This window comes from Schistocerca piceifrons, chromosome 9 (assembly GCF_021461385.2).
Source record: "Schistocerca piceifrons isolate TAMUIC-IGC-003096 chromosome 9, iqSchPice1.1, whole genome shotgun sequence".
Taxonomy (NCBI): Eukaryota; Metazoa; Arthropoda; class Insecta; order Orthoptera; family Acrididae; genus Schistocerca; species Schistocerca piceifrons.
In genome coordinates this window covers 166662612-166903195 of record NC_060146.1, presented here as the reverse complement: position 1 = coordinate 166903195, position 240584 = coordinate 166662612, and the positions used below count along the sequence as shown (strand labels likewise).

At 40.7% G+C, this 240584-nt stretch overlaps 1 protein-coding gene across 1 annotated transcript; it reads right to left on the bottom strand.

Moving 5' to 3' along the window:
* Positions 1-24608: 24608 nt before the first annotated feature.
* On the bottom strand, positions 24609-166937 carry LOC124716978 (nuclear RNA export factor 1-like). The gene is made up of 14 exons (XM_047243582.1): positions 166723-166937; positions 146706-146868; positions 146458-146602; positions 118016-118102; positions 100080-100184; positions 95600-95738; positions 86482-86672; positions 74049-74158; positions 70372-70408; positions 67600-67841; positions 54060-54231; positions 47442-47612; positions 44319-44518; positions 24609-25257 (listed from the first exon to the last, which is right to left on the bottom strand). The coding sequence occupies exons 1-14, from the start codon at positions 166796-166798 to the stop codon at positions 25158-25160; spliced, it is 1938 nt and encodes a 645-aa protein (XP_047099538.1). The 5' UTR covers positions 166799-166937; the 3' UTR covers positions 24609-25157.
* Between the last annotated feature and the right edge of the window lie 73647 nt (positions 166938-240584).

The following is a 240584-nucleotide window of genomic DNA, read 5'->3' as shown; positions in this document are numbered from 1 at the left end:
AATGTTAGCTATCTCACTTGCCATTGGGGACAGCTCGGCTCGAAACGAGACCAGCCAATAGCATTTCAAGGTAGCTAGAGCCAATTTCAGATGAACCTGCCGTGGACATTTGTATCTTTGGAGTTTACATCACATCTACAATAACAGAGACTCCATACGCTCCAACTTTTGAGATAGTTATTGTTTTTCTTATTTATAACTGAAATCAAGCATTAATTTTAACAATAAAAAGTCTTGTCATATTGTCTTTACACATGTAGAGATACAGATAATGTAGTTACTGCAAAATTCCTCATATTAGTATGACAGTTACCGTTTTTACATGCAGCTAGGTGAAAAGTGTTTACAGCTATTTTCATGAGTAACAAAATTACGCATCATCAGTGAATACCTGTTTTTCTTGCACCAACAGTCTTTTAGTTGTACAATTACTCAGAAGAAGACAAAATATCTGTTTGGCAACAGCTTTTTGATGATTTCTCAACCATACTAGTCAAAAGTTTTGTTACGTTTTTATTTTTATTTGGCCCAAACTCTTTGCCTTTACATATGTCTGCTTGTGTGTGTGTGTGTGTGTGTGTGTGTGTGTGTCAACATACCAACACTTTTGTTTGGTAAGTTACATCATCACAAAGAGTTGTCATTCAGAAATTCTTTTAATTTGTTTTCAAACGTTGGTTGGCTATCTGTCAGACTTTTAATGCTATTTGGCAAATGACCAAAGATTTTCGTGGCAGCATAATTCACCCGTTTCTCTGCCAAAGTCAGAATAGTGAAGATCTTCCTTTCTTCTAATGTTGTAGCTATGCACTATTCTGTTATTTGTGAACTGAGCCAGGTTATCCTGTATAGTCCAGCAGGAGAAACTCAGACTTAATGTCATACACCAGAATTTTGGTAGTCTTAAAAATAAGCACAATCATCTGAATATTATTACATGTCTTGCTAAGCCTGATATTTTAGTCATAACTGAACACTGGTACACTAAGACCTAATTAACATTGGTCAACCACTCTCCATGAAATTTTGTTCTGCCTTTAGTAGGAAAAAAAATAAGTCTGGGGGTGGCATAGCAATCTTCACTGTTAAAGCAAGTAATTTCAATGTTATTGAAACATTCTGCATAGGAGGAGTCACAGAATTTGCTGCAATAAATCTAAAACGTGGTAGAGAAAATATAGCAATTATCGGTGTGTATAAGCCACCTGGGGCATCTATGGATACATTTTCCAAAAATCTATCTGACTTGCTGATGTATATAAACAGTACATTTTCTGGGTTAAAAGGCCGTGTAAATACTATAATAACAGGGGATATAAATATAGACTTATTAACCAATGGTGTCAATACCCAAAAGCTACACCTCTTTCTCAACGGATTCAATCTGACACCACTTATCCATGAGCCAACTAGAGAGATTGTAAACAGCAAAACATGTCTGGATAATATAACAACAAACACGACCCATGTTTCATACAGTACACCTGTTCTAAAACTAGCCATCTCTGATTGCCGTGCAGTACAGCTTCAGTTGGAGGTAAATGAGATGCTCTTTGTCACTAAAAAGAAACTATATGTAAGCAAAAGAATTATGTATAATGATAACATCAATAGACTAAACTGCATGTTAGCACACAAACCATCATTTGGGAGTGATAGGTATTCCTATGATAGCTTTGCTGCTGACTTCTACTATTGTTTTGATGCCACATGCCCAGTTGTAGCCACAAAAGTTAAACAAACTAAAAATATAAACAAAAGTACCTGGATAAATAATGATGTCATTGAAGCAAGGGAAAAATTAAAATTGTTCTGTAGTGCAATGTTGAATAATAGACAAAATCTCAAGCTAAAGGAGGCCTTTAGAACTTACCAAGAATCCTATAAAGATATATTAATACAGACCAGGAGCAGCTAAATTGCAAACAAGCTTCAGGCTTCACACAGTGTTATTGCTGGTATCTAGGGAGTGATAAACAGTTTTAGAACTGGCAAAGACAAATGCTGTGTGGACTTTAATATTGATCACAATGGGATGGTAGTAAAAGATCAACTTGAAATTGCTAATATATTCAATGAATATCTTTCTCCAGTAGGGGAAGCTATCAGTGAGAAACATAATAACCTGCAGTATAATTTTAAAGACAATTCATCTGAGCATAGCAAAAATCTAGCCCCCACAAATTGCAAGACAAAGCCTTAGACAGAGTGACATCCACAAAATTGCTGGGGATTCATGTGGATGAAAACTTAAATTTTAATGACCACATAATAAAACTTGCACAGAAACTTAATTCAGCCTGTTTTGCCCTCAGAATTATTGCAAAAATTTGTACCTCAGAGGATGCCAGAATGGCATATTTCGGCTATTTTCAATCTCTTGTCACATACAGAATAATATTTTGGGGTTCCACAACAGGGCACCTAAAATAAATTTTTTTTGTTGCAGAAGAGGGCCATCCAAATAATAACTCACAGTCATCCACAGACACACTGCAAACCCATATTCAAAAAGCTTAGAATACTTACTATACCATCATTATACATACACAAACGTGTATTGTATGTCAGGACCCACATTGCAGATTTTCAGACAAATGCCGACTTTAATAACTACAATACCCGTAATAGCGCAGCACTCCATACTCAGCGAACAAAAAGAACGAATACACAAAGGCATGTGAGCCATATCAGTGCAAAACTGTACAATGCACTGCCTGTCAACATCAGGCAGCTAGAAGATGATAACAAATTTAAAACAGAATTTAAAAAATTTCTAGTAGAACAATGTCTTTATTCTGTAAATGACTATGTAGGTCAATAAATTTTTTCTGATGATATTTATAAAGGCAAAATGGAAAATACTCTATCTGTGCCTAATCATTCATTACCTAATCATTCATTACATTTACATACTTAAAGGACAGCTGTTGTGTGATGTAAATATATACTTAAGCAGTGTTGTGTATATAAGGACTTGCCATTTAGGGAGGACAATACTAAAGCCTTATTAAAAACAGACTATGCATTTCAAATAACAAGCAGGGATGTATATAGGCTATATTAATTTCATTATATTATTATTAACTTCATTGTATTATTTTGTTTTGTACTTTTTTACGTATATATTGTTTGTGTCCCATTTCTTTGAAATGGCTTACATGTACCCTTGACAACATCCATACAATATTTATTGTTAACGGATGGATAAATATAATAAATAAACATCAAGAGCTCTAAAATCTTCCAGCTCTGCAGGTCATGATGGCCTCAGTATTAATGTATTAAAAGTGTGCAGACAAAGTGTCTCTGTACCTCTGTCTGTAGCAGTAAATAATAAAATAGAGTCATGCAACTACCCAGACAGACTAAAAATAGCTAAGGTAACACCAATCTTTAAAAAAAAGAGACAAACTCAAAATTCAAAACTGCAGACAAATCTCAATACTTTCAGTCTTTTCCAAAACAGTTGAAAAGTCATTTACAGCAGAATTATAAACTTTCTCCAAATGCACAATCTAATGTTTGAAAAACAAAACTGATTCTTAAAATGTAAATCAACCAGTACAGCAGCTGCTCAATTAATTGAAGAGATAATAAGTGACATCAAGAAAAGCAACATGTTGCAGGTATATACCTTGAGCTTGGGAAAGCTTTCGACTGTGTGAATGCCGCAATACTATTAGAAAAGCTATGGAACATTGGCATCAGAGGCACTACTCATAACCTAATAAAATCTTACATGAGTAACCAAAAACAGTTTGTACTGCTTAAAACTGAAAGTGTTGTTCACAAATCCAAAATCACTAATGTAAAATATGGAGTACTCCATGGCTCAGTATTGGGTCGTCTTCCATTTTTGATTTATGTAAATGACATCAGATATTGCACCCAGAGTTCCAAAATAATTCTGCATGTGGATTATACATCCATTTTATGTAGAAAGGTATCATTTAATGAACTAGAGACCCACTGTAATAATGTGACAAATGAAATTGTACAGTACTTTAATGAAAGCCACTTAAATGTAAGCAGTAGTAAAACATGTCTCATGGAGTTTAACAGCAGTAGTTTTAATGATGAAATTAAACTATACATAGGCAATGAATTAGTAAAAATAGTGTTAAGTGTAAAATTCCTTGGTTTAACAATTCAAAGCAATCTAAAGTGGAACACACATGTTGATATTCTAGCATGTAAGTTGTCTAAGAATATATTTGCAATTAATATGATTAGCAAGTGCTGCAAAGACACTCTTATCCTAAAGACTGCATACCATGCTGTGAATAGAAATATGGGGAGCAACAACCAAAGCAAATCTAAGTAACCTATTCCTACTTCAGAAAAGGGCTACGAGAATCATCTGTGGAGCAAAATATAAGGAATAATGCTGTGGCTTATTTCCAAAAACTAGTGTATTAACCATAGTACACATGCACATTTTAAAAGCCACATTAATTGTTAAAAGACTGCAGCCCAACATTTGTTCCAATTTGTATCAGTACAATACCATAAATATAGAAAAATTTTACATCAGCAGCCACAGAGTGTGGCTGCTGATGTCTTGATTGTCTGCTGCTTTCACGATTCATCCCTCAAAGCTACCCATTCTTCTTCTATTGTATTTCTTTCCCCCATTCCTGTCAATTGTTCCCTTATGCTCTCCCTGAAACTCTGTACAACCTCTGGTTCTTTCAGTTTATCCAGGTCCCATCTCCTTAAATGCCCACCTTTGAAGAAACTGCAAAGTTTTAATCTACAGTTCATAACCAATAGATTGTGGCCAGAGTCCACATCTGCCCCTGGAAATGTCTTACAATTTAAAACCTGGTTCCTAAATCTCTCTCTTACCATTATATAATCTATCTGAAACCTTCTAGTATCTTCAGGGTTCTTCCATGTATACAATCTTCTTTCATGATTCTTGAAACAAGTATTAGCTATGATTAAGTTATGCTCTGTGCAAAATTCTACCAAGTGGCTTCCTCTTTCATTTCTTAGCCCTAATCCATATTCACCTACTACGTTTCCTACTCTTCCTTTTCCTACTGTTGAATTCCAGTCACCCATGACTATTAAATTTTCGTCTCTCTTCACTACCTGAATAATTTCTTTAATCTCATCATACATTTCATCAATTTCTTCATCATCTGCAGAGCTAGTTGGCATATAAACTTGTACTACTGTAGTAGGCGTGGGCTTCGTCTCTATCATGGCCACAATAATGCGTTCACTATGCTGTTTGTAGTAGCTTACCCGCACTCCTATTTTTTTTATTCATTATTAAACCTACTCCTGCATTACCCCTATTGTATTCACCTGACCAAAAGTCTTATTCCTCCTGCCACCGAACTTCACTAATTCCCACTATATCTAACTTTAACCTATCCATTTCCCTTTTTAAATTTTCTAACCTACCTGCCCAATTAAGGGATCTGACATTCCACGCTCCGATCTGTAGAACGCCAGTTTTCTTTCTCCTGATAACAACGTCCTCTTGAGTAGTCCCTGCCCGGAGATCCGAATGGGGGACTATTTTACCTCCGGAATATTTTACCCATGAGGATGCCATCATTATTTAATCATACAGTAAAGCTGCATGCCCTAGGGAAAAATTATGGCTGTAGTTTCCCCTTGCTATCAGCCGTTCACAGTACAACAGCAAGGCCGTTTTGGTTAGCGTTACAAGGCCAGATCAGTCAATCATCCAGACTGTTGCCCCTGCAACTACTGAAAAAGCTGCTCCCTGTCTTCAGGAACCGCACGTTTGTCTGGCCTCTCAACAGATACCCCTCCGTTGTGGTTGCACCTACAGTACTGCTATCTGTATCGTTGAGGCACGCGAGCCTCCCCACGAACGGCAAGGTCCATGGTTCATGGGGGGGGGGGGGGGGGGGAGGTTATTAGCCATACAGTGGTCATTTTCAAAATTCAGGACCTATTTACGTGGACATAAGGTAGTAGTGTACTCTGATCATAAATCCTCAAGCTATACACAGGAATGCAAGCTCTATCATGATAGGCTTACAAGATGGGCATTGTATTTACAACAATTCAACTTTGAAATTAAGTATATTAAAGGCACTGACAACATAGTTGCAGATGCTCTATCAAGGCTACCAATAGGAGTGGAAACAGAAATGAGGTGTATTAAAGGGGTCACAGATGAAAACGTTGTTAGATCATTGTGTGATAAAATCAGGAGGAGCCAGAACCATGATGCAAATTGGAAATTAGTAAAGAGCTGTTTAGGGAAAAAGAACTATGAAAAATTAGAGAAGTACTATAAGGTTTTTAAGGGTACCCGATTTAATACAACTGATGAAGACTTGGACAATTGGAAACTATGCTGGCCTGAGGAGGAAGCTGAGAGGTTAATTAGGTATACTCATGAGAGCTATGGTCATTGTGGCATACAGAAGTGTATGCAGAAATTACAAGAAAACGTAAACTTCTACAATATGGCCAAGAAAGTTAGAAAAGAATAGCCAACTTATGATAAGTGCCAACGAGTCAAAGTAAGTAACAGAAAATATCAAGGTGAAATGCAAAACATTATTCCTGCACAACCTCTAGATTTAGTCGCTGTATTTCTATGGGCTTCTTCCAAGGAGTATGAGTGGCCACTGCTACATTTTTGTCATGGTGGATGCATTTTCTAAACTAATCAAGTTGTATCCTGTCAGAAAAGCCACAGGTAAAGAGATAGTTACAAAAGTTGAAAAAGACTATTTCTTAAACGCTGGGAAACCAAAAGCAATCTTGTCGGATAACGGTTCTTGGTTTTTGTCAAAAGTTTGGAAAGCCTTTGTTAATAAATCGGGAATCAAACTTGTTCAAATATCTGTATATAATCCGTCGTCAAACCCAGCTGATACGTATATGCACGAGATTGGTCGTTTATGTTGTACATATTGCAGTCAGAAACATCCTACATGGTATGACCATGTACGAGACTTTGAAGATGTTATGAACAGCTTGCAGCACACTTCCACAGGATTTTCACCTTATGAAATTATGTTTCATCTAAAACCAGACAACATTATCACTGAACTCGTAGAATTTCCACCATGCACAATGATGACTATGCGTGAACGTGAAGCCATAGTCAAAGAAACCATGGTAAAACAGGGGGAAATTAGAAAAAGACAACATGATGGCAAGATCAAAGCAACCAAGTTTAAAGTAGGAGATAATGTTTTGGTAAAATCACATGAGAAATCAAAAATTCTAACTTCTGAAATAAAGAAATTCTTTGATATATACATGGGTCCATTCGAGATTGCAGAGCATCCACACCCTAATGCATACCGGTTGGTGTATCCTAAATCCAGGAAAGTTCTTGGGCTAAGGACTATTGTTTCATTGAAATTGTATAAACAAAAGGGGTAAGATTATTCTGAGAAAGTTAAAAGGTGACTCAACAAAAGTTTTTCACTGGAAATTATGAAATTTTATGTATAAAAATTGTCTGATTTTGATACAGTTTTGTGCCCTTGAAAATGTTTATTATGTTTAATATGTATTCACTGTATGAAGTGTTTGCAATGAATTTTCTCTGTGATGCGCTTGCCATGTTAGTTCTTGATATTTCTGTATGTTTATGCAATTTGATTGATATTTGATAATTTGTGTAATTTTAGCTTGTGTAACTTTCTCACACTACACTTGTTGAGACAGCATTTAAAATGCAAGCCACTAATCAGCACTAAATCTGTCTTGCAACAATTAAGTTTTTTTAATTTTTTTAATCTTAAAGGCAGAGTCCTAATTGTTGTTATTGTTGTTGTGGTCTTCAGTCCTGACACTGGGAGTCCTAATTACTACACACTTAAGTGCTTGAAATGTCCAACTCTACTAGGAGACAATCATTTTTAGTAAACCACATGAATTACTGTATATTTCTTTCTCAACCACTGAAAAAGCATAGGCAGTAATATTTTTTAATTTTGATAGATACATACCATTCCAAAACTTTCATCCATGATTCTACCTTTGCACTTTTACTGTGAATATGAACCCTTGTAACAAACTGCCTGTAACTTTACTTTTGAAAACAATTTAATTTTTTTATCCTTGGAGTAATGTCTTTGTGATAAGACATTTTACACCCAATATGTTAATGCATTTGTATTACATGTTTATAGAATTTATTATTATTATTATTATTATTATAGGATTTTTTTTGGACCAGTTCATACTTTTGTAGTATTACTCAGACAGATTCTGTAAACTTCTCCCACTAGAGAAACATTACCAGAAGGATAATTATGTATCCTAACCATGTACTTACATATAAACATTATGTATGTGATTTTTTGATAACATGGCATTATAGTCAATGAAGTGATACAGACAGCTAAGCTTTGGAAACAGACGTGCTGCAGGACAAGCAGAAATCAGACCTATTAATGGAAGTCACCTATGTGCAGATGGACAATGTGGGACATTACTGTGAGTAGTGTGAAAAGTGGGCAACAAAAGAAAATAAAACAAACCAGTAGTTAAAAGTTACAATCTTTCAATGGCTTAATGTGAAGTGCTACAGCATTATGGACTCTTCTGAGTGAAAATTGTAAATCTTCTTTTGTATTTCATTTACCTTGATATCAACAATTGTATGTTTTCCTTTACTTTGTATAACAATTTCAGTGTTAGAATAATTCAGAGGAAACAGTACTATTAAAAATTTTAATGTATTTAAAATCATATTCTTGGCAGTTCCAATATTCTGGTGTCAGAATTTTGTTCACATTTTCATACTTACTTACAAAATCCTTGGGGGGGGCTACTGTAATGGAACTGACAAATAGACATCATTTTGTTGTATTATACACTAAAGTCACATTAAAAAAAGCTTTTGCTTAATATAATACTAAGTTAGGTGTTGCGATCAATAATCGATATTGGAATTGTATGTTCTTTGTAGCTTATGACCGTGATCTTTGGTCTACAATGGGTTTACGGCCGATTCAGTGTTGGCCGTGGTTGAGTGTAGTTGTTTATCTAGTTTTTGTTACAAATAAACCATGGAATATTGCGTCATGATTTTGATAGTCCAGTGATAATTAAAATACTCACACCTTTTCTTGAACCCAGAGCAGCAAAGGAATCATCGCCTACACAACAAGAAGCCACATGGACAACGCAGACTCAGCAGCATCAACAAAGGAGACATCATGGCCAGCTCTACTAAAGTACTATACAGCCATTAGCCACACCGTAGCGGTGTCCTTATGGAGATAATTTTTTCGGCACAATAGAGAGGGATCATAACAATGCATGAGACAAGTCGACGAAGGATCTCCCCTTGCACCCACTGTCTGCTGCCGTGAAAAACCCTGAAAAACACAGTATCATGTGGCGCAAAGTGATACTTGCAGCATTCCTTTGGCGCCAGATGCAGAGGAGGGTGGAGCAGTGTTGGATGGCAGAGGCTGTGAGGCATTTCCACCAGCGATTGTCCATCTCATGGATGGGAATGATAGGAGGTGAGAAACAGTTGCAATGTTCGATCCCTAGTGTGTGAGGTGCGAAGTTTGGCCATGTGCTGCTGGAATGTTCTGGAAAAACATTACACTTCTCCGTTGGACTGTGGATGGAACAGTGCACTAGTTAGATGCTGTATGCCACAGAATGTTTCAAATTCATTTGATGTGAACTGAGGACCATTGTCTGACACTATGACTTCAGGCAAACCTTCGAGGAAAAAAAATAGAGGAAAATGCCTGAATGGTTCTACATGACATTCTAGAGTTCATTGGCACAGCAAAAGGAAACTTGCTATTAGAGCCTACCACAATCAAGCAACGAGTGTCACAAAAAGGTCACGTGAAGTCTATGTGCACACATTGCCATGGTGATTGCAACTTAGGCCAAGTAGAGAATTTTTGTGGCAGAACAGATTGATTTTCCGCACATGTGTGACAACATCTGTTCTTTTTGGCTATCCATACCCTGCCAAATACAATGTCGACATGCTAATTGTTTCGTATGAACAATCCTCCAATGTCCTTGGTGAAGTAACAGCAACACATCTTTTTGCAAAGCTTTGGGGATCAACGTACATGACTGTCCACTGTCATTTTGTCTTGTGTCCACTTGTGTCACAAGAACCACACCTTGCTGTATAGTGAGGCTATGCCGACATTCAAAGTATCGGCGCACTTCAGAGTTCTTTATGCTATGCAATGAGTGAGGCCAAGATGTGCGAATATACACTCCTGGAAATTGAAATAAGAACACCGTGAATTCATTGTCCCAGGAAGGGGAAACGTTATTGACACATTCCTGGGGTCAGATACATCACATGATCACACTGACAGAACCACAGGCACATGGACACAGGCAACAGAGCATGCACAATGTCGGCACTAGTACAGTGTATATCCACCTTTCGCAGCAATGCAGGCTGCTATTCTCCCATGGAGACGATCGTAGAGATGCTGGATGTAGTCCTGTGGAACGGCTTGCCATGCCATTTCCACCCGGCGCCTCAGTTGGACCAGCGTTCGTGTTGGATGTGCAGACCGTGTGAGACGACGCTTCATCCAGTCCCAAACATGCTCAATGGGGGACAGATCCGGAGATCTTGCTGGCCAGGGTAGTTGACTTACACCTTCTAGAGCACGTTGGGTGGCACGGGATACATGCGGACGTGCATTGTCCTGTTGGAGCAGCAAGTTCCCTTGCCGGTCTAGGAATGGTAGAACGATGGGTTCGATGACAGTTTGGATGTACCGTGCACTATTCAGTGTCCCCTCGACGATCACCAGTGGTGTACGGCCAGTGTAGGAGATCGTTCCCCACACCATGATGCCGGGTGTTGGCCCTGTGTGCCTCGGTCGTATGCAGTCCTGATTGTGGCGCTCACCTGCACGGCGCCAAACACGCATACGACCATCATTGGCACCAAGGCAGAAGCGACTCTCATCGCTGAAGACGACACGTCTCCATTCGTCCCTCCATTCCCGCCTGTCGCGACACCACTGGAGGCGGGCTGCACGATGTTGGGGCGTGAGCGGAAGACGGCCTAACGGTGTGCGGGACCGTAGCCCAGCTTCATGGAGACGGTTGCGAATGGTCCTCGCCGATACCCCAGGAGCAACAGTGTCCCTAATTTGCTGGGAAGTGGCGGTGCGGTCCCCTACGGCACTGCGTAGGATCCTACGGTCTTGGCGTGCATCCGTGCGTCGCTGCGGTCCGGTCCCAGGTCGACGGGCACGTGCACCTTCCGCCGACTACTGGCGACAACATCGATGTGCTGTGGAGACCTCACGCCCCACGTGTTGAGCAATTCGGCGGTACGTCCACCCGGCCTCCCGCATGCCCACTATACGCCATCGCTCAAAGTCCGTCAACTGCACATACGGTTCACGTCCACGCTGTCGCGGCATGCTACCAGCGTTAAAGACTGCGATGGAGCTCCGTATGCCACGGCAAACTGGCTGACACTGACGGCGGCGGTGCACAAATGCTGCGCAGCTAGCGCCATTCGACGGCCAACACCGCGGTTCCTGGTGTGTCCGCTGTGCCGTGCGTGTGATCATTGCTTGTACAGCCCTCTAGCAGTGTCCGGAGCAAGTATGGTGGGTCTGACACACCGGTGTCAATGTGTTCTTTTTTCCATTTCCAGGAGTGTAGTTTAGTAAAATGTTCAAATCTGAATCAGCTTCTGTGGCCTATTCAATTTACCTATAGTTCAGAGGAAAGGATTGAAGCAATTCAGAATCCTGAGCATCAACGTGACTACAAGATGCAGCAGAAGCATCAAAATCTGTATCAGGGCCAATCAGAAAATGGTGAAAGTGTGTCTGCATTACCATGTTGAGCTGTCAGATGATACACAGTCTTGTATTGGCACTGAGACAACAACAAAGCCCATCTTTGCAATTTTTGGGCAGTTTGTACAGAAACTGGCTTCATCAGATGAAACAAGGACTGCAATGGCTTTTGATCCGTTACTAAGTAGAATTTCTGCCATACAAATAGTAGTGAAATTTGGTCACACCATACACCATAGCCAATGCTTCTTTCTCTATTTGTGAATAGTTACACTGCTTTGAACAACACTTTTGATGCAAAAGCAATAGGTCTGTCTTTATCACCAAACCTATGCAAAGCACTGCACTGATTCCGTAAGAGGAAGCATCAATTTGCAACACAACCGTTTTGTCAGGATCAAAGTGAGCAAAGCATCTATCACTGAGAAATGCATCTGTAAGTTTTTCAAAGGTTTCATAGCTCTCGTATGTCCAAACAAAGGGGATGCTCTTGCGATGCAATGTAGATGGGATTTGTGCAGCATTTGATATGAACAGAATATAATAGTTCAGTTGTCCTAAGACTGACTGCAATTGCATCACATTGCGAGGAGCTGCAGGTCCCACATGGCTAACAAATGTGACTGAAGAGGATGTACACCTTGACTGTTTAAGACATGACCAAGATACTGAAAGTAACTAGCATTGGTGCTTCTATCCAAGTGCCTAATCTTGAAGCTGCTATTGAACTGGGCCACCACCCGTCAGAAGCCAACAGCCTTGCGGCAGTGGCAACACCAGTTCCCGTCAGATCACCGAAGTTAAGTGCTGTCGGTCTAGGCTAGACCTTGGATGGGTGACCATCCGGTTTGCCGAGCGCTGTTGGCAAGTGGGGTGCTCTCAGCCCTTGTGAGGCAAACTGAGGAGCTACTTGATTGAGAAGTAGTATCTCCAGTCTCATAAACTGACATATGGCTGGGAGAGCAGTGTGCTGACCACATGCCCCTCATATCCACATCCACTGATGCCTGTGGGCTTAGGATGACACGGCGGCAGGTCAGTACCGTTGGGCCTTACAAGGTTTGTTCGGTAGTAGTCACCAGTCAGAAGCAGTGCTTATGTCCTCTTCACATAGGGACCACTGCTGTCGCATTGTTGTCCTGGAGAGGGGTTGATCACCATACGATTGACTGATGTCTTCTCACAGCCATCTATCATTCCTGACTGGCGTGCCGGCACTTGACTTTGGATGCCTTGAGAGTGGCTCAAAATGGTGTATTCTGTGAAGTTTCATCACAGGTTAGAAGTCTATTAATAAATACATCAATACCCTGGTGACTTCACTGCTTTACATGATATTCTCATTGATTGCTACTGCTGGACAAACACTTGAAGGTATGTCAACACTATGCCTCTTTTGTTATGTGCAGTCGCAGATGCATGGGAATGAAAGGGCATGCACAAAAATTTGATGAAAGAATGGATGTACACATGGGCATTCTCAAATGCACATGTTGCTTCATTGCACAAGCAGTCTGCTATGAATTCCCTTATTTGTTTGGGAGCTTGTGCTGTGTTTATTGTAGTGAAAAGGCAACAGAAGAAGAAAACACAAAAGCAACTGTAGGTAAAGCAGTATATAAACAACAGAGGTCGAGAAATATAAAGTGATGACACTGTTTTGCCACAAATTTCAGGAGGAGGTCACAATGAGATTTTAGATTTTGTGCTTGGGAAACTGTAGTGATAAGGCTGGCAATAAAATTTTGTTAGCTAGTAACTGGTGACTTATATACTCATTTGAATTATTTATTCCCCCCCCCCCCCCCCCCCCCCCCAAAACAAAGCATTTCAATTCTATAAAATTTGTAACTTATAATGTGGAATAATTGTAATTTATTATTTGATTGTTTTATACCTCTTTTCACTGTAGGAAATGCCTAACCTTGTAATTATTAGCATATTTTGTTTACAATTTGTATCTATTAGCATCTATAAGTACTGTTCTCATGTATAATTATGACTTGTTCAGTATCCATGCAATTCTCTTGCATACTGGATCAAAGGAACATGAATAAACAAATAAAAACGTGATTTACTTTCAATGGGTCATTTGTATTTAATCATGAAATATGATGTGTAGATTAATATTCTCGGACTCGACAAATTTCGGAATTTCATGTATGCCAGAACCCACTAGAATGGAGGTTGTGTTTTTAAGTTCTGTGTTTTTTGCATCATCAATGCGTTTCTTTTCTATTTTTAGTAGTTTGTAGAGGAGCTACACGTACTCCATCAGTTCTTTTGTTCAGATGACAGGCGTCTCAGTTGTCGTGTTCTTAAGTTGCCATAACTTGAGTATTTGTCCACAGTATTCATACAGACTTTTCATAAATTTTTGGCTTATTCTTCACAGTTTTCATATTTCAAAACTTATTGTATCTTATTTGTTACAGAATTGTGCTCAGAACTTTTTATATAATACATGATGCTCAGGCCAATACATCTCAGATTTTGTTCAAATAATCTTCAGAACTGGCATCCCATACAACTTTTTTGTTTGTCTGTAATCATCTATAAACTTTGGAGTGCTTCTGCCAGAGTCAACAGACATTATTGCACATAAACCACTTCACAGCATAACCTCAACACGAAACTATCCACACTGAATGACTGCTACAGCAGGGTGGGCTTTATATAGCCGCATTGTCATAATGTCTCAAAATGTCAAGGCAACACGAAGCAGAGGGTTCCAGGCGCTTTTGCTCCAGTACTATTGATGTTGCTACGGCCGCAGCACTGACCTGCCGGCACCAGACTTTACCCGACAAATTCTAAGTGTGCCCGCAGCACTGTAACACTATCATGATTCACACCACTCGTTTTCAATTAACCTGCTTAGTACTGTAATAATTATTTGTTTTAACTCATTACTGAATGTATTTTAAAAGGTAACTATCACCAAACAAGGGAAATAATAAATTCCAAAATAATTTTGTGATTTTACAAAGCATAATGTAACTAATAATTTTCTTAAATTATTGGGGGCTCTGACCCCCCCGCCCCACCAAACAAATTTTTGAGGGGGCTCGCTCGGGCCTCAGGGAGTCTGCACCTGTGTCTGTAAGTGATAATCCAGCTCTGGCTTTCATAGGTTAAGACAGGAGCTACCATCACTTCACTTCATAGAATTCCACGTTGGTCTTTTGTACTTTATGGCCTGATGTTCTACTAATGGTACCACAGACATTATGGAATTTGAGTATTTCGTACTCAGTGTCAGAGTCTAAGTCAAAACTTATATCACAACCCAAGTAAGAGTTTTGGGAAACCTGTTCTAAAACAGAATCATCTAAAATTATTTTTGGTTTGACTGGATATTTTCCTCAGAATGTCGTCATTTTTGTTTTAGTGCCAGAAACATTTAATTTGTATTCCTTGCACATTTCAATCAGTTGATATATGGAGGTAATCTTCATGCCTTTGAACAAAAACGATATTCCGCAGACAGACTTGTATTCATGTACTCATCAATCACTATCTTAAGTCCTTTGTTTAATTTACATTTCCCTTTATGAAGAATGAAGCTGATCTAAATGTCAAAAGAACAGTCCACACCCTTGTCTCATGCCTTGGTTAATGACTATTTCTTCTAGCTGATTCTTACCTGTTTACTACAAGGTAGTTCCTGTTGTATTTTGGGAGATCACAACAGTAATTCATAGACTAGGAAGCAGGAGACAGACCAGGGCAGCTGAGCATACTACAGAATATCAACAGACAGCGCCGTGATTGTATAATCAAACAAATTTACTTATCTTTCGAGAAGAAGCTATATAGAAGACAGAAAACATTTTCAACTTCTGAATAAAGTCCTGTCAATTCAACAGCAAACTAATTTCTAACTGTGCTTGCAGACCTAACTAACTATGATGTTGACTGCTGCTGTCCCATGGAGCTGAGCGGTCAAACTGGGGAGACGGTCTGCGCTGAAGAACTGGCTCCTGAGTGGTGCTGTTGGTGTCCTTTATGACATTGCTGGAGAAGGCAGTAGTGCCATGTTGACACCACCCCTTGGGTCCGCAGATACTGGTGTTTGAACTGATGGACTTTTGATAGCCAGCACGCAAATGGTGTCTTACAATGATACCACTGTTCCTTTTCAATGAGTACATATTTTCAACCATAAATCCAGCCGGGGAATATATGCAACAGCCTGCATGAATATTAGAAACTGGTGTGTGTGTGTGTGTATGTGTGTGCGCGCCCACACACACACACACACACACACACACACACACACACACACACAAAGTGGTGGCAGAACACCCATATAAAAGACTTGTGATTGGCGAGCTTTCGGGTCTAGTGACTCCTTCAGACAGAAGGGTTGAAGAGGAAGGAAGAAGGGTGAAAGAAAAGGACTGGAGAGGTCAAGGAAAAGGGGTGGATTTTGGGAAAGTCACCCAGAACCGAAGGTCAGGGGAGACTTACCGTACGGGTTGAGAAGGAAAGAATGATTTTCAACTCTCCAATTAAATAATTGATTGTGTGTCAGTGGATATTCTGTTTCTTCTTATTTTGTGTTCACCAACTATGGATCATAATATTCAACTGTTGTGTCTGGAGTTGGTTTTGATGTTCACCAGCAGCTGTGCATCCTCTGGCTGTGTTGTTCCTTCCTCCCCATTGTCCAGAGATGTTTTGTCCTAGAACCTCAATTCCTCAAGTATTCTCTTGAGAGATTTCTGGCATCTTTCAATGACTTTCATCAACCACTGTGACTGGGTCTTCCTCTTTTGCCAATATGTGAGAAACTGACTAGTCAATCTGCTGGAATACAACTTGTAGATGTGTCCATACAAGGCTAGATGTCTCTCCAGAGACCTTTGGAGAAAAGAGAAACACTTGCATGAATATCAACAGCTCAGATGGAAACCCAGTTCTAAGCAAAGAAGTGAAAGCAGAGAGGTGGAAGGAGTATATAGAGGGTCTATACAAGGGCGATGTTCTTGAGGACAATATTATGGAAATGGAATAGGAGGTAGACGAAGATGAGATGGGAGATAGGATACTGCGTGAAGAGTTTGACAGAGCACTGAAAGACCTAAGTTGAAACAAGGCCCCGGGAGTAGACAACATTCCATTAGAACTTGGGAGAGCAAGGCCTAACAAAACTCTACCATCTGGTGAGCAAGATGTACGAGACAGGCGAAATTCCCTCAGACTTCAAGAAGAATATAGTAATTCCAATCCCAAAGAAAGCAGGTGTGAAAATTACCGAACTATCGGTTTAATAAGTCACAGCTGCTAAATACTAACGAGAGTTCTTTACAGACGAATGGAAAAACTGGTAGAAGCTGACCTAGGGGAAAGATCAGTTTGGATTCCGTAGAAATGTTGGAACACATGAGGCAATACTGACCCTACGACTTAACTTAGAAGAAAGATTAAGGAAAGACAAACCTATGTTTCTAGCATTTGTAGACTGAGAGAAAGATTTTGACAATGTTGACTGGAATAGTCTTTCAAATTCTGAAGGCGACAGGGGTAAAATAAAGGGAGTGAAAGGCTATTTACAATTTGTACAGAAACCAGATGGCAGTTATAAGAGTCGAGGGACATGAAAGGGAAGCAGCGGTTGGGAAGGGAGTGAGACAGGGTTGTAGCCTGTCCCCGATGTTATTCAATCTGTATATTGAGCAAGCAGTAAAGGAAACAAAAGAAAAGTTCGGAGTAGGCATTAAAATCCATGGAGAAGAAATAAAAACTTTGAGGTTTCCCGATGACATTGTAATTCTGTCAGAGACAGCAAAGGACTTGGAAGAGCAGTTGAACGGAATGGACAGTGTCTTGAAAGGAGGGTATAAGATGAACATCAACAAAAGCAAAACAAGGATAATGGAATGTAGTCGAAGTAAATCGGGTGATGCTGAGGGAATTAGATTAGGAAATGAGACACAAAGTAGTAAAGGAGTTTTGCTATTTGGGGAGCAAAATAACTGATGATGGTCGAAGTAGAGAGGATATAAAATGTAGACTGGCAATGGCAAGGAAAGCGTTTCTGAAGAAGAGAAATTTGTTAACATCAAGTATAGATTTAAGTGTCAGGAAGTCATTTCTGAAAGTATTCGTATGGAGTGTAGCCATGTATGGAAGTGAAACAGAGAATAGAAGCTTTTGAAATGTGGTGCTACCGAAGAATGCTGAAGATTAGATGGGTAGATCACATAACTAATGAGGAGGTATTGAATAGAATTGGGGAGAAGAGGAGCTTGTGGCACAACTTGACTAGAAGAAGGGATCAGTTGGTAGGACATGTTCTGAGGCATCAAGGGCTCACCAATTTAGTACTGGAGGGCAGCGTGGAGGGTAAAAATTGTAGAGGAAGACCAAGAGATGAATGCACTAAGCAGATTCAGAAGGATGTAGGCTGCAGTAGGCACTGGGAGATGATGAAGCTTGCACAGGATAGAGAACCATGGAGAGCTGCATCAAACCAGTCTCAGGACTGAAGACCACCACATCAACAACAACACAGAAGTTTATACGTCCGACCCCAAAATGTGACACTGTGACACTCAGCAGGGTGGCTGATGGGAGCGACTGTAAATGCATTAACACATTTTCCATTTACAGTTGCTCCCGTGAGCCAATGGCACTAAGTGTCAACTTTGTTTGCAAAAAGGTAATTAATGATATATAAAATCAATGCATGCTGCTGCAAAAATCCTTCAACCATACAGAATTCGTTTAAGGTCCCATGTTTCTTGGAGTATCACTTGCTGCCACACTTTGTTCAAACCGCATTACAACCCTTTCACAACAGAAATCATTTCACGCAGTTTCTCAAGCTTCTCAGGAGATATTTATGCTACCAGATTGAACATGCAGAAAAACACGAGATCTGACTTTCTTTGAAATGCTATTTTTACTATGTTAACAACTGCACTGAAGTTGCTACAAGACACGTTTGGAAAGAGATTTGTTTACACAATAATAAAATTATCAACAGGCGTAACAACAGCCTCCTTTTCCCCCAGCATGTGATGTGTTGATATTTTGTCTTCAATATCAAGATTACAATGTTTCAAAGACTTCAGCATCGTTACTGAAATGTTGTTAGTCTAAATGTGGGAAAACTTAGGTTACTGCGGATGAGTAGCAGAAACAAAACTGTAGTGTTCCGATACAGCATTAGTGGTGTACTGCTTGACACAGTCATGTTGTTTAAATATCTAGGCATAACGGTGCAAAGCGATATGAAATGGAACGAGTTTGTGATGACTGCAGTAGGGAAGGCAAATGGTGCAAAGCGATATGAAATGGAACGAGTTTGTGATGACTGCAGTAGGGAAGGCAAATGGTAGACATCAGTTTATTGGGAGAATTTTAGGAAAGTGTGATTCATCTGTAAAGAAGACCACATATAGGACACTTGTGCAACCTATTCTTGACTGCTGCTCGAGTGTTTGGGATCCGTATCAGATCAGATTCAAGGACATCAAAACAACTCAAAGGGGGGGCTGCTAGATTTGTTACCGGTAGTTTCCAACAACACGTAACTGTTACAGAGAAGCTTCGGGAACTCAAATGAGAAGCCCTGGAGGTAAGGCAACACTGTTTTCAAGGAACACCAAGAGAAAATTTAGAGAACTGGCATTTGAAGCTGACTGCTGCATCATTCTACTGTCTGCCACCAACACACATTGCATGTAAGGACCATGAAGATCTGAGAAATTAGGAATCACGTGGAGGCATATAGATAGTCATTTTTCCCTCACTCTATTTGCTGGTGGAACAGGAAAGGAAATGACTAGTAGTGGTACAGGGTACCGTCTGCCACACACTGCATGGTGGCTTGCAGAATATCTATGTAGATGTAGAAGTACAAGTAGATGTTTAAACTCACACATCAAAATTTTGTAAATATCAATGTTCATCTCTGTTTAGATGTAAAACCTGTGTTGGCACAGTCTTCAGACAGTATTCATTCACGCATTTTGTTCCATAATTTCCATCGTACAGACCCTTTATGTATGTGGAATGAGTAGTCATAAAAATGTGAACAGTTATGTTCGAGTTTGACTGCCTCCATCTCTCTATGACCCTCCACTGCAGTTCAACAGGCAAATGGTGCTTTGGCTTCATTCTGGTTACTCCAAAGTTGTGTTGTTTATGAAAGCCAAGTATTTAATACTTTCCCCAAAACACTGTTATTCAAGTAGCTCAGAGTCATGAGATTCAATTATTTTAGTTTTTGATTACCCTGGAAGTATGGCTGCAGTGTAAACATTTACACTAGGTAAATGTATACTAATTTCATGATTAAAATAGCAATATCACTAATAAAATATTGAAATAAAGCATTCATTTCTAAACATCAATAGGGATGACAATACAGTAATGACTAGAAGATGAAGAATTGAAAACATGTAGTGATTCGAGTGAAGGAACAGCTCAGTTCAGAAAGGAATCTAATATAAAAAGGTTACAGTGTAACAGTTTAGAATCAAATTTTACAGTAGTAATACTGAACAGCTGACATGTCAATGATCAGAGGTAACACTTCACATTAAAAACACAATCACTTAAAGACAAGGATGCGAACGTATGATGTATATTTTCATTTCCAGCTTACATAGTTCTCTCTGGGTAATGCAGCTACAGTAAGGAAATCTAACAGTACTAGTATTGGACATGGCGAGTTGCTGCACACCTTGGCAAAGGCACAGCAACATACTTTGTATACTTACACACACTTTCCAGTGCATTATTTCTTAACGGTATTCATTTCTAATAGTAAACATCTGTTTTGTGTGAACTAGGCTTTACGAAATTGTAAAAATTTGCACATAGACTCTGCCTATCTGTCTAAGAGTTCCGAGTGTGATTTTGCATTATGATTTTCAGTGCAGTTTTATTTGATTTGGCAAACATTGAGAATTACTATAAACTAGAAGAGAAATTAAAAACAAAACTGAAGATTCACATTAAGCTGTGAGACAAGTACAAGTACCAGATATGTGCGTTCTTATAGCTCAGAAACTTCTGTTCTATGATAAATATCAGTTGGGGTACATCTTTCGCTAACAATAAGAGCAAATATTTCATATCGGTAAATGAAGAAGCAGCAGCTTTTTTTTTTTATCTTTTTAAGTAGCAGATCTCGTTTGTGTGTTACACTTGCATTGAGTAAGCACAAATAATTTGTAGCAATTTAATAATAATTAATTATTACTGTAGTTTCTAATAGTTACTCCACTTTGTTAAGGTATACCTTCATTTGTTTCACACGCCTGAAGGATCTTCATGGTGGAAACTATGAAATATAATGAATGAGTACATCAACAATGCAGGATAAATGAGATAGATGTAACCTGGAGTAGGACGGATGGTGGATGTTAAGGGTTGGGGTTGATTCGGAGGGAGGAAACCAAACTGCGAGGTCATCGGTCTCATCAGATTAGGGAAGGAAGTCGGCCGTGCCCTTTCAAAGGAACCATCCTGGCATTTGCCTGAAGCAATTTAGGGAAATCACAGAAAACCAAAAACAGGATGGTCGGATGCGGGAATGAATAGTCGTCCTCCCTAAAGTGAGTCCAGTGTGCTAACCACTGCGCCACCTCGCTCAGTGGATGTTAAGAAAATTACATATTACAAGCAATGTAAAGAAAAAAATGGAATATGAAAGAAAAGAAAAAGATGAGTAAAATACATTTTTGAATGGAATAGACAAGCCAATACATACAAGGACACTAGATACAGAATATGATTGCTTGCTGTTCCCACTGACTTGGTCTCCACGTACATCACTTTCTTTGATATTCTCAGTTTTCTTCCATAGCCAACTGATGTCCAGTTTTTAATGCTTTTTCCTGTAATTTCTTTTAAATTACATGTAACTGCATATAATTTTAGTACTCAATGTACACCACTGCCTCCTTTCCATCTGATGATCATTATTTTCTCAACCTTCTTGCACTTTTCTGTGTACAGGGTGTGATTTCTTTCACGTTTTAATCCTCAACATCAACCCACAAATAATCTGAAACTCACCGTCAGTGCATCTTGATTCAAAACTAGTGCTTAATACTCCAATATTACTTCCAACTTCTTCCCTGCACCTAGTAACCATATTTGTATGCGACACTGCAGCTCATTACAAGACTCACACCAGTGTTCACCTAATGTTTCCCTGGGAACCACTTAAAACCAATATCAGGGGACAGAGGCAATGATTTGGCACTGATCCTCCAGAATTTGACTACAGTGACTTGACCACTGCATCATTTCATTCACTAGATTGTACAGAGAGATGAACAATTCAATGAAATGCTTTTACACAATAAGGCAAACAAAATTTTATAAAATAAATTTTTATTTTCACAATGACATAGGTGATTAGTATTTATTCATTTATATATCATAATTATATATGTCTCTGCATATTCAGAAATAATAAACCACACAATGAAAGTGCCCACCTCAACAACATTTTTACAATTAAAATATCATCGTCACACCACCCAGAAAGTCAGGAAGTTTTAACATTTCTGTATGCCACTTTACTATACAAGCAATGCTGCATTCATTTCCTATCAAATTATTTTATTAACAGATTTCACTAATTGTGACAGCTGCAGATCACATGAATAACAATTATTGTATTTATACTCTGGAAAAATGACACTAAAATTTGGAAATGAGTTATTCATTATGGAAGGAAAAGGAAAAAAAACTAACTAAAACAACAAATGTTATTCAACTGATCCACAACTGACAAATCATGTTAACACTAAGCATTCAGGTACAAGCACTCATATGTAGCCCAGTGAAATCCAACGCTTGAAACAATGTTTTAGTCACATACAAAATTCTAATAAATCTTGGAACATTTAAATAAAGTCAAAATACTGGAATTTTTCTTTGTATGTGCATACAGAAGTTTATTTCAGAAACATGAATCATGCCTAAAACATTTCTTTCACTGTGCTACATATGACTGGACAGTGCCAGGAACTATAATCAGAAGAACACTATATTCTCTTCCTATTTCCCCATTTCTGTTGTGCATTACACAATTCACATACCACAAACACACTCTACAATATTAGGCTAGATTCAGCGAGTATGGTGACAGTTGCAGTTTGCTATAAACATAGCACATTCTACATCACAAAAATATAATTACAAAATAGAGTGGCAGTGAAACAGAATGGAGGGAGAAAGCTAAGAATAGCCGACTTTCAACAAACTCAGGTAACCCACTCTGGGTATTGTTACATATTTATTTTGAGAATGTAACTTGAAGCTCAAAAAGCAAATTAATTTTTGTTCCAGACATTAAACACAGAAGGTTAACCCTACAGTGTATACAGGAACAAGAGCATTACTTTTTGGACTTCCAGCTACATTTCATTTGTTAAGATAAGAATGTTTAATATGAAAAAATGCAAAAGTGGAACAGAAATCTGTATGGCTAATCAATAACCTCATAGTGATAGAACAGGATCAATTTTTTTTTTTAAAAATTAAGTTCTCTGCTGGACACCAGTCAGTCTATAAACAGAAACCAAATTCAGCATTTTTTGCTTCTATTCTTTTTTAATGTATAATGTACTGTTCATTTCCTCTTCCAGTTTCTCCTTTTCTTCTCCTCCTCCTCCACTATCACTGTAGCCATCACCACCTCTCCCACCTTTCCTTTCATTGTCACTTGAATATCATGTCCTTTACGATGCTGCCAGTCACCAATAACAACTACTTGTAGTGTGATAAGACACTGCACCACTCATCAATAACATAATGGCTGCGTGAATATTCTGCTGAGGAAGGTTTCTCTTCCTACAATCACAGCCACCGATGATGAAACTCTTTAAAAGTGGAGCAAGCAGAAGGTAGAATCCGTCGACATAGGAGAGATTTTAATGGGATGTGGTCCACATTCCACACCCCTGTCACTATAAGGCACTGAAGTCCAAAAGTAGAGATGTACAGTTTCTGAAGGTCAAAGTGGGAGTAATTTACACAACACTACTCCATTTATGCACATATTGCCCAAGTTGAAATATCTCGAAAAATCCTGCTCTCTACACATGATACAGCGAATTTTTTTAATTCGCGGTACGATTGAAGATAGGGGGAAGGGAGGACACAAAAGCAAGAAATTATTACCATGCAGATTTCTGTTCCCAAGCTATTAAAGATAACACACACTAAGCTACACTTTAAACACATGATGGGTTTTCACCAATATTACATAATTACCCACAGTCAGGAGGGACTTAAGCCATTCCTTAAAACTATATCTTCAGTAATTTGAATCCAAGATTGCCTGCATTAACCACTTTAGAAATAGATGAACAAAGAGGTTTTTAAGATATATGTTGGTACACTCTACAATAGAACGGTTCAAACACTGTAAGATTACATATTAATAGTGTTAAGGAATGGTCTAAATCCCCCTAATCTGTTATTTTTGAGATTTTCATATAATTTGGAAGGGTGGTGACAAAGATTTTTTTGGGAGTGGGGTAGAAAGACAGGTGTCAGAAAGAGATTTTTTTGGAAGTGGGATGTAGAGAGAGAGAGAGAGAGAGAGAGAGAGAGAGAGAGAGAGAGAGAGAGAGAGAGGGGGGGGGATTTAAAATAAAATTTACATGAACAGTTTTCCAACAAACTTTCATTCCAGGAAACCAAAATGGAGAAACTTATTGTAAGTAATTCACCTTATTAAAATGAACTCATAAGAATCATCCACCAAAAATTGTGATCATCATCTAACAACGTGGTATTATGAACATGGTTGATTTTTACAAACACTGATGCACTTTGCAGCAGTGTTTGCGCATAAAAGCAAGTATCAGATATGGAAATGATGCAGCTTTTTTTTTTTTATGAATTTGCTTACAACTACAGCATTTCAAGACATACATAACTTAACAACTATGGTATGTATATGTACAACACATACTTAGTATGTAAAAATATATTCAAATATGTAAAAAAATCATATTTCTGTTCTGAAACATTATGTGGCATAACTGAAAAATTTTTTGTTGTCATTGCTATTCCAGAATGTTTTCCTTAATATCTTACAAGAATGAGAAATTTATAAAGATGTCGTGATTTACAGAATCATGCAACAGCACAGTGATTGGCATCTGAAGCAAATCACATTACAAAAATAGTGAAACGGACATTGTTACATCTTTCTCACACTTATAAAAAATTTCAATACGGCCTTAGTAAAGGCTTCACCAAAATTCACTCTAGGATGAACACCAGAGCTTCATAATGAAGAAAATTCACTGCTGTCACAACCACAACAGGCAACATGCGAGTGGAATGTTGACATTCTCAAACTGTTATTAAGACTGAATATCAAAATGGCTATTTCACAAATGCCTCGGCAGGAACTAAGCCTTTACTACTGAGCTCTGTGAAGGCATTCAGTGCTGTTTGAGGGTCCCAATTTGTGTCATCCAGGCATCTGCAAAATATGGCATACAATTAAGTTTCGAAACAACAAAACAATAATCTCAGCAAAATGTGCTAATTTATCAGTAATCTGAAACTGACGCTACTCTTTTACCAAACAATACAGAGAAAGAAGGAGCTAAATTACAAGCTGCAGCAATTAAAAAGCATTTTCCTTTGTTTATTTTTTGGGGAAGGGGAGATTTATTTGGGATTATAGTTAATTTTAACTTCTTCAGAATCCATTCTCTTGGGTTTACATTTCTAACAATTACAGTTCACTCTTCAGTTTTTTTGAGTCGACAGTGAATTAGCCTTTTATGAAATTTAAGGAAAATAATCTCCAGGGGAATGTATTTAATTCAATTGTTAACAAAATATTTAGTGATAACAGATGTCACATCACACGTGCAGTGTTTGAATGGCACAAACAGTTTATTACGATCAGGGTGGAGCTGAACATTAGAAACATTTTGGTTGACCTAAGACAGCAATAAGTGATGGAATACTTTCTGAAATTTGTTGGAGACTGCAATACCTATCTGGATGACTCCATACATGATGGACATTCCACCTGACAACACAATAAATTTTGCACAAAAGGCTAAACACAATGAAACTATGCACAAACAAAAACTGAGCCAACAAACTTCACTTCGGAGCAAAGAATATAACAGGAAAAACATCTAGTTTTTCCATCTTTCAAAATGACATGGCAGAGCTGCTGCAAAAGTGTCTCGAAGAAAATGCAGGAAACTTCCATGAAATACTGCAGCTGGGATGGAGATTACATTGAGGTTTTTCACTTTTATTTATGGCCACAATAACAACCGACAAGCTTTTAACAATCTGGGAAGAAAAAAAAAAAAAAAAAAAAAAAAAAAAAAATAATCGCCATTTACCTGACAAAAGTAACAATAAAAACTAAAAACAACAAAAAAGAACAATTAAGTTGCTTCCAAAGGCAATGCGGATTCAAAATCAGTGCTGTAATCATGATAATGTAAGTGAATTGTTAATGAGGATTGCTGTATACTGAGGTCCCAATAGAGCTTTGGAAACTGAAAGGAAAAATCATCACACTTGTGGAAGAACAAATCTTGAATTCAAAACAATGAAACCACCCACAATGCCTTACCTCTGAAGCAATTTATAATGAACAAGTATAACTGAGTTTGAGTACCAGTTTGTATTAACAAACCAATTTTAATAAATTCCTGCAACTAATAAATGTTTCACTCAGTCCTGACGAAATTGCTGTATGAACAGTTTTCTTTAAATTAATTGTTAACAAACTCCTAACAAACTCCACTTTTCTGTTGGTACGAAGTTCTAAATATGGAAAGCTGGGTCCAAGTGAATACTATGCTAAACATTTCTTGCATGGCAAGAATGAAAAAGCAAAAGATGCCACCCACATCTGGATGCACCATAGGATGTATTGCGCACAATCTGATATCAATTGAAATCTAATAATGCAAACACAACATGTTTTCTTTATTGTTTCAATCATAAAATGACTGTGAAAATCTGTGATGAGAAACAATGGTTTCGTTTTTGATACCTAAAGTTTTGCTCCTGCCAATCACGATTTTTATTTAACATGTCTCATTCAGAATGCGAAATTGCGATTTCAAGTGTGTCTTCCATTATACGACAAAAAGTTCAACCTAATTCACAAATGGGGATTATTTCTTGAAATGAAATGTGGACAAGTTAAATTAAACAAAACTATGACTGGCATATATAGGGTAAAAATGAAATAATTTTCTGTTGTTCACAAACATACTGGATGGGGTAGCTGGTATTTTTGTCAGTAAATATACTACGCAACAGGAAAAGAATTATTTGCAATGTTAATAATGGTCTTAATTTTAAACTCCCCATCAAGGAAAGCACATACAATTTTATCGAAAAACCTTCCTGAATAATGAAACAATGTTGTTCTGCGTTGAATATGAAAAATAGTTCAGATATTTCCATCTTCTTAAAATGGAATGAAAACAGAAGACAAAGAAATCATGCTTGCGATCAGGAATGAAGATGACGCACATTAAACATCTGACTACGTAACACAAAAAATTATCTTAAAAGTGGAGAAAGTTATGCAGTGGAATAGTGGAAGAACAATATTTTGCTACAGCTGATGCAAGGATATTGATACACAAACATTTTCAGTTTAAATGACATTAGGGTCTTAAGCCGCCCCCCCCCCCCCCCCCCCCCCCATGAACCATGGACCTTGCAGTTGGTGGAGAGGCTAGCATGCCTCAGTGATTCAGATAGCTGTACCGTAGTTGCAACCACAACAGAGGGTTATCTGTTGAGAGGCCAGACAAACATGTGGCTCCTGAAGAGGGGCAGCAGCCTTTTCAGCAATTGCAGGGCCAACAGTCTGGATGATTGGACTGATCTGGCCTTGTACATCAATCAAAAAGGCCTTGCTCTGCTGGTACGGCTGAAACCAAAGGGAAACTACGGCCATAATTTTTCCTGAGGGCATGCAGCTTTACTGTATGGTTTGATGGCATTGTCTTGGGTAAAATATTGCAGAGGTAAAATAGTCTCCCCCCCCCCCCCCCTCCCACCACATTCGCATCTCCAGGCAGGGACTACCCAGGAGGACGTCATTATCAGGAGAAACAAAACTGGTGTTCTATGGATCAGAGTGTGGACTGTCAAATCCCTTCCATCATCATGCAGGTAGACTAGGAAATTTAAAACGGGAAATGGATATGTTAAAGTTAGATATAGTGGGAATTAATGAAGTTTAGTGGCAAGAGGAACAAGACTTCTGGTCAGGTAAACACAGGGTTATAAATACAAAATCAAATAACAGTAATGCAGGAGTAGGTTTAACAATGAATAAAAAATAGGAATGTGGATAGGCTACTACAAACAGCATAGTGAGCACATTATTGTAGCAAAAATAGACATGAAGCTCACACCTACCACAGTAGTACAAGTTTACATGCCAACCGGCTCTGCAGATGATGAAGAGATTGAAGAAATGTCTGATGTTATAAAAGAAATTATTCAGATAGTTAAGGGAGGCGAAAACTTAATAGTCATCAGGGACTGGAATTCGACTGAAGGAAAATGGAAAGTAGTAGGTGAATGTGGACTGGGAATAAGGAATGAAAGAGGAAGCTGCCTTGTAGAATTTTGCACAGAGAATAACTTAATCATAGCTAACACTTGGTTTAAGAGTCATGAATGAAGGTTGTATATGTAGAAGAGGCCTGGAGACACTGGAAGGTTTCAGACAGATTATATAATGGTAAGACAGAGATTTAGGAACCACATTTTAAATTGTAAGACATTTCAAGGGGTAGATGTGGACTCTGACCACAGTTCATTGGTTATGAACAGTAGATCAAAACTGAAGAAACTGCACGAAGGTAGGAATTTAAGGAGACGGGACCTGGATAAACTGATAGAACAAGAGGTTGCAGAGCGTTTCAGAGAGAGCATTAGGGAACAGTTGACGAGAACAGGGGAGAGAAATACGGTAGAAGAAGAATGGGTAGCTTTGAGAGGTGAAATAGTGAAGGCAGCAGAGTATCAAGTAGATAAAAAGATGAGTGCTAGTAGAAATCCTTGGATAACAGAAGAGATATCGAATTTAGTTGATGAAAGAAGATAATATAAAAATGCAGTAAATGAAGCAGGCAAAAACGAATACAAACATCTTAAAAATGAGATTGACACGAAGTGCAAAATGGCTAAGCAGTCATCGCTAGAGGACAAATGTAAGGACGTAAAGCATATTTCATAAGGGGGTAAGCTACTTCTACAGGAAAATTAAAGAGATCTATGGAGAAAAGAGAACCACTTGTATCAATATCAAGAGCTTAGATGGAAATCCAGTCCTAAGCAAAGAAGGGACAGCAGAAAGGTGGAAGGAGTACGTAGAGGGTCTACACAAGGGCGATGTACTGGAGGACAATATTATGGAAATAGAAGAGGATGTAGATGAAGATGAAATAGGAATATGATACTGCGTGCAGAGTTTGACAGAGCACTGAAAGACCTAAGTCGAATCAAGGTCCCGGGAGTAGCCAACACTCCATCAGAACCACTGGTAGCCTTGGGAGACCCAGCCATGGCAAAACTCTACCATCTGGTGAGCAAGATGTATGGGACAGGTGAAATACCCTCATACTTCAAGAAGAATATAAGAATTCCAATCCCAAAGAAAGCAGGTGTTGACAGGTGTGAAAATTATCAAACTATCAGTCATGGTTGCAAAATACCAACGAATTCTATACAAACAAATGAAAAAACTGGTAGAAACTGGCCTTGGGGAAGATCAGTTTGGATTCTGTAGAAATGTTAAAACACGTGGGGCAATATTGACCCTACGACTTACTTTAGAAGGCCAGGCAAACTTACGTTTCTAGCATTTTTAAACTTAGAAAAAGCTTTTGACATGTTGACTGCAATACTCTTTCAAATTCTGAAGGTGGCAGGTGTAAAATACAGGGAGAGAAGGGCTATTTACAATTTGTACAGAAACCAGACAGCAATTATACGAGTGGAAGGGCATGAAAGGGAAGCAGTGACTGAGAAGGGAGTGTGACAGGGTTGTGGCCTATCCCCAATGTTATTCAATCTGTATATTGAGCAAGCAGTAAAGGAAACAAAAGAAAAATTTGGAGTAGGAATTGAAATTTATGGAGAAGAAAAAAAAAAAAAACTTTGAGGTTCGCCGATAACATTGTAATTCTGCCAGAGACAGCAAAGGACCTGGAAGAGCAGTTGGGTGGAATGGACAGAGTCTTGCAAGGAGGGTATTACATGAACATCAACAAAAGCAAAACGAGGATGGTGGGAATCAGGTGGTGCCGAGAGATTAGATTAGGAAACGAGACACTTCTAGTAATAAATGAATTTTGCTATTTGGAGAGCAAAATAAATGACGATGGTCAAAGTAGACTGGCTATGGCAAGTAAAGAATTTCTCAAGAGGAGGAATTTGTTAACATCAAGTGTAGATTTAAGTGTCAGGACGTCTTTTCTGAAAGTATTTGTGTGGAGTGTAGCCATGTACGGAAGTGAAACATGGATGATAAAAAGTTTAGACAAGAAGAGAATACCGTATTTACTCGAATCTAAGCTGCACTCGAAGCTACGCCGCACCTGAAAAATGAGACTCGAAATCAAGGAAAAAAAAATTTTCCCAAATCTAAGCCGCACTTGAAATTTGAGACTCGAAATTCAAGGGGAGGGAAAAGTTTTAGGCCGCACCTGCAAATGGAAACAAAGTTGGTCCATTGTAATATGAGACACAATTTAGGTCGAATGAATGACGATACAGCTACAGTAGTTTGGTTCGAGTCGTAAGTTTAGCAGTTAAGCTTTACCAAGTAGCCATTGCTACGCGTCAGGTGCTCCGTCCATATTTATACGGGTACCCTTCCTTTTTCACGTACTTCGTCTGGTTTGAATCGATTAAGCAATCGATCTGATAAGTGTAGTTTTCTTTGTTATAGGTGTTTACGTCACTCTAAGCTGAAAATGCATTACTGTACTGTGTCATGCATTGTTTGGCGCATTCTGATAGTGCGTATTTATGGCCTGTCGCCACTCGCGGCATGGCTTGCTTTTGTGCACGCTACTGCCGCTTAAAAAAAAAAAAAAAATGAGGAATCGTCTCATTAGCAAAACAATGGCAAGAGACTGCTATTTTTTGTTACTTACACCGCTGCTTTCTTTGATAATGATCAGCAAGAACCAAATAATAGACTGCGTATGATAGAAGATGTTCTGAACGAGAGTGTAGTGAAAATTTTTCTCCATTTGTAAATCTTTGCAGGCGTCTCTTTCGTACATTACATTCTGCACGGAAATTAGTCATCTTAGATTTAAAAATCTAGTCAGTTGCCGTGCTTCATTTCTGACTGTATCACTATTAGGCATAAGAATAATACGAATATAAACATGACGATACGTATACTCTTTCCGCATTTACTGTTGTCTCACTCTAGTTTCGTAGTTTATTAGGCAGACAGGATTTAAATGAGATAGCAGCAAACATGAAAGAATACATGGCAAAATGTTTATATTCGTATTATTCTTATGGTGAAGAGAATTCTGCATGTGATTCACAATTCATCAAGTTCCTATTAGCAACCATCTCTTCTCACAGGTAGGAAAAAATTCAGAATGTAGTGTTGGCCGTATTGACAAACATCCCAAACAGTCTTGCCAGTCGGATTTTCGTAGTACATCGAAATGCTGCTGCATTCGAAGATGAAGAATACGGAATTTGTATTTACTTCGTTGGATAATGTATGAAAATGCTGTGGTCGAAACTCAGGGCGGAGAAAAAAAGCTCGCCTTCCACCTTTTTTTAAATTTATTTACTGATGCAGAGGTTTTGGCGCCTACAAAGCATACCTGTGTAGTGCTACATATATTCGACGGCAGAAGTTAGTTGTGGCTGCACCTTCCAACATTTTTCAGAACTTCCGCTTGCTTTGCACTCGATTCTAAGCCGCAGGCGGTTGTTTGGATTACAAAAATCAGGAAAAAAGTGCGGCTTAGATTCGAGTAAATACGGTAGAAGCATGGTGCTACAGAAGAATGCTGAAGAGTAGATGGGTAAATCACATAACTAATGCGGAGGTACTGAATAGAATTGGGTAGAAGAGGAATTTGGAGTACAACTTGACTAGAAGAAGGGAACAGTTGGTGGGACATGTTCCGAGGCATCAAGGGATCACCAATTTAGTACTGGAGGGAAGTGTGGAGGGTAAAAATCGTAGAGGGAGACCAAGAGATGAATACATGAAGCAGATTCAGAAGGATGTAGGTTGCAGTAGTTATTCAGAGATGAAGAAACTTGCACAGGATAGAGTAGTGTGGAGAGCAGCATCAAACTAGTATCTGTACTTCAGACAAGAAGAAGAAGGAAGAAGAAGAAGAACAACAACAACACTAACTTTAATAGCAATGTCTGTGTGGTGGCAGAAAGACTGTTTTTATTATATCTAGATGTAATATCACATATTAGCAACGTTAATATTGTTTTTTTTTCCTGCTTTCATAACTGCAGAAGTCATCTGCATCTCTGGACCTGGGTGTAATTCAACCTCTGAAAGCAAAATACGAAAACTGTTTAGCAGAGCTGAAATTCATTCCACGAGTGAAACACAGTTATGAAAATGGATATTATACAGTATTATCAGTCGCAGTAGATGTTTTTCCCCCAATATCCATCACAGTTATGTTGGAACTTCCAAGAAGAAGAATGGGAAGTCATTACAGACGTTTTACATAGTGAGACACTTCACTTCACGATTGTTTCTCAAGGCAGCTTGCCTTTCGTACCTTAGAGGGATATACGTTAAATGCGTAATTCTCTTGTGAAGGAACAAGACAGAAGAAATTATGATGTAGGTTGTAGCAATTAAGATGACGATAATGACGATGAAATGAGGATTCAGCTGGAAGGACTTTTCTGTTGTTGTCCAAGGACTTTATATTGCAAGGAGCTAGTTTTGCTCAGTTCAGTTAATTCTTGCAGCATCAACCATGTGGCAACACCCAGCACTACATTATACTGGAAGACAGGAGGACACTAATTTTTTTATAATTTTACATAAAACAAAGAAATTATTTTAGAAATTTTCTTTAAGTTCCCTTATGTTCACCCAGTATTATTTGTCAAATAATAAAGAAATCCAAATAAAATAATGTCTACCTGCATTTCGAAAAACCTTTAGCAAACCTCATCTCCCAATCCCCTACACTTCAAGAAGCAAGAGAGAAAATTAAATCACTTAAAAATAACAGAGCACCAAGAGAGACTGACATAACTACAGAAATGTTAAAAACAGGAGGAGATGACATCACAGGAAGAATTCATGCACTCTTAACAGAAATCAAGGAAAACTGAAATGAGTCCAATTAACTAGAAGAAAGTTATTATACATCCATTGCATAAAATGGTTATAGAGGAGACCCCAACAACTCCAGAGGCCTATTTATTCTGTCAGCTATTTGTAAGGGTCTACCAAACACTCTCTTAAATAGAGTTGAACAGCAAACAGTTGATCAGTGAGTATCAAGCAGGATTATGGAAAAGTAGAGCATCTTAATGCAATATTAAGGATATGTTTAATACCAACACATATGTCACTTGTGTTGACTTTAAAAAGGCGTAACCATTTTGGACACTTTCGAAGAGCTCAGAGTAAGCAGGAAGACTCAACATCTCAAGTGAAGTTTCTTGGTAAAATATCTCACCCTTTGGAATTAAGTACAGGAGTTCAACAAGGGGGTGGTTTCGCCCCTATTTCATTTAACATACTATTAGACAAAGCCATCGGAGTATGGGAGTATAAATATTGGGAAGTGGGAACAGAGATTCAATGTGAAGTGCCTACCTTTTGCTGACGATCTAGCTATCTTCACTAAGATCAGCGAGGAAACCAACTACACCACAGAGAAGTTACACGAGATATCATATTATATTTAGGAGACATTGATGCTAAGACTCATTTGATGGAAAATTTACATCAAAAGATTCCCAATACAAACAAAATATAGGACAGATTCATGTGTGTCATGTTTAAATATCTTTGATAAATCATAGAACCATCTCTACTAATATAGTAAAGCCAGATTAGAAAGAGCCACTAATCCCCAGAAAACAAACAGAATAACATGGAATCATTACAATAAACAAGAGATATCCTGTAACGCACAATTTCAGCATTACAAGACTTATCTTGTCTGAAGCACTGTATGCCTCAGAAACTACATCTCTAGCAGACCATTCAAAAATTTATGAAACTCCGAAGGAAGAGAGAGAAATTCTAAGGAAAATTTATGGTCTCACTATATATAAAGAGTGTATGCAGTAAAAGAAAAACTTACAATTTATATGCAGCAATGGGCAAGTGCGCTCATGCAGTGCATGGATGTCTAAATTCTATGCTCACGTCTGCAAAATATGGGGAAAAATGAACACTACTCAGTATAATAATTTCAAAAAAGATAAAAATCATGTGGTCAGAAGAAGTTAAGCAAGACTTGGAAGAAATAAATGCCATCAGAGAACACAAAGCCTTTGGAACCCTAACAGCAAATCAATTATTCAGAGATATCTCTCTCTCTCTCTCTCTCTCTCTCTCTCTCTCTCTCGACAACAATACTGGATAACAATAGAGAGAAATGTAAGAAACAACACAATGAATTTGTGAAGACATTTTAGGAGAAGAAATAGAAGCTGTCTGACCAAATTAAGATGTTCGAGTGTGCACTTTAATCAGGCATACTGAAGAAAGACTAATGTCTTCTATATTTTAATACATTCTTTAAAGCATGATAACAACTGATGATTTTTCATATAAAAAGAGTGCAAATCTCTTGAGTTCATTCTAAGCAACATTCCAATTCACAGCAGATAACAGCTTGTGATTTAATTAATAGTTAATAAGTTTTGAAATTAAATTCTGGTCAGGTGAACTCCTATTTAAGGACAAACATCAGGCAAAAAAAAAGAGAGAGAGAGAGAGAGAGAGAGAGAAGATATTCAAGTTTCCAGAAATTAGTAAAAAGAGGGGTCTACTGTAATATGTATTGCCAAAAAAATGATCCAAAACACTATTTTCAACAACAGATGACTTGTTAGCAACACTGTAGAGATACATAAGACAAGTACAGTGAAGATAAAATAAAATGTATTAAGTCTGTAATGAACCATGCCTCTCATGATAGTCTCCCTAGGTACTTGGCACCTACTGCACAAAGATTAATTAATATCATGAATGTATGAAGACACAGTGGGTGTTCTAGAATGATTTTTACAAATTTGATCTCATGAGGGGGGGAGAGGCAAGGAGAGAGGGGGGGAGGGAGTGAGAGAGGGGGGGAGGGAGTGAGAGGAGGAGGGGGGAGGGAGTGAGAGGGAGGGGGGGAGGGAGTGAGAGGGAGGGGGGGGGGGGAGGGAGTGAGAGGGAGGGGGGGGGGGAGTGAGGGAAGGAGGAAGCGGGGCTGGTGGAGGGTAGCTAGTGGCTTGAAGGAAGACAAATGGTTGGTTGGCTTGGAATGTGGGGAGGGAGGGGTGGCAGGTGCACAATGAAGGTGGTGTGAATGGAAGGGGTAATAGGATAGAGGTAGGGGAAATTGTAGGGTGGAAGGTGTCAGGGTAGTAGGTTAATGTAAATTGAGGCCAAGAGTGTTACAGGAGCAAAGCATGCATTGCAAGATAACTCTCGTCTGTGTAGTTCAAAAAAGCTGGTGATGGAGGGAAAGATCCAGATGGCCCGTTTCGTGAAGCAGCCACTTAAATTGAGCACATTGTGCTCAGCTGCATGTTGTACCACTGGGTGGTTAACTTTCTTCTTGGCCACAGTGGCAGTGGCCATTCATTCTTATGGACATGACAAGGAAAAAAAAAATTCCTGGATTTCCCGGTCAAAAATATACTTTCTCGTGAGTGAAAACACATTTCTTCCGTGTTAAGTGACAGTATATTTTCTCTTGGAACTGCAAAACTTATCAATCCTTTGAATGGTTATGGTTTTATACACGGGCGTAGAATTTTCCGGCACTTTACAAAACCAAACTCAGGGGAAAAAAAGACATGTTTTGGAAATATCTTTGATGTGCAGCAACATGTACACTGCATATTTTTGTATTACGAAAGTATACATTGGAATTCCACTAAATACCGCATGTTACTTTCCGAATAATTGAAATCGAGATTGCGATGCAGTTTTGTAAGCCAGTCATAGCTCATGTCACGTGATCCCAACAGCTGATGAGAGCGGATATTCAGAGCATAGGACATGTGGTGCAGTCAGCCAACAGCAACATCACTGTTAAGTAGCACAAACACACAGACAGGGAAAGTTTATAGTTTAAATTAATTTACATAGAGCTGCTACAAGAAAAGCAAAGCTTTCACATATAATATTTGTCTCTGAAGATAATAAGCTGCAAGAGAGTTTAAGCTTTCGCATATAATGTTGAGCTTTTTCGTGCGTGTTACACTTTTAAGACATATCACACAAATGTGACAGTAAAATTTTTAATAATGACAGAACTTTCTGATCTTCAGGGTTCAAATTCTTCTAAATGACTCGTCATCAAAGAAATGATTTTTAAATGAGAGTCAAACGCTCTGCGATTTAAGAAATTCATGGTACATTCTCGCACATAGTTCACCTTACTTTGAAAGTAATGCTTCTCAAACCACCATTTGCAATATTTTCCTGCGACCCGTTGGAAATAGGTTCGTTTCAGCAACTGCCAGAGAGTGTAGATAACAGGCGACACCACGCTTCTACATCTACATCTACATTTATACTCCGCAAGCCATGCAACGGTGTGTGAAAGAGGGCACTTCACGTGCCACTGTGATTACCTCCCTTTCCTGTTCCAGTCGCGTATGGTTTGCGGGAAGAACGACTGCCGGAAAGCCTCTGGGCGCGCTCAAATCTCTCTAATTTTACATTCATGATCTCCTCGGGAGGTGTAAGTAGGGGGAAGCAATATATTCAATACCTCATCCAGAAACGCACCCTCTCGAAACCTGGACAGCAAGCTACACAGTGATGCAAAGTGCCTCTCTTGCAGAGTCTGCCACTTGAGTTTGCTAAAAATCTCCGTAACGCAATTACGCTCACCAAACAACCCTGTGACATAACGCTTGCACAGCTACCATGACGTAGGAAGCCCGTATGTACATACGTGTAAAACATGAAAAGATCATACATTATGTCATAAAAGAAACAAGACATCAGAGGGTACTCCAAGAGCATCGGAATTTCGTGAACCATACTAAAATGTGCACATTTAAAGTGCATACTTAAAATGCACATTCATATGTCCAGAGTCCCTATGAAGTAGACCTCGACCTGATATTAAGCTTTTCAGTGTCGTTTTCGGGATGTAAATTTTCTTGGAGCACCAGTACAGTATTCTATCATGTTTGGTTCTTTATTATGGCACAATGCCATACGTGCTTGAAGATGAAAACGTGTTGAAATGCAGCGAATAGTTGAAACTGGCCAGTACTGTAAAATTAAACATTTCGTTTCAAATACATTGACAGCCTCTGCGGAAAAGGTTAATAAAAGTCAAATCTTTAACAAACAGACAAAAATAACTTCACTGTTCTGCAAGGTGATTGATGATTGACTGTCAGAAAGGTGGAAATAAAATAAAATAAAATCTGAAACTAATAACATATTTTAGCCTTCCGTAATTATGTGAATGTATTTTAATTCACTTTATAGTTCCCGGCCACAGACATCCATTTTGTTTTCATTTGACGTGAGAGTAAACAAAGGGGAAACAGCAAAATCACTAAATGTAAACATGGGTCATGTGGAGACTACCCACTGTAACACAAGACTGCTCTGCCCATTAGCCCCAGGTCTACGATATTTGCTAACCGGGTCAATAATAAAAAAATTGAATTTTCAAAAATATGTTCATCTTGTAGCCCACATCTATCTGAAACGTAAAACATATGTGTTTGAGGAAATGCAAGACATGCTATTTGGTCTTAAGTGTGCCGAAGTGCAGTGCCACACCTCTTCATACAGCATTCTTCTATCGCACATCACTGTATTTTGCTGTGTGGAATTATAACGTGTATATTTTGTAATGGATGTCATCAAACTATATTCAGGACAGTGGAAACTGAAATGTCCTGTGATGCCTCTCCCGCTCCCAGTCGGCCGCTTTGACAGCCTGCCCCTCTTTGAAAAAAAATCTTGCAATTAATAGGGGATGGGATTATTTGTAACTGGGAGAACATAACTCTTCAGAAAATTTGCTCTCTTTATTGCCTATTAGCTAATAACTTGCTGTTTTGTGTGACATAAAATTAAATATAGGATACATAAAACCAATAAAGACAAGAAAAAAGTACACATTTCTTCAATCCTTAGCTCCTAGCATTTCTTTCTCTCTAATCTTGCTACAGCTTTACATGGCGCGCTTTCCTTTCTGCGAAAGGATCTATTACCTCATCAAAGTTCGTCAAACGTTTTAATATATGAAAAATCAAAATGTCCTTATCTAATACTGAAAAAAGCTGTTACTACAAATAATATCCAAGACTGGTGTGGTTTCTCGACCTTATTACGTCTATTTTGTCACTGTCTGCCGTTCTAATATTGCAGCAACTTTGTAACACACACCAAGTAAATGAGACTGCTTTGGCACACATGGTCATTTTTATAACACGACAGAATACAATTCACGAAGTACCAATATCAAATGCCTATTAAGCCTACTACAAGCAAAACGCTTTATGTTAGGAAATAGTTTCACATTCATTCATATGCACCAGTTTCTCAAGCATGAGATCGAAAAGTAGTATTACGAAATTTTTATATTAATTTGGAATCGTCTTATTCTTCCATAACTTGTGTGAAGTCCTCATTTCTTCCCTTCCTCGTTCTCACAAACAATCTTGTCATCACCAATTCTGTAACTATTCCTGCCATTGTCAAGATTTGTTCGCCAATTAACTCCACTAACCCTTCCAAAAATCACAGGTTTTTAACTTCACTAAACCTGCCAGAATCGCAGGTTTTGTTATCCCGTGATTATACTCCTGTTAGGTGTTATTACACGTTCGTACAACACGTTTTCCGCGTTACTTCCAGAATACAACTTCAAAAATGTTCAAAAATGTTCAAAACTAACAGGGGATGAGTTTCAAAACCATATGAATAATCGATATGACCAAAGTGCCCTGGATGCTAGGCGCTTTGTGAAACAAAGTTTTGGAAAGCTTTAATGAAAAAAAGAGAGAAGTTATGAAAGACCTTTGATTTGCAGCAACATACGCTGCATATTTTCGTATTGCGAAAGCATAAATTCGAATTGCACCAAACACAGCGCGTTAGTTTCTGGAGCGTTTGAAACCGAGATTGCGATGTCCTCTTGTAAGCCTATCACAGAGTGTCTCATGGCACGTGATCTCATCAGCCGATGACAGCAGATATTCAGAGCATAAGACACGTGTTATAGTCAGCCAATAGCAAGGTCACTGGTTACGTAGCGGCGAACACACAAAGAGGAAAAGTTAACGGTTTATATTAATATACATAGGATAGCTACAAGCAAAGCTAAACTTTCACATGTAATATTGATCTTTTTTTGCATGTGTTTGTGCTTTAAGATGCATCACACAAATGTGCCAGTAAATTTAAAATTATGACATAATGTCTGGGCTCGAAATTCTTGTAAGTGGCTGGTCATCAAACTGATCAATTTTAAATGCTCTGTGATTTAGGAATCCATCCCACTTTCTCACACAACATAATTCATCTTGCGTAAAAAGGAAATTTACTTTGAAAGTAACGCTTTTCGAACCACCGTTCGCAATACTATCTGGAGACTGTTAGAAATAGGTTCGATTTACCGGTTACCAGAGTGCACCAGAAAACAGGCATTATTGCGCGTGAGCAGCTGCAGTGGTGTAGGAAGCCCACATGTAAATACGTATAAAGCACTAAGAGAGCTTACATTACACCATAAAAGAAACAGGGCATCAGAGGATACTCCCAAGAGCATCGGAATTTCGTAAACCATGCCTAAAATGCATAATTCGGCTTGAAGTGCACATTGGTTTTTTCCAGATTCACAATGAAGTAGGTCCCATCTGATATTAAGTTTTTCAGTGTGGTTTTTTGGATGTAAATTTTCTTGGAGTACCAGTCCTCTACAATCTCATTTTTGTTTCTTTATTATGGCATAATGCGACACATGGCAGAAGATGATAACGTGTACTTGAAATCCAGCGAATAGTTGGAACTAACCAATACTGTGGAATGAAACACTTCATTCAAATGAAATGATTGCCTCAGGTGAAAGATTAATAAAGCCAAATTTCTTTAGCAAACTTGCAAAAATAACTTCATTGTTCTGCAAGGTGATTAATGCTTGACTGCTAATAACTTGGAAATAAAATAAAATCAGGAAACTGAAACTAAAAATATAATTTTGTCCTCCATAATTATGTGAATGTATTTTAATTCACCTTGATAGAAATCCATTTTGTTTTCATTTGACATTAGAGCTGTAAACGAAGAGAAGCAGAGAAATCACTTAATGTAAACATGGGTCACGTGGAGACTAATCCCCTCCACACTACAACTCTGACAACTCTATGCATGAGCGAATCTGGCAGCTAGGGCACGCAAGAAAAGATTTTTTCGTTAGAATCTGGGCTGATTGCTGCTAATACCTATACAGCTAACAGCCACACTTTTAGGTAGCGGGAAGCAGAGAAGGTACTGCTCATACGCAGGTCAACTGCGCATGCGCATCAGCTCGCTGGCGACTGGTCAAACGAACCTAATGTGAACAGTTGTGACGTCATGCTTATAGCAAGCAGGTTTATTGTTACGAAAATTACATAGTCTTCGGCTACGGCCTTTGACATAGTTTTGCTATTTGCAAACGAATGTGCGCTTGCACGGTGTTATGTTGTTGTAAATTGCACATTTCCTTTGCCACTAAAGTTTTATTTTTTTTCTCTTGTTTATATTTTATTGCTGTCGTATCATTCTCCAGTAGCAGGATATAGTAACATTCTTTGCTAGAGAATCAATTCTTACCAGTCAAAATTACAAAATTTAACTGAAAGCTAAAACAATGAAAAATTCCCGGGTTTTTCCCAGAATTGTATACACCCTGTGTAACTTCACGCTCATTGGGAGGCAATTTGTTGTTATGAAGCATTGCATAGTCTTCCTGAAGCCTTTGACACATTTTTGCTGTTGGCAGACACTTGCATGAGCACTGTGTGTGTCGTCGTATATGGAGCATTTCCTTTACAATTTAAGTTAGTTTCATTTTTTTTTCTTGTTTATGTCTTATTGTTGAAGTATTATTCTGCAGTAGTGGGACACAGTAATATCCTTTGTTAGAGTTTCGGTTCTTACTGTGGATGGTGTCTCTTACCAGTCACAATTACAAAAATTTAGAGAAAACTTTCACATATAATATTGTTCTCTAAGGCCAATACGCTGCAAGAGAAGCTAAGCTTTCACATATAATGTTGGTCTTTTATGCACGTATTACATTTTAAGATATATCATTGTTAAAGACATACCATTTTCACTGTGTGGAATTGAAACGTGTACATTTTGTAATGGATGCCATCAAACTATATTCAGGACAGTAGAAACTGAAATGTCCTATGGTGCCTCTCCTGCTTCGAGGTCAGCCCGTTTGACATCCTGCCCCCCCCCCCCCCCCCCCCCCTTTTTTTTTTTTTTAAGAAAAGAGAAGAACTTCAGAAAATTTGCACTCTCTTTTCCCTATTAGCTAACAACTTGCTGCTTTGTGTGACATAAAATTAAGTATAGGATACATAAAACCAGTAAAGAGAAGAGACAAGCAACACAGTACACATTTCTTGAATCCTTAGCTCCTAGAATTTTTTTCTCTCTAATCTTGCTACAGCTTTACATGGCATGCTTTCCTTTCTGCAAAAGGATCTGTTACCTCATCAAAGTTCGTCAAACGTTTTGCTAAATGAAAAATCGGAATGTCGTTGTCTAACACTGAAAAAGCTGTAATTACAAATAGGCCCAAGACTGGTGTGGTTTCTCGACCTGATTACCTGTATTTTGTCACTGTCTGCGAGATAAAACAAAATAAGCCTTTATAATACTGCAGCAATTTTAACACATGCCAAATAAATGAGACTGTTTTGGCAGAAATGGTCAATTTTATAAACGGCGGAATATAATTCACAAAGTACCAATATCAAATGCCTATTAGGCCTACTACAAGCAAAAAGCTTTGCGTTAGGAAATAGTTTTACACTTAATTCATATGTTCCAGTTTCTCAAGCATGAGAACGAAAAGTAGTAGTGCCAAATTTTGATATAAATTTGGAATCGTCATATTCTTCCATAATTTAAGTGATGTCACCGTTTCTTCTCCTTCCTCGTTCTAACAAATAATGTTGTCATCACTAATTCTGTATCTTTTCCTGCCAATGTCGAAGCTTATTTGCCGATTAACTTCGCTAACTCTGCCAGAATCACCAGTTTATTTATCCCACGATTATTCTCCAGTTAGGCATTGTACGTGTTCGTACAACGCGTTTTCTGCGCTACTTCCAGAATAGACCTTAAAGACTACAACTGGCCCTTGCTAGTATAGCGATCTGGCCAAAAATTTTCTGTCAAAACTTCATTTTCTTGGATACACCGAGAAGATAATACGTAATCTTTCTTACCTGTTATTTCTGATAGTCGTTTATTTGCACTCTGGCAGTCTGAATCTATGGATTTCGCTGGTTATCTTAACAACGCTCATCATTCGCAAACACAATCAACCACATAATCAGACAGTGGTTGGCTTTCTTCGTTCGGCTATACTCTACTCAGCTCGTATAGCCCCTTTTGTCTGCAGGATGTGACAAGGATTCCACTGACAGAGACATCACGTACACTATGCACGCATTCACAAACAACTTACGATTCACTCAGAAATAAACCTACAACATGTTCAACGATGTTCAAAAACCGACAGACACACGTTTCAAAGTCATACGAATAATCTATAGACCAACATGCGCTGGATGTTAGGCGCTTTGTGAAACAAGGTTTTTTCCTCAAGAATATGAATTTGCGACTTGGGACCTATGGAATGGTACATTAGCTTATTTGTTTGAGTTGTAAGTATTTGTCATGTAGTGTTGTTTATCTGATATGTTCTACATCCGGAGGACCTCCTCACTATGGATCAATTGGAATGAAAGTAGATCTAATCTCATCTCATACAGAGAGTCATCAATAAATGTAAAAGTAACTTCATGTGTGCCCTAGGCAAGTGTGTTGAGACCTGGTTGTTGATACTGTGACCTGGCAGACAATATGAGTAGAAACCTTTAGACACTTTGTAGACGATGAAGTTATCTATAATGTAGTACTACTGTATGAGAAAATCTGCACAAGTATCCCTTCAAATGCTGATAAAGTTTCAAAGTTATGTAAAGACTGGCAACTTGTTTAAATATACAGAAATGTAAAACTGCATACAAAACAGAAATAATAATAATAATAATAATAGTAATAATAATAATAATAATAATAATAAAAGAGGTACTCAATGACTACAATACCAATGAGTTAACTGGAAGCAGTTGAGTCTCGGGATGTAACAGTTTGCACAGATATGAAATGGAATACCTGCCCAAATAGACATGCCCCTGGGAAAGTGCAGTTAGGTCTTTTTTGCAGACTGCTTACAAATCACTTGTGTACACTGTCTTAGAGAACACTCATGGGTGTGGAACCCAAATCAAACAGGAGTAAGAGGGGACAGTGAACTTCTACAAAGGTCACAGGGTTTCTTTCATTTATAGGTGTGTGTGTGTGTGTGTGTGTGTGTGTGTGTGTGTGTGTGTGTGTGTGTGTGTGTGGCCACTTTGAAAAGTGGCAAAAGCCTACTTAAAAAGTTTTGAGGAGGAGTATTAAGTGAAGAATCTACAGATATTCTTCATACCCCTAAGCATTGCTCCCACAGGGAGTGTGGAAAAAAAAGATTAGCCAAGTATGGTGTTCCTTCCTACATACCCTATGACTGGAACAAAAACACGTCCTAGTATGTGGTATCATGTTAAATACTCTCTGCCACGCACTTCACAGGGGTTTATGTAACTGTAGAACCATTACTTTTAAACACAGAAAAAAATATTGATAGCATATTTGGAATTAAGATGCACAAGATACCATGTGCACAAGTTTCAAAGTGAGGGGTCAGATAATCCAACATACAGTTTTGGTCTCTGAGAACTTTAGCAGGTTAATGTTTTCACAACGACAAAGGGATGTAAACTAAGTTGCATACTTGTCCCAATTCCAAGTTACGGACTTCTGAGACCTTCATATACAAGTTGATCCCAATGTATAACAAGTGACTCAGTTCCAGCAGTGAGTTTGTTGAGAAGTAGAGTGGCTGCTGTATCTGATCTGATGAATATTTTTAGGCAATTCTGGTAATTTTGTTAACAGTCCTAAGAAACCTTACTGTCTCAACACTCCTCGTACCAAAAATTAAGCCCCACATTTATACTCACTTTTTTGACCAGAGAAGGTTCATGCCCGTTTGCTGAGCCAGAGCTTCAACAATCTGCTGTTTGACGGCTTCATCTGCCATCGCTATAGGTGATACTGCAGTAGCGATGGCAGCAGAGGGTGGCGTGGCAGCAACAAGCTGAGATGGGCCAGCTGGAGATGTAATTGGTGTCTCAACAGGTTTCGGAGGCTGGAATGCAACCTACAAAAAAACAACTAATATTGCAGTTCTGTAGAAACTAGAGATGAGTAAGTGTTCAACAGGTCACATTCACAATAAACAATATGAGATAGAAAGTGCACATTGTATAAAAGTTGCACAGATATGAAGGTCATTTATAGGTTTGTAAACAACTGCTTATTTCTATTCAATAATTCCCCTTCAGTAGGGAACAAGGATTTCAGAAAGAAAGTTTTAATCTGTATTAAAACGCTCTTTGTCAGATTTCATTTACATGGATGGAGTGTTCAACAGTTTAATAGCTGTATTTCAACTCTTTCTGTGCCAAAGTTACATTCATTACAGGATCAAACAATGGATAATGGAGCACAGAATAAAGACAATAATATGAAAAGGATAGACTGCTACATACCATTCGAAGTGCGACAATAAAGTAATGAGACTTATTTTCTTTGCAAGATGTGGCAACCCTGCAGGCTTGCTTAGGCACAATATCTTTGACCTTGGTCTACAGACTGCTTCTAGTCCAAGCGGCACATTGGTACAACTGCTCAGTCAGAGCTGTACTGTAATAAGTTAACAGGTGTTGTGTCTCTCGTCACGGAAATGGGAACCGCATAATATTGCGCAACGATACGCCATTTCTTTTTGCGTTAAAATGGGTGAAAGCGCGATGACAACTTATGGTAAGTTTCAGAAGGCTTTTGGAGAGGAGATTATGTCAAGAGCTCAAAGGGATCATCCAGACCAAAAAAAGCTCGCATGTCGAAGTCAAAAGTGAAATGCATGCTTGTGTGCTTCTTTGATTCTAAGGGAATTGTTCACAAAGAGTGGATGCCTCCTGGACAAACAGTTAACCAATATTACTACAAAGAAATTTTAGAAAGACTTCATAAAAAAGTTCTTCGTGTCCGTGCCAACATTGCTGATAACTGGATTCTGCATCACGATAATGCGCCATCCCGTACTGCTCTATCAGTACAGCAATTTTTAACCTCAAAACAAAGTTCAGTACTACCACCGCCACCTTATTCACCAGATATCACTCCGCGCAACCTTTTTATATTTACAAGAATCAAAACGGCGATCAAGGGACATCATTTTCAAACACCGCAAGATGTCCAAAAAGCTGTGACGAGGGTCTTGGAGGATATTACAGAAGATGAGTTACAGAAATGTTACCATCAATGGCAGAAGCGCTGGAAAAAGTGTGTGCAATCAGAAGGGAACTACTTTGAAGGAGACAACACTGAACTTGACTGAAATGGTAAGCAACAATTTTTCACATCAGCCTCATTACTTTATTGTCGCACCTCGTATATTGGGGACGTTGAGTCACAGATAGGCACAACAAAAAGACAGTCAGACAAGCAAGCTTTTGGTCAAAGGCCTCCTCCTGAATTAGACAAAAAACACACACACACACACACACACACACACACACACACACACACACACACTGTCACTGGCTGCCAAAGCTGGACTGAGAATAACAATGCATGATGGGAGAAACAATCTGGGTGGTGGAAGGGCTAAGGAGGTAGCTACGACAGGCAGGAGGACAGATAGCATGGGTAGGGGTGAAGTGCAGTAAAATGCTGCTTTTGGGAGAATACAAGGTGGAGAGAGGGTAGGGCAGCTAGGTGCAATAGGGAGGTTACACAGAAGGCAGGGGGAAGTGCGGGTGGTTGTGTTTATGGACTTTAGGAAACAGGTAGAAGGTAGGAGTGCGGGGAGTGGTAGGGGTGAGGAGGGAGATGGACTCCAGGGAGAGGTTCTGGGATGAGCTTAAGGATCTGAGGAGACACTGGTGATCCTGTTGGTTTTCTGGAATGGCACCACTGTTGCAGTGTTTGTAGGTGGGATGAATCTGACAACTGGTGGATCCTTCTGCCAGGTATGCCTTGCAGTTGCTTCTTTCTCTAAGCTGGTTGCAGGTTGTAATCTGAACAGCTTAGAGAAAGAAGAGATGACAATTTCTGCAGAACATGCCCATCATTTTGCAGGACAATGCTTGGATGTGTACAATGCAAGTTGTGATCGATTTGTTCAATTGACTGGCCTGGGAAGTGCTGTACCAACCACCGCAATGCCCAGACTTAATTCTTTGTGACATCCACTTGAATTCTAAACTGAAGGAAGCGCTTAGGGACATTAACTCTGAAACTTGTACCCAAAAGACACACTGTTGGCGAATGAAGGGCAGTAAAACTTTGAACATGTATTTCTTTTAATGGGCAGTTGCCACTATTAAAATTGCAACCCTCACAGAAAGTGACTGTCTAATGATGTGTGCAACAAGAACTACAGGAATTCAACATTTAATATGATGGTTGGTGATTTTTAATGTGAGTGTGTCTTTTTGTGTCATTCACATTGGAGTAACAACAAAACAGCTGTTACATAAGTAGGGCCTATTCCCAATGGTGTCACAATGTACGGCGTAGCTGCACTGCACTTTACGACCAGTCTCTGAGTGGTATTTTGTTTACAGTACGACTGATCTTACAATTGACAAAGAATAACAAGAGAGGTAACATGTCTAAACGTTTCATTGCTGCTTAAGTATTTTCATATTTACTATAGTTTAATTAAAATAGCCTTGTGACTGATGTTTCCAAGAGTCTAGGGTAGTGTTAGGGCCCACCCACCAGCTAATTGTAGTTCTTTTTTGAGAGCCACATGCTCCCCTATCTGTTTTACATGTACATACAGAACCTTGTCAACGTGGCCGGTTGTACACTGGAAACATTGCTTCCAACACAGCGCTCACAAAATTATTTTATTTCAGTCAGTGCCTCCTCATTTGGTGAGTAGCAAGCTATCCTCATATGGAAACTATATTCAACCTGGACTTTCTATCACCACATTTTGTTCGTTTTTATATTTTGGAGACTTTTAGTTCCTTGTGTGAAGTCTATAAAAGATGCAGAGCAGAACTTACCTTCAGCTGGTCTGCTGTGGGATTTGTGATAAGAAGCTCATCATTGGTGATGCACATGCCAACTCCATGAGGTACTATGACCATTACGCGGCTAAATGAGCGAATGGGGAATGGTTTTGAACCACCTGGCTCCCGGAACATACCACTGACAGCCACGACCATTAGCTGTGGCTAAAAATGAAGGACAAGATGTTAACATTCAATAATAAATATGTCAATAATTGATCTGCAAATGAAAAGACACACAGAAGAAAAATGTAAAACAACAACTGCAACATAGCAAAACACTTCTGAGGAAGGTACTACTGAAAGTGCTGTAAGAGAGACATCTAAATTAGTTTCCACAATGGTACCACGCAAGTGCCTACCCACGAGCATAGTTTGCGTTACGATTTCAATCAGCAAGCCAGGAGTGTATGCTCCCAGACATCCGGTGAACAATTTTAAGTTCAAACACAGAGTACATCACATCATTAATGCATGGGCCGATAGTAGGTTTTAAACTTTGCTTAAAAACACAAGAAGAGGTACAGCTACAGCCTGGGGGGGGGGGGGGCGTGGGGAGAGATCGCGGAGGGGGGGGGGGGACGTGGGGAGAGATCGGGGAGGGGGGGGGGCGTGGGGAGAGATCGGGGAGGGGGGGGGGCGTGGGGAGAGATCGGGGAGGGGGGGGGGCGTGGGGAGAGATCGGGGAGGGGGGGGGGCGTGGGGAGAGATCGGGGAGGGGGGGGGGCGTGGGGAGAGATCGGGGAGGGGGGGGCGTGGGGAGAGATCGGGGAGGGGGGGGGCGTGGGGAGAGATCGGGGAGGGGGGGGCGTGGGGAGAGATCGGGGGGGGGGGGGCGTGGGGAGAGATCGGGGGGGGGGCGGGCGTGGGGAGAGATCGGGGGGGGGGGGCGGGCGTGGGGAGAGATCGGGGGGGGGGGGGCGGGCGTGGGGAGAGATCGGGGGGGGGGGGGCGGGCGTGGCGAGAGATCGGGGGGGGGCGGGCGTGGGGAGAGATCGGGGGGGGGGGCGGGCGTGGGGAGAGATCGGGGAGGGGGGGGGCGTGGGGAGAGATCGGGGAGGGGGGGGCGTGGGGAGAGATCGGGGAGGGGGGGCGTGGGGAGAGATCGGGGAGGGGGGGGCGTGGGGAGAGATCGGGGGGGGGGGCGGGCGTGGGGAGAGATCGGGGGGGGGCGGGCGTGGGGAGAGATCGGGGGGGGGGGGGCGGGCGTGGGGAGAGATCGGGGGGGGGGGGCGTGGGGAGAGATCGGGGGGGGGGGGGGCGTGGGGAGAGATCGGGGGGGGGCGGGCGTGGGGAGAGATCGGGGGGGGGGCGGGCGTGGGGAGAGATCGGGGGGGGGGCGGGCGTGGGGAGAGATCGGGGGGGGGGGCGGGCGTGGGGAGAGATCGGGGGGGCGTGGGGAGAGATCGGGGGGGGCGTGGGGAGAGATCGGGGGGGGCGTGGGGAGAGATCGGGGGGGCGTGGGGAGAGATCGGGGGGGCGTGGGGAGAGATCGGGGGGGCGTGGGGAGAGATCGGGGGGGCGTGGGGAGAGATCGGGGGGGCGTGGGGAGAGATCGGGGGGGCGTGGGGAGAGATCGGGGGGGCGTGGGGAGAGATCGGGGGGGCGTGGGGAGAGATCGGGGGGGCGTGGGGAGAGATCGGGGGGGCGTGGGGAGAGATCGGGGGGCGTGGGGAGAGATCGGGGGGCGTGGGGAGAGATCGGGGGGGCGTGGGGAGAGATCGGGGGGGGCGTGGGGAGAGATCGGGGGGGGCGTGGGGAGAGATCGGGGGGGGCGTGGGGAGAGATCGGGGGGGGCGTGGGGAGAGATCGGGGGGGGCGTGGGGAGAGATCGGGGGGGCGTGGGGAGAGATCGGGGGGGCGTGGGGAGAGATCGGGGGGGCGTGGGGAGAGATCGGGGGGGGGGGCGTGGGGAGAGATCGGGGGGGGGGGCGTGGGGAGTGATCGGGGGGGGGGCGTGGGGAGTGATCGGGGGGGGGGCGTGGGGAGAGATCGGGGGGGGGCGTGGGGAGAGATCGGGGGGGGCGTGGGGAGAGATCGGGGGGGGCGTGGGGAGAGATCGGGGGGGGGCGTGGGGAGAGATCGGGGGGGGGCGTGGGGAGAGATCGGGGGGGGCGTGGGGAGAGATCGGGGGGGCGTGGGGAGAGATCGGGGGGGCGTGGGGAGAGATCGGGGGGGCGTGGGGAGTTTTGAATCTGGGTACTACCGCAAGTCTTTGAAGACAAACTGCATCCTCCTGTCAGCCAACACACATCTACAAAGTTGTATTGTACTGATAGCCATTTCAGCTTATCTCTCAGAGTATTTCATGTTGTTGCCAAGCATTTATACCAGCTAGGGGCTAACTATTCACAAAACTTCCCAACTTCATGCTCTCATTTCTTTATTATCCTTACTTAAAGAATACGGAAAAGATTCCTACTGACAATAAGAATTATTTGATTCATAATCCCAGAATACAAATGATCAAATAATTTCTGTGAGTGGGGATGTCAGCAATTATTTCTTGCTACCCCTTTATATGAGGGTTGACTGAAAAGCAATGCCTCCACCTTCATAACTCTTCAACAGTTGCCAGCATTGGTATGTGGCAGGTACCAGCTTGTTATGTTGCCTCTTCTCTACAGCTCCAGTTGGTGGGAAGCCTTAGCATTGGGCGGTTGTGTTGCTACAGCGTGAAGTATGGAACCCTGCAAAGACGGTCGGTCAGTGCGATTTAAGCAACATGCAGTCATTGAATTCTTGACAGCAGAAGGTGTCACCCCAAAGGAGATTCGTCACAGAATGAAAGCACTTTATGGTGATTGTGTTGATGCGAGTACTGTGCATCGTTGGGAGATTAAGATTAAAGGTGTTGAGGCGGAAACATCTAACATGCGTGACAAACAAAGAGTTGGATATCCTGTGACAGCAACAACGGAGTTTCACAAGCAAAATGTTGACAGATCTATTCCGGACGATCATTGTATCATTGAGAGAGAAATGCAAGCACAATCGGCATTTCACAAGAACATGCTTTGCTTGGCTATCTGAAGATCTGTGCATCATGCATACCCCGGATGCTGACTCCTTAAATGAAAGCGCACATACTTGAAATTTAGCAGGAATTCATCTCGCGTTACAAGACTGAAGGTGGCACATTTCTCTATTCAATTGTGACAGGAGACAAAATATAGTTGTGGAAACAGTGTTGACTTCTTCCACGACGGCTTCAGAAACGTTGTTCATCGATGGCAGAAATGCATCCCATCGGCTGGTGACTTTCATAGATGGCAGAAATGCATCCAATCGGCTGGTGACTAAGTGGAAAAGTGAATATTGGTAATTAAAGATCACATTCTAAGGAATATTTCTGCATTTGATTTATTAAAATATTCCCATTCAAACCCAATTAACAAAGGTTGAGGCGTTAATTTTCATTCAACCCTCGTACACATGCCATTGGATTTGTCACCCTCATTCAGAATCTCAGACAAGGAACAGGAGTTCAAGATGTATCATGGTCGTATGTGTAACAGATTATTTAAACAACTTATTTTTTGTCACAAATAGCAGCAAGTAAGAAATATATTGAGGAGAGAGTGCAAAAATTCCATTATATTTCTGCCAACTGCAGAAAGACTTTGGACATTATTGTTGCTTATTTCTCGAAAATGGTGGAACAATACTTTCGTATCAGCTTGTCACAGTGCCAATTCCATTTCAACTTTTACCTATATGTAGTTCAAGAAACTTCACACACAGTGTGGCATTTAATATGCGACAATTTCATTTGTAATTACATTACATTGTTTGTGAATAGTTGTTCTGTTCACTGCATGTGAGTGAATTATTGCTTAACTACGATTTTCTCGTGAGTCATGTCTGGCGTAGTTCGAGATAGGAGTGTTGTTGTTGCTGTTGTTGTTGTGGTGCAAGCTTCTTCATCTCCCAGTACCTACTGCAACCTACACCCTTCTGAATCTGCTTAGAATTTTTACCCTCCGCGCTGCCCTCCAATACTAAATTGGTGATCCCTTGATGCCTCAGAAAATGTCCTACCAACCGATCCCTTCTTCTAGTCAAGTTGTGCCACAAACTCCTCTTCTCCCCAGTTCTAGTCAGTACCTCCTCATTAGTTATTTGATCTACCAATCTAATCTTCAGCATTCTTCTGTAGCACCATATTTCGAAAGCTTCTATTCTCTTCTTGCCCAAACTATTTATCGTCCATGTTTCACTTCCATACATGGATACACCCCTACAAATATTTACAGAAACGACTTCCTGACATTTAAATCTATATTCTATGTTAACAAATTTCTCTTCTTCAGAAACACTTTCCTTGCCATTGCCGATCTACATTTTATATCCTCTCTACTTCGACCATCATCAGTTATTTTGCTCCCCAAATAGTAAAACTACTTTACTGCTTTAAGTGTCTCAATTCCTATTCTAATTCCCACAGCATCACCAGACTTAATTCGACTACTTTCCATTATCCTCGTTTTGCTTTTGTTGATGTTCATCTTACATACTCCTTTCGAGACACTTTCCATTCCCTTCAACTGCACTTCCAAGTCCTTTGCTGTCTCTGACAGAATTACAATGTCATCAGCAAACCTCAACGTTTTTATTTCTTCTCCGTGAACTTTAATACCTACTCAAAATTTTTCTTTTGTTTCCTTTACTGCTTGCTCAATATACAGATTGAATAACATTGGCGATAGGCTACAACCCTGTTCACTCCCTTCCCAACCACTGCTTCCCTTTCATGCCCCTCGACTCTTATAACTGCCATCTGGTTTCTGTACAAATTGTAAATAGCCTTTCACTCCCTATATTTTACCCCTGCCACCTTCAGAATTTGAAAGAGAGTATTCCAGTCAACACTGTCAAAAGCTTTCTCTAAGTCTACAAATGCTAGAAACGTGGGTTTGCCTTTCCTTAATCTATCTTCTAAGATAAGTCATAGGGTCAGTATTGCCTCACGTATTCCAATATTTCAGCGGAATCCAAACTGATCTTCCCCGAGGTCGGCTTCTACCAGTTTTTCCACTTGTCTGTAAAGAACTCTCTTTAGTATTTTGCAGCTGTGACTTATTAAACTGATAGTTCGGTAATTTTCCATCTGTCAACACCGGCTTTCTTTGGGATTGGAATTATTATATTCTTATTGAAGTCTGAGGGTATTTCGTCTGTCTCATACACCTTGCTTACCAGATGGTAGAGTTTTGCCATGGCTGGCTCTCCCAAGGTTGTCAGTAGTTCTAATGGAATGTTGTCTACCCCTATGAATAAGTTATGCTCTGCGCAAAATTCTACCAGGCAGCTTCCTCTTTCATTTCTTACCCCCAATCCATGTTCATCTACTACGTTTCCTTCTCTCCCTTTTCCTACTGCCGAATTCCAGTCACCCAAGACTATTAAATTTTTGTCTCCCTTCACCATCTGAATAATTTCTTTTATCTCATCATACATTTCATCAATCTCTTTGTCATCTGCAGAGCTACTTGGCATGTAAACTTGTACTACTGTAGCAGGTGTGGGCTTCGTGTCTATCTTGGCCACAATAATGCGTTCACTATGCTGTTGGTAGCAGCTTACCCGCACACCCATTTTTTATTCATTATTGAACATACTCCTGCATTACCCCTATTTGATTTTGTATTTATAACCCTGTATTCACCTGACCAAAAGTCTTGTTCCTCCTGCCACCGAACTTCACTAATTCCCACTATATCTAACTTTAACCTATCCATTTCCCTTTTTAAATTCTCTAACCTACCTGCCCAATTAAGGGATCTGGCATTCCACGTCCCGATCCGTAGAACGGCAGTTTTCTTTCTCCTGATAACGACGTCCTCTTGAGTCGTCCCCGCCCGGAGATCCGAATGGTGACTATTTTACCTCCGCAATATTTTACCCAAGAGGATGGCATCATTTAACCATACAGTAAAGCTGCATGCCCTTGGGAAAAATTACGGCTGTAGTGTCCCCTTGCTTTCAGCCGTTCCCAATACCAGCACAGCAAGGCAGTTTTGGTTAGTGTTACAAGACCAGATCAGTCAATCATCCGGACTGTTGCCCCTGCAACTACTGAAAAGGCTGCTGCCCCTCTTCAGGAACCACACATTAGGATAGTATCCATTACAATTTTTGTGTAACCCTTTGAATGAGATTTTTCTAGTAGATATTTACGAAGATCAAAACTGGCAAACAGTGAACTGAGATGTTCCTTTTGTCTCTAATCCTGAACTTAACCCCATGTAGGGGAATACCACAATGCAATAAAATTTACTTTCCACTAGAAGGTTCTTGCAGAACTGAGGTCTTGAAAAGGGCACAGGAAAACATCACGCAGATAATTTTTCATAGTCAGGCCTGCCAAAATATCATACTTCAATTTGTATTTGAAGTATTTGTTACCAAACACCTGTGACAAAGCAGTTAAGAAGCTATTTTCACACAGGTTATAACTACAGAACAACTTTCTTCACCATTTGCAACTCCAATGAAGGTTCATACAAAGTACTCAACTAGTGTGTATTACCTGCTGATTAAATCTGCTTCTCTATGCTTTGATCTAGAGAAATTTGATGATACAGAAACAAGAATGTGAAAGAAACTTACTGAGAAAATTAGAAGGTCAAATGTGAAGGACTGCGGGTCATGTTCTGTTCGAGGAAGATCCGCCAGAGCAGTGACCACCACATGACGTCCGCGTCGCAGCAATTTTCGCCGGCGGTCTGTTTCTGTTACACGCATCAGGTTGCGATTGTTTCCAAGGTACACATTCAACCGGCTGAAATAAATCACAGTAATAGTTAAATTGCCACATGACAGACATGTTTCATCCTTTAATTGTGTGTGTGTGTGTGTGTGTGTGTGTGTGTGTGGGGGGGGGGGGGGGGGGGGGGGGGGGAACACGTCAAGTCTCTTTCTTGGCAGAAAATAGCCCACAGCTATAGGTGGAGGTGGAGGAGGAGATTAGTGTTTAATGTCCCGTCGACAACGAGGTAATTGGAGACAGCTATAGGTACATAAAATGCTGTGCTCTGACCTGTCTTCTCTGAATCGTATGTATCTACTACAAAAAAAAGAATAAAATAGTGCTCTCAATACTATGAGGGTAAGTCAATTATTATCTGCAGTTTAATTATATTTTTGTTTACTTTGGTAGTACTGTTGTTCTACATCGATGACGCATGCTTTGTTTATTTGCTGTTATATCTTTGCAATTTTCAAGCTGCTAAGTTAGTTTCGTCATCACTGCCGTGCTGTTAAGCATGGCTGCTCTGCTGCCTATTTGCACCAAAGAAGAGCAACGTTCAGCGATCCATTTTTTGTGGTTGGAAGGCATTTCAGGGCTGAAATTCATCAAAGACTTTCAGTACAGTACGGGAACAGTGTTTTGCCACAACGGAGTGTCTATGAATGGATTGAAAAATTCCGAAATGGTCATAAGTGTTACGCACGATGAAGGAACCAGATGACCGTTTATTGCCACAAATGAAGAAGCCATTGAGTGTTCACGTGAAATGATTCTCTTAGACGATTAACTACTGACGAAGTGGCTCATCGTCTGCAAATTAGTCACGGTTCTGCCTACGAAATTATCCACAACAGACTTCGATTTCGTGAAGTTTGTGCAAGATGGGTCACAAAACAACTCTCACAGTTGCACGAACAAACGCGCTTGGACATCTGTAAAAAACATTTGTATCGGTATGGTAATGAAAGGGACAACTTCTTAGACAGGATCACTACTGGTGACGTAACATGGATCCATCATTACGAGCCGGAGAGTAAATGGCAGAGTATGGAATGGAAACATCCAAATTCGCCATACAAGAACAAGTTCAAGATCCAACCGTCCGCAGGAAAACCGATCCTTCTGGTTTTTTGGGATGCACAAAATCCAGTAATGGAGCAGTATGGGGAAAGGGGCACAACAATAAACAGTGTACGTTACAGTGATATGCTTACTGCCAGGCTAAAGCCTGCAATTCGAAGCAAACACCAAGGATTGCTGTCAAAAGGTGTTGTGTTGTTGCACGACAATGTGTGTTTGCGTACTGCTTCCCACACTGCTGTAACACTTCAGAAACTCAAATCTGAAGTACTGGATCATCCTCCATATAGTCCCAATCTTGCCCCTTCTATCACTTGTTTGGTCCACTCAAACAGGCATTAAGGGGGCCGTCTATTTGCCTCCAGCGAAGCAGTGAAAGAAGTGGTGTATTCCTGGATCGCAGCTCAACAGAGAACCTTCTTTTATGAGGGCATCAGAAAGCTTGTACAATAATGGACCAAGTGCGTTGAAACGCAAGGAGACTATGTTGAAAAATGTTGTTCTTTTAAGTTTCCTATTCGATTACAATAAAATTTTATAACTACTCTGCGGATAATAATTGACTTATCCTCGTAATTCCAACAAAAAGAAACATGGTGTCCACTGAAGGAGTCCCTGATTTTCAAATTAAATATCTCTAAAATTAAGACTGATAGAAGAGTGCAACAAACGGTTTGTTTACTGTAGAGGCTGTAAGAATTTAACACAGAAGTTTCTAAATAGTGCAAAAAGCTGCTAACACATGGTACTATAATTGCTATACATATGCCTATAAATAGTGCACCACATTGAAACGTGAAAGGAGGTTAGCACACCAAAGGAAGAGCTAGAAATCATTTATGTCATTGAGCAAAGTATTTTTCTGGTACTGGAATACCACAGGTTAGAACACAGAATTACGGCAACAAGGCACAGTTTTCAAACACGATTTAATGTCCCAAAAGGACCCAATGCAAAAGTTATTTGCCAAATTCCAACGGACAGGCAGCTTGGCTGGTGTTATGGTGGGGAATGCTGACCCCAAGGAAATTGTAATAACAAGGGCTGTTCAAAAAGTATCCAACCTTATTTGTTATTATTTAAGCCAAGAATATAATGAGCGTGTGCGCACTCTACCTTTGTAGGTACATGTAGTGGATAAATCTGACTCTTTCCCATGACTGTGGATCCAACCAGTTGCTGACTAGCTGCTGACAAGTGAACACATGTAAGTTGTAGTCATTGGATTTTGTGTTGTGGGCAAAGTGACAGAAAAAGTGGGATAACATTACTGCATTCAATTTGTTTTAAGCTTGGCTGTTCTCAAGTTGAAATAATCCACAAGATTCGACAAGTGTTTGGGGAAGAAGCAGTGGATACCACACAGAGAAAAAGAGTGTTACAACTGCTTAAAAGAAGGTTGCTCATCAGTGAAGAATGAAGCACATTCAGGTAGGCCCCCCATGATCCACAAATGAGGTGGTTATTGAACACATAAGTACACTGGTGGTGCAGGGTAGACAAATCAAAGTCAGCGAACTTGCAGGTAAGGTTAAAATTGGTATTGGATTCATTCATTCCATTTTAATGGAACATCTGGACCTCAGAAAATTTGTGCCAAAGTTCCTAACAACTGAGGTACTCCAATGGTGTGGTACATCAAGATTACAGCTCAGAAGATACTCTTGTCAATAAGGATTACTACCATGAGGATTTGCGTTGCCTTTTTGAAGCAATGACACACAAACGGCACCTCCACCACGATAAGTCATCCACTCATCATTCTCAATCAGTTCAGTTTTGACTGAACGCAACAAAGCTGTAGTTTGTCAGCCCCTCTATTCAGCTGACAGACACTGAGTGACTTCTGGCTGCTCCCTAAACTGAAGAGAGAGATGAAGTGACCAGATTTCAGAATTCAACAGAGAAGTTGCACACCACACCATATCAGAAGATATTTTCCAGTGAAGCTTCCAGAAGTGGCAGCAGCACTGGGAGAGATGTGTAGAAGCCGAAAGAGACTACCTTGAAGGTGACTAGTGTCAATTTTATCTGAATAAAGAATGATTTTACAGATAAAAGTCAGATACTTTATTAACAGCTCATGTACTCCTGAAAACGTTGCCACAGTTTCTGGAATTATTTGACAAAAGCCAAGGAAATCTGTCCAAAGAATTGCAGCAGAAACTGGCTTTAAGTGTTCCAGTGTGTGCGAAAGACTGGGACTCAACTTACACATTTCCATTCAAAATCCAAAGCCACCAGGTCTTACGTGTAAGATAAAAGGGTTGACTTTGCAAACCAGATTCTCACAATGATTAATGACGAAGGATTTGACGTTGTCTGCATCTGGTTCATAGATGAAGCACACTTCCACCTTAATGGAATTGTGAATAAACAAAATTTGCGATTTTGAAGTTCCGTAAATTCCCATTTGTGTGACGAGTGATCTCTATATTTTCTCAAAGTTACTGTTTGGGCTGCAGTAAACTATCATTAGTGAATGTTACATCACAATTTTGGAACAACTGGGCTACACAGCTAGCGTTAGAGGATCAAGCAGAAAACTAGAGCGTTAGAGGATCAAGCAGGAAACGAGAGCTTCATGCAAAATGGAGCCAGGCAACATTGCATCGAATAAGTGTTTTGCTTTCTTGATGAATATTTCAGGAATAGCATCATTGTGTTGGATTATTGCAAATTTGTTGGCACAAGGATCCATTAGCATCCATATTTGCCGTATCTGACTCCTTGTACCTACTTTGTGTGTGCTACATTGAAAGACACTGTCTACTGGAACCGCACCATCACGCTGGACGAGTTCAAATCAGATCTGTGTGGCACCTGAATTCATTTCCGTTGAGGCACTATAAAATGTGAGAGCGGATTTCATTGTTCCTTTGTGCCACCTCCACACTGTGAGTGGAGGACATTTCGAAAAGATTGTCATGTGATTGCGAAGACCGCTTGCTGAGGACATGCGTTATGTACGCTGATACTGTACCAGCTGCACAGCATACAGTGCCACCTGTTAGCAGTTTTTCGAACCATCTCGAAACTTCTGTATAAAATTCTTACAACTTACACAACAACCACAGCTTTTGTTATGCTTGTCGATTGATCGTAGTTTCTGAGATATTTATTTTGAAATCAGTGATCCCTTCACTGGACACACTGTACAAGAATCTCAAGATTACATTAAATTTTCTGTGCCCTGTATTGTGATGTAACTTAGTTCAAATCAATATTGTCTAGTTTAAAGCAACAGTCTTTTGACTGCCGCCACCAGCAACACATCAATGGAAGCCTGAGGCTGTTAGTTCCCTTTGCATTGCCACTTCCACTGTGCAAACCACTGTCCCTGCCAGTTTTCAGTTGGTCTTTGCAGTAGGGAATACATTTAATGTTCAGTTTCACATGCCTTACCAGTGTGATAAAAGTGGTTGAAAGAGGGGGCATGGGAGACACTGTACAGATCTCTGTCATAGCCAAAATTCAGATTTTTGTTTGACAAAGAAACCTTACTGACCTATCCTCTTCAGTTTTCTTAATATTCATATGATTTGAAGATTATTGCCAAGACATTAATTCCCTAAAGCAGTATGACAATTCTTAAATCCAAAATACTGCTGTTGAAGATTAGAAAAATTTCCAGCACTGCCAAGTACAAAACATTTAAGATCAATTAACAGATACCAGTAGCTAAGCGTGGAAGTCCGCTAATCATAAAGCAAATGCAAATGGTTCAAATCTCACTAGAAGCAATTTTTTCACTCTTATTTAAATTCCATATTTATTAACAAATACTGAATAATACTTGAATAAAAATAACATCTCATTACTTTGAATTACTAGTTGTAGAAAAATAAAGTTTGATATGGACATGTAATCTGCCACTGTTAAATGAAAAATCATTATATCCATCAATAACACTGATCAATCTTCATAAATAGAGGAGTCTTCTATTTGATGCCTTGCATATTGGCACCAAACTGTAATATAATGCAAACACTGGCATTTTCATGTAATTAGTAACCAGAAATAAAAAAAATATTTTTATTATAAAATATGATTCAACATTTGTTATTTAATATACATATACTAGGAAGTTTCAAACCAGCAACTTCAATACAGTAAAACCCCGATTTAACAAATCCACTTTTCATGAATATTTGTCAGTCCCAGAGAAACTCCCGTAAGAGTGTTATTTTTCCTCTTTTAATGACCCCACTTTAAGAAAAAGTTCACTTTTAAGGAATAAATGTTAAACATTCTGCAAATTAAAATCCATTTTTTATACTATCCCTAATAGGTCCGAGTGAGTTTCTGATTTCTTTCAGTTTCAGACAGGCAGTACTTTATGTTGTGTGACAGTAGTATATCGTACTTCATTGTTTCAGTCAACACATATCTTGATCGAATTCCATTGCACTGATACTGGAAAAAGCATTGAATGAATGCAAAATCAACTTTCACTCTGCTTGCCTTGTGACTCCCATCACATGATTGGACGTCACAGTCTCTGAGTCACGTAGGGCAAGCTGTTAAGTGTTCCTTATTATTCAGGGTGTATACACGGACAAGAAAAATAAATTTTCAGAATTCTCCAGATTTTCCAGTTAAAAATGCAGATTTTCTGGGTGAAAGTACCCTTTTCCCCGAGTGAAGTGGCAACAACTTTCCCCTCACAGTTGTAAAACTTATCAATAATACTTTGAACGCTGAAGGTTTTATACAGCAGCATAGAACTTCCCGGCACTTTACAAAATGAAACCCAGCAAAAAAACAATGGGTTTTGGAAAGATCTCCGATGCGTCCAACATCTACACTGCATATTTTCGCACAATGGAGGTGTTAACAGGAGTTCCACAAATACAGCACAGTTGCTTCTGAAGGGCCAAAGACAAGATTGCAATGCACTTTTGACAGCCAATCACTACTCAAGTCATGTGATCTCGCCAGCCAATGACAGCGATACTCAGAGCACAGGACACGTGATGTAGTCAGCCAATAGCAACATCATTGTTAAGCAGTGTGAACGCTCAAATACGGAAGGTAATGGTTTAAACTAATATAAATACAGTACAGCTACAAGAGACACTAAGCTTTCACATATAATATCGGTCATCAAAAATTATTTGCTGTTTTTTCTGTGGATGTGGTTAGAAAGGCTCCTACAAACATAGCTTAAATCACAGCAGCTAAATATTTCTGACAAGCACGACTATAAATTTCATTGCCGAGCACCGAACATTTTGTGGGTTACCTGGCTGAATACATGTTCTGTTGTGCACTTTGACTCTTCCATAGAAAAGCCAACTGCAGGTGTAATTCCTCAAGAACTCACTTCACACTTTATGCCTTTGTTATTGCGTGATTTGTAATCTACGAAAGAACTAAAATAAATGTGAAAAATTAACCTTGAAATGTGGTCCTTTTTGGCATGTGTTACCCTTTAAGATATATCAAACACAAATGGCCCAGTAAAATATTAAATAATGGCGTAAATGGCTGGTCTTTTAAGCCTGAAAATTTTGTAAGTGGCTGGTCCTCAATATTAAATTTTGAATGAGGTCTAACACACTGTGACTTAAGAAATTCATCACATGTAACACAATTCATCTTGTGTAAAAGGAAATTTACTTTGACAGTAACAATACTCAAACTACCATTTGCAATATTTTCCTGTGACCTGTTAAAAATGTAAACAGTTGTGACATTATGCTCATCGAAATGAGGCCCAAGAGAAAGGTGCAAGGAAAGAAGTTTGTTGTTACAAAGTATTGCATAGTCTTTGACACATATTGCTGTTGGCAGATGCTTTTATTTTGTTTTGTTGTTATAAATGGTGTATTCTCTCTTTCTGTTACTAAAGTTTATTTTGGTGTTATTCTGTCGTTTATGTTTTATTGCTCTGGTATTATTATGCAATTATAGGCTCAAATAAAATTCTTTGTTAGAGTTTTTCTTACCAGTCAAAAATTACAAAAATTTAACTGAAAACTAGAATATTGAAAAATGCCTGGAAGACTAGTCTATGAGATTCTCAGGTTCTCCCCAGATTTCCCAGGGCATATACACCTTGTTATTGTCGGCTATCAGTTTCAATTTTGTGGTGTTTGTAACGGTACTTTGACTATCGCGCCTCTGCCAGAGCAAAGATGTGATTTACGATTGCGCATGCAGAACAGCGCTGCGCCAGCGACAGATTTTCATAAGTAATTTTGATCCTTTTTACTTTTGCGTAGGTGCTTGTTTTAACAACTAGTTCATTACTCTCTTGTTATCTTGTCTTCATATGTTTAAAACATGTATTTTTTGGCACTGATGTTAAAGAATGATTTTAAGTGGAAATTAAAACTATATTATGAAACGACCACATGGCGTCTTCAAGTTATTTCAGCAGTAATTCGCAATGGTTATCGCCAAATTTGTAAATGAATCCAGACAGTGAGAACTTCCAGAAATTTTCGTCAGACAGAGAACAAGAGGACCAGTGAACAACGAAAAAAGGACAACTTACAAGAAAATCAAGAAGTATTCCAAATGCTGCCACGAAGACTATATTATAATAGATACTACATTTCTGACAGAATTATAAGGTAAATTACAACTTATTTCTGATGCTATTTCCTTACAGTCACTTTTTGTAGTGTTGCCGACCCGGTCTGCCATTCACGGTCAAATTACAGCACTATCTCAATCAGTAATACGAAGTCCGCCTTATCTGTAACTTATTCCATCAAAATTCAAACCCCAATAAGATTTTCTATTTTGTATTTTCACGGCAGAACCCCGAGAGAAAGAAACACTACAAGTTATGGAGCATAAATGAAGCAGATGTTGACTATCATCCAACACATCAAAGACAATTTCAACATAAAACTTACAGACATGGTGCAGAAGTATGATTTATCACTGTCTTAATGTCAAAGTTAGCAGTTGCTCTGGAAGCAAAAGGAAAAACATTTGCATGTCAACATTCAATGGTGTATAAGAGATTCAAACAAATGTGAAGTGACAGGATTCCTACAAGAGAAAACATACTACAAGAGAAGGCTCGAGAAATTGCATGAATATCGGTGTTGAAAATACTGAATGGCTCTCGTTTTTGAGTGTATGTGGATAGAGTGAGGCTGTGGAATAGACAATGGAAACCACTGGAAGAACATTACATTACAACAATTAATATTGTGTTATAAGACTAGAAACAAAGCAAATAACACTGGCATCATTTATAACTTAATTCCTGTGAAAATATGTTCTGGTATGGGAAAAAAAAGAAGGTAAAGTAAAAATGACTGCGCTATCGTGTGTAAACACTGACAGAAGTGAGAAGTTGCCCCCACTGACAATAGGGAAATTTAAAACTATCAGGTGTTTTAAAAACATAAAAACACTACCTTGTACTTAAGAGTACAATAGCAATGCCTAAATGATATCGGAAATCTTTAAAGACTTCTTTGGAGTTTGGACAGCAGGAAGGAAAATAGTTCTTATTACTGACCAATCCCGAGGATACATGATGTAACTGTTGTGTTTCTTCCACCAAACTGCACAAGTCATCTGCGGCCTCTGGTGGCTTAATACACTTTAAAATAAATACATTTCTTGAGAAGAATGGACTGAAGAGTCAACGTTCCACAGGCTATGCATGTTTTGTTGCTGCCTAGAACTGTGTAAAACAACAAAACGTGCTGAATTGTTTTGCAAAGACTGGCTGTGATACATCAGTTGCTGTCAAACATGGCATTGCCCCCAAAAGAAGAATGGAGCAGAATCACAGGTGTTCCTGAAAATGTGACATTCTAGGACCAAACACTTGAGATGACAACGTGATGTGTGAAATGCTTGTGAAGGAACACTTAATTAGGAGGTGGTGGCGACTATATGACGATAGAGAAGAAAAATTAAGAAGAAGAAGAAGAGGAGGAGGAGGAGGCCACTGCACAGTTTTGCAGTTGCTGTGCAAGGACTTTATATCATCACGAACTACTTTTCCTCTTTTAATGTAGGCAACAACTTCTGTCATTACAGTATGCTGGAAGGCAAAAAACAAACTCTTCTTGAAGATGTTATGTGAAAAGTGAGTCTGCAAAAAACCCATTATAAAAAAATAAAGAGAAAAAAAGAAAAAGAACCAGTTTGAGGAAAAAAATATTTTGGTCCACAGAGATTTGTTAAAATGAGGTTTTGTTGTATTAAGGTGAGTAGGAACGCACTATCCTGACAATGTTAAATTTATTGACTTGGCTTCCCTGTATTTCAGGAACCACTGTAGCCATTGACATGAAACTTTTATAGGACATTAAACTGTATGTTCTAAGTCTACTGAACTAGAATAATTGCATTTCAGCCAATGCTTTCAGAAATACAATTTTTTAATTACATGGTTAAAATTTTGTGTACATTTTTTGTACGTTATCCTTAATAATTTTATATATACGTAACATTGTGTTCTTCTTTTAGTTCAGTAGACTCAGGATGTGTTTGTTATTGCTCCCTGAAAATCTGAATATTCTACTTGAAGTGGTTTCTGCAATTTAGGGAAAAATGCAACAGAAAGTGTAAATTTCAAGAACGGCTTCTAAAGTTTCAAAAGACTGTAACTCACTTAATATGTGCTTAATTTCTTATTTTTAGACACTCAGATGCACCCTGCGCCATATTGTATATCATCCTCTTGATTTTTTCCAAGTTTTTTCTTCTTTTCTTCTTTCTGGGCTCCTTAGTGGTCAACTGTGCTCCACACACTGCTTCATCAATTCGAACCTTGTCCATCTGTTCAAGTTCTCTGATGCAGTATGCTCCAGGATTAATTCCCATATGCTGTAGCACTTCCTACTTACCAATATTGCCATCATTAAAAGCAATAATGGCATCATCACTGACACCCCACTTTAGTGTCTTCATTCCAAGAAAACCATTTTTTGGTAAGCGAGTCCATATAAGATTACTGAACGAATCTTTGGGATTCTGAGTCTGACCATGCAGTCACTTCTTCAGTAATTCAGGATTTGCCAGGTCTCTGTAAATAGTCGAATTAAGTCAGGTGATGCTGAGGGAATTAGATTAGGAAATGAGAAACTTAAAGTAGTAAAGGAGTTTTGCTATTTGGGGAGCAAAATAACTGATGGTGGTCGAAGTAGAGAGGATATAGAACGTAGACTGGCAATGGCAAGGAAAGTGTTTCTGAAGAAGAGAAATTTGTTAACATCAAGTTTAGATTTAAGTGGCAAGAAGTCGTTTCAGAAAGTATTTGTATGGGGTGTAGCCATGTATGGAAGTGAAACATGGACGATAAACAGTTTGGACAAGAAGAGAATAGAAGCTTTCGAAATGTGGCGCTAGAGAAGAATGCTGAAGATTAGATGGATAGATCACATAACTAATGAGGAGGTATTGAATAGTAATTCGGGAGAAGAGGAGTTTGTGGCACAACTTGACAAGAAGAAGGGACCGGTCGGTAGGACATATCCTGAGGCATCAGGGGATCACAAATTTAGCATTGGAGGGCAGCAGGGAGGGTAAAAATCATAGAGGGAGACCAAGAGATGAATACACTAAGCTGATTCAGAAGGATGTAGGTTGCAGTAAGTACTAGGAGATGAAGAAGCTTGCACAGGATAGAGTAGCATGGAGAGCTGCATCAAACCAGTCTCAGGACTGAAGACCACAACAACAACAACAACAACAACAACTGTAAATAGGTTTTATTATATCCGTGACTGCTGCTGAAATGGAATGTTTCAGGCTGTATGAACTGTTTGGAGTACTGGGCATTGTGGTAATTGCACCGCGAATCAGGTCCAAGAGGGCAAAGGTGGTGTACTGGTTTTTCAGCAGTTGACAGTCTGTGAAAGACGGTAGCCTATACTGCCTGCTTCATTTTCAACAAATCCTCAGTATTATTTCTAATTGCTATCCCAAAATACTGCTGTAGTTCATCAATCAGTTAGTCAGTCAGACTGCCTCTTATGGTTTTACCATCAGAAAGTTTCTTGTCTCTCAAACTTTGTTTCAAATTCCTGAACCTGGTGTCCATCCTCTTCTGGACATGACCAACATATTCCAGATTTATGACAATCTTCTCAACATAAGGCTGAGTGGCTGCTACACTGTTATATGCTTTTGAGTCTTCATCACTTAAGAACTTAGTTAACACACTCCCCTTTCGTTCACAGATTGACTAAAATTTTTAATAGCTGCAGAGGCCTCCATACCACCACTTGTTCCTTCATAATTTCTGTCACAGATATGCCCCCCTTCATTCCCTGATTTACACTTATAACAATGTTCGGTTAAAATCTGGAAATCTATTACCTTTCCAGTATCCACACTGGTCACCATAGCAACAGAATTCTTACAACTGTATTCACACTTCTGCCAATTGCCATCAAAAGCTACTGTTATGTCAGTCATACCATCATTTTATTTCAGCAGCTTCGTTTGCAGCACCCTTCCCTTCATGGACTCACATGCAACAGATTCCACAGCAGCTCCAATAAATCCTGCATACGTGTTGATTTTACAAGGTGGGCGTGGCATATTAATCATGGCATACATTGTTTCTGCTGCAGTGTGTCCTTTGCCAATTGCTCTCAATCCATAAAACAACCTAACATTTACTTCAAAATAATTATCTTTACACTTATCTGAATTCCAAAATGAAGGAGTATATTTACAACTGGAACAATTAAGTTTCCTGGCTGGTCCATTTTATATCTCACCGTCTTCATGTAAACTTACTGGCGATCCACACATTTTACAACACACACACACACACACACACACACACACACACACACACACACACATTCACCTATCACCAGAATCTATCAGAATATACCCTAATGTACCATCGAGATCACTTTCGTTTTGAGAAAATAGTGTATCACAATGTTTTATTTTAATCGTCAAAGCACCAATGCCCTTATTCGAAAATATATTACCATGAAACCCACGTTTCTTAAAAACGCTTCATTTTGGCATCATACTTTACTTTTTGAGAGATTTACCAATCTATCTGACCCTTTTCCTCAGAAAAACATTAGGACTTCGACATACAATGCGTGTTTATACTATGAAACGATACGCTACTGTTTTTGACAGTGCTACCGAAATACAAACACATAATTTAACCTTTATAATATATCAATCCACGGCCTTCTATATAAAAAATTACGTTTTATTAGATCTTTAAGTAATGCACGAAAAAATTTTAACATTTTCAAATGCTGTACATTATATTTAAAAAAATAAAATGAAATATTTCCCATGTGACTTTATAATTTTATTTGGAAAATTGCAAATTTTATAATGAGATAAAAATTCGAAAACATGAAAATTTTTTTTTAAGTTCTGACTCCCCTTAAACAATGGAAACTCCAGGTAGGAATATCAACAATGCACGAAAAGATAGATTGCTACTTGCCATAAAGACGTCATGTTAAGTTGCAAACAGGCACAATTAATAGAAACTTAAAGAAAGCTTTTGGCCAAAGCCTTCAGCATCAAAAGAGGAATACATACCACTCATACACAGAAGCAAGAACATCTTGAGCACATATGACTGCTAACTCTGGCAGGTGCGTGCATGAAGTCCACTTGCTTGTGTGTATGAATGTTATGTGTTTCTCTTTTGCTGATGAAGGCTGTGACCAAAAGCTTTGTGTAACATTCTTTTAACGGTGCCTGTCTGAGGCTTTACTGTATTATGAGACAATCACATTACACACTCAGCTGGCCCCAACTACGTTAATAAATTACAAATGTTTTGTACTTGACAGCACACTGAAGTCTTCTAATCATAAAAGCAGTTTTTTTTTTTAGTTTATTTGAGAATTGCGTTTTACTGCTTTAGGAAACTGCTGTCTGGGCACTGACCTCCAATTACTGTAATATGAAGAAAATCAGAGGCCCATTCCTTTATGAGATATACACTTGAAAAGTGATTTTCTATCATTGTAAAGAGCAATGTGCTGTGGTGGCTTCCTGCAGACAGTACTCCTCATGATGCAGTTGCAGCTTTTGACCTTATACATCTGGTGCCAACCAGCTTAAATCAGACAACAGATCAGTGTGCCTCTATGGTGGCTCACAGCCAACAAAAACGCTTACAACACACTTTGTAAGGGTATCAAGCCTCGGAAAGCTTTCAGATTGTGTTATAATTTCATATTACAGGTGAGATTGTACAATTGTATAAACAATAACTGTGTAAACTAGGAAGTAATAATAGGTATGATTAAATTCAGCAGAGATTCAAACAAACTGCATTAGACATGGAATAAATGTGTCATTTTATTATAAGACACCGATTTTTTCTTTTTACCATACCTATGGCTGGTACTCTGTCCTGGTGGATACACAGCTGACAATGAGAAGAGTGCCTCCTCATGGTAAGCATCAGCCAATGGCAGGCGAGATTCTGAGTCGTATACACCGTAATACTGCTCTAAGAACGCCTGCACGAGTGTACGACCTTGTTCAGAGCATGCAAAATGTGCTTTTGCAAGGGGAATCTTGGCCTCTTCATCCTGAACGTCAAAGAGAATCGGTGGCGGTAGCTCCGTCCCGTCCTGTATAAAAAGAGTACGTATAGACATTTTCCAACTAATTCACAACTTGAGTGGGACTAATGTTGAATGTTACCCATACTTCTAACTGTCAACTAATTACAGCACACAAAACATTTCTTAAAAATCTCTAGCACAAAAAATTGGAATAATATGACAAAAAAGCATGTCACTCAGTACTTAAGGTTCACAATGAAAATGAGCAAGAAAATTACAAAGTCCCTTTTTACAGAAAAAAGACAAAGATGCAGTTTTCTTAGGAGATCACAATTTCTTTGTGTGAGCCTGATATCTTTTACTCTGTAGTACATCTCTTTAAACAATTTTTGACAATTTTGAAAACTGTCCAACCTCTCACTATTAACACAACACTAAATTCTGACCGCTCTATTTTGGCCAGTGACTATTTTTTCTCCAGTACAAGTGATAATGTCACACAACGGCATATGGCAAGTGTGTTCCTTGAACTTTCATTTTCCATTTACAGAATCTCTTGTACTAGTACTAAAATGTTTCTGCAGTTTAATATAAGCAGCCTACAAAAATGAAACATCTGCTGTATGTAGTATTTATTATCCCTTTGTACGACACGTAATGAAAATTTTGAGCCTTTCTGAAATAACGAATAGGTAATACACACATCCACTGAGAACACAGTCCGAATGCCACGTTACAGAATCACAGTGTGTAGTTTCCGAGAATTAATTTTTACACGAGGGATGTTGCAACAATGCATATTCTATACTCTGGGATGCAGTAGGAAATTTCAATAGTACCAGTACATTGCAACAGAATGATAAAATAAGTGATGGGTAACTTCAAGGTTGGTGTAATCCTTTTAATCTGAGGCCACTATTAAGAGGACTTGCATTTCAATGCCACTATTAATTAATTCAAGCCATCTCATTTCATTCAGTTTTACATGGCTGAATGCACTCTGTTCCATACCATGCCACCTCACTCACACCTAACTTTGGACCTCCACTTCAGCAACTCCAGTTGCTAACTGATCTCACATGTGACCACATAAGAACGATACAAAGGATTAAACATGTCCGCACACAGAATCTGAATTCCCAAATAACTTTCATGCAAATAACAAATTCCATGTTACTGGACTAGGTATACACAAGCATTTATTCTTTTCGTTGAAAAGAGAAAAGGAAAATGTTTAACCATAAGAAATGTTTCTTCAAATTCTACAATGGTGCAGTATCTGCATGTACCTTGTTTTTGAAAACTAAAATCGTTAAAGCTATAAACAATGTAAGACTGATCATTTTGTGCTTCAAAGCCTACTTATGTTAATGTTAGTAATAACCACCACAGCTGTATTTAGGCATGTTTATCATGTCACAACGAGTTTTGCTCAAAAATCGTTAAGTGACCTGCAGTAGAAAAGAAAAAAAAAATTATGCTAAAACCTACAGTAATATACACAATTAATTACACGCAACTCACACATAAACATTCTGCTTAGCATCCTCGATAACTGTAAGTAACTCAAATGTCATCAGTGCAATTAAAGTCATTATATTCACATGAGACAATTACGACATCCCATATCAATATAGCATAATCGGTGCTGAGCAGGATGTTTACATCTTTCAACGACTAGCAGCCCAGTCTGGACTGTCCAGTGGTCACAGAACATTATGTTCCCTGCACTAACTGTGCACCCATACCGGCCAGTTGGCGGGATGTAGGTATGGCGGCCGTGTTTCAAAATGTGTCAAACACTTCGTAAGGCAATTAGACTTATCTAGGAATGAAAACAGCAATATTCTGTGAAAACTAGTTATGAAGATTGTTGGTGAATTATATATGCATATAATTTCCTGCATGTATGTTTCTATGGCTTTCAGCCAAATCTTTATTTGGAAGAACAGTGAAACGGTGACAATTTGGGTAATATTTTCAAGTGGTGTAGTGCAACAACAAGTGGTCAAAATATAGTATGTAGTACACACTTTCACACGCATAGTATAATTTATCAAATTACCAGCTCCAGAATTCAAATATCCACTTTCAGGTTTGCATCAAGACAAAATTTATGATTTCTAGCATTAAGCTGCAAGTTCCACAAGGAATGTACTTATTTAACTGAACTGGTAGAACGCTTACAATTAGCAGTGAAGCAGTCACTCCGTCACAGTGGTTTTACAAAATGTAAACCGGTATCCACATTTATACGAATAGTAGTCACAACATAAAAATGTAGGGTTAAAATAGCACAGAAGATAATGTGAGGTGATCTTAATAAAGCAATCAGCAATAAAGTGCTGGTGCTTCGCATCTTGCATCAGCTTCAGCATGCAAAGTTGTTTTTTTACTGTGCACATGTTTAAGGGGAGTTGGACCCATTGCAATGCTATGGGTATTATAATTTTAAATATAGGCTTATAGCATAAACTCCTTGCAATCCTCAGACACTTTCAATACATATTAAAGTATGAAATGAATATTAAAATTGTTTGAGGCAGGAGGAGACAGACACTCTTCCATTACATTTTTTCCATATAGGACTACTCACCAGTTTTAACACTTTTGGAAACCTCTTCCTGACTTCACTGTTGAGGGGAAAAAAAATTGTAGATCTTTCATCTGAACAAGGGATCATCAAATGTGAGGACTGAAACAATGCTAAATAATGCATTAATTTTAATCCACACATACATACAAACATAATGCACTGCCATTCAACTTTATATTATGAAGGTCCTTTACAATAAACTGTTGCCAAAAAATAGGATTCAATGATTTACACACCAACAGCAACTGAATCACTTACTTCTGTATTGTAATGCTATAATATTATAGAAGATGCAAAGTTCTTTTCCCCTTCCAAGGTATGGAACAGTCTAAAGGAAATAAACAAGAAATCTCACTGGGAGTTAAAATGCTGTAGATTTTCAGTGATTCATGCACACTGAAAGGAGAAACATTATAAAAACAATGTATTTCCATATTCTGGACAAGCAGTCACCAGTCAAATGTCAGTTTTACTCCACAAAGCAGACCGTTACAAGAAGCTGGTGCATAAGCAACATCAGTTCCAAGACATTATCATAAGTGTTGACTTTCATCAACTAACCATTATTTTGCAGTTTCAAATGCAGTATTTTTGTATGCGCATGTAAATACTTGATCAGATTTAACAAACAGAACTGAGGGGACATTCTCACATCTTATTGAAGCACCTTGCTGGCCAGGATACACTTGCAGAAAGGAAGCAAATTGTGATTATTTTTAGAATTTGTGCACATTTTAATACAGTATCTGATACAGGAAGTTAGTTCTGTTGAAAAGTTTTTGTAACAATGCTGGGATGGTATTATACCATACTGTAGAAGTAGAGATATAAACCACAATACATGTATCTGTGAGCTGTGTGAAAGTGGTGGCCTGTGTGTATAACTATGAACAGAACTGACATTGCCACACTGTATGTTGTCACAATGTCCCATATTCATTTTTACATTTTAATGCCTTTTTTTCCAATGTCAGCCACAGTCAACATTGGAACAAAAATGCACAAAGCTTGAGTAAGGTTTACTCTTTGTACAAAAGTGTAATTGTTTCACTACTTCTGTGTAATGTAAGTGACAGTGCCGAGGACAGCAATGTGCACGACACAACAAGCAGTGGAGCCACCGAGAACAATAAAACTGAAGGGCATGGCACTAGGAGTGATCCACTGCGTTTGTGACAGGCTGTGAGCTCCAGATAATACCACATCTGGCTATCAATGAATCATAAAGCTGGCCAATTAAAGAGAACAGCCTATTCTTATACAGCACTGTCTGACAGTATTGTGGAAGGAGGAAAACACTGTTCTGTTGCTCAATTGATAAAATGGGTGTTGTCTCTTGTCTGCTGCTAGAATGGATGCATGTTCAGGAAAGAGCCTAATTTTGCAAGTACTGCAATCAAGTATAGTGATATTTTTTTATGGAAATAAGTTCATGTACTACTAGTCTTGAATTTTGAAAAAAGAATGCAACTTGCAATAACCTTTTTGCCAGCTGTTTCAATATTCTCACCCGACAATATTTGGCATGTAACAAATCTACATTGTGTTATCTACAATGACTGCCAAGATAACTAGAATGCAAACTAAATAATAACCAGTACCAAGATACTTTGAGTTTATACCTATTAACTCTGAAGGTAATTGGTGGTAACAGTGTTTTGCTGCATGCTTACATCCATTTATCATGGTAAAACCACTAAGCTTGGACGTCACAGCATGTTGGGTTGTCTTTGTGTAAATAGCAGCTGGAACTCAATAGTGTGACATTCTTAAAAGTAATTGCTGCCTGAATGCATGTTACATGACACCACATCACAAAACTAACTGGCTTTTTAACACTGTGGATAGCATATTTCTATAATTATGACATACAACACAGGTCTTCTTTACTACAACCCAACCCCCCCTTTTTAAGACAGAATTTTAACTTTTTGAATGACCTTCATAATAAAAAGTGTGAAAGTACTAATAATGAAAATGAAATAAATAGGCTCAACATCATAAAGCATTTGCCTCTGCTGAACAGCTACTCTTCACTTTTAGTTCATATATATATATATATATATATATATATATAAAAATGTTAAAATATCTATTTGTACACATTCAAGCATGCAGCTGTCAACAGAGACAGTTAACAACAAACTGGCTGCAGCACAAAAGTATATATGTGATCATTTCAAGTAAAAGTAATCCTTTGTTTGATGCGAATCAAGCAGACTTCTTGGTCTTACCAGCACCAACCCGATGATGAGTGTGATGATCGTGCATGCATCTGGGAACCAATTACTGTTAAAACAGAAAACCACTTTCCAAAGAAAATGCTAGACCAGGACAAATATTAAATAAACATAAACAACATCATCAAAAAGAAATGTTTGCCCTCGTATTCTCATACACAAAATATTGTTCCATGTTATTAAATCAGTGGTAATGAGCATCAATCCCATGGCAGAAAAATAAATATTGTAATCATATCATTAATAGTAAGATTAAAAATCTACTCATCTTGCCACATAAAAAAGTCTGATAGTATTAAGTGGACAGATAAAAAAAATCTACTCATGAAGCGGCAGCAGAAGAACACATACATAAAAACGAAGTTTTACTTATGCAAGCTTTCAAAGCCAGTGGCTCCTTCTAGCAGAAGGATTGAAGAGGAAGGAAGAGGGGTGAAGGCAACGGACTGGAGATGTTTAGGGAAAGGGTAAGGGTTCAGGAAAGTCACCTAGTACCCCTGGTCAGGGGAGACTTACCGAACATGAGGAGAAGGAAAGAGTGATTGTTGGGAACTGATGGTGTAGTCCCCAACAGTTGGTCTTTTCTTCTCATCCCATATGGTAAGTCTCCCTTGACCCGGGGTTCTGGGTGACTTTTCCAAACTCTAACCCTTTCCCTAAACATCAACAGTCCTTTTCCTTACCACTCTTCCTTCCCCTTCAACCCTTCTGCCAGAAGAAGGAGCCACTGGCTCTAAAAGCTGGCATAATAAAATCTCTTTTCTTGTACATGTTCTGCTGCCGCTCGGTGACTAGATTTTTTTTATCCACCCAATTACATTATATTGTCAAAAATTGATTCCTTTTTTCTGATAATATTAACATTTATTCATTTTTCAATCACTCTTCTGTCCAGCAACCCTGTAACAGTTCACATGATACATCCTATGTGTTATACTGGCAACCCACTAATCGTATCATTTTCATGCAGCTGTTGAAATACTAACTTCAGTGATAATTAATATTTTATTAAAGAAGAAGTGCACACAATGCCCAATTAGCTTAACTGCAGATAACGTGACATTTATCCACTATAAACTCCACAATCCCCATCAACATTACATCACCTTTTTGCTACAACACAACAATTTTCCATCAGTACCTCTTATGATAGTAGCATCATGTACCCCACCAACACAAATCACTGCATAAAAATTATCATTCTTTGTTATACACGCCTAAACATGGACATCCTCAATTCCTTTCTTTTCTTGTGCTTAGAGGTTCACAAGAAATCTCCCACAGAAACTGAACTACATATTAATACCCATGCAGTGCAGTAATCAAGGACATCAGGATTACATCCATACATTAACGACCATCCCTCTACATGTGTTACGCATCAGCCCCTCGGGCAGATGTATTTCTTGTGCACCTACCGCGTCACCAGTGTCATACCTTACATAGGAACTTCTATCCTCATAGCGTCGACACACAGGATTACCCTCAAGGACTAGTTCCACTAGGCGCAATCCCTTAAGTGCATCCAGCTCAATGATATTACGGATCTGGAAAAATAGAAATACAATAAAAATGTGAAATTGAAGTGACTGTTTCAAAGAAACTACAAAAGTTGCATACAAATTTGTATCGTACCTCAAATCCAACTAAAATACTTGAATATAATTCCATTACTTAATCCATCATTCAAATCCGACTTAAATAGTGAAATTCTTATCTTCTACAGCCATTGCAAGTTCAAGTACACAGAGTAACGTGAAGTTATAGAATATGGGTCAATTAAATTCAGAAATTTTCTTGTAAACATTACAGGCACGAAATTTTTTGTACCCTCATTGAAACTGTGTGCCAGACCGAGGCTTGAACTAGAGACCTTTGCCCTTCACAGCCAAGTGCTCTACCGACTGAGCTATACTTTCACCAGTACCTCATCTCATACCTTATGAACTTCACAGTTCTCCTGCGAAACTTGCAAAATTAGCACTCTTGGATGAAATGATATTGCGCAGACATGGCTTAGCCACAGCCTGGGATATGTTTCCAGACTGAAATTTTTATTCTGCAGCAGTCTGGCACACAGTTTCAATTTGTCAGGAAGTTTCGTATCAGCGCACACACACACACACACTCTACTGCAGAGTGAAAATTTCATTCTGTTTACTATGCTAATGATTTCACAACTAACTCATTATCTGTAAGTGATACAGTCAAGAAGGGAAACAGAGTAACCTTCAAAGTAATATAGTTAACCAATATGGGGAAGTTATAGCTACAGCGACAAATGAAGGGGAATTTTCAAGTTAAATACTGCTGAAGACATAGGTGAAGTTGTAAACCATTTTAATACTCTACAAATGATTTTTTATGGCATAGAAGACTTGGCCCGAAGTCTAAGAAAGATATTTTTGTAGGCTACTGTGAGGCTTAGGCCGGTATTACACTATCAAATTTCTTTGTCCAATATCTTTGTCAAAGATATTTGATGGTGTAATAGGAACTTTGTCAAATGTCATCCAATATTTGATCAAATCTAGGGCCTCGCTGTAGATTTGATCAAAGAAATCGCTTGTCTTCTGTTCACTGCAATGTGACATGTTACCACATGGAGCGCTAGCATCGCTGCAGCGTTCTGTCGTCTGTAGTGTTTTTATAAACATTGCCGGTAAATACAATTGGTGTGTGCCCGACAACTACAAAATTAATAGAGATGTATGAAACTGATGAGGCACTTTACAACGTGAGGCACCCTGAATACAGAAATAGATTAAGAAGATTGGAGATGAGACCTGAGCTGAGCTGACCTGACCTAACCTAACCTAACCCAACCCTCTCCGGCAGCAAGGAATTGGGAGTGTTAACAGTAAGCCTGTCTTCTGAAGATGTAGCAGTTCTTAAGTGAATATTGTGCTTTGTGATATGAGGATACACTTCACTGAGCACATACAGAAGTGTATGCTCATCCATTCTTAAGTAATTGATGTACGACTTGATGTCTTCCACTGTTAGCTCACGTAACAAGTTTTGTTGAATGCTTTTATCGTGTCGTCGTAAAACCCACGGCTTCACCCAGATTAGATTAGTTTTTCGTTCCACAGATCCATGCTGAGGAGATCCTCGCGGATGTGGAACATGTCAATTTTTTTAAAGCTGAAATAACAATACTAATAGTATGAATAAATACAATACATCATTTGTTTCTATTAAAAATTTTGTCACTGGAGTAGGAGGAGTTGGCCACTAGTAAGTCTTTCAGGCTCCTTTTAAACTGATCTTTATTTGTAACTAAATTTTTTATGTTTGCTGGCAAATTATTGAAGATGAGTGTTCCTCAGTAGTGGGTCCCTTTTTGAACTAAAGTAAGTGCGTTAAAGTCCTTGTGCAGATCATTTTTGTTCCTGGTATTGTATGTATGAACCGAGTTGTTTGTTCGAAAAAGATATATTATTTACGACAAATTTCATTAAGGAGTAAATATACTGAGAGGTAGTAGTTAGTATGCCCAGTTCTTTGAAGAGGTTTCAGCAGGACGTCCACGAATTTACTCCACAAATAATACGTATTACACGCTTCTGGACTCTGAAAACTTTTGTTTTACTTGAAGATTTACCCCAAAATATTATACCATATGACATTATGGAATGAAAGTATGCAAGCTTTTTCATTCTTATGTTGCCTATGTCTGCTAACACTTAAATTGCAAATACAGATCTGTTAAGGCGTTTCTGCAGTTCTGTGGTGTGCTCCTCCCAACTGAATTTATTAACAAGTTGTAATCCCAGGAATTTAAAACTGTCAACCTCGTATGTATGGTTCCATTTTTTCCCCCACTTCTTTTCCGCATGTGCACACAATGCAACTGGGGTACATGCAACTGCTGCGGTTAATAAAAAGTTGTTGTCAGCCATCTTGAACTTTGATGAAAAATTTGATGACAGTGTAATACCCCTTCTAGCGCTACGTCAAAGATCTTTGTCAAATATATTTGACGGAATGTTTGATCACATCTTTGACAAAGAAATTTGATAGTGTAACACCGCCCTTACCAATTCATGAATCGTACAAATATGAAGATACTGAATGGTAAATATGTATTTCTAGAGAATAATGAAAATGGAATAAAAGAGGACCATCAAGACAAAACAACCACTTCATTACCATTGTCAAGTTCAAGAAACACTAATTCTGGAAACAAAACAGACAACGAAGAAGAGGAAAAAGAGGATGGCAACAAACAACACGCACATATATTCTATGAAGATGGAGTTCTAGACGATGGAGAAGAGGAAGAAAGCATTTCAAGACGTTCTTTTGGTGCACCTAAACCTAAAGAATATCCTGATTATGGAATGTATATAGTCCAACCTTTTAATGATGAACCAACAATGGTTGGAGAGTCTACGATTGGTCTGAATTTCCAACTATGGAAAGCAGCCATGGAAAGAGAATTGGAGTCATTTTATCAAAAATGAAACTTTTGAATGGCTCGAAATATCAGAAAGAAGAAAACCGTTACAATCACGATGGATGTTTAACATAAAAAAATCCTGTGGGTGTAGCAGAAAAATCTAAAGCATGACTTCTAGTCAATAGATGTTCACGAGAAGAAGGGTTAGACTACAGAGAAACATTTTTGCTAGAGGTAAAATATGGATCACTTTGATACTTTTTAGTCATGGCAATAACAAAAATATTTACTAATTCACCAAATGGATGGGAAGACAGCTTCCTCAAATGGGGAATTAGATGATGAAATCTACATGATCCCTCCAGCAGAAGCTGGAAAAAAAAATCATTTAGAAAACGGAAGATTCGGCAATTGAAGATAAGTATTTATGGATTAAAACAAGTTGGCCCTTGCTGCAACACAGATGTCTGCGCAAAACCTTGCTAAAGATGGGTAAGAAGCAATCTAAGACATATTGTGGTCTCTATTATAGATGAAATGAAGAGGTCACAATGGCTATATGAGCGGAAGATTCCTACAATCTAACTTAAGATGAAGAACATATGGAACAATTTCAAGGGACAATTAAAAACCAAATTTAACATGCATGATTTGGGAGGGATAAAACAATACTTTGATAATCCCCCCTACACACACACACCTGCAGTCTCATGAAATAGACGTCACACTACGAGCAGCAGCACCAGTGTATGATACAAGTGGCGACTGGATGAGGGTGGAGGAGACTGGGACGAGGAGGGGGAAGGATGGTAGGGTAGGGGATGGTGGACCGTATAGTGCTCCAGGTTAGACGGAGGGCAGGTGAGAGGTGAGGAGGGACAGGAATGGGCGGTGGGAGGATCAGAAAAGGAGACAAGTAGAAAGACTGGGTGCAATGGTGGAATGTGGGCCGTGTAGTGCTGGAAAGGGAACAGGGAAAGGGCTGGGAGGGTGAGGACAATGACTAACGAAGTTTGAGGGCAGGAGGGTTATGGGAATGTAGGATATTTTGCAGGGAAAGTTCCCAGCTGCGCAATTCGGAGAAGCTGGTGTTGGTGGCAAGGATCCATATGGCACAAGCTATGAAGCAGTTACTGAAATGAAGGATGTCACGTTTGGCAGTGTGCTCAGCAACAAGGTGGTCCACTTGTTTTTTGGACACAGTTTGGCAGTGGCCAGTCATGCTGACAGACGGCTTGTTCGTTGTCATGCCCACATAGAATGCAGCACAGTGGTTGCAGCTTAGCTTGTAGATCACATGACTGGTTTCACAGGTATCCCTCCCATTGATAGGATAGGTGATGTTTGTGACCGGACTGGAGTAGGTGGTGGTGGGATGATGTATGGGACAGGTCTGGCATTTATGTCCAATCACAGGGGTATGAGCCATCAGGTAAGGGTTTGGGAGCAGGGGTTGTGTAGGGATGGACAAGTATATTGTGTAGGTTCGGTGGACAGCGGAATACCACTGTGGGAGGGGTGGGAAGGATAGTTAGCAGGACATTTCTCATTTCATGGCATGATGAGAGGTAGTGAAACCATGGCGGAGAATGTAATTCAGTTGCACCAGTTCTGGGTGGTACTGAGTTACAAGGGGAATGCTCCTCTGTGACCGGATGGTGGGACTTTCGGAGGTGTTGGAGACTGGAAAGATAAGGCACGGGAGATTTTTTTTGTACAAGGTTGGGAGGATAATTACAGTCCGTGAAAGCTTCAGTGAGACCCTCAGTATATTTTGAGAGGGACTGCTCATCACTGCAGATGCGCCGACCATGGGTAACAAGGCTGTATGGAAGCGACTTCGTGGCATGGAACGGGTGGCAGCTGTCAAAGTGGAGGTATTGCTGGTGTTAGTAGGTTTGATATGGATGGAGGTGTTTATGTAGCCATCTAGGAAGGTGGTTTGTTGAGTTGGGTAGGACCAGATCAAGCAAATGGGAGAGAAGTAGTTGTGGTTCTGGAGAAATGTGGATAGGGTGTCCTCATCCTCGATTCAGATTGCAAAGATGTCATTAATGTATCTGGACCAAGTGAGGGGTTTAGGATTTTGGGTGTTTAGGTAGCATTCTTCTAGATGGTCCATGAATAGGTTGGCATAGGATGGTGCCACGCAGGAGTCCTTGGCTGTCCCTTGGATTTGCCCACTGACGGCTGGCGGAGTCCTTCTGCCATGTAATTCCTGAGGTTCAAAACTACAGTGGTGGAGCCTTTGTTGGCAGGTAGGATTATAAGGTCACGATCAGTTTTTAAATGGTGGACTGCAGTTCTTTCTGCAGATGTAAGGTTGGTTTGAGATGGTGGACTGCAGTTCTTTCTGCAGATGTAAGGTTGGTTTGCATGTTGAGGGGTTTTGGGACTGATGGTGAGGCATGGTCCAAGGATAAGAAATTCTGGAAAGTTAACAGGGGGTGATTTGGGAGTAGTGGTGGTGGATCACGGTTGGATGGAGCAGTGAACTGAGTTAGGCAGGGTTCAACACTGGTATTTGGTTGAATCTGATCTGCAGGTTTGGTGGTGAAAAGGTGTTTCTACTGTAGGGACCAGGAGAAGGAGAGAAGATCTTTAAGAAGTCCTGGCTGACTTAATTTGGGAGGGGAACAAAATTTGAGGCCTTTGGAAAGGGCTGATGTTTCTCTGAGGCTAGGGCTTCTGGAGGAAAGGTTGATGACTGTGTTACTGGACCGTTTAGGTTATGGATTCTGTGTGGTTGTGGGAGCGAGTTTTGGGTGGTGGAATAAGTGGAGTAGGTCTGCGAGACAGGGTTTGTAAGCTATGAGGGGGCGCACGGGAGGTTTGGAGGTTGTTGTTGAGGTGGTGGGCAGTGGTACTCCAACGCAGGAGTAGGAAATGAGCAAGGTGGAGAGCTTTTTGAGGCAGCGTTGTGCATGTTGCTCTAGTTCCTGGAGGGCAAGATTCTCAATGTGTGTTATGGGTTATAGAAATTTGGGATTGCGTAGCACGAGAATTTTGCGGATGGAGAGAAAGTACCACGAGGAGTTTTGGGGTTGGTTGATATGGTTTTGCCGGACTATGTTGGTGAGGGCTAAGGACTGGCGGAATCTCAACAGGTGGAGGTCATTGTGCAGCAGCCAAAGATGGGAAATTTGCTGGTAAGGCCATTTGGGGGGGGGGGATTTCATGAGAGACTGGGTTCTAGCTACGGATAAGGAAACTTTTCTGTATTGATGCAGGTGGAAGGAGTACAGATCCATGGCGGTGGGAAAAATGTGAAAAATTATGTGAATAATGTGGTCACTCCCATCATGCATCGGTGCTGCTACTCGCAGTGTGGCCTCAGTTGCCTGAGATGACAGAGAGAGAGAGAGAGAGAGAGAGAGAGAGAGAGAGAGAGAGAGAGAGAGAGAGAGAGAGAGAGAGAATCTATTTTTGATGAACACCTTACTGGCTGAAAGCTTTATTTGTGACAATCTTTCTGTTGTGCCTATCTGCAACTCAGCCTCTCCGCTATATGGTGAGTGGCAACTTCCCCTATCATAATATTGTTACATTCCATCCTGGATTTTCCATTTTTTGATACTTGGATGTGAAGATTTTTAAAAATACGAAGACAGACGAGTTATTACAGACCAATCACCATACACGAAGAAAATTTTGAAAACGTTTGGCATGAGTGACTGTAAACCCATTTCTACTCTGATGGAACCAGTAGCCAAGTTAACGACCAATGCAGAAGATTTACAGTTCAATGAAAATGTACCATATTTAACCTAACCTAACCTAACAGAGGCAGTATGAGCATTTTGTATTTGTCACAAAGATCAAGGCCTGATATTGCTTTCGCCACAAATGCTATAACCAGATTCTGCAAAAGCCAGAGAGAGAGAAATGCTCGAAAGCCATTAAAAGACTATTTAGATATCTAAATGGACAGACTGACTATAAATTAAGATATTGTAAAAAGGGAAATAAAAAAAACTAACGGGCTATAGTGATGCAAATGGTGAAGGGAGTTGGACAGCAGGTCTTCCACTACTGGATGTTGTTTCAGATTAATGGTAGGACTTACGTCCTGGTCTCATAAAAGGTAGCTTTGAGCTCTCTAGAAGCCGAGTATGTGGCTGTCACATGCAATTCAAGAACCGTTGTGGGTCAGAACTCTAAAAAAGTGATATAGAGCCTAATTAATATCTGTATGGAACCCACTAAGATATTCTTTGACAACAAGGAAGCTATACACTTCAATAAAAATTATGTTACTAGTGCCAGAATCAAACACGTAGACATAAAGCATCATTTTGTTTAGATTAGATTCAGGTTTTGCCTAGTAAGGCGACGCAGGGCTTCCGCGTAGTTCCCCTACACTCTGTAAAGAAGTATGGGACTCATCATCATCATCATCATCATCATCATCATCATCATCATCAAGGTTTTGTTCCACAAACCCAAAAAATGAGATGATTCTTGTGGGTGTGGAACATGTCAGAAAGTATAACATAAAAACATTAAACATTTCAATGATATAATAGAGGGAAACATTCCACGTGGGAAAAATATATCTAAAAAGAAAGATGATGAAACTTACCAAACAAAAGCGCTGGCAGGTCGATAGACACACAAACAAACACAAACATACACACAAAATTCTAGCTTTCGCAACCAATGGTTGCCTCGTCAGGAAAGAGGGAAGGAGAAGGAAAGACAAAAGGATATGGGTTTTAAGGGAGAGGGTAAGGAGTCATTCCAATCCCGGGAGCGGAAAGACTTACCTTAGGGGGAAAAAAGGACAGGTATACACTCGCACACACACACACACATCCATCCACACTTACACAGACACAAGCAGACATTTGTAAAATGTCTGCTTGTGTCTGTGTAAGTGTGGATGGATATGTGTGTGTGTGCGAGTGTATACCTGTCCTTTTTTCCCCCCTAAGGTTAGTCTTTCCGCTCCCGGGATTGGAATGACTCCTTACCCTCTCCCTTAAAACCCATATCCTTTTGTCTTTCCTTCTCCTTCCCTCTTTCCTGACGAGGCAACCATTGGTTGCGAAAGCTAGAATTTTGTGTGTATGTTTGTGTGTCTATCGACCTGCCAGCGCTTTTGTTTGGTAAGTTTCATCATCTTTCTTTTTATATATATATATATATATATATATATATATATATATATATATATATATATATATATATATATATATATAGTCAGGAGATTATCGAAACAGGTTAATAAAACGTGGTAACTGGAACAGCTATTATTTACAGAATTAACACGCTGTCAGAATGAAACATTGTTATGCACTATTAATAAATTTATCATACGCAAAATACCTAATCTTGACTGTTGTGACCAAGTGCTGTCAAAACTGAAATATAACACTTATTTTTACTTAAGCTAGTTTAACAGTCTCAGTTAAGATATTCATCTATGGAGTGGGAGGAGTTGCCTATCAAAAAGTCTTTCAAACTCTGTTTAAACCGTGCTTTATCTGAAATCAAGTTTTTAATAGTTGCTGGAAATTTACTGAAAATGTGTGTTCCTGAATACTGGACCCCCTTTTGGACCAAGGTAAGTGATTTTAGGTCTTTATGTAGATTGTTCTTATTCCTAGTGTTGATACTATGTATTGAGCTACTGGTTGGAAATAGAGATGCATTTCTTGCAACAAATTTCATTAAGAAATAAATATACTGAGAAGCAGTGGTTACAATACAGAGTTCCTTGAACAGGTTTCTACATGATGTTCTTGAATTTACACCACAAACGATTTTTATCACACGCTTTTGCACCCTAAAAACTTTTACTCAGTTCGATGAGTTACCCCAGAATATGATCCCATATGACATAATACAATGAAAGTAAGCAAAGTACGCAAGTTTTTTTTTAATTTATTTTTTATTTGTCTCTCCTACATCTGACATCATTCTCATGGCAAATACAGACTTGTTTAGGTGTTTAAGCAATTCTGTGGTCTGCCCTTCCCAACTGAATTTATTATCGAGTTGTAATCCCAGAAATTTAACACTGTCAATCTCTTCGATCTGCATTTCTTCATATGTTATACACATACTGGAAGGAAATCTCTTACTGGTTCTGAACTGCATATAATGGGTCTTTTCAAAGTTTAATGACAGTGAATTAGCTTTAAACCACTCATTAATGTCTGTGAAAATTTGGTTATCAGCTATTTCTAAGTCTGTACTTGACTTGTTACTTACTGCAATGTTTGCATCATTTGCAAAATGTTTGTATATTTGCAAACAAAACAATCTTAACATCTGGCAATGTAACAGATGAGAGGTCATTAATGTACACAAGAAAAAGCAATGGATCCAAGATGGAACCTTGAGGAACACCACATGTAATTAATCCCCAGTCAGATGAAGACTGACTGCTTACTGCGCAGGTATTTTGCAACGACACCCTTTGTTTCCTGTTAGATAAGACTCAAACCATTTCACAGAATTGCTGGTGACACCATAATATCCTAATTCACTGAAGAGAATGCTGTGGTTCACAGTCAAAGGGTTTCGACAGGTCACAGAAAATGCCAGTAGCCTCAAATTTATTATCTAATGAACTAAGTACATTCTCACTGTAAGTGTAAATAGCTTTCTCTATATCAAAACACTTAAGAAATCCGAACTGTTGCTTGGACAATATATTATTTGCAGTAAGATGTTTAAGGAGACATTTGAACACAACCTTTTCAAATATTTTGGAGAAATCCCGCAAAAGTGAAATTGGTCGATAGTTTGATGGTATCTCTATCACTGTTCTTGTAAAGAGGCTTAACTTCAGCATATTCTGCTGATAAGAGATTGATTTCACAAATAATGTAGGATAGAATTCAACTCACATAAGCACTCTTTGATTAACTTTGTTGATATGTTATCATACCCACCGAAATACTTAGATTTTTAAGGATTTTATGATGGACGCTACTTCTTTGGGAGACGCGAGTGTCATTTCCATTTTACTGAAGGTATTTTTAAAGAGTGGTCTCAGATACTCCATTGCACTGTTCACTGAACGTGATAACCCCAAGCTGTCAGTAACAGAAATAAAGTACTTGTTTAAGAGGTTTGCAACACTACATACAGTTGTTACCAATGTCTCACTTCTTTATGGGCTATCTGTTCCTCTACCTTTATGGCCCCACCTGTTTCTGTCTTCACTATATCCCATACAGTTTTTATTTTGTTGCCTGATGTAATTATCTTTTTCTCATAATCAATCTGCTTCGATTTCTGGATTACTTAGTTCAATATTTTGCTGTATTCTTTGTAATACATTATAATTCTAACATCAGAGTTGTTCCTAGATAGTAGATACAGACTCCTTTTTGTCCAACAGGATATCTTTGTTCCTTGTGTGATTTGAGTTACCTTTAGGGGAAATTTTTTTTTGAAAGTGGAGGTGACTTTATTAATGACTGCTTCGTATTTGTAAGGAATCACACAGAGCAAGGGATAGTGAATTCAACTATTTATGGACAGAACAGATGTTGGCTGATCTACTAACCAAATCCTTGAACATGAAGAAATTTTGGAAGCCAGTGAGACAATATGGTTTGGCTTATGAAAGTGACATCTGAAGTACCTCTTCCATGAGGATGTTGGGACCATAAGAACAATATATTTTTATGTGAAAGTGTGTGCTGCATTGTGTACTGCACGGATTGTAACAGGCATTTATGACTGTGCTTTGTATACTTTGTAGCATTACCTTAATGACATATTGTAATGCACTGTTATACATAATTATGGATGTTAGAACATGCCTTATTCTTGTATTTTTCATATTCAGAATTAATTATTTCATTCTGCCAGTTCCAACAAAAAAGGACTTTCGTTTCAGAAATGAGACCACTTGCTACCTGTGAAATGGAAAGACATTATGGACATATTTCTTTTGACACCAAAACACAAAATCACCGCATCTGATGTCAATATCTGAATAAAATTAGGGATGACATAAGATGAAACCTGCTTTTATTTTGGATTACAATAGAAACAAGGCTGGTGTGGAGTTCAGAGACCAGCTAACGAGCTGATAGTCTTTCAAGAGGAAGCAAATAAAATGGCAAAAAGAAAGCTTTTGTTCACATTTTCATGATGATGATGATGATAAAATCTTATGTAAAAATCAGGTTACTATCAAACATATCTTCAAATTGCTTAGTGACCTGGCAGCGACATTGATAAACAAAGGATGCCTGGTTGAAATCTATTCCCACTCAAAAAATTTTATATGTAAACAAAATCCAAAATCGTTTAAAATTTTTCATTCAACGGCAAAAGTAACTATGTAATTTTCAATCAAAATCCAAATTTTCAGACAACTTCTAATTCTGCCTCCTGTTAGGGAAAAAAGGTGGGGTATGGGGTGGGGGGAAGGCAAAAAATTCTGTTATTGTGAAAACAGTTTCATTTCGATATACAAAATGGTTGCTTGTGTAAATCTGTGTTTCATTTTAGTATTTCATAGAAAAAAGACCCTTCTTTCAAATACAATGAAATGATGTAAGTTCTGCGTAGTAGAATTCACAACATAAAATGCAGGAAAACTATGAAAAAGCCGGTTGAATTACACCCTAACTGCCCACTCCTTGAACTGTCAAATCAGATGTTGCTGAGGGAATCAGGCTACAAAGTCAGATACTAAAAGCAGAAGACCAGTTTAGCTATTTGGGCAGTAAAATAAATGATAATGGCTGAAGTAGAGGGAATACAAAATGCAAACTAGCAACAGCAAGGAGAGTATTTCTGAAAAAGAAGAAATAATTAACATCTACTAACATCAATTTAAATGTTATGAAGTCCTTCCTGAAGGCACTTGTCTGGAGTGTGGCCTTGTAAAGTGAAATGAGGATGATAAACAATTCAGACAAGCAGAAAACCGAATCTTTTGAAATGTGAACCTACAGAAGAATACTGAAGATCAGATGGGTACATCAAATAACCAATGAGGTGGTTGTGAATTGAATTCTGAATAAAAGAAATTTATGCCACAACTTGCATAAAATAAGGAGTGGCTAATAGGATACATCCGGGGCCATCAAGAAATTGTCAATGTGGTAAGGTGTGGGAGAAAAAAATTGAAATGGATGTAGGTTGCAGTTGTTATGGAGAATGAAGTTTGTAAAGGACAGACCAGCGTGGAGAGCTGCATCAAACTATTCTTTGGACATGAAGAAACAACTCAAATTGGGAAAGGCAGGGAAGGAAATTGGCTTTGTTCTTTTCGAAAGAATTGTCTATCTTTTGTTTTGAGAAATTTAGGGAACCCACAGAAAACATAAATGGCAATGGTCACACAAGGAACTGAAGCCAATTCTCCTGAATAATAATCCTGTGACTTAAGCACAGTGCCATCTTACTCTATGGACACAGGTAGAAAGGTTGGCATCATCATGTGTCTTGGTTAACACATGTAAAATAAAACAAAGGGTGTAATTCACACACCTTGTTGTTCCCAATGTGTAGCACAGTCAAAGATGGCAAGCGGCGTGCCACAACTCCCAAAAGGTCGATTCCACCCAGCCTGTTGTCAGACAAGTTCAGGGCTGCCAGTTCAGAAATGTTCTCGGCAACTAGATCCAGCATAGCAGATAATACAGCAGGCCGTTGGATAGGGAGTGCGTGTTCCATCATATCTGGAAAAAAAAAAAAAAAAGAAAAAAAAGAGAAAAACTCAATATGACATAAAAAAAAGAGTTTCACGACTCTTCAATCTAAAATAAATGGGAATTTGCACCAATACATATATAAGTAATTCACCAATGATTAACAAGAAACATTATTACGCGAAATGGAAACCACATGAAGAGATGTAGTGTTATTTTGAAACAATATTAAAGTTATTATATCTCACTCATTTTCATTTTTGTCAGAGACGGGGCATGGTTTTATTGCGTCTTATTCCCTTTGTGGGTAGTTGTGATGAATACACTGCTTATGTAATTGAGTTACAAAGCATTAGAATGGAATATTATTTCTTGACACATCAAAAAATTTATCCTTTTTCCCAATTTAGCTGAACTTAGAAGTGATGAGGCAATTCAAAAACTAGGAAGATTTAACTTCCCCTTACACAAACAAAAACTGAATCAGTAAAAATTTGGAATTTTTGCATCTGTAAATGTTTTGTTGAAACAAAGTCACCACCTTGATCTCAATACTTATCTGCATCTACATACTCCGCAAGCCATCATACTGCACATGGTGGAGTGTTCCTTGTATTACTAGTAGTCATATCCTTTTCAGTTTCGCTTGCAAACACAGCAAAGGAAAAATGACTGTACATAAGCCTCCACATGAGCCATAATTTCCCTTACCTTCGTGGTCCTTACATGAAATGTACATTGGTTACAATCTCAAAAAAATTAAAATAAAAAAAATAAAGAATGGACAATTACACAGTAGCCCCCACCCCCAACTGGCTGGGTAAGTTGCTTCAAAAGTCAGAGGAGGGCAAACAGGACCAAGTCTAGTAAAGCGTTGCGGTATTCAATTGACGCAAGTATTCCCCTATGCCATGGATAATATCTTTTCCCGTCTCGTGTATAACTTATTTTATAATATTTTGAACAATTTACAAAACTTCACAAATCGAGCAAGTCAATAACACTTTCGTCCACCTCTGGCCCTTATGCAAACAGTTACATGGCTTGGCACTAAATGACAGAGTAGTTGTGTTGTTGTTGTTGTTGTTGTGGTCTTCAGTCCTGAGACTGGTTTGATGCAGCTCTCCATGCTACTCTATCCTGTGCAAGCTTCTTCATCTCCCAGTACCTACTGCAACCTACATCCTTCTGAATCTGCTTAGTGTATTCATCTCTTGGTCTCCCCCTATGATTTTTACCCTCCACGCTGCCCTCCAATACTAAATTGGTGATCCCTTGATTCCTCAGAACATGTCCTACCAACCGATCCCTTCTTTTGGTCAAGTTGTTCCACAAACTTCTCTTCTCCCTAATCCTATTCAATACTTCCTCATTAGTTATGTGATCTACCCATCTAATCTTCAGCATTCTTCTGTAGCACCACATTTCAAAAGCTTCTATTCTTTTCTTGTCCAAACTATTTACCGTCCATGTTTCACTTCCATACATGGCTACACTCCATACAAATACTTTCAGAAATAACTTCCTGACACTTAAATCTATACTCGATGTTAACAACTTTCTCTTCTTCAGAAACGCTTTCCTTGCCATTGCCAGTCTACATTTTATATCCTCTCTACTTCGTCCATCATCAGTTATTTTGCTCCCCAAATAGCAAAACTCCTTTACTACTTTAAGTGTCTCATTTCCTAATCTAATACCCTCAGCATCACCCGACTTCATTCGACTACATTCCATTATCCTCGTTTTGCTTTTGTTGATGTTCATCTTATATCCTCCCTTCAAGACACCATCCATTCCATTCAACTGCTCTTCCAAGTCCTTTGCTGTCTCTGACAGAATTACAATGTCATCGGCGAACCTCAAAGTTTTTATTTCTTCTCCATGGATTTTAATACCTACTCCAAATTTTTCTTTTGTTTCCTTTACTGCTTGCTCAATATAGAGATTGAATAACATCGGGGAGAGGCTACAACCCTGTCTTACTCCCTTCCCAACCACTGCTTCCCTTTCATGTCCCTCAACTCTTATAACTGCCATCTGGTTTCTGTACAAGTTGTAAATAGTCTTTCGCTCCCTGTATTTTACTCCTGCCACCTTTAGAATTTGAAAGAGAGTATTCCAGTCAACACTGTCAAAAGCTTTCTCTAAGTCTACAAATGCTAGAAACGTAGGTTTGCCTTTCCTTAATCTTTCTTCTAAGATAAGTCGTAAGGTCAGTATTGCCTCACGTGTTCCAGTATTTCTACGGAATCCAAACTGATCTTCCCCGAGGTCCGCTTCTACTAGTTTTTCCATTCGTTTGTAAAGAATTCGTGTTAGTATTTTGCAGCTGTGACTTATTAAACTGATAGTTCGATAATTTTCACATCTGTCAACACCTGCTTTCTTTGGTATTGGAATTATTATATTCTTCTTGGAGTCTGAGGGTATTTCGCCTGTTTCATACATCTTGCTCACCAGATGGTAGAGTTTTGTCAGGACTGGCTCTCCCAAGGCCGTCACTAGTTCCAATGGAATGTTGTCTACTCCGGGGGCCTTGTTTCGACTCAGGTCCTTCAGTGCTCTGCCAAACTCTTAACGCAGTATCGTATCCCCCATTTCATCTTCATCTACACCCTCTTCCATTTCCATAATATTGTCCTGAAGTGCATCGCCCTTGTATAGACCCTCTATATACTCCTTTCACCTTTCTGCTTTCCCTTCTTTGCTTAGAACCAGGTTTCTATCTGAGTTCTTTATATTCATGCAAGTGGTTCTCTTATCTCCAAAGGTCTCTTTAATTTTCCAGTAGGCAGTATCTATCTTACCCCTAGTGAGATAAGCCTCTACATCCTTACATTTGTCCTCTAGCCATCCCTGCTTAGCCATTTTGCACTTCCTGTCGATATCATTTTTAAGACGTTTGTATTCCTTTTTGCCTGCTTCATTTACTGCATTTTTATATTTTCTCCTTTCATCAATTAAATTCAATATTTCTTCTGTTACCCAAGGATTTCTACTAACCCTCTTCTTTTTACCTACTTGATCGTCTGCTGCCTTCACTACTTCATCCCTCAGAGCTACCCATTCTTCTTCTACTGTATTTCTTTCCCCCATTCCTTTCAATTGTTCCCTTATGCTCTCCCTGAAACTCTGTACAACCTCTGGTTCTTTCAGTTTATCCAGGTCCCATCTCCTTAAATTCCCACCTTTTTGCAGTTTCTTCAGTTTTAATCTGCAGGTCATAACCAATAGATTGTGGTCAGAGTCCACATCTGCCCCTGGAAATGTCTTACAATTTAAAACCTGGTTCCTAAATCTCTGTCTTACCATTATATAATCTATCTAATACCTTTTAGTATCTCCAGGGTTCTTCCATGTATACAACCTTCTATCATGATTCTTAAACCAAGTGTTAGCTATGATTAAGTTGTGCTCTGTGCAAAATTTATCAGGCGGCTTCCTCTTTCATTTCTTAGCCCCAATCCATATTCACCTACTACATTTCCTTCTCTCCCTTTTCCTACACTCGAATTCCAGTCACCCATGACTATTAAATTTTCGTCTCCCTTCACTATCTGAATAATTTCTTTTGTCTCGTCATACATTTCATCAATTTCATCATCATCTGCAGAGCTAGTTGGCATATAAACTTGTACTACTGTAGTAGGCGTGGGCTTCGTATCTATCTTGGCCACAATAATGCGTTCACTATGTTGTTTGTAGTAGCTTACCCACACTCCTATTTTTTTATTCATTATTAAACCTACTCCTGCATTACTCCTATTTAATTTTGTATTTATAACCCTGTATTCACCTGATCAAAAGTCTTGTTCCTCCTGCCACCGAACTTCACTAATTCCCACAATATCTAACTTTAACCTATCCATTTCCCTTTTTAAATTTTCTAACCTACCTGCCCGATTAAGGGATCTGACATTCCACGCTCCGATCAGTAGAACACCAGTTTTCTTTCTCCTGATAACGACGTCCTCTTGAGTAGTCCCCGCCCGGAGATCCGAATGGGGGACTATTTTACCTCCGGAATATTTTACCCAAGAGGTCGCCATCATCATTTAATCATACAGTAAAGCTGCATGCCCTCGGGAAAAATTACGGCCGTAGTTTCCCCTTTCTTTCAGCCGTTCGCAGTACCAGCACAGCAAGGCTGTTTTGGTTATTGTTACAAGGCCAGATCAGTCAATCATCCAGATTGTTGCCCTTGCAACTACTGAAAAGGCTGCTGCCCCTCTTCAGGAACCACACGTTTGTCTGTTTCTCTCAACAGATACCCCTCCGTTGTGGTTGTACCTACGGTACGGCTATCTGTATCGCTGAGGCACGCAAGCCTCCCCACCAACGGCAAGGCCCATGGTTCATGGGGGGGGATGACAGTTGTCCTGAGGGAAATCATACCAAATTCTGTCCCATTACCATGTTAAACTGACAAGCCCTGATCTGATTGGAGAGTTGTGCCACTAATGATCCAAACCACCTCAATTGGGGAGAGAGACAATGACATTGCTGCTGGCCAAGGTAGGGTTTGGCAAGCACAAAGACAAGCAGTAGTAACTCTCACTGTGTGCGGGCAGGCATTATCTTACTGAAATATAAGCCCAGGATGGCTTGCCATGAAAGGCAACAAACCAGAGCACAGAATACCGCCAACTTACTGCCGTGCTGTAAAGGTACCGTGGATAACAACCAAAGAGGTCCTGCTATGAAACGAAATGACCCCAGACCATCGCTACTGGTTGTCGGCCCAGATCACGTAAGAAACAGATTGCCCCATCACCTGGTCTAGGAGGCAACCCCTTTCAGGGAACGGCCACCAGGCGGCAACAGCGTCACACCCTTACTTGTGGAATCAACCACTAGATGGCACTCCGTTCTGTGAAAAATGTGGCAACATCGGCCGAACGCGTGCAGCTTTCCACTATTTGGCGTCTGAAATACAGCTGTTTCTGACATACCAGTGGCAGTGGATCGAGTCGTCATGCCGAGGGCCTGCGATTATATCAACTGTGGAAGGAGTAGACGAACAAATCCTGAATTGAAATTGTTCAGATTTCCCGTCAAAGATAAAGAAAGGTTAAGCGAGTGGATTTTAAATTCAGGTAAATCAATAAATTAGGAGTAAGAACTAATAAAGAGCCCTAAGCATTGGATCCTATCTAAATTTTGTCAATCTTATATTCTGATATAACGTGGCAGCCCTTCCTGTACAAGAATCATATCATATAATTTTTAAATGAAATTTTTGCTGCGATTTGGACTTTTTTAAACTGTGTATTCACTTCACTATTGTAATTTTGGGTGTAGAGGCATTTTTGTATGCAATATGAAAACTGAAACCAATATAAGATATGGATAACAAAATGCAAAGCATAGTGTGGTAACATTTGGTAAACAATTTAAGAAGCATTACCTTACAAGACCTTTCCCTTGGTACTTGAAAATGGCTCTAGAGCTGAAATCACAACAGTGAAATAAATGAATAATAGCCGTCATCTAACTGCTAGGTCATCGGTCCCTCTAAATCCTGGTATATATTAGAGCGAACGAAATGAAGGAGTGTAAAACCTCGTTTACACTGCTGCCCATGAGTATTCATAGATAATTCGCCAATGTTCACTGCCATTCGTTTATATCTGTGAACAAGCGTTTATACTGGAATGAAGAGAGGAGAATAGAAGAGAACGAGCTTAGCATGCAAACTATAGACGCTGCCTATTTTAATTTTTTTTATCTGTGCGCTAATAATCCTCACACAGCTTTCACTCGAAAACAACACTGCTTATAGTAACAGATCTGCACGAGTGTGGATATCCCCAGTAATAACTGTGTTGCAGATAAAAGCGTACGTCTGTTGCGAATATTTGTGGGTTATCTTTAAACTGTACAAAGAAAATTTTTAACATAATTATGGTTTGCCGTCTGTGGCTCTTCAAAGTTGACACCGCCTAAAAACAGCTCGAAAAACACGCATTCACTTGTATATTACCGCGTTTGCAGCCCCCTTTCAACAACAATCCATAATTCATCGTTTTGTGCCACTCTTATATCATTTATGATAAGTTACATGCAAAGTAAAAGAATTTAAATTTGAAATGACTGTCATTGAAATATGTCCAGCCTTAATTCGCATCATAATCGAGTGCGGATTTTGAAAACTTTCTAGTGTTAACTTGCACGTGGAGATCTTTTTTTCCACCATAATCCATATCAGAAGAGCTGTATAACAAAGAGGAAATAGACGGTGAGTGTAAAACCTATGCGACTGCAATACAGTCTGCATTTAAACAGTAACTCACGAGAAATATTTGTGTGTTACTTTTCATTTATTTCATTTCGCATATGATTGTGAGAAGTATCCCTACAGTAGAAATAAACTTGGTTTGTAGAATTACAGGAGCTAATTTACATTCTTCGATTGAAAACTGGGGAAAAACCACAGCCGATCATGGTCTACAGTCAGCTGTGTGACGAATGCATTTTGCGCGCAATGCTCTAGCCGAACACAAATCAGCGTCATTCACGTCACCGAAGATACAGCGTTGCCAATTCCACGACATGGACAGGTCAGTTAGCATTGTAGCGTCACCTGCGACATCTGTTGACCGACGGGAAAACTATTTTTACGGTTGCCTGTTCCACCGTAAGGACGGTCGATCTGTTTCTTACGTGATCTGGGTTGTCGGTCTGTATGGCTAGAGATGACTGGGTTGGTATACCAATGCTGTCCGGGGCATTTCTCGACACATCTTGGCTAGAATCTCATTGACTGGAGCAGAATTGTCTTCACAAACAAGTTCCACTTTGAACTGTGCCCCGACGGTCAGTGAAGATGTGTCTGGTGACGCCCCAGACAGTGGCAGGATACTGATCTGACTGTTGCCTGCCGTACAGCGTGACAATCAGGAGTAATGGTCTGGGGTGCCATTTCTTTTCATAACAGGACCCCTTTGGTTGACATCTGTGGCACCCTTTAAGCAAAGCCCTAAGTTGACAATATTCTGCACCCCGTTTTGTTGTCCTTCACGGCAAGCCATCCAGGGCTTCCATTTCAGCAAGATAACACCTGCCCACCTGCACAAGGCGGGAGTTTCTACTGCACGTGTTCGTACTTGCCAAAACCTACCGTGACCAGCAAAGTCACCATATCTCTGTCCAACTGACAAAGTTTGGGTCATTATGGGTAGGGCTCTCCAACCAGCTTGGGATTTTAACAATCTAACATGCCAGTGGGACAGAATTTGTCACGATACCTCTCAGGAAAACATCCGACAACTCTTGACAGAGTTTCTATGCTAAGCAGAATAACTGCTTGCAAAAGTGTCAGGGTAGATCAATGCATTACTGATTTGATCAATTTGTGAATCTCTTTCTCTTGAATAAATAGTCCCACTTTTCAATTTTTGTTTGTACATGTACATCACATCTATCAATTTCCATTCCATTCAGATAAATCCTTTGTGGTGCATCATTTTTCTTGTCACAGAGTGTACTTGCATGTTGATCAAACCTGCTGGTAACAAATTCAGCACACAATTTCTGATCACAGACTAATGTGCAATTACAGTTTCATGTGAAAGATAGTGCCTTTGTGACACGCACTTAGTTGGCCATTTCTTTTGCACATCATTTGATACATTATCAGTGGCTCAGTGGTGAAGTTCCAGATTACGGATCTCAACGTTTCAGGTGTGATCCCTTGACTCCTAGGGTTTTTACCTGTCACTTACCACTTCTTTTACCCCTGGCATTGTTTGATGATGTGAAAAATGCTTTGTTGCTCTGTGGGTCAGAGTGACTTTACACCTGTACTATTTTAGTAATTTTCAATGTTATTTTGTTTTTATCCTCAATTGTCATTTCCATACCTGTGGAAACTCATGGTGCAATGAGATAAATTGTAATAAAACACTTTTGCTAAACACGTGCAGTGAAACATCGATGTCAAATACAACCACACACTGTCAAATGTTTGACGAAACTAGTAAAGTTTGCCACAGTGATAATTTACAGAGGCCTCAAATTATGAAAGCTAGGTAGCGTACTTCTTACTTTCATATGTGCCTACTGTTAGCAACAGACATCTCTCTTCCTGGTCCAACAAGTCTGTTTCGTAATTTATAAAATATTACATTGTAACACACAGAATGTCTTCAGTAGGCGCTCTGTCATTTTCACTTATAATACGGAATTTACAACACACGTACCAGCACATGTGTGTCAGCTTTCAATCACTGTGCTCATGCAACACCTGAAATTCTGAACATTCATTTATATTCTCTGTAATTCTTAACAACATAACGCTAGGCTTGCAATAGTTATAGCTGTTTGTTATCATTTTACTCATTTTTAATTTCCATTTATAATGAGTAGCTGGCTGCAAATGGTCTGCGGCAAATAAGTATTGCATTTGACACAAGACCATTAATGGAGTCTAAGAGAAGATAAAGTAAGTTCAATACAGCACCAAACTTTGTCACTTTTAACTGTATCCACATACTATGGACAAATACAAGTATAATCACTTTTCACACATGTATTTTGTATATCTTTTTACCACCATCCACCCTGCCCCAAAAGTTAAAGGCAACTTCCTCTTCCCCTTCCATTCATATCAAATTTTTTATGGATTATTCATTGTTCTGTACATCTTCTCTCTCCTGTGGCTGAATTTACAGTCTTTCTTACGTCCAAATTATACCTGACAATGATTATACTGATATGGCAAAATGATGGCTAGTCACTACCAATCACTTTAATCCTCCCTGTTACATGACTACACATGACCCCAAAATTCAAGCAGTTACTGTAGTGTCTCTATATACCATAACCTGAAAGTGTGTCTTTAGCACCTCAGTTCTGGTTTCATTTCTCTCTACATTTTCAGAAATGAATGTCTGAAATAGAAAATGAGTTGTTGAGTACTTCACACAACTGTACATTCATTTCAAAGTTATTACCTGGATCATCACGGAGTTTCGATAGGTCCAGAGCTTTGGTAATTGGGTTGAACCGCTTTGCCATGACTTGCTTTAGAAGGTCCTTAACACCGTCTGTTAGCTGAATGTTGGGCACTGCTGGTCTTACAATCACATTTAGCTGAAACAGTGCAACAAAAATTATGGGCAAGTTTCACCAACATCAAACAAATATACCAGCAAACAACTTAACAATAAAATGCAATGATGGATGAAAGAAAAAGGTGAAAATCTAACTTGCTTATACCTGCAGATGTTGTCTCTTTTTCTACTTTTAATTCCCCAAAATTCTTTTCCAAATGCCAAATAAATTTATTTTACTGTTACCTTGACTAAAGATAAGATACATAAAAGCCCATTAATCTGGCATCTGACAATCCAGCACGTTCAATAACCTGGTATCACTCCATACATACTAAATATTTTGGATGTGTTCCACAGAAGTGTGGAGGGTGATAATTGTAGAGGGAGACCAAGAGATGAACATACTAAGCAGATTCAGAAGGATGTAAGTTGCAGTAATTATGGATGTAGGTTGCAGCAGTTATTCGGAGATGAAGAGGCTTGCACAGGATAGAATAGCATGGAGAGGTGCATGAAACCAGTCTCTAGATTGAAGACGATGACCACCCCCCCCCCCCCCCCCCCACAGCAGCAGCAACTTTTCACAGTACTGTTTCCGCCTCGCAACAGCACCTTCCTTGTTTCCGATAAAGTTGTCATGGTCATCATCTACCACCCATGTACAAGGATTAAATTCACCAGTGATGCTGTTGAAGTTTTTGAGAGATCACATTATTTACAGTGATTATGATGATGATCCACCTCATCACAGATACCCAACAATGGAAAATCCAAGGCCAATTTTAGCATTGAAGTATCCATGAATTATTGCTTGTTCTTTGTTAAAGATCTTACTAAGGACTTGTTCCAGTTGTTCATAGAACTCCTCTATCTCCTTATCTGATGCTGCAGCAGTAGGGGCTCAGGTCTGAACGATGTTGAAATTACACTCAATTTGATAGAGATGATCCTGTCACTAATGGTTTATAACTGAGAAGACAGATGTTCACACTTCTAGGAACAACATCACTTCCACTCTGGCCACTACTCCCAGAAAAACACGCAGTGTTCTCTCCTTTGGGTAATGAAGGGGCCACTCCACACCAGCGAGTCTCACTAAGCCCAGAAGTATCCAGATCATTCACACTAATTCTCTTTATACTATAGAAATTTTCCCATCTTAAGTACAACACGCACATTCTAACTGCACAGCAACCTTTGTTACAATGTGGAGGGTAGTTTATTGGTCTAATGACTTCTTTGAAATATACTCCCCCCACCCCAGATCCTACTAGGGGACGTCAGACACCAGATAATTTAGAACTGAGCCATGCACGAGATTCTCATGGGAAAATTTCAGTGGTGGTTTCCCACTGCCTTCCACCAACCTTCAAAACCAGTCTGCTCACCAACTCACCTTCCTGCTCGGGTCATTTACCCAGCCTTCCACTGAAAGGCTCAACTTAACAGGGGCACTGCATGTTAGTAGAAAGTTGGAGAATTGAGGTGACAGAGGTTTAGAGAACTCATTTGACGAGTTCTTGTAATCGCTTAGCACTCCCATTTAGTTGGAAAACTAGTAGAACTGATGCCTCCACAGCTGAACAGTTAGTGTCACTGCCTCAGGTCTTGAATGACCCACATTCAATTCCCATACTACATCCTCAGATTTTTTTCTGAGATAGTGAGATCCGGAATCGGTCCACTCAGGCTTGTGAAGCAAAGTGCAGAGCTGCTCAAACAGAGAAGCAGCAGTATCACAAGGATTCGTCTACTGACAGTAACAGCTGGAAGGATTGAGGAGATGGCAATCATATACTGCCTCGCATGCAGCAGCCAGCCAGTTGGAACATGCCTGAGGCCAAACATGTTTTTATGTTTATGTAAAAAAACTTTTTTACATCCTCGACTTGAAATTACAAACAACTTTAATTTTATTTCTTATTTATTTCAAAGGTAATGAGAACAGATTACACAAACATTATTACAGAAGAACCATGTGAGGTTTGCTAAACTGAAATTCCGTACAAAGGAAAATAAGACATGTTAGAAGCTCATCAATATCTCACCCTTGGAAATGTATACGACAAGGAGGCTCTCACATTTGGTGTTGCAAACACTGAACAAAAACCTCCACCGATTTTTACATGAGTGGGGGATCTGAAAAGTGCCATGTATGCTGGACTGATCGCTTAGATACAGGTCTCATAATAGTGTGTCCACACAGCCTGGGATGCTAGCTCTTCCAATCTCAACATTGCACATATAGTGACTTTCTGTTACTGGTTTCACTTTTCTTCCCTGCAGCTTCACACACTGCTTTCTCAAACGTTCTCAGCTCATTTTGCCATTCTTATTTGTGTAGAACAACATCTCGTAGCACTGCTGATAAAGGGATCATCTTGGTTGTAACATATTTCTGATCTCATGACATCCCACTTTCTTTTTCCACATTGTCAAAATAGCACTGATCATGTAATGGTTAATGAGACCTGCATATCAGAGATTTAAACAAATGTTCATACAGGAAAAGTAATTCATACTTCAGTCACACTGTTATTTCAAAGATTGCTAGTCTAGCAAATTGAGAAATGAAATTGGATCTAACATATCTACAAAAATTCTTGAAAGAGATGAACATAAGCCCGTGGCCACATGTTCCCTTGGAATTTGCTAACCTTTTCACATTCATCGCTATTACAAATGTAATTACCAGGAACCTTAAACTGTAGCATCTATTTTTGGCAAAATTTTTGTTGAAATTCATATGTAAATTTTTTCTGTTGGTAAATGTTTGGAAGTAAAAATTTAAAATGCGGCTTAAGGCAAAGCCTTAGCCCTTTGAAATTGACTGTTTGTTATTTATTTATTTACTGAAAGAAATAAAGGAAAGAAATGTAGTCAACTGGGGAGCTTTCTGAGTGGATTGTTTGCTTTTGTAAAAGCTTAAACAGTTCTTTTCCAAAATGGTCTAGTTTGTTTTCATTTCTTTTCCTTGGCACTATTAAAGCCTTAAATAAGTGATTTTCCCACCTCTGAACAGAGTGTTTCTCTGATCTAAAGTATTACTAGAAATTATTTTTTCTTTTCCCATCCAACAAAAAAATTACAAAATCTGCACAATACTGATTTTTACCATTCATCGCCATTCACAGGAGTGCTATTCATATCTGGAATTGCTACATATGCAACAGACAAGGTACATAAGGGGCCGGGGGGTGGGTTATGAAAATAGTTCTGTTTGTACGTCATGTGACTGCCCTTTTTTTGTGAGGAGGGGGGGTCAAAATATGTTGACTGCTTTCATCAGCTGGTCGTTACAGTGTAGATAGTGGACACTATAAAGTGTCAGTCGACCACCAACGAGAAACGAACTAGAACTCTGACCACCAGTACTGCAGGTCATCCCATCACTCTGACCGGGGCTCTCCATATGAATGCCACTCTTCCAGAGTGACAACTGCACAGCACTGTAACCCTTGCTCCAAGTCCCTGGGCCCAAATTCAACAGGCATATCCTCCTCAGCACATGTGAAGAGGTTGCAGTCTTGCATCAACAGCGCGTACCCTACACTGTAGGGGGCTACGACGTGAGGGAACTTTACGAACACCATACAACTAGCTACCACGTTAGGCTTTAGGGAGTCTAATTCACCCACTCACACAAGAGGAGCTTATGACAGAACAGCACCGTTTAAATGAGTAACTTCAGTGTCCAAGAGAAAAGCTGTATTGTCAACATGGAAGCTGTCCTAAATACCAAGTCACAGAAAAGGAGCAGAATAGTATTGCTGCACAGGAAAGGAAGGAGTACTGCAATGGCTCAGGATCTCACACTCGTCATGCACATACCCCCAAAGGAATTGTGACACTCTGGGGAGAGGTTACTCAAGAGGGCCCGACTTACAGAAAAAGGAAGTACTACTGCATGGCCTCGGGGTCCCACGTTAACTAATTACATACTCATGAAAGAACTGAGTGTCCCTGAAGGCTGCAGGCAAGAATTGACCAGCCATTCTGTCTTTGTAATTCAATTATCTCAAATGAATTTTCCTACTGAGCTATTTTATTCGATAATGTCACATTCTGCTCAATTCTTGTCTGCTGCATGTTAAATATGAGTGCATCTGCAGTTTCCTTATGATTCCAATCACAAAGATACCACAGACTGTACTCCAGAGTAGATACCTAAAAATGATGAGCTCGTAGCTACACACGAAGATGAACTGGAGAAGATAAGAATAAAATACAGATTTCGTTCTAATGCATGGGAATGTTTACTTACGCATTCACATGTTCATCCCTTTCATAATTTCTTATCAATCAGTTGAAAAACTAAAGTGATAAAGCAAAATAAAATAAAATACTGCATTATAGATGGACGTCAAAAAGGTCTTACCTTGAACCCATCAGTCAGTGTAATCCGCCTGTCTGCATTGAGTAACTCATTTGCAGCATCATAATCATCGACATAAAAATACGATTCATTTCCACTGATCTTGTACTGGAATACAAACGGGAAAAAAATGATGAAAACCTCAAAGAAGATTTGTTACTATCTCAGAACATACTTAGAAATTAACATAAAAACTACATGTTCAAACCCTCCGAAACACAGCATGTTTGTACTTGTTAAGCGACTATCTTTGAGCACAGAACTCACACCCAGTTCATGTTGCCTATCCAACAGCTTCCACGGACAACAAAAATTTGATTTTCGATGTTTCATATCAATAGTGATCAAATTTAACAAACTAAAATGGTGAAATCATCTACTCAATAACAGGTATAATGTTATGTGAAAGGTTCAACACACTAAGACATATACATCAGCTATAGACTGCATATATTGTCTTTAGAATGTGTACTTATTGCATGGATATACTGAGACTATATCCATCTGGTATTTGAGAATGAGAGCACTTAGCCCAGTCAACAAAGACCGAAATGGACAATTAAGGGAAAAACCACATGGTCAAACTTTGCACAACACCCTGAACAACATACTAAAAATCCTGACTTGTGGGGTGTGCCTGTTGGGGTACGGGTAGATTTATAGGTCACTTTTTACATATTTCTTAAACAACTCAAAAATTGCAGCTTCTACTAAAAGTTTCCATGTTCCAGGGATGGAAAAAAAAAAATCAAAGATTTTTAAAAATATTGTTCTAACAGCATAACATTTATGTTTCTCTTTAAAAGAAGTGGGTTAAAAACAAATATTAAATGAGTGTACCGCATCTAAGTGCAGCAGGCTGTAACAAGGTATAAATTGCATTCTGGGGAAGGGGACGGGAGGTAAAGAGCAAGGGGAGGTAAGTCACTGGATTGTGCACTTCCCTCCTTTATAGAACTGTAAACTGAAGTTCGGGAGTACAATCCCCCCCCTCTAACTATCACACTATGTCACAAGAAGCAACTACATAGTGTTTCACAATGTTATACGGGCCCTCCGCAGTGTGCCTTACAAATCACTGACGACGTAGTGTGCAGATGTGCCCAGAGAAAAGTTTATTTTCCACAAAGTGTGTTAATGCTACATGGCTAGCAAATATGCGTTACTAGTGATATTAACACAAGTAATGCATATGGACAAAATATACATAAATCCCTGCACCCTATCCTACACAGGTGGAGTGGACATTTATTCTTAGTCAGCCTGTATGGAAGCTGCAGTTTTCTTTAAGGAAAGTTAACTATCCCCATCATGAGCATTTCCTGATTTTCAGTCTACAGACAGGCTATCTTGCCAGCATTTCCTGTAAAGTTCTCTTGCATAAATAGACAAAATAACTTCACTGAGCACAAGTTTATAAATTGAAGTTACCATTTTATTGAATGACTACTTATTTGCAATTGTTAAGTGAGCTTTCATATAAAATAAGTTCCTTTGTGTTTTATTTGTACGTGTAATGTTCTCAGCAACCTATGTAGTGTTGTTCGGAAAGGGAATGGATTGACAAATGTGTCACTTTGCTGCTGTCTATCACTGACAGTGTATTGTACAGAATTAATAAATGACCAGAAAGTTTCTACACTTTTCTCACTATTAGCTGTGTTGCTGGTAGACCGCATAAATCTCTTCCATTGGAGAACTGCTCACACTTGTAAAGCTGGATGCACTGACATGAGCCACTCACTATCCATCCACAGTACATCTTCCAAGGTGTGTGTGAATATGTCTGAGGGAATGGGACTGATCATGTTAAGGTCTAGAACAGCAATCTACTGTAATGCTTTGCTTGACTTTTATTGAAATATCGGTAGTTACACTACACCTAGGTAACCTATTCTGTTGCAGAGGTTGACAATTTAAGCCTCTGGGCCTCTTCATATGTTGGGAGAGATGAGGCTGGGGTGAAGCCTGAGGTGATGCAATTGATAACCCTCATTCTGTGAAAATTATTCCACATCGACACTGACGAACATATAGTAACAGCATGTCACACTTCAAAAAGGCTCTTCGGTGTGGTAGACGGACGACAGCTCAAACTGTTGATCATTTTTACATAATAGCTCACTTAACAACTGAAAAAATTGCACTATATAAACACGAGCTCAGAGCATTTATTTTGTCTACTCACAGAACTGAACATGAGATGCTGGGGAGGTATAGTCTGTCTAAACTGTAAAGCAAGCAGTGCTCATGTGGGTGGTGGAAGTGGGGAGGGGGGGGGGGGGGGTTGCCTTTCCTGGAAGAACACTACAGCTGCATACAGGATGCCTAAAAGTTACTCTAGCAGTGCATAACAGTAAATAGAGATTTACATAGATTCTATCAAGATGCGTTAGTGTTGTTAGTAACACATATCACTCCATGTGCTGCTCTGTGTAAAATAAACACTCCTTGGGCATGTCTGTGCACTGCGTCACCAGTGATGCACGAGGCCTGCTGTGGAGGACCTGCATAACTTTGTGCAACAACCTATAGTTGCTTCTTGTGATGTACTGGGGTAAATAGACGATGGAATCGCCTGTTTGACGTTCAGTTAGCAGACCTATGAAAGAGGGAAGTGCGCAAACACAATCCAGTGAGCTACCTCCACTCGCACTTCTGCCCCACCCATCTCCCCCTTCCACTCTGTTACAGGCCCAAAACACAATTTATCCCTTGATACAGCTCTATTGCACCTAGATGTGGTACATACATTTAATACTTGTTTTTAACCCACTTCTTTATAAGATAAACATTAATTTTATACCATTAGAACAATATTTTTAATAAATTGAGATTTTCCATCCCCTGAATCTGGAAAAAATGAATAGGACCTTTTTTGCAGAAAATTTCACGTTAACTTAATTTTGACCTGAAAACATTTTCACGAGAAGGAATGGTTTCAAGTTATTTGAGAAAAATACTGTGACTTTTGAAACCATCCCCTCCCCAACCCTAAAGCCCCACCAGTCATGATTTTTAAGATGTTGTTCAGGACACTTCTCTTAGTACTCTGCAAAAATTTGTAAGTACACAATTTTTTCCACTGATTTTTCCATTGGTGACTGGACTAACACAGTGACTTCCAACAAACTTTAAACATAATTTATAACCTTTTCTGAACTTTCATGCTTACATGGTTAATATCAAACATTTAACACACTGAAGGTATTTTATACATTGGTCTTTGGCATTTATGGCGAAATATAAAAATTCAATGTTAAGTTGCAATTTTATATTCACATTGCAATTTTAATGTAACTGACATTAATAGTATAAATTGTTCCTCTAAAAACATTTTCTTTAATGAAATACTGTAAGTTAACACTTCAAGAAATCTATGTGCACTTAAAAATTTTACATTGCTAATAATTTTTTATTTTTGGCTTGGTCTGACAACCTTCATTGCCCTCTTTTTAATGAACACCTCGTCATCTTTGAAACTTGTGTAATTCAAGAAATATGTTAATGCAGAATTATTATCACTGTAAGAATTTCAAAATGATCAATTATCAAAAGTAATCTCTCTGAAAACCTAATGTTGCTGTTCTTGTACCCCAACATACAGCGGGTCTCCACAGCACAGCGACTCTCAGACGCTGTGAGTCACTGGCAAGAAAGTCACTACAGCCATCAACAAGATATGAGACTGGTGTCTCACGTGTACGGCAGTGGCATTCACCCCAATATAAGCACGGCCAGTGGGAGCCTTGGCACCTGTTGCATGTTGTACGAAGCTTCTCACCAACTGTCATACTGTTATGCCTACAATGGCTCCGATCTGTTTTTGGATTGTCTAGTTTTTGGTATCAGTATACACTCAGTGCGCAGCCAACGACGACTCTTGCTGTGTTACAGTTTTGTATTGGAGTGGACAGAAATGTTATCTTTGAGTCCCTATTGTTCTATTATTAGAAAGTGTATACTTTTAAAGGAATAATGTATTATTAGTGAAATATTTTAAATGAAATACTTCAGTGTCTACAAATTTCTTGGCAGGCTTTGCTAGAACGCACGGGTGCACAGAATTCCATTCCAGAAAATATAACTTGATATTCGTACCATTTTAAGGGCATGCAGACAAATAAAATAACTTCATTCATTTTGTAGAATCCTTAAGCATGTTGTTAAACAAAAGGCGTGTCTGAAAAGTCCGCTGAACAATCTCAGAAAATAAAGTGAACAAGAGTTACAAACAAAATACCTTTACTTGCTTTCAAATTAATCACCATTACCTGCAACACACTTCTAACATCAATTGTAAAGCTGTTGGAAATTGTCAGCAAACACTTCTTGGAGAAGTGCTCAAACTACCTTGGCCATGCATTGTTGGATAACTAATGTCTGTATGCTCAACTTTCTTGCTCAACACAAGGTGACTGTTGTTAACACCCACCTTAGTCCCCAAATTTAGTACCAGCAGGCTTCTTTCTGGTTCCCTGCCTTAGGCTGAAAGGATTACACTTAACAAAAACTGCACGGAAGTACGGTGCTTCAAGCGATTCCATATGCAGAATTTGCTGCAGCTTCACAACTGAAGTCAGACGTGTGTTGTCACTAATGGTGATTAACGTAACTACATAGGCTTTTGTGGCCAGAGTCAGTTGACATAATAGTTTTCTGGGTATGATACTGTGTCATACTGTAGGAAACTATTACTGATTAATGTTTCAGATATGGTTACAGTGGCCTCCTCCTAGGTCTACCAGGAGATCCAGAAGAAGGCCACTGTAACTGTGGACGAAACACTGGTTTCCACCAGTAATAGTTTTTTTACGATATGGTACCATTATACAGAAAAATTTGATGCCAACTAATGGTGATTACTTTGAAGGCAAGTAAAAGTATTTTGTTTGCAGTTCTTGTTCCCTTTATTTTCTGATACCATTCACTGACAATTTTAAATGCAAAATGTAGATGCAATGAACAATGCTTGACAGTTTTGACTGAGCACTCACTGAGTAATTTACACAAAGTCCAGATTCAGCATTTCACAAGTAAAGTTCCATGAAAATCAATGTTCTGTACTGTGTCATTTGCACAGGTTCACATCAAGCATTCTTTGATTGTAGTTCTTGCAATACATCCACTTGTTTCCTTAAGTTAAATAATTCTCCTATGTCTCTGTGCATTACTGACATTGACTCACAAGTCGCCGAAGTAGCGTCAACTAATAAGAGCTTGCAATATGGCAGCCGAACTCCCCCGAAGGGGGCCCCCTGGCCAACAATGCCGTATGATAATTTCATTTACTGACCTAGTTTGTGACAAATATAGATTGTATTATCTACACGTTGGTCACTATTAACATGATCAGTAGCAAAACATGCACCACTTTACAATTAACTCTGATAGTGTTGGCTTGCAGTATTCAAAAAATTATGAACATTGCAGTAACCTACAGGACATTAATTCAAGGCGACATATGAGAGCAAAAGATCAGTAATGTTACACCCTGAACACAAACCAAAATGCTGGACTTTTTAACAATAATATGGAATTGTAGCCAACAAAAACTGCGAAATGACTCAAATTTTTGGAGCTATCCTCTGAGATTTAAGGGAAGAGAAACTACAAGGAAGATTTGCAGAATGGTGGTGGTGTAATACAATGGCAAAAACCTTATGAAACAATGATTAAATGGTTCATACATAGCAGTTAGGAATGGATGTTTAACAATATGTTGAACCAATAGTCTGGAATCCCTCGAAGTGAATGAAGTATTGTTAGAGAAAGTAAAGATAGCAGGACAAAACATTTATTGTACCTGAAACGTCATCAGATTACGTAGTAGTCTTAAGATACAACAATTACAGCAGAGATACTCTCACACACTGTGACTGCTTCTCCTGGCTTGCTCAGTTGATAATTTACTATGTAGCAAAGCCTTTGTTTACAGAATAACTTTTGCTGCAACTAGTCACAATTTTATTTTTATTCATCTTTTTCATGGCTTGTTTCATTTTCAAGTGTGTTTCTCATCTACTACACCATTCATGCAAAGATAAAAAATTAGAAAATTGTGACCATTAACTGAAAGTTACATTATAAACAAAGCTGTTTCTTTCACAATTACGTGCTCTCACCATCCACTAATAACGTATAAAATCAAATATATACGTAACAAATTCAACTGCGTAGCTTGTGTATACAGTTTAGTTTCCTAGTATTTTACCCCCCCCCCCCCCCCACTCCATTTTTCCTTCAACAGCCCAACTGATGAAATACAAGGAATGGTCACCAGGAACTGGATCACCATTTCGGAACTATCTGTACAGTCAACATTTCTTGTGATCCACTGCAGTCCTAAAAAACTGTAAATAATTTCAAAATGGAACCATAGGTGGCTTGCAATCGAATTGCGTTCTTATGAAACATCGTCTAAGTTATGCAACAGGATTCATGATTTTCTGTCAGAGAGGTCATAGTTCATAATATCTGATGGAAAGTCACTGAGTACAACAGAACTGATTCCTGTTATTCTCCGAGGTAATGTTATAGATACCCTGCTGTTCCTTACCCATATAAATGATTTATGAGACAATCTGAGTTACCATCTTACGTTGTTTGCAGATGATGCTGTCATTTACCATCTAGTAAAGTCATCAGAAGATAAAAACAAATTGCAAAAAGATTTAGATAAGATATCTGTATGGCGCAAAAATAGGCAATTGACCCTAAATAATGGAAAGTGTGACACCACCCACATGAGTGCTAAAAGGTATTTGTTAAACTTCAGTTACAGAATAAATCTATCAAATCTAAAGGCCATAAATTCAACTAAATACCTATGAATTACAAACACGAAAAACTTAAATTGGAAAGAACGCATAAAAATTTTGTGGGAAAGGTGAACCGAAGACTATATTCTATTAGCAGAACACTTAGAAGATGCAACAGATTTACTAAAAAAAAACTGGGTGCACTATGATTGTACATCCCCTATTGGAGTACTGCTGTGCAGTGTGAAATCCTTACCAGATAGGATTAATGGAGTACATCAAGAAAGTTCAAAGAAGGGCAGCACATTTTGTAATATCAAGAAATTCAGGAGATAGTGTCATGGACATGATACAGGGTTCAGGATAGATGCCAAAGGTGTTTCTCGTTGCAGCAGGATCTTCCCACAAAATTTCAATCATCAATCTTCTCCTGCAAATGCTAAAATATTTTGTTGATGCAAACCTACACAGGGGGAAGTGATAATCATAAAACGGAAATCAGAGCACACACGGAAAGAAACAGGTGTTCACTTTATCCACACACTGTTTGAGAGTGGATTAACAGAATTATTGTGAACATAGTTTGGTACATCCTATACCAGGCACTTACGTGTGATTTGCAGAGTAACCACGTATATGTAGCAGTTAAATTTTTTTGCTGGTGTGCTGAAGGTTGTGGATTCAAATACCATCTGGTGCCAGCTACTGTATTTTTTGTTTCAATCTTTATCAAAGTGACTGTGTTTTCACTTTTATTCAATTACTTAGTTTATGTATAAATTTTTTTTCATTTGGAATCTTTAACCATGTTATTTTAATTATTTTATGTACCTGTTTCAATTTAATTTCTTCCTTTTCATTGTTTTACATTTTTATCTATGTAAATGCAATCATTATTTCTATTACTCATTTTCTTACATTTCATTTTTTTTTTATAAAGCCTTCTTTCATTTAAACCTTCATCAGTGCAATTTTGTCCGTGGTGCAAAAATAATTTATGTCTTATATGTTTGTATGATGATTACACTAAAAATGTACATCTTTTAACACAAAATTAAACTTCTGATGCCACTGTGCAGCCATAATAATGCATTATTTCATCTTTTGTTTTTTAACCAATAGATCAGTATTTTTAAACCTTACAATAAATAAAAACACTGGGACAAAGATCCCGAATAGTGGGACGGGGGGAGGGATAGAAAATTTTAAAACTAATAGGAAGAAAAGGAGGAATAGCTGGAAGACAAAATTGGAAGCAAATAAAAATGTTAATATGATGATTAAAATGAAGGTAAACAATTACAAATGAAAGAAGTTATACTTAATCCCAGTGCCACTCTGAAAACCAGCCACTTGCAAGAATCTCATCAGGCCTAGAAAACTGGCCATTTATGCCATTAATTAAAGTGTTGCTGGCACATACATAATTGATAATCTTCAACAGTAGTAGTAGTAGTAGTTGGTGTTGTTGTCTTCAGTCCTGAGACTGGTTTGATGCAGCTCTCCATGCTACTCTATCCTGTGCAAGCTGCTTTATCTCCCTGGACCTACTGCAACCTACATCCTTCTGAATCTGCTTAGTGTATTCATCTCTTGGTCTCCCTCTACGATTTTTACCCTCCACACTGTCCTCCAATACTAAATTGGTGATCCCTTGATGCCTCTGAACATGTCCTACCAACCGGTCTCTTCTTCTTGTCAAGTTGAGCCACAAACTCCTCTTCTCCCCAATTCTATTCAATACCTCCTCATTAGTTATGTGATCTACCCATCTAATCTTCAGCATTCTTCTGTAGCACCACATTTCGAAAGCTTCTATTCTCTTCTTGTCCAAATTATTTATTGTCCATGTTTCACTTCCATACATGGCTACACTCCATACACTTTCAGAAACGACATCCTCACACTTAAATCTATACTCAATGTTAACAAATTTCTCTTCTTCAGAAACGCTTTCCTTGCCATTGCCAGTCTACATTTTATATCCTCTCTACTTCGACCATCATCAGTTATTTTGCTCCCCAAGTAGCAAAATTACTTTACTGCTTTAAGTGTCGCATTTCCTAATCTAATTCCCTCAGCATCACCTGACTTAATTCGACTACATTCCATTATCCTCATTTTGCTTTTGATGATGTTCATCTTATACCCTCCTTTCAAGACACTATCCATTCCGTTCAACTGCTCTTCCAAGTCCTTTGCTGTCTCTGACAGAAATACAATGTCATTGGCGAACCTCAATGTTTTTATTTCTTCTCCATGGACTTTAATACCTACGCCGAATTTTTCTTTTGTTTCCTTTACTGCTTGCTCAATATACAGATTGAATAGCATCGGGGAGAGGCTACAACCCTGTCCCACTCCCTTCCCAACCATTGCTTCCCTTTCATGTCCCTCGACTCTTATAACTGCCATCTGGTTTCTGTACAAATTGTAAATAGCCTTTCGCTCCCTGTATTTTACCCCTGCCACCTTTAGAATTTGAAAGAGAGTATTCCAGTCAACATTGTCAAAAGCTTTCTCCAAGTCCACAAATGCTAGAAATGTAGGTTTGCTTTTCCTTAATCTATTTTCTAAGATAAGTCGTAGGGTCAGTATTGCCTCACGTGTTCCAATATTTCTGCGGAATCCAAACTTATCTTCCCCGAGGTCAGCTTCTACCAGTTTTTCCATTCGGCTGTAAAGAATTAGCGTTAGTATTTTGCAGCTGTGAGTTATTAAACTGACAGATCGGTAATTTCCACATCTGTCAACACCTGCTTTCTTTGGGATTGGAATTATATTCTTCTTGAGGTCTGAGGGTACTTCGCCTGTCTCATACATCCTACTCACCAGATGGTAGAGTTTTGTCAGGACTGGCTCTCCCAAGGCCGTCAGTAGTTCCAATGGAATGTTGTCTACTCCCGGGGCCTTGTTTCGACTCAGGTCTTTCAGTGCTCTGTCAAACTCTTCATGCAGTATTGTATCTCCCCTTTCATCTTCATCTACATCCTCTTTCATTTCCATAATATTGTCCTGAAGTACATCGCCCTTGTATAGACCCTCTATATACTCCTTCCACCTTTCTGCTTTCCCTTCTTTGCTTAGAACTGGGTTTCCATTTGAGCTCTTGATATTCATACAAGTGGCTCTCTTTTCTCCAAAGGTCTCTTTAATTTTCCTGTAGGCAGTATCTATCTTACCCCTAGAGATAAGCCTCTACATCCTTACATTTGTCCTCTAGCCATCCCTGCTTAGCCATTTTGCACTTCCTGTCGATCTCATTTTTGAGACGATTGTATTCCCTTTTGCCTGCTTCATGTACTGCATTTTTATATTTTCTCCTTTCATCATTAAATTCAATATTTCTTCTGTTACCCAAGGATTTCTACTAGCCCTCGTCTTTTTACCGACTTGATCCTCTGCTGCCTTCACTACTTCATCCCTCAGATCTACCCATTCTCCTTCTACTGTATTTCTTTCCCTCATTCCTGTCAATTGTTCCCTTATGCTCTCCCTGATACTCTGTACAACCTCTGGATTAGTCAGTTTATCCAGGTCCCATATCCTTAAATTCCCACCTTTTTGCAGTTTCTTCAGTTTTAATAGATTGTGGTCAGAGTCCACATCTGCCCCTGGAAATGTCTTACAATTTAAAACCTGGTTCCTAAATCTCTGTCTTACCATTATATAATCTGATACCTTCTAGTATCTCCTGGATTCTTCCATGTATACAACCCTCTTATGGTTCTTGTTAGCTATGATTAAGTTATGCTCTGTGCAAAATTCTACCAGACGGCTTCCTGTTTCATTCCTTAACCCTATTCCATGTTCACGTACTACGTTTCCTTCTCTTCCTTTCCCTACTGTCGAGTTCCAGTCACCCATGACAAATTTTCGCCTCCCTTCACTATCTGAATAATTTCTTTTGTCTCGTCATACATTTCATCAATTTCTTCATCATCTGCAGAGCTACTTGGCATATAAACTTGTACTACTGTAGTAGGCATAGGCTTCGTGTTTATCTTGGCCACAATAATGCGTTCACTATGCTGTTGGTAGTAGCTTACCCGCACTCCTATTTTTTTATTCATTATTAAACCTACTCCTGCATTACCCCTATTTGATTTTGTATTTATAACCCTGTATTCACCTGACCCAAAAGTCTTGTTCCTCCGGCCACCGAACTTCACTAATTCCCACTATATCTAACTTTAACCTATCCATTTCCTTTTTTAAATTTTCTAACCTACCTGCCCGATTAAGGGATCTGACATTCCACGCTCCAATCCGTAGAACGGCAGTTTTCTTTCTCCTGATAACGACGTCCTCCTGGGTAGTCCCCGCCCGGAGATCCGAATGGGGGACTATTTTTCCTCTGGAATATTTTACCCAAGAGGACGCCATCATCATTTAACCATACAGCAAAGCTGCATGCCCTCGGGAAAAATACAGTAGTACATACTAAAAAAAAAGACCAAGTGTCAAGATTTATTTCAGTTCTTTGATAGACTTCAAATTTTAAAAGGAATGCAGTCATTTGATAAAGATGTAAAAAAAGTAGTTTGCATCCAAAGGGGTCTGAACTCTCAATCTCCAGCACACCAGCCAAATAACTGCACTGCTATGCTATAGTGCTGTTTTGAAGTCAGTGATCTTTTTTTCAAAGGTCTCGTTTATCACAAGAAATCCTGAAATTCCTTTTTGCTGATTACTTAAACGTGGCTCATCAGACTGAATGGCTGCAGGATGATATATTTGGGACCCTAATCTACACCGTATAGGTCGTTTGAAAATGCTGATCCCAATCTTAGGGACCTACATTGTTGTAAGAAGCTAAAACAGATCGTACTATTTGTGTGACCCAAAGCCGAGAAATACTACACAGAAACATTTCTGCAAAAACTTAAATATAGACGACGTTTAAGTAGGGAGGAGGAAATAAGAGAATAAAAGAAAAGATAGGACAAGGATAAACAGGACAGACAAAAGGTACAGCAAAATATGAGCACAAGGAGAACATGAACAAGAAAAAGATAAAAAATGAGGTATTATGTAGCAGTTTCCACTATAAGAGTTACAGCTACAAGAAAATGTAAGATTTACTGAAGAAATACAATGACCAGCCACCTTTTTACGTATGCCACTATGTGTTGCTGGCTTTTGTCCGCCTTCAATTTGAGTGATATATATTTAAACCTTCAATTAACACATCATTTAGAACACTGACTTTCTTGCATGCTGCAGCTTCCCTGTGCAAAACAACAATTTTGTTTATCTACTATACTTCAAGAGTAAATTTACAAGGAATAATATGTTATAAATATTTTTGCATGTCAAACTTCTACAAGGCAGCAAAGAGAGCGAAGCTACCTCGTTTACATTACTGCTGTGTTGACACTAGGTGGGAGCGAAGAATGACATTTCACCACCAAGAGAGGAAAACACAACACTGACGCTTCTGGCGAGCCAGACACTGAACCTCCGCAGAAATGTAGTAGGGCAGAGGAGCTGGACAGGATCACATCACCTTTGTAACATGATGAAAGAAACACTACTGATAACACAACCACATGTACCGAGAGCTTTTATGAACCAGTTCTATTATACAACAAACTTGTCAAGCAAGCACAGCAGTGTGATAACTGCTGATACCTCTGGAATGGTAAGACCTATGCTGTCATGACAGGTGACAGAAGGTAAACATTTTGGCTCTTTAGGCAGTCAGGTGGACCACAGCGCACATTATGTTCACACTCATTTCCCTGCTTACAGTAAAGTGATGGGAGAGACGGCAACCTCTCCGTAATCACCAGTCGCAGAGTTCAACAGCACAGCCTGCTGCTGTTGCAGATGGGTGGAACCAGGGTTCTTCCCTATCGTTCTGGGTCAGAACACCTGCATTGTTGATACTTTGACAGACTGAACGGGGCCTACCTGAATGACAGGCCAAGATCGTTGCACTACACAGCAACAGTCATCACATCATAGTGAGACAGCTGTAGAAGAATGACAGTGAGTGGGAGAGGACAGAGCACATCCAAAATCAGCATGTCCAATACATGCACCACATTCAGTCACTGCCGTGGCATGGTCAGTGCTGGAGTCAACACAGTCAGCAAACCACCACTGCAACTGCCGGCCAGGACCAGTGAGTGCGGCATCAGATACCTTGAGCTGCACAAACAGCAAGTCAAGACACTGACTGTAACTTACAGAAATGAATAAAAACTTACAGAAATGAATAACTAATTCTGAATCTTCTTTCACAGTACCTACTGGCGACAACAGGTCGCCACCATCCTTCCAAGAGAAACTGGCAAAGAGCAACTTGGGTTAGTGCCTCCTGACACAGAACCATCTCTACTTCTGCACAATTTGCGAAGTGTAGTAGATAAATGAAATTGTTATATCTTACTGGGCAGCTGTAGCACCCAAATCACTGTCAATGTTTGAAACAATGTGCTAATTTAGGATGTATATGTTGACAAGAGAAAAAAAATACCAGATTTTTTCTGGTTAAAAATACACTTTTCCCCAGTTAAAAACACATTTTTCCTGGATGAAAATACAATGTACCACAGTTGAAAGCACAAATTTTTTTGTGTTGAGTAAAAGTATAATTTCCCTCAGAGCTATAAAACTTATTTATCCTATGAACAATAAAGGTTTTACACACACGTGTAGAACTTCCTGGCACTTTCAGAAATGAAAAACAGCAAAAAAACACATTTTGGAGGAAAGCTCCCAATGTGTGGCAACATGTACATTGCACATTTTCGTATTATCAGAGCATAAATACAAATTCCACCAAATGCAGCGTGGTAGCTTCCAAAATTATGAAATCAAGATTGCACTGTGCAATGTGCTTTTGTCAGCCAATCACAGCTCATGTCACAGGATCTCACCAGCCAATGACAGCAGATATTTAGAGCATAAGACAGATGATGTAATCAGCCAATAGCAAAATGAGTGTTAATAGTTTGAACACACAAGTAGTAAAAGTTGATGGTTTAATTTAACATAGATACAGTATAGCTACAAGAAAAGCTAAGCTTTCACATATACTATTGGTCATCTTTTTTTTGTCTCCCCCACCCCCCTCTCCCAAGGGTGAGGTTAGGCAGTCTCCTAGAGTACAGCTTAAATCATAGCCGCTGAATATTTCTGACAAGCACAATTATAAATTTCACTGCTGTGCACCGAACATTTTGTGGATTCCCTGACTGATTATGTTTCATCAAGCTCTGACTTTTCCCCAGGAAAACCAATCCTGTGTAAAATCGCTCACGAACCCCCTCACACTATTTTTGAAAGATAATTATACTTTTTGCCATCATTATTGCATAATTTGTAATCTATAAAAAAACTAAAATACACAAGAAAAACTTATCTTGAAGTTTGGTATTTTTTTAGTGTGTATTATCCCTAAAGACTTATCAAACACAAACGTGCCAGTAAAATTTGAAATAATGGCATAAATTGCTTGTCTTCTAGGCCAGAAATTATTCAAAGTGGCTGGTCCTTAATATGTCACATTTTGAATGAGAGATAACGCAGCACGATTTATGAAATTCCCTGTACATTCTCACACGTAAAAGGAAGTTTACTTTTAAAGTAATACTTCTCAAACCTCCATTTGCAACTTTTCTCACGACCTGTTAGAAATATGAACAGTTGTGATGTCACGCTGAATGAAAGCAGTTTGTGTGCACTGTATTGTTGATGTAAATGGCGCATTTATGCTGCTGAAGTTTTATTTTGGCTTTCTTCTCTTGTTTATGTTTGATTGCTACAGTGTTATTCAGCAGTAGTGACTTCAAGTAAATTTTTTTGTTAGAGTAACAAAACAATGAATAATTCCAAGTTTTTCCCAGATAATAATGCATAAAAAGTGTGATTATTTCTTAAAGTAATATAATCCACAGCTATGGAGCTCAATAACAAGTAAAATAGATAAATTAATAGAAATATATGCGATGATTTTAAAGAGAAGAGATAACATAATGCAGGAGGGACACAGAGCTAAGAACACAAAGCTACATCCATACTGTTGCACAGGATGTTCTGCCATAGTGAACTGCCCACTGTCCTTACATAACATTGTGCTGGCCTCACTAACTCTTGCACATAGGTTCTCAGTGAACATAACACAAAAGCCAATGATATACAGGGAAAATCTGATAAACAATGTGAAATATCTAACAGATGGCTATGCCACTGACTTGATAAGTTTTGGCAGATGACCATGGAATAATCGTGTCACTGAAAGGCATTTTGAGAAAGAAAGCACTGATAACAAGAGAAGGGTTTTGACAATGTTGCCTAAATTAGTTTAATTTTATGGACTACCCAGAAACAGCTTAATAAAATTAGGACCTTGACACACAAGTCCTAACCAAGGGAAGGAAAGTTGGAAGGAAAATTAATGTTTAACATCCTGTTGACATTGAAGCCATGGAGCATAATCTTGGCTCCAGGAAGGACGCGAAGAAAATTGGCCATTTCTTTTTTCAAAGCAAGCATGCTGGCATATTTCTGGAGTCATTTACGGAAATTATGGAAAACCTCAATCTCAGTAGTCTCCCAAATGCAAGTCCAGTGCACCAACCACTGTTGGCACCTCACTCAGTTTCACATTTTGAGATAGGATTTACTTGACTGCAAATACGAATTTTTCAGGTCCCTCACTACTGAGTATAAAATTTACAAAAGTAATTTCTTAGGTTTAAAACCACGTAATAGTTTGGAAAAAATGCCCTGTAATAATGATGGTGTGTTTATATTTAATATCTATAAGACACTAACTAGAACTGAAGGATCATCAAGCTTCATCCTGCCACCCGCTTTTACATATTTGCACCCCCTCACTCAGAAAAAAAGCTATAATCTCTCACTGTGCAAACATGGTGTTTTACAGATAAATTAAAGTATCTTATATATTAAGACCATGTGGTTGAGAAATTCTCAAATACATTAAGCAGTAAAGTAGTAGCTTTCCCAAAATCATAATGGTAGTCAGAAAACATATCAATCCCCAGAATTTTTATAACAGTGGACTCACCAGTGTTATTCTACACACTTTTTTTGTCTCCAACTTACAGTATCAAAGGACAGTGTTTATCTTTCTTGTCATGAAACTCACCCCAGACTCCAAACATTTAGATATTTTGGGTTATTTCTAAACCACTTATCAACTAACCACTTTAAATTTCAGCAAATGTATGTTGAGACTGTGCTATTAAACTTGTGCACTATGTAATCATTACTCAAGCAACACAAAAAAAATAAACAGAAAAATTAGGCTTTTGATTTTATCAACATTCCTATTTTACTTTCTTACTGAACTATTACAGTTAAGTCACCAAGTTGCAAAGCACTGAAATGATGACCAATGACAAACAAGCCCCCTGTTCCTCTTTGTCCCCTCACTTTTGTTTTGTAATCTGCTCTCCACATCTGTGGAAAAATGTCAGTCTAATATCCACTGCCAACAGACACATTGGGGTGGGGTGGGGGGGAACAGAACTGTGTTTCTTCCCCATGGTGGAAAGGGGGATGTTTACAAGAGTAAGTTCATTCAAACCCCAGGATGAGAGAGAGGCAGGGACGAAAGGAGTGGAAGAGATGACGTTTGAAGAGCCAGAGCACATTCTTTTGTAACCTTCCCCAGCCTTTATCTCTTTCCTCCTTCGGAAAGGAACTAACAGTTCCAAAAGCTAGGAACAGAGTTTTAACTTTTGAATAAGTCTATTTGCAGTACTAAAATTTTTTGCTTGTGATGAGCCGTTTTCTCTCAAATTTTTTAGTTTTCTTGAGGGAATTATGCTTTCAATACAACTGGTCTAATAAGGACAGACTAAGCTCAACTACTTAGTGATGACTTTTCGATACAATGTAAAAATCTCACTGCATACATTTTTTTACGCTGTCATCTAGAATACAGAAAAGTTCACTTCTAAATGAATGAATATGTGGAGTCAGGAGAACACACATACCAATGGTATCATGTATGCAAGCTTACAGAGCCACCTCCTGGCACAAAGAATGGTTGAAGGGGAAGGAAGGAGGGTGAAAGAAAAGGAGCAGATGCAACTTATTTTAAATCTTACACAGAAATGGCTATTATCTACAATTCAAAGAAAATAGCTTTGCAACTGAAAGATCACACTGCCACAGGGCAGTGTCGCCAGTGTGCAACAAGACAGACTCAATGATGCTCTGCAAAACTCACAATGCAAATAGCAAGTAGCAATTGAGAAACAATTGTTGTCAGTCGGCAGATGGACATTACCATTTGACCTACTGAAAGATCAATTACAACGTTGTTTTAATCCAAGTGTAACATAAGGCACCACCATACAGTGGAAATCAGTGTTAGTGCACACACTTATTGGTAGGGTCAGGAAAATCTTTTTGATGTTATGGCCAAATTTAGAGCTATTTTTGTCAGTTTTGGTGTTCTTTTTTGACAGCTTATTTTTTTAGCACTATCTGTTCTTTATTTCTTTTTCTCATTTCATGGTTTTGTTGAAAGTGAAACTATAACTACCAATTATAATATATTTACTGACATCACACATAATTGCTTTTCAAAACAGATACACTTTAAGTTGGCCCCTGAGCAGACGACACTGGTAGTGGAAACTTTTAATCATCTTGCAGTGCACTGCCTGTTGGCTGAAGCTCCACCTCCTCCTCCTACTCCCAGGGCAGCCAGCCTACAGCTTATAAAAGATACGAGCATGTAACGGATTAATGCTTCACAGAAGGGATAGGAAAGTAAGCATCACTTAATGTTTGAGTAATTGAGTTAATAAAAGCACAAGTACAGCCTCTTCACTCTTTTTTATAATTAATATTAACAATCACTGCGCACACACACTGATCAATACTGTGTTAAAAATGGCTACTACTGGTACGTTGCTATTACCAGCTAAGGTTAGAAATGAGCGTAAACATTCTGGAGTGGCATGAAGTCAGCCGCCTTTGCCAATCAGAGATGGGCCAACTTAAAGTGTATGGCCTGTAGTAATTCATTCATGAATTAGTAAATAATTTTTTAACTATACTACATAGAGCATGTATATTAGACAATCTGTAACTCCATTAACTTACTCAGGTTTTTAACGTATGTGACATTTATTCATTACACCCTTTCGTGTCACCAAGCACAATTTTAAAATACATCACACTTACCGACAGGGGACTGAACACGAGAGGAGCAACATAATTTGCTAGTGTCTTCAGGATGTACTCCTTTGAGTATTTACCTCCATGTGGTAGCTGAAATTAGAATATTTTTCTTGTTACTAATCAACTGTAGAACAGGTAGCTAAATTTCAAAACAAACAAAGAAACCTTACAATCTCACACAACAGGGGAGGATATTGCTTAAGCCTTAACAACAAATTCGAAACTAATGCCTCTTAAATATTCAAAACTTAACTATGTAAAAACTTCCAAGAACCTTATATAATGTGATTACAACATCTTATAAAGCATTCAAATCCAAGTTAAAAGGTTTCCCTGCTCCACATGCCTCCTCCTCTGTACAGGATTTCCCCCAAAAAGTTGAGAACTGTTCTTTATAATGTGTTCTTTATTCATATACATTCACATTTCAAGATTTTAAACATGGCTGCAGCAGCAACTGTTAAAATTCTTCACAATAAAGGATGGCAGCCAAAAACATTCTATCCTGCAACTGTTTTTGGCTGCCATCCTTTATTGTGAAAACATTCACATTTTATCCTTTATTAATTCTTTTGTTCATAAATTTTATAATTAGCACCGACTCGTTCCGCAACCGATTGGCCGTGGCTCACATGGTCCCACAGAACCTGAGGTAGGTAAATAAATACACAGATACAATGTGGACAACAGTATCATTGAGAAAACGCTTACATCACGAGTATGAAAGAATTTAGAGGACAAAAGGTAAAAATAAAGGAAACACACAGCCATTAAGTATTTTCACAGGAGCCACACAGCATTGACAAAGCGTTTCAGAATTAATGTTTAATTTGTGCAACAATCTTTCGCTGCATAAAGCAAGATACAAATGCCAATTAAAGTGAAGGTTACAGATATTCTGAGTATCATACACCTGACAAAGTATAACAAAAGGCAGCAAGGTATAATTAACACTGGATACAGGCAGTGGAATGAGTAATAATAATCACCCACAAGTTACCCCTACACGACAACCTGTTAACATGCTGTCTAAATGAGTTTGTTATAGCCACCTAAAATTCTAAAAGCTTTACATGGTTCAGGTTTCATAGATGATACAGTGATGATCTGGAGCCACAATCAAGAAGCACTACTTCCATTTACTCACAATCTTACCATCTTCACTTGTATCCATTTTACCTGTTCACATCTCCTTTATTAATTCCAGTTCCATAGGTGCCGACACGTGTGAATATTACCAACCCATCTGTTTGGTAAGTCATAATTTCAAATTAGTGACAACTATTTACAGAAGGATGAAACAGCTGGTAGACACAAATTTTGAGGAAGATCGGTTTGGATTCCAGAGAAATGTGGAAACACTTGTGGTAATACTAATTTACAACTACGAGGTCAGCTTGGTCAAAGGCAAACCTACATTTATAGCATTTCTAGGTTTAGAGAAATGCTTTTGTCAATGTTAACTTGACTGCATTCTTGAATTTTAAAGGTAATTGGAGAAAATACGAGGACTGAAATATTATGTAAAACTTCTATAGAAACCGACAGCAGTTACAAAGAATTAAAGGACAGGAAAGGGAAGCTACAGTTGAAAGGAATGGATAGCGTCTCGAAAAGACATTATAACAAGAACATCAATAAAAGTTAAACATGAGTAATGGAATTTAGTCGACTTACATCAGGCAGTGCCGAGAGAATCAAATCACGAAATGAGACACAAAGTTGTAAATGGCATTTGTTACTTGGGCAACAAAACAAGCAATTATGGCTGAAGTGGAGATACGCAAACTGGCAATAGTGGGGAAAAAAGCATTCACGAACGAAGAATTTGTTTTACATCCATTACGAATTTTAGTGTTAGTACATCCTTTTTGAAGGTATTTTTCTAGTGAAGTGAAACACACACATCAAGCAGTTCAGACATGAAGAGAATAACAGCTCCGAAATGTGGTACTACAGAATAATGCTGAAGATCACACGGGTAAATTGATTAACTAATGACGAGGTTCTGAGTAAAATCACGGAAAAGCAAAATTTATGGCACAACTTAACTAATGAAAGGATTACGATACTGCAGTGCCTGCGTTGTTCTGACAACAGTGTACTGCGGCGACCACAACCGTTACGAAACACATTACATGAATTCACAATTGCGAATAATGACTACTGTCAGCTGTAGAATGGAATGACGACAATCAAAATTTGTGCCAGACCAGGATGAAAGGATTGGTTGACAAAGACACATTCTGTGGTGCGAAGGAACAGTCAGTTTGATAATGGAGGGAAGCATGGGGGTTAAAATCTGTTCTGGGAGACAAATGGACGCATAAAGTAAGCAGGTGGAAACGGATGTAAGTTGCAATAGTTATTTGGAGACGACGAAGGTCGGACAGGATAAAGTGGTGCGGAGAGCTGCATCAAACCCATATTGGAACTGAAGAGGACAACGACGATGCTTATCCCGATTTGATCATCTTTATGACAACTCCATAAAAACCCTGATCAACTTCTCATTTGCTCAGTCCTATTTAAATGTCTACGAACCAACATATCATCTGATCGTGAGCAAAATAAAGAGTTATATGGGGTATCAAACAAAATTTATGATTGTGCTGAGGATTTCTCGGTAGAAAGGAAGCAGTAAGTTATGAACACAGAGTCATTCACAGAAGTAGAAGTAACTTCAGGTGTGCCCTAAGGAAGTGCATTGAGACCCTTGCTGTTAATGATTTATATTAATGACCTGGCAAACAATAGTAGCCTCAGAAATTTTGCAGATGATGCATTAAGCAACAGTGAAGTACTGCATTTCACATCTTCACAAAGTAACACACACAGGTATTTAAATGAGTTGCTGGTTCCTGTTTGTGACTCATTGATATTGTAGCCATAGAGTCTGAATATTTAAAGCATGCTGCCAACCTTTGGGCCACCTTGAACTCTTACCAAGTTCTGACTGAATATTTGTGGAGTTCTTTTACAGATCATATTTCACGGCACGTAACTGTATCATCTGCAAAACGTCTGAGGCTACTATTAACATTGTCTGTAAATGTCCCAATAAATTTCCTTCAGGCAAGCTGAAATTACTTCTGTATCTGTCTATGGCACATCATCAAAGATAACATGTTCTGTCTCCTTACCAATAAATCCTTAATCCAGTCGCAGATTTTATACCCAATACAACTGCACATTTGTTAGTAAAAATTGGTGTTGTACTGAGTCAAATGCTTTTGAAAAGCAAGAAACAATGTGTGTGTGGTTGCCTTCAACCACCAATTTCGGGGCGCCACATGAAAAAGTGTGAGGCAGGTTTTTCACAAATGATTATTTCAGAAGCAGTGCTGGTTGGCATAGAGAAGGTCATTCTATCCAATATACCAAACTGCATTTGAGCTCTGAATATGATCTAATATTGCCAATGAAACTAAATAGTATCTACAATATATTATGGTTAGAAGAAGCCAAAAATTCAGGACAGGCTCTGATAGGGATTCATGGGCTCTGAAGCTTTGTTCAATTTTAGATAAGTCAGCTGTTTCCAAACACCACCAACACTAACTTGTTTACCAATTCTTCGAAGTAGAGTGAGAATAAAACTGGAGCAGTAGTCTTTAATCTTCCTTTGTACACAAACATTGAAACCCCAAATTCACCATTTTTGGTTTTGCTCCAGTTTCTGTCTTACATGGATTATCTGGACACTGATTTCAATGCCACTGATGACCTTTAGACATGACCAGAATTTCTTAGGGTTTTGTGACAGACTTTACGATAAGATGCTGCTACTGTAGTCCATGAAAGCTTCGTGCATTGCCATCTTGGCGAGTCAATGCATTTCATTCAGCTCCTCTCAACGCATAGACGTATGCTTTGATGTACACCTATTATTCACTGTTTGAAAGTGGAAATCAAAGTAAAAAAATAGTGAGAAGGGGCACAAGCATATTATCTATCTAATGAGGTGTAATTTTTGTTGTACAGAATAGGACAATAAACAACAATATTTGTCAAAGCTTTAATTTCACTAATGTATAGGTTTGCTTGAAAATATGTTATGTAGAGGACAGCTGCAGAACAATATTTCCATTGTTTCTCTGTATGCCCCCACTTTATTTATTTGGGTAATCTACAATACACAATGCGAGTCCCAGACTAGCTAACACTACATTTGTATTATACGACCAATATTGTTGTTTGACCAAAAAGTAGTTTGTATTTGTTTGTTTGTTTGTTCAGTCGTTCATGTCCACAGATTCCATCAACATGTAGTATTGTTGCGAATGTTCAACAAGTGAAGATAAACATTAACTGAAGACATGGAAATGTGAACATGGAAATCTGACATCCCAGAAACACAGGTCTAATACATCCACCCAGAATTGGTAGGACCAATCCCAGTCACATGTAACTGCTTGTCATACATATCTCTGATCGACAGATACACCAGGTGACCAGAAGTATTCTAACTGGAAACAAACTGTTGAGAATGTGGTGGGCAGATTCACCTGCAGTTGGGTTTCACATTTTAGCTGTCCCCAGCAAGTGACCTCCGACCAATATCAGTAATGAGAGGCAGAAATATTTCTTAAAATGGCACAGACTGTGTTACCTCACACAGTCACAAATGGTGTGCTTACATGATTCCTCAAAGGCTGCTATAATGTGCCATATGAAAGATTTGTAATTTTACACACTCCCAGAAGTGCTGTTGGGAATGCACATTGCATTAATAGAAGACCTCCAGACCTCTTCAGTGGAGATGCTGTATGGTGAACCTCTGTGTATGCCAGGCGAGTTTTTACAAACAAATGCACAACCTAAGCCAAGCCACGGAGGGGTACGAGCGTAAGCGGAGAAAAGAGGCAGTAAAGGGAAGTGCTGCAGCTCAGAAAAGAGCGACTGAATGCGGGCAGACATGGCAAGCCCACATCGTGGCAGCTGCCACAGGAGAAGGTTGATCTCCATGTCAGGATAAAGGAGACCATAATTAGGGTGCTTTGGGGTGCAGTAAATGCAGAGCGCGTAAGATGTAAGCTGTTGTTGGCGCAAAACTTGCAGCGGTGGAATCCACAAGACTGGACCAATGCTTTGTACAATCGCAGGAGAACAGAGCGGTCTGCACCCCAGGTGGTATTGCACAGACATCTAAGAACACTGAGATGTAACCAGCACGTCCTCTTCAGCTGGCAAAGATGAGAGAGCCATGTCAACCGGGCATCTCGAGGGACTGGCCATTGAGGAACAGGTCCAGATAGGGATAGACTGTACGGCGACGGCAGAAATGCATGACACACGACTCTGCCACCGAAAACTGAAAGCCATGGGAGAGAGCCCAAGATTGCACCCGGTAGATTGCCCCTGTAGACTGCGTTCTGCACCGCCCATGACAGAGAAAGCGACGTAGATACAAAAATCGTCAACATAGAAAGAGCAGCCACCACCAGTCTATTAATGGCGATGAGAAAGAGAGGGATGCTCAGCACAGAACCCCATTTTCTTGCTGATGGGAAGTGCTGTATGAGGATCCAGAAAGAGCGACAAGAAAGAAAGTTACAGACAAAAATGGGCAGAGTGCCACAAAGGCCCCATTTGTCAAGGGCGGTGAGGATGTGGTGGCGCCAGGTGGTGTCGTAGGCTTTACGCAGGACAAAGAAGACTGCAATGAGGTGTTGCCGATGGGCAAAAGCTGACCAGATAGCAGACTCCTGGTGGACAAAATTATCCACCGTAGAGCGGCCACAGCGAAAACCACCTTCAGTCAATGACAAAAGGTCGCAGGATTGAAGGATCCAAAACAGCTGCCAACTCACCAGGTGTTCAAGGAGCTAGCAGAGACTGTTGTGCTGGGACAAAGGGCGAGGGTGCTGGCGAATTCCCACTCGCTAAATGGGGCAGTATGGGAGAGGATGCAATCTGAGGAAGAAGGGATGGCTGAAACAGCTGCAGAAAAAATGGTGGCAGTCAAAATCTGTGTAGACTCATCAATACTAGTGTGTGGTAGTACAGGGGGGATGGTAGCAGAGGAGGAGAGGCAACCCAATCAGCTTTAGAGAGGGCCCATCTGGGAGGGTGATAGAGTGAGATATTCTGAGGTAAGGTCAAAACAATTGGGTAATGATCACTGTCAAATAAGTCATCGTGGACACCCCACTGAATGGAGGGAAGAAGGCCGGGACTGCACCCCACTGAATGGAGGGAAGAAGGCCGGGGCTGCTGTGTGCCACACTAAAGTGTGTGGGAGCACCTGTGTTTAGGAGACAGAGGTCAAGCCCTGCCAGAACAGCTTCAACTGTCCTGCCCAGGGTAGTAGATGTGTGACTACCCCAAAGAGGGTTGTGGGCATTAAGTCCCCTAGAAGCAGGAAGGGAGTTGTTGAAAAAGGGTTGTCAGGGCAAGGGATGTGGGCGGCCTGTCAGGTGGGAGACAGAGGTTACAGATTGTGATTGGAGTGGCCAGATGGACCCTGAGAGCAACTGCTTCCGGAGTGGTATGGAGGGGAACCCATTTACTAACAATGTCCTTGCAGACCTAGGTGCAAACACCACCAGAAGCCCACAAGGGGCCAATTCGGCTTCAGTTGAACCCATGAAGTGGGTGAGTAAGAATTGACAAAATGGGTCTCCTGGAGAGCAATGCATGCTGCAGAGTAGGAGGAAAGAAGGGCCTGCAACTGTGGGAGGTGACGCAAATAGCCATTACAATTCCACTGGAGGATTCTCAAGCTGGAGTCCAAATGGGAAGCCAACTGACCGGAGCCGAGTCGCCATCCATCACCAATAAGGATGGGGTAATGTCCATGTAGGTGAGGTCAGACTCTGTTGTTTCTTTGGCTGGAGGGTGCCGGAGGGGTCTTGCCATTGTTCTTGTGTTTCTGCTTCTTCTCTTGTGAAGGAAGAGAAGGGCATACTGCAGCGAGGTTGGGCACGAAATTACACCTGACAACCTTGGTGTCCACTGGTCGCGGATCGAGCAGCCGATGTGGAGCTGCAGATCGCCTTTCAGGAGGGTGTTGGGTAGAGGAGTCCCGAGAGGGAGCTCCAGTACTGGCAGCTGCTGAAGAAGGGGAGCACTTCTCCAGTGGAGGAGGGGGAGCAGCACCCAAAGGGGTGGGTATGGGTACTGATGGGTAGGGGGGAGGGAGGGGAAGGGGGAGAGTGAGGGTGATGCGGAAGGTGTGGGGTGAACGGGGCGGGGCTGGGAAGAGGAGGAGTAGGAGGGGGAATGGACGTAACTGAAGCAAAAGTAGAAGTTATAAGCACGGGATGGAGCCAGTCATACTTTTGACAAGCCTCGATGTATTAAGTTGATCTGAGGTCTTGTACTCTTGAATCCATCGTTCTTTCATATACACTGGGCATGCTGGTGAGTGTGAAGGATGCTGCGCATTACAATTTATGCACTCTGGCGGGGGAGCACACCACTCCCCTCATGGAGGGGGCGCCCACAGTCACCGCAGAGGGGATCATTGGTGCAGCGGGAAGACGTGTCCAAACCGTAAGCATTTAAAGCATCTCATTGGTGGTGGAATGTAAGGTTTCACATTACACCAATACACCATCACCTTTACCTTCTCTGGGTAGGTATCCCTCTCGAAGGCCAGAACAAAGGTGCCTGTATCGGTGAGATTGTTTTTAAGGCCTTGCTGTACACGGCAGACAGATCAGACTCCTTGCCACTAGAGGTTTGCACAGAGCTCTTCGGCAGTTTGGAGAAGAAGATCCCGGTGGAAAATGATGCCATGTACCAAGTTCAAAGATTGGTGGGGTGCGACGGAGACTGGGATGTCACTGAGATGGTCACAAGAACGTAGGGCTTCAGACTGGGCAGCAGAGGATGACTTTATGAGCAAACAACCAAACCGCATTTTACTCATGAATTCCACTTCACCATACTTATCTTCAATAGTCTCCACGAAAAACAAAGGCTTGGTCATGGCAACACTTTTGCCATCTGTCCTGGTACAAACCAGATACAGAGGGAAAGGTTTCAACCCAAGCCGGTGAGCTTGACCCTCTTCCCAGGGTGTGGCCAGGGAGAGGAAGGCCGAAGTATCAGAAGAAGGAGTGTCATGACTTCTATCACTCTCAGAGACAACCACAGAATGGCCAGGATGTTGAAGCTTTTGTCGTTTAATGTGCAAGGCATCCGCCCTCGTACCACCCACTCAGACAAGGGGCTCACCCCGCGGGCGCCACCCAGCCACAGCAAGGGCCATCTGGCACAGCAGCCGTTGCCGGAAGTTCTGACGCCCCAAAGTGATGAGCATCGACTCCTTGGCACACACGAGGCATTAACAGCTCAGGTACTAGCAGTGTGATCCCTGTGTTGTCAGGGGGTTCAGCCAAGTGGGTACTTGACAGCCCCACCACAGACTGGCTATCGTGCTGGTGACCTAGCAGAAAGGGGGCCAAGGGTGCAATGGGAAAAGGGAGGGGAGGGAGAGAGGAGCCACTCTGGCGGGGGAGCACACCACTCCCCTCATGGAGGGGGCGCCCACAGTCACCGCAGAGGGGATCATTGGTGCAGCGGGAAGACGTGTCCAAACCGTAAGCATTTAAAGCATCTCATTGGTGGTGGAATGTAAGGTTTCACATTACACCAATACACCATCACCTTTACCTTCTCTGGGTAGGTATCCCTCTCGAAGGCCAGAACAAAGGTGCCTGTATCGGTGAGATTGTTTTTAAGGCCTTGCTGTACACGGCAGACAGATCAGACTCCTTGCCACTAGAGGTTTGCACAGAGCTCTTCGGCAGTTTGGAGAAGAAGATCCCGGTGGAAAATGATGCCATGTACCAAGTTCAAAGATTGGTGGGGTGCGACGGAGACTGGGATGTCACTGAGATGGTCACAAGAACGTAGGGCTTCAGACTGGGCAGCAGAGGATGACTTTATGAGCAAACAACCAAACCGCATTTTACTCATGAATTCCACTTCACCATACTTATCTTCAATAGTCTCCACGAAAAACAAAGGCTTGGTCATGGCAACACTTTTGCCATCTGTCCTGGTACAAACCAGATACAGAGGGAAAGGTTTCAACCCAAGCCGGTGAGCTTGACCCTCTTCCCAGGGTGTGGCCAGGGAGAGGAAGGCCGAAGTATCAGAAGAAGGAGTGTCATGACTTCTATCACTCTCAGAGACAACCACAGAATGGCCAGGATGTTGAAGCTTTTGTCGTTTAATGTGCAAGGCATCCGCCCTCGTACCACCCACTCAGACAAGGGGCTCACCCCGCGGGCGCCACCCAGCCACAGCAAGGGCCATCTGGCACAGCAGCCGTTGCCGGAAGTTCTGACGCCCCAAAGTGATGAGCATCGACTCCTTGGCACACACGAGGCATTAACAGCTCAGGTACTAGCAGTGTGATCCCTGTGTTGTCAGGGGGTTCAGCCAAGTGGGTACTTGACAGCCCCACCACAGACTGGCTATCGTGCTGGTGACCTAGCAGAAAGGGGGCCAAGGGTGCAATGGGAAAAGGGAGGGGAGGGAGAGAGGAGCCATCACCATGGAAACTAGGTTGGGAGTTCATCCCCAAATGACTCACACTAAGTGGAAAATGTTGGAAATGGTGGTCAAACACGAAGGGGACCAAAAATGCCGAAAGGAGATGGAAACAGCAAACTAAACAATAGCACATACCGAAACAAAGCCAGCAGGATAGCCAGGTCGATATAAAGAAGTCCACCAAGAGGGAAAGGAGGGTGCAGGGAGAAAGAAGTAAGGACAGGGAAGGAGAACAGGGACTTGTAATGCAGTCTGGAAAAGGGAAGGAGACTGCAATAGCTCGGGGCCCCGTGCAGGCCACGTATGTAGCCACAAAAGGGACTGTGGCCCCCCTGATGGAATGGAAAGTGTGGTTCCATTTCGGTCCAGCAGAGATTTTATACCTCAAAATAGACAACTATTTTTTCCTTTATTCGTGGGGGTGTGGTGTACCAACATCAGCACCTATTAGTTCCCAACATTGTGAACAACTGACACCAGAAAGACCGAACTCTGCAGCAATCAAGGTGTGAGCATCAGAGTGAAGTAATGGAAAGGAAATGGGATTGGAAAGAGAGGGGAAGGAAATAATGACTTCTAACCGCACAGGACACTATGGCTATACACCAATGAGAACTAGCCAAACACGCTTTCCTTCAGACCCAAACTCCCAGTTTCCTGCTAGCCACACCACAACAAAGCGCATCAAATAAACCCCCTACGCATAGACATCTGATTCTTATAAGAGTTCGGATGTTGGTTGTGTACCCGCAATGAAATTTCTTCATCCAACAGTCGTCATAGAATTACAGATAAGAAAGGCGCTGCACAAACAGCTTGCCACCAAGGTGATAAGGAAGAGTGTGCCCAACACTGGGGGCATGAAGACACGGCACTACTGTAGACAAGGAACCATCGTCCTGCGAGAAATCCGCCACTACCAAAAGAGAACCGAGCTGCTCATCAGGAAGCTTTCCTTCCAGCACCTAGTGCGGGATACCCATATGGCCAGGGACCCAAAGGAAGTCAATGAAACAAGCAGCACGGTGAATATCAGCGAGATGGTCATGGATGGCAGAGACCAAGGGATGGCGCGAAAAACACCAGTCAATAGCAAGAAGGCCACTCATCCAGTCCGTACATAACAAAACGCGGTTGTGTTGGGATTGTTTAATAAAGGTAAGGGCCAGGGAAATTGCCATCAATTCCGCAGTAAACACCCCACATGTAGGTGGCAGCAGATGACTTTCCGTTCCAACAGAGGACGTGAAGACATACCCAACATGATCAGCAGATTTAGAGCCATCAGTGTAAAAAACAACAGCATCCCGAAACTCCCATAAAATTTGGCAGAAAAAGGAACGGAACACCACCGGGGGGATGGAATCTTTCGGACCGCGGCGGAGATCCATCCGAATTCGAGGCCCAGGAACTAACCAAGGAGGGGTGGAGGGGAAGGAGCGAGAAAGACAGGACAAAGAAGGAAGCTGAAAATCACGGCAAAGAGACGCAAGGCGCAGCCCAACCGGTAAACCCGCCCGAGGGCGGGAGTCGGGTGGGTGGCGTCCATGGTCTGGGAACAGGATAGAATAGGAAGGATGAGTGGGAGAGGAACGGATAGTGAGGGCATAAGACACCAGAAGCTGGGACCGCCGAACAGAAAGGGGGGGGGGGGGGGGGGGGATCCCAGCTTCAACCAGGAGACTATCAACAGGGCTAGTAGGGAAGGCACCGGTGGCCAAATGGATACCACGATGGTGGACTGGATCCAGCACGTGCAGTGTGGAAGGAGTAGCTGAACCATAAACTTGACAACCATAGTCCAAGCCAGACAGAACTAGAGCACGATAAAGACGGAGGAGGAGGGAACGGTCCGTACCCCAAGAGGAGTGGGCAAGGAAGCGAAGGACATTGAGTTTACGGAAACATCCTACCTTCAGGATTCTGATATGGGGCAGCCAAGTGAGCTTTTTGTCGAAAAGAAGACCCAGGAAACGAAACTGTGGGACCACAGGCAATCGTTGTGCAGCGAGATAGAGCTCCAGATCAGGGTGGATCGTAGTACGGCGGCAGAAGTGGACCACTCGCGATTTTAAAGGAGAGAATTGAAACCTGTGTGAGAGGGTCCATGCAGAGGCACGCCGTATAGACATCTGGAGCTGCCGTTCTGCAGATGCCATTGAGGAGGAACTAATCCAAATGCAGAAATCATCCACATACAGGGCAGGGGCGACCAAGGGACCGATTGAGGCCACAAGTCCATCGATAGCAATGAGGAAAAGAAGGACACTCAAGACAGAACCCTGTGGGATGCCCGTCTCCTGGGTCCATGGAGAACTAAAAGCAGTACCAACTCAAACTCTGAATGACCGATGGATCAGGAACTGGCGGATAAAAATCGGGAGTGGGCCCCGAAGACCCCACTGATGAAGGGTTAGTAAGATGTGATGGTGCCAGGCCGTGTCATAGGCCTTGCGAAGGTCAAAAAACACTGCAACCAAATGGCGGTGCTGGGAAAAAGCTTGCCGAACAGCGGATTCCAAGCGAAGTAAATGATCGATTGGAGATCGTCCCTCTCGAAAGCCACACTGGTAAGGGGACAATAGGTCCAGAGATTCGAGGAGCCGATGGGCTACCATCCGTTCAAGTAACTTACAAACAACATTGCTCAAACTAATTGGCCGATAGCTGTCAACAGATAGGGGGTTCTTACCAGGCTTAAGGACAGGAACCACAATGCTATCCCTCCACTGAGAAGGGAAGTCACCCTGGAGCCAGATATGGTTAAACACCTGAAGATGATGATGCCGTTGTGGAGCACTGAGATGTTGAAGCAGTTGGTTATGAATGGTATCTGGGCCAGGGGCAGTATCATGAGAAGAAGATAGAGCAGAAAGAAATTCCCATTCAGTAAAAGGTTCATTGTAAGATTCCGACTCACAAGTGGTGAAACATAATGTGGGAGCTTCAGTCCGCTGTTTTTGATGAAGGAAAGCAGCTGGATAGGAGGCTGACGCTGATGCCACTGTAAAATGGGTCGCAAGATGTTCTGCAAGAACTAATGGGTCCGTACAAACGCCATCTGGGAGGTGAAGGCCTGGAAGGGTGGACTGCCGATGGCAACCTTGGAGAGAGCGAAGTGTAGCCCATACCCGTGACAGAGGGACAGTAGAACCAAGGGAAGAAACGAATCGTTCCCAACATATCCGCTTGCTCTGTCTGATTAAATAACAGGCTTTAGCGCGAAGGCGTTTAAAGGTAGTAAGGCTGGCTATGGATGGGTGCCTCTTAAAGTGTTGCAAAGCTCGACGGCGATCACGGATGGCAATGGCAATGGCCGTACTCCACCACAGGACTTTCCGACGACGAAATGATCCAGATGAGTGCGGGACAGCAAGGCTAGCAGCGCGAACAATCGCGTCAGACACGTCACGTAGGACGTCATCAATACAACCTGACAAAGAGGGAGAAAACACGACCTGTGCAGTGTATAGAGGCCACTCGCCGCGTTGGAAAGACCAACGAGGCAACCTGTCCATCGGGGAGCGGGAAGGGAGCGTGATAATCAATGGGAAATGGTCACTATCACAAAGGTCGTCGTGTGGCGACCAGTGTAATGAAGGGAGGAGAGAGGGAGAAGAAAGAGAAAGATCAATGGCAGAAAAGGTACCATGACCGGCACTGAAATGAGTAGGGGAGCCATCATTAAGAAGGCACAGGTCGTGGTCTGCAATAAATTGGTCTATAAGAAGACCTCGTCTAGATGGATAGGCACTGCCCCACAAGGGATGATGAGCATTAAAATCCCCAAGGAGGAGGAAGGGAGGAGGAAGTTGCTGAAGAAGGGCGGTTACGGCAGCAGGTGTAATAGTCCTGTCAGGAGGGAGATAAAGATTGCAAACTGTGACTGCAGAGTCTAGGTGGACCCTAACAGCAACCGCTTCCAATGTAGTTTGAAGAGGAATCCACGTGCTAGCAATGTCTGTACGGACCAACGTACAAACGCCACCAGAAGCCTGAAGGGGTCCGACCCGATTTCGACAGAAAACACGGAACCCCCGGAGTGTCGGTGAGTGAGCATAAGTAAAATGAGATTCCTGGAGAACCACACAAGTTGCAGAGTAGAACGAAAGAAGGCATTTCAATTCCGGAAGGTGACGATAGTATCCATTACAATTCCATTGGAGAACCACAGAACGATGGTTTAAATGGGGGCTGAACACGCTAAATCCAGTCATACTGCCGCGTCCCCACCCATCACCGACAAGGAGGGGGCAACATCCATGAACGACAGGTCAGAATCCAGTTGTGAAGTCGGCGGAGGGACCTCCCGTGACACCAGAGGCTCTTTGTCCCGGGACTTATGTTTGTTCTTCTTTTCAGGCTGAGATCGAGGAGGGCTGTGTGGCATAAAGGAGCCAGCTGCAGCAAGATCAGGAACAGAAAGAGACCGGGCGACCTGGGGACCGAGAGACCTCGGCTCTCGTGGTCGTCGCGCGGCAGCAGACCTTTGGCCTGGAAGGTGCCGGGAAGGGGCATCCTGGGAGAGGCGCCCTTGACCGGCAGACGCCGAAGGAGTGGGACACATCTCCGGCTGGGGAGGGGGAGCAGTGCCCATAGGAGAAGGTGTGGGAGTCGCAGGAGAGGGGTCCGGGATGGGGGTAAGGAAGAGGGAGGAAGGGGTGAAGATGTAACCAAGGCGTAACTAGATGTCATGGACACAGGGTGCAATCATGCATATTTCTTACGGGCCTCTGTGTAGGTTAAACAATTGAGGGGCTTATACTCTTGTATCTTTTTTCCTTCTTATATACTGGGCAATCTGGTGAACGTGGAGAATGACTACCATGACAATTTACACATACAGGAGGGGGAACACAGGGACTCCCCTCATGGAGTGGATGTCCAGTCACCACAGAGAGGGGCCTGGGAACAGCGGGAAGACATGTGGCCAAAACGCAAGCACTTAAAACACCTCATAGGAGGTGGGATGTACGGCTTCACATCACAGCGATAGACCATAATCTTAACTTTCTCAGGGAGGGTATCCCCTTCAAACGCCAGGATAAAGGCACCAGTATCAATACGATTGTCTTTAGGACCCTTCTGAACACGCCGAACAAAGTGAACACCCCGCCGTCCGAGATTGTCCCGAAGTTCCTCATCAGTTTGAAGGACGAGGTCCCTGTGAAGAATCACACCTTGTACCATATTTAGAGACTGGTGGGGGGTAATGGACACAGGAATTGTGCCAAGATGGGTACAGGCACGAAGGGCCGCAGATTGGACAGCTGAAGTAGTTTTTATCAGCAACGAGCCCAACCGCATCTTGCTCAGGGAGTCCACTTTGCCAAACTTGTCTTCAATGTGTTCCACAAAGAATAAAGGTTTGACACTGGTGAAAGTATCTCCATCAGTCCTGGTGCAAACTAGATAACGGGGGAAAGGTTTTGCCCCTAGACGACGGGCCTGACCCTCTTCCCAGGGGGTAGCCATGGAAGGGAAGGCCGAAGGGGCAAGAGAAGCAGCACTTGAGGAAATCAGTTCCACGCAGAGAGACAGCCGCAGAAGAACGGCTAGAGTTCTGGACCCGTATGCGTTTCATTTACATAGCGTCCGCCCTGATACCACCCACTCCGATCAGGGGCACTCCTCACGGGCGCCACCCAGCCACAGCAAGGGCCGTCTGGCACGGCAACCATTGCCGGGAGTTCCGATGCTCCAGCATGACGAGCAACCACTCCAAGGCATGCATGAGGAGGTCACAGCTCAGGTATCAGAAGTGTGATCCCTGTGTGTTCAGGGGGCTCAACCAAAAGGGTACATAGCGACCCCACCACATGGGCTGGCTACCGTGCTGGCTATGCACCCTAGTATAAGACAACGACGTGAAAGAAAAGGTGGAATGTACTAGGAGGGCGCACGTCGGAAACACTACGTAAGGTGCTCTTCCCCAAATGGCTCACACTACGGAGGAGAAATTTTGTAATGGAGGTCAAACCCCAGAGGGGGACCAAGGAATGCCAAAAGGAGGAGATGATTATGCAAAAAAGCCGAATTGGAAAACCAACAGAACCAAGAGGATAGCGGGGCCAACATAAGCAGGGACACCAAGAGAGGGAGAGGAGAGGGCAAGGGGGAAAGGAGCAAGGAGGGGAAAGGATGGGAAGGGAAAGGAAATGCAGCCCTGGAGAGAAAGAAGGCTGCAATGGCTCGGGGCCCCGCACTCGCCACACACGTATCCACAAAAGAGTTGTGGACCCCCTGGGGGTTCGCCGGGAAGGGCGTGAGGAGGTCGTCCAAGCTGTCGGGATCAGTTTGATGGCCCTAAGCTTATTTTCATGGAGAGAGGACCAAGCCTCATACCACAATGATGAAACACACCGACAAAGAACCCCACTAACATCAGTTGATGGGACACAAAAGGAAGCTGTCCGAGGCAGGAGGACAGCAGCCATGGCCGCAGCATCAGCAGCTTCATTCCCAGGCACACCAACGTGGCCAGGAATCCACATAAAAAGGACACCAGCACCGGTATCAGCTAGCGACTGAAGGGACTGTCGAATTCGTTGCACGAGAGGGTGGTCCAAATATGGGTCACGGAGACTCTGAATGGTGCTCAAAGAATCAGAGCAGATGGCATAGGGTGAATGACGGTGGCGGCGGATATACTGAACAGCCTGATAGAGAGTAAAAAGCTCAGTTGTAAAGCTTGAACACTGGTCAAGGAGCCGGTATTGAAAGGTATCATCCCCAACGACAAAGGCACATCCGACGCCAGCTGTTGTCTTGGAGCCAACTGTGTAAATAAAGATGTTATTAGCAAGCCTCGAACAAAGTTTGACAAACCTCTAGCAGTGTATCGAATCCGCAGTCCTCTCCTTTGGGAGTGAGCTGAGTTCAAGGTGAACGCGAACCTGAGCCTGGAACCAAGGGTGCGTCGGGCTCTCAGCCACTCGAAAAGTCATAGGGAGGGTAAAATCAAGCTGCTGCAGCAGGCGACGAAAGCGAACTCCAGGAGGTAACAGGGCAGAGACATACAGCCCATATTGGCAGTCGAGAGTCAACAAAGAAGGAGAAATATGACGGGTGGTCGGGCATTGACATCAGTCGGCAGGCGTACCGACAAAGCAACATATCGCGCCGGTAGTTTAGCGGTAATTCGGCAGCTTCGGCATACTGACTCTCAACAGGGCTGGTGTAGGATGCTCCAGTCACCAGATGTGACCCCTGATGGTGGATAGAGTTTAGACGGCATAAGATGGACGGCCTCCCCATGAACCATGGACCTTACCGTTGGTGGTGAGGCTTGCGTGCCTCAATGGTACAGACAGCCGTACCGTAGGTGCAACCACAACGGAGGGGTATCTGTTGAGAGGCCAGACAAATGTGTGGTTCCTGAAGAGGGGCAGCAGCCTTTTCAGTAGTTTCAGTGGCAACAGTCAGGATGATTGACTGATCTGGCCTTGTAACGCTAACCAAAACGGCCTTGTTGTGCTGATACTGCGAACGGCTGACAGCACGGGGAAACTGTAATTTTTCCCGAGGGCATGAAGCATTACTGTATGATTAAATGATGATGGCATCCTCTTGGGTAAAATATTCCGGAGGTAAAATCCCCCATTCGGATCTCCGGGCAGAGACTACTCAGGAGGACGTCATTATCAGGAGAAAGAAAACCGGCATTCTACGGATCGGGGCATGGAATGTCAGATCCCTTAATCGGGCAGGTAGGTTAGAAAATTTAAAAAGAGAAATGGATAGATTAAAGTTAGATATAGTGGGAATTAGTGAAGTTCGGTGGCCGGAGGAACAAGACTTTTGGTCAGGTGAATACAGGGTTATAAATACAAAATTAAATAGGAGTAATGCAGGAGTAGGTTTAATAATGAATAAAAAAATAGGAGTGTGGGTAAGCTACTACAAACAGCATAGTGAACGCATTATTGTGGCCAAGATAGATACGAAGCCCACGCCTACTACAGTAGTACAAGTTTATATGCCAACTAGCTCTGCAGATGATGAAGAAATTGATGAAATGTATGACGAGACAAAAGAAATTATTCAGATAGTGAAGGGAGAGGAAAATTTAAGTCATGGCTGACTGGAACTCGACAGTAGGAAAAGGAAGAGAAGGAAACATAGTAGGTGAATATGGAATGGGGTTAAGGAATGAAGCAGGAAGCCGTCTGGTAGAATTTTGCACAGAACATAACTTAATAGTAGCTAACACTTGGTTCAAGAATAATGAAAGAAGGTTGTTTTAGATTGTATGCATGGAAGAACCCAGGAGATACAAGAAGGTTTCAGAAACATTGTATAATAGTAACACAGAGATTTAGGAACCAGGTTTTAAATTGTAAGACATTTCCAGGGGCAGATGTGGACTCTGACCACAATCTATTGGTTATGAACTGTAGATTAAAACTGAAGAAATTGCAAAAAGGTGGGAATTAAGGAGATTGAACCTGGATAAACTGAAAGAACCACATGTTGTACTGAGTTTCAGGAAGAGCATAAGCGAACAATTGACAGGAATGGGGAAAGAAATACAGTAGAAGACGAATGGGTAGCTTTGAGGGATGAAGTAGTGAAGGCAGCAGAGGATCAAGTAGGTAAAAAGACGAGGGCTAGTAGAAATCCTTGGATAACAGAAGAGATACTGAATTTAATTTTGAAAGGAGAAAATACAAAAATGCAGTAAATGAAGCATGCAAAAAGGAATACAAACGTCTCAAAAATGAGATCGACAGGAAGTGCAAAATAGCTAAGCAGGGATGGCTAGAGGACAAATGTAAGGATGTAGAGGGTTATCTCACTAGGGGTACGACAGATACTCCCTACGGGAAAATTAAAGAGACCTTTGGAGAAAAGAGAACCACTTGCATGAATATCAAGAACTCAGATAGAAACCTGGTTCTAAGCAAAGAAGGGAAAGCAGAAAGGTGGAAAGAGTATATAGAGCGTCTATACAGGGGCGATGTTCTTGAGGACAATATTAAGGAAATGGAAGAGGATGTAGATGAAGATGAAATGGGAGATATGATACTGCGTGAAGAGTTTGACAGAGCACTGACAGACCTAAGTCGAAACAAGGCAGCGGGAGTAGACATCATTCCATTAGAACTACTGACAGCCTTGGAAGAGCCAGTCCTGACAAAACTCTACCACCTGGTGAGCAAGATGTACGAGACAGGCGAAATTCCCTCAGACTTCAAGAATAATGTAAGAATTCCAATCCCAAAGAAAGCAGGTGTTGACAGATGTGAAAATTACCGAACTATCAGTTTAATAAGACACAGCTGCAAAATACTAATACGAATTCTTTACAGACAAATGGAAAAACTGGTAGAAGCCGACCTCGGGGAAGATCACTTTGGATTCTGTAGAAATGTTGGAACACATGAGGCAATGCTGACCCTACACGACTTATCTTAGAAGACAGATAAGGAAAGGCAAACCTACACTTCTAGCATTTGTAGACTTAGATAAAGCTTTTGACAATGTTGAGTGGAATATTCTCTTTCAAATACTGAAGGTGGCAGGGGTAAAATACAGGGAGCGAAAAGGTATTTACAATTTGTACAGAAACCAGATGCAGTTATAAGAGTTGAGGGACATGAAAGGGAAGCAGTGGTTGGGAAGGGAGTGAGACAGGGTTGTAGCCTGTCCCTGATGTTATTCAATCTGTATATTGAGCAAGGAATAAAGGAAACAAAAGAGAAGTTCGGAGTAGGCATTAAAATCCATGGAGAAGAAATAAAAACTTTAGAGGTTCGCCAATGACATCGTAATTCTGTCAGAGACAGCAAAGGACTTGGAAGAGCAGTTGAAAGGAATGGATAGTGTCTTGAAAGGAGGACATAAGGTGAACATCGACAAAAGCAAAATGAGCATAATGGAATGTAGTCGAATGAAGTCGGGTGATGCTGAGGGAACTAGATTAGGAAATGAGACACTTAAAATAGTAAACGAGTTTTGCTATTTGGGGAGCAAAATCACTGATGATGGTCGAAGTAGAGATGATATAAAATGTACATTGGCAATGACAAGGAAAGTGTTTCTGAAGAAGAGAAATTTGTTAACATCGAGTATTGATTTAAGTGTCAGGAATTCGTTTCTGAAAGTATTTGTATGGAGTGTAGCCATGTATGGAAGTGAAACATGGACGATAAATAGTTTGGACAAGAAGAGAATAGAAGCTTTCGAAATGTGGTGCTACAGAAGAATGCTGAAGATTAGATGGGTAGATCACATAACTAATGAGGAGGTATTGAATAGAACTGGGGAGGAGTTTGTGGCGCAACTTGACTAGAAGAAGGGATCGCTTGATAGGACACGTTCTGAGGCATCAAGGGATCACCAATTTGGTACTGGAGGGCAGCGTAGAGGGTAAAAATCGTAGAGGGAGACCAAGAGATGAATACGCTAAGCAGATTCAGAAGGATGTAGGCTGCAGTAGGTACTGGGAGATGAAGAAGCTTGCACAGGGTAGAGCCGCATGGAGAGCTGCATCAAACCAGTCTCAGGACTGAAGACCACAACAACAACAACAACAACAACAACAACAAGATGGACGGCCGGGCAGAAGAGTAGACAAAGCTCCCATAATCCAGCTTTGATCGGACAATGGACCAATATATGTGAAGCAGGACCATTCAATCTGCTCCCCATGACGTACCGCTGAGAACACGGACATTTAGGGAACAGGTACAACGAGCAGCCAAGTAAGACATGTGGAGACCAGCAAAGTTCGCTGTCAAATGTAAGACCTACAAATTTTGTTGTCTCCACGAATGGGAGAGCAACGGGACCGAGATGTAAGGATGGTGGAAGTTCATACAGACCATTTTCTCACCAGAAAAACAGAAACCGTTAGCGACACTCCAGGAATATAGACAGTCTATACAACGCTGAAGACAGCACTCCAGGAGACATGTTCTCTGAGCGCTGCAGTAGATCGTAAAGTCATCCACGAAAAGAGAAACTGGAACATCAGCTGGAAGGCAATCCATTATTGGATTGATAGCTACGGCAAAAAGGGCCACGCTCAAAACAGACCCCTGGGGCACCCCATTCTCCTGGCGAAAGGCATCTGACAAAACAGAACCCACACGTACCCTGCACATGCTATCCATTAAAAATGCATTAATAAAAAGAGGGAGGTGACCGCGAAGGCCCCAAGTGTGCATGGTGAAGAGAATGCCCGCCCTCCAACAGGTGTCTTAAGCCTTCTCCAAATCGAAGAACACAGCCACTGTCTGGCGCTTACACAAAAAGTTCTTCATAATGAAGATCGACAAGGTAACTAGGTGGTCAACAGCAGAGCGGCGCCTACGAAAGCCACATTGGACATTGGTAAGGAGGCGTCGAGATTCAAGGCGCCAAACCAATTGAGAATTTACCATGCACTCCATCACCTTGCAGACGCAGCTGGTAAGGGAAATGGGGCGATAACTGGAAGGAAGGTGTTTGTCCTTTCCTTGTTTGGGTATGGGAACAATTTCTTCACGCAAGCATGTGGGGACATGACGTTCAGTCCTGATGCAATTATAGGTGCGAATAAGAAAGCCTTTACCTGCAGAAGAAAGGTTCTTCAGCAACCGAATATGGATACCATCAGGCCCCGGAGCAGAGGATCGGGACCGGGCAAGTGCACTTTCGAGTTCGCGCACGGTGAAGGTGGCATTGTTTCTTTCATGATTCAAAGATTGGAAAGAAGGTGGCCATGCCTCCTCCGCTTGTTTTCAGGGGAGGAAGGCAGGGTGGTAATGGGCAGAGCTTGAAACCTCCGCTAAAAAGTGGCTGAAGGCATTTGAGACATCCTGAAGATCCACAAGGACTTCATTCGCTGCAGTCAGGCCAGAAATCTGGGAGTGGACCTTGATGCCAGATAGCCGGCGCAGGCCACCCCAGACAACCGAAGAAGGAGTAAAACTGTTGAATGAGGTGGTGAAAGCCACCCAGCAAGCCTTTTTGCTTTCTTTGATTACACGACGACATTGTGCATGGAGTCGTTTGTAACTGATACAGTTCACCATCGTAGGGTGGCGTTGGAAGGTGCGTAAAGCACGTCGCCGAGCACGAATAGCGTCGCTGCATGCTGTAGTCCACCAGAGGACTGGGACTCGACGTGGAGAAGATGAAGTACTAGGGATGGATTATTCAGCAGCAGTGAGAATAACGTCCATGAGGTATGCAACATGACTATCGCAGCTGGAGAAGTTTCGATCATGGAAGCTCGCCAGGGAGGTGAAAAGCCCCCAGTTGGCTTTGGAGATGTTCCAGCTACTGGAACGTGGAGAAGGGGTTCGATGCAGGAGATGGATTACGCAGGGGAAATGGTCGCTCGAGTATGTGTCAGACAGAGCATACCACTCGAACCGACGTGCAAGTTGGACAGTGGATATTGAGAGGTCCAAGTGGGAATAGGTGTGCATTGCGTCCAAAAGGAAGGTAGGTGCACCAGTATTTAAGCAGACTAGATTGAGGTGGTTGAAAAGGTCTGCCAAGAGGGAGCCTCTCAAGCACGATGCTGGAGAGCCCCAAAGGGGATGGTGGGCATTAAAGTCTCCAATCAACAAAAGTGGTGTAGGAAGCTGAGCAATCAGTTTTATCATGTCTGCCCTAGTAAAGGCAGCCAATGATGGAGTGTAAACAGCACAAACGGAAAATGTGAAAGTGGGGAGAGTAATTCAGAAGGCAACTGCCTGCAGATCTGTATGCAATGTGATTGGATCGTAGTAGACGTCATCCCGAACCAGCAACATGACCCCTCCATGAGCCGGAAGACCTGCCACAGGGGGTACGTCAAAATGCACGGAGGTATAGTGTGCCAGGTCAATACAATCGCATGGGCATAACTTCGTTTCTTGGAGACCTATGACAAGCGGGCAGTGCATTCGAAGGAGCAATTTTAGTTCCCTCTCGGTTGGACCGAATGCCGCAAATATTCCATTGAAGAAGTGCCATTATGAAAACAAAAAGAAAAAGAAGAAACAAGAAAGGGTCACCTCGATGGCCGCTGAGGGCCTGGCTTCGAGGGAGCACTGCTGCTGCAATCGATAGGTGGTGGGTCATGGTCCATCAACTCGACAGTTGCGTCTGCCACCTTCCTGAGCTTGTCAGGAGGGGCAGCTTCCTCCGCCGGTGTAATGGCAGATGATCGGCTACCAGCGGTGCGGCCTGGCGAAACTAAACATGGCCGGGGACGCCAACTGCTAGGTGGCGCAGGAGAGGAAACGTGCCTCGGCGAAGATGGAGAACTCTCTTTTTCTATGAGCCATCTTTGAAGAATTACATTTTGTCGAAAGAACAGTTGATGGCTGTGAAGTTTGTGTACGCAAGAAATCTTCGCATGTCTGTTCTTTTTTGAAGACCTGAGCATCTGATTTACAGGTCCTCGTCTTAGCAGTAGCAGATGATGGTGTTTGAGCCTTAGGATTGGTGGGAGGAAGAGGAGACGTTGATCGGGCGATCTTAGCACTGGCCGATCTGACGACCGAATCATTAAATGTCAGATCGCATGTCTGTGTAGCTACCTCCTTGGTAGGCCAAGGAGAGGTGAGAACGGTACTGTATTTGCCTGCCGGAAACACAGCGGGCTATCTGCTATTGAAAAACTTGTGAGCAACTGAGGTCGACACCTTCTCTTTCACTCGAATTCCCTGTATATTTTTCTCATCTTTGTAGATGGAGCAGTCGCGAGAGGAGGCAGCATGGTCGCCCATACAGTTGATGCAATGAGGGGACGGAGGTGGACAGTCACCCTCATGGGCGTCCCTGCCACAGGTAACACATTTAGCCGCACTTGAACAAGACCACCATGTATGGTTAAACCGCTGACATTGGTAACACCTTGTAAGGCTGGGTACATACGGCCAAACAGAAATGATCTCATAACCCGCTTTACTTCGTGAAGGCAATTGCACGTTGTCAAATGTCAGGAATATGGTTCGGGCTGTATGAGGTCCTTGTCGAAGCTTTTCATGACCCGATGGACGGCCGTCACTCCCTGACCAGAGAGGAAAGACAGAATCTCCTCATCAGTAGTCTGTCGAGTGACCTGGTATACACCACGCCATGCGACGAATTCAAGGTGCGGTGGGCCTCCACCCGTACAGGAAATGTGTGTAAGAGAGTGGCTCGAAGTAATTTTCGGGCCTGGAAGGCGCCCTCTGTCTCCAACAGCAAGGTACAGTTACGCAACCAAGTATAAGATTTCACTGGTCCTGCAATCGCATCTACACCCTTCTGAATGACGAAAGGGTTGACTGTTGAGAAATCGTGACCGTCAGATCTTGTGACAACAAGAAACTTGGTGCTGGTGGTAGAATTTTTGGAACAGGAATTTCATCTAGGTTTCTTTTTTCGGCAGAAGACAGCGAGGAAGAAGAAGAAGAAGAAGAAGAAGAAGAAGAAGGAGAGAAATTCATTGCAGATGAATCCCCCATGACTGCCAGCATCTCCGATGGCACGCTCCTTCCTTGTGGGGGCCCTCTCAGAGCGCACTCCCACCTTAGGTGATTGGTCACATCTCTCGAGAAACGGACGGAGGGACCAATCGGCACGTGTGGAAGGTAACAGCTCAGGCAATCACCCCTCCCTGGGGCTGGCCTTTACTAGGGGGTACATGCGTGCCTTACCTTGTCTACCCAGGGTGGGGAATTACGCGTTACCCCGTCACAGGCTACACGTGCGAACGCGTGGGTCGGCCTTCAGACACACACAGGGAGGAAAGGAGAGGAAAGAGAGAGAGAGGGATAGAAGAAAGAATCTCAAATGCCGAAGCGGAGAATAAGACACGGAAAATAAGACAAGGAGAATAGGGCAAGGAGAATGAGGCAGAGATTGAATTAAGGGCATGAAAGCAAGGAGAGAAGAGTGAACGTAGGGAAAGACCAATAGAGGAAGAAAGCGTGAGGATGGAGAAAAACAAAGGAAACAGGATCCTGGAGTTTTCAAATGTCCGTCTCTGGACGAAGGCTTGATACATTGCTTCCAAGAAGGGGGAGTGTGAAGGGGAGGTAAGGGGGGAGGGGGTAGGATTGGGGACGAGGAGGAATGGGGAAGGGGGGTAAGGCAGCCCAGAAAGGAAGGAGAACTGCACTACCTCAGGGCCCCGTGCTCGCCACGCACATACCCACAAAAGAGTTGTGGACCTCCTGGGGGGGTCTGAACCTAAGGTTTAATAGGCATGCATCACTGCGGTGCGGTGGGCGGGAAAATAAAACTTTTAGTCTGATGGAATGCGTGTCTAGATGGCTGAAGCAGTTACGGCAACTGTTTTCGAAAAGCGGAGCATCCACGTTTGAGTCCCAGACTGGCACAAATTTTCAACTCTTGCTGTTGCACAAACACAATGCCCTGTGTGGTAGGAAGCCATTATTTCCTTCTTATCCCTTTCCCACTAAGTTTCCATTGCATTCCTTTCACACCAATTATTCACTTATTGCCTCATAGTCAATGAAGTTTCAAGCCTTGGCTCTAGATAATTTGTAGGAGAGCTACTAAGTTACGTTTTTAATTTTTTTCTGTATTGGAAGGGATTCCCAAAAACTTGTACTCTGTTACACTGGAGCTTATTGAATATCTCAGCACTGGAAAATATAACTTTATTCTGAACCATAAACAAGGAGATGAAGTTGACACAAAATTATTTGTGTGTCTTTTATTTTGACTACAAGAACTGCAGTCCGACAAACTAAAATGAACACCATTAGGGAGTAAATGGATTGGGGAGTGGATAAGAGTTCTGCGATCTTCAGAAGGTCTCCTGCAAACTGAACTCTTCTACATTACACAGGACTGTTACTGCTGTCTCCTGCTAAGTAAACAATTGATTCAAATTAGAGCCACTGTCCAAGAAGATAATTCCACGAGACAATGGAGCAGAATTATGCAAGACAAGCCAACACACTTGTTTTGGGTCAACACAATGAGGGCTCCTTCTAAGGGCAAATCACAACAAATTCATCTTCTCGAATAGTTTATTAATGTACTGACTTATTTTAACTAGCTAGCCAACTGGATAGCAAGGAATTTTAAACACTATTTTTCAAGTATTGTATGACCATTAATACCTATTTCTGGTGCTGGCAAATATGTTGTTATTTATTTCAAATAATAATGTAATATGAGCATGCAGATATTAACAGCACCATATATAGGTTAACATATATGCTTACTCCATTTTTTCATACTTGCAGGATCTGAAAAACATATCGCTGTCACACATAACTATGAAACAACATGAGTATGAAACAGCACCATATATAGGTTAATATATATGCTTACTCCATTTTTTCATACTTGCAGGATCTGAAAAACTTCATATCGCTGTCACACATAACTATGAAACAACACGAGTATGAAACAACACGAGTATGAAACAACACGAGTATGAAACAACACGAGTATGAAACAACACGAGTATGAAACAACACGAGTATGAAACAACACGAGTATGAAACAACACGAGTATGAAACAACACGAGTATGAAACAACACGAGTATGAAACAACACGAGTATGAAACAACACGAGTATGAAACAACACGAGTATGAAACAACACGAGTATGAAACAACACGAGTATGAAACAACACGAGTATGAAACAACACGAGTATGAAACAACACGAGTATGAAACAACACGAGTATGAAACAACACGAGTATGAAACAACACGAGTATGAAACAACACGAGTATGAAACAACACGAGTATGAAACAACATGAGTATGAAACAACATGAGTTATCAGTGACAGAATCCCCCGTAGCATTTTCATCTTCAAATTACAATATTGCGTGTTCAGTTCTCACTGAAAGGAACAGCATCAGGGAGTATACGTGGACAAGGAAAAAAAATTCCCGGATTTCCCAGTTAAAAATACCCTTTCCCCAGGTGAAAATACCGTTTTCCCGTGTTAAGTGACCGTTTACTTTTTCTCGGAAATGTAAAACTTATCAACCATTGAATCGTTATGGTTTTATTCAACAGTGTAGAATTTCCCGGCACTTTACTAAACGAAACGTAGGGGAAAGAAACACATTTTCGAAAGATTTGTGATGTGTAGTAACATGTAGGCTGCATATTTTCGTATGACAAAAGTATAAATTCGAATTCCACGAAACATCACATGTTACTTTCCGAAGCATTGAAATCTAGATTAGGATGTGCAGCCAGTCATAGCTCATGTCACGTGATCTCGCCAGCCGATGATGGATATTCAGAGCATAGGACACATGATGTAGTCAGCCAATAGCAACATCATTGTTCAGTAGCGTGACCATACAAATAGGAAAAGTTACTGGTTTAAATTAATATACATGATGTTAGAAGAAAAGCAAAGCTTTCACATATAATATTGGTCTCTAAGATTAATAAGCTGCAAGAAAATACAAGTTTTCACATATAATGTTTATCTTTTTTTACGCGCGTTACACACAAACATGCCAGCAAAATTTTTAATAACGACATAAATGTCTGATTATCTGGGCTTGAAATTCTTCACGACGTGTTGATTTTTAAAAGAGAGTCAAACGCTCTGCGATTTAAGAAATTCATCGTACAGTCTCGCACATAGTTCATTTCCAATATTTTCCCACAACTGTTAGAAATATGTTTGTTCCAGCAGTTGCCACAGAGTGGCAGATAACAGGTGCCACCGCACTTGCGCAGCTACGACAATGCGGGAAACCAGTATGTTCATGTGTGTAAAACATTAAAATACCATATCATGAAAGAAACAAGAGATCAGAGGATACTCCAAGAGCACTGGAATTCCGTGAAACATACTAAAATGCACAATTCAGCTTAAAGTGCACATTCATATGTCCAGATTTGGATGTAAATTTTCTTGGAGTACCAGTACTGTATTATCTCATGTTTGGTTCTTTATTATGGCATAATGCCATATGTGCTAGAAGATGAAAACATGCACTTGAAATGCTGTGAACAGTTGAAACTAGCCAATGGTGTGGAATTAAACACTTTGTTTCAAATAAATGGACTGGCTCAGCAGAAAAGATTTATAAAAGGCAAATTTTTTTAGCAAACCAACAAAAATAACTTCATTGCTCTGCAAGGCGATTAATGCTTGACTGTGAGAAAGGTGGAAATAAAATAAAAACTGAAACTAATAACCTACTTTAGCCTTCCGTAATTATGTGAATGTATTTTAATTCACTTGATAGTTCCCGGCCACAGAAATCTGTTTTGTTTTCATTTGACATGAGAGCAATAAGCAAAGAGGAAACAGCAAAATCACTAAACGGAAGTACGGGGCAAGTGGAGCTACCCACCTCCCCGCTACAATGCAGACTGCCCTGTGTATCAGTCCCGGATCTACGATAATCGAACATGCATGCTTGAAATCTTTGAGACAAGAATACTATGCAGTCAGATAGATTCAGTTCTGTTAGTGTAAGTTCGAAGCGATTCACAGATTATACACAACAGTGCCCAGAAACTTTCAGTCATTTTTCTTGGATGTCTTTAAGAAGTGTCTCAAACAGCTTCATAAAATTAATGTCCGAGCACTGAGCTTCAAAATCTGTGTAACTATGAAGACGAATTCATGACTATTTCTTTGAACCATCTGTAAGCCAGTTTGTTGTCATCTAAATCATATCTCTTATGACTGGATTTGGTGCTGTCGTGTTCCAACTCGTGAAATCTGAATTTATAGTGAAACATTAAGTAATAAGCAGCAACTTTCACTTTATGTCTGACTTTTTTTTTATTGGAAACTAACAACAGTCTATTATAACTAGCAATATTTCAGTAGGTACATGTAACACTCAAGGGAACAACTTTTATTCTGAGCTTTACATTTCAACAAACACGACATGTGACACTTCTGACAACTCTGTTTCAACTTAACAACAACATGTGTCAAATTCATCTGGTTTTTCCAACAAAAACTATACTGTATGAACTGTATTGCTTAAACTCACCACAACTTTGTACCAAGTACAACTGTTGGGAACTAACTTCCGCCTATGGCCAGAGGCATTTGATGAAGGTGAATTGCGACCTGATCTTCTGACCCTTCCACTGCCACTGCTGTGTGAGCGTCCCCCCCTTCCGCTGTATGGATTGCTGAAGTACACAAAAACAAAAATAATATTAGACTCAACAATTTTATTTTGAAAATAAAACTTAATGTATTTAAAGAGGTATACAGGTTTTTGATATTACTTACAAGCGATCATAAGATCTTGATCCGCTGGTGCTTGCACCTGACATATCAACATCGTCATCCATAACAGATCGCAGCAACTCCCAGCTCTTGTTTCGCCTTTTTGAGCGGTTGGGGGGCTTGAAAGACACCCTTCTTGGAGGATCCATAACACGGTCATCATGTTCTGTTGACAATTAAAAAGAAAGAAAAATAAGACAAACAAAACTGTTTCTTTTGATTAAATTTTACACATTCAGACACACTTCACTTAGACAACTGACAGTAGGGTCATTCCATGCCAAGTGGTGTAGAGGTTCCTGCATGAACATCACGGACTTTGATGGAATTTTGTATGAACAATCACACATGTTCTGAACAAACATGGATAAAGTTTCACAATCATTAATTCAATACTTCTGGAGATACAGTCATTTGTTTGTCCCCATAGTGCAGCTATCAACAGTGGACCCATGAGTTTTCAGAGATTTTGAGACATATCTCCGCTAATATTTTCTTGACAGAAACAAACCAGGATCATCACTGTGCAACATTTTGCACTCTCTTAAGCGAAATAATAATAAATGATTTCGTGAGAGTTGCATATTGATAATTTGAAGCAGTCAGCCAAAAAAACGTGAAGTTTAATTTCTTATATTTATTGAAGTAACTGCTGGATAAACATAAAACTTTGCACACAATAACTTACCAATACAAGGTCTTCGTATATAAAATTTCATTCTCCTACTGCTTTCTATTAGTTTACAGTTTAAGGGCAAAGTCAATGATTTTTCTAAAAAATGCAAACAATTGCTATTTTTGGGATGCTTAAAAAAAAAAGACTTCTGCAAACTCTTTTAAACCATTTTCATTAGAAAGCCCATGTTCTAAACTACCTAAAAAACCATTTGGTTTTGCAGTGCAACCATATAAGACCCTAAAAAATGACAAGGTGGAGGTGCATTGAAAATCGGCCCATATTACATTGGTACTCAAATCTGACTTGTTTTATGTTTTACAATTGTTTAGTACTCCCTGTGGAAGGCAATACCAAAAGTTTTGATGACCAGAAAGTGAGAGTAACTCTAAAAACTTAAAAAAGAGGTGTCTTGTCACAACTCATCGTGACACATTCAGTCAGTTTTTCTCAGATAGCTATAGAATCAAACTATTTATAAACTCCACAATCTAACAGCGCATTACCAAGGCAGTGGCAATAACAGCAGTAAAATTGCTGCGTAACAGCTGGAGCACACATTGTATAAATAGCCAGCACATTTCACACCAAGTAACTTTGGGTAAATTTTGGTTTAGTTCACAGCAGTCTTCCTGACATTTTCTGGAATGGATTCATGTTGTAGATAATGATTAGCACGACTTTTTATTGTGTAATGCTACTGGTGTGCTACTTTAATTCTAGTTTAAGGTGTAGCATATAGTTTACACTTAATGTGGAACATTAGTGTACACAGGAAAAATTGTACAGGCTGTACATAAAGTCCAGGAACACTTTCAATTATTTATTGCACAAGAACTGAACATTGTACAGATATCAAACATATGTCATGTTGAAGAGAAACCCAGAAAGATTTTTTCATGTATACCGCCACAATGTAGTTTGATAATTTGCCGATAGTCAGCGCTAGTCACAAACACATCGAGTTCAGGTGCAGAGCGAGCTTTCTGTGTGTTGGAGTTCGACAAAAACAAGTGTCCTACAGCTGTTCAACAGATGTTTAGAACCAAGCACAGTAAGAAGCCACCAACAAGGAAGGCCATTTACCACTGGCACAACAAATTCATTATGATGGGTTGCTTGTGCCCAGCAAAGAGAAGTGGGCATCCCAGTATGAGTGAAGTGAATGTGGAGCTTGCATGGGAGACATTCATTAGGAGTCCAAAGAAATCTGTGCGCCTGCATCCCGTGAACTTGAAATGGCTTCAATGACTGTGCGGAAAGTCCTGCGACAGAAGCTGTCTACAAAATCATTCACATTGGAGCTAGTGCAGAAGCTAAATGACAACAACAAAGACGAGTTTTTTGACTTTTGTTCGTAGTTCCTCATTCAAGAGGCATAACTGTCGAATCTGGGATACGAAGTCCCACACGAATGCATTGAATTTGAGCACGATTCCCCAAAGGTAAATGTTTTTTGTGCCTTGTCATGTCAAAAACTGTATGGACCATTTTTCTTCGCCGAGAGCACTGTCACTTGATATTCGTACTTGGACATGTTGCAGCAATAGCTGATGCCTCAAATGCAATTGGACTCTCCATTCATCTTTCAGCAAGATGTGGCTCCTCCCCATTTTCAATGTGAAGTTTGTGGGTACCTGAACACAGAGCTTCTGCATTGATGGATCAGCTGTGCTACAGAAGGGGACAGCTGTTTCATGAAATGGCCTCCCCAATCACCAGATCTCACTCCGTGAGACTTTTTCTGTGGAGACACATTAAATATCTGGTGTATGTTCCACCTCTACCACGTGATGTAACAGAGCTCTGGGAGAGAATATAGGAAGCGACTGCCACAGTTGACGATGCCATGGTGGGACAGGTATGGCAAGAATTCGATTACCTTATTGACGTCTGCCGGGTCACTCATGGTTCGCATCTCAAATGTTTGTAAAAAAAAAACTTTCAGAGTTTCTCTTCAAAATGCAATATGTATGACATCTGTACAATGTTTAGTTCTTGTGCAATAAATAATTGAAAGTGTTCCCAGACTGTGTACACTCTGTATAAATTTGTTGGTATGGTACATGGTGGCTTAACCGCTGCTGATTCCTTTTAAAGTGAGAAAATCAGCATCCCCATTGCTGCAGGAACCACACCCGATTGCTGCGCAACAGCAGCCACAGCCGAGTTTCAGTAACTCTTGTTACCGAACCTGATAAAAGTCTTTACACAGGAGCCCAAGATGATGATACATTTCTATAAGTGTGAGAGGTCAGAGATAGAAGACTTCTCTTTTAGGGGCCTAAGCTTATATTTACTTCAACCAACTTGAATATGTTGCATTAATCTTCTGTGGAATATCATGAGGAAAACTATACTCTCAGCCAGAGGATGTCACTAATGGGACTGCTTGGGAAGAAATTTTAATACGACAGAACTCAAAAAATTACATGTTTCAAAGGTGAGTACCTCAAATTAATAGAGCCACAAAAAAGAGATTATTATTCTTTATACTGGTTTCCTTATTCCATTTCATTTTTCACAAAAAGAATTTTTTTGAGCCGAATGCTGTAGAGACATCTATAAAAACAAAGGACCACGGAATATGCCCCCCCCCCCCCATTTTCAATATACCTCCACCACCTTGTCGGTCTTATACGCTCACATCACAAAACCAAATACAGGTTTGTAGGTGGTTTAGTACATTCTAATGAAAACAGTTTAAAAAAGAGTTTGTAGAAGACCTTTTTAAAAACAAGTAGGTCATGAAATGGGTATTTTTGGCCTTTTTTTTAATAAAAAACTGTCAACTCTGACCTTAACTGGTGAACTACTGCATATCACTAGGAGAACGAAACTATATATTCTAGGACCGTGTGTGTGTGTGTGTGTGTGTGTGTGTGTGTGTGTGTGTGTGTGTGTGTGTGTTTCTTGGGATCTTATGGGCACTCAACAGCGAGGTTATCACCACCCTGACACTTATTAAAACAAACAAATGTTGAGAAGAACTACAATTGTCACACACGCATGTACTCGACCACACAATCACTATTTCACATGCACTTTCACATGTACTAAAACCAATGAGGAGGGAAGAAAGCAAATCAAAAAATTAAAACAGTGGAAAAACAAAATGTAGAATAGCTAAAAGAAACGCACAGGAAAATGTGACTTGCTGACCACTTACAAAAATCGTGGGTGAGCCAACCACCCTGTTGACACATTAAGATCGTCTCCCCAAAATTTTTTTAGAAATGTTGGACAATTCACAAAACTTTAAAACCGAACTACATTCATTTGATCATTACATAAAATAGACTGCAGAGCTCCGAACAAATCTGCTGTAGTCCGCTGGTCGGCAAATAAAATGCACCCCAATAAACTGTGGCGCACTGTGATGTGCATGCCACAAGCACAACACACTGGAGGGTCCACTAGCCGGAGTAAAAATCCATGCATCATAGGGCTGTGGCCTGTGCGAAGACAAGTAAGAAGGACCTCATCCCGTCGATGTGACTGGAAGGAAGTACTCCACAGCCAAGTTGTGGGCTTTAAGACACGGAGGTTGTCTGTCACTTCTAGCCACTCGTCTTCCCATCGACACAGGACTTTATACCTCAACAGCAAGGTGAGAACCTGCAGGGTGATAGCACACCGAAAGATCTGATAATCGGGACACGCCTCCTTGGCTGGTCAACCTGCCCTTTCTTTCCCTGCATTTCCCACGTGCCCTGGTACCCAGGAGGACCTCCTTCCCCAGTCACTGTAGTTGGAGGAGGGTGTCCTGGATTACTTCATCTGCTGGACACAAATGTTGGAGAGAGTGAAGGACACTCAAAGAATCTGAAAACACAAGAAATTACTCCAGTGCCCGCAAGATCACATACAATCCTGTGTCAAAGTTGGTAAATTCGGGAGGCAGTCTGACCTCGAGGACATGATACGGGAAAACGACAGATCAACCAATGGAGGCACCCTGCTTAGACCCAACCGTAAAAACAGCTACAGGGTTGTGATGCTCAGTTAAAGTGGCAGAAAATACCGCATTAGAAACTGAAGCAGGAGGGCTCTCTCTCCTGTACCACACCAAATCTAAAATAACTCTGGGCCTCTTAAGTATCCATACCGGCAGATGGTTAAAACCCTGGATTTGAGGTTGGACTGGCGCCACACCGAGTAACTCCAGCAGACACTGCACGCGGATCCCAAATGTCATCGTGGCTCGTGGCCAGTTGGCAAGAAGGTGCTCCGGATATGAATGAACAACAGTACGGTGTGCGGGTGAAGATGGAGCTGCGAGGAACTTGCACACTTGGCTCACCATAAGCAGCTGGCACCGAGGCTCGGTATGGGACTGGTCTGATAAGCACCCATGGCCAGCCAAATCCCCTCATTGTGGATAGCGTCAATGATACGCAAATACGAGGGCCTTGCTGACCTACACACCATGAACCCATAGTCTAGCCACGAACACACAAAAGCCCGATAAAACTGGAGGAGACACGCCCTGTACACTCCCCAAGACCTGTGGATAATTGAGGACATTCAGTGCCTTCAGGGTTCTGGCTTTCAAGTCTCACAGGTGTGGCAACCATGACAATCTGGAGTCAAAGATGAGGCCCACAAACCGCAGTGTGTAGGATGGTGTCCCCATCTTCAAAGCAGGCCAACTAAAAAGACGACGAGAACTATTAAAATGCACACACACACACACACACACACACACACACACACACACACACACACTGATCAGCAGAAAACTGAAACCCGTCTTTGCAGCCCACTCCTCTGACCGCCACACTGTAAGTTGCAACTGACTGCTCACCATTGCAACAGTGGAGGAGGAACAGAAAACTGCAAAATTGTCCACACATAAGGAGCACTGTACAGGACTTCTTACTGTAGATGTGATACTGTTGATAGCTATGACAAAGAGGGTAACACTTAAAACACTGTCCTGAGAAACATCATTCTCCTGCTCAAACCGATCACACGGCGTGTCACCAACTCTGATCCTAAAAAACTGCTGAGACAGGAAAGACTGAATGAAAATGGGGAGGTGGCCACAAAAGCCCCATTGATGCAGTTGTGTGAGGATACAGTGTCTCCAAGTAGTATCGTATGCCTTACTTATATCGAAGAAAATGCCAATACAGTGATGCTTACAGAGGAAAGCCTGCTAAATAGCTGCCTCTAGGAGTGTCAGGTTGTCGACAGTGGACCGCAATCTTCTGAATCCACACAGAGTGGCTAAGGAGTTGCCTGGTCTCTAACAACCAGACCAGACAACAGTTAATCATTCGCTCCATTGTCTTTTCTACACAGCACATTAAGGCGATTCTCCGATAACTACTGGTACATGTGAGATCCTTTCCTGGTTTGAGGAGAAGGATCACAATTGCCTCCCTCCATGAGTTGGGGAAGTTGTTTGTCTGCCATATCAGATTAAAATATTTGAGGATGATTTCCTTGGACACTGCTGGCAAATGTCCAAGCATGCAGTACCGAATGTTGTCATAACCGGGTGCAGTGCCATAAGTCGCTGCCAGTGCCGATTCAAGCTCCCACATTGAGAAAGGGGAATTGTATGCCTCAGAACTGTTGGATCTGAAGTCCAACTTTGCCCTCTCTACAGTCCCACGGGAGTGATGAAACACCAGATCCTGCATGCATTGGCAGTAGTTTGTGCTAAATGCTTGGCCAGCATCTGAGCAATGTCTCTGGGAGTTGTTTGGAGGCACCTGTTTCGGCACTGCTGCTATCAGTAAACGGCTGTCTGTTCCGGAAATCCTCTGGATGGCTTCCCATACTTTCGTGGAACAAACTGTCAAAGAGCTGCACGCCTGTCCTGGATAGCTGCATGGCATTTGCCTGTCCACCAAGGCACAGGTCGCCTCGTAGGAGGGTTGAAAGATTTTGGAATGGATAGGTCAGCAGCATGATGGATCACATGTGATGTGATCCACCCATTCCCAGACACTGTCTCAATGTTCAAACACAACCAACTGGTTGTACAGTGTCCAGTTAGCCCTGCCTATCATCCATGTTGGTGGCTTCTGTTCCAGCAACACACCATCCAGTAGGTGAATGTGGATGGGGAAGTGGTCACTGGAATAGAGGTCGTCAATGACCTCCCAGTGAACAGATGCGGCAAGGGCTGGAGAGCAAAGAGATAGGTCAATGGCTGATGATGACCCAGTAGCAGCACAGAAATGAGTCGGAGTACCAGTGTTTATGATGCATAGCTCTCGAGATGTCAGGAGGCTCTCCAAGGCTCGACCCCGAGGGCAAAGTAGAGGTTGAGCCCCACAGGACATGATGGGCATTTAAGTCTCCCTGGAGGAGAAATGTTCAGGGGAGTGGTTCCATAAGATCTGTGAGAGCCTCAGAGTGTACTGCATCCAGTGGAGGTAAATAAAGAGAGCAAACTGTAAGCCTCTGATGTGCATGAATTTCAACTGCAACTGCTTGCAGGTCAGTATCCAGGGGGAGAGCAGAGGTGTGGTGCCTGTTATTGACGAACACAGCAACCCCTCCTTTGGCCCTTTCCCCAGTCAGTTCATTCTTGCGATACAGCAAGTGGTCCCTTAGTACAAGAGCATCAGACTCTTTTAAATGTGTTTCCTGCAAACACAGGCACAGGGGATGTTGCTATGCTAGGAGGGTTCTTTCATCCTGACTTTCTGCTGTGGAGGGGAACCCACAATGGGCAGCGGCTCAGTTTTTGGGCAAGACGACTGCTGCAGCCTGGCATCAACCTCCATTGCCTCTGAAGAAGATGCGAGAGAGACGTCAGATAGAATGACATCGACAACATTGGACTGTGTACCGTCCGTCTCCTTCAGCGGCCTATTCCTTGACTTTTGACTCCGATTTTTTGGTCTGAGGTGGCGTTGGAGTCACTACCTCAGAAGTGGGAGAGGGTGGAGCAGCATTGGGCGGTGCACAAGACTTAACCTGAGGAGGGGCAGGAACGTCCACAACCACGGCCTTGTCTGAAGTTAGTTTGTGGATTTTTTTTTTTGTTTTTTTTGGGCAGGGGGGGGGGGGGGGGGCCTTCAAAGGAACTGCAGCAGCACATGTACATTGACAAACACAGCTGTGCTAGTGCTGACAGTAGCAACCTCTGTTTGTGTAGTGGCATCAGTTTTCAGGACTGGCTGTTTCAGAACAGAATAGAATGTAGCAACTGTGGGTGGCTGCATGGATTTGTACAACTTCTTGGCTTCACCATACAGGAGGAGCTTCATCATTTTGATCTCTTACATCTTCCGCTCCTCAAGGAAATCTCTGCAGTCCCTGCTCCACACAGGGTGATCCCCAGAGAAGTTAACACACTTTGGAGGAGAGGAGCTTTACCGCACTTCCCGCAAGTTGGTTGGGGAAGGAGACCAGACAGCGTGGTCATCGGTCTCATCGGATTAGGGAAGGATGGGGAAGGAAGTCGGCCGTGCCCTTTCAGAGGAACCATCCCGGCATTTGCCTGGTGTGATTTAAGGAAATCACGGAAAACCTAAATCAGGATGGCCGGACGCGGGATTGAACCGTCGTCCTCCCAAATGCGAGTCCAGTGTCTAACCACTGCACCACCTCGCTCGGTTTCCCGCAAGTGGCTTCTCCTTTAAAGCCCAGAGTAGTTTGCCCAAAGTGCTGGCATTTAGAACACCACATTGGATTTGAGTAATAAGGTCGTACACTGAGGTGTAGGAAACCTGCCTTCACATACTCTGGTAGTTTGCTGCTGTTACTAGTGAGGATGAAAGAGTCTGACTTTATGAGATCGCCATCCACCCGTTTCATAGCATTCCGCACGTCAACAATGCCTTCCCAGGACCATTCGGCTGTCAGTTGTTCTCGGGGAATGTCAACTGGATCCCTGCAAGTCAACACCTTTACTGAAGTTCAAGGTGTTGTGCAATTCTGTTTCTATTGCATACTCCCTGTGGCACTGAGCTTTCTGAAGGTTCTTGACTTGTTGGGAGCTAGATGCTTCAACCAACAGGGTCCCAGTGCACAAGCACTTAACAGATTTTACATTGCCAGCAATGCCTCCTAAACCTTTTTGTATATAAAATAGCTAAACTTTTTCAGAACTCCCCTCTTTTCTTTTAACTATAAGAAACACCCTCTTTTCTTTTAACTATAAGAAACACCCTCTTTTCTTTTAACTATAAGAAACACATTCTGTGAAACAGCATGCATTCTGTTACTAGTGACAATCAGGAGAACTGGCTACACAAGCTCTCTCGTTAGACTGGGTGTTGGTACCTTCCAGCAGCCCACCCTTTCCATTGCGAGGGGGTAAAGAAAATTTCAGATGATCCATTTTGGTCCCATGAGCAGCTAGGGAAATATGGGTCCACTCAGAGCCCAACGTGTCTGAGTAGGCCTTACATGACTGAGGTTTGGCAGGTTCCCCAGAGGTTGCCCACTAACGACTGCTCCACCTCAACAGTCATTGATCCCATCTGCGGGCAGCACACCTTGAGACTAAGGGGCTTTTTATAGAGGTTTATTCCGTCCTCGCGATTTGGGCTATCAAGCCAAGATCCCTGATCCGTGAGTCACACAACGTTCCACCGCCACACCACACAGTGGTCAGTGAAGCATGCCCAGAGTGACAGAGGAACTGGCAGTGGTCCCCAGCTCAGGAACCCTGGGGTCACTAAGCCTGTACCCAGCAAATGAAAGCCGAGTAAGTTATTGCATGCAAGGTTTCAGGTTCATCCCGCAGTTACTGCCAGAGATATAAAAAGCTAAACTTCACTATTTTTTTCAAGTGTATTTTTTGCTGACTACTTCAAATTATTCATACGCAAATCATCAGTTGTAATTCCTCCACATTGTTTTAATATCTTATTAGAGACTCCATCTACTCCAACAGAACATTTATTTTTCAAAGTTAATAATTTTAATTATTTCACAGTCAAAACTGACTGTTCCATGTACTGCCTGGCTTTTTCTTTTGAACCATTCTCACCAATTTTTTCTCCTAGACTTAAGAAATCTCATAAAAGATGGAGATCAGTGGCAGTGCCGTACATTTATTGAGGGCCTAATAGAAAACAGTATAAAGGACTCGCTAATATTACAGGAAAAAGAAATTAGTGCACTGAAAGAAGAAATAGGAGCAATACGCCCTGAACATTAACAGCTCGTGAAGAAATATGAAACTGCGATGGAAAATCAATCTGCTGAGCGGTCAGCAGTCAGCAATCTCTAAGTTCTTTTGGCATCATAGGAGAAGCGAATAAGTGTATTAAAAGGTGATTAGCCGCGGCACGTTTAGAATATGAAGACCTCAAGATGACAAATGAAGAAATGATAAAAAAAACTGTTCAAAGCAGAAAGTGATCTACCTGTGAGTTCGTGTGATTCACATGTGCAAAATAATCCCGTTACAGGTAACTGCATAAGTGTGAACAAGGATCATGTCTCCAGTGCCCCATTCAAGAAATCAAATACTAAACACATCATCAGCACCTCAAAAGGTACTATGCGTACATCTCTTTCGTCAGGTAAAACTAATATGTGGCCAAAAACAGTGCAGGTAAATCCTGCGAAATTATCAATCGATAATTTTCAAAATAAAGTGGAAGTAAATACGAACCTTGTTGGTAAACAAAATTCGTGTGACAAAAATTTCAAAGCTATTGTATTGGGCTACAGCCAATCCCGCAATGTATCTAAATTCTTAAATGAAGGTATACACTTTGAATGATTAGGTTATGTTTATCCCAAGTTCAGTGCAAACTTTGTCCTGAAAAACATAAACCAAAACTCTGCCACAACAAGCACATCTGATATTGTGATAATTGTAGCAGGAACAAACAATATTGCTTGCAACAACAGTCAATACCTGATAACTACTCTAAGAAGGAAGTTACCTCGCATTGTATCTAAAAAAAGTGTTTCCGGTTGACGTGCCATTTAGACATGATCTTCCAAATTGGTCATGGGTGAATGTAGAAGTTGTTGTTGTTGTTGTTGTGGTCTTCAGTCCTGAGACTGGTTTGATGCAGCTCTCCATGCTACTCTATCCTGTGCAAGCTTTTTCATCTCCCAGTACCTACTGCAACCTACATCCTTCTGAATCTGCTTAGTGTATTCATCTCTTGGTCTCCCTCTACGATTTTTACCCTCCACGCTGCCCTCCAATACTAAATTGGTGATCCCTTGATGCCTCAGAACATGTCCTACCAACCGATCCCTTCTTCTGGTCAAGTTGTGCCACAAACTTCTCTTCTCCCCAATCCTATTCAATACTTCCTCATTAGTTATGTGATCTACCCATCTAATCTTCAGCATTCTTCTGTAGCACCACATTTCAAAAGCTTCTATTCTCTTCTTGTCCAAACTATTTATCGTCCATGTTTCACTACCATACATGGCTACACTCCATACGAATACTTTCAGAAATGACTTCCTGACACTTAAATCTATACTCGATGTTAACAAATTTCTCTTCTTCAGAAACGCTTTCCTTGCCATTGCCAGCCTACATTTTATATCCTCTCTACTTCGACCATCATCAGTTATTTTGCTCCCCAAATAGCAAAACTCCTTTACTACTTTAAGTGCCTCATTTCCTAATCTAATTCCCTCAGCATCACCCGACTTAATTAGACTACATTCCATTATCCTTGTTTTGCTTTTGTTGATGTTCATCTTATATCCTCCTTTCAAGACACTGTCCATTCCATTCAACTGCTCTTCCAAGTCCTTTGCTGTCTCTGACAGAATTACAATGTCATCGGCGAACCTCAAAGTTTTTATTTCTTCTCCATGAATTTTAATACCTACTCCTAATTTTTCTTTTGTTTCCTTTACTGCTTGCTCAATATACAGATTGAACAACATCGGGGAGAGGCTACAACCCTGTCTTACTCCCTTCCCAACCACTGCTTCCCTTTCATGTCCCTCGACTCTTATAACTGCCATCTGGTTTCTGTACAAATTGTAAATAGCCTTTCGCTCCCTGTATTTTACCCCTGCCACCTTTAGAATTTGAAAGAGAGTATTCCAGTCAACATTGTCAAAAGCTTTCTCTAAGTCTACAAATGCTAGAAACGTAGGTTTTAGCAAGTACTAACTCACAGATACATAAATTATGCTCAAAATACGCAAATGTTACCTTAATAAAAGCAAGTGAATTTAGTAGAGTTCTATACACACACAATGGATTTCACCTTAACAACTTAGGTAGAAATGAAATTGCTAAATTCATAACAGAAACTGTACAGAAAACAAAAGTACAAAGTAGGCCCACAATACCACTCGGCTACAGAGAACTGAATATCACCCCCAATGCTACTGTTACATCCAATAGGTCTCACGAAAATTTGGTACCCAAGTGCAAAAATGGTTTGGATCATACCAACATCAGAGCTCAATTCAGCACACCTAATATAGATAAAACTAGTGATTGCTTATCACAGCTGCCTATTCCTGCAATAGTTAACTCTCAAAGGAAATCTATTTAGACTGAAGAACAAAAAGAGTTACAGAGTAAATGTTGTACCCAGTAATGTGCCAGAGTCCCACTTACTTAAAAAACCAGTGTACTCACACAAAAAGTCAAAATTTTGTGTTTTCTTCCAGAATATGCAAAGCATAAGGAACAAAAGTTTAGAACTACAAATATTTTTAGAAAGCTTTAGAGACACTATAGATGTGCTTTGTACAGCCGAGCATTGGCTTAAAGGTAATGAAGCTGCCTATTTTTCCCTTCCAGGCTTTCAAATGGTTAACAATTTTTGCAGAACTAATAAAAAGGGAGATGGCTGTCTAATACTTGTCCGAGAATGTAGAATGTAATCCATTAATTGAAACCAAGTATATGAACTGTGAAAAGCATTTTGAACACTTCACAGTAGAAGTTAAATCTATTAAGCTTTTAGTTATATGTATCTACAGACCACCTGATGGTAACATACAAATATTCACCTCCAAACTAGATATGCTACTACAACGGTACAGTTTAAAATATCTCAGTATTATCTTATGTGGAGACTTTAATACAGATTTCCTAGTAGAATCCACTGCTTCCCAGGAAATAGTGAATATATTGCAATGTTATAACATGATAAACTTAAACAAAAAAACCTACTAGAACAACTAATACCAGTTCCTCTGCAATAGATGCTGTTTTGGTTAACACTTACATGTCATCTGTCTGCAAACTAGACATCTCCAACGGTATATCAGATCACAACTGCTTGATAATGAATATGACCATGCAAGATGCAAATAGACAGACAGAACCTCCAACAGACTTACAAAAGATCAACTGGCAATAAAAATAATATAGCACATTTCTCACTTCTGCTCCATAAAGCTGAGTGGAAAGGTGTCTATTGTGCCAGCAATGTTGACAGAAAGGCTAATGAATTTATGAGTATCTTGCAACACTGCTATGAAGTGGCATTCCCAATCAAACTTACAGCTAAAAAACTACACATCTCAACTGTCCAACAATAAATTGTTAACACCAGGAATAGAAACCTCTTGCAGAAATAAGAGACTGCTATATGCCTACAGTAAAACTATAGACAGTGAGGTATTCCGTAACTATTTCAAGCAGTGTAAAAGAATTCTAAACAAGGTAATTCATGAAGCAAAGAAAATGTATAATAGGCAATTCATTATCAACTCAAGTAGTAAATCAAAAGCCGTGTGGAGATTGATAAATGAAACAGTTGGCAAAAAAGACAAGACACATTCAATAATCTGCATTAAAGATCAGGATGGTGTTATCACTGACCCTAAGCAATTATGTGAAATATTTAATGACCATTTCACAAATATTGGTGACAAGTTTTTTTCTTTAATCAAGACTCCTGCACTCGCTCATCATTCAGATTCAGCAGTATTCCCACAATCAATTTTCCTTGGCCCAGTCACACCAAATGAAATCCGCAATATTATAAGGCAGAGACCAAACAAACATTCCTGTGGTCTTGATGGTATATCTGATTGCCTTTTAAAACGAGTCTGCCATCATGTGCGTGAACCACTGTCAGATATAATAAACTGCTCTTTATTATCAGGTCAATTTCCTAGAATTTTTAAAGCAGCGAAAGTTATTCCTCTGTTTAAAAAAGGGGAAAGGAGTGATGTAAACAACTACAGACCCATGTCAGTCTTATTAAGCTCATCAAAAGTCCTCGAAAAATCAGTATATGACCGTGTTATAAATTTCTTGGAAAGTAACTGCATACTAAGACCTCACCAGTTTGGGTTTAGGAAAGGGAGGTCAATAAATGGAGCATTATACTCATTTTTAAATTAAATCTATAGGGCACTCAATGATAGAAAATACACAACAGGTGTGTTTCTTGATCTCACTAAAGCTTTTGATCTTGTCAACCATGAATTACTTTTGGAGAGACTACTACGTTATGGGATCAGGGGATATTGCAATGACTGGTGTAGGCCATATCTCTCAGACAGAGTACAGAAAGTAGTGATTACATCAAAAATTGGTGAAAATGCTCAATCAGAGGAGCAAGTTGTAAGACAAGGTATTCCCCAAGGCTCTACACTTGGCCCCCTTTTATTTCTAATATTCATCAATGATCTGCCCCAAAGCATTCAGGAAGGTCTACCGGTAATGTTTGCTGACAACACCAATATACTGTTTTCAAATCACTGTCCTCATCAACTCAACTCCACAATTGCTAATACAAATTGTAGTCTGGTAAACTGGTTGAACAAAAACAAACTTCTCCTAAATAAAGATAAAACAGTGTATTTAAATTTCCACTCGACACAAAAGGTATTGTCTGTGATAGATGATATCAGGATTGAGAATGTGACACACTACAGTGGGACATACATAGTATTTTAAGTAAAATCTGTTGATATCGAAACACTAAAATGTGCCTACTTTGCATTAGTACACTCAATAATTACATACTGCATTCCTTTTTAGGGCTTTTCCCATAAGAATGTATTCATTATGCAGAAGCGAATAATTAAGACAATGAAACAAGTACCCCTGTCTTCCACCACTAAACATCTCTAAGGAGCTCAGTATTTTGCCAGTGACTTGTATCTATATTCATGAAACAGTGTGTTTTATTCATGAAAATCTTCATATATTTACAAAAAATAGAGATGTTCACTATCATGATACTTGTCATTCCAATGACATATTTATAGCTGATCAATGGCTTCATAAAGGGCACAGTAGTGTAAGGCACAGGGGAGTACTTCTGTACAAGAAGCTACCTGAAAATGTCAGGTCTTGCCAGAAAGGATTCAGATCCAAAATAAAGTCAATCATACAGAAGCACTGCTTCTATTCTGTGGAAGAATTTATGAATAGTAATCTAAAACAATTTTTTGTAATGTATTTTACTGCATGTGTTAAAATATTACTTTCAACTGACTTATTTGACTATTCACAGATATAACTGTTCCTTGTTATGGCTCATCTGCACTTATGATAACACAATGTAAACAGTGATTTAAAACAGTGATTTAAAACAGAGAGGTGGTAACATTATTACTAGTATTAACCGTAAATTAAAAAATAATGAGGCTCTCATCACTAAATCAGACAAAGGAAATTCGCTTGTTATAGCCTATAAAAGTGAATACATTGCTAAAACTTTGGCTTTTTTCGAAGAAAATGGTATATTTGAAATTGAGCAGGATCATACCCCTACGTTACAAAAGCAAATTAGAGATACGTTAAGAAGAAGTAAACATCTTATGAAAGAGTTTCAAAAGAAAACCTTAATTAACATGAACCCTAGAGCACCTACGCTTAGAAGTCAGTTTAAGGTACACAAAAGTCAACACCCAGTTCGTCCCATTGTTAATGGAATAAAGAGCCCACATCACAAATTAGCGAGATTTTTACACACTAAAATTAAAGAAGCCTTTGTTTTTGAAAACAATTACTCTGTTAAAAATAGTGCTGAGGTAATAAACAAGCTAAAATCAATAGAGATCACTTCTTCCTCTCGTTTGGTTTCTTATGACGTCGTAAGTTTATACACTAATGTTCCAGTGGATATCACTCTTAAGATTATTGAAGGTAACATTCGACAACATAAAACTTTAAGTGAGCTACAGTTGTCGGAACTTATGTCACTACTGCAGGTTGTACTAGATTACAATTACTTTCAGTTTAATGGTAAAATGTATGAGCAACCATTCGGCTTAGCCACGGGTTGCCCGTTAACTGGCATCTTTGCTGACATCTTTATGAATGCACTAGAAGAAGATTTCTTCAAAAACAACCCTACGTTAGGCAATAAGATTTCTTTTTATGCTCGTTATGTTGATGATATACTCATACTATTTCAAGGTTGTGACCAAGATCTACAACAACTGTTTCATGTTTTCAACAGTTTCCACGAGAAAATGAAATTTACAAAAGAGATACAAAATAACGAGAGAGAACTCAATTTTCTTGATTTGAAACTTAAGTTATCGGGTAACACTATTAGCTTCGACATTTTCCGTAAAGAAACTTTTTCTGATAATATTATTCCAGCAGATTCCTGTCATCCTGTCATCACAAGATCGCCTTTTTTCATTCTGCAGTTCATCGCGCTGTGAGCACACCTTTAGCACAGAATTGTTTTGAAAATGAAATATTTTTATTAAAATCAATAGCTACTAACAATGGATACGGCCCTAAATTAATTGACCAAATTGCTAAGAAAAAAACAGCTGTAAAATTTTCTACTTTAGGAGATAACAGGGCAAAAAACTATGAGAGTAATAACTTTATTTCTATTCCATTTTTAGGGAACGTTTCATATAAGATTAAAAGACTTTTACAGAAACAATACGGTTATAGAGTTGCCTTTTCCGTAAAATAATAGCCCTCAAACGTAGAGTAATTCATAATATTGGAGCACGAGAAGAACTCAGCACTAAGTCCGGTGTATACAAAATTACTTGTAACGACTGCCCAAACTATTACATAGGGCAGACAGGTAGACCCATTAAAGTTAGGTATAAAGAACACAAGTTAGGTAAAAATGGGGAAAACGTATATAATTCCACCTTTGCTGAACATCTATGGCTCTTACAGCACACGCCAAGTGAACTGGACGACGTAGAGCTGCTTCATGAAGCTGATAAAGGGTGACAAACTAGACTTGCTCGAAGAATTAGAGATTTTCAAGCATCTGTCTCTAAAGATGGTTTTTGTTCTTAATGAACAGGTGCAGCTTCGAAACAAAAATTTTTTAGACAGTTTCAAACCCCTCATTGCCTTAATGTAATATAGTCTGGCTGACTAGGAGTTATTTTCTTGCTTGTTGATGCCGGTGAAATGCGCTTTTCCTGTCTTGTTGGGATCTACATACTGTGATGTTTGTTAATTATGAATTTCAATGTGTATGTGTGGTTAAATGACTACTATGTTTTATTCATACAGACAGATGGTTTCCGTTTTATTATAACATTTTGGTTGTTTCGCTAGTATGTATTTCACTGCCTACGTTACGCGAGACTCTCGCGCATTACAGTAGTGCCCTCTCTCGTTAGATGTTCCAAGCGCAAGCTTTATCCGTTTGACACTAGGACACAGGAAAATTTGGGTTCTATATTTCTAGTTTACATAAATGTCTTTAATTGGCGTGATACGCTTTATTTATTAAGACAAAGTTTGAATTAACACAACCTTTAATAATTTTTGATGCGCTTATGTATGTATTTATGGATTGTAATATGCGCGAGTCTGGCACATGCAAGTGCCCTCTCTCGGCGAAACAATCTACCTTAGTGCCTTCACACTCGTGTCTCAACAGTTCATAGGCGAAGTAAACATTGTTAAACTGTTCGCTTTGATCCTGTGCCCATTACACATGTTGTACAAAATGGAGATGATATTTTAATTACTGACGACGCCTTTTGGCATAATTGTTTTATTATACTCCAGTGCATGATGTAATTTTAGTAAGTACTAAAGATTGTGTGCCTGTATTACTTTAGCAATTTCACCGTTATTTAAGCTTCTGTTTCTCACTTTCGTTGATATGGCTTTTCTAATGAATGTGTCTTTCTGTTCAGGAAGTTTTACTTCTGATGAAGGTATATTTATGTGTACCGAAACCTTGGTCAAGAATTTTAATAAAAAAATTCTATCCTGCAACTGTTTTTGGCTGCCATCCTTTATTGTGAAGAATTTTAACAGTTGCTGCTGCAGCCATGTTTAAAATCTTGAAACAATGTAAATAGTGTTACTCTGTAATCATTATCTGATGACTGTATGTAACATACCAAAAAAGTTATGATTCGCTATGTACAGCATATAATTTATATAAATGTATATCTTAAGAATGTCTATACTAATGCATGTAACTGAATACCTACAAAATAAGTATATTTACATATCAAAGCATGTTCAATCCTACATCTATGTGTAATAACACAAGATTTCTGGATGAATAAATAAATGAAATGGTTGTTAAATAAAGCAGGGGGGGGGGGGGGGGGGTCGGACACTTCCGTATCTTACAACCCATGTTTACTATTCAATTTTTCTTGTTTTGGTCCCTACTACTTTCTTCCACAATATGGAAAGCAAATAGCTTGCATTAGAAGATTTGTTTCACAGTACTGAAGATGGGTTCATAGCTATTAAGATAAGTACTGAGCGAGGTGGTGCAGTGGTTAGCACATTGGACTTGCATTCGGGAGGACAACAGTTCAAATCCACGTTCTGTCTTCCTGGAATAAGTTTTCCATGATTTTCCCAAACTGATTCAGGCAAATGATGGAATGGTCCCTCAGAAAGGGCATGGTCGATGTCTTTCCCATCTTTCCCTAATCTGACGAGAACAATGACCTCGCTGTTTGGTCCCCTCCCCCAAATCAACCAACCTATCTTAAGATATGCTATTCAGAGCCCATGTTTACTAGACTTATTTGATTCAAATCATTCCCATGTGAAAGGAGCAACAAAACGTACGGAATATTTTTAGCACAGTACACTTCCACATACCATGCCTCATGGGAGTTGGAAGTTGTCCACAATCCTTAGTTTTCATCTTTAATTCTTCAAAAGCAATTGGATAACTTCTGGTCTACCTCAGCTTTGCATATTTTGAAGCCTACAATAAATTCTAGATACTAGGGATTAATTTAGCTTTTACTTATAATTTGTCCAATTTCATAACATCAGTGAGAACTAGACTATTAGGTGCTTCATATTTCTTTAATCTCATTAGGAGCTGCCAAGAAGAATTTCCTTGTTGGAAAGCATTTCCCATCTTGAATCTTTGCAATTCTCCGTTTCGAGCTGACGCTGGTCTTGGCCTCCACAAATAATTGTTGATTTGTTGCTACAACGCGTGTAAGTGCTTTCTGACATCTCAAACATAGTCACTTACATAGCACGTGACCATATGCTCCACTCAAGGACTCTGTTAAAGGTAGAGTTAACAGACATAGCTCAGCGATTTGTGTACTGGTTTTGCTGTTACCTTGATTAAAACAAATTTTTGAAACACGTATGTCTGTACCACCTGGCTGACAACATAGAAAACCTACATAGTAATAACACAGCTACATTATGATGACAAAGGTAGCTGCGTCGTTACTGGAAAATTTCACTGACTAGACAGTTACCAAAAACATTAAAAAATTACCTACCACTATTGAAGATGATTTCTGATAATTCTGAGCACAGACCTTTTTTTTATTTTTATCTTGTTTACCAGTGTGTGTGTGTGTGTGTGTGTGTGTGTGTGTGTGTGTGTGTACACGAAATATTAACAAGTAACCAATCTAAGGCACAGGGTAAATTTTTTATGTTGATATAATAATTTTTACTGAATTATGGGAACTTGAATCGTTAGGGATTTGAACATCGAACCTTCCGCATTATTTGGGAGACCAATGTTCTAATCTAGGCCGATTCAATTTGTTTGTCGACACTGAAAACTGTTAGTGTTTCCTTCTACTAGTTATGTCACCTCGAGATCGCATACAGAAAGAGAAATAATGGTCAAGTGGTTAGAATACTGTGCGCTATCTTCCATGATACAAAATTAAAGCTTAATCGAAACTACATGATCGGCGAAAGCCGTCGAAATACAAATAACCTATGTTAATAAGTTATCTCACGGGACTACAACAAATGAATATAAGTTACGGAACCCACACTAGCCTCTGTCCTACTGATCATTTACGAACGTTAATTAGGCATGCACGCTTTGTTTTGTTTATACGGAAAAATGTGCACTATGAAAGAGGCCATATTGATTGTGAATGATCGGCGTACCGGAAAACTGAATAAGAAACATGTAAAAATACATCTACATTTACGAAGAAACATAAAATGTGCTTCACTGTTATGTATACAGTAGTGTTTCAAGTGTGAAAATTACTCACCGAAATAATATTTGCCTGGATCACGAATTCCTCCATCGCTGCCCCAGCTCCTGTTCGGTTTGTTCTTTTTAGGCATAATCACCTAGCTAATAAATGCAACTTAGCTTTTAAACTATATAACCCTATGCTCCAAGAAAACTAACACCTTTCTTACGAATTACAAGTAGTACATCAACATAAAACACAATAGTCCGCAACCATTTCTCAAACGCAACATGGGTATGCACCACTGTTGCCAACTTCACGTAGTTACTAGTTAATAAGTTAAATATACGTGATTTCCGTTTCTTTGTAATCGTTATAAATCGAATCTATAGGACACCTACGTTTCCGTCAAGTTCGTAGACGGTTTAAGAAATTGTCTAACAAAAAAGTTTTAGATGTATTATGTATTGAGAAACAATTATTAGTGCATATTTTTATCGCTACATTTTATGCACCTGGGGTTCCAGGGAAATTAGTTCAGTTGGAGTTATTTGTTTCCGTCCTTAACGAAAGACAACAACGCTAAGTTAGGCAAATACCTGCTGCAATTTCCGGTGAACTTTACAGGAGAAGGATCTTTTCCTCGTGAAATACATTCATTAGTATTCACTTATGAAGTGCGTGAAGAAAGATTGCTTGAACGTCTCTGTGTACCCTGTAAATAGTCTTTAAAGGAGTTGGTGACGGATATCATGAAAGAAAATCAGAAGACATTATTATTTGCAAACACACAATTGGGGTTATTAGCCAAGAAGCGTTGCATATTGATTTAGCGGCCTGTCTCCGACCGATATATATCGAACGCGCTACCGTCGAGGCGCCAAATATGGATCTTATTTCCATTTGCACCGGGTTGCGAGACGCAAGAATTGTCTTCCGCGTTAACAACTGAACGCCGTATAACTACAATGTAACCACAGTCTAACACACAGTCGCGACACTACACCTCTCCTCGATTTGGTTGCCTACTGCAGCGCGCCAGTAAGTAAAACTGTTGAGTTCCGCGCGATCGTGAAAGCGAAAGCGAATACTATTTGTTTATTTTGGGTAGTACAATGGTTTTTACAAACGGGAGCGTAGCGTAATACATTGCAGCAGCGGCAAGAATAAGATACCTCATCTGTGGTGGAATATGGGTCAGATAACCAACATGGGAAGTAATACCTTCATTATTTAAAGTACCAAATAAACCACCACAACTGTAGCTTAAGGGAAAACCACACAGACGTCATAATATAGCGTCAAAATCAATAAAACTGTTTCCCAACATAGAAGAAACCAATTCCACAACTGTTGCTAAATCTGAGCCACAAACGGCAAGAATCTTCAACATATTTGCTTTTGAAGTAAATGTAATTTTTTACAAAAATATTCCTGTATTAAGAAGACGAGTTAAGGCTAATGCACACTGTCCGTCATGTCACGTCATGTCCCATCTAAATATTCTGAGATGCATTCCAAATGGTGGCATGCACAGTGGCAGTCCCATTCTGCCACGCCATGTGACGGCACTGTCTAGGTTTAGGCCAATTCACAATGGCCATCACGGCACTGTCACGTCACGGCACCTTCACGTCAAGCTTTATTCACACTGTCCGTCACGTCATGGAACAGCAAATCAATTCAAGCGACGTGATCTTTACGTGTGAAGTGCACATATGCAATACGGTAGCTTATACATGTAGATGCTGGAGTGTATATTCATACAAGAATTACATTTATTTGACTCAAGTGGTTTGCAGTCTGCAAGGACAGTTGTATATTATAGAAGGAATACAGAAGTGCAGAACAACACAAAGCAGAGTGGCGTCCAAAAACGGTCATTACGAAACACAGAAGGGGAACTTCATACACTATACCAGGAGCTTAAGGAAGGGGAATCTGCATTTCATATTTTAGACAGTCGAAGCACCAGTTTTTTCACTTGTTACATAAAACTGCACCGAGAATTACTAAAAGGAACAGAGTGTTATGAGCTGCTGTCACATCTTGCGAAAAATTGGTTTGTTTAAGGTTAAGTTTAGCTGCCAGTCCAGTGCAAATTATTATACAGTCATCATATTGTACTCAATACCTTTCCCTTCGAGATCTATAGGTTTTCTTTGCATCCCTTATTTGGCTTTTAATAGTTCAAGTACCTTAGTTGTACTGAGGTTAGCTAGTGAAACCACATAAATATTGACCACTGATGGTTGCAAAACCTTCACACACAATCCAGAGAGATACTTAACGATAAATAAGTCGGCCACAAACACATTATTTAAGCAAAAAACTTGCCCTCAAACACATATTTAAACAAACGACTTGCAGTGTCTGAAGGTTTCGGTCTATTTCTTTATGAAGCACTATAAATGCCTGACAACATTAAAATAAATTCCACCTCCCAATCAATCTGATTCTGTCCACAGTGCTTTTTTCGCTTCAAGTTGCAATAATATTACAACCCATTTCGCTGCAAGATACGTGGGTCGTTCAATAGGTAATACCCCACTTCTTTTTTTTCAGAACATATTTATTTTTACGAGTAAGAATTTGGTGACAATATACATCAACATGTCTTGTCCATGTCCCATTTTTCTATGTAGTATCCATCACATGCTATCGCCATACGCCAATGTTGTGGAAGATCATGTATTCCCTGCCGATAGAAGTTCTTGTCCTGTGGGCATAGCCATGTGTTCACTGCATGACTGACACTCTCATCATCTTCCGAGGGTGCCAGGTCTGTAAGGTAGGGTGGATGAGCCAATGATGTCCAACCGAACTTGGCAATTTGTTCACGGGTTCTCAGACTTGTCTGTGGGCGTGCAATATCGTGTTGGAGCAATATTTCTGTTGGATTCTTGTCTGATCGAACACGTCGGAAACGGTTCTTGAGTTTATTCAGAGTCTTCACGTATGCTTCTGAGTTGATGGTTGACCCTCTTCACATCACATCCACGAGAATGACGCCATCACAATCACAGAAGACGGTCATCATGACTTTTCCAGCAGAGGGGGTTGTCTTGAATTTCTTCTTTTGTGGTGAATGAGGATGATGCCACTCCATTGACTGCTTTTTTGTTTCTAGCAGAAAGTGGTCCACCCAGCTTTTGTCCCCCGTAATGATCCGTGACAGAAAGGCCTCTATGTCGGTCTCAAAATGCTCCAACAGTTCAGACGAAATGGCCTTTCTCTGAATATTGTGGTCCGCTGTGAGCATTCGTGGAACCCATCGTGAGCATCTCTTTGAATATCCAAGAGCCTCAATCATTGCAGACGCACTTCCCATGCTGTCCGACGACTGTAGACACAATTGGCGAGTTGTGATGCGCCGGTCGGCTCCAATATGGGTATCCGCACGATTCAGCATGTCTGCAGCAGTGGCTGTGACAGGACGTCCCGAGCGTGGTTGATGATGGAGCTCTGTTTCTGCGTTTCCTGAGGCTGTAATTTTCCTTACCGATCGCCCAACTGTACCCATATCAACTGTAGCATCGCACGCAAACGTTTATAGATCTTCACCACGGTTTCTTTTTCTGTCCACAAGAATTCAATAACAGCAGGCTGCTTGTAATGTGAGTCGTATGTAGACGCCATTCTGACACTATACTACGGCTCTACTATTTGCCGGAATGGTGCAAAACTTTACCAGCGGACAAAACAAACATCAAATACGAACCACCAACAATGACGTTTGTCTGCTTATATTAATTTTTTTTAATGTGCAGAATTACATATTGAATGACCCTCGTATGAAATACAGTACCGATATGTACAAATTACACTTTGTAGTAGTAGTAGTAGTAGTAGTAGTAGATTTATTCATCCCTAGATCTCTTTTTCCAAGGATATAGGACATGTCAAAGTATTTACAAATTTAGATCAATTTAAAATAAGCTAATTCGTACACACATATTTTTACAGACTTCTAGTTAGAGACAATCATTAGATTTACTCCTGGTATACAATACTTTTTTTTTACAAATAGCTTACTAAATAATGTAATGCCACATTGTTCACTCATATCTCACTATCAGTGACTGCACACACTACACACACACACACACACACACTGGTGGTCTCCGGGCCATTTTCTGTACAGCAACTTCCCATTTGCTATCCTGAAAAACTGAGTCAGCATCCCTTCATAATGGAGTGAGACGTTGAGCTCAGAAGGAGGAAGAGGTGCTACTATTGTGCTATGCATAGGTTGGGGGTAAGTATTGCTAGAAAGGAAAAAAGAAGGAAGAAAACATAAAGTGAAGGTGTTGTGTGGAAAGTTGGATATTTTATAATCATCATCATTATTATTATAACATTTTTTATCCTACCCCTACTCTGATGTATTGCACAACAGGCACTTTTTAGCTGCCTTTGTAAATAAGTGTATTTTTGCAATTTCTTTAATCTGTTTTGGTAATTTATTGCACAGTTTTATTCCTAGGTAGAGAATGCTGTTTTGAATTTTGTGTTTATTTTTTCTTGGTAAATGTAAGTTGAGTCTACCTCTTGTTGCATGGTCATGGACGGAGCTGTCTGTGCAGTAATTACCAACGTTATTGTTGATGTGTACAACTGACTAGTAAATGTATTCACATGGAGCAGTTAAAATCCCCAGTGTTCTGAAGAGATCTTTACAATGAGCTCGACTAGTGTTTTTGGTTATTATTCTTAAGGCTCTTTTCTGGAGTTTGAAAATTGTGTTCATATTTTGTGCATTTGTTCCCCAAAAAATAATGCCATAGCTAAGAATTGAGTGTACATATGAATAATATGTAACTACAAAGACACTGCATGTTAGACACTGATGATAGGATCCTAAGGGCATAGCATGCTGATGACATTCTGTTTGCAAGTACCTTTGTGTGTTCACACCACTTCAACTGAGAATCAATATTATTCCTAGAAATTTTGCATTTGTTACACAGTCTATAGAGGCGCCATCTACATTTAATTTAACATTGTCATTTTTCCGCTTCAAACTGAAATTCATGGGATTAGTTTTCTTTACATTAAAGGTCACCTTATTACTTATTGACCAATCATAAACTTCCTCGAGACTTTCATTTGCTTTCTTGGCAAGGAGTTCTCTTGTTTTCTCAGTGACTTTAATATTGCTGTCATCAGCGAAGAGGATTTTTTCACCATGAGTAACACTACTGGGACAGTCATTGATTTATATCTTTTTGGAACCCCTATACTAATGTATTTTGGTTCTGATAAGTGGTTAACTAAATGCTTAGGTCTATTTGAAGTATGTGTCATCTCTACTCTTTGTACCCTATCTGTTAGGTATTATCGAAACCAGTCATTAGCTACGCCTCTTATTCCTAATGCTTCTAATTTATTTAGTAGAATCTTGTGGTCGACTGTGTCAAACGGCTTAGAAAGATCCAAAAATCTGCCTGTGACACAATCATCTTTATCAAGAGCATCAAGTACAACTTTTGTGAATTCTACTATGGCTGACTCCATATTTTTGACACTTCGAAAACCAAACAGTGATTCGCTTAAAAGATTGTATTTATTCAGGTAATTCATTAATGTGTCTTTCATAATTGCTTCTATTATTTTTGAGAATGCTGACAGCAGGGAAATGGGCCAGTAATTTTCTATGTCTTGTGCATTACCTTTCTTAAGCAAAGATACAACTCTTGCCTGTTTTAACTGCTCTGGAAATGTCCCTGATGTGAAGGATTCATTTATTATATGTGTTAAGGGGCGTTGTATAATCCCTATGCATTGTTTCAGTACACACATTGGTACTTCATCTAAGCCTACTGACTTTTTATTTTTCAGTTTTTGAATCGTTTTACTGACTTCATTCTCTGTGGTTGGAAGTAACATTATTTTATTTAGTGCAACATTATTTACAGGTGTTAATTTCGTTTGGGGGTATTTTTGCTGTAACGTCTCTGTAATACTTGAAAAATACTCGATTACGTAGTTTGCTAAGTGCTGCAGATCATTTATTACTTTATTCCCCTCCCTTACAGTATGTTATTCTGCATTTGTTTGCCTCTCCCTGTTTCCTTTTTTGTAACACCCCGTAGTGCTTTGCTTTTATTCTCAGCACTATATATTATTTTGTCATTAAATTACTTTTTTGCAGCAATCAGCACCATCCTATAGATCTTTTTGTATCTATGATAGAAATTTAAGAATTCTGGATCACTGCGAACCTTTTTCATGGAACTGGGGTGTTAAAGTGTTTGGGAGGACTTCTTAATATCTGCTGTTACCCATATGTTTTTGTGAGATGTTGATACAGACATGCATACTTTTGGAAATGCCTTTTCAAAGTTCAATTTAAACAATGTGGAGAATTTAGAGAATTTCATATTCACATTGGTTTCCTTATACACTTCATCCCAGCTTTGTTTTTCTAGTTCTTTTGAAAAAAATTTTGTTTTGATTTCTGATATATGTTGTTTGTAGGCTTTTAGTTTAGGGAATGATTCAGCGCCTGACTTTACTGTTGTTATTTGACAGAGATGGTCTGATAGTCCAAGATCTTTTACAGCTACATCACATTTTTCCTTGTCCATATTCGTGGCCACATGGTCAATTACTGAAGAAGTCATTGTGGTAACCCTGTTGCACTATTGACCATTAGGGACATGCCAAAACTTTGAAGGATGTTTATGAAGGTGCTGCTAGATTCATTTATGATAAAAGTGTTGATGTTAATGTCCCCACACAGAATTATGTTGACCTTTGTACTTGAGACTTTATCTAGAACTTCTGTAAACTTATTGAAGAAAGTCTCCACACTGCCACTGGGAGATCTATACACAAACAAAATGATTAATTTCTTGGTGATATCAAGCCCTGTTAATTGAATAGCTAATATTTCAAAGTGTTTGTCTTCATTTATGCTACTGAGGACATGTCTTGATTTGAACTGTGTTGCTTTTCTGATATAAATGCATGATCCTCCACCCCTTGAAGCAGTTCTGCAGTAAGATTTTGCTTTTTCATACAGTAATAATACTACATGTTGGATTTCTGTGTCTCTACACCACTACTGAGTAATACAAACTACTGAGCAGTTCAAAGATTGGAGCTCAACTTCTAATAGTTTTATTTTCTTTTTATTTTTATTTTTTATTGCCTGCATGTTGTGATGGAGGATTGTTAAGTCTGTGAAATGCTCCATGTTTCTCTTTCAAGTGGCTTGTTTTTCTTTGCGACATCTGGTATGTGATATTTGAGGTGTTAAAATTTAAAATTACCAAATAAGCAGCAACCAGTCGCAAAATCATGTTTTACTTATTCACTTTTGCAAATCGATTTCAACTGGTTAACAGCCATCATCAGTGCTACAAATACAAGAATAAAAATAATTAATAACAGTGACCAAATGAATAAATGTACATAAAGCAATGTAAAACCAGTTAAATGTATCTAGATGCATTAAGCCATTTAAAACGCACATACAAATTTACCTTTCAACGAATATATGCCCTTAGTAATAATACTGTCTTAAGCAGAGGTCAAACATAAAGTGATACATCGAGAATTGACTATTACAACGAGAAACCATAAGGGGGTCCTTATTTGGTCACTGCAGCCCACCTCTGAATTGCTTTGATGCCTTCCTTCAATCCTACCTGGTATGGATCCCGAACGCTCGAGCAGTATTCAAGAATAGGCTGCACAAGCGTAGTAGGTGCGGTCTCCTTTATAGGTGAACCACTCTTTCCTAAAATTCTCCCACTTAACCAAAGTCGACCATTCACCTGCCCTACCACAGTTCTCACACATTCGTTCCACCTCATATCACTTTGCAATGTTATGCCCAGATATTTAAATGAGTTGATTGTGTCAAGCAGGACTCTAGTAATACCGTATCCGAACGTTACAGATTTGTTCTACCTACTCATCCTCATGAACCTACATTTTTCCACATTTAGGTCTATCTGCCATTCATCACACCGACTGGAAATTTCGTCTAAGTCGTCTTGTATCTTCAGTCAGTCACTCAACTTCGACACCTCACTGTGTGCCATGGCATCATCAGCAACCAACAGCAGATTGCTGGCCATCATGTTTGCCACATCATTTATGTATATAGATAATAGCAGCAGTCCTATTACACTTCCCTGGGGCACTCCTGATGATACCCTTGTCTCTGATGAACTCTCGCCATTGAGGACAACGTACTAGGTTCTATTATTTAAGACGTCTTCGAGCCACTGACATATCTGTGAACTTATTCAATATGGTTGTACCTTCGTTGAAAGCCTGCAGCGGGGCACTGTGTCAAATACTTTCCAGAAATCTAGAAATATGGAATTTGCTGGTTGTCCTATATCCATAGTTTTCAGTACATAATGTGAAAAAAGGGCAAGCTGAGTTTTGCACAAACGATACTTTCTAAAACCATGCTGATTCATGGACATAAGCTTCTCAGTCTCAAGAAAGGTTATTATATTGGAACTGGGAATATGTTCAAGGATTCTGCAGCAAACAGAAGTTAGGCATATTGGTCTTTGATTTTGTGGTTTCATTCTTTTACCTTAATTGTTTACTGAAGTCACCTGCACTTTTTTCCAGTCGCTAGGGACTTTATGGTGGGTGAAAGATTCTTGATAAATGCAAGCTAGGTAGGAGGCCAATGCCATAGGATACTCTTTGTAAAATCGAACCCAATTCCATCTGGACCCAGTGATTTATTTACTTTCAAATCATTCAGTTGTTTCTCTACGCCAGGTATGCTTATCACTGTCGTCCATACAGGAGTCCGTCTGTTGGTCAAATGACTCTATGTTTGCACAATTCTCCTGAGTGAATAATTTCTTGAATGTAAAATTTAAAACTGCGGCTTTTGTTTTGCCATCCTCAACTGCCACACCATGCTGGTGAACAAGGGACTGAATGGAAGCCTTAGACCCGCTTAGCGATTTTACATACGACCAGAATTTTCTCAAGTCCCCTGTCACATATTTTGCTAAGGTATGACGATGGTAGTTGTTGTATACTTTTCGCATAGATATTTTCACAGACGCACGAATTTAGACTCGCTTATCGTCATTTGTGCATTCCCTTTTGAATCGAAAGTGCAACGGCCTCTACTTCCTTAGCATCCGCCGAATTTCTTTATTAAACCATGTTGGGTTTTTTCCATCATTTATCCACTTACTAGGCACATAACTCTCCAGACCACGATTTGCAGTCTCCTTAAACTTTACCCATAATTTCTCTACAGCCATCTTACTGGAACTTGTGATGTCAATTCACTGTCTAAATGAGATGCAAATAATGGCCTATCTGCTCTATCTAACCTTCTTGGCTGATTTATTAACTTTCGTATCATAGTTGCTATAATGACATCATGGCCGCTAATTCTCATATCTATACTGAAATTGTCGGTAAGGTCCGGCCTTCTTGACTGATTTATTAGCTTTCGTAATCATAGTTCCTATAATGACATCATGATCGCTAATTCTCATTTTTATACTGAAATTGTCGATAAGGTCCGACCTGTTTGTAGCTACAAGGTCTAAGGCATTTCCATTGGGTATGGGCTGCCAAGCTAGCTGAACAAGACAATTTTCAGAAAAGGTTTATAAAAGTATTCCGCATGAGTGTCTGTCTTTACCACCCCCCCTCCCCCCCCGCAATGAATCTTTAGACATCCCCAATTGTACTTGGCAGGTTAAAGTCGCCTCCATCTAGTACTGCATGATATGTGTATTTACGCGCGATTTACCAGAGACTTTATTTGAATGACTCAAGAACTTGCACAGCAGAATCAGGTGGCCGGTAAAAAATCAAACAATTAACTTGATTTCACCTACACCTGTTATACTCTACCAATGACTTCACTATCATACTCAACTTCGATCTCCATAGAGACAACATTTTTGTCAATTCCAATTACCACTCCCCCTCCTATGGCCTCTAATCTGTCTTTCTGACATACGTTCCATTACCCACTAAATACCTCAGAAGTTTCCACCTTGGTTTCAGCCATTTCTCAGTCCCAGGAAGACCCATTTGACTTCGCTTGCTTCATATCGACTGACGAGTGTTCATAAGAGCACCTCGAACTGCTGCCTAGCCTAAAAAAGCCCTCATGTGCCCTCTACAAGCACTCTGCTACCTGAGTCTTACAAATACCCACACATTAACACAGGTCTAGAAATGTACAGCCAAGAACATCACAGAGGTGATGTAACCTTTGGTTGACACCATCCGCTCGGCTCCAAACTATAGGATCCTGATCAACTCTGGGTACGATGCTGCAAATTGCGAGGTCTGGTTGCACCCCGCACGTGAGACCAGCATACTTCAACACCTCCGCCAGCTCCGGCAGCTGCCTGTACGAACTGAAAATCGCCTCAGAATCTATGCGACATGTGTAGTTGATGCCGACAAGAGCCACAACTTGCAGATGAGTGCACCCTGATCGCTCGATAGCCACATCTCGGCAGATGGCAGACATACCGAGTGCACATTGGCTTCCTTTCCAGTCCTGAACGCTATCTACCTCAGGGGCTTCGTAACACACCAAACATTGGGGCTCCCAGTAACAAGCAAACCCCTCCCGATCTGTACCTGCTCAGACCTTGCTGAAGGAGTGGCCACTAATGTTACTTAAAATCGATAACTGACACATATGAATTTATCGATAGTATTTTTTACAGTCTATGGATATATCGAATAAATATCGATTGTTCTGCGCTAGTATTTCAAATGAAATGTAACTTTCTAAGAATTTTTATTGACTAAAGACAACAATACAACATATGCAAGTTTTGTTTTATAAATAATAAGGTATTTAAATTCTTGCTCTTTAGTCTCTTGTTTAAAATGAAACATTACAAGATATGCAATTTTTTTTATAAAATGGAAGGTACTTTAGGATATACGGAATGAGTTTTTCGATGAAAAAATCGATTTTTGGGTATATGCATTTTCGAAAAATTTAGACTCTCCTGTTTAATACCATGTATAAAATATTTGGATGACGTGAATAGAACTATTTTAAATAATTTTTTGAAATAATTTCGACACACGATGTTCTGCACCTTGTATATAAGACGCAAAATATACCTGATATAGACAGCCTTGCCAGAGATATAATTGAGCACAAGAGAGTTAGCTTTTCTGTTGGCTACACTGCTAGACAGTTGACAATGCACCATTCGTATTGTTTCTTTTGTGAGTACATCCATGTCATTGTTGTGAAAGTCGTATGTAGAGAAGTCATTGAGTTTTCTTTCCTTCAACATGCCAAGTCCTAGTCTGAAGGTATTTAGAAAGCGTGTACATTGCCACAAGAAAGTAAAGTGTCCTAAAAATTCGTCTGATTCATCTTCATCAGTATCTGATGTCCCAGTAGCGACTAACCTCAACACTGGTAGTGATACATTGAGTGATGCTGCTGCCACTACACCAGAAAGTGCTTCAAGAAGAAAACTAGCTGGAACTGAAGAAGAGTACAAGAAACTAAATGCTGGGACTACAAAATATGAGGTAATTAACATCTCTTTATTATCAGACGTTTTGGAGAACAATGTGTGCTGCAAACAATGTGGAAAATGTGGTGTTTCATTGAAAACAAACTTACATATAGGACTTGCTTGTGAATTAGAGTTGATGTGCAGTTATTGCAAACACAGTGTTACTTTCTTCAACTCCTCACATGTTACTGCAGATACAGGTAAACTATACGATATAAACATTAGACTGGTTTATGGATTACGGAGTATAGGAAAGGGCGGGGCTGCAGGTGCCATGTTGTGTGTTGTGATGAACCTCCCTCCTCCACCTTCAAAATTTAACAAACATATAGTATCAATAGGCTCAACTGTAGAAGATGTGGCACAGGAAAACATGAAAGATGCTGTTGAGGAAGCAGTTGTTGAAAATAATAATAGCAGAGACTTGTCCATAGCTTTTGATAGAAGCTGGTAGAAGAGAGGCCACACATCTCTAAATGGTGTAGTAACAGCTACACGTGTGGACACTGGTAAGGTAGCTGATGTGGCAATACTTTCCAAGCATTGCAGATGCAAGGAGAAAATGAAAAATAAACATGAAGAGGAGTGCATGGCAAATTACTATGGGTCAAGTGGTGGTATGGAAGTTGCTGGTGTAAGAAGTATTTATCAATGCTCAGTAAAATGGTACAACGTTAGATACATAAATTATCTTGGAGATGGTGACCCAAAGGCTTTCAAAGAAATTGAGGAACTGAGACCCTATGGTAACGATGTGAAAATTTCCAAACTGGAGTGTGTTGGCCATGTTCAGAAAAGGATAGGATCAAGACTTCAACGGCTCAAGGCTAGCATGAAAAGCAAGAAATGAGCGATGGAAAAACTTTAGGTGGGATAAATAGACTGACAGATGCTACAATAGATCATATTCAGAAGTGCTATGGTCTAGCAATAAGACAGAATACAGCAGATGCAGAATTAATGAGAAGAACAGTCTGGGCTCTGTTTTTTTCATACAGCTTCAAACAATGACAATCCCCAACATGGGCTATGTCCAAAAGGAGACGATAGTTGGTGCAAGTACAACAGAGGCAAGGTAACTAAGAAACAATACAATCACCCTCATCACCTGCCACCTGCCACAATGGATGAAATAAAACCAATATTCCGAGACCTCACAGAGATTAGTCTACTAAAGAAATGTCTTCATGGCCGGACTCAAAATCCAAATGAGTGTGTGAACCATGTGATATAGAATAGACTACCTAAAACTGTGTTTGTGGGTATAAACACACTTCACTTTGGCGTTTATGATGCTGTATCATCATTCAATCAGGGCAATATAACGAAGTGCAAAGTTCTGCAGAAGTTGGGGCTCTGTGTAGGACTATGAACTGCCGCAGCTATGCTTTGTTTGGACAAGGAACGGCTCAGGTCTTCAGATAATGCCATAAAAGTATATTCAAAGATGGTTAGACAGCATAGCAGAGCCATCAAGAGGAAGTTGTTGGACGATTCTGATGATACAAGCTATGGTGCGGGCTTGTACTGAAGTAAAAACTTTGAAGCTAATTTCCTGTAACTTTAGTTTTTTTTTGTGTATAAGGTACATTTTCTCAGGGCCTATTTACAGTAGAAAGATGAAATTTTCTGTAGTTGTTCCTTAAGACCTTCTAATATATCTGAATTAAAAGATATGTGGAATTATTTTGTATTAATGGATGTAATTTTAAAATACTTGTTAAAATGTATAACTTTTTTTAACATTTACAAAAAATAAAATATCTGAGAAACTATACATTATTTTTTCAAAATTAATAATTCAGCATAAAAGCAGAACATATCTCTGCGTTCTGTGAAAAAATCAAGAGTATCGTCTAAATAACAAATGAGAAAATGTTCCTAACTTTTAGCTCAATTTAACATTGTAAGCATAGGGTGTTCCGTATACCCTTAAATTCTTCTCCTTTATTCTGCTGCATTTTCCATTAATTATTTCTCCTGTCTTAGAGAAAACGCTCTCTGCAGGAACAAAAGTCGCAGGACAGAACAAAAATTTAGTGTCTGTTACATGAAACGTACTATTAGATTTTTACCTAATATTCCAATACGCAGGCTTGCCTGTCTATTACAGCTATTTCCAAAATACTGACGTGGGTCACTTATGGAGTCACTGACTGGTGTAGTGACATCGACTTGACGGTGTTGCTGACTATGCAAAAAAGTAGATCATCCGATTTCCAACTGGTAGACATATCAGTAGACGTATTAGCACTGTTCATGGATGTTTCTGTTTCAGGCATTATTCTCGGTGTTGATGCCATGACAGCAGCATACTCATTCTGAAATAACTGTGCAGTGTTGTTTGCCAATTGAATTGTCCTGAAAACAAGTTTTTTAAACTTAGGATCTAATAATGATGCAGACATATTAACAGTGTGTGTGTTAAATGATTTTAGCCTTTTATTGACTGATTTCATCAAGGGATCCAGACCACTTTATGCTTCATTAGTTGTCAGTGTGCTTTGCAGTCTGACAACTTTGCAGAAACACCTTGTATAAGAGATATAATTAAGGAAGCAGTGATGTATGATTCCCCTGATATTGTTGCTGCTGCTAATGCAAAAGGTTCAAGAAGACCTATTATCTCTTTTATAGCTGAGTAATTTTCTGTTGTGAGGGAAGGTGATGCTTCTGAACTTTCACTGATCGCAATCGCAAGCTCACTTGTTACTTCGAAATTCGTCTGAAAATTTAGTATGAGCTGTTCCATCGAGTCGGCAGCTGTTGTGTTAGTTTCAGCTCTTTTTTGATTGCTCTTTTTTAGCATTGTGGAGTTTCTTAGTGGCTAGTGTGAATTTGTGAAAGAAAGTCACAAGAGCCTTAGTTTTCAATAAAATTTCGGCAAATGATTCTACTTTGAAACAGTCTTGCACTACTACATTGATGCAGTGGGAGAAACAGGGTGAATGTCTATTCCTTAAGATTTCGGCAGGTTTTTCATAACTGCAACATTGTCCTTAACCACTACTATTGTCTTATCATGAATATTGTTTACAAGTAACATTTGATTGGTGACCTAAAAGAAAATATAATGTTATAATTAATTGCCAATATGCCCGAAATTTTGCATAATATTCTCAAAAATTTATTTTTCAACATCTTGTTAATGTGCAAAATTACTTTTGTGTACAAAAAATAATTCTCATAAAAATTGGGCCATTATATTACTTGCCATTGCCAAGTTGAACTTCAGCATCTTAGAAACATGTGGAAAGCAGGAGGAAGGAGAAGGAGAAGGAGAATAAGACCACTATGAGGAATAGGTATGGAGGAGGGGAAATGTGTACTAATATGCCATGTAATGCTACTACCTTAGGTTTGTCTGTTTGCTGATGAACAGCAGCAGATAGGAGTAAAAAGGTATAGTGTGAACGCACTGAAGAGAGCAGGGGTGTTTCTCAGCTGAGTTCACACTGAATACAAAATAATAGGGCCATCACTCTGCTGTAATGCTACAGCCGCTACATAGCTGAGGTCTGCAGCAGTCGTGACCTTAATGCACTTGACATAAAGTGTGTAACTTGTAGAATTTTTCTCAGGAGTTTCGCTGTTTGCAGAGGTAAGTGCATGGAGTGATATAAAGAGCACAACAGTGATGAAGGGCAAGGAAAGGTGTGGGGAGAGACAGCAGTGCTGACACCTTCACCCATCATACCAATGTATTGCTATAAAATAACCGGGCTGCTCAAAGTTCGCAATTGACAGATCCTGATAAGTGTTTCGTCGACCTCCCCAGAGTTGAGATACAACAGCTTAAAATAGAAATAAATGGTTGTAGCTCCACCGTAAGTTGCATTGAGTAGTATCTATTTGTAATTTCTCTATAAAAAGTCAAGTTGCTGATCTATTTTTCAGCTGCAGCATGCTGCAAGTTCGTAAACAGCTTAAATTACATAATAGCTCAACATTTTCCTTTACCATTCAAAAATTCCAATTCGGTTAATATGGAGTATTTTTTCGTAAAAGATGTACATTAATATTGACGCCATTTTAAAACCACCAATAGTTTTAATTCTGCTCCGACTTGTAACACAATGGAAGCACTTCCGTATAAATCACACACCAAAGCATGTTGTTTACCTACTCTGAGCACAGTAATAGTAACGCCATGACAAGCTGATTTGTGATGCTGCATTAAATTTGGTTCAAGTGGTGTTGTGTTTCGCATTCGTTTCTCACTTGTTACTTTGTGACCGTAAAAATGAGAAATGCACCTCTCAAAAGTAAACCTTGGTCGGGCCGCTATAAATGGCGCGCGACAGTAACAACGTTTTGAGAAAGCGCATTACAGAGAGACCCACGTTCAAATGTGTTACTAATTTGTAGTAATGAATAAGAAAATAAACTTAGCAGTTGAAACGCAGTTAATCAATGATTTATTAAGGTTGGTTGTGTCTGTAAACAGAGCACAAATGGCACAACGTCTTCAGATTTCTATCGACAAGACGGGGAGGGTGGGGGGTGAAGCTGCCAAGGAAAGCTTGGCAATCTATGCCGATTCTTACCTTGTATCGACGTGTACCGACCACAAAAATGAACCGAAACTCAGCATGTAATCGACGAGTTAAAGAAGAAAACCTTTTTAAAAATATTACTTACATGTGCCATAGATGATGTGCCATTGTCATGACCTGCAATTTTTGTCACTTTTAATATGGGTGAAACTAATTTTCATCCATTATAAAGTGGCAAGTCAGTGCCAGTATCAATTCATTTGTGTTGTTTGTCACATGCCGATTGTAACAATCAAAAAGTTACATTTTGTAAGGGCTTTTCCTAATTTATTTTTTTTTATCCTCATATAATTTTGTGTCATCGAACATTTAAGTGTGGTTTTATCTGGCAAGTCATATGCTGTCTAAGGTATGAACAATTTTTTTCAAACCTTGATGGCCGGAAGTTCTGTGTGACAGATTATCGACAGCGACCATTTGTGCATGAAGAGAATCAAGGGCACCACTTGGAACACTTTATGGTGACTGTGCTCTGTGTCACACTGCTACCAATGATTCAACAGTTGTGGCACTATACTTGCGTGATGACGAATAATCCTGTGATTTTGTGGCGTTTAAATAACGAAATGAGTGACGAAGAAACTATTGTTGGCACGTTGAAATCACCTCCTACGATACCCTGAAGAGCTATAAGCTTTAGGGGCAGCCATTTTCCCTTGTGGCACTGGAAAAGTTATTAATCATTCAGAATACGGTAAACTCGAAAAAAAATAAAAAAACAAGAAGAACGGTGAGCTAATTAATCCATTTCACAAGTTTCAAACAAGAGGTTTCATCATTAATGGGCAAGAGCCCAAGAAATATCTACAGGATTAGGAGTTTTTAGAAAAACATTCCTGGACATTCACCATCAACTTTTGGCAAGAGGAGATTAGTTTTGTCTCACATTTATTACAGCATTCACAATTTGCCCAAATGATTTATTAATATGCACTGCAGTACTGCGAAAGCAGATAGAATATAAATACAGCTATGCATTTTAATGTTTATGTCCTGTCACTACTCAAATAATTCTTACTGTATTCAGTTTTGCAGGAACTGGTGCTTTCTTGAAGGAACAATTCTCCGCTAATATAAAACAACACAGCTAACCAACATATGAACGATATTTGTGCTCCTACAAAAGCAGAAGAGACGCAGGGGCGTTAGGATTGCATCGATGTTTTGTGGTTTCGAATCACCTTATACACGAACATGCACAATTCAAAAAATTTGTAAGGGCAATGTGGATTGAGAAACGGAAGAGTACATTAGCAGGTGTGTATAATTAATAACGATAATAATCATATTTATTTTAATATATCTTATGCAGTACAATCACAAACGCTTATCAAATATTTAAAATGTCTTTTTCCCCCTATTAACTGCGTTTTATTACAACAGCATTATTTGTGTATTCCTTGTTGCAAGTAAGTATACTCGCACATTTGACGATGATCATCTGTATAATGCGCATTATGAATCCATGTTATTTACATGTTTAATTTTTACCATAAGCATCTGACAGATTTGAGATGTACATAACTGTGGGTTGTCATCACTGGAAGCCAAACAAGAAAATTCCTTCTCACACTTCTCCTCCCCCACAGTGATTAACCTATTAACAACATGCGTTTACAAAACAGCATGGCATATTTCATAACTTTTCTGAAAGATTTTGACAGGAAAATTACATTAGTGTTGTGTAGTATTTTGTGACAAAACTATTCATTATGCTTAACGAAAAGTGCTACCACTTCTAACAACAGTAGCTTTAAATTCGATAAACGATATGCAACTTAGTGCCACCGTATTTACACTGCTTGACAGACAGCATTGTTACACGTTGCCAGGTGGCGATTTCTTTAGCAAAATAAAGATCATTAGCCAGGAAAAGCAGTGTTTAAATAAAACCTCATGTTACATTGATAATGACTAACTAGTTTTATTGTAATCTTGCTGAAATTGTACAACATGCAATCAGGCCACAATACTCGCACGCCACATTCGCGCCCAACGTGGGGGGCCACAATACACAACATTTATTATAATATTGTAATTCTTTACAAATGTAGTGTACCATAATTATTATTAATAATTAATATTTATGTTATTTTCTTTTCGTATAACATTGACAATCCGACATGGGAGAAATTACCGAACGTATGTATATGTCATCTGAAATGTTGTGAGGAACATCAATTAAGCTGTGCTGTCCGTCGACGGCTGACACAAGGTGGAAACAGATGTTAATGTTCCAACACGCACGCTATTAATATTGGTTGTTTCTGTGCTTTTAAAGGACGTTAATGTTCCAACATGCACGCTATTAGCATTAGTTGTTTCTGTGCTTTTAAATTTTAACACACTTCAGTTACAGTGACAGCAGCCCTAAGTAGTAGTGCTACAGTATTCCGACTGCGAGTGTAATATTTTCAAGTATATTTGTCTTTTAGATATTCTGTGCACACATTTCACCCATTTTTGCTATTGCTTTTTGTATATATGTGTTAGCTGTAATGTATTTTGTGGAAAATTGTTACTGTCAGTTTATATAAGTGAATTCGAATGGTCAGGCTGATGCAGAAATGGGACCCTCAAATATATCAACCTTTGCACACTTCAGTGTAAGCACTTGAGAATGGAAGTATTGAATGTGAATATTGATGACAATTTATTACCTTATATTCTGAGCGAAAATGAAACTGAGGAGTTGTCAATACAAACTGACATTCCTGCAGTTAGAAGTGAATGATTATATGTCTACTGAGCAAAGGGGCAGAAATTAGCAATTCTCAAGCTATGCCACTACCGGATATGCTAGTACAGGGTGGGGCAGTGAAACGGCACGATTTCGATAGTGGTTGTCGGGCGCGGAGGGGGGTTGCGAGAGTGGGGGAAGTGACCTTGGGCGTCTAGAGTGGTGGAAGTTTCAGTAGCCATGGAGCGTTGGCCGAGTGCGCAACGTGCATATGCCGTAAAGGCATATTACAAAAACGCGGATAGTGTGGTTGGTGCTCAACGCGCCTTTCGTCGTGAATTCAACCTGCCGCCACGGGCTCCCGTGCCATCAAGGAAAGCCATTCTCCTTTGGGTTAAAACCTTTGAAGCTACTGCTAGCACAACAAAGAAAAGAGGCGGCAGCACAAAAACAATCCGGACACCCGAGAACATTAATCGTGTGCGCGAAGCGTTGGGACGAAGTCCGCGAAAATCCGCGAGACGGCACAGCGCAGAACTTGGTCTCAGCAATCGATCAGTAAGATGGATTTTGAAGAGTGACCTTCACTATCATCCATACAAAATTCAAGTAGTGCAAGCCCTTAAACCTAATGACTACAATAACCGTATACGCTTTTGCCAGTCAATGCTTAACGTTATTGAACGAAATGAAGAAAGAGTGCATAACTTATGGATGAGTGATGAAGCCCACTTTCATCTTAATGGGTACGTAAATAAGCAAAACTTCAGATATTGGTCCTCAGATAACCCGCACGAACTTCATGAAAAACCTCTCCATTCTGAAAAAGTAACAGTCTGGTGCGCAATGTCATCTCGTGGAATCGTGGGGCCCTATTTTTTTGAAGATGAAGATGGCAACACAGTGACGGTAACCTCTGGACGTTATGCTGACATGTTGACCATTTTTGGTCTGCCTGGAATTGATCGACATGATCCAGATGCTGAAACACTGTTCCAGCAAGATGGTGCAACAAGCCATACTGCTAATGTCTCAATGGAATTGCTCAGACTTGCATTTCCACGACGTCTAATCAGCAGGAATGGCGATTTCCCCTGGCCTGCCCGTTCACCAGATCTGACGGCACCAGACTTTTTTCTTTGGGGCTACCTCAAGTGCAAAGTCTTCCAGGAAAATCCACCAAGAACAAAAGAAGACCTGAAGGAGCGAATTCGACGGGAAATTAACAACATTCCAGTACAGATGCTACGAAACGTCCTGGGACAGTTTCATCTCAGGCTTAGACAATGTGTGCAAAACCAAGGACGACACCTCACTGACACCATATTTAAAAAATGATTGTTTTTAAGTTAAATCTTTAATTTCCACTCTTGTACTTGAGATCCATGTTCAACTATTATGATTTTACTTGTAAATAAATCTTTGGTGGTTTTACAAAATCGTGCCGTTTCACTGCCTCACCCTGTATTAGTTGTAAAGTTCAATATCATGGAACAGTTCAATATCATGGAACAGGAAAAAAAGGAAACACGTAGACAAGAAAAGGCTAAAGAAAAAGAGAAACGCGAGCAAGGGGAGAAGGAGCGTGAACCGTAACACGAGCTCAGGGACAAGGAGCTTGAGAGGAAATTCATGGAACAAATAATATTTTTATAGAACAGTATAAGTAAATTGTCCAGATAATTAATTTATCAAGTGTTAGTCGATCGTGATAAAGCAATTACGACTCGTTTCAACAAAGAAATCAGTCCAATAAAAAACTTTTATTGAACCGTTGGCAAACATACTAACTCAAGTGAATAGTCTTCTAACCGAAGTAGATAAGTTAGAATCCCAGTTCAAAGCTTTGGCTACTACTGTGGAGTCAATACAGAATGAGACAGAAGTACAGAAACAAGCCAGAACGGAAGTAGCCAAGATACTGAACATGGAAAACCACAATTTTGAATCAATGTCAGCACTCAGAAACAAGGACGCTGGTACAGACAGGCAAAGGAATAATGAAAATTTGCCGACGACCTCTATTGCAGAGCACGAAAGACCAAGTCTCGGTAATCAGCCTAAATTACCCCAGCATTTTGTTTCACCAAGAAACCCGAATTATGAAGCAGAGTGTACTTGTAATAAAGTCAGTACACCGCCTGCTAATAACTCCATGCACTTAAGTACCTTAATGTATGAAGATAGCATAATTAAACACCATCAGTTCCAAGTATTCAACGAGAAGAGTAAGAAGAATTTTCATTCCGCAGTTTTTGTTAGAAACTTTAGAATTGTTCTTCCAAACTCTTGGATCTCCAGAAAATACAGTTTGTGATTTCACACATATCCGGTGACGTATCGCTTTGAGAGTTGAACGCAGCAGAAACATGCAAAGCATTTAATGAATCTGAGAAGGCGTTTCTCGACCATTTCTGGTCAGCGTCGACTCAAGAACGACTAAGAAAGATTGTACACAGGGTGTTACAAAAAGGTACGGCCAAACTTTCAGGAAATTTTCCTCACACACAAAGAAAGAAAATATGTTATGTGGACATGTGTCCGGAAACGCTTACTTTCCATGTTAGAGCTAATTTTATTACTTCAAATCACATTAATCATGGAATGGAAACACACAGCAACAGAACGTACCAGCGTGACTTCGAACACTTTGTTACAGGAAATATTCAAAATGTCCTCTGTTAGCGAGGACACATGCATCCACCCTCCGTCGCATGGAATCCCTGATGCGCTGATGCAGCCCTGGAGAATGGCGTATTGTATCACAGCCATCCACAATACGAGCACGAAGAGTCTCTACATTTGGTACCGGGGTGGCGTAGACAAGAGCCTTCAAATGCCTCCATAAATGAAAGTCAAGACGGTTGAGGTCAGGAGAGCGTGGAGGCCATGGAATTGGTCCCTCCTCTACCAATCCATCGGTCACCGAATCTGTTGGTGAGAAGCGTACGAACACTTCGACTGAAATGTGCAGGAGCTCCATCCTGCATGAATCACATGTTGTGTCGTACTTGTAAAGGCACATGTTCTATCAGCACAGGTAGAGTATCCCGTATGAAATCATGGCGGTGAATCGAGGAAGTATAGTACATACTGACGAAACTAAATTGAGCTCTAAGATGGAAATTATGCGTTTCCGGACACACGTCCACATAACATCTTTTCTTTATTTGTGTGAGGGATGTTTCCTGAAAGTTTGGCCGTACCTTTTTGTAACACCCTGTATAACGCAGAAATATATAACCCGAAGACAGGCTCTTCGAGAAAATACTTTGAAAAATATATTAATATGACTCGGTACTCGGATGAACTAGTAACCAGATGGGGCTTGTTACGAGTACTGAAGGCTAGATTGCCAATAGATATTAGGGAGAAACTAACGTCACAGATACTGATTTTAACGACTTTTTATCTGTGACAGTCTCGTTGGACTTAGTCCAAAAAGACGCCAGAAAGAATTATGACGCAACAAATAGTGCTAACTGTACTAACGGAAAAGGTTCCTGGAATGGTAGTAATGGAAATTGGAGCGAAGGCAGTTCCAGGAAAACAAAAACAAAACCCATGGCAATGGAAAGTATAGTAATGGTAAAAATCTTTACAATAAAAAATCTGATTACTTCAATAATAATAAAAATGGCCAGGAAACCAGTGACTATCAGCATCCGAATGGTAATCAAAGGCAATATAGTAATGAAAATGCCAACAACAATAATAATAATTCTTATCGTAAAAGACGAAATGAAATAAATCGGACAGTTCATACAAGGATAAACCAAAAATCATGCATGGTGACAACGAATATTGGTGACAACCAGGGCCAAATCATTGCCAGCCACAACAAAAATTTATGAATCCTGGTCAGCCAGTAAATTACGTACAGGCTATACCTATATCGAATATCCAGTATCCACTATGCTGGGACCCGAGTAGACTGTAGAATCAAAATGTGAAAATAGTGGAGGTAATCCTCGGAGCTGAAACAAACTATACCAAAGCGAACAAACTAATTTCTGTCCCTGTTGGTCTTCGCCAGGAGACTGAGACTAAGAATGAAGGCAATAGGTCTATGAAAGAGAATGTTAATATGATTCGCTATCAGAATGGTAAGAAAATCGAAGATGAACTCTATCAAGAATCTGCCGGCGCTGATAGGGAAGAAAAAGTATTCAGGCAAGCGTCAATGTAACCATCATTGGTGTTGCAACCATTATCCTCCTCGACACAGGTGCGAGTGTATCGGTGATGAACGCATAATTTTTTAAGAAGGTAACGCAAATAAAATGACTGCCAGTTTTGCCTGTTACGAATTGCAGAGTTATAGGAGCGCTGGGAAAGAAGGCACAAATTATAAAGTACTAGATACATGTTGAAGTTTTCTTTGGAAATGATAGCGTTATATGCACGTTCTTATTAATGGTAAACTTATCAATACCGGTGTTACTGGGCCTAGAGCTTTTACGAGACGGAGGCTATAACAGATCTCACTTGGGGAACACGTGTACTTAAGTACCGGCAGCGACCAATAACGTTGAAGCTAAATCGGGAGTTCGGTGCGAGGCTTCCACTGAAAAGAGAATTAGATGTATCTGTCGGCAAACAAAAGCTGGTTTTAGAATATAATCACCCAAAAAAGTGTCATTAACCGAAATAATGATGCACCCAATATAATGAGTGTCATCGGTGCAACAATAGAGGAGAAGGTCAAAGAGGCAACTTGCATTGACGCTTCACAAGCTGGACAATTAAAATTGTTATCCAGATACCATGAAGTATTTATTGATCTACCAGGTATCATAAGAGATTAAGTTTATGATATGATCATCTATCCTCATAGGACCTATTGCAGAGCTTCATACTCGGTCCCCTGGACAAAGCAAATAGGAAGTATTGTGCAAAGCACCATTTAAAATATCAACGACGGAAACGTTATGTACTAGAAGGTGTCAGTACAGGGAACCTAAAAAGGTTATTGTCGGAGACATTAAGAAATATTTGCAGTAGGAATCCATTTTGATGCCAATGTAAAGATATGTCCAGTGCAAATGCACAATTGCACAAAGGTAAATATGTAAATAGTTATAGTGAAAATGTAAGTAATTTCATGAATTTATTTGTACTAGTCTGTAAGCTTACATGCCAGTAGTTACACTATAGTGTTCATAAAATATAAAATTCAAAAGGGGAGAATTTTTTTATAAAAATCTGAATTATTCTGAAAAGGTCATTTATTCAATACAAGTTACTGCAAATCCTGTCTCAGTAAGCGTAAATTTATTGTCTTTTCTATATAGGTTATAGAAATTCCCAATATAAATAAGTATATGGGTTTATTCATGTATGAGGATAAATGAGTCATTAACATTTCTATGAACCTCACCTATGTATACACACACATAACGAATGTTAACTGTGTGTGAAAATCTTTTCTGTATCTGCATTCACTATTCATGGAATGATATCTAGTGTACCGTTTTGGGTACATTTTTCTTTGTGGGATTATATTTGCCGTTTGCTCTTACGAGCTTTTTTACTGTTAGGTGAACCGAACATGGACATCTGTCCCATAATTTGGTAATCATTGTAACAAAAATATGAATGAGTATAAATGAACAGAAATAAAATGTATCATCTGATATGGAAATGTTCTGGTATCTACACAGTTCAATGATCCTATGGTCAGAGATATGTAGAAAATTCTAGCAGTCATCTCGTCTCATTTTGTTGACAGTGTATGATCTTTGTTATTCCAATATGGAACACTGTGCGCATCAACAAAAAATTCATTATTTTGTTAAGTGCCATTTGTATAGAAGATTGTCTTGTGTGGTTTATGAAGCACGAGCAGCAATCAGGACAGTGAAGCGTGTCTCACAAGAACTACGAAAGCCTAGTGGACGCGTGGAAAACTTTTCTTTCAAGAAAAGTGATGAACAGTGATTATAGCAGCAACGACATGGACGATGAAGAATTGTTAGTAGTATTAAAATCGATGTAAAACTGTAGGTCTCAAAGGTGTTAACGAGTCATCGTCGCGTGCCAAATGACAGACTGTACAGCCAGCCGCACGGCAACAATATAATGCAACGCTGGCTACTCAGCGCCTCGCGTAAGTCTTTATCCTCTGCAGTAAGCAAAGCACACGATGGACACCAAAATGAAAAACGGTACAGTGTCGTACATGTGCATAGTTCATTAAAGTTGACTATGAATCACTACATTCAAATGAATAGTGTCAAGATGCAGGAAATCGTCCAAAAACAAACTGTATGAATCCGTGTGAATGAAAGTGAATGAGAAACTTCTTTCACAGTATAAATATAATAATTATCTTGTTACTGATACCATTTTTTCGAAATTTAATGTACCCATCTTATACGAGAGGGAAGTGGAAAAAAGCAGGACCTGCTGCAGTAATACTTCCAGACAGCAACAGATCCAGACCAAGGTGCGGCCGACGCTCCATCCACGCGGTAGGTGGCGTTCCAGCAGCGGTCTTCACCTGCCTGCGATCCAGCGGTTCGACGCGGGGGCGGCTACGCGACGTCGTCGGGGAATCGTTTGTGAAATTTGTTTGAGTTACATGAACTTTTAATTTTCATGTTAAACGTCCATAAAAGAATCTTGATCTCTGATGCGACTCAACAAATATAAATTCGGACGTTCAAAATATTATCTGTTATATTCATGTCAAAAGTAGGTAAATATTTTCTTGAAACCCCTTTAACGGTTTTGCTCCCGGTTTTCCGAATCCAGTGACCCAAAATGGGGGGGGGGGGGAGGGAGGTGAGGATAAGTTAATCCGTGAAGTCTCCGCCGCATTTTCCAAGATTGTACAGTTACTGAAATCATTTACACAATCACGTCAACACTGTCATGCGTTACTCAGTGTTTTATCTGAGCAATATGTTAATCATGTGAAGTGAACAATAAGTAACGTGGATATGATGGTCTGATAAAAAAAAAATACAATACAAAAAAATTAAAAATATTAAGTGTTGTAATATTTTGTGTAATGTAATATCTTGTATAGACACCTTTTATTAACCTGACACGTTCCACATCATTACGAAGTATCGTATTCATGATCTATGGAACAAGTACTAATCTAATACAACTGGCCAATGTAATATCCACTACTATTTTATTCAGAACAATATTCACGACAGCATTGTGTGTGGAATTTTGAGCCAACATTTTCGTGATATTAATAAAAAAGGACTTCATCAATACTACAATTTAATTTTCTGTGAAAATCATCTTAGACAATACTCATGGAAAAAGATAATGGAAATCATCTTTGTTATCTGTAATTATTCTAGAATAATCTTTCTTGTTCGAACTGTTTTAGTGGTCGGACTTGGTTAATGTCTCAACAGAAGCCTGTAAAAAACTGTATGATGTAGTTAATATTTGAAAAATATATTTTCTGTGAGATTGAAATGAATTTTTTTTGTTTAAAATTTTTATTTCATTGTAATTCTCATCTTAAGTTTTCTAGTCAGCTACAAAGGAGTGCAGCCATTAGCGCTGTTTATCTACAGCGCGGTTTGTTGGTAAATGCTAAATAACGAGCGATTAACATTAAGATATATTTTCAAATGTTAATGCATATAGTGAAGGTACAAAAAAGATTATTATTTGTTAGTAGTAAAACAGGGCGTGAAGCAGAATCGGTAAGTGATTGTCTTATGTTAGCCGCCATCTTAGTGAAATATTGCAGCGGCAGTGTTATATTGGTTTTCTATACAAACATAAGTGTTGTTGGTCATTATTGCGATAATTGTGTATTGGTGACCCGGAACCCACTTTGAGGAAGTAAATTAGACTTCAGTTGTGAATAATCTTTAAATATAGTGCAAATAGCATATTACGTGATATAAATTCTTATCTGCTGATGTATGAAGCCTGTTTATTTCGTAACAACTTTCCTGAAAAATTTTGACAGGAAAAATACATTATTGTTTTGTGCGTGTAGTATTTCGTGACAAAACTATTCATAATGCTTTAAGAAAAGTGCTGCCACCTCGAACAACAGTAGCTTTAAATTCGATAAACGAGCTGCAACTTAGTGCCATTTACACTGCTTGACAGACAACATAGCTACACGTTGCCAGCTGGAGATTTCTTTAACAGAATAAATATCATTAGATGCAGCCGGGAAAAGCAGTGTTTAAATAAAACTGCATGTTACGTTGATAATGAGTAACTAGTTTTATCGTAATCTTGCTAAAAATGTGCAACACGCAATCAAAGCATAATACTCGCACGTCACAGTGTGTACACCCTTTCTCATTATATTTGGTATGCATGTAATTATAGTTCATAGATCACGACGAAACTGAATTGGGACAACTGGAGTTAGAAGTTAATTTGTCCAAACCGATAATGTGAATGTACTAATTTGTGGCAACTTTGACAATTATGCACAAAGGCCGCATGCTTGCAATTCTCATTTCTAGAAGAACCCAGTAGCTTTGTAATTCCTTCACTTCTTCTGTAAAAGAATTACAACGTTTGTCCAGATTTTCTTAACGCTCTCCCTCCCATGGCGCTACAATGTTGCAAGTGTTTTTACCCCATCTCCAGCTTTGTGGTTTCTAGTGAAACCACTTGTCTTCTCCTGGCGATTTTGCCATTCCCATGCCTCTAATAACTGTACACAGATCTGTTAGTATATCTTTAGTATCATTCATTACCAGCCACCTTATTCCTGACCCATCGTTACACTTCAGACATTTTGAGAATACCCTTATTGCTTCGTTCTGTTATTGAGCCAACTATCACGTCGTTTTCAGTACGAAAACTGATTTGATGCAGCTCCATGCTGGCCTAACCTGTGCAAGCCTCTTCATCTCCAAATAACTACTGCAACTGACATCTTGCTGAAACAGCTTACTGTATATCTCTTGGTCCACCTCTGATTTTATCCCCAATCCACCTTTCCCTCCAGTAGCCTATTAAATTGGTTATTACTTGATGCCTCAGAATGTGTCCTATCGATCAACCTCTTTCTAGTCAGGCTGTGCCACAAGCTTCTTGTCTCCCCAATTCTGTTCAGTACCTTATTTAGTAGGTGATCCACCTATTTAATTTTCAGCAATCTTCTGTAGCACAACATTTGAAATGCTATTTTCTTTATGTCTAAACTATTTACCATCCATGTTTAACTTCCATTCATGGCTACACTCCAGACAAATACGTTCAGAAAGGACTTCCTAATACTTAAATCTATATTCCATGTTAATTTTCTTGTCTTCAGAAACTCTCTTCTTCTTGCCATTGCCAGTCTACATTTTATATCATCTCTACTTCGGCCATCAGTTATTTTACTGCCTGAACAGTAAAAATTATACTTTAACTTTCTCATGTCTCAATTCACTTTGTATCACCTGATTTGACTACATTCCATTATCTTTGTCTTGCTTTTATCTTCATCTTATACCCATCTTTCAAGACACAATACATTCCATTCAGCTGCTCTTTCGAGTCTTTTGCTGTCTGAGATTTGCCAATGACATTGACAGAGTTACAACGTTTTTATTTTTTCTCCCTGGTCTCTAATTCCCACTCCAAATTTTTCGTTAGTTTCATTTACTGCATTCTCTATGTACAGATTGAATGACATTGGGGATAGGCTACAACCCTGACTCAGCCTTTTCTCGACCTCTCCTCTGTCATACCCTTTGACTCTTAACTGCCATCTGTTTTCTGTACAATTTGCAAACAGCCCCTCGTTCCTGTTTTTTACCCCTGCTACCTGCACAATTTCTAGGAGTATTGCAAAATCACAGTGTCGAAAGCTTTCTCTAAGTCTAAAAGTGCTATAAACATAGGTTTGCCTGTCATGCGAAGTAATCAAAACAATTCAAACATTTCTTGTGTGAAACATTTCAGTAATTTTGTTTGTCTGAGATGTCTACTTCGGTGGTATCTTCTCCCCTTCTAAGAAACAATGTAATTTAACGTGCTGCAATTGCAATTGCAAACAGTGTAATGCTCGATGAAACGAAAATAGTGGTAGCGAGTTTGCATGTACACGAGAGAAACTCATTAGTACAGTGTTTTGCAGTCAACTGTATTTCGAAACATTACAGGAAAAATACGAGTTGTACACTCCACATTTGTAAAACGTGTTACAACAAATAATCACACTGTATTTCCACTGTATAACCACTATCAAGCTGATAATTGAAGTGATTGTGCTTAGAGGTGGTCCTGCAGCAAGCAACTCTTTCAGACCATCGGTCCAGCAAGGATGGGCACCAGCTCATCAGGGTCTGGCGGGGGGTACCTCATCTGGCACGAGGTGAGCAGGTTCATTGACACCACCACATAGATGATCATACCCGCACCTGCGGGACACACACCAGAACTACAGCTGGACTGGTTCTAGGCAACACCGACTGTACAGGCAGCGACAGATAGTGTGTTAATGCAAAACTTCTAGTTAAATCAATTGAGATACTATGGATACTGCATGGCATACAAGTTTATTCTTAGTGATTTCATGTGGAGTAACTTATTCGAGGTAATCTGAGTCTACATCGTTGCAATTTAAATGTTTTATGAAATAACTGGATTTCTTAATCTGCGTGTTGTTTAACGCTGTTAATAATCTCAAAGTTCTTGACTGATTTACTTCACGTGCATGGGGGCTTAATTAAATATGATTGAAAATATTTTTTTTTAGTTTTTAGTAGCTGTTATGTCCGACTACGCTGTGTCTCGTAAACGGTTGGCCCTGACCAGTATTATTACGCAATCTGACTGCAAAGAACAACAACAAAGAATGAAATGAAAATTTTCATTAACACAATTAATTAATTAAGTCCCCAGCAACTATGAAACCTACGAAACCAAAGCACAAGTATAACTGTTCTGTATGTGGGAGTGTGACTCAACGTACACATCTGGCACGGTTCTTTTCCAACAAGACGAGAATTTTTAAATACCAATTACACTGACGTGATAAAAGAAAATTACAAATACTACAATTGCGTAAGGAAACCAGAATTAAACTCTAATACAAGAACACACGCCAGATGCTTTGTTGACTGAACCTGTAATGACGCATTATTTAAAACATGGAATTAATGAAAAAACACACAATATTTTACCTTCATATATATAAACGAAAAGCACTCTGGTCGTTACAGTATTTCCATTAGAATAACATCTGCCATCTCTACCATCAAATAACTGCATAAAACATGGAACAACACTCTCCACTATCACATCTCACTCCGACTTCACGACAAGCAGTGCCCACTAGCACATCTCGGCACGAACTGACTACTACGAGCTCTCAACAAGCACCGTCTTCTACGAGTTCTATCCACGCACTGACTTCTACGAGCTCTGCCCACGCACTGACTACTACGAGTTCTTAACAGGCACTGACTTCTACGAGCTCTGCCCACGCACTGACTTCTACGAGCTCTCAACAAGCACTGACTGCTACGAGCTCTCGACGAGCACTATGGAGGCGGCTTAATAATACTCTTTGGCGCAATGTCTGGCGCAGTGGCTCAGTGTAGCCACCTTTCACACGTTTCTGTACTCTCTACGAGGATCACTCCAAAAGAAATGCACACTATTTTTGTAAAAATACAGTTTTCATTCTGCATGTGTGAAAGTTTTACAGGGTTACTTGTTTTCAAACTTAGTTCAACCTGTTCCCGTGAGTGGCGCCGTCACAGCATGTCTTCAAGATGGCTCCTACACTTTACGTTCGTCAGGAACAACGTGTTGTCATAGAATTCCTGTGCTGTGAAAACGAGACAGTGCGAACCATCCACAAGAGGTTGAAAAAGGTGTATGGAGATGCTGCTGTCGATCGCAGTACAGTTAGTCGGTGGGCAAGCAGGTTACGTGATGAAAACGGGTACGGCAATATTGAGGATTGTCCTCGCAGCGGCAGGGCTCGCACTGCACACACTCCAGATAATGTGCAGAGGGTTCACGAATTGGTGACTGCTGACAGACGCATCACAGTGAACAAATTGTCACGCTACGTTGGGATAGGGGAAGGAAGTGTTTGTAGAATACTGAAAGTGTTGGTGTTAAAAATGGTTTGTGCCAGGTGGGTTCCCAGGTTGTTGACAGTGGCTCACAAAGCAGCAAACTTTTGGAACAGTACAAGAATGGTGGAGATGAATTTCTTGGAAGAATTGTGACAGGTGATGAAACATGACTCCATAATTTTTCACCAGAGACGAAGAGGCAATCAATGTAGTGGCATCATGCAAATTCACCCACGAAACAAATTCCAAACCACACCTTCTGCTGGAAAAGTTATGGCTACAGTGTATTTCGATTCAGAAGGATTCTTGCTTGTGGACATCATGCCAAGTGGAACCACCATAAATTCTGATGCATGTGAGACGACACTGAAGAAACTTCAAGCTCAACTGAGTCATGTTGGACCACATCGGCAAATGCAGGATGTTTTGCTGTTGCACAACAATGCACGGCCACATGTCAGTCAAAAAACCATGGAAGCGATTACAAAACTCGGATGGACAACACTGCAAAACTCACCTTACAGTCCAGACCTGGCTCAGTGTGACTATCATCTCTTTGGGAAACTGAAAGACTCTTCGTGGAACAAGGTTTGAAGATGAATACTCCCTTGTGCACATTGCCAAACAGTGGCACTAACAGTTTGGTCCAAAATTTTACTGTGCGGGTATACGGGCGCTGGTTCCAAGATGGCGTAAGGCAGTTGAGAGGGATGGAAATTATGTGGAGAAATGAAAATATTGTTCCTAAAGGATGTATCTAGACACTGTAAAACTTTCAAACATGTAGAATAAAAGATGGATTTAAAAAAAAAAATAGTGTGCATTTCTTTTGGAGTGACCCTCGTAACAAAAATTCAGACTTAAGTTATATTTTTTTTTTAAACAGCACTATAGGTTTTCTGTTAAAACCTATTGCAAGGGAAAAATACTGTGCAATTTCTCCTTATATATAATTTTGAACAAAATATTTTCACACAAACATGTGCCTTACATTTATTCCTCACAGTCGGTTTTAACAGTAAACAGGGAAGTTGTTTTTGCAGCTTATAGACTTACGATCAGAGTAATACTACGGAACCTGAATCCTCCAGAAGTTTGCAATCCTACTCATTCACAGATTAAAACAAATTCTATCATTTGAACTACTATCCTCACAAATCCAACAACTGGAGATGTGACACACACCCTGTAGACCAACGATGCCAATCGATTCACCCAGTCATTTCAAGTGACTTCAATTCCCAACCATAGTTTGCAAAATCAAGAAACAAGGCCCCATAGAGGAGCAGGGGGAGATGAGAAGAGGAGAGAGAGAGAGAGAGAGAGAGAGAGAGAGAGAGAGAGAGAGAGAGAGAAATTTTCAGTGATGAATCGTGCTATAACCTGTGGAATCTAATGAACGGTTTGGGTTTGGTAAATGTGTGGCTGACTCGTGCAAGTCAGCATTTAGACACAAGCATCCTTTTTCCCAATTTTCCATTTTTGTTACACTTGCAAATGATGCAGGGCAGAAACAATTATGGTTAAGCCTCTGTGTGAACCAGTTTCTCTGAGTGTTAACTTCATGGTCTTTTTGCACGTTATGTGGGAGGAAGCAATGCATTTGTTGATTTTGAGGAATAACAGCTCTGAGCTTTTAACAACAAATCACAGCATGATGTACAACACCTCTTGTATCGTCTGTCATTGGGAGTTGAGTAACGTTTCAAAACTCAATTCGAAAATTTTCAATCTCTTAGACATTGAGTTCTAACAGGTTGCACGTATCCTGTTTGGCTTTACTATACATATATCCTCTAAAGGGTGGAATTTTCTGTTGTCATTGCAAGTTGAACACAATTTCTTTTCATTATTTGTCCCACTAGGAACTATAAAAATGGAGTACACCTCTCCTTGCACTTATTACAATAGTACTTTTCATAGAAAAATGAAGTAACTGTAAGATCCATATTACTTCAGTAGATCACAAATTGAGACATACTCAATAGAGTGCAAATACATATGACTAATACATATCAAATATTTTAAAATATGAATGTGTGTAAGCACGCACAACTGTGGCCGCTGACCTACATAAAGACGTCTTGTCTGCTATATTGCAAATTGTTAGTTACAACCAATCAGTCCAAACCTAAGAGAAGTACAGTAGTAATAAAGCGCACTTACCAACATCCGTAAATGCTACGACTGCATCTAGGGGCGTGTACGTTGGTGAGTAGAGTGCAGAGTACGCCACTATTGAGTAAACGATCTTGCAGGGGTAAGTGACGAGAAACGGAATTCCCAACAAGCGATTGGACTGGAATGAACAGAACGGTCTTTAACAATGTTGACCTTCCAGCACTGTCTAAGCTTACATTAGCTCAGCTCTAAATAAATTTAGGATACTTCGAGTTCTCTCATATGTTTCAGGAGAAAATAAAAGGACTAACCGCAATCCACAGGAGGTATCAGTCTAGAACATCTACAGGCCAAATGAGGTATGTGCTGCCACATTTGTAGTGATTGATAGTTCCATGGATAAGTGCTGAAGTAAAGATTGATGCATCCAGAGTAAGCTCCATTCAGTATTAGCATAATTTGTGTATTATCGATTCTTTCCCTGCAGTGATTGCTTTATGAATGTGGAAAATGCGAAGATTCAGCATAGTTCGTAGCTTGCTTTAAACTCTCGGTCCCTCTATGGCTCTGAGCACTATGCGACTTAACTTCTAAGGTCATCAGTCGCCTAGAACTTAGAACTAATTAAACCTAACTAACCTAAGGACATCACACACATCCATGCCCGAGGCAGGATTCGAACCTGCGACTGTAGCGGTCGCTCGGCTCCAGACTGTAGCGTGCAGAATCGCACGGCCACTCCGGCCGGCTCGGTCCCTCTATAATTAGAAGGTCAGTTGAAAGCTTTTCCAAACCGACGATCCGAGATTCAGTCAGATTTATGACCTTGCTTGTTCGAATCACCACTCATTGTTGCTGCATGTTAACTGAAGCACAGCAATCACGCGATATCTTTGTGTAAGTGTTGAGTGAGAAAGACGCTAGGTTCTTTTCCTGCAGCATTTCTTTTGGTTTGTTTTTGACATTACCTAGTGTAAACAAGCCCTTTCGTTTCTTAGATTCTTTATCGTTAAGAGTTTCACATTAGGGTACTGCCTCCATCAGTAACTGATTGAGCTGCAGGATCGCATCGAGAGGCTGTTCCCACAACTGATGGCGTGGTGGGGGGTGGAGGGGGGGGGGTTCCGGCAAAGCACAGTTTACTGTACATCACGACGCACTGTTTGGTGCCAGTAGAGTAGCAGGTCGATGGTGGGAGCGGTTCATCACATTAGAGAATACATTATACGACAACACGTGTTGTAAGATGGGGACAACCCTGAGTGGATAAAGAGCTAAAAGGGACATATGGACATACTTCTGGATACGCGTTTCACGGGATGTTCACCCACTCGAATATGATGTTTTCAGATCTAACAGTGACCCCAGTATCAGCACCACGCACATGGCCTGCTAGCATGGGATAAGCCAGACGACCGTGTGGAACATCTTTCATGTGTCTAGAATGAGATTTTCACTCAGCAGCGGAGTGTGCGCTGATATGAAACTTCCTGGCAGATTAAAACTGTGTGCCCGCAAAAGGCAAAGGTCCCGAGTTCGAGTCTCAGTCGGGCACACAGTTTTAATCTGCCAGGAAGTTTCATATCAGCGCACACTCCGCTGCAGAGTGAAAATCTCATCCTGGAAACATCCCCCAGGCTGTGGCTAAGCCACGTCTCCGTAGTATCCTTTCTTTCAGGAGTGCTAGTTCTGCAAGGTTCGCAGGAGAGCTTCTGTAAAGTTTGGAAGGTAGGAGACGAGATACTGGCAGAAGTAAAGCTGTGAGGACGGGGTGTGAGTCATGCTTGGGTAGCTCTGTTGGTAGAGCACTTGCCCGCGAAAGGCAAAGGTCCCGAGTTCGGGTCTCGGTCCGGCACACAGTTTTAATCTGCCAGGAAGTTTCATCCTTCATGTGAATTGCCACTGACCATATCATGAGGCGTGCAAGCCTCATTACGTCAGGACTCAGCTCCACAGCGACAGTTTTATCTTCAGGCAGGCCACCACAGTGCTGGGATTTTTGTCAGCCATCCTATACAGATAAGGCTACTTTCACGAGGGGCAGTATTGTCAACATTCACAACACCCACCTGTGGGCTATGGAAAATGCTCATAGTACAATGGCAGCGAAGTGTCAGCATCAGTTCAGCCTCAGTGTGTAGATGGCGATTATTCGCGACTGCCTCATGGGATCAGTCTACTACTGACCGGAGAGGCCTATATGCAGCTCTTGTGAATGATTTTGCCATCCCTGCTGGAACAAAATCCTTTGCTGGTACAAAGGGTTACGTGGCTATTACATGATGGTGCTGCAGTTCACTGCCGTCTTGGGTGTCCAGCTAAAACACTAGTACACAGAATATTCCCAACCAGTTTGTGTGTTCACATGTCTAAAAGCTATTTCATCAAAAATCTCTCGTCTCCACCTTCAAGAGGGGATCTTCCTTGGAATACATTTCTGCCCAACCACCATCTGATCAAAGTTACGCAGGTACCACTAAGTAGTGTGCAGTTCAATGTATGTCATGGTAGGCAGGCCTGCCAGTAGAAAAAGAAGTGGTGAGTATTGAGAGAGAGAGAGAGAGAGAGAGAGAGAGAGAGAGAGAGGGAGGGAAGGAGGGAGAGAGAACCATTAGTCACAGAATGAGTTCATCAGGAAGTTCTGTAACTTCAGATTTTAAACACTCAGTGGATGATATAACCTGAGTAACAAATGCATTGGGGTGGTTGTCCAAGCTGACTGTTTTTGATCTGATTTTGAAGTGGTTGGTTGGTTGGTTTGTAGGCTTGAAGGGACCAGACTACTAGGTCCATTGGTCCCTTTTTCCACGAACTTTAAATACCCACAAAGAACAAGAACAACCAATGGAGATGACAAGAGACTACACAGGACAAGAAAGACGCAGACAGAGACCAGAAAAAAGGAATTAAAATCACGCCAAGTGTGACAGTGGTTAGCGAACCATAGAAACAAGAAAAGGAAAAGCCAACATCCAAGAAACGCACTGAAAACTGCAGTCTAAAATCGTAGGCCAAAGGCCAGACTCAATACAAAAAAAGGACAAACGCTTAGATCAAGTAATAAAAACCCCCTGCACGAATAAAACTCAAAACTAAATCTGCCATCACAACGTCATCCAATAAAAGTGCAGGAAACGTATCAGGCAGTGCAAACGTCTGCCTGAGCTGAGTTAAAAGTGGGCAGTCCAACAAGATGTGGACCATCGTCAAAGCTGACCCGCAGCGACACAAAGGTGGGTCCCCGCGGAGCAATAAATAGCTGTGTCAGCAAGACTCAAGTTTCACACGGAATTTGCCGTCTCCCCTCCACAACGGCCAAAGGCCGGTCACGTGATTCTGTCTCCACACAGACAGGAGGGGGGGGGGCATGGGCGGCGTGACTGTCAGCGCCCCTGGTTTTGTTTGAATGTACTATGTTGCCTTACAGCCCAAAAAGAGCCTAGAAGGCTAAATAACTTAACAAAAGTTTGCACTCTTTTTCCGTTTTGTTTCTCAAAATACATATCTTTCTTATTAACTTTCGTGTGTAGCGAACATGAGTTTCTACTGTGATGTTTTTATTGCTCAAAATAAAATGTTGTGACAAAATTGCCGAAGGAGTCGGCTTTAAGTTCGTGTATGGCAATTAAAAAGGCTTAAGTTCGTGAAATTTCCACTTTAACGTGCTGTAACGAGTTGGCTATTTCTTTGTAGATGAACACTTAGCAGATGCAAACAGTTCATTGTTCGTTTCGTTTCTTTATTAAAGTTGCTATCTTCTGGTGTTCTTGTGAGATTTTATTCCACACACTTCAAGCATTACGTTCATTATATATCCGTGTCTTAGGCTGCTATAACATTTAATGCATAGTTTGGCAATACATGGGATATGACTTTTCAGAGTTTTACAGTCAGCTGAAGAATGATTTTCCAACATTTTGTCCATTTTCTGCTCAAATAGGATACAATAATTATTGAACTGTCAATATTTTTCATACAGTCATCCTCAGCAAACTGCTGAATGGTTTTGAAGCTTTGTACAATAACCACACATATTTGCCGCCATGACAAACTCTGTTGCCATTATTATGAATTACCTTATGTATCTATTGCATATCCAAAATATGTATGTGTTGGAGCACTGGCAGTCACGCCCCACCTCCCGTCCGTGTGGAGGTGGAATCACGTGACCGGCCTGTGGCTGTTGTGGAGGGGAGACTGCAAATTCCGTGTGAAACTTGAGTCTTGCCTGTGTGTCATCCAGGTGTGGCCAATGCGCAGTCGCCAGAAGACAACAGAGTCCTTGCGAGAGACCCGAAAGGAGGAGTGCCACGCACCGGTAGTCTCCTCGATGGCCCAAAGTTTGTTGGGTGAAGGAAGGGTGCGCCATTCTTCACCCCAGGTGTGAAGTACCTTCTGCCGCAAGACTTACCTGAGATCACTCTCCAAAAGGCCAATCTCCAAGGCTGGTGCACCAACAGCCTGTTTGGCCAGCGTGTCAACATGTTCCTTTCCCGGGATGTCGACATGACCTGGGGTCCACACAAAGACCACAGAGGGGCCGCAACAGGCAGGAGTATAGAGGTTTTGAAGTGGAAACATGAAGAAAACGATAGCTAAATCAATGCTAGGCAGACCTCATGTACTGACAGACAAGGACCATCTAGCATTGCAGAGGATGGCTGTAAAATACTGCACAAAATCAACAGAAGGAATCGCTAGAACTTCAAAGTGCTACCAGCAGTCCAGCAGTTACAATGATTGGGCATTGGGCAAAGAATGGGGTTCACTGGTCGAGCAGCTCGTCTTAAGTTATTCATTTCTGTAGTCAGACGCTTGTGGTGGTGTAAAGAGTGACACCACTGGACAATGGACGAGTGATATGGAGTGATCAATCATGTTCTACTCTCTAGCCATCTGATGGAAGGGTTTGAGTTGTTGACAAAGTTTTACAGAAGTTCGAAATATGGCGCGTGCTTCAATACGAGATGCTTTTAATAATTTCCACAACGAAATTCTGTCTCGAAATCTGGTAGAAAACCCAAAGAGATTCTGGTGATACATAAAGCACACCAGTGGCAAGACGCAATCAATACCTTCACTGCGCGATAATAACGGTGAAGTCTCTGATGACAGTGCCACTACAGCAGAGTTATTAAACACGGTTTTCCGAAACTCCTTCACCAAAGAAGACGAAGTAAATATTCCTGAATTCCAATCAAGAACAACTGCCAAGATGAGAAACATAGAAGTAGATATCTTCGGAGGAACGAAGCAGCTTAAATTACTTAACAAAGGTAAGGCCTCCGGTCCAGATTGTATACCAGTCACGTCTCTTTCAGAGAATGCTAATACAATAGCTCCATATTTAGCAATTTTATACAACCGCTCGCTCACAGAAAGATCCGTACCTAAAGACTGGAAAATTGCTCGAGTCAAACCAATACCCAAAAAGGGAAATAGGACTAATCCGCTGAATTACAGCCCTATATCACTAACATCGATTTGCAGTATGGTTTTGGAATATATACTGTATTCGAACATTATGAAGTACCTGGAAGAAAACGATTTATTGACACAAAGTCAGCACGATTTCGGAAAATATCGTTCTTGTGAGACACAACTAGCTCTTTATACTCATGAAGTAATAAGTGCTATCGACAGGGGATGTGAAACTGCTACCATATTTTTACATTTGCAGAAGGCTTTCAACACCGTTCCTCACAAGCATCTTCTAACCAAACTGCGTGCCTACGGAGTATCGCCTCAGTTGTGCGAATGGATTCGTCATTTCCTGTCAGAAATGTCACAGTGCGTAGTAGTGGAAAGTCATCGAGTAAAACGGAAATAATATCCGGTGTTCTCAAGGAAGTGTTATAGGCCCTCTATTGTTCCTGATCTATATTAACGACGTAGGAGACAATCTGAGTAGCCGTCTTAGACTGTTTGCAGATGATGCTGTCACTTACCGTCTTGTAAAGTCATCAGATGATCAAAACGACTTGCAAAATGATTTAGATAAGGTATCTGTATGGTGTGAAAAGTATTAATTGACGCTGAATAAAGAAAAGTTTGAAGTTATTCACATGAGTACTAAAAGAAATCAGCTAAATTTCGATTACGCGATAAGTCACACAAATCTGAAGGCTGTAAATTCAGCTAAATACTTAGGGATTACAATTACAAATAACCTAAATTGGAACGATCACGTAGATAATATTGTGGATAGTGTGGTGTCACCGCCAGACACCACACTTGCTAGGTGGTAGCCTTTAAATCGGCCGCGGTCCGGTAGTATACGTCAGACCCGCGTTTCGCCACTGTCAGTGATTGCAGACCGAGCGCCGCCACACGGCAGGTCTAGAGAGACGTCCTAGCACTCGCCCCAGTTGGACAGCCGACTTTGCTAGCGATGCTACACTGACAAATACGCTCTCATTTGCCGAAACGATAGTTAGCATAGCCTTCAGCTACGTCATTTGCTACGACCTAGCAAGGCGCCATTACCAGTTTATATTGAGATTGTTATTAATGTATCAACAAGAGCGATGTTCTCCAATTATGGATTAAAGTTAAGTATTCCCGAAGCTATGTACTATTTTTGGCTACTATAATTCCTTGTCATTTTCCAGACCTCACGCCAGCCTGCGTGAGCTTAAACGCGTGCCTTTCGGCTTCCTCCAAACTCCGTGAATTGGCTCCTGCCAATTCACAACAGGTAGAGCAAACCAAAGACAGCGATTCATTGGCAGAACACTTAGAAGGTGCAACAGGTCTACTAAAGAGACTGCTTACACCACGCTTGTCTGCCCTATTCTGGAGTATTGCTGTGCGGTGTGGGATCCGCATCAGGTGGGAGTGACGGATGACATCGAAAAAGTACAAAGAAGGGCAGCTCGTTTTGTATTATCGCGAAATAGGGGAGATAGTGTCACAGACATGATACGTGAATTGGAGTGGCAATCATTAAAACAAAGGCGTTTTTCGTTGCGACGGGATCTTCTCTTGAAATTTCAATCACCAATTTTCTCCTCCGATTGCGAAAACATCCTGTTGGCATCCACGTACATAGGGAGAAATGATCACGATAAAATGAGAGAACTCAGGGCTCACACAGAAAAATTTAAGTGCTCGTTTTTCCTGCGTGCCGTTCGAGACTGGAACGGTAGGGAGAGAGCTTGAAGGTGGTTCATTGAACCCTGTGCCAGGTATTTTATTGTGAATAGCAGAGTAATCATGTAGAAGTACAGTTTGCTAAATGCTTGGAGAACATTACTTGCCATAATATGTAGTGCCAGGAGTGAAGAATGTAGGAGATGGTGTTACAGTACAGAGATGTTTTTTGTGGTTATGGTGTGGTACCATGTTGAACTTAAGGAAACGCTAAATTGGGAAGGTATGAACACATTTTGTATCATTGTTTAGTGCATACAACAGAGGAACAGTTCAGAAACGATGACTGACTGAATCAGCATCACAATGCATCTTGTCATAAAGCAACGTATGTCAGGCAATGGTTTGTGGACAACATTCCTAAATGGACTTGCCTGCCCAGAGTCCCAACCTGAACCCTGTGGAATTACTCGGATGAGTTATAGCGTCGACTTTAATTCAGATCCGAGTGTCCAACATCACTACCTTAACTGGCTTCAGCTCTTGAGGAAGAATGGCATGGTTCAAATGGCTCTGAGCACTATGCGACTTAACTTCTGAGGTCATCAGTCGCCTAGAACTTAGAACTAATTAAACCTAACTAACCTAAGGACATCACACACATCCATGCCCGAGGCAGGATTCGAACCTGCGACCGTAGTGGTCGCTCGGTTCCAGACTGTAGCGCCTAGAACCGCATGGCCACTCCGGCCGGCGAGGAAGAATGGGTTGCCATCGCTCCAATGGACATATCTCTTATTAATGTCCACTACTACATGTCCCTCATACTTTTTATCTGTTAAAGTCGCAATTACTGTGTGGGGTGGTCACAGGCCCGAAGTGTGAAGAGTGTTGTTTGTTTTGTTTTAGGATGCAAAAGGAACTGGAGTCATAGGCGCCCGTATCAAAACTGTGAAACATGAAGACAAAGAGGAGTTTAAGTCTAGGGGTCAATCCCAAAAAGCTAAAAACAAGGACATGGAGAAAGGTATAAACTACAGCATAGGGAACTAAGGTCCAGAACTAAAAATTAAATGGCCTTCACCATAGTGCTACCACGGATAGAAAGTGAAACGCGGTCGACAGCCTGTACACTATTCTCTAAAATGGCCGATAACTCCGATGGCAAACCCAAACGAGATCGTAAGGCGTTAAAGTAGGGTATTCCATCAGTAAACGGCGGACTGTCAGAGGTTGAGCGCAGTGTGTACAAAGTGGTGGGGAAATCACCACTTAAATGGCGATGCCTAAAAAGGTCGTGCCCATTATTACGGAACCTAGTTAGAATGACCAGCTCACGGCGGAAGAGCCGAGAGGTGGTCGTCCAAGCTGCTGAGAGAGGCTTAATAACACAGAGCTTATTCCCTTTAAGGGAGAACCCGTGGCGATGCCAAAGTGACACCACCTCCTGACAGGCGGCAACACAGATCAGAGGGAATGTAGGAACTAGTGGACTGAGATACGAGGACTGCAGCACTGGCAGCAGCGTCAACCACCTCGTTACCTATCCAACCAACGCGACCAGGAGCCCAAAAACATCACAGTGGCTTCATCATGTGTGACCAAGTGACAATTTTCCATGTTGCACTAAGGGACAGACGAGCTACAGGGCACAGACTCTTTGTAGGGCACAGAGTCACAGCAAATGACCCAATTGAAATGCCTGTGTCGCCAATGTACTCTGTGGTTTGATACAGTGTGAAGAGCTCGGCTGTAAATGCTGAGCAGTGTGCTGGAAGCCGATAGCCGATATCGAAAGACGTGGGCGCCAATAACTAGGGCACACCTACCACCACAGGTCAGTCCAAGAGCCATCAGTGTACATAAATCTACTACCGCTAAGTTCCATGCGAAGGGCGTGAAACTGAAGGTGTTATATTGGAGGCTGGAGTAGTGTCCTTAGGAACTGAATGAAGGCCAAGGTGAACACCGGCTGCCAGAAGAAGGGTTCACACCAACTGGGAAAGATGTCGGTAGCATGAAGTTCAGCTGCTGGAGCAAGAGCCGAAAGCAAACTCCAGGAAGTAACAGTAGAGGGACGTGCCCTGTATTGGCGATCAGAGGAGTCATTGAAGGAGGCATAGGATGGGTGGCCACGCATTGCAGACAAATGGTATGCATACCTGGTGAGGAGAACTCATGGCTTCTGCATATAGACCCAACTGGGCTAGTGTAAAAGGCGCCAGGGGCCATATGGATGCCATGATGGTGGACAGAATTGAGACTAAGAGGGACAGATGTGCAGATGCATAAACAAAGCACCTATAGTATAGTTTCAAACCGACAAGGGACCAGTACAAACGGAGGAGGGTGGTTTGATCTGCACCTCAGGAAGCGTCGTTGAGGATATATAGGACACTTAGGCACCATGTACAATAAGCTGCCAGGTAAAACACGTGGGTGGACCAAGAGTGTTTCCTGTCGAGCATGAGCCCAAGGAATTTCGTAGTTTTAACAAATGGAGGAGCAACAGACCCAAGATGTAAAGGAGTGGGAGAAACCAATTATGCCACCAGAAATTGATACAAACGGTTTTGTCACTGGAAAAGTAAAGCCATTGTCGATGTTTCCTGAGTAAAGACAATCGAGACATCGCTGAAGACGTCGCTCAATGAAACAGGTCCGTGGAGACCTGCAGTAGATGGCAAAATCGTTAACGAAAATGGAGTTGGAGATGCCCAGTGGGACACAGGCCATTATAGGGTTAATGGCGACAGCAAAGGGGACTAAGGACAGAAACCTGAGGCACATTGCTGTTTTGATAAAGGTGTCTGACAAGTCAGATCACACACAGAGCTTGAAAACTCCGTCTTTCAAAAATTCCTCAAGGAAATGGGGGCAGGCGGCCATGTGTAGAGGCGATATCAGTCCTCGAGCATGTGTCGTAGTATTTCTCGAAATCGAGAAACACAGCCACAGTCTGGGATTTACGCAGAAAGCCATCAGTGATGTGTGGACAAAGTGACGAGACGGTCAACTGCAGAATGGTGTACTCTAAATCCACACTGTGCAGTGGTTAGTAAACTGAGAGGTTGAGCCACCATGCCAAAATGGCATGAATCATGCATTTTATCACCTTGCAAACAGCTGGTGAGGGAGATGTCTGTCCTTACCAGGCTTAGGTATTGGTATGATTGGCTTCACGCCAATGGTTGGTAAGATGCGGACGTGCATATTAAGCAAGGAGTGCTTGCCCACAAGAGAAAGGTGCTACAACATATGAATGTTAACAGTGGCTGGCCTTGGGGTGGAGGATTGGGATGAAGTGAGAGCATGATCTAGCTCCCTCATAGAAGAAGCAGCATTGTAGCACTCACGATTCTGGGAAGAGAAGGGTTTTGCCCGAGCCGCCTCCGCTCGTTTCCGATGAAGGAAGGCAGGAGGATAATGGGAAGAGTTCGAAATTTCTGTAAAATGGCGGCCCAAGGTGTTGGAGATAGCAATAAAGTCGACGATTACACCAGGCCGGAAATTGGGGAATGATTCTTGGTCCCAGAGAGCCGTCGGAGGTTGACCCATATGACAGGAGTGGAACTGTTAAAAGAACTAATTAAATTCAGCTAGCCTTTTTACTATTTAAAATAACACGACAACATAGCGCACTCAACTGTTTATAATTAATGGAGTTTGCCAACGCAGGATGGTTAAAATGCCGAGAGGGCGTGTCCTCGCGCGAATTGCTTCGCAGCACGCCTCAGCTCACCAAAGGACCGGAACTCTGCGTGTTAAGATGGAAGTGCGAGGAATGGAACGTTCTGCAGCGGTGAGGATAACGCTTGTAAGATATTCCACCTAGTCATCTCTACTGAGGAAAACGTGTACGTCGAAGGCCGCCAGGGAGGAGAAAGCCTCTAGCCAGCCAGCGTTAGTAAACTGCCATTTGTGTGTGCACACAAGTGGGGGTAGGAATCACCAATTGGATAGCACACAGGAAATGGTCGCTCGAGTAGGTGTCTGAACTTATCACTTGACACGATGGGGAAGCTGGGCAGTGAAGAAGGATAGGCCAAATGGGAATAGTGGGAGGAGTCTGAAGGGAACGTGGGTGCTCCTGTGTTAAGGCAGAAGAGGTCATGTTGATTAAGGTCAGCCAAGAGGGCAGCTCTCTGACAGGTTCTGGGAGAACTCCCAAGGGCACAGCGCACATTAAACCAACAAAGCAGCAGAAATGGGCGATTTAGCGGCCCAATAAACTGGGGAAGTACGCACTGGTGACATCGAATGGCGGAGGAGTACAAATGGTACAAAGGGAGGAAGGAAAATGAACTGCAACAGCCTGAAGATTGGTGGTCAGGCATATGGGTTGACTATGAACGTCCTGTATGATCAGCATGACTCCCCATGAGATGGATTGCTGACCTCAGGGGGAGGGGGGGGGAGGTCAAAACGGACTGGGAAGAAATGCAAAAGCTCAAAGTGGTTGTGACGATGCAATTATGTTTCCTGAAGGCAGAGTACAAGTGGACACTGCGATTCTAAAAGCAGACATAAATCATCTGCGTTGGATCGAGAGCTGCGAACGTTCCATTGGAGGAGAGTCATTATGAGGGAAAATGGAGTGTCACCTTTGTGGCTGCCAGCTGCCACCCTGCTTTGACTCGCTGCTACAGGGCAAAGAGGCAGGAGAATTCTGCTCTGTGATTTCCACAGAAGTGTCGACTATACTGTCAGCCTGCAGAATACAGCGAAAAAAACAAAATTAAGTTGGTGGCATGCAGCAGTGACAGAGGGCAGCTGGGAAGAGGATTTTCGGGTTTGTGAAGGAGAGGACCTTTTGCCTTTGTTTCACTTCTTCAAGCCTTTCCAGCTAGCTGAAGAAAACTCAGATGGATGGTTATCTAGAGGTATATAGGAAATCACAGGAGCAGTACCTCTATCTTCTCCAACCTGCCAATTGTGTAGCTGGTAACTTCGTCCCACGAGGTGTTTGATGGGTTGTTGCACAGATGGACGAGGGGACACCGATGCTACTGTGACAATGGGCGATTTTACAACCTCAGAGTTGAATGAGGTCGAACATCTATGTGGCCAAGTCCTTCATGGCGCGAGATGTAGCAATAACAGTACTGTAAGTGCTAGACAGTAGAATGCAGGGTTTGCGACTTCCCAGTAATATGCTAACAACTGGGTAAGGAACTTTTCCTTTTCCCCGGATCTCCTGGTCAGCCCACTCATCGAGATACACTGGACAATCTCCAGAGACTGCGTCATGGTCGCCATTGCACTTGATGCAGTGGGGAGGAGTAGGCAGACAGTCGCCCTCATGTACATCCCTACTACAAGTTACACATTTGGACAGGTGTTGACAAGACATTCGAGGGTGGTTGAAACAATGACACGCAGTGTATTGGATTCGGAATGTATGGGTGGACAGTGATAACTTCATAGGCAGCTTTGATCTTGGACAGAAGCACCTATCTATCAAAGGTGACAGAGTGTAGGCATTACGGAGACATCTGCATTTTTCATCACCCAGTGTACAGCAATGAGACTGATCAGAGGTATGTCTGGATTTCAGAGTGTCGAGCAGTCTAGCGTAAATAACACCACAGGGAGGATTCAGAGTTCTACGGGCCTCAACAAGGATAGCTGTATAGAACTGAAGTGGCAAGCAGCTGTTGTGCTGAAGAATGAGTAGTAGTCTCCAAAAGCCAAGTACCATTCTGCAAACAAGAGTAGGATTTCACAGGGCTGGGAACTGCATCAACACCTTTCTGAATAATAAACAGATTTACTGTTGCAAAGGACTGAATCTTCAGCACATGAAACCACAAGGAACTGTGCTGCAGCTGGAAGGGTCCTTGAATCGTTAGCCTCATTCCACTCAAGTTTTCTAGATGTTGACTGTGAATAGCATTGGTCCATTACAAGGAAAGTCCTCACGATTGCTAGTGTCCCCAATGGAGCACTTCCAACTGGGGCCCCCTTCACAAAGGGGACACCTGCCTGTATCAGGGGGTACGTGCAAACCATACCTGTCTACCTGGCACTGGGAATTACGTGTAACCCAGTCACCTGTTACGTGTCAGACACGTGGGCATGCCTTCAGGAGAGCACAGGGAGGAAGAAGGAAAAGAGGAGCCTCAAAGGCCGAAGTGGAGGAAGGATAGGAGAAGGCTATCAAAGGAAGGAAAAGGTAACGAAAAACAGTGGTTACTCTTTTTTGTCAGCTTTGCAAAATTTGGAGCGTTCCCAAAAACACTGACATGTTCCCAAGGGAGGGGAAAAAGAATAGCAAGAGGATGGACATGCACATGGAAGGGAGAATATGCTGCAAAGGCTGGGGCCCCAGCCCAGTACTAACCTGCCCAAGAGTGGCGAGCTGCCTGGGGGGGGGGGGGGGGTATGAGGAATGTGACTCGTCGAATGAGCAGCTATCTTATAAGAATGTGATACAGGGTGATTTTGTTACATGGTGACTAACTGCAGGAAAATGTCCCCAAGGGGCTTAAAAAGGTAAATGTGAAGTTACTGTTTAATGTTCCATGGCGCCTCTGTAGACAGCACTGTGGAAGGGGATGACACTAAGTATCTGGAGCTCAGAGAAGAGTGATAACTCTTGGGTTGATATCCGAGTTCAACTAGTTTTCCATTTTATATACAGTTACGCTCTTTTGAAAGTTAATTTTGGATCAAGTTTCATGGATCTGATAACCAGTCCTTTTCAAAGGGGAGTTTCGATTCACAAAGAAAGCATTATGTATAATGTGTACAATTAACGGGTTGTTTCATTTAACATCAGTTTCTAAAAACCTAGTCCAAAATTCATTAGGGATTTACTCCCATGCTGTGTTCCACCACAATCCTTACGTTAAGATGCTTACCCTTATGGCAGCGAAGATAAGCAGTACATTCGATGCACAAAGCAACACTGCAAATGTCAATAACTGGAGGGCGATGAAACGACCTGAAACAGAGGACATTCTGTAGGCCAACACACACACACACACACACACACACACACACACACACACACACACACACCTAACTTCCAAATATTTAGATTCAAAGTTAAAAGTACTGGCTAACGCAGAACATTTACAAAATATTACCAGAACAGGTAGCAGCTGAATTAAAGAATCGCTGTCAGGTGAATGTGTCTTCCATTATTGTCTGAGGTTTGATTCATGCCAAGTAGTAACTTCTTTGCATATTCCATATTTAATATCAAAGGTAGAGCTTGTTCCCGAAAGGTACCAAACTTCCCTATAGCCACTACTTTTCTCGTATGCAATCCATAGTTGATATACAGTTCGACAAGTAACACTACTTAAGTGCCACTCGCCGATTCCTATACACTTCAAATATGTTTTAGTCTAGGTCAAAATATAACACATATTTTTCTATGTACCCATAGAGCCTTTGTAGGAAAAACCCTCCCAAAGAAAAGTGCGGTTATCTTTCTGAGCACATATTCTCGAAACATTAGGAGTTATAACTAAAATGTTGAACATAATTTACATGGCTTCTATTTTATTTTACAGCTCTGCAATCAGATATTTAAACATTTTCATGTATTTCGAAATCCTCCCCTCACGTCAATTTTTGAAACGGTAAGAAGTTTGTCAAGTAAATCTAATAGCTTATTTAACAACAAATTCAATCATATGTGATAAAATTATATCCCGAAGTAGTAGTAGTAGTAGTCAGATGTAAGTTGGAAGTACCACTGTATACCGCCATACACGCGCTCTGTGCGCTATATGACGCATGTCATACATGGCGATATTATTGTGTGCAATTTCACTGTGCAATCATAAAAGATGGGCTCCTGAAGGATTCAATTGAAGCAATAAGATCTCGCTCTGTCGAGTCTGGGAATAACCAATGTGGAGGTGGCGAGAGGCTATTCACGTTTTGTTTTTTCGTAGTCTGTTTTAGACATCTGCTTTGTTATTTTACAGTATTTAGGTTGTGTTGCATTATCTTTGATAGCCAGTGCAATAATGAAGGTCGCTATTAATTGCAAAGAAGTGCTGCATACACACACACATATTGTGCACCATACACATCTGATTATTGCAATATTATTGCACAATTTACAACATGTATCAATGTATAAAGGTATAATTCACGAGAGATTCACATTTATCAGGTTTTTCTGTGATGTATCCATTCTTTAACCAAGCATGCCTAAATACGTTTACAAATCAAAGGGATGAAAACTGATTATGAATCTAAGATTGAATTTTCAGGATATTATTCCTTAGCTGCCAATTTACATTATAGCTATAGAGTAGGATTACATCAGAAGTGTTACAGAAAACTTGAGTTACTTCTTGCAGTACAGGCAAGGCATTATTCTTTGTCTTCAGTGTTATCACTTCCAACACTAGGCCTAGCGAAGATCGTCTTAGTGTTTCAGACGGTATGCTGAATTTTTTTAGCAGTACTAGCATACACAGATACTCCCCTTTTTGCTACATCTGACCTCAAGACCATCCTTACTCATATGTGGGTGTTCTTTTCTTAATATATACACGTGGCATAATCTGGGAAGGAAAACTAAGACCATTTTCACTAACCTTCAGTTATACCTAAATTACCCCACATTCATAAATTGTAATTTACTGATCAACTATTAGTAATATATTACAAATTTTATTAAAATTATATTTACAACATGTGTAATGTATGCATATTCGAGTTTTGCTACTGTATCACAGGACGTTTCTCTACATTGCCTTTTCAACTACATTTATCTTCAGTACATTGTTTATAAAAACAAGCATTATTTCAAAATGGCAGTACCACTGCGGCCAACACATTAATACCATATTATAGCCGCCTTTGCAATGTAGTGTGTGTTAAATATTAATACAGTATGTTGTAAGATTAAGAACAGGAAGAAATAGTAATTTACACCCAGACTCCTCCATTACACTCAAATTACCGAAGTAACACTACCTGGAACACACTACAAATGTTTTATATTTAACAGCTTGGAAAACCTCTAACCCAGAAATGCAATTTTTTTTCAATTTTTTAAATCATCGTGTTGTATTACTGTAGGAAACTGTTGTCCAAGCAATGGGCTTCAAGAAAATTTAACAGCTGGTCTTCGTAAGAACATAAATCAATGCTAAATTACAAACAAGTTTCAATACTTCCAAGTTACCATAATTGGAATTTGGAGAATTATAAATTGCCAGTGAAATTTTGAAATATATACACAAACTAAATAGAAATTACATATTGCCGACAATATACAACAGCAGTGTTGTCTGGCAGCATGAATTTCATCCAGATGTTCAGCGACGTCGTCGTTGTTGCTGCCAGCAATGTTTCCAGTAATACATTTCCAGGCCAGAAGAGTTTTTACAGGCCACACTGTGCCTATAAAGTGGACGAAAGCTAGCAAGTGCAAGGGGGGCGAGTCTCATGTGCATTCCAAAAAGGAAAAAAAATGTATGAAGGAATCTGACTATGGATGTGTTTTTTAACCAAGCTGTTTCCAAAACCCGTGAACTGATATGGGATACATATTTCTCCCAGAACGCTGGAAAGATTTTTAGTATTTCGCTTAAAAACCAATCGTCTGAGAATTCGTAAGAGCAATAGCAATAATTAACACTGTACGAGTCGTGTTTTTTAAGTAACTACCGTTTTGAAATTTAAAAAAAGACGTGCTAAGATAATCTCAATTTTATTTTTACATGAAAGCCTGTACGTTAATCTAATTTTCTAAATAATTTCCGTCAATATTGAGGCACTTGGCATAACGTCGTACCAGTTTTTGAATACCCTCCTCATAGAAGTCTGCCACCTGACTTGTTAACCACTGCATCACCACTATTTTGACTTCGTCATCGTCTTGAAAACGCTGACCGCCCAGGTGTTTCTTCAAGTGCAGGAACAGATGGTAGTCACTGGGCGCAAGATCGGGGCTGTACGGAGGATGATCTAAGAGTTTCCCATGGAAAAGATGTGATGAGATCTTTGGTCTGATTCGCCACAATGCGCACAGGCATTGTCTTGCGGCAAAACGATGCCCTTGCTCAACTTCCATGGACTGTTGCTTTGATTCTGGTGTGATGTAGGCCACCCATGTTTCATTGTTCGCAACAATTTGGCTTAAGAAATCGTCACCGTCCTTGTGGTACCGCTCAAGTCAATGCACTGTCTAAACGTTTGGTTTTGTGCACATCCGTCAACATTTTCGGTACCCAACGTGCACACAATTTTCGTTAATTCAAGTGCTCGGTCACAAAACACTACGAGAAACATTAGGGAAGTTATCCCGCAAGGAGGAAATCGTCCACTTCCTGCACCAAACTTTCATTAACGACCGAAGGAGGCCCACTCCCCGTTGTCATGCACATTTGTGCGGCCATCTTTAAATGCTCTCACCCACTTTCTTACCATTCCATCACTCAATGTTTCTCCGTAAACTGCACAGATCTCACGATGAATATCGATCGCTTTTAGGCCTTTAGCACTAAGAAATCTTATAACAGCCCGTACTTCACAGTCGGCGGGACTCACAACTATCGGAGGCATCTTAAACACTCAGTACACAACGTAAGCAAGGAAGAATCAGACTAATGGCGTCAGTGCGTAGATTAAGGTACAGGCTTTCATGTAAAAATAAAATGGAGGCATCTTACCACGTCTTTTTTTTTATTTCAAAACGCTACTTACTTAAAAAAACACCCCTCGTATATAAGTTCCAAACTGATTCGCGATTGTCGCTCAGATTTTTCGCCATTGGTAGTTCATACTTGACGGACATGCCCTTAAGTGTACTTCTCGTCGATTTGTGTCAGGTAGCAGGCGTTTGCAATGCTTTGGTGGAAGCGCTTTAGCTGGTTTGTAATAATATATATACAGGCAATGGGCAAGAATATGGAAACAGTGAGAAATGCACGCCTGAACGTTAATTAAGCCTGCAGGCTGTGCCGTTATATGTGACCACAAAAGGCGGCCGCCCAGTGCCCTCAATAAGTTTCAACTTTCAGTCGTGGTCAGATTGTGTTCTGTGTACTTGTGAGGGCATTATGTCGGAGCGAAGTGAACGCGAACGAGGGCAAATTGTTGGTGCTTCCGTAAGTAAGCTAGCAGAAGTGTTTGATATTTCAAGAGGGGACTTAAAGATTTATACCGTATACGTAGAGGAAAAAAAAATAATCACCCGCTAAAACAATGCGGACGAAAGTGTTTTCAGCGATCGTGATATGTCGTCACTGAAGAGAATTCTGGCGAAAAAGAGAAGAACGATAACTGCAAAAATCACTGCAGATCTGTCTCTCACTCGTGAACCCTGAGAGCACCAAAACAAGGAGGGAACTGGAGGGCGAGCTGGAATTCCATAATCACTACTCCCAGATGCAAATGCTCGTAACGGGCAAACGCGGCGCTGAAGCCATAAAAGCGCTGCTGTGGAGCAAAATAAAGTCATTCGATCCGATGAATGTTGTTGCACACTGTTTCATCTACTGGCAGATTTTACTTATCAAGAGTGGAGGATGGCGTGGGCTCTGTGATTTGAGCATCCACATCATGATGTTCCAAGGTCCACACAGATGCTCTGCAAGGTCACATTACTGTGCGGGATTATATGACCGTTCTGACTAGATCCACCCCATCGTACACTGTGATGGTCCAAGAAGACAGCTTGCATCATCAAGGATTGGTTTTGTGAGCACAAGGATGAATTGTTGCATCTCTCCTGCTATCACTGTCACCAGATCACAATATTATTGAGCCTTTGTGGTCTACTTTGGAGAGATGAGTGAGTGATAGCTACCCACCTCAATCATCATTTCCTGAAAAATGCCACAGGAAGAATGGTGTGAGATGCCCTTTAAAACCATACAAGGCCTGTATTTACACATTCTGAGGTGACTGGAAGCTGTTTTGAATACCAAAGGTTTTCATACACTTTATTAGACATGCCAGTGTTTGTGTTCTCATATTTTTATCCACCACCAGTATTTATGTTAATCTTCTTGTGTGGTTCACCAGTATAGTGACAGAAGCATGAACTTCATAAATGTAATAATCTAAAACTAGTTGTGGGACATGAAAATTAATTTATATTAGAGCACAATGAAAGACAGTTAGGAAGTGTTCTCCAAATACGAAAAAACTATGTAGACTGTTTAGAAGCCTTGGAAAACTTCTGTACTTTGGTAAGCTACAGGCCAAACAGAAGGATGTCTTCTTGTCACTATGTTTCAGTACAGGGTCTAAGTGCGACTATTACATACTTCCTAACGCTTAGCCAAATGGAGCAAGTCAGTTGGTCCTTTTTGCATTTGATGTTGTCTACGATGGGGTAGATGGGATTTATGGAGGCACCATTAATTAATGGACCAAAGCAGAACCGAGGATTCCGGGACGACTGTGCACAGCACATGGCTGAAATTTATACGATATGTTCTTAAGGTCTCTATCTTAACAACTTTGAAAATTTGGTTCATATCTCTACCAGTTTCCGAGAAAGTGGTTCAAAGTTATCCTACTTGTGCACATAAGATACGCATGTAAAATCCGGTGAGAGGAAAACACTTAGTTTACAAAGTGACATAGCATGGATAAAAAAGCTGTAAAGTATTTCCATTATCATACATGTTCTGGGAACCATATGTTATACTGATACACATGCAGAATTTTTGTGCACATGCAACTGATGCGTAAAATAATTATGTAGTTTTGCTTTATTTCAATCTCACATATAAACTATCCAAATTAAGTTCTTTTCATACGAGTTACATGCCCTGCTCTGACAGGGGAAAGAAGGGAACCAGCGGAAAAATGGCCCTATTTGAGCACAAAAAAGGCGAATGCGCTCCTATTTTAAAAGAATGACTGACAAGTGGGAACCAGCTTTCTACCTTCCCCAGCACCTTCAAACCCTTTCCCAAAAATTTTCGCAAGTGAACACAATTGCGCTGTTTGATGCTGAGACACATTGGCGATGGCAAAGACAGGAAAGATATACCAGAAGCGAGGGGAGAGAGAGAGAGAGAGAGAGAGAGAGAGAGAGAGAGAGAGAGAGAGATGGCAGTGAGGAGTCCAGTAGTAGGCCAGAATAAAGGCTACAAGGAGATACAAATAGAGAATGACACTGAGTTGAGCTGAATAAGTTAGGCTGCCTGGATGGATGATTAAAGGGGTCAGAGTACTTGGTCATCAGTCCCTGTTTCCTCAAAGAGAGAGGTCTATATGAATGTAGATCAGAGAGAACTTGCTGTAGAACAGCCCAGGGGAAGAAACCCCAAGATCTACCAAAGTTCAACAAAGCTGATGGACAAGGAGAAGAAGGGAGACAGGAAGAAAGGCAGGCAAGGTGCCTTATCTATGGAGCAGTCAAAAGCCCACGAAAGCAGACTGCAATGAGGGGACAGATATACCCAGCCCCCACTACTTATCAGAGGTCCTTTACTCAGAAGGTGCCTAGGAAACACTAGCATTATGGATGGGGCAAGATAAGCACATAGAGCCAAAAGATTAACAGACCATGTGAGTGAGGGGAAGTAGTACAAAAGAGCAGGTAGGGTGAGGACTGGGCTGGACCATCAAGGCTAGACAGCCACCGCCTATCCAGCAGAGGACAAGAGCATTTTCTGTAAACCTCTCAATGAGCTGATAAGGTTAAGTACCCTCCCCTTCCCTCTTAAAATACCAGAAGTAGCACATAAGGGAGATTGAGTCCACCTCAGGACAGCTACATTGGTACAGTCCAGCAAAATGTCGACCACTGTCGACTGGTAACCATTATAGCAGTGGGATGGGCCCTCACGACATTAGATTATCATATCATCCAGGTATGGCTGATGCAAAGCCAGCAAAGAACGGTAGAGTCCTTGTGAGAGGTCTGTGTGGAGGACCTCCACAGATTATCGCCTGTAGTTTGACAGGTGAAAGAGTGAGCCATTACATATTCCAGATTCCTAAAAATTGATTACTTAACACCGATTGGATGTGTTTTCGGAATATCGATCTGAAGAGTCAATTTACTGGTAGCCAGTTTGGCCAGGCTATAAGGAAGGTCATTCCCTGGGATCCCCATGTGGCCTGTGGTCCGAACAGATATCCACCTGGTTTGAGGGTATGTAGGGTATCCAGGATAGTTTTAACCAAGCAACAGCGAGGTTAACACTGGTCAAGAACTTGCAAACTGCTCAAGGAGTCGCTGCAGATGAGAAGGAAGCCATCTGTGCATGAACAGATGTGCTGAAGAGCATAAGATCGTTACCAACTCTGCAGTGGAACACTATAGCTGTCCATCAAGGAACACAGTTCAATATGTCCTGTGTGACTAAGCAAAGTACAAGTGACAGCAAACATCAAGTCATCAGTATAGACTACTACTGAAACCCTGGAAGTGCCAAGGATGGAGAAAAATTGATTGTGGAAGGCCTCAAGGGCTCGAGTTTTTTGGACCCTGTCACAGGTCGAGACAAGTCTGTGGTTGAAGAATGCATGATGGAGATGTACGTGAGAGTCTGGAGGAGAGGTGGAAGAGGGAAGAACTGGAGATAGAACAGCTGGGACTGGATGTGGATCGTAATCAATCACTGACCTGGTCCGCCATTGTGGGAAATGGATTTCTGTGTTTGAGAAGAAAAGTTGGTAGTTCAGATGCTTAAGGGAGGTGTGAATGTGGGTAGCATAATTGACAAACTGTTGTTGGCGCCTGATCCACACTCAAGAAACCCCAACCTACACAAGTAAACTGTTCACAGGGCTAGTCTGAAAGGCTCCTGTCCCGACTCAAACCTGGCAGTGGTGTATTTGGTCCAGTAACTGCAGTGCTGAGGACGATGCCCAACCATATGCCAGACTAACATAATCAAGACAAGGTTGTATTAGAGCTTTGTAAAGCTGCATAAGGGTAGTGCGATCTGCACCCTAGCTGGTTTTACTCAGGCAGTGAAGTGTATTAAGGTGCATCCAGCACTTTCTCTTAAGCTGACGATTAATTCACAGCAAACGACCATCTAAGAACAGTCCTAAAAAGCAATAAGTCTCCACCACATTGAGTAGTTGGTCATCGAGACAAAGTTGTTGCCGTGGGTGAATGATACGACGTCGACAGCAGTGGCTCACTTGAGTCTTGGCGACTGAAAAAGCAACAGTTGGTGGTTCAGACCTGCACCTACTGCATAGCACCTTGCTGTCTATGTTCAGCAATATCCACACTAGATAAGCAATAGTAGAGGCAAAAGACGTCAGCGTACGAGGAGGCTGGTACTGAGGACCACACAGCTGCTGCTAGGCCGTTGATGGCTACTAGAAAGAGAGGGACACTCAGTACAAAGCACTGCAGGACCCCATTCTCTGATATGGAGGGTGGCACCAAATCTAAGCTGGAAAGTAGAGCGACAGGTAGTTCTGGATAAAAAATTGGGAGCCAATCACAGAGATCCGACTCGTGTAAGGTAGCGAGGATGTGGTGTTGGCAAGTGGTGCCGTAAGCCACTTGCAGGTCGAAGGTGTTTACGTTGAGCAAAAGGTTTTTGGATGGCAGACGCCAGGTAAACTGGAAAAGCCTTGGCGAGAACCACCCTGGGACGGGGCCAGACCTCAAAACTCCAGAAGCCAACACTGCCACTAGCTGTGTGTGTTTCAAGCTATGTACAGAGGACATTGTGAGACTAATTGAGCGATAACTTTGCATTCTAGAGAGTGCTTACCTAGTTTCAGTACCAGGACAAGGATTACTCGACACTGCAGTGGGACCTAGCCCTTGCTCCAGAAGCAGTTAAAGATGGTAAGGATATGACTGACAACTCACCAGTAGGTGCTTGATCATTTGGTTGTGGATGCGGTCCTTTGGCTGTATCAGGGCAGTGAGCTAGGAACGACAAAGTTGCAATCGCTGGGCGCAGCATTATGTGGCTCCAAGTAGTGTTTAGTCGAAGTATAGCTTTCACATCACTCATTGTTTCAGAACACAAAAGGTAGGCTGATGATTCTCAGATGCAAAGGCTCAAGAGTAATGCAGAGCAAAATGTTTGGCGATGGCGCCTGGTCAGTGTAGATAGTGTCACTCGATGTAATACCAGGCACATCTGCAGTTGTCTGGAATCTGTGGAGACATCTCATCTTAGCCCAAACCTTTGACAGAGAGGAACATGGTCCAGTGCTTTAAACTTAACATTCCCAGAATTTTGGCTTCCATTATTTTAGCTGGCAGGCTCACACATATAGGTGCTTAAAGGCAGTGATATGTCCCATCTCTAGATCCTGCTTGTGATGTTTGAGAGCCCACCTATGATATCTGATAACTTCTATTTCCGATGATCACCAAGATACTGTCTTCCACTGAGGTGGGACCCAAGAAACGGGATCGCTAAATAAGCTGCCAAAAGAATGGCTGTAGTTTTCTTGACTGCCTCATCCATATCTGCATTGTAGTGGGGAGGCAATGGCGACAGCAGAGGCAAAACCACTCCAGACAACACTGCTGAGAGCCTATCTGGGCTGGCATCCAGGGACTGATGCTGAGGAAGGGATAGGATAGGAAAGTGGCCACTAGCACTCAAGTCATCATTGCCTATTCAGTGGATATATGGGAGAAGAGAAGGACTGCAGACTGGAAGATCAAGGACAGAAATGTCTGTACACCACACTGAAGTGTGTGGGGATACCAGTATTTAAAAAGCTAAAGTCAATTGCGCCATTAAGCTTTCGAGTTCTTTTCCACAGCCAGTGATCTTCGTTCCACCCCACAGAAGATTATGGGCAATGAAGTCACCCAAGATTAGCAAAGGTGGAGGAGCTGAGATACCAACGTAAACAATATGTTCTAAGACACCACCATTAGGAGGGAGAAACATTGTAGATAGTAATAGCCTGAAGTGCCATTACCCAAACAGCCACAACCTCCAAGGGTGTATTAAGAGGCACAGAAGTTCCCTTTATAAATTGTCCTGAACATAGGCGCCAACTCTGCCCAACAACCTGTTTTCAGTCCGAAGACTGGCTTGATCCAGCTCTGCATGCTACTCTATCCTGTGCAAGCCTCCATCTAACTACTGCAACCTAAATCCTCATCATGCTTACTGCATTCAGCTCCTCGATTTTTACCCTTCACACTTACCTCCAATACTAAATTGGTGATCCTTTATGTCTCAGAATTTGTACTACCCACCAATTCCTTCTAGTCACGTGTGCCACAAATTTTTACCCTTCACACTTACCTCCAATACTAAATTGGTGATCCTTTATGTCTCAGAATTTGTACTACCCACCAATTGAGTACCTCATTAGATATGTGATCTACCTATCTAATCTTCAGCATTTTCTGTAGCACCACATTTCAAAAGCTATTCTCTTCTTGTGTAAACTGCTTATCATCCATATTTCACTTCCATACGTGGCAACACCATACACATACTTTCAGAAACGACTTCCCAACAAATCTATACTTGTTAAATTTCCCTTCAGAAACAGGTCAATGGTTGCAAGATTTTTAATTGATCTAGTTAAATGTGGTTAAGAAAGTATTTAAATAAATGGGTTTGCAATGTCAATATCATTTAACTGACACCTGTATTTTCATTTTGGGAGAAACAAAAACAGCGCAAAAATAAGGAACATCAAAACTGGCAAAACTCCAAATTTTCCATACCAGGTTATCTGCAGAGGGCACTTGTCTAGCAATGTGAGGAGCTAGCAGCACATAGTATTGTATCAAGAGTGCAGGCAGCTCGCCTTTGGCCTCACTGTATACCCATGCAATGGCGCTGCATATTATGAGATATGGACATTCTACATGTCACCTGCAGATAACTTTCGTGAAGCTTCCATATGCGTTATATTGTGCGACTAAAATGAGTATCTTTTATTTAAACTTATTTTTTATTGTAAATGAAATGTCCATTGTATTCAGTGAGCAAAACTGAAGTCATTTCTCTGTAAATTTGTGAAGTGTAACATTACTGTTAACTTCATGTACATTTGAAATAGTTTACATCAGCTACTTGAAATATGAAATAATTCAAACAAATATTTTATTAATTTATTTAGATCAATGTTGGTATTCAAACCACCTAAGAGTTGTAAATTACGCAATTTGTTTCATTACATGACTACAGTCAAAGAAACGTGTAAAAATCAGCAATTACTGTAGTGCCAGAAAATAATTATGGTGTGCGGATTATGAGCTCCAATTACATGAAATTTATTGACATCATTCCATTCTAGAGTGGAGATGTATTTTGTCTGAACGAGCATAAATCAGAAGTCTGTGTAAAAGTGCCAATGTGAAAGAGTAATCTCACGTGTGAAGTCCATCAAAACTCGTGGCTGAAACATTTCTTTTAAACCAAAAAATTGGTAAAGTTAGGAGCCCTGAAAATTTCTTTCTGTATGGATTTAACTAGCCAACTGTGGCATCTTGATAAGCTGCTGCTGATTTCAGTACTACGTAGGTTGTGACACTAGCCTCTTGCCCAAAGGAATAAACCAGGCTGTTCTAAGCATCATTCAATTGTTAATCAAAATTTTTATTACATCTATTCACAGTAGAATCTTATGCCAATTTTACACAGTAATAAGAATTAACCACCTTACATGACCTGGAGGAGGTTACAAACTCTACATACACATTGTATTATGTCCCCTTGAAGTTAACTCCTTGTAAAAACAGAGGGCATATGTCACTAGGAGGAAAGTGGAAGGAAAATGGCAGCAGGGAATGAAGGGGGTGGCGGCACATGTTCGAATCAGAGCCTGTCAATAATTGTTTGGCCCGTTGAGTCGGAAACACGATTTGCATGCATTTAGAAGCAGTACACAGATAGTTATTCCACTATGATCCGCTGAACCAGCCATAAAATTGGCCTTTAGGGTGTTTTAATAAAATAACATCTGGACCAAACGACATTTCATTATGACACACGACTCCATGACACCTTAACAGTGACGTCACACGTCACCTATTCGAAAGGTGTGTGTGTGCATTTGCTCTTGACCTACAAGTGACATTATGTAAGGTTTGATTCATTGTTCATTTGTGAAACTAAATTAAACAATGTCAGACGTTAAGAGAAGTCTGGTATACCAACAGAGCTCGTGGATTTCGGAATTTACCACCATACAATCATGGGGCAAAAACTAAAAATATATACGTCTCAGTATCCGACACTGCACTGAAGAATACTCACTGGAAATGTTGAATATCGGTATCCAGGGTTGAGGCCCCATAAATCTAAGAGGCGACCAGAGGATGCCACTCTGATCCACCACCTTTACCAGCAGCTCGAGGGCCACGAGGACTGAGGTCAGCTGGAAGCACACAGGTCCATTCTCATACTAGAGAGTGAAGTTACACGAAAAAGACACACAAAACTAGAAAATAAGGGAAACCTAAGAAAATAAGAAAATTGTGTAAAGTTAAGAAGTGAATAATTAAAGGGCTCACAAAAATTGATCTTTGACCCTAATGGGTAGTGATCACTATTCTGAATGTTCCCAGCAGATTAGGACCACGGGATGGATCATTACTCAAACCTAAAACGTTGGATTTTATGCTCACTTTTCTTACTGACAGCTATTCAGACGATTTGGAACCTACAACGTGTAGGTAAGGGCTGTCAGGGTGGATATGACAGGGATGGGGGGGGGGGGGTGAGGAGGGGGGTTAAGTAGTGGGCAAACCAATGTGAGGGTTCTAACAACCCTACCACAACAAAGGTCAGCATTTAATAACGATTGTGGTGTTGCTCACGCTGCTAAATACCGCATTTTCGGGCAACAACTAAGTTATTATGTGGCAGGTGTCATTAGAGCACAGTTAATAAAGTCATTTCATGTAATAATCAAAAAACTAGGCACTCATCTTTTTGTGTATCCCACGCTGGTCTCGTATTATCATGGCTCAATCGTTGAAAATCTAGGTGATTATGATTCCAAGCTCGGATGCAAAGAGGCCTAGATTTTATTCTGCCGTATTCAAAAGTTATGTAGATGCGCTTCACAAACCATCCTTGAAGATTACACTTTTGTTGAAAACATCTTCCTCACAGTCACTGTTCACATTTTATAAGTGGACTACAATACGCGTCTTTCCAACATGACGTCCAAGACTTGACCTTCTCAAGGTCCGACTCTCTAACAACTCAACAACTAACTAACTATCGCTTACGCGACCAAAAATCAGAGTTACAAGTACGTCAAAGATCATAGTGACAAAAGAAAGAATACACATAAGAATAATATCATTGCAATATAAATATATCTATGTATCACAAATGAAATCAAATCTGAATATTGTCTCAGAAATATGTTAACTACTTTGCAGATACACAGTAGAATGTTACTGGTATCGAGAGGTTCAGGTGAGCTGCCGTAATGGTTACGTAATTCAAGTACCATTACAGGGTGCACTGTAGAGACATGCTGGACCACCTCAGCGCAATTTATGGAGGTTGGTAATGTTGCACTTCTACCAGAGTTTTACATGCAGTCTTTAGAGAAGTAGTCATGGAATCATCACGTTCAGTTGAAATCTTTTGTTCACTGTAGTGTAGAGATGGCACAAAATAACTGACAAATGACCAGTTACTGAGAAGTAGCAGTTACTGTAGTAACTAGTCATCTGTAACTGCAGTTATTAAAATAACTACCAATAGTGCAAGGAGCCAACTGCTTACTGAAGTGCTTACCACACTTTCACCTCAACAGATCTGACCACAGGTAAATGTACTGCAGGACAGATCATTTTTAAGGCATGCTATAGCTCATGGAAATAACTGTTTGACTGTACAGCTTGTGTTTATCGATGTATGTACTGCACTTCAGCTTAGGGTTGTCAAGTTTGTCAGAATACGGGAGACTGAACTGACAAAATGAATAAGCCTATTGCAACTTAAATTTAAGACACTTCTGTTTCATGAGATAACAAAAAATATAATTAGAGGCTGGAGGTCTACACGATTTGAAAAGGATAGAAGATGAAGAAATGAACTAAAATGAAATTTAAAATTACATGAACTACAATAGCCTGTGCCCTACTCTTACAGTGGTGTAATCACTATATACCTAGTAAGCAGGAGACCTGAGTTCAAGTCTAATCCTGACAAATTTTAATGCATTTCTTCAGCTTCCATCATTGTTGAAGATAGAGTTGTGACACATATGACTCAAGGAAAATTTAATTCCATTAGATCAATAACGTACAGAAATTTTTACTTGAGGATACAGGGTACTTTTCTGGCTCAGTATTATGTAAAAATCAACACATATTTCTTTCAGGCACTCTTTATAATGTGTATGTTTCACAGATTTTTGGCTGACATCAGATAATGCAACTCACTTTCTAAACAAATCAGCAATATCTTGAATATTTTTGAACCTGCTTTGGGTTATTAAAAAAATTACAAAGAAATGGATGCAATTTTGGTCCAGAACGCTTCCTCAAATTGAGATACCATTTAATCCAAGGTTATGCTCTTGAAAGAGACGAAAGTTTTACCAGATATGAGTGACATGATGACTGAGGTGCTAGACCTGTTTAATTCTACCTATTAATTATATTACAAGGATAAAAATATCACATCTTGCATTTAAATTTCTATAATTTTATTCCTAATAAAAATTTTATTTTTTTCTATAATTTCGTTGCTTCTGCAATAAAGCTTAGCTCTACAACATATGTATGGACTATTGCAAATTACAGAAAAAAATTAGAGCAATGCTTTATAAACTTTAGGAAATATTTGTACCCGAATTCTGAAAAACAAAATTTAAGGAAAATTGCAAGTGAAGATATGAGTCCAATTAAACAGTGCCTCTGAACATTCCTGATTGGATGGTGGGTTTAAAGGAAGGGGGGAGGGACCAAACTGTAAGGTCAATGGTCCCTTGTTACCAGTAAAATAATCACCCAATAGCAAGAAGAAAGGAGACATACAGCATAATAACAGGAGAAAGGAAGAACCAGAAGAATAACAGAAGGACAACCAACACTTCTATGGACAAGACAGGAAAAGGAAACCACAGAGAGAAGCAAGAAACAGGTAAAAGTGAAAAACAAGAGAACACATGATCATGGCTGGCTGACCACGAGAATAAAAAGGAAAAGCCAGCCACTCTGTGACACATTGAAACATCCAACCTAAATGCATTAGAGTGGAGAACAGAAAGGGACAGAGGACATGCACTAAAACTCATATAGAACGATAAACCCACTGTCTCACATAAAACGTAAACCTAAATTAGCCGATGAGGCGTTGTCAGCTAAAATTACTGGCAACGAGTCCGGTAACTGAAGAGTCCATCGCAGCGCAGACAAAGACAGACAGCTCAACAAGATATGGGCCACTGTCAGTTGGGCGCCGCACCAACACTGAGGTGTGTCTTCATGGTGCAGGAGGTAGCCATGTGTCACCCAAGTGTGGCCAGTGCGGAGCCAACAGAAAACCATAGAGTCCCAGCAAGAGGCCCGTGTGGAGGACTTCCACACATTTTTAGTCACCTGAATGGCATGCAGTTTGTTGTGCGTACTGAGGATATGCCATTCCGTCTCCCAAAGCTGCATAACCTTGCGGCACAGTACTGAATGCAGGTCAGTTGCAGAGAAAACTAATCGGTTTCCACGTAGCCTGTTTGGCCAGCCTGTAGGCAAGTTCGTTGCCTGGGATACCGACGTGACCTGGGGTCCAGACAAACACCACTGAACGACTGGACCATTCCAGGGCATAGATGGACTCCTGGACGGTGCCTACCTAAGGATGACGAGGGTAGCACTTGTCAATAGCTTGTAGACTGCTCAAGCAATCAGCACACAGAAGAAACGACAACCCAGACATGAATGCATATGCTCAATAGCACGAGATATAGCCACCAGCTCAGCAGGGAAAATACTGCAGCCATCGGGCATGGAATGCTGTTCAATATGTACAAATGGTTCAAATTGCTCTGAGCACTATGGGACTTAACATCTGAGGTCATCAGTCCCCTAGAACTTAGAACTACTTATACCTAACTAACCTAAGGACATCACACACATCCATGCCCGAGGCAGGATTCGAACCTGCGCCTGTAGCGGTTCAGTATGTCTGCCATGGACATACATGAAGCCGACGTGATCATCAGACATCGAGTGATCAGTGTAAACCACTACATGTCATCAGTACAGGTCAAGAACCGAGAAGAAGTGGCAACGGAGAGCTGTGGGTTAACTGAGTCCTTAGGGCCATATGAAAGGTCCACACAAAGCTGTGGCCTAGGTGTACACCATGGTGCTGTTCGTTAATGGACCTCAAGTATAAGTGGAAAAGGCAAGGACTCCAGTTCGCAAAGAAGGAATTGGACACGAACTGCAATTGGAAGCATTGACCTGGCCCACCGATGCACAAGATTAACCACCTTGGGTGGGAAAAGGAGACAGTAATTTGCATGCATGGGAGAACTACAAACATGCGCAATTTAACTTACCAGCACGTGTAACCTGCAATGGAGGGACCCCAGCTTCCACAAATACGCTGGTCACCGGAACCGTCCTAAAAGCTCCTGTCACTGTGGTGCACTGGGTCGAGTGACACAACACAGAGCGCCGCTGAACCATAAACCAGACTCCCATAATCAAGTGGGATTGAACAAGGGCTCTGTAGATCTGCAGCAGCGTAGGGCGATCTGCACCCCAGTTGCCATTGCTCAGGCAGCACAGAGCATTGAGATGGTACCAGCACTTCTGCTGAAGCTGACGAGCTTGAGGAAGCCACGTCAATCGGCCGTCAAAAGCCAGTCCCAAAAATCAATGTCTCCACTAGAGTGAGTGGATTGTCATTAAGGTACAGTCATGGTCCTCGACGAACGGTATGAAGCCAACTGAAGTGCATAAAACACGACATTGTGGCCAAAAACTGGAAACCGTGGCACTAGAGCCAATGACTGCGTCTTGTGGATGGCTCCCTGTAGGCGACACTCAGCAACACCAGTACTTGTGGAGCAGTACAAAATGCATAAGCCGTCTGCATACGAAGAAGGTGAGAGGGACAGCCCTACAGCAGCTGCCAGAGCATTAATGGTGATTAAAAATAGAAATACACTCAATACAGAGCCCTGCGGTACCCCATTCTCCTCGATGTGGGAGGGGGACTATGGGAGGCATCAACTTGGACACAGAAAGTACTACGCGACAGGAAATTTTGGATAAAAATCGGGAGTCGACCTGGGAGACACCAATTGCATAATGTGGCAAGGATATGATGTCGCCAGATCGTGTCATACGATTTTCGTAAACCAAAGACAGCAACCAGGGTTTGGCGTCTGGAAAAAGCTGTTCAGATGGCAGACTCAAGGGATACAAAACTATCAGTGGTAGAGCGATCCTTGCGGAAACCGCCCTAACAGAGCCAGTAGGCCACGTGACTCTACGACCCAACCAAACTGCCAATGCACCATACATTCCAGTAGCTTTCAAAGAACGTTGGCGAGACTGACGGGCCGATAGCTATCCACATCGAGCAGGTTATTACTGGGTTTAAGAATCAGAATGAGGGTGGTATCCCGCCATTGCGATGCAAAGACGCCATCGCACCAGCTCCTGTTGAAGATGACGAGGACATGCTGGCAACACCAGAGGCTCCTTGTTCTGGGACTTACGTTTTCTTCTTCTCTTCTGTTTGAGATCGAGGAGGGCTGTGCTGCAAAAAGGAGCCAGCTGCAGCAAGATCTGGAACAGAAAGAGAGAGGGTGACCTGGGGGCCCACAGACCATGGTTCTCATGGTCGTCGTGTGGCAGCAGACCTTTGTCCTGGAAGGTGCTGGTAAGAGGGATCCAGGAGGGGCACCCTTTACCAGCAGATGTCCAAGAAGTGGGACACTTCGGCTGCGGAGGGGGAGGGCACCCAGAGGGGAGGGTGTGGGAACTGCAGGGGAGGGGGAGAGGAAAAGGGCTCGGAACTGACCTAAGGAATGGGGAGGAAGGGGGTGAAGATGTAACTAAAGCGTAGCTAGACGTCATGGACACAGAATGAAGACGTGCATACTTCTTATGAGCCTCAGTGTAAGTTAGACAATCAAAGGACTTATACTCCTGTATCTTGTTTTCCTTCTTATAAGCTGGGCAATCCGGTGAATGTGGAGAATGACTGCTATGACAATTAACACACACAGGAGGGAGAACACAGGAACTCCCCTTATGGAGTGGACATCCACAGTCAGCACAGAGAGAGGTCTGCAAACACTGGGAAGACGTGTGTCCAAAAAGCAAGCACTTAAAACATCTCTTAGGTTGTGGGATATATAGCTTCACACCACATCGATAAACCACAATCTTGACCACAGTGAGGGTATCCCCTTCGAATGCCAGGATAAAGGCACCAGTATCAATGTGATTGTCCTTCAGGGCCTCCTGAACACACCCGAAGTCAACACCCCGCCATCCTAGATTACCCCCTAAGTTCCCAATCAATCAGAAGGACGAGGTCCCGTGAAAAATTACGCCTTGAACCATAATCAAAGACTGGTGGAGGTATTGGACACAGGAATTGTGGCAAGATTGTCACAGGCACGAAGGGCCGCAAACTGGCCAGCTGAAGCAGTTTTCATCAACAAAGAAGCCGACAACATCTTGCTCATAGAGCCCACTTCGTCAAACTTGTCTTCAATGTGTCCCCCAAAAAATAAAGGTTTGGTACTGGCGAAACAATCCCCATCAGTCATGGTGCAAACCAGATAGCAGGGGAAAGGTTTCGCCCCTAGCCAACGAGCCTGACCCTCCTCCCTGGGGGTAGCCATGGAAGGAAAGGCCCAAGGGGCAGAAGAACCAGCATTAAAAGAATCATTCCATTCAAAGAAACACCCATATAAGAACGGCCAAAGTTCTGGACCCGTATGCATTTCATTTGCATAGTGTCCACCCTGGTATCACCCACTCCAATCAAGGGCTCTCCCATGGGCACCACCTGGCCAAGGCAAGGGCCATCTTGCACAGCAGCCATTGCTGGGAGTTATAATGCTCCAGGATGAGTAGCAACCACTCCTAGGCTTAACTGAGGAGGTCGCAGCTCAGGGTTCAGAAGTGTGATCCCTGTGTTTTCAGGGGTCAACCAAAAGGGTACATAGCGACCCCACCACACGGGCTGGCTACCGTGGTGGCTATGTACCCTAGCATCAGACAACTGGAGACACTAGGTAAGGTGCTCTTCCCCAAATGGCTCACACTATCGAATAGAAATTTAGTAATGGAGGTCAAACGCCAGATGGGAACCAGAGAATGCAAAAGGATGAGGTAATTACTCAACAAAACCAAATCACAAAGCCAACATAACCAGGAGGATAGTGGGGCCAGCATAAACAAGGACACCGAGAGAGGGTGGAGTGGAAGGAGCAAGGACAGGAAAGGAGGGGAAAGGAAATGCAGCCCAGGAAAGAAGGAAGACTGCAATAGCTCAGGGCCCCATTCTCACCATGCACACACATGAAAGGACTGTGAGCCCCTGGGAGGGGGGGGGGGTCGGCATTGTATTCTATCTTGCCCTTCTTAGAGACTGCTAGTGCCGTATGGTCACCAGCAGGAGATAACAGTCCACTTCATTGCAGGTAATCCGCCCTGATGCCACCCACTCTGATCAGGGGCTCTCCCCACAGGCACCACCCAGGCACAGCAAAGGCCAACTGGCATGATGGCCGTTGCCTGGAATCCTGATGCCCCAGGAAGACGGGCATCTACTCCTTGTCATACGTGGGGAGTTTACAGCCCAGTCGTCAGCAGTGCTATCCCGTTTTGTCAGGGGGCTACTACCAAATGGGTACATGACTGCCCCACCAAAACAGACTGGCTACCATGCTGAATATGGGGTGCAGAAAAATGCAATATTGTCATGGGGGTGAAAGGGGACAGGAGACAAAAGAAGAAGATGACATGCCTTAGAAAGGTCCTAGTAGTTTAATTGCAGGTGGAGATGCAAAGCCATGACAGATTTAGGAAATTGAATCTAAGGGCATTCGTGTACCACATAAGGTGTCCTTCCACATACGGCCCGCACTTCTGTAGAATTTTGAAAGTGGCTGGTCAAACCATAGAATGGTACCTTAACTCATAGGGCCGAAACGTGTGAGACTCCTTTTAGTCGCCTCTTAAGACAGGCAGGAATATCTCGAACCTATTCTAACCCCAGACCTGCAGGGAGGGACGGGGGGGGGGGGGGGGGGCGTCTTTGGTTCTCATGAATGGCGAAATACGAAATGAAAGCGCCAGACCCATGATTCGGAATCGAAACACATCAAGAAAAAATGTTGGAGAAGGAACTGGAAGGGAACTGACCAATTGTTGTGGCAGTTTGGCAATAGCGAACGGTTCGGGCCTTATGTTTAGCGCTCTGATTGGAGCAAAACCAGTTCCAACGCGTGAACTGTCAACTATGAAGTAATTTTAATCACACTATACGGCTGATTACAGCAGTACCGATAGATGCCAGGAACATACAGAGGGGTGGGACATATTCTGATGAATGCAGCAAGGGAACAGTTATGTCCTCGGGCAGACGCGATGCGCGAGCAGTGAGCCAGTAGCTACACTAAACAGCCGGAATGAGCTAATTAAGCACAGTGCAATCAGACAAGTGCTTTACCCCAAAAAGGTAAAACGGCAAAAAATACTGAGCTCATAGCACATCAGAAAAAACTGAAAAATTCTGTTCTACCACAGCCATGGTGTTTTTTAGTCAAATGATTAGAAACAAAGCTGTGTAAGTGTTTTCATGTGACATCCTTTAAAAAGACGGCGTATCACAATTTATTTTCACTTAACAGTTTAAGCTGAGATTTTATGGTGCGTTTAGAATATGGTCAATAGACCTTACATATTCGCCAAAATATTTCGCCACAATGTTGCCTCATACGAACTGCAGCTAGGGATGACTGTCATCGCCGATACAACCGGTTTTCGTGTATATCGTTTTCTCCACGCCAGATTAAGCTATTTAAACTATTCAAATTTCTGAAGTAAGAGACAGCATTTTATTCCTATTATTTCCTGCGAGGTATAAATCTAACGAAGATTGAAAAATTCAGTTCCAAGATTAAAATAGAATCAAAATATTAAATTCAATAGGTAAATAAACATGGTCTACCACCGTTCACTACTGTTCTCTAAAAGCGTTAAGTGCTTGAATACCACAAAAAAATAAGATCACCAGCATTCTCCTGTTTCAAATTTTTTGAAACGATGTTCAGAATGGGTATTGGGGATTGTACCCCAATTTGGGTACCACAGATATTCAGTACCAAAGGATGGAAAGTCTAAGGACTTTTTCGTGTTAATTTTTCCTTTTTCAAGAGTTACAAGCAGATTGAAGAGTCCAGGGAAAAAATCTGCTAAGTCCAAAATTTTGGTTTTTTCATAATTTAATAGACCAGCCAGTGTAGTTTTAGCGAGTTTTACAGAATTGGACAAAAACCTGATGAGTCAAGAGATATTCTGATATCTTTTAAGCATGTGCGGGCGAAAAATGTAAGTCCACGTAAAACCGGGGAATATCTTGACAAGTCCAGAAAACGCAACGATAGAGTTTTATGACTTAATGATTCCCAGCACGCGCAGGTCTGTTTTCACTAATGTTATCGTTTTATCATTGTTGCTGCAGCCATTGTTGTGTATAAGTTGACCATTGTTGTTAGCTTTGTGGAGTTTGTGAAGGAAGTTCGAGCTAGCATTGTATTCTGTCGGTGTAAAATGAATAAAGAAGACAGTGACTCATCTACTTGCGAAGAAAACTATAGAATGTCATCAAAGAAGCTGACAAAGAAAAGGAAGAAGTATGGTCGCGTTAGAGATGCCTCCAAACGTTTAAGATTGCAGTCACATTAAACAGGAGAACCATGTAAGTGCAAAAACAGTTGTTTTGATATTGTCAGTGTTGAAAATAAAATGAATATTATTAATAACATGAACCACTTTCAAAATCATGATGAAATAAACCCCTATTTAAGTAGTTTAATCACAGTGATCCCTGTACAGTGCAGGCGTCCTAGAAGAGAAGAGGAGAGGAGGAAGCAAAGTTTCGTGATGCATCATATAAATTCAGTGTTTGTAGTACCATTAATGGAAGTGTTCTAGAAGTACATGTGTGCAATCAAGCATTTATGTCGTTACATGGAATAAAGAAGGGCAAGGTAGATCATTTACTGAATAAACTTGAATCTGGAGACCAACGTCTACGTGACGGCCGAGGGAAACAGATCCCGCCCACAGGCTTTGAAAGATGAAACACGTGCAATAATAAGACGGCACATTAAATCATTTAAAGGTCGCAACAGCCACTACAGTTTAACGAAGCCAGAAAAAATTTACCTACCAGAGTCTTTGAATATTAAAAGATGTTCCATATGTTCAAGGAGATGTTTCAGGGCCAGAACGTGTCGTATGAAACATACCGCACTATATTCAATTCAGATTTCAATATAAGTTTTGGATATCCACGATCTGATACTTGAGGCTTCTGCGACGAGCCATAAAGAAAAATTTGGAGAATGACCTGACTTTAAAGATTATAAAGAATCCGCCTCGCTAGCAAATAGAAACCAGATGTTGATAATCACGCCTTCTTTGGAACACACTAAAACTACAAACTGCCTAAAGAGGCATGGTCCAACATTAATACAGAACACCCAAAAGGCCAAAACACTCGCATAAAGTGTAAAATAAACGGTACGTGTGTACCGTGTCAACAGCTGTACTTGGCTCAAACGTCAGAATCGTGCTTCACAACCTCAATCAGCCAATGTTCGGTGGGCCGCGGGCTCTCAGGTAAACTGAGGTGTTGCCGGCAGCTAGGCTGTGAGAATGTCAGAAAGGAACGCGCATGCGCAAATTGAGAAATCGTCTTTTTCCGTGTGATTGGCATAAAATGTGTTGCGAAAGTGATCCGATGGCCGGGTCAAAGGCGCAGGCATGTATAATGTCCTAACTCGAGGACGATTTTATAGAACTATAGAACGAGGAATAGGCTGGAACTATATATGTGGGATAGCAAATTCCACAGATGGTCAAAACGCATGCACGCAGGACAGACAAAATAGCATCAGCTAGAAGCAGGCTAAAAATATGGGGGATGAATAACCCGTCTTTCAATTACTTGGGGTCGATGATAGTATTTGATGACTACGCTTGGATAAGCGTGTAAAGCTACTATATTAAATTCTAAGCGCTATTGATCAGAAAAGGGTCAAATTAGTGTGACAGGCTTAATGTAATTGCGTGAAAGGACGCACAACGTCGCCTTCATCGCCCTTATCTATTGACCGACAGAGGTCAAAGTGACCAGTGCTATCAGGTGTTACCAAAATGGTATGCATAGTTATGTGTATAATGCGTGAAGAGACGTACGACGTCACTTCAGCGTTTTATAAAAAAGTTAAGTATTTGTTTCCTAACTTTAGGCCACAACTCGGACTTGGAATGAATATGACTAAAAACATCCTTGCATCACCATATTCAACTTGGATAATTATAACTACGTGGAAATGGTTATTTGGACCATATCAGAAATATTGGAGCTTGTAAGAAGTAAAAATATTGTGAACATGTACAAGAATCACTCATTATAAGGCGTTAAATGAAAGAAAAAACCCATGTGTATTGTATTAGTGTGCTCACGTTTGTAAGGGCAGCCGTCATAACTAAAATTAAGGGAACCTAGAGCGTGACTGAAAGAACTGACCATCCGTGACACCAAGCGACCGCATGAACGCGTCGGCTGTCTTCGTTTCTATTTGCAATCGAGGCGGATTCTTTATAATCATTAAATTATTCACGATTGCTCACGCGCTGCAATATTAAAAGTTCTCAACTGACTTTAATATCATCTGTTGAAAATAAAGTAAGGCTTCATACCGAACTTCGATCCAATGAAATAGCCCATGAATTGCATCTCAGAAAACAAAAAGTGTTCTATGACAGGAAAAAAAGGCAAAGATGGAATGTCAAAAAAATCCATCAAAGGTTGCAATTACGATGGACTATAGCAAAAACTTTCCTTGTCCAAATATAAAGACAAATGAAGTTTATAATAAACAACAGCTTTCTGCATTTATATTCAATGTTCATGTTTTGGCAACAGGGGACAGCTATTTTTACATGTATCCAGTGACCACAAACCGAAAAGGAGCAGACCAAGTTTCATCGTTCCTTCATTATTTAGTGCACAATTTTCTAAATCCAAGTCAGACATCTGGAGATCTTCTGTGACTCCTGCGGAGGGCAAAACAAGAATGCTACTGTGTTCAGATTGCTTCACCATCTGGTCCATACAGAAAAACGATTGGACTATGTGAAGATGACATTCCCCATTAGAGGTCATTCGTACATCGAATGTGATAAAAAATATTTGTATGATAAACCAAACTCAGGAATTTCAAATTCCAAAGAACTGGTGTCAGGTTTTTCAGAATTCACGCACACTCCCTTCGCCTTTTGTCATCGTTGATGTTGATGAGCAACCAGAGATAATCAAATGCTGGACAGAGCATCTGGATAATACAATATAGAAGAAAAAACTCCCTTTCGAGTTTAGGCCAATAAGAGAATTGGAAGTCACACGACACCATGCTGCGCTGGTTAAGTATGGAGGAAGCTACAATGGAGCATATGATCAAGCTTCATTACTACTTCGTGGAAAGAAAAGGCAAGATTCCAGCCTGAAATAAGGCTAAGTTCAGCCCACCCTCTTCTAAATATGTAGGTATAGTAATTCTTTTACAGCAATGATTTTAAAGTTTTTTTTATTTATTGAAATAAGTTTTTAGTATTAGGCATATAGCTATGTAAATTAATGGATTCTGATTTTTTGCAGGTGATCTTAAAATATCTGCTGAGAAATACAGAGATTTACAAGACTTGAAAAGATTTTGCTGTAGTGAAGTGCAAGTGTATTTTGATAGTCTTTTGCATTCATCCACCATCGAAAAAGCACAGGGCCTTTTATAGAAGATTACTAAATGATTATATGAGATAATTTGTGGTAACATGAATTTGAAATCTTTTAGTTACCTGCAATATGTTATGGACTTACATTTTTCCTCTGTACGACATGCCATCGTAATAAAAATGCATCATATTACTGTAAATCCTATTCAGATGTGTGTAATTTCAGCAGCACTCTTTCCCTGAAAGATATATTAAAGTCTAAAACAAAAATGAAGAATATAACTTGAAAAACTAAAATTTTATTAGTCTTTAAACTTAACATTTCGTCTCCTGAAAAAATTAGAATTGTGACTCGTCAGCACTGTGCGATTTGCAGGGGGGGGGGGGGGGGATGGGAGGGACTTCCCCCCCTCTGCATCAGACCATCCCCTCCTCTGGTTTTAGTTTATGTATCCCAACCTGGGATGTTTATTTCCCACGCACTGGAGTAAAACTTTACATATAATTTAAATTTGTGGAGCCGAACACTGAAAGATTTTAATACAGTCCTACTATTAATATGTTTGCTTATTAATTTTGAAAAAGTGTTATGTAGTAGTTAAGCATTTGAAAACATTTAGAAGTAAATCATCATTCTTATGTTGTCATTGTTGCTTTCGTCTAAGGTGCGTCATCCGTTTACTTGCGAGCTTGCGAGGAAGTAGTGTGACAGTCATACCGCAGCAGTCGTACCGCAGAGTTGGGTGAGCTGGGGGCTGAAATTCCCAACCCGGGCCCTGACACAGGGGTGGTGACCGACCCGGTACCTGTGCGAACATTTACCGTTAGGCCACCTTTTGTCAACGGTATGGCGCGGACTGACGCGCCTGGGACGAAAGCACAAAGTAGCGCGAAGTGAGCAACGGTACCTACTAGCCGCGAACCACGTGGGTGGAGCTTAACACAGACTCCCCAGCAACGCGTACTCGAAATTAATTGGTGCCGTTCGTCCGCCAAACACACGGCGATCTTCTCACGTTCCCGCTTCAGTAGCTTCATTAGTGAGTTGAGTGTGTCCGGGCCTGTAAGAACTACGGAATTTCAGGATGTCATTCGAACAAAGCAAAATTTCTGATTTCCTTAAGAGCAGTGCATAACCTGATACGTGTAAAAACTCTGACAGTCAGAATACTATCAGTGGTGCTAAAAGAGTTAAAATAGACAGTGAATGTAAAAAAGAAATCGGTAATGAAGGTGCTAATACAGGGAAAGAGACAATTTCCGGTGACTGAAAACTTTGACAGGTCTCAAGATGGGAATGGGAGTAACAGTACTCTTGAGATTATAGTATGAAATGGTGTTGCCTTATCACGTTTTCAAAACTGGCAAAACACTAAGCCGTGGCTGTCCGTAAATGAACAAAACTTAGTAATATGCACAGTGAACTTAAGGTGGAAAGCAGTGAACGTGTGCGTATCGATAACGCGTTTTAGCTGGTGTTTCTGCTAATAACGCCAGAAAACTAAATTATAAAATCGGGGATCATGCAACGTGCAAATCACACATTAAGAGCGTAGAAATCATGAGTATAAAAGAAAAGTTTAGAAAAATGCGTGAGTGAAAGTGAAAAGTTGTGGGGAAAGCAGCATCAAGAAAAAGTAATCGCAACTGCTCCGTTGTTCAAATCTGCATATCTAATAGCTAAACAGAAATTATCATTCAAATCGTATCCTGCAGTAATCGAACTACAAAAGCTTAATGGTTTATCAGTCGGTAATATGCTTCATTCTGGCATGCACGCCGAAATATCATTATGTTTGAAGGAGAAGAAATGAAAAAGAATCTTGCTCACTTCCATGTAGAATCGGGTACAAACTTTAGTATCATGATGGATAAAAGTACAACGGTTTCCAGTAGTTTAAAAATATACACTCCTGGAACTTGAAATAAGAACACCGTGAATTCATTGTCCCAGGAAGGGGAAACTTTATTGACACATTCCTGGGGTCAGATACATCACATGATCACACTGACAGAACCACAGGCACATAGACACAGGCAACAGAGCATGCACAATGTCGGCACTAGTACAGTGTATATCCA

Coding starts and splice junctions, on each gene's coding strand:
- LOC124716978 (XM_047243582.1), bottom strand. CDS start 166,798: ATGCCTAAAAAGAACAAACCGAACAGGAGCTGGGGCAGCGATGGAGGA. Junction 47,613..54,059: donor TTGACCTTCTAATTTTCTCA/GTAAGTTTCTTT, acceptor CTTCATTTTTAG/CCACAGCTAATGGTCGTGGC. Junction 25,258..44,318: donor AACCTTCTCTGGTCAAAAAA/GTGAGTATAAAT, acceptor CATATTTTGCAG/ATGCCTGGATGACACAAATT.